The sequence below is a fragment of the Galleria mellonella genome, unplaced genomic scaffold (assembly GCF_026898425.1).
Source record: "Galleria mellonella isolate WM207_F2 unplaced genomic scaffold, CSIRO_AGI_GalMel_v1 utg93, whole genome shotgun sequence".
Lineage (NCBI taxonomy): Eukaryota > Metazoa > Arthropoda > Insecta > Lepidoptera > Pyralidae > Galleria > Galleria mellonella.
The window spans coordinates 2,015,346-2,297,229 of NW_026442176.1; the positions used below are offsets into that span (position 1 = coordinate 2,015,346).

Sequence of the window (281,884 nt, forward strand, 5' to 3'; positions counted from 1 at the left end):
GAATAACATCTGAGTCCTCAGGAATGGCAACGCATGGGGGGTATCATGGGCGAAACAGTATACTCTGTTATGTCCATGGTACTGCTCATGTGTATAGGCGACGGTTACCACTGTCCATCAGGTGGGCTATCAGCTTGTTTGCCATTCTAAGTTGTATAAACAAAAAAAATATTACAAATCAATTAATTGACTGTTTGAATTTGTTACTAATTTCTTCAGATTGTTTCTGTAATGATTTCAATAAAAATTCTCTTGAAATGTATTATACCTATATCATACCTATCAACCCCAGTTGTTTATTCTGAATCTTCACCGCGAACAATAGCTGTATGACTATAAACTTGTGATAATTATCTGAGGTCAAAGCAAGCGGTGCGGAACGGTATGTAGGGGGAAGACACTTGTTATTATCATGTGAAGACTTTTTGAAGACGTTCCCACACTCGGAGCACTGATTCCTCGATTAACACTGATTCATAATTAGTTAATTACACTTGACCCCAGTTTTAATTAAACAATGTGAATTAAACCAAAATGAGAATCCGCTTTGCGCAAATCCACTGTGAGAATTTTTGGTATAATTGCCTTAGAATTACAAAAACTGTGCCGAAGCCATTAAAAAAAATTGGATAAAAATATCTATTACCTACTCATAGAATTAAAACGTATAATTCTCTCTTACTGGTTGGAAAGTTGAATAAAAAACATAGATAATATTTATTCAATTTTATTAAAAATATTCATATTTCGAATTGACTGTTTTCCCTCTCAATTTAGTCCTCATATATAATATGACCGTTTCTAATCGTAGAAACATGTAAACAATAATTCAAGAGCATATTCACTGTATATGATTAAACAGTTATTACATAACTGTTACAATTTCCATCTGTTCAGTTTCACATCGATTAAAATGTGTTTAATTCGCTAATTTCGTAATACTGTTATCAATTCCGTAAATTCACATTGTTCAATGTCTCGCTACAAAAATATTGTAATTTTTTGTACTTCTTATTACACTTTCCATGTGGAATGTTTGAAATCACACATCTTTTTATTATAATACGTACATTTCATAATTCAAAACTATAAATCCATCATAAAAAATTACTCGCATAAAATAAATAGAATTTCAAATTTAGAGTTTTTAAAAACGATATTATATCGTACTATGGACTAAAACTTACTTAACTAAGTTGTTCGAATCTCGATATAAATATACATACGCACAGTGACAATTCGTCTCATAAATGGTCACCGCTACATTATAAAGCTTATTGGTATAGGTGTGCGTTGGGTCACCAACATATCGACATACTGTTATCATCAAACCAACGGTAAATAAACACTGATAGAAAATAATATCGACTAAAATAATAACAGATGACGACACTTTAAATTATTAAGAGATACAAGTACCCAACAGGTCTTATTTGGCTTTCGTCTTACTAATAATAATATCTCTAATTATACTAAATAATGTACAAACACATCACATATAATTCAAAATCACGCCAAAAACAATCTCTTAAAATTCCTCAACCAAACCATTAAAATAGACTTAATATTAACCGAAATAGCGATAAAAACAATGACTGTCATGGATACTATAGCTATTTGGCCCCAAAGAAACGAATATAAGAGCAGAGCAGAGAGAGAGAAAGAGAGAGATCTTTGATGATAATGGATAACTTCCGCAGGTAAATATTACGACTTGGTTCAACCGCAAAAACTGTACTGCGTCTTAGGTGGTGGTTAGGTGTTAGAAGTACACGCAGAAGGAAAGCAGTTGTATACAATCAATAATTTTTATAGCACGAGCACTAGATTGGTATTATAGATCTTGAGATATTGATTTACAATAGTTACCTTTATGTATTTGTTAAGTAAAATATTGTGAACGTATTTACGAGGCGGAGGGACGTGTAGGCCGTACCCACCCCATAATTGTTTGGTGCCAACCCTAAGAAATATATATATACGGAGCTCTTACATAATGTTCCTTTATGAGACCTACCCCTCCCCCCAGCCCCAAAAAAAAACTCCTTATTTTATTATTTTTAATGGACGAAATCTCATGTGCTATAATTATTTGAACAATCTGCCTCTCCCTTTCGTCTTGTCTCTTAGCAACCCAAGACGCAGTATAGTGTTAACGGTCAGAGTTTCGTATATTCGATATACAAAATGGGATTCAATACATAAAAAAACCCTGTTTTATAAATAAATAAATGTATGAAATTATGACAATCATAATTATCAGATAGTAGGCAATTTTTTATTCTTAACAAATGGTAATTTAAGAAACATAATTCCATTGTTTGAATTATTTTTCAGTTAAAAAAACTGTACATTTTGGTGTTACACAATAATTGTGAAGTATATTAGAGGCCTGTGCAGATGATATTTTCTGGGATTTACGACGTTGTGTCCACTAGGGACATATTACCGACCTGTGCACATTATACAATACAATTCTACGTTCATATTTAATCTTCTGCACAGGACCTAATAAGGACACAACGGTTTCATTCCATTGTTCGCCATTTGATCTCTATTTTTTACAAGTAAATATACTCGCATTAGGGATCCTTAACGTAATAAAGCTTTCAATAGTCTATTCATTGTGACATGATTTTTTTCTCTCTGCACTTTATTTTATTATCTATGGAATCTATAAGGCGGTATTAAAAAGGTTAATACTGGCTGGTGTAATGTTGACGCTGGTGTAACTATTATGTACGTATGTACTTTTTTATTATTGTTACGCGACACCTTTGCAAATTGAGAACAGACTTTTTTTTTCTTAAGAGTTTACTTTTACAATGGTCCCAATGTTACGTTTATTTCGTTAATAAAGTTTGATTATTAATAAAATGTCACAGTTTCAATGCACTATAAAATTTATATTTATGTAATTTCAAAAAGGTTTCAATCCATCACTATTTTTTGTAGGCTAGTGGTGGTAGATTACATCATATGTTCACACATAATTCTGGATCAATTTTTAATCTCATATTAATTTCACCATGATTAAATTTGTTTTAATGTAAAACAAAATCTTTAAAAATACATATAAATACATAGATCGTTTAAAATTTAATAAACTATAAAGTTGCCGATTTTACGTTTGTAAACCTTCTTAAAACGTTATTTTGGTCCTATGGCCCGCATATATGTACTTGTTAATCGTGTCATAATGAATAGAGATTAGGCACTATAATAAAATTATGTATAATTACGTCATCAAATCACTCACCAATGTCCATATACTGGAATTCACTGTGAATTCAACACTTCAAATACACACGCGCGAATGTCTATCTAGTTGCGACACTTTACCACAGAGTATTTTACCCACAGAGTGTAAGCTTTTCAAATAGTGATTATTGTTCGCCTATTAACATGAATAAGGCGAATAATTTGGAAAAATAATGGGGTTATTACATAACCATATTATAAGTGTATAACTTAATCATAAATACAGATTATACTATATACATTATCCATCTCCATATATCCACTATATATATACTATTCTATAATAAGTCTGTATTTATGACAAAATATAATGTAAAAAATTGTAAAAAAAATGCCTTAAAATCTTTTAGGCAGTTTAGAACAAAATGCATTGGAATTTTCGTTCGTAAAACTTTATCTAAACTTGATCCTATATACATATATAGATTAGAGCGGCATCTTTGAAGTCATATATTCTCAAAAATATGAAGATGTTTCGATACTACTTTTAACTCCAGAGATAGTGAACAGAATCAAAACAAAGACATTTATAGAAAAAAGGGAAATAGGCAAAATTAACTCCAGACGTATGTAAAATGTATAATGTACCTAATTATAAATAAAGTTATATAGGAAATTATTAATTATATAAAATATATATATATATATATATATATATATATATATATATATATATATATATATATATATATATATATATATATATATATATATATATATTTTAATTAGCTGATGCCCACGACATTGTCCTATTTATATATATAATATTCGTGTTTAGTATGTATCAATGTATGTACCTACCTATTTATTATGTCTGGGAGTACTGGACTTATTTAAGTAAATGTCTTTACTTAAGTAGGTTGTGTACTAAGTTGTATAAGTTACTATAGTTTTTAACTATCCCACGGGAACTCTTTAAATTTCCGTCATTAAAAGTATCTAAAATATTGACCGGGGATATAAGATATCACCATGCAAAATTTCGCCTAAATCAGTCCAACAGTTTCGGAGATTAGCCCGTACAAATAGACAGAGAAACAAAAATTTTAAAAAGTCTGGATGTGTACTATTTCACATCTAACATTCCGCTAACTCTACAGTTGACCACTACAGTTTTTTTTTCATTTCAAGTAACTTATATTACGTTTAAATGAAGAAAAAAAAAAAACAAAACTTTCGACGCCTATTATAAAAAATTATGCATTGCTTGCACTAAAAAAAACTATTATAATGACGGCGTAACAATCCCTTAAGTGTAGTGAAAAACAACATTGTTATTCGAATTATTCATGTCTAAGGTTACCACTTTCCAGATTGACTGCTTATAGAGACACTGACTGACACTCTGTCAAGTTTCGATACTCTGTGACTACTGCAGGCTGTCGTCTCCCAGCCTGCAGTCCATTGGCTATTGAAGGCTCGTGTCGGTGAGCCGGTGGCTGTTGTGGGCGTCGTGGTGCCAGTTGGCCGCCTGGTCGGGCCGCATCACGTCATCCACGGGTGGGCATACCGGCCGAGGGCCCGGCTCTGGGGTGTATGTGAACGTGAGCCCTGTAGCGTATATGATGCCATCGTTCCTCACCAACGACACAGGTACCTGAAGATGTGGAGATTTTTAATCAGCCATTAAATGATATTTTAAAACTAACTGATCTATCAAACATTGTTTTCCCCGTTACTACCACTTACTGAGACCATTTCTTTTTTCATCGGGATAATACCTCTACTTTTTCTCAAGTTAGAACAGACATACACGTTGACAAAATGTCATTAAAATCGGTTGTGCGGTTTTGGAAATAATAATAATAATACCCCAACAGTGTTATTTAGATATATAAAAACTATCATGGATTAGATCAGCGGTCGACAACCGCATGCGGCCTGCGACCCTGGTGATAGTGGCCCATGGTCCGTTTTGTAAATGATAGCTTATTTAAATAAAATTTATGTTCATAAGACTTTCATTTACAAAACTTTTATTTTAATTTATGAATTACAAATTATTAAACAATAAATATTCTTTAATAAATATAGTTGTCTTCTTTAAAATTCTTCTTTAAGTCTATTATTCCTCATTTTTCAAACAAAATGTTCTCTCATTTTTATTATCACCGATATAGGGATCGATTATCAAAATTATGAATGTGTGCGGCTCGTCTTTTCTGCATTTTGCCACTAAGATGCCCTTGCCTATCCAAAGGTTGCCGACCCCTGGATTAGATACTTATATTTTCAAGAAAAAAATATGTCAATAAAAAACATTACCAAACAAAAACTAAACAAAACAAAGAAACAGTGGTAGATGTAATTGTACCAATTCATAGAGGTCGTCTAAGAGTACATTGTAGTTAAATTGGCAAACGGCTGCATTCCCACGAGACGTAGTGCTGTATATTATTACGTATACTGGCATGACTCAATTTTTTTTTACATTCACTACATGTATGAAAGAATATTTCAACTAATATAAATTAATAATAATATTTATTAATAATATTCAAGTATTAATTTATGTATGTTTATATTTATTTGTTTAATATATTATATGTATGTTTATATTAGTTTATTTATATGTTTATAATATATGAATATTTTCTATGTATGAATTTTTATATTCCTTCAATTCAATAATGCACCGCCTACTTATTTCTCGGTTTTTCCATTGGTGACTGGTAGAGAATACCATCCAGCGTTAAGCCCCCTATACATTTGTTTCATTGTGCATTAAAGTTTAAAAAAATAAATAAATAAATTTAAAATTTTATAAATAAACAATACTTTTTTACTTAATTATAAGCATATGAATAGTCATTTTTTAAGAATTAACCGCTCTCTTCGGGATGAAATTTCAGCTAAGAAGAACGGGTAAGAAACTCAGCTGTTCTTTTTTTTTATAAATAAAAGTTGAGTTTACAACAAAAATGCGAATGAATAAAATGACTATTAGATACTTTATAGCGAAAAAAAAAAACTAAAATAAATATTCTTAAACCGACCAGTTCCTACTAGATCCGTTCACGTGTATAACGGATGAATCAGCCATCGTTGTGTTCGACCATATTATAGGTTATTACTAGGTAATTACTTAAGCAGCAAATTCCAGTATCTTTTTGAAAATTACGACCGTAACCTTCGTTCCAGTAATACTATCCAACTATCTATCCCCTCACACCGTAATGGTTTCGCTTCAAATTTTTTTCTCCTGCATTCTTCACGACTCTGGAACGCGCTTCCTGATACCATTAAGAGACTATCGACTAAACCACCTTTCAAAAAAAACGTTCATGCTCACTTTTTTACTTTATCCGAGCAATAAGTACTTTATATTACTCTTAATTTCGTGTATGATATAGTATATGTCATATATGTGTAAGTATATTTGTTATTTATATATATTTACTCGTTTATATATGTAATTTTAATATGTATGTATATCAATAATTACTAATACCGCAATCAAGTATTCTAACACTTCCCTATGGTTGACTGGGAGAGAATGCTTTTAACATTAAGTCCGCCATGTATACATATATGTACTAATGAATAAAATAAATAAAATAAATAGTTAGTAGTAGAGACAACCATTAGTTTGTTTATTTACATTTTTATTACTTTCTATTAACATTTCTATTAAGTCATTATGTTTCAAATATTACCTGCGTAGGCTGTCGCACCCACAACCACTGGCCCCTAAACTGCGATATGTCCGGCACCACACAGAGCATCGACTCGGCACATCGGTACATCGTCTCCGCTTCCACATCGCCGAACCACACCTGCAGAGAAGGGGTAAAGTTGTCCCCGGCTAGTTCCAGCATAGCCACGTCACCGCCGCCATTTAGGTTCAATGAGTGTACCAGAGGGACAGGCGTCACTGGGGACCTGTTGACAAATATATGGACGGTCATAAAATTGTTTTAATTTCGACGACTTACATGAATCGCTGTCCTCGGCGCTCAGAGTTCAATATAGCAAACTGGGTGAGCTTTTTTTCATAAATAATATTAAAGAGGTAACCCTGTCCGCGATATACGCGATAGAAATATACCTTTTCTTTTTGATGGATGAAAATGGTATGATAACCCCGCCTGCGCTAACGGGATACGCTGGCGGAGCACCAGTGAAGGGTGATAGATGAGAATGAAAACAGGCCAGTTAGTCTATCATTAGCAATAATTAGGCAACTATTAGTAAAATCCCCCTTATAGGAGAAGCTATGTTTAGCAGTGTGCAATTAACGCCTGATACAAAAAAAAAATTAGTATCAAGTGACATGACATTATAAAAGGAAATAAAGTAAAAGTTGTACTCGTACGTAATGATAGAGTCTTGACACAAAAAGCCTATTAAATGGGCACTTAATAAAATATTAATCTTAATCATAAGTCTCTGCGTAGTTTTATCATTAAATGTTTCATTATAATAGATACAACGTCACATTAAGTGGTTAATAAACATAATTATAATAGGTACTTCATGTCATTTGCGATTAGTCGATGTCTGCTCGGCTTGCATGTAGGGCCATGGAAAATACGTATGATGCCATTATTATATGTTTTAAATATTTTTAGATGGAAATAAATGACATAAGTGAATATAAAAAAAAAATTACTTTTAAAAGCGATAATTAACGAAGCACTCACGCTCTTAACGTGCGAATCTCTTTAAAAATAATTTTGTTTTAATTACCCTTTAACTATATAGCTATTAATATATTGTTTATCTTATTATTTTTGCTTCATATATGTTATACTTTATATACAAACCCTATAGATACTTTTTCCTATCGGGTTCTAGGTTGACTGGGAGTAATCCCTTTAAGGGATATGTCCGCCTGTGTACATTTTTGTTATAACCAAATTTCTACATTAAAGTGTATGTACAAAAGCATAAATAAATAAACAGTTCCCACTTAATTTCATGTAAGAACTCCGAATCATAAAAATCGGTCAGACGCCAAATGGAACACTTTTGAACTTACTAAGAAATAAAATAGGCATGCAAAGTATGTACAATTGCGACATCTACTTAAATATATATCTCGACAAATATTTATATATTTATATATAACTAATCACAGGACAGTTTATAAAAAAAAAATCCACAAACGTATTGATGCCGACTACTTACAAACATTGAGGCTTTAAATGTCAGGGCACTATTCCATTTTTATATGTAAAAATATGTTTTAATTAATATAATTAAATACCTGACAGGTCCCATGCCTTCATAGAACTGGTATTCAGCCTTATCGGTTGATATGATCGTCCAACAAGCGCCGTCATTGATCATTTCCTTATTTGGCTCTTTGGGGCATGGTGTCGCCTGGAACTGTATGATACGCTCTTGGGAGAGGCAGAGGTACATTCGCTCTGTGTCCTTCATGTAGAATGCGCATTTATGTAGTTGCGAAACAGGATCATCCGCTTCTAAAAGTGCCATTTGTTTGTCCACCTAAAAACAATGTTTTTTATTAATAAGAGAGAGAGAGAGATAATATAGATAGATAAACACTTTATTTGAGCCAATTATGACGCATGTAAATTAACAAATGAGTTCATATAATCAATATATTACACTATTTTTAAATAAAAAATAAAATACGAAAATATGTTTTCGCCATTTGTGTCACAGTGATTCAAATAGGATACAAATCAGTGATACTTCAGCTTAAAAGCAAAGCACTGATTTTTAGCTGCAGCCTGAAGTTATATAGTATGGAATATACGGTTTGCTTTAATAGTACATAATGAAAAGTTAAACAAGTTTTGTTGAAACTATTACAAAAACGTTTTCTTAATGAAATTAGTAACAAATTGAAAGATTAAATCAATTAATCGATTTTTTAATTGTACCAATATTGGACATCAACAGATTGTCTTATTAGCTGTGTGGTACCGGCATAGAACAGACCACCCCTTTCTTTCCCGTGGGTATCGTAAGAGGCGACTAAGAGAACTTAATAGTCCAGGGATGGGCAGCAGCGCTCCTGTTAAAACACCTCCAAAGCCTAACTGCGGTTGCCAGCCCTTATGAGAAACGAAAAACACCAGTTATGGGGTATACTCAGTTTTGTCGACTACTAGCTTTTACTCGCGACTTCGTGTAACTGCGATTTGTTTACTGACTGGGATAAAAAATAGCCTATACCCTTCTTCATCCTATATACCTAATAGTAGGGGAGCCCAAGCGGGGATTTTGCACGTTACTCGAGCGTGTCAGAAAATTGTAAGGAGAAACTTACTCCTTGTAATGTACTTCTACTATATATTAATATGGGGGCGGGTGTTAAGAGCAGCCGATTAGATTAGTAAAAAAATTATTCCTCAGAAAAACTCGAGCGCGTCAGATTAAGACAAAGTAAAGGTGACAAAAGTGATTATTTCAATAATCTGATTTCAGCGTGACATACACGGAAAATGGTCGGATCACTAAGTTGTAAAAAAAATACGTCACCTCGAAAAACTCGAACTTGATTGATTTTTTTTTTTAATTTAAAAGAAGATTTAAGGATTACGAAAAAAATATAATCTGACGTTTTTAATGGGGCGATGTAGCTAAAATCATCAACAATTTGTGGAGAATACCGTAAAATGGGGTCAATAGGGATTTGAGTTTGAATAGGGACACAACTGGTTTAGAACATTTGAAGATAAATGAAAAAAAAAAAAATAACAACCAGTGATGCAAAAAATTTCAACATTTTAGAATATTGAATCTTTAAAATGGAAAATCTGAGGCCTTTGGAGTTAGTAAAAGGTGTCTGAAGTAGTGGTGTATAAAACGATAAAATTAGTGCTCCAGATTTTTTTTTGTGTTTTGTAATTACGAATAAACTTGGTTTAAAAGTGTTTTTGAACAAATAGTATGTTAGTAATGGGGTCTAATAGCCCCATTGCTAGCAAAGTACCCTTTCGGGTTGATTTCCACGTGGCCCCCTGGAAACCATTGTGCTGTAACTACAAACTTACTTTCATATTTACTTTATTAGTAAAGATTACTGTTATGAGAAACAAAACATTCAAGAAGTCCACATTTCACCAATAATAACTTCAACGTAAGTAATTTTTTGTACAAATTTTAAGTTTCTGCAACTTTTTGGTAATAATAATTTTTTTATACTACTGCGGTGACAAACAAGCATACGGCCCGTCTGATAGTAAACGGGGTTACCGTAGTCTATGGACGCCTGTGACACCAGGGATGTCACGCGCGATTTGTTGACCCCGCGATAAATTTATTCATAGACAAGAGCAGTTGCGTGATAACTTAACTAATAAATTTGTTGTAACAAAATATAATTAAATTGCCTATCGTATGTAAGTATTTTAATTTCAAATATGTCCACTAGAAGTAGCACTAACAATAGTTTCGGTATTTTGCCGCCGGAGTGAAATGCGAAACTTAAATTTTTGCTGATAAAGAAATAGAAAACTGATATGTTTGCTCAGAATACAGTTCACTATTCAGTGGATCGGATATTATTGTATATGTACATAATTGTAACTATTGTATAACATTGTCAAATTTTATATGATTTTCCATGTAACGCAAGTCGTATGACGAATTTTAAATTCTACAATTTATTTTTTTAATTTCTTTTAATATAATAAATGCAAGTTTGTAACGATGGATGTATGAGTGAATGATGATTTATGTACTGATTAACAGGAGGGAAGCCGCGGGATACAACTAGCCCTATTGTTTAATATAATAAATACGAAAGTCTATAATGATGAATATTGTATATGATGATAGATGGATGTTTGTAACTCTTTCATGTATAAACTACTGAACAAATTTGAATGAAATTTGGTAAACGGATAGGCTATATACTAAATTAACACACAGGATACTTGTATGGTATATGTATAATATAGGTACTGATTCACATATATTGGCGGAGCTGTGGGGTACAGCTAGTAAACACTAAAATTTACTTCTTTATTTGGGTGTTTCTCTGCTATTTGGAAATTCGTCCATATAATATTATCCTAAGCAAATTTTATTAAAAGTTCAGAAAGTTTGTTAATAAAATAAAGGGCAATAGTTAATTAAATATATATCTTGATAAAACCCACACATTATCCTCTTGTTTTTTTAGTTATCGATGATTATATGCAAAACCGTGACAGAGGACTGTTATAATCATCCAAGGGAATGTTTTTATAAACAAAAACAAATATTTTTATTTATTAAAATAATCAAAATTTTTATTTTTCATTGTCATTCATAAAATATGTATTTTTTTTAATAAATCAACAGTATTAAAACAAATTTGACTTATAATAGTCACTTTTCTTAAGACTAATAACATTTGTGTCAAACTTAAGAATATTAAATTAAATTTCTAGTTTAATTAATTTAACCAAATTATATTCCTAGTTTAACAGTATTTTTAAGACTCTAATTATATAACACTAAAGTCGGTCTTTATATTAATAAAAATAAACAAAAAACATTACTAATGCTAATTAATTATCACAACTGACATTTTAGGTTGACATATTTGATTAAAACATTTGTACTTTTAAATTAACTAAAGTAATTAATATTAAATGTATGACGCCTTACAATAAAAATCAGTCTTAACATTGTTCTTCAGGAAAACAACCTTCATATTAACTTATCTTTCAAAAACGGGTACAGATATTGGAAAATAAAAAATAATCTTTTCCTTTTTTAACTTAGATCTGGATATGGTAACGTCTCCAATATTTCGTTAAAACTGACATCAAAAATATTAATTCACTCCATTATGAATATGTGGCCCTTATTATCATATATTTTCATAAAACTTACTGTTAATTCGCCTTCCTCATTATTTACTTGATTACTAACAGCAGCATAACGATATTCGGTATTTTAATTTAACTAAAACGTAATTACCACTGTTGTATTACTGTAGTCTGATTGTACTGGGCCTTATAGTATTGTCATTATAATCATCATTATTGTCATCAGTATTGAAATAATCACACGGTTGTGAAATTTCAGTTTCTGTAATAATATTACTATCCGGCGAGTTATAGGCTGGTCTGGTTTCGTCTTCGAATTCTGAGTCTGTGTAAACGTCTTCAACGTGAAGTTTCGTCATTTGGTGGTTCAAAACCCTTAGATTAAAATGCTGACACTATTCTTTACAAAAGCAGCTTAAACTTTTCATTAAGAGCTTCCCAGCACTTTGCAGTAATACCAAAGGACGTCATATTTTAATCTGACATATTTTAAGGGTACCATTGAAACTTTTTAAATTCTTGGCGTCTCTCAATATCGTTAGTCGTATTATCAGATGTTCTTCCGCGAGATGCTCTGAATCAGGCGTATTTTCCTTTACAAAAGTATTCGTCATGTCTTTCATAACTTTCTTCTTTCCACAATGCTTAGAACAATGCTCTTTCGAAACCTTTTTTACAGCCTTATGCTTACGATGACTCATATCCTTAACTAATTTGTGCCTTTTTTTCTTTTGATAATTTCACCTATCTTTTTCTTTATATTGAGGGACAAATTTAATTCATTAATATTTCAAACGTTCAGCTATACGTTTTTGTTCTAATATTTCTTTTCTTATTTTGGGTGGTTTCTTTATCGGTGGCATTTTGAGATAATAGCTATCTCTATCTAATATCTAGCATGCCAGACTTGACAAAAGCTATGTAAACAAGTGGTATGAACAGTATGCTATAAAATAACAGAGGACTGTTGGTCACTTAATAAAACAAAATCATTTTATCAGATTAACAGTACAGATGTAGCTACATACTAGATAATCAATTGTTTTAAACAAATTATTGTTATTAAAACTCTTGAAATAGTAAAAAAAGGCTTACCAGTGGACTGTTTCCACCGAGATACGTGGATCACCAGCAGTGCAGCCGTAGTACTAAAATAACATGGTGGGTACCCGCTTAGATCCACAACCGAACGTACTTCATACCGACTACATTCCGTTACACGATCTAAATGATTCGCGCCAAAACAAAACTTGACTTCAGCGTTGTTTTCAAATTTTAACAGGGGATTGTTTTAATAATTTGAGGATGGCATTTGCACATAGATATTTTGATTAAATTTCTATTGTAAAAATATAATTGAGATGTATAAATATGCTTACTGTAGTTTATGTGTTTGGATATTTTTTTATTCAGTTATCAACGGCAAAAAAATAAATACCAGTATGTACCAGGGGGCTGTATTTTAAGGTGGTTGGGCCTCATTTATTTAAATATTACTTATTAAATTACGAAATAAGCTACGACGTGTCAATGATACCTAATACTATGTCGTTATGATACAAAAAACTGAGAAATATTACGATCTATCACAAAAAAATAATTTAGGACAGCGATTACGGTTACGTGGTGGTAACCGATTCCCTTAGATTATTATTACAGCACACACAACAGCATATTTTAGTGCGACGAATAAAATTTTTTACTTTAAATATTTTTTTAACAAAAAAATGAATTAAAAAAATTCTTTTATTTAGACAAGACGTTAGACACGCTTTTGCAGTGAGACGCCTGAATATCCATTTGTTATTGCAAGTGCAACTTTTTTGTAGCAACACAGCTACCCTCTTATTCATAAAAACTAAATATTCTTACAAATCTACTTTAACTATTACAGTGCTTGTCACTGTCAGTCATATTAAGAATTTGGCGCAAAAGAAAAAGACAAAACAAATAACTAAAATAGATTTATGACACTTGACGTTTTTATGACTAACTCCCTTTATCATAAATATAAGTTTTATAACTTTTTGTACATCCTGACGCTTAAATCGTACGATACTATGCCGTGTTACAGTAAATTATAAATATGTTATCAATTTCTGTAAGACCAGAAATTTCACATGTGCGTTGTTATCCTTGAAGAAAAGCTAGAGATAAGATAGAGAAAGATATTGAATGAATCTTTTTGGATAACCCTCAATAGGACTTGTTCTATAATCAATGTGTTCGCGCAGTTCCCGTTCGAATCACCTTTGGAGTTTTGCGCTAAATGCTACCAATAAGGTTTCAAGGTACGTTATCAAACACTTGGTTCCTTATTAAATTTCGTAATAAATATTTAACGGAAAATAAACACTATTATATATCTATTTAGAACTACGGCTACAAAAACTGGACTGGACTGATTAAAAAAAATCTAAATAAACTCAGATTAATAAAACAAATAAAACTTGGTACTCAGTAAAAACAGTGATTGATTGGTTAAGTGTATAACTAATCAATGACAATATAAAATATATGTAAACAGAAAAATGTAAATTATAAATAATACAACAATTTACTTTGACAAAACAAATTTATAACCAATTTAAAAAAAAAAGGGAAAGGTTTTCATTTCAATCATTTCTTTTCGGTATAGTATATAGAATAATTATAATTAAATTTTCAGTTGTAACTATATTGCGCGATATTTTCATCATTTTTAAAGCGATTTTAGTGACTATTTTTTTCGATTACTGTTCCATATTTGCGTTTGTATGTCCACTGCTGAACATAACCTCTCCCATAAGGTTTGCTAGTAGTGGCCACGCTTGGTAGGCGAGTTGGCAACTGCATTTTGGCTTTTGGTGATGTTTTAAGAGGAACATTGCTGCCCATCCCTCGACCATAAGCTTCCTTAGTCGCCTCTTACGACATCCACGGGAAAAATAGCGGTGGCCTATTCTATGCCGGGAAAATATGTTCTACATATTTATTATTATTTATTTACTGAAAAGACAGTATTATTTAGATTCACTTATATTTTTTTTTATTTTTGTCTTGAAATAATAAAACTACTCAGTAAAAATATTTCTATCACTATACCCTTGAAGTTTTACAAGAAGAATTACATTTTAATTAAAATATTATGGAGAAAATAATAGACAATGTTTGTAATTAAAACTGACAATATCCCGCGGTGTTGCCCGCATCAACGCATAAAAACATCTTACGTTTTAATTCCGAATATTATTTATCTATTTGCGTATTTCATTCAGATCCATCAAAACGTTTAATGTGATTAAGTACCAAACAAATAAACATCTATACATATTTTCACAATTTAATATTAGTAAATGTTAAAATTTGTATTTTTATTGTAACTTCACACAATTTTTTTAACGTCTAGTTATAATTATCGAAATCATGATAGTATACAATAAACAAATAACTAATTAAAAATGGTGCAATAAAGTGCAAATAAATAAATATTTACATAAATATTTAAAATGTTTTTTATATTAAATGATTACATATTATTGCATACTAGCTTCTATCTGCAATTTCGTATGCGTGTATTTTGGAAATAGACAACGGTTTCTAAACGGTATATCCAGATAAAACATACACAAATTTTTAAGATAGAACATACCAACTGCGAAAACTGCATTTAATTTAGTTTTTTTGCGATACCGGAACAAATATAAAGACACAAAAATTCTGAAACGACGATGACTGTTATAATATATATAATATATAAAGAATAAACCTGATATATTTTTTTCCTAAATAACTCTCATGTACCCACATCATTCATTACAATTCTATTGTAATACTATATAAGAGTAAGGTAAAAACAAATAACTTTTTTTTAGTTTTAAATGATAAAATTCAATAAAAAGTCATGCTAACGTTGTTTATAAATTGTTAATAACTTTAAAAGTGCATGTGTATCTTTTTTTGAAGTTTGCAAGGTATCTGCAATCTGCAAGGTATTGTATGAGAAAATTTGCTAGTGAATTATCAAAATTAATCCCCATTGTTAATACTGAGATTACTTCAACTTCAGAATATCATATCAAATTTATTTGTACTTTTAGGGTAAATTGTGTTACACTTAGGTATTTAGAATAAAATTTGACTTGATTGATTTATTTAGAGAAACAATGGCCGTGTAAGAGGCGACTACGGGCAGGAGAGGGATGGGCAGCAGCTTCCCTCTTGATATGTCCCCAAAATCTAAGTGCAGTTGCCACCCTTCCCCCCCCCCTGCTGAATATAGCCTTCCCTCTAAATTCAGCAGTGGACAGCGTTTAAATATGGTAATAATAGTAATTTAAACAAACTCAATCCAGTAGTTTAGTTTTAAAATCAAATTAATTGGTTTTGCTACAGTTGAAGTCAGTTTTTTATTTTTTGCGAAATAATCTTAAATTATTACTTTTTTAACTTGCTTTAATAGGAATTTATAGTAAACAACAAATAAATTTACTATTTACTTGTGGTTCTTCAGTAGACTTTATTGCCAAACTTATTACCTTACTAGCATGCTACTTATTATTTTTAACTTCATTCTTATGACCGGAATATGTTTAGTGACAGGGATAAAAAGTAGTCTATTTCCTTCTCCACCCCATATAGTATGTGTATACCAAATTTCATAGCGATTGACTAAGCTCTTAAGGTGCTACAAAGTAAGAAATGAACAAACCCACTTTCTTAATTATAATATTAGTAAGGATTATTGATAGCAAAGTCACTTCCATCCCACACATTGTCAGATGCAGAATTATTATATTGTCAATATTGTCATTCAAAGGGGAATGAAAAAACATTATATTATTTCTATAATTTTGACATTTCATTTTCAAATCCATATACCAAAATTAATTTTAATACAATATTTGGCATAAAAAAAAGTATTGAATAAAAAATATTACTACCAATAATGTTGTTTAAACAATCGATTTCAATTTATTTCAACTGTAAAGTAGTTCTGTTTGCATGGCTGTGTTTCGGTTTGAAGGGTGGGATATGGCAGTGAATTTACAGGGTACAGAGGAATAACACCTGAGTCCTCAAGAATGACAATATGTGGGGAGTATCACGGGTGAAACAGTATACTCTGTTATGTCCATTGTACTGCTCATGTCTATAGGCGATGGTTACCAATTTCCATCAGGTGGGCCGTCAGCTTGTTTGCCATTCTAAGTTGTATAAAAAAATCATCTAAAGTTTGTTGAACATAATGTTAACATAGGAACTTGAAACTTGCAAATGAAAATTTAGATGGAATTTGAAATGCTAATCATATATTATGATTGCAGCATCTATTTAAAAATGTATTTATAGTCTAGACTAGAAATATTGTTTTTGTGGTATGTCATGTCATGTCATGACGATGCACTGTGATGCACTCTTGAAAATTGTCTGAGTAAGGCCTATTGTTTGCAAAATTATTATCAGAATCAGTCTAGAGTTGGTAAAATTATAAATTACTTAGAAAAATAAACATAAATTTAGAACCTACTCCTTTTGAGGTCACTTAAGAAAGATTTAATATAATCTTCAGAATTCAAAATCTAAACATAATTTTAGATATGAATTTTGAAATTAAATTGTTCTTTTTTTTTATGAATTTTATAATAATGTGATCAATTTACCTTTCTTATAATGAGCCGAGGCAGTGCCATGCCTGTCACTGAACAGACCAGTTTCACTGTAGAACCATAGTGGACATATCCATCTCTTACTGCAAACTCTTCTGATTCACTCTCATTATCGTCCAGTAAATGAATAGTAAACGCTCCCCACTGTGTTGATGATGCATGGAAATTACCATTTTCAACATGAAGGTACCTCGTTGAAACAGTTTGTGACCTGAGTCGGTTGAAAAGAGCCACCTTTGTCCCACTAGCAATACACAAGTCAGCATTTTTCAGTGATTGTTTCTTTTTAGATGGCTTTGATATCACTTTAATCCTTTTACTGTTAAAAATTCCTATATCATGGCCATTTCCATAGAACATTTTAACAGATAGCATGAAATGTTTACGTTTATCTGAATCTGATATGTACAAAGTCTTAGCGGCACAGTACTGTTTACCATTATTTAAGTCAAGCTGTTGCATATCTTGGTCAGAATTGCCTATACCAATGAAGGCGCAAAGCTGCGCCGCCTGCTCAGTCTCGCCCTCACGCAGCATGCGCTCACGTCGCAGTCGCCATCCATCCCCAAACAAATAAATACAAGGAGGAGGGCAGAAGAAACGCTTCTCATTACCATACGATTTTTGGGCCACTTTAGCGTGCAAAATTACCACCACCATATCCGAACGGTCGCGAAGGTATCGTTCCATCGCCTCGCGAGTCAGACGACGCTCTTCGGGGCGGTAAGCTCCGGCACCAGGGCCTGCGGCGTTGGCATAGCGCGGGTAAAGCGCGCCGTGCTGCGGCGGGGGCGACGGCGGCCCCTGTGCCATGCCGCCCGCGCCCGCGCCGTACTGGTGCGGCATACTCGCCACGGCTCCACCTCACCATGTACCACGCTTCATAATGTATCGGCTGTTAAATGGGCCCACCATGTTGCCCTTCCCATATCACTATCTGGATATGACGGTCCATCTACTACTGCAGAGCATTGCCTAATGCTGGCAAAACAGGCCCAGGGTATTGAGCGGCGTCCTTTATCTGAATTTTAATACACTGGGTAACAACAACACGTATGTAGAAATATGGGAAGTCGGCTTCCCCAAGCTACTATCATGCGATCGATACACTTTTGTATTATTCACGACACTATAAATTAATTACGGTGGGAACCTTAGCACACATTTCATTCAAAAACACCTGTTCGACGACAAAATTTTCAGATAGTCTAAATCACTATTCCACGGTTTGTTGTTAATAATTTACACATAAAAATAAGACTTTTTCAATCTGTACATTAAAACAAAAGTATTTTAACTTATTGCACTTAGTAAAAGCTTATAAACTTATGTTTATTCGTAAAATAAATACAATAAGATAACGCTAGAGAAATGAACTGTCAAAATCAGACCATAGACAAGCAAAGTGTAAGCGTGTTGGCGACTACACGCGCGCGAACACAATCGAGTATTGCGAGGTGTCTGCGAGGTTGGTCGTTCTGCGGTGCGGCGACTGACAGCCGGTCATAGGATAGGATGTGGGGTTACGCATGGGGCGTGAGAAAATAAAGTGTGGGAAAGAGTGGGCGTCGCGGCGTAGTAAAACATTTGATATGTTGTAGTGAAGCAAACACATTTATGAACGCAGTGCACCAGTAGCAGTATTCGTATTGTGAATGTGTGTGTTATAAATAATACGTCGAACTCATGAAGCGAAAAGGTTGCGATGTGTGAGGAAGAGACCGCGCGACGATTGACCGGAGATCTCGTGGGAAACGACCTTTGTTATGTATACTGATATTTAAATTAGTATAAACAAAAAAATCTGTTCTGGAATTTAATCGCACGCGATGGGAGTTACTGGACTGTGGAGACTAATTGAGCCAGCCGGCAAGCCCGTACCTGTGGAAACATTGGAAAACAAGGTGTTAGCAGTTGGTAAGTTTACTTGTATCGTAGGTTAAAAGTTTTTACTTTTAGACCAGATGTAATACCAGGGTAATATTTATTTTCCTCAACAGATATTTCAATATGGTTGCATCAAGTGGTGAAAGGTTACCAAGATGCGAAAGGTGCTCCTCTAGCAAATGCCCACCTGATGGGATTGTTCCAGCGTCTTTGTAAACTGCTCTATTTTAGGGTAAAACCAGTGTTCGTATTCGATGGAGGATTCCCTGATTTGAAGAAAGAGACCATTGTAAGATTTTTATTTATATGATAAAGATCAATTTACATTATGATAAGATAAAAACAAAACATTATTTTTGTAGGCTAAGAGACAAGATAACAAAACTAAGTACCAATGTGAATCAGAAAGGATTAAACGTGAACTAACTTTATTACTTAGTAAGAAAACAGCAATAAGCAGTCTATTGGGAAAACAAATATCATCAAAAAAAGTTTCTACTGACATAGCTGTTGGTGATGATTTATTCAAACTACCAGCACTGCCAGCAAGAGAAGAAAGTGAATCAGAGTAATATTTTAATACTGCATATAAGCTGAGGTGTAGATATGTAAATTTATTTTATTAATCTTAAATATTATAATTATTTTTAGATCAGAAGATGAAACATCAAGTGGGTCTATAGTTGATGTACACTCTGTAGATATAGAATCTGAAAACTTTAAAAAATTACCAGTTAAAGAAAAATATGACTTACTTATTGAGTTGAAAGAAACTAGGAAAATGAATTCATGGGGAAAACTTCATGAGTTACCAAAAAAAAGTGATAATTTTTCAGATTTCCAAGTAAGTTGATTTTCAAAAAGTCACATATTTGGTATTGATTTCAAAATAGCTAATTTATTTAGCTTTATTATTATAGATGCAGAGATTGCTGAAAAGGAGAAAGGTACAGGAATGCTTAGAAGAAACTGAGAAAGAGATGGGTGATACTGGTATGTCTTTAAATGAATTGGAATCATTGTTAAATGAGGAGGGAATAGATACAAAAATAGATATGTTACCTACACGTCGCATCGCTTCTAATAATACAACGCGATTTTTACTCATCAATGATGTTAAACAAGCTATAGCAGAAGCTAAAAAGAGAAAAGAAGCTGAAAATAAACCTCAAACATTAGAAGTTGCGAAAGAAAAATCTATTGTTAATGAAGAAAATATATCTAAAAGAGATGAATTAGAAGAAGATTTACAAAGAGCAATAAAAATGTCATTAGAATGTGTAGAAGATCCTGATAATAGTGCATGCACTTCTAAAACTGATGATTCTTGGACAACAGTCTTAACAGATTCTGATTCCTATAATGATTCGGAAGAAGAAGATGGTTTTGATCAGCCAGATCTGTCTTCAGCTAAAGCTTACATAATGCAATATAGTGATTTTACACACAAAGCAATAAATGACATAGTAACCTCAAAAAGTAAACATAAAAACAAACAAAAAGAAGATAAGATTGATATTATTTTAGAAGATCTTAATAAAGAGAAATCCATTATTACTGATAGGTTGGAGTTATCCAGTGATGAAGAAGGTATTAAGGATCCAAATATTAAATTAAAAGAAGTAATTAAAATGAGACCTTCTGAAGATGAGGAAAGCAAGGACTTTATTGACTCTACACAACTATCTGTAGTCTGCATTGAAAAGACCTTAGAAGATGCCATTACAATTGATTCTAGCACTGAAGATGATACAAAACAAAATCAAGATATGTATCAAAAAAATAGAAATGATAATGATTCCAGCAATGATGAAGATTTTGAAGATGTTCCTGATGTGGAAAATTTAGGAAATAAAACTGTTGTACAATTGGCATTAAACATGGATAAAAATATTCCAAATGATGATATATTTGCAGATGTTTTTACAATTGAAAACAAAAATATAGAACATGACGAAATTGTTCAGTCTCAACATAGTAATTCCACTAAAAATGTCTCTTCAGAAGAAACTAATAAGAAAATATTACAGTCACATGTTTCATCAAATGTTGACATTCTAGAACATAGTAAACAGGGCGATAAACAAAAATACGAAGAAATGAAAACTAATGATAACAAAAGCTTGACTGATCCAATTTGTCATAATGAAAGCGAGTCTGTGGTAAAAATTTCTAGAATGTTAACACCCACTCCTATTGAAGAAACAATTAAAATTTCTGACAAAATGACTGATTCAGATTCTAAAAATGAAATATCAAATACAACAGTATCAAAAGACTTTTCTACAGATAAACTTAATTCTATAGTGGAGGTAATGGAATCTGAAGAACAACAGTTAATACAAGAGAAGGGGAAATTAGATAGAATCGGAAGAAACATTACAGAACAAATGACAAAAGAAGCCCAAGAACTGCTGCAAATATTTGGAATTCCTTACATTGTTGCACCAATGGAGGCAGAGGCTCAGTGTGCATTTTTAGAGAATATTAAGTTAACTGATGGCACTATAACTGATGATAGTGATATTTGGCTCTTTGGTGGAAAAACAGTCTACAAAAACTTTTTCAATCAAAAGAAACATGTCATGCAATTTTTAGCTGATCGAATTGAAAAGTCATTTAGTGAGTATTATCCCAAAATTATTTATAAAGTTAATTGATTAGAATTTTATTAATATAAATAATTTTTTGTAGATCTTTCCAGAGAACAATTAGTGTTGCTAGCTCTATTAGTAGGAAGTGATTACACTACAGGTTTAACTGGTGTTGGGCCAGTGACTGCTTTAGAAATATTAGCATCATTCCCTTTCAACAAGCGGCAGTTCCTCAATGAGTCCACTAAACAAGGTCGATACCAACAAGTTATAACTGGATTACAAGAGTTCAAAAATTGGGTATGTGCTGGTAAAAGAACTGATAATATATCTTTAAAGAAAAAACTTAAAAATGTAAATGTGACTGATGATTTTCCAAGTTTACGGGTAAGTTTTGCTTTATAATTTTTTTTAATTATAGGTCTAGGATAAGGTTTGCTTTTTACTTCTGTCGAAGCTAGAAATTCTTCTCCTTTAAAAACATCTATATTGTTATAAATGACAGTACATTTGTATATATGTATGGTCATAAAATAAATAAAAATAGCCTTTATTCCTGAATTACAGATTCTTTTTTAAATTGTAAATATGTATAAATAAGTAATGTTCACATCAATGACATCTTATTTTTCAGGTTGTTCTAGAACATAGGCCTCCTCCATATTTCTCCATTGGTAATGATTCCTTGCAGCTTGTCTCCAGCCTTTGGGCAAATCATCCTCCCATCTTATTGGCCTACCTCGGTTTCTTTTTCCATCACGCGGATACCACTCAGTTAAATCTTGTGTCCATTTATTTTTTTATGACCTAATGATGTGCCCAGTCTATCACCTGTATTGTCATACATATGTTTAATTCATGTGCTAACAAGAACTTGAAGTTTTGTCTGAAGTTCACTATTTGACCTAAGAGATCGTATATTTTGTGACGCTGTTTGCGTCACAAAATATTATATGACGATATATATAACAAATATTTATTATAACCACAACATTAATCAGTCCAATTGTATTATTGTTACCGTATTGAATTAAAATTTCACTTTAATAAATTTCTATTACTATTTAGACTTTATGATTAATTGTAAAGAAAATTTTTTAGGTTGTTCAAGCATACTTGGATCCAAATGTAGAAAAAAGTGAAGAAAGATTTACATGGGGAGAATTAGATATAACAATATTGAGAGATTATGCCAAAGCTAAATTTGGTTGGTCACAAAGCAAATTAGATGAAATTATCAATCCAGTATTAAAAAGGATGTTAAATCGAAAAAATCAAAAGAATATTCATGACTATTTTAAAAAGAAAGTAGAATACCAATCACTAGAAGATCACATGAGTAAGAGAGTTAAAGCTGCAGTACAAAAAATGGGGCCAGAAGCCTCTTTAGAAGAAGCATATGTCAGTGAAGGGAAAAAGAAAATACGAAGAAAAAGAAAATCAAATAAAATTGAATCTAGCACAAGTCATGCAGAGAATGTAGCAAGTGTGAGTGGCCCATCAAAATGTAAACAAAATAAAAATAGTGAAGAAAATGTACTTAAAAATCTTGGTGTAAAAGTTATATCAAAAATAACAGATAATGATAAATCAACAATAGAAATAAACATTCCAAAATTAGATAGAACGCAAGAAATAATCCCCCAAAGAGAAAAGGAGAAACAAAGTCTTCTACAAAATAAAATGAAAGCAATTGAGATATTCAGAAAGACAAAACTCGATAGAAAAAAGAAAGTATCAAAAAGGAGGGTTATTTTACCAAAGGAAACAGCCAACCTTTCAGAAAATAGTGATAGTGATTAATGAATGCGCCATTATTATTTATTTATAAATTTATTACAGTGTCATTACTTATTGCAAATCTGTTAATAAAATAAAATACTATTATAAAATAGTCAATTTATTGTTTACAATCAACTGTTCCAGTTAAGCATAATTTTTAACATAATATTATTTTAAAATTAAATCTCATAATATGCACACACTTAAATTAATATACTTAAATAATAAATTGGATAGACCTAGTCCCTAATACGTGTTATCGATATAAAATATGATTGGGATCCTATAGACAGCCAATATTTTTTTACTGGGATATAGATACTTACAAAATGTTTAGAATTAAGGGGCTGCCATAGACATATATATAAAGGAAATAATTACATTATGATATGACTGTTAATACAGTTCTGCAATATTCTATATGATTAATGGTTTAATATAAAAATATAAATAACTTTTTTATAAAATCCTTTCACGTGTAGTATGAAATCACTATCATTTGGGATAAAGCACGATTCATAACTAAAGTGATAGTCTCTTACTTTCCCTTAGTGAATAATGTACCATAATAGATGTTCTTTTCACAAAAAAAAGTGAAATAAAATTCGTGGTATTTAAAAAAAAATTACAAGTACTTTATAATTTTATCATGGCAACCCCCGAAGCTAATATATATATATATATATATATATATACTTTTGATGTAGGTACTCTATAAATTTATTGATTTTACAGTTCAGTCAATGTGTGGTTAAGTTTAAAGACTTAAGTTGTATGGCTCGGTAGATCTTGTGATATCTGAATAATACTTAAATATAAATATGATTTCACGACTATAATCCCAATCGGGTAGTCAGAGACATGTTGTTATTGTTACCATTGAATGTAACATTTGACATGCTTGTACTTCAAGCATATAATCTATATGCCTCATAATTGTCTACCATTAAGCCGAAGGATAAACAAGCTGAAGTGGCAATCAATTAGTCACATAGCTCGAAGAACCTTCAACCGATGGGGAAGGTTGAGTGGCGATCCCGTACAAGCATACATAGTGTAGGACGACCCCCTACTAGATGGAGCGACGACCTCAAATACATTGCAGGGCGTCAATGAATGCAGGTGGATGGGGACCGTTTTTTATGGCAATCTATAGGGAGAGGCCATGTCCAGTAGTGGACAGTTAATAGCTGATATAATGATGGCATTGAGTTTCTTAAATCAGTGGCGTCTGTTAATTTGTAATTAAAATATTCTGATTACATATTTCACTTCTGAAGATGAACTAATGGAGTCTGATATCAGAACACATCAACAACTTATAAACATCTTGTTATGTTATGCTAAAATTTGTTACACTATTCCAATTACAAAGTGGTCAGTCTCTTTAGGATCCTTATGTATTCCGAAATAATATTAAAAAAATTATTATAATTTAAATTTCATTTTTATCAAATTGACGTTTTAAGTACGGCCTTTTGATGTTAATACTCTGTCTATGGATCTATCGTCTTATCATTACTACAGATATCGATTGTGCAGACGAATCGAGGACAAACAATAAATAATTCGATTAAGATTTCTCTTTTACATAAACTTATTTACATCTAACAACTAACAATATGAAAACAAATTGACAACTAAAAAATTTTACGTGACTTATCGATTTAATTTCGATATAAACTTTCATTTTTTTTTTTACATAAAATCACATCGCGTACAGCAGTCTCTAGTGATTATGATAGCTCTCGCATCCCTATTGCAACTAGCTCCTTGTAGCTACCATAAATTCGAATCCTTTACGGATATAAACGTACATCGCAAACTTGTATATAATGCTCGGGCCATATTTACGATATTGATTAACGCATAATATACAAGTGTTACCTTTCTAACACCTAATGTGATTGTTGATGACATTAAATATGATTAGACGTTAAATATAGAGCTCAATTCCCGTAATAAACCCCAATGGCATCGTAGCGTTACAATCGTTTATACGTTCTTATTCTAATTCTTGAATGATGCTGATTCTAAAGTCTTTCAAACGTAATGTCATCAAATCGTTTTCGTATTAAATATTTTATAATATTTAATTATGTATAATATCTAATTTACAATATTTTGCATAATTTATTAATAGTTAATAAACTTAACACAACACAAGGACACCTACCTGATTCCATTTCCAGGAACATTTTGTTTGTTGATTGACAAGTATATTAATATAAAATTTGCATAGGACTACGCTACTCGTAATGAGTGGTTTGTTTTTACGAGAATCGACCCCACTATTCACTATATTCTTGACATTACAAAAGAAATTATTTAACGCGGATGAATGGTCGTCTTCAATTTTGTAGAATGTGCACAAACATAAAGATCTGGTAAACAGAGTAAAATTCCAACTCACGAAGTTTATATGACATGTAATGGTAAATTTATCACTCCAAATGCAAATACATTTACACATGTTAAATTAACCATCACATTAGACATACTATCACTTGACTCCCAGATTCCGCCAAAATATCGTACATATCGTATTTGCGATATGTATTTTTTGGAAACGATTGTCATGATATCCACACAAACATTAATAAGTTTTATACATGTATCTCAACATGTATAAAACGGTATAAATACATGTCTAATACATAATGTATGACGTTCCATTATTTAGGAAATGCGGTGTTGACGCAAATATGGACCTAACATCATAGATGAAAGTTTCGATTGATCATTACCATGACTAACGATGATATCAGTGCGATCAACGTGAGCAATAAATTTAAAATAAATGATGAAGCAAAACTTTCATCACCGCCACGCATCACCGCTGTACCAATACTTTTGTATCTTACATTTAGTACCACACTGAATTTAATCGACTTTCACAACGCTGTAAATCTTCCTTACGAACCAGAAGCACGCCATGAATCCAATAGTGCCGGTTAGTAAGAAGAATAGGAATACCATTATGAAAGTGTATCCGAAATAGAGGAAAGTGGAGGCCGCGTCCTCGATGTTTAGTTTAGTGACGAAGTAGTGACAGCAGTAAATGAAAAGGTAGCCGGCTGTGGAGCCGGAGCTGAGGAACGCCCGCCACCACCAGTGATAGTCCTCGGCGCACAGGTGGAAGTAGCACAGCAGAATCGTTGTCTCGGAGCAGGTGATCACAAGAATCACAAACACGAGGAACAGGAAACCAAACATATAGTACATCTGTAAACAATATAAATTACATTTTTAAAACATACTCTCTTAAGAAAAAAAAAAATATTCTCTTATTCATAATAATTAAAACATTTTAATAGTTTAACATTGTATTAAAAAAACCTGTTTACAATTGTTTCTAGAACAGTTGTTTTGATTAAAAAACTAAACAACTGAATCAATGTTATTAAAGTTATTATGGGATCAATCTGGAATTATATCCTTGCAGATAGATGATGATGGTGATGATGACAGATCTCATATCTCTTTCATCTTTATATCATTGTAACAAACCAAAAAATACCACTGAATTTGAAAACCTCCTTTTTTTAAGTTAGTTAAAAATGTTTCTTTCAAATTTAACGTCATAAATTATGTTACAACACCTTGCCACCCCTTCCTGTGCCGTGGGTGTCGTAAGAGGCGACTAAAGAATCTTAAATGGTCAGGGGATGGGCAGCAGCGCTCCTCTTTAAATATCATAGCCTAGCTGCGGTTGCCAACCCGCATCCCAAACATGGCAGCTATTGCCAAAACCCCATTATGAGGGAGGCTTATATTTAGCAGTGGACAATTAACAGCTGACATATTATGATGATGATAGAAGGTATAGTAAATATTTAATTTTGTGTAGAACTAACTTACAATATTGTTTGTGATTTCTGAACGACTATAAAGTATACTGTATCTCAGAAACCATTTTCCCAGGGTGCACACTTAAATAACAGTCTGTGATACCACTTAGAAAAATTCACAATTTAGAATACAAAAAATCTAAGTTAGGTTGTGTGTTGAAATCCATGCAAATCTTTACCACTTTAATTTTGAATAGGTTAGTTTTAAAGGTATTTGTTTCAAAGTATAAAAATAATATGTGGATATGTATATGTATGTATTAATATACCTATTTTCTATTGAGTTTATATATTTATTGCGTACGTGCATAAATATATCAACGATTTATTTATTTTTCATTTATTTATAGGAACACCAACAGCATTGCATTATAACTTAATAACAAACATTAAATACAATACAATATGAATGCACATGCCTTTTAAAGATATTCACAGCATTTGCTTTATCATAAATATACAGTATAAAATTATTTTATTGCACAATTATACTTTACAAGTGATAAGTTTATAATTTAGGAAAACCTGTTATTGATCATAGTATTGTAAATTGTTTATTAATTTTGTTTGTTTATCGCCGTTTTTTTTTTTTTTTAATAAATAAATAAATAATTTATTAAAAATCAACGAACTACTAGTTTTATCTATTCACGTCATATCGTAGTAAATAGCGATAACGAGTTACATGTTATCAATTTTTACCGGAAATTATCGATATGATTTGATGCAAGTTTATTATTGTGCAATAAAAAAAAAAAATTATATAACCCTCTGCTTCATAAAAACTTCAAACGTCTCATAAATCTATTTTAGCTGTTGAACTGTTTTGTCCCTTTTTTATGCCTAATTCCTAATTCAAAAGCAAGTGACAAAACAGTGTAATAGTTAAAATAGGTTTTTTTTTTTATACAACTTAGAATGGCAAACAAGCTGACGGCCCACCTGATGGAAAGTGGTAACTGTCGCCTATAGACATGAGCAGTACCATGGACATAACAGGGTATACTGTTTCGCCCATGATACCCCCCATGCGTTGCCATCGCTGAGGACTCAGGTGTTATTCCTCTGTACCCAATAAATTCACACTATATCCCACCCTTCAAACCGAAACACAGCCATGCAAACACAACAGCTTCACGGTTGAAACACGAATGGGACAGAGGTACCCAAGCAATTGACTTTTGTACAAAATCTCCCTCTGATATTAAATAGAACTGACCTATATATCTATATATCACACTATATTATATATTACTATATGTATCACACAGAATAGACAAAAAGAATCGAGTGACAGAGGACTTTCATAACTCATCTGACTTATTAATTATAGATGAGATGATATAGTGAGATGAGAATTATGAAATCATAGATAACTAACTATATGCTGCAGCTTCATCCGCATGTATCTTATTCATATAATTAAATTGTAACTACAATACATGGGCCATAATTAAGGGAAATTGATATGAGAGATCTTAATAAAACCAACAGATGCAAAACAATGATTTTTGAAAATTTTAGTGTTATTTAGTGTATTCTAGTTAATGTGAGCATTACACAAAACTACTGCACTAAAGGTTTTCACAGTTGTTCTCTTGGATATGAACTTTAACTTAATTCTTTTAGTTAAAAAAATTAACTTAAAATATGTACGTTTCACCTTGATTACGCCATCTAAGTTTTCATACTTCTGAAACCACGCGTACAAAGTAGCGGGTAAAAAGCTAGTCTATATAAAGCTAGTATACATAAAGTATCCTGTTTTAAGTTAGGGTATGATTATTTATGATATGCCACATGAAACTTGGTACATGGACAGCTATCAAAATTAATTCAAATCCACTCAGTAGTTTTTGCGTAAAAGAGTAATAAATATTCATTCTTGTAAACATATACTATACTTTCACCTTTAAAATTGTAAAATTAATTTTCTAACAGTCTATTAAAATGTTAGAGAATATTTTGTTTAGATGTTAGATGTGTTAGGATATTCATTGAATTGGATCATACCTGACTGGACCAAAGGGAATTGAGAATGAAGAACAGTTGTATGAAGATGCATCCGAAGGGCAGTACGCCGCCCATCACTATGCCAGGGATGGGCTGCGTATACAGTGACTGCTCGGGTATTTGGCGCGGTATCTGGTTTGTGCGTACTGGGTGATCCAAGATCTGGAAACAAACATATGTCGCTTCAAATAATCAAAATAATTTGCGATGTGTGATGTATGAGATGCAGCTGTGCTTGTATGAATATGTTTCGGTTTGAAAGCTGTGATATAGTAGTGGAATTATTTATTATTATTATATTATACCTGTTGTCCAGTTATATATAATATGTATAAATGTATAAATAAAATTATTAAAATAAAAATACTATTTATCCTAGTTTATAAGAGACAGGAATTAACGTGATTATTTAAATACATTACGATAATTTACTTGAGTTATCTCGAAGTTTTGACCAGATTACACCAGCCGTGGTCACTAGAAGAATGATGTAGAACTGTCATGCCTCCACACTCCCGAGGCAAAATTTCTGTCTCGGAAATAGAGGCATGACAGTGCTACAATATACTTGTAACAGCGTAGATTATTTATTTATTTACGGAGCAAACAAACTGTTGTGTAGGGCGCGTGTTAGCTCAAACAGTGTCCTGCAGACAATTACCGGTAAAATGGACTGTCCCATCCTAAATTATTGGGTGGGACAGGTTATTAATGCAAGAGCGTCATGACCGCTCATTTACTAACATAAATAAAGTTATAACTAACAAAATGGGCCTTATGTTGTCTGAATAAATAAACATTATTATTTATAACCTTTTGAGTAATTACTTTAAATATAGATATTAGGTTGTAACAAATATGTTCACAAGCGGGCTTATCCTTAAAGGGATTTCTACAGTTTATTACTATCTTTATTATAGTCTACTTAAAAGATCGCGTTAATTCCCAGTCTAAAAGGTTAAAAGTTGATACTATTTACCCTCTTTCTAAATCCGAAGTAAGCGCCGATGAAGGTGAGCGGCACAGATACCCCGAACCAGAGCGCGAGCAGCGCCACCAGCGTGGAGAAAGGTATCGCCGCCGACGAGCCCTTCCCCCACAGCACCAAGTTCATGATGAAGAACAGAGAGAACACCACGCTGCAACACGGTAATTTACATTTCATTGTATTATTTGTATATAAAATAAAATAATTTAATATTTATACTAGATACCTATTATTACTAATCAAATAATCCAGAGGGGCTACCATGGATTATTTTCCGAAATTTTGAGGTCGAACTAAACACAAATTTTATTTTTAACTTATATAATGCATGCTGTTTAAAAATATTAAAATATCGTCTCTTTAGACTATTATGATAGGATTTATGACGAACAAAATGTTAAGCCCCAATTACTGATTTCGGTATGAACAAAAACATGAAATCAAGTCTGTTGAAATTTTATTTCATGATAGAGTTCCAGGTTGTTTATTTTAGTAGCGGTTCACTTACAATACGATAATTATTAGCAATATTATCAATAAAAAGGTTTTTTATACAACTTAGAATGACAAACAAGCTGACTGCCCACCTGATGGAAAGTGGTAACCGTCGTCTATAGACATGAGCAATACCATGGACATAACAAAGTATACTGTTTCGCCCATGATACCTCCCATGCGTTGCCATTCCTGAGAACTCGGGTGTTATTCTTATGTTATATTATGGAAATGGAATTATTATTAACGGGGGTTCTTAGTGGATAATAATGGAATGGTTACCCCACCTGCGCTATCTGTATATGGTGGCTAGGCACCGATGACTAATGATAGGTGAGGATAAAACCAGATTAATTGGACTATTGTGACGAATTCAATAACATTTTATCACGATTGTTTCCAGGGAAAAACAGAGTTATTAACGTTCACAATGCTAAAAAGTAACTATTTATAAATATTATTCATTTGTTCTTGTTATTGAGATTAGGTTCTCAAAATTTTGTCATTATCGATTTTATAAAGAAATAATTTCAATTAACATAAAATTACTTTAAAAAGGCGGTATTTATCATAATTGCGATAAAACTATTTGTTCAATAGTAAACGTTATCATTGAACATTAATTCCCCATATGTAAAGAAATACCTAATCGATACTAGAATCTATACCTGGAGTTTAAAACATTCATGAAATTAACTCGGGTAACCTTAGCATGCTTTAGAAAAGTGAGGCAACTGTTTCAATTATAAGGGGATTTTCGATGATTATGGTATGTCATTTAATATGCATTTTGTACAAAGTCTTTCTCACCGGAGGGAGACTGTACAAAAGTTGTTTCCTTGGGCACCTCTGTCCACTTTGTGTTAAATTCGTAAAGCAGTTGTGTTTGTATGACTGTATTTCGATTTAAAGGGTAGGATATGGCAGTGAATTTACAGGGTACAGAGAAATAACACCTAAGTCCTCAAGAATGGCAACGCATGGGAGGTATCATGGGCGAAACAGTATATTCTGTTATGTCTATGGTTACTACTCATGTCTATAGGCGACGGTTACCACTTTCCATCAGGTGGGCCGTCAGCTTGTTTGCCATTCTAAGTAACATAAAAAAAATTATCTTTTCAAATTCACACATATTATTATATGTTGTCGTTTGGCATAAAACAATATGTGTATATTTCAATCTGTTTTTATGTTACTGTATTTCACTTGAATTATTCACTTGTCATTGTATATTTTTATATATGGTGCAATAAAGAGTTAAATAAATAAATAAATAAAACCCATTTTGTATAGTCTATTTAAAAACATTATTGTATAATAGTAAATTGTATAATTATCGTTTTTTTTTATATTTTATTGCGCAAGAAACTCGACAGTTACTCTTATCGAATCATATTAAAAAATAGTTGGGAAATACAATTAACAGCAATGTTATAAAACATAAAAGGAAACTATAAATAGACATCTACAAGCAACTAATGGATGAACTAGCAATTTAACCATATTTTAAGAATTAAAAAAACCGACGCAATGTACTTGATAATATACTTGACATTACTTGGTCTGATAATTCAGTACGAGCCAAGCATTACATTATCACATTTCTGTTTAAGTGAAGATGGAATGGTAGCCCCGCCTGCGCTATCGGTATACGCTACCCGGGGTACGCGGGGTACCAGTGAAGGGTATTATAATATTAATATTTTATCTTATAGATTTATTACATACATTGTGTGTAAATATTGGATACTTACCCAGGGCACACCATAGACGTAAGAAGTATGTTACTCTTCCACCTCCTGCCACCGAAGCTCTTATATATCCTGGCGCTCACGTAGCCAGCGGCGGCTCCTAACAGCACCCACGCCACCAGCGCGCACGTCATGAGAGCGCCGCGGTTGGCGGGCGAGAGGAAGCCCAGGCACGCAAATGCTAGAGTCACCAATGTCATGCCAAACACCTAAAACACAAACAAACATAAAACATTCAAATAATGAAGTGACAATAAATTTTATACTGTGGTCTCGGCATAGAATGGGCCACCCCTCCTTTTCTTGACTAGGGGAACTTAATGGTTGGGGGATGGGCAACAATGTCCCTCTTAAAACATCACCAAAGCCTAACTGCGGTTGCGAAGTGCCTGCCAATCGTGGCAACTACTGGCATAACCCACTAAGAGGGAGACCTATGTTCAGCAGTGGATAGTTAGCGGCTGATATGAGAATGATGATGATAATTTTAATACTTGAGGGTGCCATACGAATTTTTAGTAAGATATTGAGCAAAAATAAACATATATAAAATAAATTTTGAATGTGTAGTATCTAACATAACTTAGATTTCCAAATAAGGCCTATGTATTATTATGGAAACATGTCTACTATTAAAAAAAATCTTAATAGATTTCTTTATATCTACATTGACAACAAACATATTTAAAAATAGAATTTTAGTTTTTTTTTTTTTTATTATTAGCAAAAATAAATAATTATATTTTTTAATCATATAACATTTAAATACTAATTATCAAAAATCAGCTATTCTTAGTAGCTCACCCGCAGGAAGCCTTTTATTCTGTTTTCTTACGAATTTCTAACACACACAAACTAAGTATTTATAACAATATACTTACTTGAGATCCTGAACCAAGGAACACTGCAAGCAACATACCGCGACGCGGCGGTCGGAACACATCCCCGTGTACCAATTTCCAGCCAAACTCCTCCTACAAGAAAAAATATTAGACCTAATTGTACCCTTTCTATTATTGAATTTTACTTTATAAATGAAGTAAATTATATATTTATAAAGTAAATTTTAAATGACATTAAAGGAAATAATAATTCTATTTATTAATGATTAAAGACATAAAATTTATATTTTTCCAAAAACAAAAGGAAAACTGAATTGTCAAAAGTAAAAATATACTCCAATAACAAGTATTATATGATATCAACAAAAAATACCTGAGCATCTTCTCCGCATTCCATCTGATTATATCTCGCTATGTCCTTGTGAAGTGTTCGTAAAAGTATCATAGCTACCATTCCACTGAGAAACAATACAATTACAAGCGAATTCAATATAGAGAACCATTGTATATTGGTTTGGGGCATAGATTCCAGGATGTAGTCCCATCTTGACGACCATTTAATGGAATTATTGGGAGTGAAGGTCACACTGTAAGAGTATGTTACAACAATGTCGTCACCACTAAGTGTGTTTGGAATTTCCAATGGGGTTTGGAAATTGCAATCCAATTTGCCCGCCTTTTGATGATCAATGCTTGCTGGTTTTACCTGCAAAAATAGATATACAATTAAAACTTTTATTTATACAGTTTGTCTTTATTTGCATTATATAACAAATATGTATACTGTAATGTGTAGTTTAATGTAACGGACCATTGTCTAGAAGAATTATATTCTATTAATATTTTCTGCATGAATAATTAACTGATATTTTTTTTATTCCATTTGGAATGAAAAATAAATAGGCAGTCCACTTGATAGAAGGTGATATTATAATAACTTATAGACATGAACAGCACTATAAATCTCACAAAATACATGTTAGCCCTCATGCATTGTCATTTCTGAGGAACCACTATGTTTTTTTTATACTACTTAAAATAGCAAACAAGCTGACGGCCCACCTGATGGAAAGTGGTAACTGTCGCCTATAGACATGAGCTGTACCATGGACATAACAGAGTATACTGTTTCACCCTTGATACCCCCATGCGTTGCCATTTCTGAGGACTCAGGTGTTATTCCTCTGTACACTGTAAATTCAAGCCATATCCCACCCTTCAAATCAAAACAAAGCCATGCAAACACAACTGCTTCACGGTAGAAACATGAATAGGACAGAGGTACCCAAGCAATCGTCTTTTGTACAGTCTTCCTCTGGTAAACTGGTATGTAACTTATAAACTAAAATACATACCTTAGCAGAAATGATTCGGCCACCATTTTCCCCGAATCCAACTCCCCATTCCTCCTCTCTACCACTGTGATATGTAATCTCCAAATCCACATGATTGAACAAGAAATATGTGCCCACTTTGTATGGTTTTGTATTCACAATCGGAGCACATGTGTCCTGATAAAAAAAAAATGATAAAAATAACAAATTTTCATGATAACTAAGTTGTAGTATTATCAGATATGCAACTTAATTAACATAAAAATTGATTATTTAATGGCAAAGTTTTTAGCAATTAAAATATAAAATTGATGAAAGGTTTAGAACAAACTTAAAATACTAGACATAAAAATCAATATTTACTGTATTTGTTATTTCTGTTTTTACTTGGTGCAATAAAGTGTAAATAAATAAATACAATAAATAAATCAAGCTCTAGTTTTAGTTATTGAATGGGCTCAATCACAGAAACTGTTTAAGTAGTATATAAACAGTTGTAGTTTCTTTTTTCCTTGCTCTTGCATAATATATATATTTAGTAGTAATTTTACATAAATGTATAAACAAATTAGGTTCTAAAAATAGAAAAAACTTGGGTTAAAATAGCCATTTAATGTTGCAAAAAGGTTAAAAATATTCTGAAATGTATAAAAAATCTTTAATATATTTAATATTACCATATCCCTGCGAATTTGACAGCCCATGGGAAAACCAGTACTGCAGTATGTTTTGCCTCCATCATTCACCAAATAACACCATGTCACAGGCATGTTGTCCAATATCCAATGATGTTGATAATAAAGAGCCATTCCCATTTTTAACAAATTTAATTTCTTGATAGACTCAGGGTCTGATGCCTTGTAAGTACGTTGACATAAAGCCCTACAGCCAACATTATCAAGGAAGTTGATTTTGTAAGGACTTGGTCGTATTCTCTCACCAAAGACCACTTGGCCCAGGTTTTCAACTGGTGATTGAGTCTCATCAGAGAGGCAGAAATCAAAATGATGGTATTCAAATGGGATCACAGATTCCTCTGTGTTTAATCTGTTCACATATAGAGGAATTTCATTCTGAAAAGAATATACAGATAAAAAAAATTGGTTATTAATTTTTTTAAGTAGTGAAAAATGAATTAATTTACATTTATCTAGGAATTGCATTAGCAATGATCAGTATAAAAAAAATTAAACAATTTATTGTTCTTTTTTCTACTTTTATGATAATATGATTAATTATTAGATTTTTTTTTTATAACTGGAGGAAAAATTACAGCAACAATTAATTATAACAAATAAATGTAACAAAAAATAGTAAATTATAATTATCATGAAGCTATCAAAGTAGTTCTTAGTTCTATCAATAATCCGTCATATCAATAATTATAGACTATTATTTACTGACTGATTATTTACTTTCTATGTTCAGCAGTGGGCAGTTAACAGCTGATATGATGATGGTTATTATTACTTATATAAACTTTCATGGTGCTAGAACCAAATCAACTAACATAATCAACTTAATTAATAATCAGTATGAGCATAGTCAGAGTTAGAACAGGGGTGATAGTTAATTTTCTTAAACTGTTAAGCCAGTGGATGCTCATAGGGGTGACAGCTAGATTGCTAAATTTGTTGATAGATTATATAGTGTATTGAGATAAAATATATTATTTAAATAGAAACTTGTCAGATAATATTCCAAATATTACCCAGTTACCTTATTGTCAATCACGTTTACCTATCTGATAGTCATTGGAATCATAATACTCTTACAAGTTTATAGTAAAAATTTGAGATCAGTAGTTTAGAGAAATTTCAATGTTACTGACAAAATTGACCAATTTTGTATAACATTCTTCCAATATTGTTCCAATTTATATCAGACAGCAATATCATTGCTTCTCATGGTGTGAATAATAATGACTAATATACATCATTATTAGTGAAAATACAGGGTCAATGTAATTATATCCCATTATTGATAGCAACATTCACTACAACATTTACAATCCTTATGTTGTTTATCTAGCTTAAATTAGTAAACTATTGATAATGAGTCATGTAAAACTGTTTCCCAGTAGTTCGATATTTAACTAATAATAAATTTGTATTACGAATATGTAAGTAAATTATATTAACCACCTGAGGCTATCTACTGAAGAAAATTCATTACTTATCTGACTTCTTATCAATAATCAGACATGTTTTTGAAGGAAATACAGCAGAGTACACTTGCAGAATTAGTTTCAATTTTACTAATGAATATGATATTAAGTGCATAGCGCTTACCTTACATGATTTCCCATTGTCTTCCCCGACTCGACAGTAATTTACTGGAGCTAAACCGGGTAAATAAAACGCTCTCGCAGGCGTCAACAGAAAAAATGCGCAAACCGCATAGACGACAGACATGACGTGATGTTCCAAAATACTGACTTCCGTACGAATATCTTTAGACGAAAACTATCATAAACCGTATACACAAGAAAATGTAGTCGTCATAATAATGAAAATTAAGCACAAACAAATACCGGTAGTTTATTTAGTAACTATTCAACAAATTCCAAGAGAACATGCCTCAATCGTCGCCGTCGGATTGGAAACGTCATAGATCATAGACTATGGGACGAGAAACGTCAAGACGTCACCAGACATTTTTTAAAGATTTAAATGTAATGGCTCTGGCAACTAGGGTTTTGAAGACAATGCTGGTCACATGGTTCAAAATTTCTGTTGAAATTCGTTATGGTAAGTAAAAATAGGTATTTATCATTAGATAATATAGATTAAGAATAACATTAATTATATATGGAGTGTCAAATGAGAGGTTACCCATTAAAACATTTCATATATAGGCGGTTTTTAGATGGATTTTTCTTTGACAAACGGCATCACTAGCACCAAATAGGAATAGATAGCTAAACATATCAAATTAGTCACAAATGTAATGTTTAATTGATAAAGATAAATAATTATTACTAATTGCTTTATATAAAATAGGAATAAGCATGTAAAAATTAAAATTGACAGGAAATACAAGGTTTTTGCTGTCGCTTACTTATTGCAAAATATATAATCAGGGGATTCCTTATAACTACAAATATTTACGATGGGCAAAAATGTATGATTTTATATTTTTCGTGCCTGATTATTTTATTATTTTACTATTTAAATGTGACATTTTTGTTGTGTAACTTAAAATGGCAAACAAGCTGACAGTCCACCTAATGCAAAGTGATGGCGGGAAACGGGTTGTTAGGTATATGTCCCATTGCTAACAAGCCCTGTTAAATCGATTTTCACGCGGTTCCCCTGGAAACCATTGTGATTAATAGGTACTTGTTGCATTCGTCGCGATGGTCTAACTGACCTGCTTTCATGATCATCTATCGTCCCTCACGTGGCCCCGCCAGCGTATATAGATAGCGCAAGCGGAGTTATCTTTCCACTATCATAGATTATAAAAAAAAAATGTAAAATTATAACTGTCATTTATAAACATAAAGAGAACCATAGACATAAGAAAGGAGTATCCTTTCTTGTTGTGTCGCCCATGATGCTATTAATAAGGATTAAAACGTCATGCTACTGTTCCCTGTAATTTCACTATGCAGCAGAAACATACCATACTAGGCGACCAATCCAGAGGACTTGCGGATAACTGCCCGCAGGCTATTAGCTAGAAGAGCGCGTGCGCCTTTAACACCAGTCATCCCACGGGTATTTACTAAATACATGATACAAAACGATATAGACCATAGGGAAATATTGGTTTAATTCAACTAAAAATAACGATACATTGGTATTATTACAGACAATAGTAGTTAGAAAAGGAATGTCAAAATCTTAAGTCAATAATAGAAAAACAAACCAGTATTTGTAAAGAGTTTCGTATACTACATTCACCCATCCTTTTTTAAAAAACCTAAGTTATTATAATTCATAATCCCCTAAATAAGCGGGTGGTCTTTTTTCACGAATAAGCCGCTGAGACGAATCGACCACCATTGAAGGCCCAGTGCCATCAGCATTCAAATTGTCGGTTTCAGTCGTGGTGTTGTAGCTCTCGGTATCTGTATCGGTTCGAGATCGATCGGAGTTCTCAATTTCGTCAGTGTTAGCTATATCTCCAACTAATCTATTAATTGGGGCAAGATGTCTATTAGATACAGTATCCTCTCGTCCATCAGCAAAACGTACTAAAGAATAATTTGGGTTGGATTCTAGCAATTCGACTTCTTCTACTAGAGGATCATATTTACTTTTTCTTACGTTTTTCTTCAAAAGTATTGGGCCAGGAATCATTAACCACGAAGGTAAAGAAATTCCATTACCAGATCGTCTGGGAAAACATAATAACTTATCATGTGGAGTTGCATTCGTAGCAGTACATAACAAAGAGCGTATGGAATGTAATGCTAGAGGTAGTACCTGCTCCCAATATCGTATGTCAAGGTTCTTGGATCTTAAAGATAATTGGATGGTTCTCCACAGTGTCCCATTCAATCGCTCAACTTGACCATTTCCTTCCGGATTGTAAGGTGTAGTTCGACTACAAGCAATATTATTTCTTAGTAGGAAATCTTTAAATTCTTGTGACATAAATCCAGCACCACGATCTGAATGAATATATAGAGGCGTTCCAAAAGTAAAGAAGAGGTCCTTTAAACACGTTATGACAGTTCCTGATGATACGTCTTTACACGGGTAAGCAAATGGAAAACGAGAAAATTCATCAACAATAGTTAATATATATTTATTTTCAGTATTCGAAGGTAACGGCCCTTTAAAGTCTAAACTGAGTCTTTCAAATGGAGAAGTAGCTTTGATAAGTCATCCTTTGCTATTTGCAAATCTAGGTTTTATCTCGGCACAAATAGGACAACTCGCAGTCATGTCTTTAATCTCTACAAGAGAATAGGGCAAATTTTTAGAACGCACCCAATGAGCCATTCTTGTGATTCCTGGATGGCATAGAGTATTGTGCAGTTGATATAAATTAATAAATTTTTACGTGAAAATGTACTAGCACAAACTCTTGATAATGCATCTGATACTATATTTTGTCTACCAGGTCGATAGACAATATCAAATTTAAAACAAGACAGTTCCAGTCTCCATCTCTCTATTTTTTCATTCTTAATTTTACTTGTATGCGGCGCAAGGCGCAATACTTGTAGGCGCAAGTATTGATCTATAGATTCATCACTGCGCTGCTTTCGAGTGCCAAGGATATGACGTGCATGTATTTCATTTTTTTGTTTAATGTAAGTATTATTTAAAATTGAAATAGCTGACTCATAATCATTACATTCTTTTATGTACACATAAACGCTGGGAGATAAGTGATTAATCAAGATTTTTAATTTATGCTCCTCCGTAAACTCACCAATACTTTCTGACAAAAAATTATCGAATGTATATATCCAATGTGTCCATTCTAAATCAGCATCGGTAGAGCTTGGATCTAACTCAAATCTTTCCGGCCGTAGGTAACGCGACAAACTTGTTGAAGCCGGCCCTGGAGTTGACGATATCATCTCGGATTCAAATTTCTTGTTACGGTTTTTTCTTGACATAATTAGTTGTATTTTATTAGTTGAATTAATTGATACAAAACGATATAGACCATAGGGAAATATTGGTTTAATTCAACTAAAAATAACGATACATTGGTATTATTACAGACAATAGTAGTTAGAAAAGGAATGTCAAAATCTTAAGTCAATAATAGAAAAACAAACCAGTATTTGTAAAGAGTTTCGTATACTACAATACACATGTTGCAAATTCGATACGTAAGCCATTTACCATTTATCAGAGGGAGACTTTGTACAAAAGTCGATTGCTTGGGTACCTCTGTCCCATTCGTGTTTCAACCGTGAAGCAGTTGTGTTTGCATGACTGTGTTTCGGTTTGAAGGGTGGGATATGGCGTGAATTTACTGGGTACAGAGGAATAACACCTGAGTCCTCAGGAATGGCAACGCATGGGGGGTATCATGGGTAAAACAGTATAGTCTGCTATGTCCATGGTACTGCTCATGTCTATAGGCGACGGTTACCACTTTCCATCAGGTGGGCCGTCAGCTTGTTTGTCATTCTAAGTTGCATAAAAAAAAAAAAAAAAAAAATTTGTTTTTCCATTAATTTGTGAATAGTGTGTTAAAATATTTTTAAGATTTAACTTACCCTTAGGGTTGATTAACCCTGAGATACTGGAGGGAACGGGATTATAAGTAATGGAAACTGAGAATCCCATTGCTAGCAATATACCTAACCAGGTCGATCTCCACGCGGTTCCCCCTAGAAACTATCATGGTTAATTCCTGATGAATTCATCATGATAGGCTAACTGGCCTGTTTTCATTTTCGTAGATCACCCTTCACTGGTGCCCCACCAGCATATACCGTTAGCGCAGGTGGGGTTACCATTCCATTTTCACCTATCAAAAAAAACCCTGAGTTACTATATTTTATATATTTTAAAGTCACAAATTTGAAATTATTAAATAAATATTTTTAGACGAAGATACCATTTACCATCTCACCACTCGCCATCAAGAAATAATTCATTCTTACACCCTAAAAATTAGAATAGTTACTGATAGTGCGGATTCTGAAGAGTTTCCCCGCGCAAACTCTCAGATGGTGGAATGACCTTCCTGCCGAGATTTTCTCTAGAAACTACAGTATGGGATTTTTCAGAAAAGACGTAATAAGGTTTTTCTTAAGGGTCGAAAACGCGCGCGTGACATTTATGGTAACCTCATTTACCATCAGATCGGCCGAATACTTGTTTGTCACCATACTAATAAGTGTAAAAAGGTGGACGAAGAAAGAGTCTGTTGACCTTCGATAACATATATGCTTAGTACTGCCTGCTTACCTCGCAAGAAACCTAGCATCATAGCTATTTATAAAAAGGGGAGCTGGGTGGTCTATGGTCATTGTATATTTTAGATGGTATATTTGCCTGCCTTTTTGGGGTGGGCACCCCAAAAAGCTTCAAAAAGACATATCTGTGCCTCTAGTGAGAAAGGGTATAACTCAAGTTATAGCCTTTTTCTTTTTTAGGCTACTTTAAATAAGCAAATTTTTCTCTTTCGAATGGTATAAGAATCGTAACGATATCTTTAAAAACAATAGAGATAGTAAACATGTAAAAGGCTACAATTAACAAAATATTTGTGGTAAAAAAGTCATAATTAGAAATAAAACTACAATATTTTACAAAAATTATTTTTGTAAAATGAATCAGTTCGATTTAAACCCTTTTACACCATTTAATAGCGATTATTTTTTATAGCGTAAAATACACAACATTGTTTTTCTTCAATACTTCAATAAAATAGTTTTAATTCAACTTAAAACTATTTTCACATCATAATTTTAATATTTTTGTTAAGTGTGATTAGGTATAATAGAATTATTTTTAAAACTATAGGTTTTACACAAAAACCGACAATTTCATAAGAAAGAGGAGAAAAAATTACTATAAATGCAATCATTGACTTGTTCAATTAGCAAATAATAAAAGCAGCAGAATTTTTTTTCTTTATTTAAAATAGTTTTTTGGCTCTCCTGAAAAGTGACCATTTTGAATTGAACCCTTTCTCACTAGAGGCACAGATATATGACAGTACATATTCGCCTTTTTTTAAGGGCTAGACCACCCTTGAAAATAATTTTAAATAGCCCAATGCCTGGCGCGAACAAAAGGGTCAACGTTATATGAATTATTTTCTCTAATATATATTTTAAATAATTACTTGTCATTTAGTAGAATTGTACTGATCCGATTACGATTAAATCCAATACATTAAGAGTGAATGGATAACTGTTAAATCACTGAAACATCATATTAGGTACTTTATTTTATTTAGGTACGAAAGTTATTTTTCTATTGTAAGAAAAAATACAAAGACACATATAATTGGCATTTTAACTATTTTAGTTGCAATGGACGACGTCGCAGAGATTTTTTTTCCACGGTGACTAGAGATCCGGTGTCCTCGTCCAGGGAGAGACCGCGTGCGAAGGCAGTGATGAGACCTAGACTGGCTGCGGGCTGGTTGGCGGGCACCATGTGGCCCGCACCGCGGACCATTACTTCTGTTAAGTTGCCCGCGACTTTGTAGTAACTAAAATATAAATAAATATCAACAGATATTATTATGAATAGTCATTAAATCCCAAACTAGACAAAGCTTGTACTATAAGAGTGAGAATTTATTATATCATATTTTCAATAGAATGTTCTATTAGTAAAACTAAACAAAAAATATGGACCGAAAACTGATAAAAATTTTCGAGCCTATCATATCAACTTAATATCTGGACCGGATCGACACAGTATTTTTTTTTTTACATTAAATTTGATTGGTTAAATAATTCTTTCGAATGTGACGCTAAGCCATTATTCAAATAAAATGAGTATTGATATCAATCAACCGTTTGAGAGTTACGATGCAGTAAACGACGACAATACCTTTAAATTTATAACATTGTCATCCTTCCTTTTTAGTTTACATTATACATAATTTTAGTATGATTTCATAGGGTTAAAATTAATAAGAACTTACCCAGCAACTTTCTTGTCGTGATACCACGGCAACCGTTTTGCGGCCTTGAAGTCAGATGTTCCAGAAAACTCCAATGAGTTGTAAGAGTTAACCGAAGGATGGTACGCAACAATTATGTCCAAATGGCCACTGAAAAGAAATCATTCAACAGGTCGTCACAAAATTTTTCAATGTAATAATAAGTCATCACAAGTTATATTTACGAGTATTTACCCATTACTTCATCACTGCTGATATATGTCACACGGTAGAACCTATCTTTTAAATTCCCTCAAACAAGTGGCGAATAAAACTATATATTACTCCATATAAAGAAGAATTCAAAGGAAGAGGAAAATCCAATACAAATCTCGATGGATTATGAGAACAAAAGATGGACGGCGAGATAGAGTAGAATGGAAAAGAAATGTTACTGCGTCCATCCATAGTAAAAAGCAAATCAATCAAGGTAAATCAAGATGATAGCAAATAAATTTTACTGATAAGATCTCTAAAATAACTAATAATATAACGAATATAAGCAACAAGAAATTTATTGTAGACATTTTTCATTATAAATCTATGGGTAGAATCTGTATATTCTTTCAGATAAAAAAAAATCCAAATCGGTATACAATTGGTTTTATGAGGTAACAAACGTAAAAAGACAACCGAATTTACAATCATCTTCTTTTTGAAGTCGATTGAAATATTGTATTTATTATTTTTAAATAAATGCTGTCACGTGGCACTTACTTGTAAAGCAAGACCCTGTAGTTTTCAATGAGCTCCTCGAGCCACATCTTAGCGCTTCTCATAAAATCAGGTACGAGTTTTCTATACACAACCCCAATGGAGGTGAAATTTGTGTTGCCCACGTGTAAAGCCCGACGGACGTCTGTTGTCTGAAGGTAGTCCATGTACGCTCCTTCCAAGCTTATGTCATCATCGAGATAATTGTATAAATTGGAGAGACGAGATTCTGATAAAAACACTTGTAGTAGATAATTGTAATACTGAAAATGAAAACAAAAAGTATTAAGTTATTATTGGAAAAACACAATTGATCAAAAAATATTAAATATATATTCTTTACCTTGCCGGCGCTAATGGCATAGACTAGTGAGAGATGATGGGTGAGGACGAAAGCAGGTCATTTAGCCCACAAATTCCACAAAAATAACCTACGATGGTTTCCAGGGAAACCTCGTTAAAGTCGACCTGATATAATATATCGCTAATAGTGGACCTATCAGACACCATTACTAACAATGCCTATTCCCCAGTATTGCTTGATTATAAATACTTGTACAAGAATATAAGAAATACCAGAAGAATAATCTAAATGGTAATATTAGTTTACCATAGCACGCCAAATTACTTGAGTGTAGAACAATATTTAGATTTGATGAGTCTTCGTCTTCGTATCAAGGAAATACCTATTTGCCTGTAAAAATTTAATTATGGTAAGATTTACAGAATTCTTTTGAAATACTTACAGCATATGCCTTCACCGTTTCCCCCTCCTTTATAAATTGAGTGACAGCTGCTTCTAGGTCTTTCATTGTATCTGCCACTTTGTCATCAACCAATCCTACCTCTCGCACGAAATAACTGTACCTCTGCAGTGACAGGGGATCATTGAAGCCGTTGCCAATTGCAAGACCCTGTTAAAAAAATAGATAAAGAATCGAAATGTAGATAAGTCATATAAATATACAGTTTCTTTCGACTACCAATAAAGGTCTTCATCAATATTAATGTTAATTGATTTTTAATGGAATTACGTGATTTTTCATTTTATGTTATCTGCGCGTAAAATTAAATTATCTATTTATTTTTTTAAATAATAAAATGTAGATACCTGAAGATTTATGGGTTCATCTTCTCCCTTATGCCACAGAATTTGTACTCCCAACGAAGGTATGTGTTTCCCGGCGTACGATTCACCCGCAATGATCAGTGGCGCCTTGCGCAACTCCGGAAATATCGTCATGAACTGCTGTAGTCCTGTGTAAAGGTTCTCTCCAATCTAGTGGTGTAATAAAATCATAAAATTATATTCAATAATATAATATAAATAGCTGATGTCCTAAAAATAACTAAAACATATTTTTATGAACATTGATAGATATATTACTACGAGAGAGATGGGACAGAATATCGAAAGAACCAAGTATCAAAGGTTTATATTTTTACATAGATTATTACACCTCTTACTTCATCCAATTTCATAATTCATCTCATGCGAGTATATTCACATAAGCATTGCAGACTTTTTGGGAAGTCAAATATTAATTATAAATATACATATGTATGCGGACTATCTGTTTATTATAAATTATGACATATAGTATGTGCGTTTGGTTACTTTCACTCCTAATTTATATAGTATTGTGTTGTCTGTGCTTACATATTGTATATATTTGCTATATAACTTTTAAGAATTCTTTTAATTATATAATAGTATCTATACTATAGTATGTAGTGGCCGTGGGATCCCGGCATAGAATAGGCCACTACTTCCTCTCATGGGTGTCGTAAGAGCCGATTAAAGGAGAACGAGGGATGGGCAGCAGCGTCCCTCTTAAAACATCTCTAAAGCCTAACTGTCATTGCCAATCTGTCTGCCAAGCGTGGCAACTACTGGCAAAACCCCTTAAGGGGAGGCTTATATACAGCAGTAGACAATTAAAGGCTGATATAATGATGATACTGTAGTATTATACATATTTGACACTTAATTCATCATGGCAGAGAGCCTACCGGTGTCTCTCGTATTCATTTTCTTTACTAATCGTATTTAGTGTTACCAGAGAGTTAGCTGGAAAATTGAAACAATATTTTTACTGTTAAACAGACCCATTTTAAATCAGGATATTTTATAAGTCTAAATATAAAAAACCACTACATAAGCTCTGAAAACTAAATTATATACAACCTATCATATGTCTCATAATATACATAGTTTAAAGACATTCTTACCATAGTTTGGTTGGTGGCGTACCCGCGGTCATCGTCTGTAAAACTGAAACCGGTGCCCACCGGGTTATCAATAAATAGAAGCGAATGGTTCTTGCCCCAAGAATATTTAATTTCTGAAAACAAAACAATTAGGTAAGGTAGATATAGATTATTTTAAAGGACGATAATGTAATCATAACCTCTTCCGCGCTGTCGGTAAACACTGGCAGAGCACCAATGAGGGATGATAGATAAGAACAAGAATCTCCCTGTTTCTTAAAACAGCGATCTCAATAGTCTTAATAGTAGATACAATAACCTTGCTGTTCCGAAGTATCGTTTACAACAATTTAATAGGTCCTTTATGAAAATGGACATTACACACTGTAATAAGATACCGAAGTATATTTTGGATGTGCCTTCTAATAAATTAAAACTGTTATTAAGAAATACTAAAATTAAATTCTAATACTTTTTAATTTTATAGAAATTCTGATTATTTTTAAAAATGAAATGTCGAATATTGTTTTATATACCCAACAAAAAGAAGTCTGTAAAAAATTATGTATTTATATTTATTTATAAATAAATAATATAAAGTTATTATTAATATTTTCTCTACCTTCCAAATTATGGTCGTCAGTTACTACAAAAGGTCCTATTTCCGTGAATAGCCCATACAGTGAAGAAGCGCCAGGTCCCCCCTGTAGCCATAGAATCAGTGGGGTCTCTTCTACTGGCTTATCTGCCACTGGGAAATACCAAAACCAGAGGTTGGCATTGTACTCCTTGTTGACCTGTAGATTTATTCATAATTAATTTCCTTTGAAAATAATACTAACATAAGCTATTATTTGCCATGTGGTCCCAGCATAGAATTCCCTACCTTTCCTGTGGGTGTCGTAAGAGGCGACTAAGGAACTTAATAGTCGAAGGATATACAGCAGCATCCCTCTTAAAACATCATCAAAAGCTTAACTACGGTTGCCAATCCGCCTGTCAAGCATGGCAACTACTGGAACCCCCCTCCCCTCCCCCTTATGGGGGAAACCTGTGTTCAGTTGGACCAATGGACAGTTGATAGCTGATAATGATACAATGATATAATTGATAATGATAGATGATATGACCGCGAACTACCCAGTATTTATAATCTTTCACTAACTTGTAATATTTGATGGTATACTACGTTTGTTCGTACAGCATTTTTAGTAGCAGTCTTGGGGAATATATCGCGGCTTCATTTACTATCATTATATTATTTATCTATATAGGTATATCTGATGAATGTCTAAGATTAAACGAACCTAATTATCACAATAAAATATTTGTATTCTTCTACAGTCTAATTGATTGCAGAGCAGCCAGGATTTATGATTATTATATAAGTATTAGGGGTGGGTAATATACGCCAATTGCAATTACAATATCTATATAATGAATGTAATAAATGACGGTTATTTAATACGTAATAACGAAATGAAGAACCTGATCGAAATTAATACTGATATACGATGGGGGGTATCATGCGCAAAACAGTATACTCTGTTATGTCCATGGTACAGCTCATACCTATAGGCGACGGTTACCACTTTCCATCGGGTGGGCCATCATGTGTTTGCCATTCTAAGTCGTATAAAAAAAATGAACGACACCTATATGGGTAAACTCCTTTTTTCCACCATCAATGTCCATAGAAACCCAATATATACTTATCTAAGTGGTATCCAATATTAGCCATGTTTAATAAGAATAAATACATATGGATAAACGCAGAAAATTCTTACTTATTTTTTAGACAAAATATCATTAAAACTTTTAACATCAAACTTACTTGAAATCTTTTAAATATAAAATATTTAACAGAGATAACCCCATACCGTCAGATATCCAGCATAGCTATCCATATCAGGTAATAAATAGTCAGGGTCGACGTATGCTGCTTCTCTGGCTTCTTTAAGTTTCTTCTCTTCAATGAAGGGCGTGAGAAGCAGCGGGGAACCAGCCTCGAAAGTGGCTCTAGCTCTGCCTGTGGTGTACGTTCGTTCCATGAACGAAAGGATTGGGTCTGGAGCCTCATCATAAGGAAGTTCTGGCGGGGAACTTTTCCCACTACACGACACAAGGTGGGCAAATCTGTTAGAAACAAAATTATCATATTAATAGTAGAGACTAGTCGTGATCACTCATCAATATAAAATATTGGTAGTCACACGCGCACAATTACAAAGTAAATTATGAATGTAATTACTTATGTATTAAGACACATTTTCAATTTGATATTACACTTTATATTTTTATTTATTTACATCCCGCACCTTTGCCTGCATAAATAAAGATAAAAATAAATTGTACATTAATGCAGGACATGGTCCACTGTGCGTAACAAATTTTATACAGCTCTGTTGTGTTGTTTAGGAACGATTGAGTATGATACATTTATACATTTTTATGAACTTTGTATAAAATAAATAGCTAGAGTAATAATATTTTAATTTTTGTTTTAAAACTTTATAGTATTATTAAAAAATATATATTTTCACAGAAATAAAACATGTACAAAATTACAAATATTTTTATAAATAATTCCCATACATTTTATTATATTTCAATTTATTTAAAGCGGTCTAGATATAATAGTATACATTATAATCGAAAATAAAACTTACAAGAGCAGTATCCATTGCCGTAACATGTTGTAACACGACACTGGTGAAACTAGTTGGGCAACCTGTTCCCCTGGACCTCCAAGACGGAATGATGGTCCGAGGTCCTAGCCAGGAACCTTCTATACTACGGCGGCTCTCGTTTTGCACTTGCGCCTTGAACTTGGATTTATCTCGATCTTGTATACAGGCTGCTCTTAATAATATGTTTACGTCAATAATCAGGAAATGATCAGAAATTAAAGTTAGTTGTAAAACATAAATTTCACTGCTCAAAGAACAGAATTCATATTAAACTATTTTCTAATAATAATTTGGTGTTAACCACCATGTTTATCACTATCTGGTATAGTTTGTATACAATCTTATCTCATAAGAATCGTCTTTACCTCATTGATATTAAAATAAATGATAAGATAGTTGCGTGTCGATCGATCTCGATTGCGGTCTCCTAGGTCAAGGTCGAGAGAGTAAAACAATAATAATATAAATAATAATAATTTCTTATAAAAAACTGATTTAATAAAGTATAATAAATAGTAAATACATTTTTATTATATGTATACCTATCAGGTCCTTAGGTTTTTTATTAATTGTGTATTAATTAATTTTATGTTTGAAAATTATTGACATCTAATTTTACATGAATACTTCAATATAAATAATATTTATTACTTATAATATAAAAAAATCGGAACTAAAATATATCACAAAAATCATAAAATGTATACTTTTGAAAATTCATTGCTATAACAGCCAAAATTTCCTGCTATTATAGAGATGTTTAATTGTTATAAATGAACAATGTGTATATTTAAGGATACATTCAAAATAATATTAAAATAAGAAAATTATTTTTCAATATTTATCGAATGATTAAAATAGTTACGATTTAAGTTACTTTTATAAATTATAAATATTTCTTAAGAGTGTATAGACTCAACCTGTGTATAAACAGCGAACAGGTATAGGGTACCAATGACCTGTTTAACATAATCCTGCTCCCACGCTCCGGCATTCACGATAGATTCTTGCACGCTCTCAGATGTGATTTGCTCTATATTTAGGATATTTGTTGTAAGTAAACATCGATGCGATACAGTTGGTACGTGATCGAACTAACTGAACAGCTTACGAAGGACTTACCGTGATACAAGTGACAACAGAATTTCCCACGGTTAAAATTCGGACGGGTTTATCCCGAGGTCTTAATATTTTAATGGATGGTAGAAAAAAATATAATCTTATTCAGTCAACTAATTTTTTTTATTATATATATATTGAAATATCTACCACCGTATCTATAAAAATCTGTAGTATCTGTAAAGTGTAATAGAATCACACGTAATGCTGAAATGGACCTAAATGAATCGACCTTATAAGACGGACCATTGTATTGTAAAATCTTTATCATACATAATTTATATTGAACACAAAAGATTTAATATATAATGGCGGAGTTATCCCATTTTATGTACCTTAGTATAACTATGACTTGATATAATTCGATTTACCAACGAAGCAATAAGTAAACCTAATACTGGTGAGAAAATTTTGATGTCGAGTTAGTTATATTAAAACGAAAGGTAATAAATAAAATCACCGAGCCAGGACAATGCTCTCTCATTTTATTGCATAGATATAGTAACTAGATAGTAGAATAACAGTTGACAAACAACATTCACAGTAGTACGTAAGCGAATAAATGCCAATCAGGTGTAAGAAATAAAATATTGCATATTACTTTGGTTCAGACTTAAAAATAAATAAAGGCTCAGGTACTAGAACGTCGAATAAAAAGTTGACTAAACTTATATACCTACAAAGAGAAAATAGAAGGATGCATTTACTAATCTAAAAATATTTTTATGAAGTGGATGGAGCAAGCTATGTATGTTGGGATATTGGTATCTTATCTCGTCAGTTCTTTTCGTCTATCCCATAAGGATCTTGGCGTTGAGATATGATAGTGTAATAAGTATTATAATGAAAACTTTTTATAGAACTTTTTAAATATTCCATAATGAATTGATAGCCGTTAAAAAATAAAAAATAAAAATTCAATTAACTTATCTTCTTATCAGAAGAGAAACACGTTATAAATGGTTATAGTTCAATTAGTTTTGGAGATTTTAATTTTAAATTTCTGAATTTTATGATAATTAAAATTATTATCACTTGCTCTATGCTACGGAGAGCATATACAGCCTCCATCTAAAAAGTTATGTTAGAGGCTTTCGTATATTACTGTACGTAAGTTTCTCAACCCTCTGAGGTGGACTCTGGTGAGAGTCTTAGGACAGCTCCTTTGCCTCGATTTCAACACCGGGGGGCAACTAGTCCCAGGACTCTGGCATCATTACCATCGATGACTGAAATCATGGTAAGTTTGGTCATTATGAGAGCTGACTCCCTCTCTTCATCCTTGGTGAACAAATGTTTTTTTTTTGTTTAAATAATTTCATGTTTTAGAATGGCAGCTTAGAAACTCTTGGCAGCAAAGGGCACCACCTTCACACGAATAAAAATTTCAACCGATCCATCGGTATGATCAGTTGAAGAAGTTCCGACCAGGCTGTAAATATTATTCTAAGTGTGAATTATCCATCGCTGAGTTCAACACCCCCGCATTAATTAGATACATTTTCTTTAATTAAACAAGTTCTATGACGTTTGCATATTAACAAGTATTTTATTATAATTTCTATAATCTAAAATATATTTTTTCTAACTTTAACGATCGCATCAATTTATAGCAGTATCTAATTTGGACGATTGCATCAAATACACTGAGTGACTCTATTTCTCGGAATGACATCGTTCGTAAGGTATTTAGTATACACAGTGAAGGTTCCGCATTCGATTATATTAATCGAGGGGAAATCAAATAGAATAACTTTCATAAAATCATAGCAAATTAGATACATTATTATTATCTAATACGATTAGGATTTATAAGAAAATAATAATCGATTTTAGGAATCGATTTAGAGGAATATGAATTATAATATTTCAAATATTCAATTGTCAAGAATATTGAAATTCCTGTAGGTCACTTTCATCTGTAAGTTTTAATATTATAAAAAGCAAAGATTTATTCATTTGTTTATTTTATTTTATGCAATGGATAAATTTAAAAACTACTCAAGCGATTTAAAATTTCTTTCAAATATAGATAGCTACACTATTCATCTATCATATTTATTATTTATGAAGATTCTATCAAATCGTACGATAGATAAAATTTTACAAATCAGACCGGATAGTTAGTGTTTAAAATTTTTTTAATATTAAAAAAGAAGGTATTACACTTTAGATGGTATGATAATCAATAGTCAATGCGCAGTCTTCTTTTGTGTCGAAATTTAACAATAACTCAGAAACAATATTTGTAATCAGTGAATCTTTCCACTCTAATGTGAGTTTAACGCGGTGGGGTTAAGTTATAAAAACCTGATATACTCTGTATGGAACATAATCAATAACATAAAATTCCGTAACTGAATTTTGTCACGTTTTCGTTTTTATTCCTTAGACTCCTGAGGGCCTACCATGAAGTGTTTTCGGAAATTTCGGAACCAAACGAAACACAAATTTGATGTTAAAATTACATAATACATGCCGTTTGGAAATATTAAAAATGTTAAAATATTGTTCCTTTGGACTTTTATGATAGGATGTATGATAAACGAAATGTTAAATTCCATTTATTGGTCCAATTTTGCTATAAACAAAAACACGAAATTGAGTCCGAAATTTCGGAATTTCATTTCATGGTAGACCCGCTGATTAGTAGTAGTTATCTGAAGAGTTTTCTTAATTTTATGAACTCAGACTAAGGATATATTAAAAAGAACGAGTCTTTGCCCAATCACTCCAATTTTAGTAGTGGTAGGTATACATAGTCTAGTACTAGTGAGATAACAGTTATTCAAGTACTTTCATTGCAAGCTATCGGCTGTAGAATCTAGGGTCGTAACCACCCAGTTTGGTGCCCAAACTGAGTGGGTGTCAAAGCGGTCAACGGTGTCCAGCATCCGAGTGAAGTTTTCAGCTGTGCGCAAACACAGCAAAACATATCTCTGCATCTTAGGGGCCAGGCAAAAATGATCTTAAATACAACAGTGTCTTTGAGTATAACTCCTTGTTACTCTCTCTTTCACCGTGTGGTCTCGGCATAGTATGGGCCATTCCTTCCTTTCCCGTAGACGTCGTAAAAGGCCAAGGAAACTTAAAAGTCGAGGGATGGAAAAACGTTAACCTAATTTCAACCCATATATATGATATTCCTTAGTAATACCAAATAAGCATAATATAAAAAAGTTTTTAAATTTTCTTAGGTAATCCTAAAATTATGCTATAGTATGAAATTATATGCTTATTTTTTACTCCAATTTTGTTACGCATTATAAATTTAATATTGTAATAGTATCTACTTATACTATATTACACATTTTTAACGCCTTTATTTAAACTTTGGCTGCTGTATTAGAAAAAAAAAAGTCAAAACTATTAAAAATAATCTTTTTCTATTTTTGGTTAGTTGTTTAAATTAATCTCATAAAATATACCAAATTATTTAATCCTTTCACATTATTATTTTAAAATTTTAATAACATTAATATTTTATTTAGTGTAACATTTTGATTGCAAATGGTGAAAACATGTACAAGGGTTGTCTTCTATTAACGCTTCTAATAAACAATGGTAGCATTGCTTTGGCCCGAAACTTGTCCCAAGTAAATCTCGATAACTTTAAAGGAGTTAAAAGCTATTCAGGCTTTATTACGCCTAAACGGATAACTTACTTCAGTTAAACATTACTAGTATTTAAATAGCTTTAATGGTACCTATAACGTTAAAAACGTTGTATCTAAATAAAAAAGGAGCTGGCGGATAGAAATAAATGTTTCTAGGTACTCATTTCATTCCAAGACAAGTCTGGCTTCTTCAACCCGGTTCTGTTTCTTCGAATACAGGCTTGTCTATTTCAGTAATGTAGTCCTATCTATTCCAATGTAGAAACAATAACTTTCCAATAATTACAAAATTTGAAAGTAAAAAACCCTCCTATATTATTTTAAAACCCCCTTAAACTTGGATGGCTGGTTTAATTTACCTACCCAAATTACAAAAAGGACCTTTATATTGCGGACTTTGATAAATAGAATTCTTTACAAAAAAAAAATTCTATATCTTTTATTCATAAAAACTAAAACCTCCTGCATACCTATTTTAGGTCTTGTCTATTTTTTGTCACTGTCTTTCGAATTAACAATTCAGTGTAAAAGAAAAAGACAACACTTCAATAGCTAAAATAGATTTATGAGAGATTTGATATTTTTATGCATAATGGGATACGTATATTAGATTCGATATCAAAGAATATTAGATGAGTAACTGAATGAACGAGTATACCTTATTTGCACTATACAATATAGAAAATAAACAAGACAATTAACAAATATAACGCAATTGGGTGGGGTTACCGATGTTTAGATTCCATTATTTTTTCAATAAACCCATTAAAAGAAATATATACGAGCACAAAATACGTATTGTTGTTTATAGTTGCAATTCTTTCAAATAACCGAATAAGTAGATTGACCGAAATAAAAAAATCTCTATTATAAATACATATTAAGGGTGTACTGAATTTCATGCCGATGTCAGGTCGATCTAAACCCCTGATAAATCAAAGTCATTAATTTCTTAAGAATTAGTTATGATGAGCCAACTAACCAGTAGACTTTATTCTTAACTAAATTTCCTCATTAGTCATCCTCATTACCAGAGGGAGACTTTGTACAAATGTCGATTGCTTGGGTACCTCTGTCCCATTCGTGTTTCAACCGTGAAGCAGTTGTATTTGCATGGCTGTGTTTCGGTTTGAAGGGTGGGATATGGCGTGAATTTATTGGGTACAGAGGAATAACACCTGAGTCCTCAGGAATGGCAACGCATGGGGGGTATCATGGGCGAAACAGTATACTCTGTTATGTCTATGGTACTGCTCATGTCTATATGGGTGATGGTTACCATTTCCATCAGGTGGACCATCAGCTTATTTGCCATTCTAAGTTGTATATAAAAAAAAAATATAATTATAATTTAAAAACAAACAGTGCAGGTGAGTTACCATTCCTTATTGTTTCAATATTCATTATTCAACCACGATTAAACCATCAGATGGATTTGAATGAAAAAAATGTACACAAATGTAAAATAGTAATTAAAAATAGTTATATACCTATTATACTAGGATATTTTATCCTAATTCACGCTGACTAAGCTGCAGTATGTAATTAGAAATGTACTATGTAAAATAAACATTGCAGGGAGTCAGTGGATACAGGTGGCTAAGGATCGTTACGTAGCAGTCTACGGGGGAGACCTATGTTCAGCAGTGGACAGATAATGGCTGACATGATGATGATACGTAAAATAAAAATAATAAATTATCTCTGCCTATTATGTATAAAATTGGTTAAAATATCGTGTACCTCTTTATTTACAGAAATTCAATGAAACAATAGAAAATATTAAAAAAAAACAGTGTGCAGTGGACATATTTAACTTTCTAAAAGACCCAAACTCGAACCCTTCGTACTTTGAAAGTTTTGTCAATAGAGCCAGTGTCAGGTATTGGATTTACCTAGCTAACGCCACGTTTGACTTGAACAATAAATTAACGTATGAGATATTGCCTGAGATTATGAATGAAGTATGATAGTAATAAAAAAAATACGAATTTGATAGACTTTCTTTTATTTATTTAATTTAAATCAATACTTTTAAATATTTTAACATTCCCGCACTTTGTTTATGATAATTTTTGTTTTTTAATATAAAAAATTATACAACATAAAAATATTTTTACGTTAACTAAGCAAATAATGACAAACAAAAAGTATTCGTACACTTATAAAATTTGTAAGTAAATGAATATTAAAAAAATATTAATACTTTGTTGGACCACCGTTAGCATTATGGTCTCTTTCAGTTTGAAAATATGAAGACGGTATTAATGCCCATTCTTCGCGAAGCGCAATTTTTAGTGTTTCTTTACGAAATTGGTCGAACATATATATAAGAATGGTATTTTGCAATTGAGAACGCTGAATATCTACATAATTAGCACTAGAGAGACGATTCTCTTTTAAAATATTAATATACGCTTTGTGATCCCTAATTTATATGCAAGTTTTCCCACCCCAAAAACACTCATGCAACCCCATACAAATACTGTACCGTGTTTTACCGTTGGACATAAATTTTCTTTCTTATATTCCATATTAGGTTTTCTCCATACCATATGATGCCCATCCGATTTGAAAATATTATATTTCGATTCATCTGAGTAAATAACAGTTTGCCAAAAATGATTTTTTCATTAATATATTTTTTTGCGAATTAATCTTTTTTTCTATTAATATCATTTATACAATACTTTTTACGCGCAGTTCTTCCATGATAATCGTTACTACGTAATACGTTCCGAACGGTACTGACAGAAATATGGCAATCATTGATATTATTAAATGGCACTAATTTTTGGATTTTTTTTTTACACAATTTAAAATTTTCCGATCCAATCGAGGTGTGATTTTTGATGGACGCCTGGGTTTGTTTTTTAGTGTTTTAGTAATAGAAAACGATCAATTATTTTTTTGAACGCATGATTGCTGATTATGCAAATTAAAAAATACGACCCATTTTTTTAATACTTGTCACGAGTGCAACTAAAACGTTAATATCTGTATTAAAAAATGAAATTATTCGATTGAATAAATGATTTATGATTTCATTTAAAAAAGCATGAATGTACGAATACTTTTTGTTTGGCTTAGTTAACATAAAAATATTTTTATGTTGTATAAATAATTTTAATGTTAAACTATTTTATTGAAATTCTGAGTAATCACTGTATATAAGAATGGTGCAATTGACTAGGTATTTTTTTGCATATTGCTGTAAAAAATGTTCTATTAGCAAAATTTTGAAGAAATTAAATTATTAGAGAAATTTTTGAAGAAAAGTGTAAATTCTGAGTAATAGTTTTAGTTTTTGTAAACTCTGTACAGTTACATAAGGGAGATAATTCACATATTTAATTGCACCTCAAGTTGTTTTTACTACCTTTTGTAAAAAGAAAATAAACCATTCATTTATTCGTTCATAGTTATAATAAAATATATGACTGAAGGTATATAACAGAAAAAGAAGAAGGAAAAGTAGAAACAGAAAGAATGACCTTTATTTTTGTTTTGTTTCGTCGTTTAATTTGTATGACATGCCAAAATATAGTGAAAACGATACAACTTTTTGATTGGGTAAAAATCCTAAAAATCGCATATATTTGGAGAAAAAATATTTTATGTATTGGTAAAAGTTAAATTCCACATCTGGCAACTCTGCTTAGCATCTGTACGCAAAATTGGGCGCGCGCTATTTTGCGTGCAGATGCTAAGTACTTATATAGATTTAAAAAGTTATAACCTTTTACTATAGTTTAAAAAAAAGTAAAAAATAAGTTCAAACCAAATGTATTTCAGTTTTAGATTGTGTTCCCTATTGCCTGAATTCTCTTATCCCGGCATTTCTCCCACGTAATTTGTACATTAAATGATAGGATAATTAATTGAATGATAGGAATAAATATAGCTTATGTTTTATTCTAAACTAAACATTATTTTTTTATTTCAATAAAAAAACACAGTAAGTGCCTTATGAAATTATATACATACTGTGCTTTGTAAACATAGTATTAAATAAACTGTCTAGACTACCTCGAAATTTAACGTGAAGATTACAAAATGTGACAATTTAAGAAAATATTCACGTGTTTGTTACATTATAATATATCCAGCTAAACGTATTTCAAGGAAATTTACTTACACAACCATGGGATAAGTACATTTTATTCTAACAAAATTTCATATTTCTTACATATTTGAAACAATATTAAAGGCATTCTCTGGAATGAACTGTGTGTAGAATAATATACCTAATTCCAAAAGGGAATAATGCTTAAATTACTAAAATAAAGATAAATAAGTAGAAGAGAAAAACATATTGACGTCCTCAAATGACTGGGATAAGAGCAGGGTGATGATAAATATGATATTATTATTTAATTTTTTAGTGATCAGCTAGATTGGATTTTGCCGTATAGCTTGTCGAAACATATGTATGAGTAACTGAACTGATCCCGTTAGAAGGAATACAGGAGAACACCAAGGAAGCAACTGCGCAAATACCCAAGTAAAGGCTGGCTGGCTCTGTCTCTGCAAATGCCTCTGGCTATTATATGTGTAGACTGTTGTCATTATGGTGAACGTATCTACTCGTAATTCTCGATATGCCCATAACCAAACAAGTCTATATCCATATTGCGCCATAACTTTCACTGCTATACACGATGTAATTGTTAGAAATTGATGATTAATAGGAGAGGTCACAGGGCCTCTATTAATAGTTTCCAGTACTCAGTATCAGATGTTGGTAGTTGCACGCATATTAATGGTAGCGGAATGAAACAAAATAACTTTTAATTGACTTCCTAATAAATGATACAGAATACTGAAAAATAACATTTAGACATTATTAATTGTATATATTATTGACTTATATGAATGACTATAGTAGATTAATAATTTTTAAATTCTTAATTTTTTTTTTAATCTTTATTATTAATTATAAATATTTTGCCTGCCAGCATCTGGCGTAACACGCTTGTCCTTCGATGACAATACCAATGTAATTACCATGTTTACCCGCAAAATGAATATTTAATATTTTTTTTAAACCAAAATTCACTTCGAGTCATGAGAACACGTGAATTATTATTATTATTATAAACATGTAATTCTTTTAAAAAATAAAAGGCTTCTAATGTTTTAGATACAAGAAGTACGGCGGTAACTTCATGGAAATACTGATATGAGGAATTGACCACATGGTGCCTTTGAGCAACCTGAGGTGCTAAAATTCATCATGGATAGATATTGACTAATACACAATTTAAATGTCCAATTTTTATTTTATAATAATATTAATGACACATTTTATAAGGAATTTACGGGAAATCGTAATTTATATACATTAAATGAATTTATATTTATTAAGATCGATTCTGAAGCACCTTTTCTCTAACTTAGCTCTTAATCTAATATTTGAAATTGATAATTCCACGAAATGTTTATTTTATAGACCATCATAAACTAAATTTATGATAATTTTGACTTAAACCTAATAGATATTTATTTTATATTGATCCTTAAACTTATTATGACGCTGTGATGTTAAGTTAAAATTTGAAAGATGAAATGGTGCCACAGAATCGAACCTATTGTGTTTTTGTTTATGCGATTTATAATGACAATCTGATAACCTGTTAAAAGTGGTAACCATCGCATACAAATATGCTGTGCATTCCTTGTTCTTGGTGCGGTTCATGATATTACGTATTGCCATCCCTGCTAAGGTTTTATAATTCTTTTGTCATATGCCACCTCCTTGGCGCGTATATATATGAGACAACACGCAACATGGCTATCTATTTTATAGACTAATGATAATATTAAAGTATTCATTTTTACTAGACGAATATAATAATTATTTAAGTAAATTGTATAAGGTTTCTCATGTTGTCATAAAAAATGTAGTAGCCTTTAATGGAACAAAGAAGCCATGACGAATATGTATTGTAAATTGAGCTAAATAAATTAAAAAAAAAAAAACAATAAGAAATTATTATTTTTATTAAATATAAAATATTTTCGATTGACTTACAATAATATAACAATATATAAAATTGTGTCTCTCGTACAATGCTACTGTAACATCAAGTTTAACAATCGAGCAAGCACTACTGAAGGTAACTAGAAACTCTTTGCCAAAAGCAACAAACTGTACATTTTCACATCCTGAATCTGTCTTTATTGTAAGTAAAATTAATTGATTATTAATTTTATTTGTTTACAAAATTACAAGATATTTTTTCTAAATAAAAAAATATTTGCAACTGGTTTTGTTATTTCGATATTATGTAATCACTGTTTGATTTATTATATTTCTGGCAAATCCAAGATTTATTTTCATTGTAATAATACAACTAATTATTAGAAAAAACAAGTAATAATAAACTAAAACTAAGTGCCTATACATATTAAAATTTGTATTGCAAAAATACAGTAAAAGCACAAAAAAAAGTGAGTTTCCATCAAAACAATAAATGTTAGGTCCCACCCTTTCTCGCTGTTAAAGATGTAAGTTCTAATGTCCAGTCTGCCATTACAGATGTATATATATATATATATATATATATATATATATATATAATATCTTCCTTGGATATTCTTATAAAATAATATACAAAATGAATATTTCAATAATTAGATTATCTACAATGATTATTTTTGTATATAAATATAATGCCTGTCTGGACTGTACTTAGTAATGAATTTTTTGTTTTTTACAACGTTGGTCAAGTTGACATTCTAAAATTTTTAAATCAAAATAAATTTTAATTTATTAAAAAAAAAAAAGAAGAAGCATTAATTTTTCACGTGTTATATCACATACATTCATAATTATCTCATTTCACATCCATCCGTCCTCTAGAGCTTTCCTTGTGCCCATGTACGAAGTTAACATTGAAACATCTAGTTCCACTTTATAAAAAGATCTTGTATAACTGTCTTGAAAAAATAAGTTTTTTTTTTTTATTTTCCGGCGCACCAATTTTATTATTGTCCAGATGTTTGTTTTTTTTTTTTTATTTTTTACACTTAATATTACCGAATAACCTTATACATTACAAAAATTATGGACCATGACGTCCAATGACTAGGTATTTTAATTAATTGATAGTAAAAATTATTACTTCAAATTCTGAAGTATCAGAACACCTTTATCAATATATTTAATTATCACTCTTTCTCTTTTTAGTCATTTATCACTGTTGATTTTGTAATTTTTTGGTATGTGTATGTATTTATATTTTTCTCATTACATGATCAATTATATAAGTACTACGTCATGGTCAATATTCCATCAGTAATAGAGGAATCTTCATCGGCCACCTCATAGAAGTATGTTGTACTACGTCTCTTATATCTCAAATAATACAGCACGCCCCCAACAATTACAAATACAAAGATCACATTTATAATAACACTGGCGATTAAACCCGCAGCACTATAATAATATGTAACTTTACCATTTTCTGGTAACTCTACAACGTTTTCTATTGTTCCGTTTGACGAATCCTGGACATGGAAATTTTGAGGCTTACGGAAAGGGAGGTCCCTGATGAAGTAAGAAATCAGTTTCTGCGCCTGTTCTGGTTTGTCGATTGGAACTAGATGCCCTGCGCCGCGTACTAGGACTTCAGTCAACCGGCCGCCACTCTTAACGTATCTATATAAAAAGTAAGAAAGTAAGTAAGAAAAGAATACCATATACTTAAATGCCGCGTGTTTCCTCTTTCTTTCATTTTTCTTTTTTCATCATCATCTCATTTCATCATTCCATCCTTCCTTCCCCGTGGGTATTGTAAGAGGCGGCTAAGGAAACTTAATGGTCGTGGGATGGGCAGCGGCACCCTTTTTAAAACATCACTGGCAAAACCCCCCATAGGGAGAAGCCTATGTTTAGCAGCGAACAGTTAACCGCTGATATGATGATGATGATATACTTAAATAACAAATGTTAATGGAATTATATTAAAATAGTCCCAGAGATATAAACTGTTTCAAAAGGAAATGAAAGTAAACCAATAATTCATTCAACCGTAAGACAGTGTGCTGATGTTCAATAGAAGTAAAAATTTAAAATTAGAATTCTGTTAAATCATAATCTAGTTTTACTTAGAGAGTGTTTGTGTGATAATTCACACAACACTCTCTTCTTTCAACTTCTACACACTACTTCAACAACTCTCTAAGTGAACAAAATTTTGTTGCTATTTTGTTAAGTTTTATTGAAACAAACAACACTAAGAAAAGACTATACTAAAAAAAATGAGTTACTAGATATACGAATAAGTTAAGAGTTTGCACATATCTTTGTGTAACCTCAAAGAGATATAAACCTGCTAGCTGAACTTCCCTTCCCTTCTCACTTCTTCAAATATTTACAATTTAAGTTATCTGTGTAGACCGTATTCTTTAATATCAAATACTGACGGTGATAATAAAATAACATATTATCGTCTTCGGTCATCAACCTGCATATATAATTATGGGTCTTACCCGGCCACGCTGTCGTTGTACCGCCACGGAATCCTCGTCGCTGTTAAGAAATTCTCGCGTTGACTCCAGTACCATGAGCGGCGGCGTCCTTCTGCACTTAATACACATGGTGCAACCAGATCCAACTGACCACTGAAAATGTATACATTTAATATTATTGTACATTTCAAATATATAAAGCTTAATTTTACAATTGATTATTTTTAACAACAATTAGTTGTAATCAATCACGTCTCGTCTTTTAAACTTTGACTGTGTTTTTAGAAATTAATCTACATCGTTTGCAAAATTCCATTGTAACCGCATAACGGACCTTGATTATTAATTAATTATTAATTACTACATTACTAAAACAGTTTAACATACCAATATATTAGTATCCTGTAATTTTCCAAGAGAGCCTGAATTTTTGGCGTACTGTCCTTCAAGAAATCTGGTATTAATTTTTGATGAACAGTGCCATTCGCAAATTCGTATACAATGTCCCCAACGTGTATGGCTTCTTTTATTTCATCTTGGTCAACGAAAGACATAAATCCACTAACATTTATATTGTCTTTCAAAATATTGTAACTTTGTTGAAGCATCGCCATTTCGTCTAATTTGTCTAACAACTGATTGCGTAACTAAAATAATAAATGTAACATTTAATATATATTTTATAAGTAATATGTAGACTAAACCACAAAATTATTTAATTACAAAATAATTAAAAATAGAATGTTAGGGGTAACACTTTGACATTTAAATAACTATTTACCTTTGCATACAAGTCCCGGATCCAATTTTTGTTTGAATCTATACAGATACAAAACTAACTTCTCTAAAATTGTTTGAGTCTGAGCTATTTTAGACTATGTTGTTGTCCCACTGAAATGTTTAATTTATGATTTCCCAGAGGACAGGATTTCCCATAGTCTGAGATTGCTTTTCCAATAGTCAATTAGTGATTGCGTGACAATAGGATTTTACTAATATAACGTTTCTCAGATTTGTATTACCCAACATTCAACACCTTTATTGTACTTAAATTATACTCACATGGTTTGCTAAAATATAATCGTTCGCATTTATAGCTTGTACATAAGCGTCTTGTAAAGATTTCACCGCTAAAACACCTTGAGAATCGATCAAACCCCATTGATAATAAATTCTCGTGTAATCCACTATTTCTTTGCGGTTGAAAACTGGATTACCTAACATCAAGCCCTGAAATCAGTTAAACTTTACGTAAATCTACGATTATATAGATAGAGTGTCTCCATATATATGCTTTTAAAAATACAAATGATTACACTATAATTAAAAATGGGACACAATTTTTAATTATAGTGTATTTTATTGAAACTCAATAGATGTCTTCATTCATTTAGATCCTCAATTCAAAGTCCACATAGTCATACTACAAATATATAGAAATTTAAATAAAGTTTTATTGCATTTAAATTATGATAAGAGGTTTTTTAAATAATAAAGAGTTAACAAGGTACCTGTAGATTAATGGGATCATCTCGCTGCATTTTTTTCATTTGTAATATTTTATAGGCGAATGCAGGAACGTAGCGGCCGGCATATGATTCGCCTGCAATATACAGCGGCGCCTTACGTAGCTCCGGAAATATGGTCATGAATTGTTGCAGAAAATTGTATAAATGCTCCGAACACTAGAAAGATAGAATATTCAATAAATTAGAAAAGAAATAAATACCTATGTTTCAAAAAAAGAATCGAAGAGAAATGCGTTTATTCGTGACCCCTTTTCAATATACGGTCTCGTACTATTTAATAAAAAGTTTAGTAGTAAATAAAATAACCTTTAATTCTTTGCCGAGAAGGAACCAGCCAGAAAATTGGACTGTAGGGATGTCAGTATCTTAGAACAGATGGTGAGACAAGACCCTTTCTTCGGGATTCATAATAGGATTTACTTTGTATAATCCACCGATTTAAATGCACTAGCCTGTTAATATTAAATTTTCAGTGCTAAATGCCTGTTCAATTCAGCAAGTTAGGAAAGCAAAGTAAGTAAATCCTATTATGAATCGTTCTGTGGTTCATACATAAGTAATCACATGTTTAAACATAATCTTACCTAATACATAATTCATTCATGATTACACAAATCTCGAGTACATTGATATACGAGTTGAAATGCAGGCGTTAATGTACAAAATGCACATAGTTTGAGATGCAATTGGTATTATGCGACGAATCTATTATTCTTTAGGATTATTTTAACATTTTGAATGATGTATAGAGACATTTTCTTGTCGATAAAACAGGAAGAATTTTCAAACCGCAGAAAGTTCTAAATTCGGCTGTATTTGTATGCTAGGGTATTTTAAGAAACAATATATATTTTGGGCAGGAAGGAAGATAATATGGAAAAAAGAGGTATTACGTATAAACATGGATGGTTGTATGTGTGGAAAAAAAAAAGAGAAAAAATGTGAAAAAAATCGTGTGAAAAATGACGTGACTAGGAATGAATAATGAGATATGGTAAAAGAAAACATTATGCTGACCCTCAAATAGATAAAGAGTTTAATTGTTTCAGTTTGAAGGGTGGGATATGGCAGTGAATTTACAGGATACAGAGGCCTAACACCTTAGTCCTAAGAAATGGCAACGTATGGAGGGTATTATTATTATCCATGATACTGCTCATGTATATAGGGGACGCTTACCACTGTCCATCTGGTGGACCGTTGCCATTCTAATATGTATAAAGAAAATACATATATTATGCTACTACATAGATATTTAAAAGATTTAAAATAAATGTAAAAGTATAATAAAAATGGTGCACCTCATCCATATTTTGTATGAATCCCTTGTCACTGTCGGTAAAGCTGAACCCAGTCCCAACAGGATTATCGATGAACAGAAGAGAATGACCTTTTCCCCACGATGTATTCCGCACTGAAATTATACACCTGTATGGATATTCAATTAAGTATATTTTCACAAATCTCTACAACTCGACATACTTCTTTTTCTGTTTTTATTGTTATTGCTACGAAATAAAATACTATTTTATTATTAAAAGAAATAATTCATGATGAACGTGGCTTAAATTATTCTCCGCAATATCACTCGTATTTTATTGTAGTCTAATATTATAATCTATAATTTTGTAAATAATTCCACGAATAAAACAACTGCCTACTTTAATCACTATGAAATTAATGTAAGACTGATACAGAAGTATACCGATTGTAGGTAGGTAAGCAGAATTGATGAAGATATAACTTAACATGCGCACAAAAGAAACATTTTTTCATATTTTGACAATTTTAATTTACCAATTGTAGTGTATGTAAATGTTATCTATATCAACACTAATTGTGTTTTTTGTAAACGTTTAATTTTTGGTGCGTTAACACTTTTTCAACGAAACTTAGGTTTTTTTTAATGGGTAATAATGGAATGGTAACCCCGCCTGCGCTATCGGTATACACTGGCGGGGCACCAGTGAGAGATAATAGGTGACCATGAAAGCAGGTCAGTTAGCCCGTCATGACGAATTCCACTAAAATTAACCACGATGGTTTTTAGAGGGAACCGTGTGGAGTTCGATCTGATAGAGTGTATTGTTAGCAATGGATCAGACCTTATTAATAACAATCCCTTTACCTCCAATTTAGTTAAGTTTAAGAAAGAGTTTTACTTACACTTTAATTTCGTTTCGTATTCAAATGGTCCAATCTCTTCAAATAGTCCCGCCAGGCTAGTGACCCCCGGACCCCCTTGCAACCATATGATCCATGGAGTTTCCGTCACATTTTGATCAGGTACAGGGAAATACCAGAAAAATAAGTTGGAGTTATACCGCTCGTCTACCGTTATGTAACCAGAATAACTGACCACATTAAGGAACTGACCCTTGTCAACTGACGACAGGTTTCTAGCTTTTTCCGTTTCATTTTTCTTGATGTAAGGAGTGAGTATTAGAGCAGGAGATGCTGTAGCCACAACCACTGCATTTACTGCCACACTGAAACATATAATTTTAAAAGAAGTTCATTCGCGACGTGCATTTGCTTGGAGTGGACGTGTTGTTTGTTGTTTATAATACGTGAATACTACTACATATTAGTGTTATAATTTTTAACATTATGTCTTTACAACGCACACCACCCCAGTTTTCCTCAAGTCCTGATATTGCTACATCATCGTTATCAGTGACGGACAATACTTATATAAATCTGCGAAAGCGAAAACAACCAGAAAACGAAACTACCGACATGTTCCGTGAGCTCGAAAAAAAATTTAGCGACCAGTTATGTATTTGGAATAAGAAAATTGATGAAAGTATTGTGGACGTAATATCGACTGCAGTGAAATCGTGTTTGTCGGATGAACTTGTGAAAATATCTACCGCTTTGTCGGAAATTAATACGTCAATACTTCGACTCCAAGCCGACAATGTCGGTATTAGAGAATCAATAAATAATTTTATTAACCGTCTTTCGGCTGTGGAGACCTCATTGAGTGTAATAGATCAGCAACAGAATATATGTGAGCAACGCATATGTACCCTCGAGCATAATAGTAAGCCCCTGAATGAGTTACCGGAATTAATAAAAACATTAGAATTTAAAATTGGTCACATGGAACAACAGGCGAGAGAATGCAACATAGAAATATCCAACGTACCAGAACGGCGTAACGAAAATCTTTTGGCAATCACAACTAATCTTGGTGCCGCAATAAATCAAAAAATATTATCAAGTGACATCGTATCTATACATCGAGTGCCCCACGCCTCACGGGAGGATACCCGTCCCAAAAATATTATAGTGAAATTCACCACAAAAATTTTGCGTGATAATGTACTTGCTGCATGCCGTCTCAAAAAAGGACTCAACTCTGAACAGCTATCGGTGTCTGGTTCAATACACAAAATCTATGTAAATGAACATTTAACAGTGAAAAATAAATTATTGTTTCGTGAATGTCGTCAAAAGGCAAAAATTCAAAACTATAAATACGTGTGGGTTAAAAATAGTGTTATTTTATTACGTAAGAGTGACAACTCACCTGTCTTGGCAATCCGTACGTTACATGATGTGGTCAAAATTAAATAATACCTTTGAATGTATCATTAATACAGTCAATGGTGTTCGTTATATAAATTTAATATATAAACATAGTATAAATTATATTATCATTAAGAAATCTTTTACCAGCTGCATTGTCATTTTTGCCAATTTTTATACTTACGCCTATTATAATTTAATGTGTGTATCAGGTACTCTAAAGTATATATATTATTCGAAAATAAATAATAGTAATATATATATAGATAGATATATACCTTTTTTTATCGTTTAAAGGAAAATATATGAATAATTGTTTGTCTATTTATTATCAAAATTGTCGAGGCTTAAGGACTAAATTGCACACGTTACACATGAATATTTTATTGCATAATTACGATATTATAATATTGACTGAAACCTGGCTACATGCTGACATTCTCGATAGTGAATTTATTGATAGCCGCTATTGTTTATACCGTTGTGATAGGGATCGAATATCAACGGGGCGAAAAGACGGCGGTGGGGTGCTCGTAGCAGTGCTGCGTGGGCTCGCCGTGCTACCCTGCTTACCGCTCCCGGTTGCCGTATGCCCATCGCCAGCACCTATTATTGACTTCGTGTTGTTGGAGATACGCTTATGCGGCGGTATTACTAGCCTACTGAGCGCTGTTTACATTCCACCAAATCAGCATGTAGATATATACTCCTCATACACAGAATACATTGAACATATAGTATATGAACGTAACATCCAAACATACTGCATAGTTGGTGATTACAATTCATCTACACTTGACTGGCATTCTAATGGACTACATCTACAACCAGTTCTTACAAGTAGATCTACTTTAATAGACAAAAAACTGGCATCCTTTAGTACTGAAATGAACTGTATTCAGTTGAACACTGTAAGAAATAAAAATAACAAGTTATTAGACCTTGTTTTAACTAATATAGTAGACTGTAAATTGTTGCCTGCGCCAGTCTCTCTTATTCCGGTAGACGAATACCATCCACCTTTTTACTTTCTTGTCCCTGTCAACTTTAATTTAAAGTGTATACCTTCTAAAATTAAAACTTATTATTTCTTTAAAGGCGCTAATTATTCATTAATAAATGAAGAATTGTCTAAAGTAGATTGGGATGATTTATTTAAAGATAAATCGGCTGAATCTGCCGTTAATAGTTTTTATGAAGTTATTTATGGGTTAATAAAAAAACATGTTCCAGTTAAATTCACAAAATCGTCTCGCTTTCCGCCTTGGTTTACATCTTCTTTAATACATATTTTCAAAAATAAAAATCAGGCGTGGATTAGATGGAAGAAGTATGGAAATAGGTCAGACTATGAAATTTTTTCTTTATATAGAGAACGTTTTAAAAAGGAATCACAAAAATGTCATAGAGAGTATATTTGTAGGGTAGAAAGTAGTATTAAGGATAATATAAAATTTTTTTGGACATTTGTTTCTAATCATAAAAATATTGATGACATTCCTAACTCGGTTTACTATAAAAATAAAGTAACTGATGAGCCACATGAAGTATGTAGCTTATTTTCAGATTTTTTTCATTCCGTCTTTGAACCTTCATCTGTTACAGAAGATTTTAATATGGACAATGTTAATTTCGAATCTAATTATAGTAATGATACATTAATACACAATATAACATTTACATATGGACAGATTTCCAAAGAACTTAAATTGCTTGATGCATCGAAGGGTACTGGCACTGATAATATTCCAGCAATTTTTTTAAAATTTACTGCTAGTACTATATGCAAGCCCTTACATTATCTATTTAATAAATGTCTACACGAAGGTGTATGCCCAACTATTTGGAAGTCAGCACGTGTAGTGCCAATTCATAAGGGTGGTTGTAAAAGAAATATTGAAAATTATCGCCCAATTTCAATCTTGCCGGCTCTATCAAAACTTCTTGAGAGACTAGTTCATAATATTATCTATCCGATCATACATAATAATATTATTCCCCAGCAACATGGTTTTGTAGAACGTCGTTCTACAAGTACAAACTTACTATTATATACGAGTTATCTATTTGACACACTAGACAAAAACAAACAGACAGACAGTGTATATACAGATTTCCGGAAAGCTTTTGATACAATAGATCATAAACGTCTTTTAGAAAAAATTGCGTATAACGGTATACGAGGCAATCTTTGGCGATGGTTTAAATCATATATCACAAACAGAACCCAGAAAGTTATTATTAATGGATATGAATCTAATAATGTACCTATAAGTTCAGGAGTGCCGCAAGGATCAATTCTAGGGCCCCTACTATTTATTATATTTATAAATGATATTTACACATGTTTTAATTTTTGTAAAATTTTATTATATGCAGACGATCTTAAAATTTATCATATAATCGACACTCCTAACGATCATATACTTTTTCAAGAAGATTTAAACCGTTTCACTGCATACTGTAAAATTAATAAATTAACTCTCAGTTTGCATAAATGCAAAACTATAACCTTCACAAGGAAACGAAATATTAGTAATTTTTCATATACATTATGCAATTGTGTCCTTGATAATGTACAAACAATTAAAGATTTAGGTCTTACATTGGATACTAGACTTGTGCTTGATACACATATTGATAATATTGTTGCTAAGGCATACAGAATGTATGGTTTTGTAATGAGATGTACGAATAACTTTAAGAAACCCACTACTTATTTATATTTATATAAAAACCTTATTCGATCTCAATTGGAATATGCTGTAACTATATGGAATCCTATTTATAAGTTTTACTGTGATAAAATTGAAATGGTACAGAAAAAATTTTTGCGACGTTTACAATATAAATTTTCTCATAACCGTCGTTCATATGACCAATTATTGTATAAATATAATTTGCAAGACTTAAAATCAAGGCGCATACAACTAGAGATTATGATTCTGTATGATATTATTCAGGGTAAATATGACTGTATTTCATTAACAAATCAGATAAATTATAAAGTTCCAGTGCGTACACAAATGAGAAATTCACGAAGACAAGAATTGTTTGCAATTAACAGATACCGTACCAATTCCGGTATTCGTTCACCCATAAATAAATTTTGAAAATATATAATGACAAATTTTATAATATTGATATATTTGCTACTAAACCATTAACTTTCAAAAAAATGGTAGCTAAACAATTAGTAACCTCCTCCCTCTCTCAGGAATTTAGTAATGCGTGCACATAATTAATAAATTATAAAATACATGTGTATAGTTAAATAACTTTTTTTTTTTTTTGTTGGTTGTTTGCATAATTTGTACCGGTGACGTGGTTGTGTCAGCTCCACTTCTCGGCAATAATTGCATGTTTATATACTTTCTTTCTTTATATAGCAATCTGTAGTTAACGTTGTTGGTAGTACTATTAATCACATTTAAATGTAATCTTATTATAATTATATATTGTATTACTGTTTGTTAACTTTAATAAAAAAAAAAAAAAAAAAAAAAAAAAAGTGAATAAAATAGAAATTAGATTTTTAAAATAATTATGTTTTTTAGCTTTAATATTATATGTGTACTCGTAGATTGATGTAACTACTAATACAGAATGAAATGTTTTGTAATTTTTTAATCATTGATTCATAAAATTTCTATCCAAAGCATTGGGATCCTAGGTGTCGACATCTCTAGTGACGTACAGTTCCGTGGGAAGCTGGCATTCAAACTCGGTGTGCTTAATAGAGCGAAGCAATACCTCACGCCGGATCAACAACTAATACTCTGTAAAACGCAAATCCGGCCCCACATAGAGTATTGCTGTCACTTATGGACGGGAGCACCTAGATGCCAGCTTGAACCTTTCAACTAAATGCAATGACGAGCTATGAGAATTATAAACGATCCCAGGCTTACAAGCGGTATCGAACCTTTAAGTCTAAGGTGAAATTTCGGCTCACTCTGCGTGTTCTACCGTTTTTACAACGGATTGTGCTCAGAGGAATTGTTCAGTATAATGCTCAAGGTTATTTTCTACTATCGTACAGCTCGCTATCGACAAGGAGTTCACCCCCATACCTCAGAGCCTGGATGGTTACAGCACAATTTCAGAGATGTTTCCTCCCACGAACAATCAGGTTATGAAATGAGCTCCCTCTCGAGAATTTGCCAGGAGATTACAGTATAGGGTTCTTTAAAAAAAAAGTAAATAGGTGTCGGCAACACGCGCGTAGTCAGGGGTACTACACGTAATGCGTTCATAGGTTATGGTAACCTTACAATCAAGTGGGCCGTATGCTTATTTGTCACTTCAATGGTGTAAAAAAATCTATTGTATTCTATAGCATAAGTAAAACCTTAGTAACGTACCGTTAACAATTTCGATTACATATAATATTTCTATTAATACTCGTAAATGAAGGCGATAACAAGTAATATAATTAAATAATTTTATATCGTTCAATAAATTATTAAGAAAATAAAAATATATTAAAATACTATTTTCCTGAGTTCTTTCTTCATCTTACTCCATCATTCTCTCCTGTTGTTTGTGTGCTATTAAATATGTTAACGTCTATGTATCTTTTTGTTTATATGTATATATAAGTTTGTATATATTAGTATCTATATAAGTGTACGCCACTACCCTTTCGTTTTTTGACGTGCTCTACCCAAAGGTTGTCTGGAAGAAATTGCTTAGCGATAAGGCCGCCTTTTGTATCATTTATCATTGAAATGTACTGTATTTATTGTTTTCTAAATAGTGCAATAAAGTGCAAATAAATATATAAAATAAAACAAAGCAAACATAATTAGTCACTCAACGGAATGACTATTTAATTACATTTTTTACATAAAAATTACAAAAAAAATTATAGAAATTAGAAGAAATAATTTCTTGATATAAATACCTATCCAATTTATCAGCTGTAATGCAATATGTAATAATCTCATTACAATGCATCAACTATTTTGAAATACAACTATATTGATGTATTCTTGGTGTTATCAATCTGACGTTCCCGATAACCTAAAGTACATACAAATATAGTTCACTCAATGCTAGCTATTTATACACTTCGCTAAATAACTCTTTGAATTCATCGCATATAAGAAAAGAAGAGGTTTCTACGAGTATTAGCGCCTAACAGGCAGTATTCAATCAGTATATGTAATTTATAGCTCTTAATTACGCCAAGCCTTTTATTTGATTTTCGACATTTTTATTAAATTTCTTAATCATATTTATTTATTTATTCATTAGTACAAATATGTGTACATGGCGGACTTAATGCTAAAAGCATTCTCTCCCAGTCAACCATAGGGAAGTGTCAGAATACTCGAATGCGGTACTAGTAATTATTGATATGGATACATACTAAAATTACATATATAAACGAATAAATATATATGAATACAAATATACTTACACATATATGGCATATACTATTTTATACACGAAATCTGCTCAGATAAAGTAAAAAAGTGAGCAAGAACGTTTTTCTTGAAAGACGGTTTAGTTTTTTATACAAATTGAAATGGTAAACGAGCTAACGGCCTATCTGATTAAAAGTGGTAACTATTGCAAATATGTACATATATACATATGTACACATGCAGTGGCGTAACTATACTTTTTATCTAAAAACGATTGACGTTGTAGTTTTATTTTTATATAATAAATACATCACTAAGTAAATATGCACACAGATACCTCATTGGAACCTTCAATATCATTTATCTTGACGACGATAGTTTCTAAAAGATGATTGGTGTGATTATTTTCCTTCAATTGTTATCTGCTATTGATGGGGTAACAATTTACATATTGTTATCAGCATGATCAGAGATCAGCAATCGGTTGCATCAAAGCGTATAGCGATGAGGTCTTATTTATTATATTTTTCGAATAATATAAAAATATCTTGGTTGTACTATAATTTTATATCTATATCATTAATTAATACTACGTTCCACACATAAACTGTCCACCAGTTTCGAGAATACCTTGATAACTACCAGGTGTTGTACATACTCATGCAGCTGTCAGTCTGAGTCACTATGTAAGTAACCTTAACTTATTTAAAGTAAACAGGAATGTGAGAACAGGAAAATACTTCTGGCAGTTTGTTTTTAACATACAAGAAACGTCAAAGAAATTGTAGACAGATCTCCCGAAAAATTCTAAATTGGAATTTAAATTGATAGAAAAATGCCGAAACGCTGAGAATAGAGTACTCTTACTAGAAGGATGTTCAGTCGTCCAGTCCTTTTCCTAGGCGTATTGTCTACTTACGAACGGGAGATCAATAAAAGACCGATATAAACATCACATTAAGAATTTTTTTTCTAGCTTGGTTTTACTTTAAAAAACATCAGTTTTAAGTACTTGTATTTCTTAAGACATTTTTGATATTTCCACACGAATTAATATATAAAAACAAATACCTATCTACTACCTATAAAAGAAAATATCTCATAGGGATACATTGCCACGAGTTGCACATAGATAGATAACTAGATACTCTTTATTGTTTCCTCCATAAGATTACAATAGTAAACTTCTTATAAATACAAACAATTACAAGAAAACATTACACTAAGAAAACAATGGACGGCCTTATTGCTAAGAGCGATCTCTTCCAGGTAATCTTTGAATGGAGTAGAGTAATATTACATATTTTACCTTTATTACCTTAAAGATAATCATTTAAACTGAAGCCCTTTACTTTTTGCAAATTCTATTTTTTCCACCTGTTGATCTTCTGAGTCAAAGTTCGTAAGAAAAATACTGTTCCTACTATACTATTAGATATTTCAAGATTATATTTCTAATATAACATTAATTGTGTATTAAAAGTAACACACTAACGAATCTTGCACCAAAGTTAACCCTTTCATTGAAAATTCCGCGAAAGCATTTGATCCTTGTGATAAAGCAGCCGTACTGCTAAAATGATAGCATGACACAACCACGCAACAACTGTTCCTTCTTGTATGTTTATTAATGTATATGTAACATAAATTATTGTAAACTATTTATTAAAAGATGTAAACCTGGAAATATAATTAGCAAAGGACTGAAGAAATGACCCGAACACTTTTACCCTGGTATTGAAACTGGAGCAAAGAAAAACTCCCTAAGCCTCTCTCGTGACGCAGACGATATGAAACTGTATATGACTATATATCTATATATGAATCTAATTTAATGATATTATTTAAATGAAAAGTTTGTTTAGTGTATGTATAAATAAATAAAATAAATAAATAAAGTACCGAAAGTATAACTGAAAGCGACTGTAAATGCATCGCCCTTCTACTAATCGAAATAATTCAGACCACAGAGTAGGAAATTAAGGTTATTTTTGCCAATACCGTTGCTGAAATCAGATCGGTTTACCGCCAAAATCAGAGACTTTAATGTCTCCGTGGCTGTTGCAAAGCAGATACTTCGCTTGATTCAAACCAGGTGTTGAAAATACGTGAGCTTTGCATAAAATTGTGCAATAAGATATTACTACTGACAATAACTTTGAAGACAGTCTTGTAAACATAATAACTTATAAACATAAATATTACAAGTTGACCTTATGTGTGTATAAACTACTCGTACTCAGCTTTTTACCTTAGTAAAACCAGATAAATTGTCACTGTGCCAGATATTATGAGTTTTAGTTAATTTACTGTTAATGGCTTCCTATAAATATGCATACCTTTTTTTAATATTGACACATTTTGTTTAAACACAAAAAGGGGGGTAGTGAAACTATTTTTTTAATGGATGATAATGGAATGGTAACTCCGTCAACGCTTATAGTGTTTTTTAAATGGACGATAATGGAATGGTAGCCCTGCCTGCACTAACGGTGTACACTACCGGGGCATCAGTGAGGGATGAAAAGCTAGAATAAAAAGGCAGGTCTGTTAGCCCATCGTGATGAATACATCCGGAATTCAGCACTATGGTTGCCAGGGGAGACCACGTGGAGGTCGACCTGATACGGTAAATTGCTAGCAATGAGGCTGGTAGTTCGCATTACTAACCCCTCTCTCCCTTTAATAAAACTATTGTAGCTATGAATGAAGTTGAGCATATTATGCTACATTAAATACCCTACAAATTATCGAAGATATTTAATATTATCAAAATGGGCTCAGTGAATTAAGAACAGAATAACATAAACAAATGGTATACCTACCTACACCATAATAAAAATCCGGTTCCAAATATCTCCATTTTCTTTGGTAGGGAGTTACCGGTATAGTAACACAAACAAACGCCTTAATATATCAGTTCCGTGATAAATTTAATATAAATGTTTACTCTGCATACACACAGCGACTCAATTACTTCACAATGTCACTTAATCAACGAGAAATTCTGCCGAAAGCTATAAATTCATTAGCAAATTGTGTTAAGAATATTTAAAATTATAGTAAACACATGCCGCGCGCCATACGAGACTGTGTTCGCAGAGCATACTAAAGTGAATTGCGTTGAATGCATGATCTTGGCCAAGTCGACGCTACTTCTGACTCAGTCGATTGGTTGCGTCATTGTAATTATTTTTAAAAAAACATATCCCTCAGTTGTCCTCACTGCTCGGTCAGTGAAGAGGGTTTGATCGGTTAAACTATAAATTATTATTATATACACTAAAAAAATGTTACATTTATAAGTTTAGTGCAATATAAGCACATTATTGTATGATTTACTTTGCATTAGCTACATACATAATGCAAGGTGTAATGCATTTCGCGCGTAATTTGAACTGTACGCTAATGACATGTAGATTCTTCTAGGACAAAAACTTTCACTCAATCAAAGTCAAGTGTGAATAACACCTAGCCTATAAAAAAGCAACAATGTAGATAACAGGAAATTAATATATATGGAATTTGACATCCAGTAGCTTTTTTCAATATATGCACAATGCATTTTTACGCTCTGAATATTGCTTTGTATACAGGTCTCATATAAAGTTTTATTCAATCAAATTTTATTGAAAAACGAGGTTTTTTCAATAGATGATAATAAAATAGTAACCCCGCCGACGTATACCATTAGCGCAGTGGGGGATAATAGAGGATGAAAAGGGAAGTCCGTTGTCCCATCGTGACGAATTCTACGAGAATTAACCACGATGGTTTCCAGGGGGAACCACGTGGAGGTCGACCTGATTGGGTATATTGCTAGCAATGAAATGTTTAGTCTCCATTACTAATAATCCCCCCCCACCCACCCAATCCAATACGAGTAGGTGAGTATCAACGCAAATTTTTAAATATGAATACACAATATTCTGTTTTAAACTTTATTTTAATAAAACGAGGGTACAGGTTAGTATTAACATAGGAGTGGGAATAAGTTACAAGACAAGTTCAATTTAATCGGAAGTGAGTTTAAAACTCGTTTAGTGACGTCTCTGTCGAAACTAGGCATCATACCACTTGCACTATCGTCGAAACTAAACATTTGATCATTGAACAATCGCTCTAGTCCATCACTTTCTTTTGTTTGTGTAGCAGTCTCGACAGAATAGTTACTGAAAATAAGGAAAAAATTGAATGTAGGATCACAGTGCCAGATTTTGCCACCCAATTTAACGATCTTAATTTTGCCGTCTTTCATTTTACCGTCTTTTTTTTATTACCTACTTTGGAAAAAAAAAATATGTATACAGGATGGACTCGATGCTTGATGACATTTTCTACTAGCCAACCGTTACGCTAAACAGAGTAAATGATGGTTCGTTGAACTAAAAAACTATTTTGATAGATAAAAACCATTACTACATTTTAATACATCCTTCATAACTTTTAATAAAGTTTCATATTAGTTGTTAATTTTATTTCAGTGTCATTTAATAAACTAAGGCTAAAGACTTATTTCGTTTTATTATTCTATCAAGATATATAAAGTTACTAATGGTCTCTCATAGTTGAAAACTCCACTAACATCCTAGGATAGATACAAATCAATTCCGAGGTGAGCAGGGCCCACCAGCCCTCCCATTAATACACCTATGGTACCGACTTCAACTTCAAAGTAACGCAAATGAGTCAGAACCCTTTCTTATGAAGCAGTTGTGTTTGCATGGCTGTGTTTCGGTTTGAAGGGTGGGATATGGCGTGAATTTACAGGGTACAGAGAAATAACACCTGAGTCCTCAGGAATGGCAACGCATAGGGGGTATCATGGACGAAACAGTATACTCTGTTGTCTATGGTACTGCTCATGTCTATAGGCGACGGTTACCACTTTCCATCAGGTGAACCGTCAGCTTGTTTGCCATTCTAAGTTGTATAAAAAAATAATAAAAAAAATCCTGTTTTTTATGAAATTTAGTAAAGAAACTCACAGTCTACTTAATGGAAAATGGTAACAGTTTTAAATACATGAACAGGTTGACTGAGAGAGAATGTTATGTAGCATTAAGTCCACTTTCTGCTTAAAGATTGTTTTTATAAATTGGTCATTAAAGGATAAATAAATAAGCAGCGTCATAGATATCACTGTGATGCCCATGGTATCTCTCATACACTGTCATTCATGAACACCAAAATGTTATGTCCTCGCATCTTTTGTACGTAAGTTCCATTGTCTTATATTCAGCAAAATACTGGCACTATTTTACTTACTATATTATACCATAAGTAAAAGGATCGAAAGATATATAAAAAATATTTTCATTATAAGATCTTCCACACGACTGCCGGCTACAATATTTCAAATTTATAATATATAGATGGATTTCGCTGTATAGTAATCACGACTACTATAGTAATCATAATTTTTCATACATTATACTACAGTATATAGAATTAATATAGCAATTTGATCAGCTAAATAATGAAACTGTTTCAATATATTGAATACTTACTGATAAATAACATTTCTCGCACATGAAATGTTTCAATTTAAAAATAAATAAATAAAGAATTTAAATTCTAGTTACTATTCAGCGTCGTCACTTCTTTCCATCTTCAGAAGAGGTGATTTATATAAACTAAACCTACCGAACCGATTTTGAATAAAAATCTTATGCGACCAATCTGTAAGTGCATCTATTCAAATAAATAATTTACCAAATCGGTTTGTAAGTGATGAAGTTATGAGGTAATAAATAAAAAAAAAATACAACTAAATTAAGTACCTACTTCTGTTTGAAGTCGGTTGAAAATTTATTAATTGATACTTACATTAAATAAAATTATAACTAAAAACTCAATTATTAAATTATTTCAATAATTTATAGCTTAAAACAATTATATAAAATACAAGTTTATTATTATTTTGTGAAAAGTAATCGTAAAAAACTTGACATGCTTTATATCGTCACGTAAATAGGTTTCTCTACTTAAAAATCTTCAGTTTAAACGATTCTATTTTTAAAATACGTTGAACCATAACCAAGTAACCGTACGGAAGTAAATAATGTGTTGCGTAAAGTGTGCTGTCTCGTTCATTCACTTGCGTTCGGTAGCGCAAACGTAAATTCCGAGCCCTTTGAATTCTACATACAACATGCATCGAACAATGCTCTATACATTGATAAACAATATCGCTCATTATAGTAATGTCTTAAATATCAAGAATTATTTATAATAATTAAAAAAATAATTTTATTCAATATACTTATTTTGATAATATAATTTTAAATTTTCGTAATGAATGCTAAGAATCAAATCTTAAATGGTTAATTCTAACTAAAAGTTGTGGTATTAAGTATTTCTATTTATCATCAATGTAAAGCAAAAATAATATGTATACCTTAAGGATATAATATTAGAGTTGATTCTTAGGCGCCATTTTATAAATCTCTGTTTTTATTTATTAATATCGCGAAAGTACTATTTTATGGCCCATTCTACGTCGTATGGTCCCGGCGTAGAATAGGTCACACCTTCCTTTCCTGTGGGTCTCATAAAAGACGACTAAGGGAACTTAATAATCGAAGGATGGAAAGCAGCGTCTCTCTTGAAACATCACCAAAGGGTAACTGCGAACTTGTCTGCCAAACTTGGCAACTACCCCCAATTATAAATATGAAAGTGAGTTTGTTTGCTTGTTACCTCTTAGTGTTTAAACGGCTTCACCATGAAATCACTATAAAATTTGGTACACATACATACGGGATGGAGAAGAGCATAGGCTACTTTTTATTGCGGTCACGTGGATGAAGTCGCAAGTAACAATTAGTGTTCTATAAATACACAATGCATACATCATATCAGAGGTAATGTACAATCGAGTAGTTCTTCACATATTGACGGGCAACATAGTCGTAGTCGCCGTACAAAGCGGTGAGCTCGTTACGCGTCCAGCGCGCTACGAGCGACTGCGCGGGCGCAGGCGCGTCCAGCGGCACCATGTGGCCGGCGCCGCGGATCATCGCCTCCGTCAGACCACCGCCACTTTTGAAGTAACTGACGATGCAAGCAAAATATATTTATTTTTTCATTTATAACGAACTGTCGATACAAGCAAAATATTTGTTTTTTCATTCATAACGAAGTATGGCAATTTCATAATTATGTATTAATTTTCAAAAACAAATAAATATTTTTCAATGTTTCTGATTCAGGGCCATAAGTAGACCCAATTTTAAGGCTGGGCAAAAGAACTTTTTGCAAACAAGGGCAAAAGGAAATTGTTGTTTTATATATTGTGCTTTTTGTTTTTTTTTTTTCTTTTTGTTCTTTTACTGTGTATTATGTGTATGTTTGGATTATTATTTGTATCTATCATAAATGATTTCAAATAAATTATCTATCTTTCATTTTAAATAAGTGACTTCGGTCTTATAAAAAACATTGCCCCTAAATCTGTCTAATTTTCTTGTTTAATTTACTAAAATGTCAATCATTAATATATTTAATTTAATTATATATATATATATATATATATATATATATATATATATATATATATATATATATATATATATATATATATATATATATTTTTTCTTACACTTGAACAAAAGATACAGCAATTAGTTTAACAACGTGTTAACAAGGGTGGGCTTATCTCTAAAAGAGTATCTCTCAGCCAACCCAATGCAGTTAGAAAGAAAATAATTAGCGGGTAATCTAGTACAGAAAGGTACAGGTAAAAAAGGTATACAAGATAAATAAAGTATACCAATATGTTTATAATGTAAAATGTATGTGTAATTTATGCTTCAAAATAAATTTTCCTAACAATTAACTTACCCAGCTATCCTTTTATTAAATATGAATGCACTTCTGGTGGCGTTGAGGAATTCGTTTGAACGATTCCACTTCCACGTGCGGTATATCTCGGACGCGAACACACATGGCAACATCTGATCTAAATGTCCACTAAAACATTAAATATATTTTACTATCTTCACGCCATTCTCTTAATAAGTAGGTAAAGAAAACCAAATGCTAATAGCCTACGTACCGGGGGGAAGGGATTGTTCGTGATGCGGATTATCAGTCCCATTGCTGACAATATACCCTGACAAATCAACCTCCCCGTGGTCCCCTGGAAACCATCGTGCTGAATTCCAAGTGTATTCATCACGATGGCCTAACTGACCTGCCTTGTCATTCTCATCTAGCATTCTTCACTGGTCCCCCGCCAGCGTATACCGTTGGCGTGGGCAGGTTACCATTCTATTATAATTTTTTTTTAAATATAGCCTACGTACCTATATGGCTTCATTAACTTTTATAATGTCGTCTCATGCATATATGCATGATCCCAAAATCCTTAACTTCTTTTTCAAGCAGTAAAAGATTTATGGATCAATCTAGATATTCCACGGCCTGTACCCTGAAGCCTTTTTCAACTTAGACAAATCTCAGCCACCTCGATAAAGTTCCGTTAAGCAGTTGTGTATAATGGCTGTATATTGGTTTGAATGGTGGAAGTGAAAATATTAAGGTATAATACCTTAGTCCTCGAAAATGACAAAAAAGATTACGTGAAAAGTACCATGATCACTGCAATGTATTTACTCTAGGATGACCTTGGTTTAGGCAGACTGTCTCATTGTTATATTTCCCAAGTTTATAAAAAAGAAAAAAAAATAGTTTATTAACTCACCAGTACGCCAGAACCCTATAGTGATTGAGCAAGGTTTCCAGCATCGGTCTGGCGCTACTCAAGAAGTCAGGTGCCAGCTCTGAGTTGACTGTAAGGTTCACAAAGCTGAACCTAATATCTCCAACGTGCAGCGCCCGCTTTACCTCGGATTTGACCAGGAAACTAGCGTATTGGCCAACTGGCAAGTCGTCACGAAGGAAATTATACGCTTGCTTTTGATGTGACAGGTACAGCAGAACAGTTACAAGGCTGTTCCATTTCTAGAAGAATAAATCATGCTTTAATTATCCCTCAAATATAAAAAAAAAATTAATGATACCAATGAGTTTTTTTTTAATGAGTGATAATGGAATTGTGACCCCGCTTGCACTAACGCCTATGAACGCCTGCAATACCAGAGGTATTACGCGCGCGTTGCCAACCCTGAAGAAACCTCTTTACCCCCCTTTTGAAGAACCCCATCCTGTAGTCTCTTGGGAAAACCTCGGCAGGGAGCTCATTCCATAACCTGAGTGTTCGTGGGAGAAAACGTCTCTGAAACCGCGTTGTACGCGACCATTTAGGCTGTAAGGTATGAGTGTGAACTCCCTGTCGATGGCGAGCCGTACGATGATAGAAAGTGACCGTAGGCATCATATTGAATAATTCCTCTGAGCACAATCCGTTGTATAAGCGGTAGAACACGCAGAGTATGGCAAAATCTCTCCTAAGACTTAAGGGTTCGATACCGCTTGCAAACCTGGGATCATCTATAATTCTCATAGCTCGTCGTTGCACTGAGTCGAAGGGTTCAAGCTGATATCTAGGTGCTCCTGCCCATAAGTGACAGCAATACTTCATATGTGACCAGATGTACGATTTGTAAAGCATTATTATTAATAAAATTGGAAATACCTCAGAAAACCTACTATATATAAAATATATTTTTAAGCTTATCTCACTTGCTTTGCTTCGATGCTCCTGTTGGCCGCGATGTCTTCTTGAAAAGCGTCGAAAAGTGGTTTCACAATGTCCAGCTGTTCATTCACCAGAAGCCCGAAGTAATAGAACGGCCGCACCAACTGAGCTATCATCGCTGGTTCCACGTATGCGTTACCTATCATTATGCCCTGCAATGCAATTGATAAGCTTACCGACTGTTTTTCAATCAATGAGTAAGTCTATACCTGTAACTTTTATATGCATTATGTAGGCAATACTATATTATTAAACAGTATTTATCCTTTGCAGTTTAATCTATATTTTTTTGTAATTTCTTAAATTTATATAAACAATTTAATTACGTAAAGTACGGTAGTCTGACATTCATAACACAGGATTTTCCTAGCATGGAGGCCAGAGACACTGTGAATCAGTATGTAATGATACATGCATCTGTATATTTTAGTTAAATAAATTATTTTTATTTTTAACTAGCTTTTACCTACGACTTCGTCCGCGTGGCCAGGATATGTTTACTGACCTGGATAAAAGGTACCAATTTTTATAGTGATTGATTAAGGCGTTAAAGCACTATAAGGTAACAAACTTACTTTCATATTTATAATATTAGTAAGAATTACTATAATAATGTTTTATTACATCATCTAATGTCTGCTCCTTTTCAAATCCTTTTGTTTTTGCTTAGGTTATTACTGTTTTGGTGTGAACCACAATAGAATATCTGTTTACTTACAAAATAACCAATATCTCTGTGTATCTAATAAACACATGTTGAACTATGCCCCCTAATAATTGTTCTTTTATTATTTCAGCAGTTAGCTGACCACTGCTGGACATAAGCCTTCCCCATAGAGGGGAGTTTTGCCAGTAGTTGCCACGCTTGGCAGGCAAGTTGGTAACAGCAGTTAGGCTTTTAGAGATGTTTTAAGAGGAACGCTGGTGCCCATCCCTCGCCCTCCCCTAGTCGCCTCTTACGACACCCATGGGAAAGAAAGGAAATTGGCCCCAATTCTATGCCGGGGCACACACGGCAATAATTGTATTGTACCCTAATTATAACACAATGCACGCATCAAAAAAGGCATACCGTCATCCGTATCCAATAGAAATGACGGGATGCAAAAAATAAATAAATAAATAAACACATGTTTGTATACAAATTTACCTTTTTCTTTACTAATAATTAGTTAGCAGTAATCTGTCATACTTGCTTTCAGCGATGGGAGTTTACTCTAGAGATTTTTTATGAAATAAATTCATTGTTTTATTTTGAAGTAATAAAAGTGAATTGAAATAAAAAAAATACCCGAAGATTTATGTCGCTTCCAGGCGCATCCTTATGCTTGTGTATCTCCATAGCTAAAGAAGGCACGTACTTCCCTGCATACGACTCGCCCGATATGTACAGTGGCGCTACACGCAGTTCAGGAAATATTTGCAGGAACTGCCGTAGTGCTTTGTACATATGACTAGAATACTGCAAACAAATTTTACTTTAATTATACATTTTTTTCATAAAATTAGAACTGGCTTGGTTTTTTTAATTCTTAACAGGTACTATACTTAAGGGATAGATATAACACCTACATACAGAGCATTGTATTTATGGTATCCAGTTTTTTTTTTTATGACTGATAATGGAATGGTAACCCCGCCTGCGCTATCGGGATACGCTGGCGGGGCACCAGTGAAAGATGATAGATGAGGATGAAGCAGGTCAGTTGGCCCATCGTGACGAATTCAACAATAATTGTTCACGATGGTTTCCAGGGGGAACCACGTGGAGGTCGACCTAATAGGGCATATTGCTAGCAATGGGGCTGTCAAACTCTATTGCTAACAATCCCTTTCCCCCCAACGATATCCAGTCATAGAGCCTACCTAAATTCAGCACATCATTCATCATTTCAGCCAGTAACTGTCCACTCCTGAATATAAACCTTCCTATAAGGGAATTTTGCCAATTAGCCTTTGTCCAAACTTGCCTGCCAAGCGGTTATCAAGCTTGGAAACGCATTTAAGCTTATAGAGACGTTTTAAAAGGGATGCAAATTCAGCAGACAAAAATTCAACACAAAAGAGGCTAATTAATATTAGCTAAATTTTCATTCGGTTTAGAGAATTGACAAAAACTGTTTAATTGAGAAGTAGATTTACTATCAATAAATAGAATACAATTAATTTTCATATAAATTCCATAATAAATTTTTTTTTTAATTCATAATATTCTTTATTGCACTAAAACATCAGTAAAAATATCAATTAGACACAATGTGAACTCATGTTCATTTTTAACCATATTTTTTTTTGCAACACACGTGGCAAACGAGCATGCGGCTCACCTGATAGTGACTACCGCCGCCCATGATCACCCACAACACCAGCGGCATTGCAGGTGTGCTGCCAGCCCTTTAAAAAGGAATATACTCTTTTCTTGAAGGTTATGTTGTCGTATCGGTTCGGAAATACTGCTGCTGGAAGTTGATTCCAAAGAATGGTTGTGCGTTCCACGCACACGAAAGTGCCTTGAAAAACGCACGGTGGAAGACCGCCACTCGTCCAGATGATTGGGATGAAACTTTAGTTTGTGGCGGGTTGTACGGTGGTGAAAATCAGCAGCAGGTATCAATCCGAACAATTTCTCAGTACATATAACTGGATAATAAGAATTTGATGAACTTATAGTCTCCCTTTGATTTATAAATAATGAATTTTGTGACAACCAAAGATAACAATGCAGGTGGCTCAGGACTGTTCCTTATTGCAGTCTATGTTCAGCAATGGACAGATAACGGCTGATATAATGCTGAAGAAGATAACAAACACAATTTATTCACGAGAATGTAACACTACTCCTGACTTACCGTAGCCATATCTTTAGCATATCCGTCCACGTGATCAGTGAAGCTATATCCAGTGCCCACCGGATTCTCGATAAAAACGAGAGAATGATTTTGAAGCCATGTATACGGATTCTCTGAAACGTGTAAGCAGGTTATTTTATGCATGAAGATAAAATAGTGATTATCGGTATAGACGGGCGGAGTACCTGTGAATGACAGGTGAGGGATGGAAGGTAAATCAGTTAATCAATAGCCCATCAATTCAACAATAATTAACCACTATGGTTTCCGCGTGGAAGTTAATCTGATAGCAATGAATTTTTTACCCATTACTAATAACCTCTCCCCCCCCCCTCCTCCCATATAAGCAGGTTTTAATGGATGATAATGGAATGGTAACCCCGCCTGCGTTAACGGTAAACACTGGTCACCAGTGAGGATGAAAGGTGAAGATGAAAAGGCAGGTCAGTTAGCCCATTGTGATGAATACATCTGGAATTCAGCACGATGGTTTCCAAAGAAACCGCGTGGAGGTCGACCTGATAAGATATATTAATAGCGATATGGACTAACTTCCTCATTACTAACAATCCCTTCCCCCCATATAAGCAGGTTAGGTAAATATATACTGAGATTGTAAGTAATACGAGTAAATGAGTATTCTATTACTAATAATATACATACAAATATGTAAATTTAATGCAATAAGGAAAACATCATCCACATCACAGTTCACAAAACATAACTGTAATAAATAGATGCTCCAAATAAATAAAAAAAAATACACTCATGAAATATGATTAAGTATGTCTGTGCAAAAAAAAAGGTATAAATAACTAAAACATTATTATCAACACTGAGTACATAGTACTTAATTTAATTCTTAAAATTATCTCCAAAAGAGGAGGTTTCTATCTAACTACCATCTCTCTAATACTCTCGTACTTTTAATTTATTGTACTTAGTTACCTTAATCACTTTTTCAGACTTACGACATTCTGGAAATATAATTAAAGAAGCACCATACACCTATACTAATATTATAAAGAAAAAGTTTTTTTGTATATTTGTCTTTTTGTAATTGATAACTCAATAACTACTCAACTGATTTTAAAAATTATTTCATCTATAGCTACATTATCGGCGAGTAACATAGGCTATATATGATTTTGAAAAAAAATAGAGAACTCTACGAAAATTACAGAAATATAATGAAAGATATTAAAAATTTTGCCTTTTAATAAAAAATACTAATTTATCTTTTATATGTCTACGTGCGAAACCGGAGCGGATCGCTTCTTATATTTTTACGCCAGTACCACACATAGTGTATTATTAAATACATTGTACATAAACATTGTACTATGAAATCATTTAGATTAATTTTCCGGATCTAATTAAATAACAATCAATTATATATGTAACACATTATAATTGACTATTGCTTAATTAGATCCGCAAAATTAATCTACTATAAATTAAAAGTATGTAATTTTAATTATGACTACCACTATCTTACGTATCAAAGTCCCGTCGACCACTTTGAAGGGCCCGATCTCGTCAAAAAGCCCCGTCATGCTCGAAGCTCCGGGACCGCCTTGCAACCAAACTATCCAGGGTGTCTCATTCACTGCTTTATTCTCCACGGGAAAGTACCAAAAGAACAGATTCGAGTTGTATGTCTTGTTTACAGTGAAGAAACCCGAATAACTCCTGATGCCGAGGAATACTTGAGGATCTACTGCGCACGCATTCCGAGCCTCCTCGATCCGACCTTCCTCTATATACGGTGTTAGAATTAACGCCGTTCCATTATTAACTTTAGACACAGGGTCACAAGGTTCATTGTGTTCCTCTATGTTATTTGATATATCGACAGCGTTCAATTTGCAATTAATATCAGTATCATTTGGCAAATTGTATACAGGTAAATCCAATAAAAGTTTGTCATTTTTCGTGTCATTTAATGGAATTATATTTTCTTTATCGTTATTTAGTACGGTTCTTCCATATATACTGAATATGAAAAGATTACAACATACAGTAAGTAAACATACAATAAGTAAAAAGTAAATAAAATAAAATAAGTAAATAGTTGAACAATTTATTACAGATATAGACTGAAACCTGTAACGTAGATAACCATCAAAACAAATTATTTGAGGGTACTCTATTCTCGATCTAAATTCGAAATCTAGGTATTGCGAATATTCAGGTAACAGTCAAATTTGCTTTAGTGTTAGTTAGATTATGTATGGTTTAATCACAGTTTCATTATGATAGTTTACCCACGATTTTATTATAATATAATCAGATAGATGTTCTATCTTAGGCAAAAGTAAAAAATCTGTGGAACCGACGTGTATGTATAAAACTAGTTATAGAAGTGTATAAAAAGAGATGTATGTAACGATAGAGGCCTTTGGCATACGGTTCTCTCTGCCTACCCCACAAGCGACTTAAGTAAAGATAGATATTAAAAAAATATTAAGGTAACTTGATAGATTTGCTAGAGCAGACTCCAAGTTCTTAGATTAGTATTAACTAATACTCTTATTTGTTATTTAGATACACGAAATATAACTAAAAGAAAATGCATGCTAATTATAGGAATAATGATAATATTACGGATTTTTAAAAATAAAAAAATATAAATCTTTTTAAAAATAACAGTGACATACATAATTTCAATACAAGAAATAAAAACAAATTGAATGTTCCTTGTTATCGCCTTAGAAAAGTCAGTACATCTTTCATGGGGAACTGTATACGTTTTTATAATAAACTTCCAGATGACGTTTTACAATTAAATGAAAGAAAATTTAAGACATATATAAAAAGGACTCTCTGTACAAAAGCATATTATAAATTAAATGACTATTTAAATGACAAAACTGCATGGATTTGAATTTTGTATTAATGTGAATTGTATTGTAAATGTAATTATTGCATTTTTTCTTAAATCAATATTATTTTCTATAGTAATTATTATAATTATAGACTGACGTATCATAAGTATCTGTAACAGATGTATATGAATAAAGATGATTGATTGATTGATTGATTAAAAGAAAACAATATGTCACATTCTAAAAATAACTTAAATTTACATTCCTAAAATTTAATTTCATAATTCGAGTGATATTTTTTATAATTTACACAAATAACTACTGACACTAATAGAAATAACAGCATACACATACCTTGGAACAAATAAAAACAATAAATACACTAAGTTAGACATATTACACACACTTTTCTTCCAAAAAAAAAATTAAGAACATTTAATTAGTTCACTATAATAAAGTGTTTTATTCAATGAATGATGTGTATCGTATTTGTATCTGTACTTATTGCTATCAGTTGAACCGCGTGATCCCGTACGTTGTCATAATATTGCGAGTTGGTAGTTGACACGGTCATCTATATTCCTTTGGCGTCTCACTAAATGGCAATATTGTTTTAATACTTTTCCTTATACAAAATTTACAGTAATAAATAGGTATACCAAATACAAAAAAAAAAATAAAAGGGACTATTAGTAACGTCTATGGGTCTCATTAATAGCAATCTGAATAGATTAGAAATCGGCCTACTAATTCTATCAGGCCTCGACCTCCACGCGGTTCCCCCTGGAAACCATCATGGTTAATTCTTGTCGAATTTATCATGGTGGGCTAACTGAGCTGCTTTCATAGTCACCTATCATCCCTCACTGGTGCCCCGCTAGCGTATACCGATAGCGCAAGCGGGGTACCATTCTATTTGCACACATTAAAAAAAAACTATCAGGCCGACTTCGACGCGGTCCACCATCTTTAGGGAGAGGAAGGGATTGCTAATAATGGGAATGAGTGGTTCCATTGCTAGAAATATACTGTGTTAGGTCGACTTCCATCCGACTCTTCCTAGAAACCATCGCAGTCATTTCGTGATGAATTTGTCACGACGAGCTGCCTAGCCTGCTTTCATCCTCACCTGTCATTCCCACGGGCGCCCCGCCGCAAACAAGAGCAGACGGAATTATTACGCCACTATACCGTACCGTCACAATATAGCATTGCCGTGTTATTATGGAAGATTAAAAAGTGTTTGTTGTCTTATGACTCTGTTTCATTAGAAAAAATAATGTTCAGTTTCACTGGTGGAACTCGGTGTTTATAATTTAGATTTCATGGGATACTACACAAATTAGTTTTTTATAGCCCTAGCTTTGACTCGCTTTTTGTATTTACTTCCATACTTATAGGACAAGGATTTTGATAACCCATTTTGTTAAGGTCACGATTGAACCTGGATACCGTGACAGCGATAAAGAGCAAAATAATGATAATAATGTTTGTCGATTTTTATAGCGATTTTGTCCGTGTTCCAGTTTCTACTTAGATTCTTTGCTTTATAGCATTACCTTTTTTTAATAATTCCAGAAAAAACCTAATAGACTACTAGTCTAGTAGTTTGTTGCTCTTGAAATAATATAAAAATATTGTCATATTAAAGAGATTTGTTAGGAAAGTTAATCGTATTTTCAGAATCTCTGATGAATTCCTCGATAGTATAGTGGTCAGTATCCCCGCCTGTCACGCGGGAGACCGGGGTTCAATTCCCCGTCGGGGAGGCTCTTTGTTTTACATTAAAAAAATTTATTTTTTAGTAGTTTCATATTTTTTAATAAATATACCTTATAAACTAATTCTATTATTAATTAAAACATCTCTAATATGACTCATGATATCTGCCAGTCTAGTAATTTCAGATGCGATTGTTTGTATCGATTCACACATTTTTTTACTATTTTCTAATTTTTCTCTTTCTAAATTTAAGAACTCGGAAGCTTCGTCGTCGTTATCTGTAACAAGAACAAATATTGGGTTTTATTTTATTGGCTGGAGTATTATTTACATTATATTAATTACATTATGTGTAATAAATGTAAAACAATATTATCAAAAATACATGAACACACTCTTGTTAATAATAATTACACACAAAATTCATTTTTAACTATACTAGTATCGCATTAAAATTATTTGATCTGAAAAATAGTGTAAAAATAATTTTTAAAATAAAAAAATTAAGTGCGCCATCTATACACAAAGTAAGAAACTAAAGCTATTTAGATAGCAATGTACATATTATAGTAACTTATAAATAGATGACGTTTATAATAAAAAATATTTTTAATACATGCAAGGCTAAAATATGTTTGCATATATTTTTGTCTATGTTTTCTGCAATATGTTATATGCAATCTTATGTTACCCCACATGACGGTAAATATGAGAAGACAATGGTAGAGAATTTCCATTACCTATTTCAGCTTTATCACCATTTCTTACACTAAACCTGGCCTTCCGTTCTGGTGGACTGCTTGGTCCAGCACATTCATCTAAATCTGAAAGATCTCTTGAAGAAGAATGACGTCGCTTTTTCTTTTTAGTGAGTACTGGTTCATTCACTGTAAACACAGAAGTAGATAAATATTATAGGATTCTTCAAGAAAGGGGGCAAAGATATTTCTACAAATTTGGCAACACACCTGTAATGCCACTGATATAGCAGTAGGAGTAACAACCTCAAATGCATTGCAGGGAGTCAGTGGATGCAGGTGGCTCGGGATCGTTCCTTATGGTAGACTATGGGGGAGGCCTATGTTCAACAGTGGACAGATAATGGCTGATATGATGATGATAGTACACAGGAAGTGACCAGACCAATGGAAGTAAAATTCATTAAGCATTCAGATTTTAAATCAGCTCCTTTTGGATAGTGTGACCTTTATTCATTCAGTGGTTTTTCTTTTATCCAATAGTTCCAGATTACCACCAACAAATAAATAAATTATAGGATATAATTATGAAAATAACAAATACATACCAAGAAATTGATTGTCAGAGGTTTCATCATTATTTTCAGTGTTATCTGGATCATCATCCTCAGTATCCTGCAGTAATTAATATATTTTTACTATAATGTCAATATCTAGCATAAATGTAAAATAAAAAAGTAAAACAAAGTATGGTATTGTTTTTATCATCATCCCTTTCTAGAATTTTTTATTATAGGACAATAGAATTTACTTATTCTTTAAGTTTGAGACAGTTTTAAATGTTACAATTGTATGAATATGTAAAACTTAATTTTTGTGTATCAATGTTAATGACATATTTTTTTTTTTTTTATAAAACTTAGAATAGCAAATAAGCTGATGGCCCACCTGATGGAAAGTGGTAACCATCGCCTATAGACCTGAGCAGTACCATGGACATAACAGATTATACTATTTCACCCATGATACCCTCCTTGCGTTGCCATTTCTGAGGACTCAGGTGTTATTGCTCTGTACCTAGTAAATTCATGCCATATCCCACTCTTCAAACCGAAACACAGCCATGCAAACACAACTGCTTCACGGTTGAAACACGATGGGACAGAGGTACCCAAGCAATCGACCTTTGTACAAAGTCTCCCTCTGGTAGATAAAGGGTAAGGTAATTAAAGATAGAACACTTATTAATACCCACACCTTGGGCCAGCGGGTCAATCTTAATGACAACATCATCAACAGCAGTATCTCCAATGATACTCAGTATGGATTCCTCTAAGTTAGATAACGGAGTAATGTCTGGTACTGGTCGGTTGGTGTCCTTCACAGCCTTTAGTTCTAGAGCTCTTCTGCGAACTCTATATTTCCAGTCACACCAATACTGCAATTAGTAATTATATTTAATAAAAAAAAATATATTGTATAATATATATAAAAAACAAACCAGATAAAATTGGTACTAACATGAGAGTAAACCAGGTCAAGTAAAAATGGATTAACACAATAGATTCACACAGAAGTAGTTTAAGTGAATTGAAATAGATATTTTTTATACAATTTTGTCTGTTTTGTGTTGTAAATTCTTGACAGAACTTTGTTATATGTACTTTCTTTGTAGCTAGCAAGAAAGATCAATATAAATTCAAAAATAAAACCATAATATCAAGTGGGTCATCAATGATTCACTTGCTTCATGTTTTGTCTGAAATGCCAGTCCTTTCTGTATAACTAGCGACCTGACTTAGCTAGATATATATATTTTAGATGCCTAGGTAGATATATTTTTTAAAAATAATATATAGCCTCTGTTACTCGCTCATAGTATACCTTTCCATAGGTGTTTTTTTTTTTAAATTAGTTGAGTAGTTCTTGAGTTTATCCATTACAATCAACTCTTTACTATTTTTAATATTAATATAAATAAAGACTGCCAAGAAACTTTTGATACTATAGGGAGCACCCTCATTAAAATAGTAGTATTAGCAACATGTTAAGCTCCACAGAATCCATACTTGTCTTATGGAGAGATAGCTCATTCCCAGCTGTGGAATGTTAAAAAAATATGTTGTAAAAAAAGATGATAGTAACCTTTGACCATCCCTTTCCATCTTTAACAGTCCCGCCTTTGTAACCATTCAGTTTTTTTGCACAAAGGTTCCACAGCTTAAGCGTGTGAAGCTTCCCTCGGCGGCCTCGCATCAAACCCTTGGCGAGTTGCTGATGCTCCTTCAAAAAATCTATCATAGCTTTCAACTGATCGTAGTTAACTTGTTTTCTGGATTTATAGTCTGAAAAAATAGAAACTCAGTGGCAAAACAGCGATTTAGTCTTATTAGTAAATAAATAATTTTATAATGAATCTTAGGCTTTTTCTTGTTCATTAGTGCTACTATATTAAATATTTAAAAGTTAAATATTAAGTTATTCGAATATTAATTTAACTTTCTTTTATTAACTATTTCTTAGTGTCCTATGTCAACGAACGATTTTATAATAACATTGGTAAATCTGCTCACCGGTATCCATTTTGTATTTTTATGTTAAGAGCTAGCTTTAAATTTGGCAAATATAATTTTCCAACGATAAAAATGAAGCTTTTCATTAAATGGTTATCTTGAATTTTACAAAACAAGTAGCTTTTAATAAATTACAAAAATATATCGCATTAAGATAATCTCGAGTTCAAATCGACATGTTTGAATGACAGACAGCAAAAATGACAGATAGTTGAGAAACGGAACCGGAACCAAAACTACAAAATAGGTAATTTAGAATTTAGGATTACTAATTGTATGAATATTTAATTATGTTACCAAACGTTTAGATTCAGTAAAGAATTAATAATAAATATTACAAATAAAATTATTATTATAAATGACTGTGAGCGCATCTATAACGAACAAACATGAAAGAGTCGCTCTAATACATTCTTTTATAACTTTATTTTAATTGAATGTGGAATAATTATTTTTAATTGAATAGCAAATAATTAGAATCATCCAAATATATTTATCAAGCATGGTGAGAAGAAGAGTGTGTAATTATCTTCGTAATAATATTCCAAGTAATCACGGTATATCCATGCGTTATGGGCATTATGCGCGCGCAACATACGATCAATTTAAATTGAATAAACATTCGCTTTACAGCGCTTCAATTCAGAAATAAATTGGTTCTATAAATAAACAATTTATTAATCTGCAATTAATTAACATGCAAAGAAAAATTTACCTAATAACATGTATATAACAATGCCCATAATTAAAATAATTTATATAATAAATTAATATATATATATTTATATATATTGTGTCAATAGGAATGCTGTCAGGTCGACTTCCACGTGATTCTCACTGGAAACCATTATACTAAATTCCTGGTGATGGTGGCGTCACGATGGGCTAACTAATCTACATTTTCATCGTCACCTATCATTCCTTACTGATACTCCGCCAGCGTATAGGTACCGTTAGCGCAGATGAGATCACCATTTCCACAAAAAAAAAAAACTTTCTACGCTACGTTAAAAATTTGATAAATATAATAGTACAATAAGGGGGGGGGGGGGAAGGGATTGTTAGCAAGTAACAATTAATATTTCCTGGTCTTTACAAGCTATTTAAATTTATTTTCAGGACTCGTCATCACAGGTTATTTACCTTAGATGTTAATTACTTACCTAGTAGAACCGTCAGCAACAATAATAATAATACTTATATAAAGGTACGCATCAAAAGTGAATAAATCCTGAAAAAATAAAATAAAAAACAATTGCTTTGCATTATAATATAAAAAGGTCTATATCTGTTTAGATGTATAGTAGCCAAAATCTCTTAACAATTTTCTAAGAAAAATATCTATTTCTAATTAAATTTTACCATAAATTGTAGTAAATTAAATAAAAAGTAGTTTTATTGTTTATTTATAGACAAAATGATCATAATAATATTGTATTAAAAAATCTGCCTTTGAAAGCTATATATTGTTGCTGAAACAGCTGAAATTCACATAAGTAAAGCGCTACAACCGCTTAGCTTTCGATCTGCCTGCGAAGCCATCACAGCAAATATTTACTTCCCGCCTAATAAATGGTTAAACGACTAAAATAAGTGGTTGCTCATGTAGGCGTAGCTCTGCTCCAATACGAGGTATTTCAGATTTGGTTGCATTTAAATCTTTCACTGTCATTGATAAGGTGATAGGCTGCTGAGGTTTTAGATTTCTGATTTCATTAATATCTTGAAAATATGCTATTGAAATATAGTTGTCTGTTTGTGTGGTAATAATTAGTACTTATTTGGTACGATTTCGCTCTCATCATGTTTCTGGATGGCTTTAAACTAATAAAGAGGGTGAGTTTTGATGTAATAATTTTTGTGCACTGCTCTATTGATTATTATAATACACACCTACTCAGTGTTATTATTTTGTTCACAAATTAAAACGCACTTTTGTATCTTACATAAATAATACTGACATAAATTTATTTCATTATTAACACTTCAGCCATTTATCGTCCGCGGCCTCACTGAACATTAATATATATTTTTTATTTACTTATTTAAAATTAAAAACGATTTATTAGAATTTAGAATCAACGTAGCAAAAATTTCATAAAAAGAATTCTGACAGTAATTTAGTAGGTAGTAGCTGTTACCTACTTACCACAATTTTTAAGAAATTTTATCCTGTGGCCAAGTTAGCTAGCTCTCCCGCTCAATGAGAAAGTGAATCAGTGACGGCCAATAACGCTTTTGTAGTCTCGGAAGCATTGATTTAAATAAATAAATAAATACACCTGGAATTCAGCACAGCGGTTTTCGAGGGGGATCACGTGGAGGTCGACCTGACAGAGTATATTGCCAGTAATGGGACTGGTAGTTTGCATTACTAAAATCCCTTTCCCCTCCAAAACACCCTGTTTTTTTTTAATGGATGGTAATGGAAGAATAATAACCCCGCCTGCGCTATCGGTATACACTGGCGGGGCACTGGTGAGGGATGATAGGTCAGCATGAAGCAGATCAGTTAGCCCACCGTGACGAATCTAGCAATAAATCAATCACGATGGTTTCCAGGGGAAACCAAGTAGAGGTCGATAGGTCTTGCTTGCAATGGAACCATTAGTCCCCATTACTAACAATCCCTTTCCCCCCAACTGTTGTAGCATTCATCACGATGGACCAAATGACTTACATCCATCCTCGCCTATCATCTTACTGCTACTTCGCCAGCATGTATCAATAGCGCAGGCGAGGTTATTATTTCATTATCATCCATTAAAAAAAAAGTTTCACGATTTTATACCTGGTTACACACGGTCGGGTCTATCACAGTTAGTTTTTTGGTTTTTTTTTATTTCTTCAAAAATTGTTTCCAGTCAATAGATTATTATGTACTGTACCGTCAATCTCCTCTTTTCGATCTTTAACAAATTAACATGTTTATAATTACCAATACGACAATATCGGAAATCACTAGGCAGTAGATATTAATTTTTTTATTTAAGTTCTATTTATTTTTTTATCTGCTTCTCAAACTAGTTTAGTTTTAGTTTCTTAAAAGAGACAAAAATACCTATTATATATAAATTTATATAAATATCTAAATTATAATAATCAAATATATATATATATATATATATAGTACATTACTGCAGCGGCCAGCAACTGAGGCATTGATGGACGAACGTACAAATGTGGGCCGAGGTGTAACCGAGGCACACATATGTGAGTCCATCATTGCCTAGTTGTGGCCAAGGCTTGTATAGTACTTTTCTCAAACAATGCGCGGAAATCAAAAACACAATTTTACTTTTTAAATTCAATGACGAATAACGAACAATAATAATTTTTCACTCGCCATAATGTTCCCTTGTTTTTTTTTTTCAATAAACAGCTTTCTATTTGCAAGCCAGTTCGAAATTTAAATAAAACCTTGTATTAGTTACCTCCTTGGTAGCCATGTTTCGAAGTTAAAGGTCATTCCATTTTTAAATTACAGGACAGATATGAGTTTACATAGTAATTTATCTGGCCGCATAACACGACAGATATAGATTTTCAAACAACTTTTGCCGGCCGCTGCCCGCATGTATCTTGGCCCGTACGGCAATTTTGATTTATCTCGAAGAAGATTGTCAAAATAATGCTCACATTTTCAAGCATGTTTGAGAAAAAATTATTTATTATATACCTTCATCTTCCTTCTAACTAAGAACTATTTACTGCTCGAAACAATATAAAAGTTGTATAATTATATCATCTGTGATAACACTGCGAGTGCTAAATATAGTGACGTTGGGCGCCAAAACAAATTCTCAAAGTTGTAATTCCAAATTCAAATTATTCTAGAAAAATTAGAGCTGTTCATAGATTAAACTTTTTTCTCATTAGTAGTTAGAGTTAGGTACCCAAGTTTTTTCTCATTAGTTGTGTTTGCATGGCTGTGTTGAAGAATAACACCTGAGTCCTCAGGAATGGCAACGCATGGGGGTGGCAAACCAATGGTATTGCTCATGTCTATAGGCGACGGTTACCACTTTCCATCAGGTGGGCCGTCAGCTTGTTTGCCATTCTAAGTTGTATAAAAAAAAAAAAAAAAAAAACTATCACTAGGAAGAAAGTATAATTTCCAACTAGTATGATTTAAAGACGTCGTGTCCTCTTCATCCAATCGATCATTTTTTCCATGATCAGATGAGATGCATATTTCTACATATGTAAAAATATAGAAACTGTTGGATTTAAAAAATATTAAATTGAACATAGAGAACTTACGTTAAAAAAAATATAACCTATTTTTATACTTACAACTTACAGTAGCAAACAAACTACTCCATATGGAAAATGGTAACCGTCGCTTATAGATATAAACAATATCGAAGAAAAAAGAAAAAAAAATATTAAAAGTAAGAAAGTCTTTGGTAATTATTAAAAAGAGATACTTTACATATTCGCGCAATTAAAGAAACTGCTACTTGTTTGTTTCCAAATTGCTCAGTGCCAATAATCACCAGCATCACGTAATAAGTACTATTTAAAACATTTTAATACAATCAATCATTAATTGACGGAGTTGACTGACGCAAAACCTATTGTTTAATCAACTAATGGACGCCGAAGGTTTTATAGTATGGTTTCAATTTCACATCGATTTTCGCTCAACTACCAATTCCACTTTCCGTTTCTAATTACCTGGCAGTTCCCTACCTATTTCTTGGCGAAATTTATTTTTTAATTTCCTCATGACACGAAGCCGGCCGGCAGACTGCGCATTGATTCCACCTTTTCTATAGAGGCTCTATAAACACGGTTCCGAAATGAACAGTGGATTGAGTACTCTTGCCTCGACAACATCGCTCGTACAGGCACAGATATTTTTTTTTGTTTATAATCTTTTTCCCGCGTAAATTTAATTTGGAATCTTTCACCTGGGTTATCTATTCGTTTTTATTTTTTAAATGAAAATGGAAATACAAGTTGATGTGGTAAGTTAAGTATCTAATGTATTTTGTAGTATATAATGTTAACTACATAAGTTTATATAAGTTAATATCCAACTCTAATATCTAATGATAGGTACTGAATAGATACCATGTAATTTTTATAAGTATACATAATTATAGAATTTATTATTGAGATATTGCTAATCTATCTAAGATTAAATTTTAATTGAACGATTTAAATAATTACGTGATTGGTTACTTTTGTTGTAATAATAAATAAAACTAATTCAAATCAGTATTTAGACATCAATAATTGTTATGTACCTACTATTTTTTTAATTATCAAGTGTATGTTTATAGTATTTTTATAGCATGAAAATGAAATACACTGACAGGGCATCAGTGAAAGATGATGATAGATGAGTATGTAAGCTGGTCAGTTGGCCCGTCGCGATGAATTTGGCCAGAATTAACCACGATGGTTTCCAGGGAGAACTGCGTGGAGGTCAACCTTGTATGTTATATTGTTAGCAATGTAACTATTAGACTCCATTACTAGCAATCCATTTCACCACTTGTTTACCGTTAACTATACTTATCGCGTGTTATTCTTCGATATTACATAAAAAGCTATACTTGTAAGTATGCCCGCTTTATTAATACCGGGTGTAGCCGGCATTAACAATTTATGGTTAGGGAATGGCCAATTGGATTCGGTGTACATTTACTTTAGGTAATTAATCGCCCGTTGTTGGTACTATAAACTGTAAACAATCATTACTTACCAATTTCATATCGCTATAACCATCACTATAGCTAAAACATTTTTTTTAATAGTTGAAAATGGAACGGCAACCTCGTACTGCGCTATTGTTTTACGTTTGCTGGACAGGTACTAGTGAAAATGAAGTTTATTGGCCATCGGGGCAAATTTATTAAGAGTTAGTAAAGATAGTTTCCAGGGGATAGCGTGAACATTTTTTTTTTTATCTTATTTATCATTCATTATATTGTTTATTTACTGTTCATCCTGGTGAACCAATCAATATTAGAAAAAAGTGTTCAATTCAGATGAACATAAATATTTATCGACGATTTTAAAAGTGGGATGGTAAGTAACGTGGACTAGTGTCCATTGCTAACAATATATCAGAGCTACCTTCACACGATTCTTCCAAGAAACTGTTGTGGTTAATTCCTGGTGTATTCATCATGATGAGCTAACTGCTCCGACTATCCTCACCTATCATCACTGAGTGGTATCCCACGGATCTATACCGAATTAGCAAAAGGGGTTACCATTCTATTTTCTTCTTAATATGGTATTTATTGTAATTTTATAAATCATTATTGTACTCTCGCTATCTATTCCTAATGGCGACCTAAGGTAGTTAGGTTCGATATCAATATATTTCGACACTTAATTACTCAGTCACGAATCTTCAATTTTTATTGTTACGAGCGCAATAGGAAAGCACTTAAATGACACTTTGTTATTCAAAGCACAGAGAGGAGCGCGGAGGCTAATGGCGAACTGGCCTTGCTGCACCGTCACGGACCTTCGTTATTAAGCTATTCAATGTATTTGTACTTAATTAGGTATCACCAGTAAATAATTAAATTAAAGCTTTATACATTAAACGTAAACTACTTACATAATACCTATTTACTATGTACGTAATAATTATATTCAAATAAAATTATGACAATTTCCTTCAATTAATAATATTAGTAATAAACAGCTGATTGTTCTGCCATATAAATTACGGATAGGGACGTGCTATTCACCTAGCGGTAAAAAATTATACTTTACGATCTATTCTCATATTTACCAAATATACACACAAAAATTTATAAAAATCGGTCGAGTCGTTTTGAAGGAGTGCGATGACAAACAACGTGACACTACATTTTTATACATACCAAATAATTTAATTTTCTGCTTTTTAATACGTCTCAATAAAAAGCTTTTTCTATAAACTATAGAAAATAAATGAATATGTCAATTATTTTGAATGTACTACCTACCATCCCCTTGAAAGGTTTTTGAGTAGCGACCCCGTACGGGCAAACGCAGTGTAGAACGACCCCCCACTAAATTGAGTGACGTCCTCAAATGCATTGCAGGGACTCCCTATGGATGCAGGTGGCTCAGGACCGTTTCTTATGGCAGCCTATGGGGAAGGCCTATGTCCAGCAGTGGACTGATTATAGCTGAAACGATGATGATCTGCCTTACCCGAGTTCGCACGGATAAATAGTTGCAATTATTGTAAAGTTCTCTAATTTTACAAGCTTTTATTTTTTGTATATAATTTTGCAAAAATAAATACGTCTATAATATAGCATTCTATAGGTGAATGAAAATCAATTAAGTATTGTTTGAGTTTGTCTATTAGAAACCAAAAATCATTTCTTTTTGTTTAGACGAATCTTACCAATATGTTTTTTTTTATACAACTTAGAATGGCAAACAAGTTGACGGACCACCTGATGGAAAGTGGTAACCGTCGCCTATAGAAATAAGCAGTACCATGGACATAACAGAGTATACTGTTTCGTCCATGATACCCCCCTCGTGCGTTGCCATTCCTGAGGACTCGGGTATTATTCCTCTGTACCCTGTAAATTTTCGCCATATCCCACCCTTCAAACCGAAACACAGCCATGCAAATAACTGCTTCACGGTAGAAATACTAAGATGATTACATAATGTTATAAATAAATTAATAGATTAAACGGGAAAAAATGCAACAAATGTGAAACCAGGACAGAAATGCCTACAGAATTGAGATAAAAGGACACAATCATAACTTTATAGAAAAGAGTCTATAGAATTCACAAGTGCTAAAATGTTTACCGCGTTTTAGCCGCACCCTTATTTAATTGAGCAAGTTAAGTACCCTACCTAATTAAAGACGGGCGTGGCAAATTACCTAAACGGTTTAAGTAGTGCTTTATTTATCAGTGTCAGGCATGTTTTGTAGGTTTCTTTTTTTTAAATTATGTACATGTAAAATAAACATTCCTTAGTTTTCCCTCCAAAAGATTACAAGTACAATATTTACCAAAACAACCTCGGGACGAACCCCATTGCCCCGGCATCTTCTCCGGAGGTTACTGCCTCAGGGTCGCTGGGTTTTAAACCAACATACACTGGTGGTATGTGTATAAGCCGATTGTTTACGGGTTTGATCCTTGTGAATAGTTCGAAACTAGATGTCGCTAAGTATCATAAAAAAAACTAGTTTTTTACTTGCGACTTCATCTGCTTAACTGCTTAAATGTTATCTATTTCTTAGTAGTTCCTCCATCCATATCTGTATACCAAATGTCATAGTGATACGTTAAGCTGTTAAACCAATATAGTGTTTAGTAGAGTAGTAAAATACTAAACACTCTCATATTTATAATATTAGTAAGCAAGTAAAGATCTTAAAAAAGACGATTTAGGAAGATAAAGTGTTAATAGGGTTATTTTTAAATAAACATAATATTAATAATAGTTATCTAAGTACTTATGCAATATCATAATAGATATAGACAACGGCAATTATATATAATAATATCATACGAAAACTTAAAGAGTAGATATCCGTCGTGTTTTTACGACTTTAATAAAATATAGCGTAAAATTCCGTCGTCATACTCCAAGCTATTGAAGTTTCTGGCCGGAAATTATGACAAATAAAATACTAGGACAAGATACGGATTATAGGCAGATAACTATCTGGATTATCACAATAAACCAAGTTGTTACCAAGGCTATACAGTTATACACCTAAAGTCTACTCGTGGGACTCGAAGTGATTGTAACAGGAACTAGTAGCTTTACTAGCAGTAAGAGTATACTCTCTCAGGTGGAACTCTACATAGTTCCACCGTGGAAACAATTGTAGTTAATTTTTAAAAAAATCGACATGATGGGCCAACTGACCTGCCTTTCATTCCTCACTATTGCCCCGCCAGGATGTACTAAAAGCGCAGGCAGAGTTACCATTTCATTATCATCCACTAAAAAAATTCTACTCTTTTTCCTGACCTAAGAATTAACAATTAAGTAACATTTACAAAAATTATAAATATGTATTATATCTATATGTAATACTATAATTATGATACTATGTATGCACATTATTCTCAGTGGACATAAAACTATAAGTATACGTGTCTACCGAAGTAACTTCAATCCTAATAAAAATATCAAAATACATATAAGAAATAAGTGCAACAACAAAAATTGATAATCCTCACTTTTCAATTTGCGAGTACTATCCCTGGCATTAAACGACCATTTCGTATTTATGAATAATAATAATAAAATGATTTTTTATTATTATTATATCTACCGCCCATTTTGGGTTGCGACTTCAACTGAGAAGAACGGGCATGTAGTTCAGCTGTTGTTTTTTTTTTAACAAAAGTTTAGAAAAGGAATAAATAATATTAGAATGGATACAATAACTATCATATAATTTTTATAGATAAAAACTACAATCAATTGTAGTATTCTTGAACAGACCAAGCCCTGCAAAAAGTATCCGTTCACGAGTATGACGGAGTAGCCAGCCATCATTGTGTACAATCATATTATAAAGAGTCCAACGACCTGGTCCACCACGCGGCTTCAAGTTTGGACATTATGAGCATAACAATAAGTCTGTTTATACAAAACGATTTTCCATATTTATGTTACCTATGTGATTTTATAATAAAAAATGTTGTCTATTACACAAACTAAGGTACATAGATACTTTACTCAGTTTAAAACTACAAGGTGCTCTTTTAAAAAAGTAATTAAATTTCTAGCATACAGTTCACCCGTCATCTTCGGGAACAATCCAGCTGTCAAAGGCTCCAACAGCGAAAGCTTATGGCTCGTGGTGCACTCCTGATGCAACCCCAACACACTCCGCGTGAGTATACTGACTGCTCCTGTTGTTACTACTGCTAATTTTCATTACAAATTCTTAATATATACCTATTCTGTGACAATTGATATGAAAGAAATATGAATATTTGATTACAATGTAAAAATTTAAAGTTCAGTAACAACAATTAGTAAGACAAATAAATGAAATACTTTCCTAAGGAACATAGAATAAATTAAAAATAGTTGCTTTATGATAAACTCTTTGCAAAGGAATAGCTTAAGTGGTGCTTTTTTTATTCATTTAGGATGATAATGGAAGATAACCACGCCTGCGCTAATGGTGTGTGCTGACGGGGCACCAGTAAGGATTTTTGATGGGTGAAAATGGAATGGTAACCCCGCCTGCGCTAACGGGATACGCTGGCGGAGCACCAGTGAATGATGATCGATGAGAATGAAAACAGGCCAGTTAACCCATCAAGATGAATTCAATTGAAACTAAGGACGATGGTTTTCAGCGAGAACCACAAGGAGATCGATCTGACAGGGTGGATTGCTAGCAATGGGGTACTAATCCCCATTACTAAGAATCTCTTCTCCAACTTCAATTGATATAAAAACAAGTCTCGGTATAATTTTATATAAGTCTTGGAAAGTTCTGTTTCTAGCTTCAGACCCCAGGAGGAGGGGAGAAGGAATGTAATCCAGATAACCAATCCTATTACTAGCAATATATCGGTCGACCTCAGTCCCACCTGAGAACTATTATGCTGAATTTCAGGCGCCTTCACCACGATGGATTAATTGTCCATTCATTCTCACCTATCATCCCTCATTGGCGATAGCCCAGATAGGGCTACCATTCCATTATCATCTATTGAAAAAAAAAACTTCAGAATCAAATGTTTAATATTATACAAACACATTTGAATATAAATTTTATATATTAGTAATATTTTTTTTATAAGTTTTTATCTAATTTGTGTATTATATATTATAAAAATAAAAATTTTGATAACATTTGCAGATTGACACAAACCAATTCTAATATTGAAAATAAAACTCAAATCCAAGATAATGCAAAGCAAAATACGTCGAAAGGGCAAGTATACTACTACTTAAAATTATTTAAAAATTATGGATGCAGTTGGATGCGTCTTATGAAAAAATCTATTGTTATAGGATCATTCTACAGTTGCAAAAAGTACGTCTGTTTTCATCCAGCCCATCGCCTACATATAAAAGATCCGCTGAAGTTAAAGAAATAGAAACCGAACTAAAGGACTTTAAAGAGCCAAAGTCAAGGGACACCTTTATTAAAAGGTTAGGTTATAATACAAAATGTATTTAAAAAAGAAGAATATTTTTAAAATAAATTTTATTTTTTTACATTTCTATTTTTAGATCTACGCCTACCAAAGAGAAAATTGTACCAGAGATAGAAACTCCTCAAAGCCCGGTGCCGTCGTCTCCATCAAGAGAAAAAAAATGCAAGGGCTTCTTTCATATGCCGTCTTTCTGCGATCCATTTACACCCGTCGATCCTCAGGGTATGTATTATTATGGAGATAGGTGTCATAACATATACCTAATTACAAGTCGTTTGCTTGTGATCGTCGTTGCATAGAATAGTCCACCCCTTCCTTTCCTGTGAGTATCGTAAGATACTACTAAGGGAACCTAATGGTCGAGGGATGGGCAGCAGCGTCACTCTTAAAACATCACCAAAGCCTGACTGCGGTTGCTAGACCGCTTGCCAAGCGTGACAACTACTAGCAAACTAACTACAATACTAACACTAGCATATATACATACATCTATTCTGTAATATTCCATAGCCCTGTTGATACTAGTTTTTATAGACGACTGTTACCACTTCCCATCAGGTGAGCCGTCAGCTTGATTATTATTTATATATTACATAAAAAACAAATAAAAACTGCCTATGTCGTTAATCGATATTAACGATATCATGTGGTTATCTTGCATTTCATAGAAAATCAAATAGTACGTCATCGTATGACGACCTTTATGGCGTGGCGGTTTAACACTGCTTTACCTTCCGTTGGTCGCGGGTTCGATCTCCGTACAATACCTACCTATAAACATTTATATTCATAACTATAGCCGTCCTGGTCTAGGTGTTTCCTAAAATATGTGTGTATTACAGTACGTCCGTCAGTTATTTAGTTTTCATAGTACAAGCTTTTTTTTTTATACAACTTAGAATGGCAAACAAGCTGACGGCCCACCTGATGGTAAGTGGTAACCGTCGCCTATAGACATGAGCAGTATCATGGACATAACAGAGTATATTGTTTCGCCCATAATACCCCCCATGCGTTGCCATTCCCGAGGACTCAGGTGTTATTCCTCTGTACCCAGTAAATTCACGCCATATCCCACCCTTCAAACCGAAACACATCCATGCAAACACAACTGCTTCACGGTTGAAACACGAATGGAACAGAGGTACCCAAACAATCGACTTTTGTACAAAGTCTCCCTCTGGAGGCTTTTAGTTTATAACTAGAAGGCGCTGTATAATATGTCCGTCGGTATTTATTTATTATTAATAAAAGAGGAATATCTCCACTGGGGGCCAATTAACAAATTATCAAGTTTCTTGGAGTGATCAATACATTCGAGTGTAATAGACACCCCTTGAAGGTCGTAGATAATTGCTGTGACAACAATTTTCTTGGATGATAGTGCTGTGAAATAGATGGTTAAGCCAATAGATTACTTGTTTGTTACATTTATATAACGGCCTTTGTTTATACTGCGTGTCAACAATTAATGTAGATATTTTATTGAATAACTATTAACTTCGTATATATGGGTATCCACGTATAAGGACGTGTGTTCCTATTGTTCTCATTTCTCGATCTATAAATAATAATAAAGTAAGATAAGTCAAACCCTTGAACTAGGGGGAAAGGGATTGTTAGCAATGGAGTTTGACAGCCCCATTGCTAGCAATATGCTCTATTAGGTCGACCTCCACGTGGTTCCCCCTGGAAACCGTCGTGAACAATTCTTGCTGAATTCGTCACGATGAGCTAACTGACCTGCTTCATCCTCACCTATCATCATCACTGGTGCCCCGCCGGTGTATACCGATAGCACGGGTGGGGTTACCATTCCATTGTCACCCATTAAAAAAGCCTTGAAGTATTCCAATAATATATAATTTGTCGAAGTTACCAAAGGAAGATTTGGTACCAAGTAGTCTACTGAGTAGCTCTGCTTTATCTATTAATTCTACCATTACTACGTTGTTATTGTTTACATACTGTATTCTATTTGAATAATAATATATGGCATTGAAATATTACGTGAATATCCTAAGTAAAATACAGTGACAGAAGATCTTTATTTAAAAAAACTATCGTGAGTTAGGACTCTCGTGGTCATTAAATGTTATAATAAGATACTGACAGATACTTTAAATCTGCCTCTTAAATATAAAACTGTTAATAAAAACACTTATTGAGCAAAGCCTAAACATACTAAATACTTACTTGAAAGACAAATGTGCGTGGTGTTAGTCGATCACGCATGGGCTTTTAACGACCATGTCATTTTAGACATTGTATATAATGTTAACAGAAATTTAAAAGAGTAACTGTTGATTTTTTGCGGGCTATTCTCAACAGATAACAACCTTCCGAACTCTGCAGTAGATTAAAAAAATAACGATTTAAAAGTGCTTGTAAATAAGTTGATTTGAATTTTACGTTATAAATTTTGATGAATTAATTGCTTAACATCGGGAAAATGCATGATATATCAGGAAAAGTAGTTTGGTAGCCTTTCTCATAAAAGCCAGAGATAAAGAGCATTACCTTATCCCAGATTCCTATCTGCACATCCTCAAAACTGTTATCCCAGATAAAGTACCCTAATATCTTGAGCATGTCTCTAGCAATATACCCAACCAATCTTTCCATGGTTGGCCGTGATGAATTCATATGATAAGCTGGCTTCACTGGTGCTCCGTCAGCGTGTCAGCGCACGTTACCATTCCATTTTCACCCATAAAAAAATCTTGAGTATGGCTCTAATCTTTCCAGGCCGTGGCTATATAAGCTGGCTGCTCCTAGTTACGTTCTGCTACAGTGTATCGCGCTCCGGGCTACGTTCCCTTATCAAACTCCAAAGAACACGCCATATTGGATGGTAGCCGACTATCTATGCGATATCATATATCTCATAGATGTGGCCTTCGTGAAGCCAAGGCTCATGTTCTTGCACGAAGGCTTCTGGGTGAACGATTCAGGCGAAACGAGGAAGAATTATAGGAAGAAGCTGCAATACAAAGTAATTTGTTTTATATTAATTATATTCCTAATCATGTTAATGAACTGAACAAAAACTGTGTGCAAGGTGAAATAGAAATCGTTAAAATCCTTTTAAGTGATCATTCTAACAGTTTAACTGAACATGTTCACCAAAGAAGAACAACGAGACAAAAATTAGAGCCTCCCGTACTAACATATTATTAAATTAGTGGTATGGTAATAATATTTTTCGTTTTCGAATTTTTGTTTCACGCATTCTCTGTTTCTGAATATTGTATAGCATAGATACATTCTACTTATTATTTAGAAAATAGTACTAATATTCAGAAAATGCCGTTTGGTTTGGTATAGAATAGGCCATCTTTTTATTTTCCGTGGGTATCGTAAGAGGCGACTAAGGGAGGGCGAGGGATGGGCACCAGGGTCCAACATCTCCAAAGCCTAACTACGTTTCCAACCTCCCCGCTAAGTATGGAAACCAGTGGCAAAACCCCCTAAAAAGAAGGCTTATGTTCAGTAGTGGACAGTTAAAGACTGTAAAGTTAAGAAGAAAATAGTTTTACGAACGGCCAACGACTTCGATTTTATTATACGTTTATAGGTATGTATATCGTATAACATGTATCCTGTATAACATGACATTATAATTGCCATGTGATTTATTAATTTCTAGTTCGACGTCATATCGTTGCTACCACTCGATTTATTATACATCTACTTCGGAACTCATAAAGTTATTCTACGATTCCCGAGGATGTTGAAGCTACAGACGTTCTGGGAGTTCCACCAGGCTATGGACAGAGTTCTATCATCTCCCTACGTGGTAAGAACTATCTAAATATGAAATCATAAGATCTAGAGCAGCTTTAGAAACAATGTTGAAACACTTACCCCCTTATTCATAAAAGTATCAAATTTCTTAGAAATCTATTAACTATTGAACTGTTTTGTCTCTTTCTTTTACACTGAATTCCAAATTTAAAAAAAAGTGACAAAACAGTGTAATAGTTAAAATAGGTTTGTAGGTTTTAGTTTTTATGAATATGGGGAGTAATATTTGAATTTAAAGAACAACAGATAGGTATTATTCACCGTAACTTATAAACGTTTGAACAGATTTGGATTTTTATATGGGGTTTCGTTGCAATCCTTATATCGTTCCGAGTGATACTGGCTAAAATTTTTTTCAATTTTCCTTTTTTTTTAATATGCAAAGTAAAATAAACTTATTTTAAGTGTTTTAATCCTTTCTCAGGTTAGGATCGGTAAAACATTATTCTACATCTTTTACCTGATCCATTTGAACGCTTGCGCCTATTACGCCATGAGTGACTATATAGGTCTCGGCTCCAACGGATGGGTGTACGATAATGATGGCAACGCTTACATCCGCTGCTTCTATTTTGCAACAAAAACAGCCACTTCGATAGGCAAGAACCCTAAACCCGAGAACACTATTGAGTACCTCTTCATGACTGCAGCGTGGTTGATGGGTGTTTTTGTGTTCGCGTTGCTAATTGGCCAAATAAGAGATATTATTGCCACAGCCACTAGGGCAAGGGTAAGTACCACTGATCTGCATCACCATAAACCACCACAAAATCACTTCATTAACGGTTTATACCAGAATGTCTGGTTTTCAAGCTAGCTTATTCTATATAACGACAAATCAGAATCCAAAACGCTAAAAAAGCCGAGTCATAGATAACTGAAAAAAAAAAAATTATTATCAAGCCTTTACAGTGAAACTGTATGACATTGATGTAATGATGGCAGTGAATGATTCAGTTTCCTTGCCATGATCCAGTTAAGTTGGAAGGATATGATAAGGCAAAACATTTTTGGTATATTTTGTAATATTGTAACGGGCTAGTAGTGGATAATAATGGAATAGTAGTTCCGCCTGCGTATACACTGCCTAGTAGTATACACTGGCGGGGCACCAGTGAGAGATCATAGGTGACGATGTGGCAGGTCAGTTAACCCATATTGACGAATTCGACAAGAATTAACCACGATGGTTTCCAGGAGGAGCCACGTGAAGGTCGACCTCGTAGGGTATTTGACTAGCAATGGAAGTTTCAGATCTCCATTACTAATCTAACAATCCCCCCCATGTACTATATTAGACACTTACTATCAGAAAGGCCGTTAGCCGTTACCAATATATGTTGCCATAAGCCTTCATCGTTGAATTTCATTTTACAAAGAAAAGAACATTTTTTCAGGCTGAATATCGTAAGTCAGTGGATGGATGTGTCCGTTACCTGCGTCGACTTAACATGCCAGCCTCGCTGCAGCGCCGCGTTACCTGCTGGTTCAACTATACCTGGAGCCAGCAGAGGTGCTTTGGTTAGTTTTATATATATGTACTTTTTTTATATTAGAAATATTTCTTTTAAAGTTTACAGTCTAGTAGTTTAAATTTCTAAAGAAAAGAAAATATAAACTAAATTACTAATAATAATTAGATTTCTGTATTGGAATAACAAACAAGTTGACGATCTCCTTCCGGAAAAGTAATATTTATCATTTTACATTTTTTTTAAGATACTTAAAAAAAGAGGAGATTGTTAATTCGTCTGATTTTTTTATGCCAGTTATGAACAAATTCTGATAATTATTATTTTTGAAATTTCCTAAAGAGGGTTGACGTCAGGCAGGCGGCCGGTCGTAAAACTAAAAACTTTTTGTAATATGGATAAAAACATATTACGCCGACCCTAAATAATAACCTGGATAAGGATAGGAAGATGATGATGATTATTTTTGTAATTGATGAGGTTTACTCTCATATTGGTTTCATATCAAGATATCACTATAAATTTGTAAAATGATTGGCGCCCAACATGGGACTACTTGCTTATTACATAGTTACCTGTAATGTGGTACGAAATTTTTATTCTATATATTTTTTTTACAGATGAATCTAAGATTTTGAATTCACTCCCCTACAATATGAAACGGGATGTGGCACTAGCTGTACATATGTCGACATTAAGCAAGGTAAGTACCCGTTTAATCAAAATATTAATAACTATCCCGCATTTTGTTTTTCAATATAAGATCGTGTATTGTGAGACGATAGAAAAGAATCTTGATGTTGGCCTTATAGATTTACCATATACCGCAATTTCTAACCGTCTTGCTTGGGAAGACATTAAGCCCTTAAAATATGAAAAAGAACTCGTAGCTCTACTATTACGTCGAAGAGACAGAATACCATGAGGTGTTAGCCGATATGAGTCTAGCAGATTTAGACATCACAAAGAAGTTTGGGAGACTTTGTACAAAAGTCTCAAATTGCTTAGGTACCTTTGTCCCATTCATGTTTCAACCGTAAAGCAGTTGTGTTTGCATGGCTGTGTTTCGGTTTGAAGGGTAGGATATGGCGTGAATTTACTGGGTACAGAGGAATAACACCTGAGTCCTCAGGAATGGCAACGCATGGGGGGTATCATGGGCGAAACAATATACTCTGTTATGTCCACGGTACTGCTCATGTCTATAGGCGACGGTTACGATTTTCCATCAGGTGGGCCGTCAGCTTGTTTGCCATTCTAAGTTGTATAAAAAAAAGTGGAGCTCCATGACAGATTTCTGTACGTTAACAACTTTAAATTCCTCTTCTCGTTATGAAACTTTTGTCATATTATATTATAAGACTTTATGTTAACGTTCATAAACGTTATGCGTCATTACCGTTATACGTATTGTTACGTTGTTTATTTTTCGTTGCGTTAAATAACGTTTGTGTAATTTCACCACGTTGGGTTTTTTTTTTTTTGATGGGTGAAAATGGTATGGTAACCCCGCCTGCGCTAACGGGATACGCTTGCGGAGCACCAGTAAAGGGTGATAGATGAGAATGAAAACAGGCCAGTTAGCCCATCATGATGAATTCATCAAGAATGAACCATGATAGTTTCCAGGGAGAAACCGCGAGGAGGTTGATCTGGTTGGGTATATTGCTAGCGAATGGATTCTCAGTCTCCATTACTAACAATCCCTTTCTCCCCATCACGTTGGGTTATGATTATTGTGATTGTGTGTACAGGTGCAATTGTTCAGGGACTGTTCTTCGTCGCTACTTCGTGACCTTGTGCTGCAACTGCGACCGGTGTCATTCCTGCCCGCCGACGTGGTAGTGCGCCGCGGGGACGTCGGTCACCACATGTACATTATTAAGTCCGGAGAATGTTTCGTCAGTATACATTTTTTTATCTATAAAATAATATGTATGATAATTATCATATTATTTCATAACTACCACCTAGTTACGAACTGTTTTCTGGACAGATTTTTTTATGTAATTTTTCTCGTCATTACTTACTCACTTGTGAAATACCCTAGGCATTAAACCTGAATTATTTTATGATCCGTCTATGTATCATTTAAGCCATTAACATAGATAGATAGATACTCTTTATTGTTTCCTCACATATACATACATGCATATAAACGCCTACACAAATACATAAAAATATATAAATACTGTTCACGAAAAGTTTTGCCAGAAATATTTGCCATACGCTTGACAGGCATGTTGACAACCGCAGTTAGGCTTTTAGAGATGTTTTAAGAGGGACGCTGCTGCCCATTCCTCTACAATTAAGTTCCTTTAGTTGCCTTATGACACTTACAGGAAAGAAAGGGGTGGCCTATTCTATGCCGGGATCACACGCCTGTCTATGTACTACATTTTATTGATTAATTAATGGATAGATGTAATTTTAGTGAACGTATTAAATAACTTTATTTACTTTATACAAAATAGGCAATAAAATAACACATAATATACGAGTGTATAATAGATATACTAATATGATAATTATAATTTATTTATTTATTTATTTAACTCTTAATTGCACCATAAATAAAAATATACAATGACAAGTGAATAATTCAAGTGAAATACAGTAACATAAATAGAGATTGAAATATACACATAAAGGTCCAAAAGTCGGTCTTATCGTTAGGGCAATCTCTTACAGACGACTTTTGGTTAAAGGAGAACAGATAGAAAAGGGCAGGTGGCGCAAGAATTAATAATGAAACTTTGTTTTGAAAATCCGTATCGTCATTTTAGCGTAATTAAGTAATAAACATATAAACATTTTATATTCACATCATCCATATCGTGATCCTTCATCTTCTATACTTATAATAAATCTGTAGAGAGGTCAATTCTGTACATGAAATATATTTCCAAAATAACTATCAGGGGGTGATTAGTGATCGATACTGATGCCAAAAATGCAATCAGTAAAATTTTTGTCTGTCTGTATGTTCATTATAGACACAAAAACTACTCGACGGATTTTAACGAAACTTGGTACAATTATTCTTCATACTCCTGGGCAGGTTATAGTATACTTTTCATCACGCTTCGATCAATAGGAGCAGAGCAGTGAAGGGAAATGTTGGGAAAACGGGAGGAGTTACTCCATTTTTAAGCTTCCGTCGCGTGTGCAGCCTTAATGGCCACTTTTTAAAATGTTAAAATGTCCACCCGTGTGAAGCCGGGACGGGCCGCTAGTATTTATATAAAATTAATGTTAATTAATTATATACACAAGAAATTTAGGAGCATTCTCAAATGTTACTAATGAAGGTGTCTTAAAAGACTGCTAATATTTACAATTTCAATCTGTATAGATAAATGTTAATAAAAAAATATGTTACAGGTAATGTCTGTGGACGAGACTGAAGTACTGGCCACCCTGAGGGAGGGATCAGTATTCGGCGAGATCAGCTTACTCGGAATTGATGGCCTACGACGGAGGACTGCTACCGTCAGGTAAATTTGTTATTACTTTTATCACTCTAAAACGTGTTTCCCAACGTGGGGACCACGCCCCACAGGGGGCCAATTTGATAGTTAAGGAGGGGGGGGGGCAATTAAAAAATGGACTTTAAGTGATTTTAACCCTCTTGCTCCGGGCCATTTAAATGCAATGCTAAGAGTATATATCGGTGCCAAATATAACAAAAAAAGTAAATTAAAAAAATGCTAAATAATGTGAATATTTATTAAGTATAATTTCGTTTGACGTTACCAAAATATCAACTGAGCGATTAGAGTCGTCAAATAATCTTTGTCAGGAAAAATTATGTATGGGGGCATAACAATTTTAGAAATGTTCAAGTTTGGCATGGCTCAAAAAAGGTTGGGAAACACTGCTCTAAAATCATTATTAGCATCATATCAGCCGTTAACTCTCCACTGTACATAGGTCTCCACCATAAAGGGGGTTTTGCCACTAATTGTCACGCTTGACAGTCGGGTTGGCAACGGCGCTTAGGCTTTTGGTGATGTCTTAAAAGGGATTCTGTGGCTCTTCCTTCGACCCTTAAGTTGCCATAGCCACCTTTTAAGACACCCACAGGAAAGAAAGGTGGCCTGTTCTATCTACTTACCGAATCACTAAGTGCTTTGTACATTTTAACAATTTAAAAAAGCGTTAACGATTTATTACACAAGTATTAAGTATTTCAAGTTCGAGTACTTTTGAGCTTTTTTGCTTTCAAGTTATATGTCGAGACACTCTGTATAAATATGATTCCAGATTCGATTCTCGATTGGTGTAATTCAGATAACGATCTTTGTAAATCAACACGGGCTTTGAGTGTTCCCGAATTTTCGTTGCTTAATTTGTTTTAATCTACACTTATATAATTAGTATCAACGCATTTTTTTTTAATTTGTGATAATGGAATAACTCGGTCTACACTATTGGTATAAGCTGGCGGGTCACCAATGAAGGATGATAAGTAAGGATGAAGGCAGGTCAGTCAGCCCGTTGTGAAGAATTCGACAAGAATTAAACACAATAATTTCCAGGAGTAACCGCGTGGAGGTCGATTTGATAGGGTATATTGCTAGTAATGAAGCGGTTAGAACGCATTCCTAGCAAACTCCTCCCTATCAACGCAAGTTATAGACCTTAACTCATATCTCTCAGGTCCCGTGGCTACTCAAACCTCTTCGCCTTATCTCGCAATGATCTAAACGCAGCGCTGAAACACCATAAGGAAGCTGCTCAAGTATTACGATTGCGAGCCGATCAGATAATAAGGGAGAACGCAGCGAGGCAAGCCAAGCAACGGCTGGTAGCGGAGAGCAGGAGATCAGTCAGCGGACACTCCGAGGTAGAAATAAGCTAGTTTGCTTATTGCAATAAGCGTATTAGCACACTTATAATATGTGTAATTCATTTAACCGTTAATTATTTATTAATAACGTAGATTGTTAGTTTATAAAAAAATAATTGTAATAAATAATAATTTTGGTTGGAAAACTAGCGTGTAATGCCCCTAGTATTGCGGGCGTTATTAGGCTATAGTAGTCGCTTACCATCAGGTGGGTCGTATGCTTTTTTGTCACCTCAGTTGTATAAAAAAAACACTATTCGTTATATATACCTTATTATATATATATATATATATATATATATATATATATATATATATATATATATATATATATATATATATATATATATATATAATAAAGATCTATCCGAATCTAAAGTACTGTCTATTGTAACTTCTTCAATAAATGTTTACTCTTATAAAAAAAACTTAACTTTTCGTTTATTTTACGGTTTATATAAACATTTAAATGGTTATTTTAAACTCTTTTTTCACGTGTCCTCGTAGACGAGTGCTAGTCGCCGTCGTCCGTCGGGCGCTAGCGACGGCAGTGGTCGCCCGCGCAGCACTGTAGTGCTGCACAGGAGACTCTCCGCCGTCTCCGAGGACAAGGTATTTTATTTATTTATTTAACACTTTATTGCACCTATATTACAGAAATTGTAGAAATTATTTCAATAAGTATAGCGTAGTACAAACGGCGGTCTTATTGCTATTGTAAAGTATGGGTCTGTTTCAACAGTTTCTGTGTTGCTTATAATATTCACGTGAAGATGACGCCCTCTAGTGTCAAGAATCTAGGCCGCTTTAGTTTACTTGTGACTTACTGTACAACACGTGCCTAGTGACATTCGAAGCACAAAACAAGTGAAAATCGTTTTTAAATGATACAAACATAAATTTGAAAAATTCAATATTTTAAGCAGAAATTTGGTCTTAGAATGGTTCATGTATAATTAATATGACTACTCCATATTATATTAAAGTCGTAAGCATGTTTCTTTTTTTTTAATTTCAATCTATAGCATGTCACGGCTCATTCCAAGAGGAAGGTATCCGCTGCATCCGAAAATAAGGTAATAAGGAACTATGTAAAAAAACTCATACGCAACGTATATTACGTTACGTTACATACATACATATCTATCACGCCTGTCTCCCATTAGGGTAGGCAGAAACAATGGAACGCCAAATGCTTCGATTCAAACAAACCTTTTTCGCTTCTTCCACATTCATCAATCTTTTCATACACGCTCGCCGGTTACGGGTACTTTTAATAAGCAAGCTGAAGTGGCAGTAGGCTGGTCACATAGCTCCAAGAACCGACAACCATTGGGGCAAAAAGGTTCTTGAGTGGCTACCTCGTATGGGCAAACGCAGTGTAGGACGAATTTTCTTTTTATAAAACCCTTATCGAAAACGATAACTCATTCTTTTCTTTACCTCTATTTATGTTTGCAGGTGCATTCGGCTCGTGGTTCTCTAGTGTCTGGCTGTGGCGTCATTCGCACCCCAGTTCCCACCATCATACTATCCAGCGATTAATGTGTCAAGCTATTCGACTAAGAGCAATGGTTTTTTCAATAAGTTACGTTATACGCTCAGATTGGAGTGAGTAAAACGATAAAACTAAATAAGATGTCCCAAACATTGTTAGCCCCATGGTTCACTGGGAGAGAAGGTTTTTAGGTGTTTAGGTGTTTATTCCGCCATGTGTACCTATATTACGTACATGAAAGTTAAATAAATAACTAACATGGTTAGTGTTTTTTTTTATACAACTTAGAATGGCAAACAAGCTGACGGCCCACCTGATGGAAAGTGGTAACCGTTGCCTATAGACATGAGCAGTACCATGGACATAACAGAGTATACTGTTTCACCCATGATACCCCCCATGCGTTGCCATTCCTGAGGACTCAGGTGTTATTCCTCTGTACCCAGTAAATTCACGCCATATCCCACCCTGTGTTATTTGTGTAAAGGTTTTAACCCTTCAAGCGCGCTTAAGGAGTAAGCTCTAGATGCCTAATATTTTATTGTAAGTACAATAATTAATTAAGTAATTACAAACTGTTTCCAAATTTTAACTGTAACGTAATAAATATGAAATATAACAGTTTACAAGAACGTAGCGCAAAAATAATAATATGTTATATTAGCGCTTTAGTCAACTATTTTTTCATACTCTAGTAATATAAGCGCTTGGAGGGATATGAAAATATTACAGCGAGGTCAATTTTGCATCATGTGCAAGATTCGTTTTCGCCACACTTGTAATTTACCTAACTACCTTTTTTTTATTAAAATATTGTTAAATAAGTATACGAAAATACATAATAAAAATGTGCATTTTTGATGTAAATTTATTGTTAGTAACGCATATATCTGATGTACCTGTTATTATACAAAAATATACACACATAAATTAGTATTTTAGTAATGCATATAATTATGTAATCTAAAATGATCAAGAGCCCTTTTTGAAATTATTTATTTCGATAATACAACTATAGTAAAATGTAGAAAAAATCCATAAAACAGAATACTCACTATTTAGAAACAAATAATGTCTTATTTCTAACGTATTTTGTATACAACTAGTACACAATTGTTTTTAATTTATAACTAGACTAATTAATTATCTCTGACCATATCATAGAGGGAAGGAGGAGAAGAGGGAGACCAAGGCATAGTTACACCAGACCAAGGAAAAAGTTAGTGTCGTGTCGTGTCAAGAGGTGAAGAGACTTACAGAAAATTGTACTGAATGGCAAGAGCTCCACTGACAAGAGCGCAGCTCTTAAATAAGATAGATAGATAGATATCATTTGTGGTTAGAATAATAATTTTTTCTCTTCCATTCATCTCCATTGCTGACATTTTGGTAATCTTTCCCTTGTCCATATTTTTGATATAGTCTATTCATCCCTTTGTAAGGCTTCCCTAACACACTCTTCGGGGGGGAAAGGGATTCTTAGTAATAGAGACTGAGAATCCTATTATATTCCCAACCAGGTCGACCTCCTCGCGGTTCCCCCTGAAAACTATCATGGTTAATTCCTGACGAATTCATCATGATGGGCTAACTGGCCTGTTTTCATTCTCATCTATCACCCTTCACTGGTGCTCCGCCAGCGTATCCCGTTAGCGCAGGCGGTGTTACTATAACATTTTCACCCATCAAAAAAAAATACACACTTCATCCCTGCAAATCACATTTTATCATCTCTTACTGGTACTACTTTCAAATTTACACTGATATTCTCATTCTCAAAGTTGTCCATCATTTTACTGAAAAAAAATTCAATGAACGAAGTAAACTGAATCATGCAAATGCATTATTATAAATCACATAACTGTACCAAAGAATCTGCATTTCAAAAAGGGCTTCTTAATTTATTCCCACGTTGGGCGCCAAAATAAGTCAGCTTTGGCGCCTAACATGGTATTTATATGCACAATTGATATACTTTTTTTAGTGTTTACCATAATATAACTAAATAGTACTTAGAATATTTAACTGTATCCTTTCTAAATGCATATTTTAAGCGACAAAGTCTAACATAATTAAGATTTTGTGTCAATAAAAAACCGACTTCAATTGTGCCCAAAATCAGTTATTTTTGTTTAAAAACTAAACTACTAAACCGTTTTTGATAAAATTTCTATGGGACCAATCTGTAAGTTTATGATTTCAGATAAAAAAGAATTTTCATAATCGATTCACAACTGACGTAGTTATGAGGTAACAAATATAAAAAAATACAACCTCTAATAACCTCGTTTTTTTTTAAGTCGGTTGAAAATGAAAACTACACAGCCAGTCATAGCAAACTATGGAAGTAAATAGAGAGAAATATATACTTTATTTGCTTCACTTACAATACACAAATAACCTTACATATTGGGTACATATTTAAAAAGAGAACTAAAACAAAACGTATATGTTTAAAAAAAAAAAAAGAAAACAGGAAGAAGGTATATACGAGGTCTGTCCGGAAAGTTCGTATAAAAGTGTTCTGGAATGCGAGAAAGAGGAGTGGGGAGGCCAGGTAAGCGCAGGACCCCTTCATTATGTCCCTAACAATGCTTCAGTTCTGGTCTGACCGCCGTGCTCCGCGAACGTGGCTTGTCACGCCATCTGTGAATTTTACCTCTTAACGAAACCCCGTCGGCATCCCGCTTCCGTTGAAGAGCAGCGCGTCGTAATCAAGTTTTTCTCGAAACTCGGCAAGAATGGCCGTGAAATTTTTGCCGATCTCAGAACAGTTTATGGGGATGATGCTGTGAAGGAACCAACCGTCCACAAGTGGCTAAAGATTCAGAGAGGGCCGAGACAATGTTGATTGTTTTTTTCGATGTTCGGGGATTGTCCATCAAGAATTCGTCCCTCCAGGCCAGACAGTTGATGGAAAATTCTACGTCGATGTGCTCAGACGCCTCAAAGCTCGTGTGGCACGAGTTCGTCCAGACTTGGCGCGAGAGGGGCGTTGGATTCTTCACCACGACAATGCCCCTGTCCACACCTCTCTTGTTGTCCGTGAGTTATTTTTTTGAGTAAAAATTCCATTACGGTGACCGAACACCCCCGTTTTTGATATTCGCCGGATTTGGCCCCGTGTGACTTCTTCTTGTTCCCAAAAAAAATTGGTACTTCGGGGGCGGCATTTGGGGGACATAAAAATACAAAAAAAGCTACGACGGGGCAGCTGAGAAACCTACAACCAGAGGACTTTCAAGGAGCCTTCTCACAGTGGAAACGGCGTTGGCACAAGTGCAATATGTCACAGGGGGAGTACTTTGACAGGGGATAAAATTGATTTACCTGAATAATTGTAAAATAAAATTTTTAAAAAACTTTTATACGTACTTTCCGGACAAACCTATATAAAAGAGGTAACAGAATTTTTAGTGAGTATGCCACAGTAACACAAAATGGTCACATATAAGCTAATTGCTTTGCTCTCAAAACAGCAAAACACTGATATTATGTAACAAAAAAATAAAATGCAGCCTTTCTATTCCACTTTGTCGCTTTAATATAGCCATAGTAGAAACAAAGGGTGTGGTTCTATTATATCGATCTTAATCTTCGATAGAAATATCAAATGTGGTAGGGAAAAATATTTTTAAATATAATTGCCAAATTTAAAAAATCATATAAATACGAATACGTATAATGTAATAGAATTGTGATATAGCTAATATATTTAAATATCTACTTTAAATACTAATGTGCAATTAATTTTATACAATCTCAAATAAATATATTGATTAAAATTGTTGTTTTATTTACTTTATTCATCATTAACTATCTATATTATCCAGTAGTTTTCACGCTGGTGTGGGGTGGTTACCAACCCGCCTGCCGAGCTTTTGTTGTTGTTGTTTTTTTTTTTATACAACTTAGAATGGCAAACAAGCTGACTACCCACCTGATGGAAGGTGGTAACCGTCGCCTATAGAAATGAGCAGTAGCATGGACATAACAGAGTATACTGTTTCGCCCATAATACTCCCCATGCGTTGCCATTCCTGAGGACTCAGGTGTTATTCCTCTTTACAATGTTTTATTAGAGGGATGCGTGCTTATCTTTCGACCATTAAGTTTCCTTAGTCGCCTCTTAACACACCTACGGGAAAGATAAAGATCAGGTGGGCCGTCAGCTTGTTTACCATTCTAAGTTATATAAAAAAAATGTAACTTACCAATGCAAACTATTACAAAGCGATCTTAATTCTAACCTAATTCCTAATTGTTGTTTCGTAAGTGCAATGCAAAAATGTCATTGGCAATAAATTGGATTGATAATAGATTCAAGAGTACACTTGGTCGACCACCACGCGACATACCTTTTATTTCTTTACTAAGGTTCATCTTCAACTTTTTACATTACATGTGCTACTTAATTGATAACGTAAAAATAACTCTGGAATATCAGGAAGAGATTGCTTTAGCGGTAACACCGCCGTTTTTACTTCATATGTGTAATATATTTATTACTTTGTATTATTCTTTAAGTGATGCAATAATGAGTAAATAAATAAATAGTCTCTACTTATTAATTCTGTTGACTGTAAAACTCTGTTACATTCCAACATGCACCCTTCTAAATTCTTGCTGATACCTTTGTCTCGTTGCGGTTGTTACATAATATTTAATCATTATAGGTTTGTTTCCTTTTCGCTTTCCACGGGTAATACATTAATTATTATTATGTCGACATTGCGTGCATCCGTGGGGACAATAACTCGATTATGGATATGTATAGAGCAATGAAAAACATACCTTATGGCTATTGTATCAAAGCTTAATTAATCGTAGAGAGAAACCATAAACTTTGTTGTGGCTGATGTTTACTAGCACCGCCACGCTTGCAAGAATTGTAGCATTGATTGCAATAAAAGAATTTATTGGTAAAGGAATGGTGAAGGTACTCACGCCTCACCATCTCTCCTAGACAGAATATAGCGTGTTCAGTTACTTTATCCTTTATACAATACTAATCCTATTTGAAACCCAAAATGATAGGAATTGTACTTATTTTGATTATTCAGACTAAATAATAAATATAAAATATGCCGCCCCTTCCTTTCCCGTGGGTCTCGTAAGAGGGAACTAGGGGAGGACGAGATATGAACAGCAGCGTCCCTCTTAAAACATCTCTAAAAGTATAAATGCGGTTCCCAACCCGCCTGCCAAGCGTGGCAACTACTGGCAAAACTCCTCTTATGGGGACGGCTTATGTTCAACAGTGGACAGTTAATGGCTGATATAATAATTAAAAAAAAACTTATAACAAAAAATTGTGTCACCCAAAAAAGATGACTTCAGTTGTGATAAAAACAGTTATTTTGGTTGAAAATAAAACTCCTAAACCGATTTAGATAAAATTTCTATGGGATCAATTTGTAAATATATCCTTTTATATATTTAAAAAAAAAAGAATTTTCAGTTCAGAACTGATGGAGTTATGAGGTAACAAACATTAAAAAGCTATCGAATAAAAACCTTCTTTTGAAGTCGTTTTAAAACAACAAAATATGTACAAAAGTCGTTTGCTTGAGTACCTCTGTCCCATTTGTGTTTCAACCGTAAAGCAGTTGTGTTTGCATGGCTGTTTCGGTTTGAAGGGTGGGACATGGCGTGAATTTACCGGGTACAGAGGAATAACACCTGAGTCCTCAGGAATGGCAACGCATGGGGAGTATCATAGGCGAAACAGTATACTCTGTTATGTCAGCTCATGCTCATGTCTATAGACGATGGTTACCAATTTCCATCAGGTGGGCTGTCAGCTTGTTTGCCATTGTAAGTTGTATAAAAAAAACTGCTTTACGGCAAATGTAAGTGAAAAGTGAGTCTTTTTAATGGAATGGTAACTAAGGGCGGGTATTATACAGCAGTATATACACACTCAAACAAAAATCAAATATTAAAATACAATCAAATATCAAAATTGCACCGCTGTGCATTGTATTCCGATAGCGATGCACTTCGGCTCCCAAATAACAGGATCTCAGCAGATCCTGAAAAAAAAATATATACAGCAGTATCTATACATTTTATTTACAATATCTATTTATTGGCCTAACAACGAATATGTTTGACACATTCGTTATTAGGCTGTCTATTATATTTTTAATATTAAATGATCAAATGAAGAACCCGATCGAAATTAATATAGATATTCGACTAGTACGGGCAATATCGGAATGAGTAATGACCTTTTTCCCGCCATCAATATCCAAAAGATCCAAATATATAGATATTGGAACGGCATCTATATTACACATACCTAATGGTAACGCTTCTTACATTCTGACGCGATTGGTATACACTGGCAGAATATCAGTGAGGGCTGACAGGTGAGAATAAAAAAAACAGATCAGTTAGCCCATTGTGCTGAATTTACTTGAAATTAAAAATGATTGAGTTTCCAGAGGGGATTTCGAGAAGGTCGACAGCTAGATTTTGACTCCGTACACCTACCCATTAGGGCTAAACTCATTTTCTACTACTTTCCCATTAGACTGCCGCCATTGTTTACTACTTCCCCAATAACAAAAAATATAGATTTATATATGTATATAGGTGAACATAACGAAATTTAAAACGTAAAAATTCTTTAGTGTAACTTGTCACGCTAATATAAAGTGAAAAGTTTAGTAATTTCTAAGCATCGTTACGATGTTATGTTTCCGTAATAGGTAGATAAGGACAGACGCAGCCGAATCTAATAACCGATTACGGTGGTTCATCATTGTATTCGCGTGACGTTAATAATTTCGTAGCCAGGGGCAAACGTAATACGAACGTCTAGATAACTTGTAATATAACAAAAATAAATAAAAGTCAAGCTACCTTGATAAACTTTCCATGAATAATGTAGTTTTTCTTTACTTTATCCAATAGTATTCTAGAGGTACCTACCTATAATGGTAGTAGATTCGGGCTGCACTCTTTTCTCCGTCTATTTTATGATAAGTAAAGTAAATTTTATATTAATAGAGACCGTTACTTTGTACAGATTACCTGGATAAATAACTATTTTGTTTATCTATGCACCAAATTTAATCTATCTCTTTATATCTATATAATTAATATTCAATCATTTAGGCATATAAACAAGCACATTCATGTTAATAGAATTACATAGATAATGAAGTATAATCGTAGTATACTATATATTGATTTTTGTTAAACTTGCGAAGAAACGACAGTAATATTCTCTCGCAATATATGTAAATTAGCTACATGACATGAAACGTAATAAAACGCTTATGTAACCCACTCCAAATATGTTTTATTTTCACAATATAAAGCATATTTCTTTTTAAAAGACTGGCAGCACATTTGCAATGGCTCTGGTGTTGCGGGTGCTCATGGTCGGTGGTAGCCACTTGCTATCAGGTAAGCCGCATACTCGTTACCCCCTGTTTTAAAAAGAAATAACAGCACTAAGAACATTTGTCGGATTGTTTAAAGAAAAATCTTATATGGAATAAAAGAGAACATTAGTGAAAACTACAATTTACGTTTACATTTTCTTCCCGTTAATGCTTTCCGCTCTTAATACCGCCACAGCTTTCGATTACTACCTATTAGCATTTTTACTCATAACTCACTCTAATGCTCTTTACAACATAGGATTTATTTAATCGTCGATTAATTTATTATCATTTTCAAACGACATAAATAGGTACTTATGTCTTTTTAAATGAGAATGTCGTGTCTTGTGATCATATTCCTCGACTCACAGCCCGAAATGAAAAAAAAAAACATTCCACGGAAACTTTAACTCACCAACACCAAAAGCCGTCACTACGTATCAATTTAAATTTCTGAGCGCCTGTCCAGCGATGGTATCAAACCAGAATTCGATGGTAGTATAACCTCATCCCTTATTACACTGAATTTAAATGTTTTCAACAAATGATGATGAATGCTACCATAACAATATAATCTACCAAAATATTTACCATTGGCAAAATAAATATTATTTATGACATCAGATATATAGATATAAACTGTTCGTATCTATGAAAAATATAGAGATTTTGGTCATTTTAGTTTTTTAAGGGCTTTTACCTTCTTTAGATATGTTAGCCCTATCGCTCTGTACTAATTTCCGAAATAAGATTTTATTTTGCCTACTATCAGAAAGAGAGAATAAATAGGCATCAATAATTTACGTAAATGTTCAAAAATTTCTGATTTAAGGTCAGCTAATATAAGGTAGACTAAACCCAATATTTAATCTATTTAGATGATGAATAGCTCTTTCCCTCATCGAGTTTTTTACTAGATATAAATTGTTGTCAGACGGAAAACCAAATCGCATGTTGTAAATAAACCTTTCATTAGGGTAAGTCGAAACTGCGATCAACATACAGTTACCCAGTTCGAATGCTAGCCCGAACGCGAACGCTACAAGTAAAGATCATTTTTAATTATTTCTTTTAATATTGTTAATTTGTATCTAATAATTAAAATGTGATATCAAAGTTTTATTATTGAAATTATCTGAAATTATGTGTATTACGAATATTATACATCCGTGTTAGATATTTTTATATTATTTAATTTTGTATTATTATAGTTTATGTCTATCTCTACATGAGAAACAATGTGTTTGTGCTTACATAAAAATAAATAAAATGGCGCCTAAAATAAAACTTTTAAAAACTACGTGGAATTCTTAACCCAATAAATAAAAAAAATAAAAGGTGAAGTTATACCCAATTCGTGTGAGAATTTAATTATTATGGATTTATAACTACACGTAATATCAAATAATAGGATTTTGTAAGAAGTCAGTAAGTATTTTGTTTTTTTTTTTGCTTATCTGTATTGAGAATAGGTAAATTAGTTTAGTAATTAATATTTATGCAATTTAAAAACAAATAAATAACTTGTATAAATAAAATAAAAAAAAGCTAAAGTCCAAATTTAGACAATTAGATTCGTACCTACTAACGTGCCCAAATTTCGTTAAAATGCAGGTCAGTACTTTTGTCTTAAAAATGATTTATATAACGGGATTGCCTGAAAGATATCCTTACATGAAAAGTATCATTTGTTCCCAATTTCATTTACAAAAATATTTAAACATCTTTTCAAGTTTAGAATAATCGAGCTGTGGGCATGTAATTTTAGTTGTACAATATTATGATGTACAATTTATTTTTTGTATTTATTGTATTTTCAATTGCTGTATAACTTTAAAGGGATTAATTTAAATTTATGAATACATTCACCCAAGAATGCATATAATTCATAAGCCATAAAAAATGCCTTGACGTAAATACAATTGCTAATTTCATTAGTTTTGTGGTCGTAAAGTCACGTTATTGTGGGTTTGCGTGCTGCGTTCGACTCATACAATATAAAATACAATCCAAGGGAGATATCAATCACAAATCGGATATATTCAATCATCTCTCTCTATAAAAGTATTTTTTTTTTTTTATGAAAATGGACTGGCGGAGCACCAGTGAAGGGTGATTGAGAATCCAGTTAGCCCATCATGATGAATTCGTCAGGAATTAATCATCCCTGGTTGGGTATATTCTACAATGGGATTCTACTCCATAGTTAGTAACCAGTCGTATGTAGATAGTTAACTCTTAATGCAAGCGGCTTGACTTAATCCTACCAATCATCCCTCACTGATACTCCACCAGCGTATGTAGATAGTGCAAGCGGGATTACCCTACGATCAGAAATAAAAAAAAAAAAACTAGCAATAGAAAAAAATATGAAAAAAAGGAAACAACATCTTTATAATGCTAGTAAAATCAATCCAGTTGACCTCACGCACTATGTAGCTTTACCGTTCCATTTTCATTCTTAAAAATAAGCGAGTAGCATTGTTTTGTTATCTATTTGTGTAGATAGTTGATATAAAATACTTAGATGGTAAAAGTCGATTGCTTGGGTACCTCTGTCCCATTCATGTTTCAACCGTGAAGCAGTTGTGTTTGCATGGCTGTGTTTCGGTTTGAAGGGTGGGATATGGCGTGAATTTACTGGGTACAGAGGAATAACACCTGAATGGGGGGTATAATGGGTGAAACAGTATACTCTGTTATGTCCATGGTACTGCTCATGTCTATAGGCGACGGTTACCACTTTCCATCAGGTGGGCCGTCAGCTTGTTTGCCATTCTAAGTTGTATAAAAAATAAATGGAGTATCGAACAGCCACTTCCATTCACAGAAACTAAAATAATGTAGTAGTCCCACATAAAACAAGATGTTTATAAGAATTTACACTGATGGGTGCATCAAAATTTTCCTGCATTATGATGAAAACGGTATCGTGATATTCGGTCTGGGGTTGGCATGCATAATTTGAATGATAATGAGCACTGTAATCGATGCCAAAGTTAGAACAGCTTGCTTTTCTTGCGGTTGTTCAAAATGGTGAATTAAACGAGCTGACAACAATCAATTTTAGTTATGCCGTAGATGATCCTTAGGTGATATTTAATATTAACTAATACTAGCTAACTCAACAGACATGGTCCTGTTTTAGTCTAATTAATTATCCATTCCTAAAAATTTCAATATAACTATTATGGTCATTTAAAAATAAATCTAATCGATACATCCATTTTCAAATGTTTACGTGAGAAGTCGTTTGTATCTACAATTTGGATTCAATACTTTTTTCCCCATTCTAAAAAACATAATCGGATTACTAAGTACGAATATTTATTCAAGCGATGCCCTTACTAACGAAATATATTTAATATTTTAATAAATATACATTGGTAAATAAACTCCTAATTTTGTATTCTGTATAAGAATTTACATCCGCCTCAAGTAATGGGACGTTATCAGATTTTTATTTTCGAAACGGGAACCGAACGATATAGAAATACTATTTTAAAGATCTATCAAGTAGATTATGAAAGATAAACAACGGCTTTAATTATCATAAAACTAATATAGAACATATACGGAAGTAACCACTAACGATTATAAAAATATTTGTCGAAATCGGTTCCGATTCAGCGATGTAATCGAATAACATACACACAAAAAATACAAAGATATTAATAACTTCCTTTTTTGCAAACCTATCCTAATATATATATATATATATAACATTATCCTAATAAACATTATCTATATTCTTTTTTAGCAGTAAATAATGCCTAAGTAATTAAAACCTTCTATAAATCTATTTTAACTATTACAATGTTTTATCAAGACAAAGTCTTGCAAATTAGGAATTCACAAACAAACACACAAACACTCTCACGCACACACTAAAATAGGTTTATAAGGCGTTTCGCGTTTTTACAAATAAGGGGGTGAATATAAGTTTTAAAGCGGAAGATATCGAGCTAAAATATCGAGACATCGAAACAAAATTACGGCTACACATTATTTGATGACACAGATACGATGATAAGCCGAAGGAGTAATAGTGCTTCCTCACGGAAACCGTTTGTATCTACAGAGTGCCGTTAAAATTATCTGATCATAATACGGTTAGATACGTAGGTACAATCAACTTGGAAATAATACGAATGCTAAATGTTGTTTTGTTAACCTAGAACTTTAGGCTTAATGGGATATTACCCAAAGTACTAAGTACTTTGGGTTGTTAGTACTGGCTGGGAACTAGTGATCCCACTACTAGCGGGAGGAAAGGGATTGTTAACCATGGAGTTTGACAATCCCATTGCTAGTAATATGTTCTATTAGGTCGACCACCACGTGATTCCCCCTGGAAACCATCGTAAACAATTCTTATTGAATTCGTCACGATGGGCTAACTGGCCTGCTTCATCCTCGCCTATCATCCTTCACTAGTGCCTCGTCGGTGTATACCGACATCGCGGATTGGGTTATGAATCCATTATCATCTATTAAAAAGATCCCACTATTAGCAAAATTGTATTTTTAATGGGTGATAATCGAATGATAACCCGCCTGCGCTATCGGTATACGCTGGCGGAGCACCAGTGAGGGATGATAGTGAAGATGAAACAGGTCAGTTAACTCATCGTGAAGAATTCAACAAGAATTATCCATGATGGTTTCCAGGAGTAATTTCATGGAGGTCAACCTGATAGGATATATTGCTAGCAATTGGGCTGTTAAATCCCATTACTAACAATCCCTTTCTCCTCTAAAGTAAAACTTTAAGTTATAAAATATACAAGTTATATATTCAACCTTTACTTTTACGTAATCATGATGAACATGAAGGGCAAAGATTTATTGCCCTTGTCCCGCTACTTCGGTTACTAGATCATTCATCATACAAGTTTATTTTGGTAACGAAATATTATCTGCAAATATGTACACTAACAATGTCGTTTCAAGCTAAGTAATAAAATCATTCCATTTGAAATGTTCACTTTGCATCGACGTATATATATGTATATATCTAGAAACATTTTTTTATAAAAAAAAATATCTACATAGTATTATAGTAGTAATATAGTATTTATATTTATTTATCCAACCTACAACGCCAAACAAGCTGTGTGCTTATGTGGATCCGTTGGAAACAAGAACATCTGAACTCCTAGATAAGGTAAATTATGTTATTAGCTTTATCCCGCATCTTCATCCATGATCGTATTGTAATGTTAAATAGATAATTTAGAAAAGTTAATTTCCTAATTTATTGTTGTATGCTTGACCAAAGAAAAACAGCCTACCCATACATCGCATACAATACGATTAATTACAAAACATTAATTATTTTACAGTCATACATTAAAATTGTCAATAAAATTGAAAATAAAATAAAACATGTCAATCAACAGTCACAAACTAACTCATGGTCACCATTAGAACATATTAATTATCATCCTATATATTAATTAAATTATTTATAATGTCAATGTAAAAAAAAAAATGTCAAAGAGCAAAGAATTCATTCATATTATAGAAAGCATTTGGACATTTTTTTTAATAATTTGAATTTTGTATTAATCTTTTGTATTTGGCAAATGATTATATATTTTGATAGCCATTATATAACTACTTTTATTGTATATCATTGAGTTTGCGGCAAATGGGTTACATGATTGTCTCATGGGTACATTTCTAAGACGAACTTCAATTTCTTTTTAAATAAGTGCATGTTGTTTACTACAAATAAGCTGATTTCTAATATATATATCATGTCAACGTAAGATATTCTTTATTTTTAAATAATGGTAGTACTGACTCATCCTTTTTTTATTGTATATGATTCTTAGACAACCTTTTGCAATAGAAAGGTACTGTTTACGTTGATACCCCATAGACAATTCCATATGTTTAAGTACACATTACCATTATGCGTTAGGCCACATCCACTGATGACACATCAACCAACCGATAGAACATAACAGTAACTAAACAATTTTATCAATATGTGATTTCCAATTTAAGTGAGCATCTACAGATATTCCCAAAAAGTCCGTTGTTTCAACATCAAAAACCTTATTGCCTTTAATATTAATATTTAAATTTAAATATTTTTTTTATAATTTCTTATTTGCATAATTTTCGTTTTCGAAGAATTAATTTTTAAATTTAAATTATATAGCCAGTTATATTGTCAATATTAGCGTTGATCTCATTTTCATAATTTTGTAAACTTGAACCATTATTTGTGAATAATAACGTTACATCATCTGCGAATAATACACATATATCTGTCTGTTGAAGGTAAATTAGAATGGGTCCCAATATACTACCCTGTGGAATTCCCAAGATAGATTCCACGTTTTCCAATGTTTATGAGTTTTTATTATAGTGTATTAATGTTGTGGCTTGGTATCTATCATTCAAATAACTTTCTAATAGTTTAAGAGCTATTCCACGAATTCCTAGTTGATCAAGTTGATTTAAAATTATTTCTGGAACTACAGAATCAAAAGCTTTAGACATATCCAAAAATAAAGCAGTGACGTTTTTTTTTTTGATCAACAGACACACAATGTCTTAATAAGTATATTTAAAATAGGACACTTTACGGAAACCAAATTGATTATTATTGAGTAATTTATTTTTTTCTAAATATTTTATAATTCTATTATATATTACGCGTTCAAAAATTTTCGAAAACTAGTAATGCCACAGGTCTATAGTTATCTGCAATGTCCTTCGGACCCTTTTTATACAGTGGTTTTATTAGGCTTACTTTTAACTTACTTGGAAAGCATCCACTTTCACATAAGATTAGTTAAATATGTTAAAGGTTTGACAATATAGGTAGCACTTGATTTTATTATTTGCATTGATATGCCATCTACACCGCAGCTTTTTTTGTTTTTTAACTTTTTTATTATGGTCATTATTTCTTGTTCATCTGTAGGAGTTAGGAAAATACTATTACCTGTACTATATTTTGTGGGTTTGCGATTTTTTGATGTACTCGAGTAATTATTTTGTTGTATAAAATGATTATTCAATATATTTGCAATTTCATTTGGACATGTTATCACTTCATTCCCATTCCTTATTTGTTTTATCGTCTGACTTAATTCATTAGTTTGTTCAGTATTGTGTTTTATTAACCCCCAAATAGCCTTTGTTTTGTTTGTACTATTCTTTACATAATTTAGATTAGATAGTCTTTTCGATTATCTTTTTGATGATCGCAATTATCTTTTATATGTCTTGTAATGAGTTGTTGTTTGTTGTGATGTATTATTTTGTATCTGCAGATAGAGTTGTCTTTTTCGTTTACTAGATATAATTAATCCTTTACTTTTCCAATTAGGCTTTTTTTTTAATGAAAACAAACTAAAGCAAAAAATACTATTGGCGACCGGCCGATGCGAACACTTTAGACATTATTATACTTTTTTATACACATTTACTTTTAGAATGTTCTTATTATTTGTTATTTCAATTTTATATTTTTTGACATATATCATATTGTTCTGTTCCTTGCTTGCTGTTTAATACATTTATTTCGCTACTAAATTCCGTGTCTACATCATTTCATCACCTCATCACAATCCACCGCTCCTTAATAAACACTCTTCGGCTTTATTATATCAGTATCATTAACATCATATCAGTCTGTCTGTCTTCATAGCCATATTTGATTGTGCTGCTGAACATAAGTTTTCCCCTTGGGGAATTTGGCCAGCAGTTGCCACGCTTGGCAGGTAGATTGACAACCGCAGTTAGGTTTTGGAGATATTCTAATAGGGACGCTGCTGCCCATCCCTCGCCCTCCTTTGATCGCCTCTTACGACACCCACGGGAAAGAAAGCAGTGGCCTATTCTATACTGGGACCATATGGCAATTATATTTTTATAAATTACCAATTTCTGTACAAGTTATGAAATTGAACAATAATTATTATTACATATATATTTTACATATATACCTATTACAAACAAACGACTTTGTGCAAAAGTCGTTTGCTTAGGAACTTAGTGAAGCAGTTGTGTTTGCATAGCAGTGAATTTACAGGGTATAGGGGCGTAACACCTTAGTCCTCAGGAATGGCATGGCAAAGGTATCATGGGCGAAACAGTATACTCTGTTATGCCTATATGTCATGGTACTGCTCATGTCTATAGACTATGGTTACCACTTTTCATCAGATGGACTATCAGATTGTTTGTCATTTTAAGTTGAACAATTTTTTGTGTAAAGTGTAGTACAAAAGACGGTCTTAATACTATAGGCATTCTCTATTAGTCAACTCTAGGATGACTTATTAATGAGATTCTGGGTTCCTGCTGGGTGTTTTCTATGTACAATATATAAGTGCCTATTTACAAAAAGTATTATAGTACCAGAATAGTACCCACGACTTGAGGGGAAAGGGATTGTTAGTGATGGAGATAGAATCCCATTGCTATAATATACCCGACCAGGTCGACCTCCTCGCGGTTCCCCCTGGAAACTACTATCATGGTTAATTCCTGATGAATTCATCATGATAGGCTAACTGGCCTGTTTTCATTCTCATCTATCACCGTTCACTGGTGCTCCGCCAGCGTATTCCGTTAGCGCAGGCGGGGTTACTATACCATTTTCAAACAACAAAAAATAACGTATCCACGACACAAGCTTCACTTATTTTGAACTAGATGGCGATGTGTAAATGTCCTATGACGTCTATTTGTCTCATTTACCTTATATTTTATGAGATACAATTATGTATATGTGTACGTAAGTACATATAATAATCAAAATCGACAAGTATAAAACCTAAACTCATGTGTAATAGTTTTAAAAATATTTTTTAATTAAAATATAAATAAAATAACTCCAATTATGAAGATGGATGAAGTATTTAGAATAATAAAGGTGAACACAAGAGTTGTTTATAATAATAAAGCCTTTAGCAGTCATTACTCTCTGTCTACCCTGTAAGAGATTTCACGACATAATACAGAAAATAACCGCCTACAAGTAATAATTATGTAAAGTAAAAAGTGTAGCAACGAGTAGTTTTAAAAGAAAATAGTTTTGTAAGGCGTGTACCTTCTATACATTCCCATATAGAACTAGTGTGAAGGCATGTGGCAAGAGGGTGCGAAAACACTTCCAGTCACCATGACAACCACTTCCAAGGCGTCAATACCGACACCTCTGCCCATACCTCGCCATATTACATAACGTAACACCAGCAATACCACTATAACTAAGATCTCGAGATGGAAAACGATGATAACGCCATTGCCCAAGCTCGGTCTATCCTCGGTCCGACTAAAGACGCAGAATTCTTGCAAAGCTTCGTCAGGGTCGGAGTAGGCGATGATGAAGATGAGATACCAGCCCCCAAAGCTCCAATTAGTAAGAGGACTTCATCATCCGCGGAAAAAGTTCGGGTGCCAGAAGCAGAAGAAGAGAGATCTTCGGCGAAAGAAAAGGTAGTAACCATCAAGCCTCGAAAGAAGAAAGAACGGAAGCAACGTGAGAGAAGGCGTCGTGAGGAAGAAGTTTATACCGACAAAGACCGCGCCGCAGCTGTGGTGATGGGCTCTAAAGACATAAAGTTGTCTCTGAACATGAAAGATAAGGCGGAGAGGAGCAGTGCCCTTCAGTTACCCGAGGAAGCTGATGCTGGTACTCTCTTGGCGTTATCTAGGGCAGAGATAATGAGGGAAAGGTACCGGAATGCTGTGACATTCGTTGACAAGGTATAGTTTTGGTATAAAAGATATTGTAGAAAACTAAGTATCGTTAGGTAGTACAATTTAAGTTGTTATAATAAATAACCGACTTTAGTTACTTACTAAGACATTAACATAGCCGTACACCCTGGCTAAATAATAATCGAAATCGGCGATAAAATGAGAAAGATGCCACCCAATATATAGGTATACATATCATATATACGAGTCAACTTTATCAATTCAACTACTTTTTTCTTCTCTTTCTGGAATCGGTTGTGAAAAGTTATTCCTATTTAGATAAAAGTTATTTCTTGTTTTCCAGGCTATTGAATTGGCGCCAGAAGAGAAAGCAGCATATGTCGCTCGCAGTAAATGCTACCTACTCTGGGCGAACCTCGATTGGCTCTGGCAGACGCCGAAACGGCTCTGAATTTGGATCCGAAACACGCGAAGGCATTGCTTCAGAAGGCAGAAGCGCTGTACTATTGCGGGGAGTTTGAATTGAGTCTAGTACACTTCCACAGAGGACTGCGAGCGAGGCCCGATTTAAGTGACTTCCGGTTGGGAGTTCAGAAAGCACAGGTATAAACAAATATATTCACGAACCTAATTCCTGATAGAGAGGGGGAAAGGATTGTAAGTTATGCTGACTACCAATCCTATTGTTAGCAATATACCCTGTCAGGTCGACCTCCACGTGGTCCCTCCTGGACGCATCGTGCTGGATTCCGGGTGTAAAGTATGCTTGTGATAAAATAAAGCGTAATAATAATTACATCATTATCATCATCATATTGGCTGTTGATTGTCCACTGCTGATCGTAGGCTTCCCACATGAGGGGGTTTGCCACGCTTGGCAAGCGGGTTAGGTTAGTTTTTGGTTAGGTTTAACCGCAGTTAGGTTTTGGAGATAGATGTTTACCGGCAAATAAATTGAACACAATGTAAAAAATATTGTACAGATTTCATTTTACTCGTGTATGCTTTTCTATCATTTGTAAAAAAAAAACTGTTAAGTACAATATTTTTATTATTTTATATATATATATATATATATATATATATATATATATATATATATATATATATATATATATATATATATATATATATATATATATATATATATATACTTGGATATCTATATATGTTATTGATTGAATCGCCTAATGAGAGTGATTCGTCCGTCCATGTGCAATAATAAAATCCGCTAAATTAATGATGATACATATGCAATATAAGTTTCGATCAAATTTTCAAATGATTATTACATCAAATTCTTAAAAAGCAAATTTAACGTTTACAACTTTCAGGAGGCAATTGAAAATACAATTGGATCCGTGAAGCCAGTATTCAACAAGCCAGTCAAACGGACGAATAGTAAGCCACCGCGACCTGCGTTAGGCCAACTGATGTCCGACAAGTTGTATCTGGAAAACCTACTTAAGAACCCTGATCTTGCGATTGCGGATAAAAAGAATGGCATTGTAATGAAACAAGCCGAAGAAGCCATTCGATTTTTGGAGAACAGAGAAGATGTATATTCACTATAGTTTAACAACAACAATAAAAAATATTTCACGTTTTTAGTTAATTTTTAATAGAGACCTATTTAAAAAATAATTATTTCAAATCAACGATCTCGATTTGATGCCACAAATTAACAGAAATATATTTACTATAGTTTAGGTAACCAAACAAAAATTCAATTAATTAATCTACAATAGAAAATATTTCACGTTTTTAGTTAATTTTTAATAGAGACTTATTTAAAAAATACTTATTTCAAATCAACGATCTCGATTTGATGCCATCCTTTTTTTATGTTGAAAATAACGTATTGTTTTAAAACAATAATAGTTGCATATTTTATGTTGTAACATGCATAAATAATACTATACTGTAATAGTAAGGCTAATGAACAAGAATCACGAATTATGTTGTAAGCTAGAAAGTAACTATTAACAATAAATAAATACAATGTTAACAGAGATTCAATAGAATAACTGATGAATTCTTTTCTAAATTCTACTCAGCAGATCACGACATCGGAACACTGCAGGATTCGGTTTAGTGTAGATTAATAAAATACGATTTAAAAGTGTTAAAACAAGTCCATTTGAATAAAGATTATTTGAATTTGAATTTTTATGAAAATATGCTATAATTGTAAAATCATTCTATAATTAAAGCTGTATTGGATACACAATTAGCTCTCCGTATTGTTTTCGCTCAGCTGCCAATTACTTTTATTCGTTAATTGCAACTAAAAAATTGCTACTGTACCCATTAGAATAACAATAAAACACGTAAATATACGAAATAACTTTTTATTTGTTCCAACGCTTCCTTGCGACTTAACCAATCAGAACTTAGAACACACTAGCGCTCCACCCAATGCATACCACGTGAAAATAAAAATATTCACTTTATCAACATAAACACATATTTCGTTAATGCACATTTACTAATTGTATATACAATATTTACAGGTAATTCAAAACCACTTATTTATACTTAAAAATACATTTAAATATTGAAAACTGACGAGTTTTCATTAGTTCCTTCGCCGCATAGTGGCTGGTAAATGTAATAATACATTCATTTAATATTATGTTTAGGACATAATTTCATAATCAATTATAAGGTATTCTTAAGGATCGCGCAAACAAGAGGCAATCTTTGGAATACATAGTGTGTAAATGTAGTCAAACAAATAGCAGAACATTTTGTCATTAGTCAAATACATGTCTTTTTATAGAGATAAACTATTACTAAATGATAATATTCCTTTTTTGTATTAGAAACAATACATAAATGAAACATTTTCGCTTTGATGTTGCCTTTAAAACTCTCATACATGGAACTAAATCCCGAGTGTTCTCTACGTAACCCGAAGACTGTCCCTTGCTTGTGCAAGCCCTTATTATCGTTGTGTATTATTTTACATCACAATCACTAAGGCCAAAACCTGAGCCGTTTTCTATTACTGTGGGTCAACCATTTAGCAGGAAGAGTATAACAAAAAAAAAAAGTATTTTAAAATTATTAAACATGTCCTACCTAATAGATTGCCAAACGATATTTAACTATATTATCAAATTCTAAAATATGGTTATCAGGCTTGTAAAAGTAAATCCGCCATAATACGAAACGGTTTTTAAACGGATAGCTACAATGTTACCAATTATAGTTGTAATTGTATTATATAAAAAATGTACACAACGATAAAAACAATTTTCTCCATATAATTCTCATTTGTTGCCATATTAGACATTGTATTTACATGACATATATTGTTAAAAATCAAATACAGTACGAGATGATGCTTTGGTGTGATGACTTTAGTATTTTATGTAAAGTTTTATATTTCTATAGTAAACATGCAGACATTTTTAGTACCAACCACTGTGGAAAATCTTATATTTTTGACACGACAAAACAAAAAATTTCTTGATTGATTAACTAAATTACATTTAATCGTATCATAGATCGAGATCGTAATGCATAAATTGTTTGTTCTAATTTTGAAATTATCGATTAAAATAGATATGAATCAAACTATACTAGAGTGAGGTCATAAGATAAAAAAACTGTACAAATATAAACGAAACCTTGACGTTTCTAATACTGTGTACTTCAAATTATTGCAGTCCTATTCGAGTTCTCTGTTCAATACATTAACAGGGAAACCCTGACGAGAAACGCCACCAGTATTTACATATTACACTACATATCTGTACCGTAGAGGTGAATGGTACCCTTAAAAGTAACTGGTACATTTGGAAGTAAACGGTACCCTTGGAAATAAACTATACCCTCAAAGGTCAATGGTACCCTGAGAGGTCAAAGGTACCCTCCGAGATTACAAGTACTAGATACTCTCAGATGTTTTTATTGTATTACCATGTCAAGTTAAATTTTTAATAGTAATATTAAATATATGTAAAAATGAATAATTTGAAATATTGATGTGGCTATATTTTTTATTTTCACCTTTAGTATTATATTCCTCTTAGGTACAGATATATCTCAATATCGATAATCAATGGGTAAATCCATATAAAACAAAGGTTTTACAAATTGATTAGCACCTTAACTTATAAATTAAAACTAACATCAGTATCATCTCTGTCATCTCAGATTACCTATATACTAAATAATCAATGATCGTCATGATTAACATCAAGCTACTTTTAATACCAATCAGCTTGTAAAAAATATTCTGTCCATATATTTTGGCTAGACCTCACAAAATCCATAGGCAACTCGAGATCATAATTTCATTAACACAATAAATACTTATTGAAATTAGCACAATTTAAAAATAGTTTGCCACCTACCTCACAGTAACGGTAAATACAATCTGAAAACGCACCGCTTATCAAAGGACGACGTAATCAGCGTATATCTAAAAATATACTTTTATATCTAATATATACAATTCATTATGCTAAACCAAGGACAGTTCTGTATCAGATTAATTTTAATCATTACACTACACAGCTATTGAAGAGCTAAAAATTATAATAAACAGTCTAATATATGTTGACTAAGTGCATGCCGTTACGATGTATTCTCGAAGTAAAATTAGTTTGTATATAATTGAATCATAATTATAAAATTATTTCAATAAGAGGAACCAATACAATATACTATTTTCCCATCGAACGAGTAGGAACAAGATTGCGTCGACAAAGCCGTTGTAAACTGCTACTTATGTACAATAAAAGAAAAATAATAATTGAAGTAACCCGGCTCTGCTAAATCAATTAACAATTTTAAAATTTTATATTACAAAAAATCTACATTAAACTGTGACAATATTAATATGTGAAACCACTATAGCTTTAAAAAATAATTAGCAGAATCGGTTCAGAATAAGGGACGATATTTATTAGACATCTAGCCAGTGTTTCTGATCGAGGGTCGCAAGAATTTTCAGCGAGTTCTTGATAAAAAATTGTCTAAAATTTTTAACGATAAATTATGTGACCACGCCCTCTTAATAATGTCAAAAGATCACATATTTTTCATTTACATAGAAAATTTATTCATATATTATAGAAGTCTAATATATTATTTTAAATATCGATCGTTTCAAAACAATATAAATCATAGAGATGCCCATTTTAAGACCACCTAATTCATTTTATATTTCTCGCAACGGCATACACTGTTGTTTAATCACTGTCACTTAAATAAATCCGTGGCTATTGCATTCTTATTTGTATTAGTTAAAAATCTGATTCTAGCCATTGATATAAAAAAAAAAACTTATTTCCATTTAAATAAAAAAAAAAAGAATATCATCATAAAATAGCTGTTTACTGATTCTTACTATGTTTTTTTTTTTATAAATGGATCTAGTTAATAATAATTAATTCTTTAATGCAATATTCTGTCTTGCTATTCCTTAACAATATATATCATCAGCTGTTTACATTTAGTCTATTTTACTTTTTAAAAGCAATTTTCACATCTCATATTTATTATATATCAATTCATCAATCCATTTAACATCTTTTTAAAAGACTCCACTAACTCAAACGGCTAGTTTGAGCATTAAAAATTGAACCCTACCTATAATAACTAACTAATACTAATAATTTTAGTAGGCAGTCCATTTTTATCTCAATATATTTACATGAATTAACAGACATAATTCCTTCATAGATTCATTCGTATAACTGACAAAACATTTTTTTTTACAGTGACTAAAGTACAACATTACAATATAAAGAAAATTTCTTAATCGTAATTGGTAGCAATAACGTACGTATTAATAGTTCGCCTTTATAATTACCAAAGGGCCTTAACCTACCGAGCTTTGTGCCTACCTAGGCGTGTAGTCCCAGAATAGATTACTTTTTCCTTTCCAGTTAATGTCGTAAGAGACGACTAAGGGAGCTTAATGGTCGAGAAATGGGCAGCAGCGTCCCTCTTAAAACATCACCAAGGTCTAACTGTGGTTGTCAACCCGCCTGCCAAGCGTGGCAACTACTGGGAAAATTCCCCTTATGGGGAAGGCCTACGTTCAGCAGTGGACAGTTAAGGGTTGATATGATAATGATGATTACCTATCGACAAACAAAAAGGTTACCACCATGTTATCTGTTTCTGCTGTTAAGCAGCAAAGCTGTCTAAATCTCTGACATAAGAAATACTTATTATCCAGCAGTAAATATTTCTTGTCGAATTATCTGTGGTATTGTATTTTATCGTATTATCGCAATGTAAAAACATCTGTCCCATTCGTGTTTCTATCGTGAATCAGTTGTGTTTGCATGGCTGTGTTTCGGTTTGAAGGGTGGGATATGGCGTGAATTTACAGGCTACAGAGGAATAACATCTGAGTCCTCAGGAATGGCAACGCATGGGGGATATCATGGGCGAAACACTGTACTCTGTTATGTCCATGGTAATGCTCATGTCTATAGGCGACGGTTACCACTTTCTAACAGGTGGGCCGTCAGCTTGTTTGCCATTATAAATTGTATAAAAAAGAAAAAAAAACCAGTAGTCCATCATCCTTTAAATATCGTAAAATGCCTTTCTGTTGCAGGGTTCACAATTTGATGTTCATTATGAATTCAGCTTTTTTAAAGAATGTTTAATTGTAATACTGAAACTAAATGATTAAATTCTGAAATAAATGATAAAATATTTACTGCTGCGAACATACTGTTTGTGTACTGAATTACAAACAATGTAAATAAAGTATGCTATAGACGTCACATGATCTGTGTTGTTTATGTACATATAAGACCACAATTGTGACTTATTAAGGCAGTCCTTTTTTTCCTTAATGGCTTTCACAGAGACAATGGTATAGGTAGTCCTTGGTTTTATCTATTCTTAATGTATAAAAAATGCAGCCCAATCTACCTGACAAACATTAATAAATACACAAGAGAAATACTGGTACAGAATTTTCCTGTGACCTTTACATGTTAAGTAGTAACTACACGAATAGAGGTTATCACCGAACACTTTAAATTCGTTAGTTAAATGTAACGACAACACTATATATTATTGGCTTACAGTTAAGTTTCTTCAAGATGAACTGTTCTACTTGAATATATTCACTATTGAATCACTTTGTTGTACCAAGTCAGTATAATCACATGAGCGACAGCCGAAACCGTCGCATTTCCTGTTAGTCGGCTTCCTCGGGGGGCCGCTTGTACACTGGCCCGAATTTCGCCATATACTTCTTGACGAAAGTCTTCGCTTTCGTCCGCACCGAGTCGGTGACCACCAACTCTTCTACCGACTGGCAGTGTTTGAGCTCCTTCAACATTACGAAGTGTGTAAGCTGAAAATGGAAAAAAAAAGTTGAAAATTAAATTTCAACACAGATTAAATATTGACTAAATCCCTTGTTCCGTTTATGCCAATGTAAAAGTAGTAAATGTTGTTTTTCTTTTTTTTATGTGTGAAAATGGCATGGTAACCCCGCCTGCGCTATCGGTATACACTGGCGGGGTACCAGTGAGTGGTGATAGGTGAGGATGAAAAGGCAGGTAAGTTAGCCCATCGTGACAAATTTAACGATAAATAAGTCAAGATAGTTTCCAGTGGGAACCGCGTGGAGGTCGACCTGATAGGGTATATTAATAGCAATGGGGACTAACCTCCCCATTACTAGCAATTCCTTCCCCCCAGTAAATGTTGTTTACCTATCGCTCCTACATGACTCTTCACATAAATAGAAATTCGAATCTTATATGACAGTTATTCACGCAAATAACTCAATTATAAACATATTAGCTTTTATTTCTGACTTCACCAGAGTGACTGAGATATGTTTATTGATCGGGACCAAAAGTAGTCTATATCCTTCTCTATCACATATAGTATGTGCATACCAAATTGCGATTGGTGGGGGGAAAGGGATTGTTAGTAATGGAGACTAAAAATCCCATTGCTAGCAATATACCTAACTAGGTCGACCTCCACGCGGTCCCTGAAAACTGTCATGATTAATTCTTCATGATGAATTCATCATGATGGGCTAACTGGCCTGTTTTCATTCTCATCTATCACCTTTCACTGGTGCTCCGCCAGCGTATCCCGTTAGCGCAGGCGGAGTTACCAATTCATTTTCATCCAAAAAAAACAAAATTGCGATTGGTTATGCCGTTAAGAAGCTATGAGGTAACAAACAAACTGAATTTTAGTAAGCATAATAAAGGTGGGAAGAGGGCAGATCCAAAATCAACTATCTTCCACCCTATTCTGTCCTTGTGCTGTCTATATTATCATGACAGATAATACAAAAACATTTAAAATAAATAGGGAATATGTTATATTGTTAATAATACTTGAAATAATAATTTTTTTTTTTTTTATACCACTGAGGTGGCAAACAAGCATACAAGATTTTGTTTCAAAAACCACCTTAACCCATCAAATAGGCAATCAGTATGTTATATAGACGAAGTATATAACTAGTTTTTAATGAGTGATCATGAAATGGTAACCCTGATAAACAAACACGGAGCACCAGTGAAGGGTGATAGATTAGAATGAAAACAGGCCAGTTGCCCATCATGATGAATTTATCAGGAATTAACATACTTTTTTTTATACCACTGAGGTGACAAACAAGCATACGGCCCACCTGATGGTAAGTGGTTACCGTAGCCTATGAACACCTGCAATACCAGAGGTATTACGCGTGCATTGCCGACCCTGAAGAAACCTCTTTACTCCCCTTTTGAAGAACCCCATGCTATAGTCTCTTGGGAAAACCTTGGCAAAACCTCTTCTATTTGAAATAATTATAATTGTTTTTGAAAACTTACATATAATTTCGACGTTACCACACTTTGGTAAGCTTTAGTGCAGACACTCTTAACACAAAGTAGTAGAGAGATGGAAGTACCTATTTGAGCTGATCAAATTTACTACTAGATCTGATTTCACATCTGCAGTGTAAATCTAATAGTCTTTATAAACAACATAAATTCCTTATACAATTTTCGCCTTGCGTCGTCCCTCGAAGCCGGCCCGTCTTTATCACTAACTGTGATAAAGATGGGTGGGTGCGCGTGTTGTATTATATTACTATAGTGCACGCACCTTCCTGGCGAGGTGCTTGAAGTCGGCGGTGCAGGTGATGCGGCCGAGCGGCGCGTCGGGGCGGCGGTAGGGGTTGAGGTGCTGCACCATGACGCGCGCCATGCTGCTGCGGAACTGCTCCTTGCGGCGCCGCGCCGCCTCCTCCGCCTCCGCCTCCGTCACGGCGGCCACGCGGCAGCTCTCCTCCTCCGCCGCCACCGCCGTCTCCCCCGCACCCTCTGCCTCCGCCTCCGCCGGCTTCTCCTCGTCCTCTGAGTCGAGCTCGGAGTCCGTGTCGGAGTCAGCTAGATCCACCATCTGACAAAATACATATAATCGTTTATTAAAATATTTAATAAAATTTTAAAACCAACATTTATGAGTTTAAAACACGTCATTAAAATATTAAGTTTGTTAAAGTAAAATAAAGATACAATTTTTCGTAATTGGCCATCTGTATTATACAGGTTTAAACTTATTTCGAACTATATGTGTAAACGGTAGCTCGTTATAGCAGTTATCAAAATTCACTTTAATTCTTTTCCAATATAAAAATACTATAGGTGTATAAGTAGTTAATATAAAATAAAAAATATATAAATATTATTTTTTTAATCAGAGTAGAGAAAAATAAAAACACTTTTAAATCACTACACTGACTTAATCATTTGAATTAATAAAAAAAAAAAGAAAACACTGTCAACAAAGGTTACATAAAAATAGAAACACAAAAATAATTTTCGTATAAATCAGAGCGGAGTACACTAAATAATATAACAACACTGCAAATTGAATAAAATAAAAAGAAAAATTTATAATACCTTAAGTTCTGGAAGAGAGAGTTCCTTCCCACGCTTAGCGGACGCCAACAGCCGTACCTTCTGCATGAGCCGCTCGCGTCTCCTGCGTAGTTTCTCTTTCGTCTGTTTATATCGCTTTACTTCCAATCGACCTGCTAATTTGTCTTCTTCTGTGCGCGGCTGTGAAATGAAAAAATATTATAAATATAAAATTATTTAATTATAGAATTATTATATTTAAAACAACATCCTTTTTGAAATGGGTTAAAAGTTTTATTTAAAAATATATAAGCTTTTCTAATACAACTTAAGATGGCAACCAAGAGAAAATGGTTACTGTTAACAACAGACAAGATATCATCTTTTAACTCACTTATTCACTGTAATACCACTGTAATATCACTGTATACCTTTTATGTGTAATTTACAAAATATATTTGTCAGTTGATAACTGATCTTACAGGATGCCAAACGAGGTAGCCCTCACTATGGATAGTATAGTGTAGATCCGGGGTTCCCAAACTTATTTTGTCTACTGCCCACTTTAAGAATAAATTATTTTTTAGCACCCCCATTTTTTCATTTACTTAAAAACCACTATTACTTCAAATTAAATTAATCAATTAATGTGTAAATTGGGTCTCTTACCGCCCCCCCCCCCCCTTTAGGCCTGCAGCGCCCACAAGGGGGCGTTATCGCCCACTTTGGGAAAGGCTGGTGTAGATGGATACATTATATTAATAATTTTAAATTATCCATTTAGCAGGAAATATAGCAAAACCATGCTCTGGAACACACAAAAGAGTAAACTATGCTTTTTGGTCACTCAGATCTTGGTTCAAGACCTACAGATACCTCAATACTTATTTAGTAAAAAACAATACAATTACATACACTGATCGGTCGTTCAGACACCAGCCCCGGTCGCCGCTTCCGCGGCTTTATTGTGAGCAATGCATGGTCCGGGATCAAGCCGTTATGCGAGTCTTCTTTTATCACTGAAATTTGTAGAATTCATTAATAGTACTCAAATTATTTCTATACACTACTATTTGAATATACATAAATAAAAATATAAATGGATACATATGTACAATAAAAATATATTTTTTTTTATACAACTTAGAATGGCAAACAAGCTGACGGCCCACCTGATGGAAAGTGGTAACCGTCGCCTATAGACATGAGCAGTACCATGGACATAACAGGGTATACTGTTTCGCCCATGATACCCCCCATGCGTTGCCATTCCTGAGGACTCAGATGTTATTCCTCTGTACCCTGTAAATTCACGCCACCCTTCAAACCGAAACACAGCCATGCAAACATAACTGCTTCACGGTAGAAACACGAATGGGACAGAGGTTACCTAAGCAATCGACTTTTGTACAAAGTCTCCCTCTGGTTAATTTATGACTCTATAAAAACATTTATTTCGATATTTTGCTAGTTTTATCAGCGAAACACAAGTTTTGTTAATTTCACTGCAATATCAACAAATTCATTTGACTATCCCATTAAGGATTCTTAATGGGATAGCCAAACCTCTCAATAATAAGGGGGGAAAGGGATTGTTGGCAATGGAGTTTGACAGCCCCATTGCCAGCAATATGCTCTATTAGGTCGACCTCCACGTGGTTTCCCTAGAAACCATCGTAAACAATTCTTGTTGAATTCGTCATGATGGGCTAACTGACCTGCTTCATCCTCACCTATCATCCTTCACTGGTGCCCCGCCGCTGTATACCGATAGCACGGGTGGGGTTACCATTCCATTATCACCCATTAAAAAAAAAGCCTCTCATAAACCTATTTTAGGTATTGAACTTTCTATTTTTTTTTTTAATTCAAATTTCGGATTTGTAAGAATGTGTCAAAACAGTGTAATAGGTTTGTAGAAAGGATTTACTGTTTATGAATAAGGGAGGTAAATATAAATATTTTTATTTTCCAAAATCATTTCAAATTGTTGCAGCAAATGTTTTTAACATAACACAGATCAAATATAAAATAGACTTACCTTCGTAGATTCCATTAACGCCTTCAACAACCTTCCCTTTGACTCGTCTGTTCATAATGGTAGTATCTACTGAGCTCATTTGTTCTTCCTCCTCCTCAGATGAACTCTCATCTGTAATTTATCAAATACATTTTTCTGCTATTAACTTTTTTCGGTATTGAAAAATAACCACACTATAGATAAAAATTTAATCACATCAAGAAGTATAAATTAAAATAGAAAAAACGAATTCAGATTCCCAAAAAAAATTAAAAATCAAGATTAATTTCATTTATACATTACATTAATTTCGCTATTAGAATTATTTTTATTTAAACATAATATGATATATATAAAATATTAATCACATTTATGGAAACATGTAACGGTACAAAATGTTCTTGCGTCGTTGCTAAGCAACTATTAAAAAGAGACAGTGGAGCTAGTGTTAGTGACCAACAACAAGCAGTATCCGTTCACGAGTATGAGGACTGGTCGATAAGTATAAAGGTCCATACCGGGGTGTAGCGGTGGCGGCGGCGGCGGCAGCCACTGCGGCTGTCGCAGCTTAACATGATAGTAGTAGCGGCGGCCGCGGTCGTCGGTGGCGCTGCGCCACAGCGACGGCAGCAGCGGCTCCGCGCCCGCCTCCGCTTCCGCCCCCGCGCCCGCTGCTGCCGCCCCGCCCGGCTGCGAGCTCTCCGGCAGCATTGTAGCGAGACCCTACCAAGTGTTCAGAGGGGAAAGGGATTGTTAGTAATGGGGATTGATGAACTCATTGCTAGCAATACACCTTATAAGGGTTTCTTCGGGGTCGGCAACGCGCGCGTAATACCTCTGGTATTGCAGGTGTTCATAGGCTACGGTAACCACTTACCATCAGGTGGGCCGTATGCTTGTTTGCCACCTCAGTGGTATAAAAAAAAGACCTCCACGTGGTTCCCCCCGGAAACCATCGTGAACAATTCTTATTGAATTCATCACGATGGGCTAACTGACCTGCTTTATCCTCACCTATCATGTCTCACTGGTGCCCCGCCAGTATATACCGATAGCGCGGGCGGGGTTACCATTTCATTATCACCCATTAAAAAAAACAAGTGTTCATGCTCCGTAATAGTTAAACAAACAAACAGGGATCAATGACAATTCAAATTATTATGGTAATCAATCAAAAATTTTAACATTTGACCTTACCGGTTGCGTCACGTCGTGTTGCTGGTGCGGCGGCTGCGGGTGCGGGTACGGCGCCATCTGCTGACCGAACATGAAGCCGCCCATGCCGAAACCGCTCATGCCCATCAAACTATTCAGCAAATATAGAATAAAAGACATTTATTAGCCATAAAACGATTTAAATTAAGAATAAATTCATAAATTATTATTATAGAGAGTCAGTAAGGATTTTAGTCTACCATATATGAACTCATTACATCTGGGGTTTAATGTCGGGATAATAGGCCACTAGATACTAATAATAATATTGTCACTAACTTATTGCCCGCTACTTCCTACACATTTTATAAGAAAATAGATTACTTTTAGATGATGTATCCAAAATAAAATATATAACAGATTTTAAATTAGTCAGTCATAAATACAACTATGAAAACTGCATCTAATTTGGTGTATTAGTTGTTGCCTAATAACGGAACAAACATCGTCTATTTAAAATTTTATTACGTTACTTATATAAAATTTTAATTATAGATACTATCGATTGAATTAGCAATGAGGAGGTCCTGCTTAGGGTTAAGGAAAAAAAGACAAATTATTAGAACTATTGAGGACAGAAGGGGAAAAATGTTGGGACACTTGATACGACACGACGAACTTATGAACATTATAGTAGAAGATAATATAAAAGGAAGGAGGGGGAGAGGGAGACCGAGACATAGTCACATCAGACAGATCAAGGAAGGAGTTGGTGTCGAGTCGTATTAAGAGGTGAAGAGACTCGCTGAAAATAGTAGTGAGTGGCAAGAGCTCCACCGACAAGAGCGCAGCTCTTAAATAGGATAGATAGATAGATAGTATCACTATAGAATTGTCAGTAACGGAGTCATAACAACCTCATTGGTGGCAATATTACTCTGACAGGTCGACCTAATTGGCATTATCCTCACGTGTCATACGTATCACACCAGTATACTCTATTATCCATTTGTAATTCCATTTTCATCTCATAAAGAATATTATAATCTTATTCTAATCCTTACTGTTATTTATAAACGTGAAAATAAGTTTGTATCTATTTATCTATTCATTTATATATATAGTAGAGCATTCTCCTCCTTTATTATGTGCATGAAGTTAAATATATAGAAATTTGTTTATTTATTACACGTTAACATCTTAACATCTGAACTAATCACTTTTAATATTTTATTTACTTTACATACACTATATGGGATAAAGAATATAAGGCTACTTTTTATGAATAATCACGACCACGCGTACGAAGCCGCAGGAAAAAGTTATAATGTGAAAGTAAGTTTGTTACCTCTTTGTGCTTTAAAAACTCAACCAATTTTGGTAAACATGTACAATATGAGATAGAGGACATAGGCTACTATTTAACTTGTTCATCTTTATATTCCGATCACGCGGACGATAGCGTAAGAGTTAGTGATTAAACTGACTTGGGCTGCGGCACGCAATAGGGCTGCGGCGCGGGGAAGGGCGGAGGACAAAACGGCGGCGGGAAGTCCGGCAGCCACTCGCCCGCCAGCTCCGGCACCACCCCCGGCACCACCACGCCGCCCGGAAACATCTGCATAAGCCGTATTTGAAAATATATAAGGAAAAAAAAACACAACTTGAATTTAAAAAATAAGGTTAGAAGCGTGCCGAAAATGTAACCTGAAAATGTCTCTAACAGCCTACTTCCGTGAAAGTGCTTTAGCATGACTAAAACACTGCAACAGAAATCGTCATAGTCGTAGAATACTGACGGATCTGACAAATATTACATAAATAGATCCGTCAGTATTCTACGGCTATGACGAAATGTTAAACAATGGGGATATCTTAATTTTATACTCTTATTGCTTTAATTGCGTCAATTTTTTCACAAATGATTTGACAATGTGAAATGCCAGAATATGTTGTAGTTATTTTCTAAGCGGAAGTTTAACGTTACATTAGGTCCATCCTAGGTTGCTTCATTTGTTCTGTACTCGGTCGACTAAGTTCGCCAACGCTGCCTTACAACTGTAATATGTGATGCACCACACTCAGCGGATGGTGAGCGTTGATTGCGCTTATTGAAAGTTATTAATGAGATCTAAGATACGCTGAATGTGCCTTGTGTTAGGTCTAATGGCCGATGACAGATCGACGAAGATACACGACCAAGACGCGCCGAATATGGCGCTAGTCTATAATCTTTTATTGGACATTTTTCAAGGTACTTTCTTTCATGCAACCACTCTTTGGAATCAACTTCCCGCAGCTATATTTCCGAACCGATATGATATCTTAACCTTCAAGAAAAGAGCATATTGCTTTTTTAAAAGCCACCAGCACACCTGCAATGATTCTGGTGTTGCGGGTGATCACTTACCATCAGGTGTTATAAAAAATCTTAAAAATTTCGTTGTACCAACCTGTGGGTATGAATCGCGCTGCGGGTGCGGGTGCTGGTTCATATGTGGGTGGGGATGCTGGTTGACGTTGACGTTGAGGTGCGGGTGCCAGTATGGCGGCCAGGCGGGCGGGTCGCGAGCCCTACGTGTTTCTTCTGCTGCGGCGGCTGCCTCCGCGAACGCTCGCCGCCGCTCCTCCTTGCTTAGCGGCGGTACTGCTGCTAGCACCCGCTCGCTTAGCCTGCATTATTCATATATTTTCGTTTATGTATATGAATATGTAATAAGTGAACAGTAAATGAAATAGCAAAATTTTACAACTGACTCCAATTAATAAGTGCTAATTTGACCGGAATCGGTGTGTATAAACAGCCCATTTTATAAACAATTATAATGTAAAAAATAAACATGTATGACCCTTAAAGATCTAAAACTGATACGTCCAACATACTTCATTAAAAAAACTATATGAGCTTATGAGAATTACAATGTAGTCACTGAATTGCATACAGTCCTTTTAGATACTGAAGTGTATTTATGATTAACTGAAAGTTGTGTGTCTCACCTTATACTTCTCCTGCCCTCTGGACTTCCCCTCCGTTTCCTTCTGTCCCTATCATCCCTATCCCTGTCCCTGTCGCGGTCGCGGTCCCGCTCCCTGTGCCTGTCGCGGTCCCGGTCGCCCCGCTCGCGGTCCCGGTCGCTCCTCTCCCGTTCTCGGTCGCTTCGGTCCCGGTCCCGTTCCCTCTCCCGTTCCTTGTCGCGGTCGTCACGCCGCTCTCGGTCGCGGTCGCGGTCCCGGGCGCCGCTCGAGTCGGCCGCCCGACGCTCGATGTTCGCTTGCCGCTCATGTTCCTTCATTTGCTGTATACGTTCCTTCTTCGGTATTTTGAATACTTCCTGTAATTTTATTACGCATATTAGAGAGAGTCTTCTTGTAGTCAGTTCCAGCATAGAATCGGCCGCCCCTTCCTTTTCAGTGGGTGTCGTAAGAGGCGACTATAAGCACTCAAATGGTAGAGGAATGGGCAGCAGTGTCCCTTTTAAAACATCACTAAAAGTCTAACTGCAGTTGCTAACCCGACTGCCAAGCGTGGCAACTACTGGGAAAACTCCCCTTCTGGAAAAGTCTTATGTTCAGCAGTGGACAGTTATGGGCTGACATGATGACGATAGCGCAGGCGGAGTTACCATATCACTTTCATCCATCAAAAAAAAAATGGTTAGCTGGTAGAGAATGCCATATGGCATTAGCTTGCCTCTTGTACAAAGTTTTATTGTGCAATAGAGAATAAATAAATATTAGCGAGTAATAACACTCTAAAAAGTGTAGAAAAACACCAAATTGTTATTATAAAAGTTTCAAGTGTTCATTAGCCGATCACATAAATTAAAGAATAACATATAAATTTGAACTGTACCTTAGACATATCAGACTATACTACATTTATTTTCTTATACACAACTAAGACTCACCTTTAAACTGGACCATCGTTCTAACAACTGATTAGATAAGTCTTTCACTTTTTCTAACATCGCAGCATGTTCTCTGCTTCTGTCCGCTGCTGCTGCACTGTCCTCCTCTCCATCTCTATTAGGAAGTTCTGTTGGTAAACCTGTAAAAGGAAAGACCAATATAGCTAACAAGAAAAATCACAATTGCTACATTTTTATAATCACTAATAACAAGGTTCTTTCATAATATAATATGCATCTACTAAGAAAGGATTCCCCAAATTGTCCATAGAAATAGAAGATAATGAGTTTCGCGCAGACGAATCCACGATAACAACTAGTTATATAAGCTCACGATAATAACCTCAGATGAAGTAAACTTCACACATTTACTTTTCATACTTTATACATTATTTCTCATTTAATAATTAATATAAGGATTAAAATCTTGTGTGATTATATTAATTTATATTAATAATCTTTTATTTTCTATATTAAAAGATGTATGAACCTGTAGCTTCGTCAATAAACACAGGATCGGGTGGTACATCAGTTGAATTCAACCAGCGTTCGACAATTGTAAAGAAGCGGCTCTCCTGCACCATTGTTTTATTTGTAATTGGTAATCTGTCCACTGTCTGCAGCATTTCCAATCTGTAAAAGCAATAACATTCTTTAATAACTTTGGACGGCCGTATTTAATTTCAATGTGAAATTAAATCAGTGAAAAACATTCGCTTCTAAAATTACACAACAAATGACAAGTTGCTGGTATTAGCAATTAGGTCCAATTAACATACTAAGTACTGCTGTGTGACTTCGACATAGAATAGGCCAGCTCTTCCATTCTCGCGAATGTCGTAAGAGGCGACTAAGGGAACTAAATGATCGAGGGATGGGCAGCAGAGTCCCTGCACGAGGCTGCAGAGAGATGAAGCACCAGTGAGAAATGATTGGAAAAGAATGCAAATAAGCCTATTGTGATGAATTCAACAAGAATTAGCTGCATGGTTTACAGGGAGAACTACATGGTGGTCGACCTTTGTAGATAGGTGATGAAAGTGAAGCATGATGATAGAATACCAGTTTATTATGCTGAACTGAGCTCATTACAAGTGCTTAAAATCTGACCGTTTTAGAGACTAAATTGATATCAACACAAAACATACCAAGCGCGGTCAATGACCATTTCTGACATTTAATTTAAAAATTTTCATGTTACTGTATCACCATGTAACTTATTGACTTTTCCTATAATATAACCCATTTTTCAATATTTACAACTTACTATTATTTACTTGTTTACTATCCAATTGGCTAAAATCTCTTTTTATATTAAGATACATATTTTATTGTAAAGCGGTCATTTAACCGCTCATGGTAGGATAAGGTATATATGAAATGTCGGTAGATTTAGTGTTAAAATCGTAGGCAAACCAACTAGTCGCGTGACATAAACATGTCGACTTTTTGAAAGGTTTATAAATCCTGAGAAGGTTAGTAGAACAAAAATAGACTGATCCGAAATAGAGATTGCCACTAATACACTAAAGAAGACCAGTAGATCTTGACAGATGAGAGTTGTGTCATCGGCATCGGCGACATGTGTTGTGGCGAAACGCTCGGTCGGCATACGAGAACCCGAGCAGTTGGGGAGACTGAGAATGAACAGAGGGCCTACAATGAAATGTTTTCCGAAATTTCGGATCCGAGCGAAACAAAAATTTCATGCTAAAATTACATGATATGTACCATTTAAAAATATTAAAAATGCTAAAATATCGTTCCTTTGAACTTTTATGATAGGATTTATGACAAACGAAACGCTAAACTCCATTTACAGGGTCGATTTCGGTACGAACAAAAACACGAAATTGAGCTCGAAAATTCGGAATTTCATTTCATGGTAGACCCCCAGATGCGGCAGAAGGTGAGTGACCTGAAGTGGAGCGCGGCGTCGCTGCACCAGGGCGCGAGCAGGCGCAGGCCGCGGTAGTCGAGGAACAGGCGGCGGCACGGCAGGTCGGCGTCGCGCAGCAGCCGCAGCAGCCGCGCCTGCGCCCGCCGCGTCTTCGCGCGCACCACGGTCCGCGACAGCCGCAGCGTGTGACTTTGGTTCTTCACGCCGGTGCGGCTCAGCGCCTCGAGGTCCTCCTCAATCTGTCATTAACGTAACACATTACATACGTATCAAAATATCAGTAACCGACTAGTAGTCTCAGGAATGGCAACGCATGGGGGGTATCATGGACGAAACAGTATACTCTGTTATGTCCATGGTACTGCTCATGTCTATAGGCGACGGTTACCACTTTACATCAGGTGGGCCGTCAGCTTGTTTGCTTGTTTTGTTTGTTTCTAAGTTGTATAAAAAAAAAAAGTCTTTTTATTTACCTATAGGTCACTTTCGAGATTATTATCAATATACACATTTGGTCAGAACAAAAGATCATGCATTGTCATCTATTGTTTGGGATATGTCAAAAACATTAGACAAATATTCTTTACTAGCGGCCCGCCCCGGCTTCGCGCGGGTGGACATTTTTACATTTTAAAATGTGGCCATTAAGGCTGCACATGCAACGGAAGGTTAAAAATAGAGTAACTTCTCCCGTTTTCCCAACATTTCCCTTCACTGCTCTGCTCCTATTGATCGTAGCGTGATGAAAAGTATAAAGAATAATTGTACCAAGTTTCGTTAAAATCCGTCGAGTAGTTTTTGTGTCTATAACGAACATACAGACAGACAGACTGACAAAAATTTTACTGATTGCATTTTTTGGCATCAGTATCGATCATTAATCACCCCCTGATAGTTATTTTGGAAATATATTTCATGTACAGAATCGACCTCTCTACAGATTAATTATAAGTATAGATAGATAAGGTTTTAACATCACGGGTTTTAAACTTTAAAGGTGTACCTACAATCAAAAATCTTCAAAAAAGATAATTTAATAAAATTGAACTATATATATAATTTAAAACTGGAATAAATTTATCCGGGAAAGGAGTAGACCCCATTAATTCCATACTGCTCTGAGAATAAATTCACCGCTTTTAAACAAAGTTCATCCATACAAGACAGACAATAAATTTCATGTAATAAATAATATAAATATTAAATCAATCTTACATCAGCATCCTGAACCAAGTCCTTCACTTTGGGTTTGTACTTGCGTTCTTTCTTACTCTTCCTCAGCCGAGGGCGAGGCTGCTCGGATTGTGCGTCGATGACCTGAGACTCTTCAGTAGACTCTGTTGCACTAGACTTGGAAGTCGACACATCTTCCTCCTCCTGAAGTATTAAAAAAATAAGTGAGGGACTCTCTTGATATTTATTTGAAATGATATTATAAAGAGAAACTTAATTTCAATAAACAAAAAAAATCAATATTTAAGGCCTATTTGTTTCAACTAACAAACTATAATCTGCTTTTCTATGGATATTAGGTACATTTAGTAAACAAGCTAGGTCTTTTTATAGAATAAATCACTGGAAAATATAACATTAATAATAGGCATAATTTTTTTATGCTCAATTATTGTTTCTATAAAAGCTTTATTCAGACTTATTGTAATTTATTTCAATTAATAAAATAATTTATTTTTCATGGTCAATCTCTGATCCCAAATGAAAAATACGATTTTGCTATACAGAATCTCGATTATCCAAACATTGATTATCCGGATTTATTCTCCACGATTCTAATTATCGATTTAAAAATGGTATTATGTATTCATTGGGTAAATAGGTATTATGTATATCCATTATTTTTATAGCTTGATTTTTTTATAACGTATTGTCTAAATTACATACGTAAAAACCCTTTAGATAATAAATATTAAAATTTATGTATTGTTAGATTTGACTTTGAAATCGATTATCCGGATCCGGATTTTGGATTATAAGGAATACTCCTGGTTATGTTTGATTCGAATAATCGAGATTCTACTGTATTACATGGCATGTTAAAAATATATATATATATATAAAGTTTAGAAATATTAAACAAGTACCTCTTCATAGTCCTCGTCGTCAGAGTCGGGTTCTGCACCAATCCAACCGCGGCAGTTGTTGGCGCCACAGTAGCAACGCTGCGCCACCTTTCTGCACGAAAATACAACACATTACCTTCCACTCCCCTCCTGCGTCACACGCACTGGAATACGTAATATATAACCATCATTGCAATAGCAAAACTTAATAACAACCAGTAGTACTACTATGTTTTGTGTGAGTACATCGGGATTGTTAGTAACGGGAGCCAGTCACTCCATTGCTAGCAATATACCCTGTTTGACCTTCACACTGCCATCCTGGAAAGTATCGTGGTTAATTTCTAATGAATTTATCATAACTTCGTCCTCACCTGTCACTAACTCTAACTTGAGAAGGGGATTGTTAGTAATATGGGTAATTGTAGCCCCATTGCTAATAATATACTCTGACACATCAACATTCACTCGGTTTCCCCTAGAAACTGTCATGATTATTTTTTGTTAAATTGATTACGATGAGCTAACAGACCTGTTCATCCTCACCTACCACCTTTCACTGGAACTCCACCATTGTACACCATAGAACAGGCGGGATTACTATTCCATTATCATTACATAAGAAAACTCCCACTGATACTCGTACAAGTGTGAACCAATAAACACAAGTGGTTATTCCATTTTCATTAATTTGCCTTCATTTCCGTTAAAAAAATATTCATATAAAGGTAGCGCTAAGTGGTGAAACAAAAGCATTCAGGGTGTCTTCTTTGTACACGCCTCTAACATTGATTATTAGTATAGAATACATAGATATTATTATTAATAGAGAATAAACATACAGATAATATATAGGTATTTATATTTAGAAAACCGTAAGAAACATATTTTTTTTTAAGATATTTAGAATAGCAAACAAGCTGACGGACCACTTGATGGAAAGTGGTAACCGTCGCCTATAGATATGAACAGCACCATGAACATTAAGAATACACTATTTATTATTATTATTATGGTACCCATACTCATACTACATATGCATTGCAAATATATCTTACTTACTTATTACCAGAGGGAGACTTTGTACAAAAGTCGATTGCTTGGGTACCTCTGTCCCATTCGTGTTTCAACCGTGAAGCAGTTGTGTTTGCATGGATGTGTTTCGGTTTGAAGGGTGGGATATGGCGTGAATATACTGGGTACAGAGGAATAACACCTGAGTCCTCAGGAATGGCAACGCATGGGGGTATCATGGGCGAAACAGTATACTCTGTTATGTCCATGGTACTGCTCATGTCTATAGGCGACGGTTACCACCTTCCATCAGGTGGGCCGTCAGCTTTTTTGCCATTCTAAGTTGTATAAAAAAATATATCTCTTAAAATAAGCCACATATTCTTTAAAATTGGTTCAAAATTGTCGATATCATATAAACAAAATGTAATATTTCAAATAAAAAATGTTTACTTTCAAGTCTGTTAAAAACTGACTGAAACATATACTTACCCAAACCGTTGGAACTGGTAGTCGAATGTGATCTCTTCACCTGCCACTATATCTCTCTTGCTGAAGAACCCTATCCTCAGTTCCCCGTTCACGGTCCACTTCTGCGTTTCTGCGTTGGGTTCGCACGAGTGGTTTATGAAGCGAGATATATTGCCTTTGATCGTAGCGTCGATGACCGTGTCACCTTTCAACGACATGAAGTAGTGGTGAAGATTATTCTCTTCGGAATACGCCTGAGCACGTTTGTAGAACAGTTCATAGTCCAAAACTTCACCCACATACTCCATTAGAAACTCGCCCCTGAAAATTACATTTTAATATATTAATTTTCATATTCTTATTAGTTCACCTCACCACTTTATTCATTAAAGCTAATATCTCTTACAAACCTACAATTACCTAAAAGACAAAAGACTAAGAGCTAAAACAGGTTTATCAGATGTTTGACGTTTTGTTTAATAAGGGGGTAATTGTTAATTTTGAAACTTTCGCGGTGTTAACACATATTTTAAATTAATTAATATTTTTTTTTAAACGTCGGCAATAAAAAAATCAAGTATATGTACATGTGGTGAACCAAGTACATGTAGGTATGTAGGTATGTATCGCGTAGGTGTAATCGCGTTACGTAAAGTCCCAATGGTGAATCCCTACTAATATTATGTGAAAATGAGTTTATCTTATAGCGTCATAATAGTTTAACCTATCACTATGTTTAGGATACACTTATACATATCGTCATAGTCGTAAAATACTGACGGATCTGACAAATATTAAATATTACGAGGGTCATTTGAAAGTTCTTAGCCTAACATGGTTAAAGTCATTGGTTTTTTTTATAACTACCCTCATTTTGTAGATACATTATTTAGCAACAAGTATGCAGTTTAGTTTATTCACAGTAACTCATTGTTTACGTGATACCGTAAGTCAAGTCAGAGCTATTTTTGAAAATGGATAAAATTGAACATCATGCAGTGATAAAATAAAATCATACTATTTACGTAGCTTAAATCAGTTCAATATTAATATGACATGACATATTAATTAGTTTACTTACATTAGTAGACATTATCATTTAACAAAGTATAAAAGAAGCCCATTGTAAAAAAAATGACAGTTTCAATTTGAATGTTGGCATGTAATAGTAGAATTAATAGGTACAGTAACAAAACATATATATTTAGGCATCACTATGTAGTGTTCTGTGTAACAAGATAACTTAAATAATAACTGTGTAACAGTTAAAATCAAATGGGCTATCAATTTGTTTGTCTTTCCAAGTTATATGAAAGATGTTATTGACTATTGTTATGATAAATAACAAAATAAAGAAAAAATTATATAACACAAATTTTGCAAAATTGGTGTAATGTAAACCCAATTGATTGCAAAAAATTATCACACACAGTTCGAAATTTGCAAAGATATAGTATTATATACAAAAAAATATGATAGATTTGAAATTTTCGCACTTGAAAGACGCTTTATAAAGCTTTTTAAATTTCATGATAATTACTGACAACTACCAACTTCGTCCTAACTGTATAGACGTGAAAATTGTTGCATGTTTTAGGATTAATTATTTAATCATGCTTGTACAAATAAATTTATATGGATGAAATCTGGTACATAACTGACCATCTCCTACATTAATAAATAAGGTAATTTTAAGGTCATCATAAATTCAGTAATAAACATAAATAAACTATAAATCAATAATGATTAGGAATAAGATGATATTACCTTGACAAAATATCTACATCATTATCATTCTTAAAAATAGAAAATGTTAGTGCAGTTCTATTTATCAATATTACATGTCATAAATAATTCGCAGAGCATATAGATATAGAGATAGATAGTTATTAAATAGATATCAAATTTCATTTCAGAATCCACTTAATAAAATCCCAAATAAACCATGCATGCAGTAAACTATTACTAAACATGCCTAACTGAGAATATATTTAATAAGACTGTAAAAATATTGTATAAATATACTCAAAATTGCATATAAATATACAATAAAAAGTGCTTAGAAAACTAAAATTACAATTTATAAACATAATTGTACAATACATAATAAAAAGATCGTCACCTTTAGAACAAATAATGGAGAAAGGGATAAAAGCCAACCCAAGCACCCATTCCAAATTTCAAGATGAATCAATAAAATAATAATATATAAACATTTATCAATAATTAAGGGCAAAACCCAATTAATACTTACATAGGTATATCAACAACAGCTTCCACTCCACAACCTTTCTTGTCAGCATAAAACACTTTTAAGGGTGCATTCTGTCTCTTCTGAAATCTTCTATTTGTACACCGATCACCAACAGGACATCGAGAATTACTGCAAAGAAACAGAACCTTATTATATCTTCCTATTTATTTAGTTATACTGACAAATAATAAAATGTTATTTACCATTCAATCATAAGTAATCTATTTAAGCAGTCTTCACCACAAGCTAGTTCTCCACGATCCAACTCTTCTTTGGTCATAAAGCAGTCACAAGTCATCTTCTTTGTCTCTTTACTTATCATTCTCTCACATAAATACTCATTCTCATCTAAATGCTGGTACTGGTTCATCCTCTCTTCAATTATTTTATCATAAGCTGCCATTGTCAATGGTGTCACACCATGCTCATCATCTGGAAGATTTGGAGTCTCAGCAATAGCTGGCAAGCGCTGAGGTAAATTCGGGCTAGCCAGTGGAGAACTGGCTGGAGAACTTGCACCCATTTCAAGCTCACTAGAACGACGCCATCTTGATTTAACCTTAACTGGCATGTCCGAAGGAACAGGAAATGATGGAGAGTTAGGTGCATTAATTGAGATATCAGAAGGCTTTTCTTGACTGTCAGAGCCCATCTCCTCTAGCTTTAATTTTGTTTGCATTATTAAAGCTTTCTTTAAAGGTGTTTTTACTAATCCATATCCTTTAGTTTTCTGTTTCATATTACTTATTGTTTTAATACGGTTTGACCGTCGAACACCAGTTGGAGATGACTCTGAAGAATCATTGGAATTGTTCTGATTAAGTTCTGTAGCTCTAGAGGAATTACTGTCATCAGAGAGTGTAGAACTAGGAGTCAAACTAGGGTCTGGCCTTGATAATGTTTCATTTATATTCTCTTTTGAAAACTGTAAATCAGGAGTGTTACAAGGAGGTACTCTAATGTTTTGCATATTAGAACAATCCATATGAGAATTTACCGGCTCATGAGATGAACTTAGATTGAGATTCTCAAAATGTTTTTGAAAGTCAACATCCTGCTTTTGTAAACTTTCCCTTCCATCATTTTGAAGTACATTTTGATCTTTTGGACTATCTATTTGAATGTTATAATATAATTCAGGGTTATCATCTTCCACAATCTGCACGATAGTGATGACTTCATCATCATCTCCAGCAAACTCCACCTGTTCTATCTGCTCATCAGCTAAAGGAATGTTTTGTGTCACAGGATTTACCTGTTCAGAACATAGATCTGAACTATTGCTATTTATATTTACCTGTTCCGTGAATTGTTTATCATTCAAGTCAGGTGGGACTGGGACTAGTATGGAAGCTGCCTCTGCTTCCATCTTCTCATTTACATCTACATTATCATGTATATTATCTTTAACTGCTAATGGTTCATTCACCATTGGTACAGGTGAAATATCCCTGGAACTATTATGACTTTGCAAAGCACTAACAGCACTATTTATTGGACTACTGCAAGCTCCACTGTTTGTGTCAGAGTGAGTGTCTAAGGCATTAGAATCAGACTCTGAGCTGGCACAGGGGTCAACAACCCTAATTTCTATACTGCTGTTTGTTTCACTATCACTACCAGCTTCATATTTTCTAACAAATGACTCGTCATTATTAAAAAGTCGATATTTGCCAAATTTCTTATGCAAGGCCACTACTGGAGTTTGACAAGTCTTCACAGTAGTGGTTGCAGAAGACTCTGTTTGGGGTAAAAATTCATTAGATGTTGCAGGCTGTACGAAATTTTGATTGTTTGTTGTTTCCGACGTGGTGGGCTCGGCAGAGGTGGAGGATTCGCCCTCGGCGGCGGAGGTAGTAGGCTCTTCATTGTCAGCTTGTTTAGTACGTCGAGTAGTGCGTCTCGACGCAGCGGTGGGTTTCCCTACTGACTTCTTTCGCTTGGCCATCGTTCGTTAACAACCTGCAAATAAAATCGGGTGGGGATTAGGGACTAGTGACCTCTTTCATTCATTATTATTTGTAATTTTATTCCTTGTTAATACCACATGGTTAATATAGTTTAATCATTACATATATATTTAATCTCAAACCCTATTAAGAATAACTTAGTTTGAAAACATTTTAAAGTTAGTAATTGTATTTCGTGACTTTCGACAGCGTTACCACCGGTTGGTTAGACACTATTAAAATTTCAATTTTAGTAACAATTACCTGCCATTACATACAAAATGAAGTGTAAAAATAAGAATTACATTTCCTCTATAGTTAGAAACAACAACAATCTTTTGAAATAACTTCACAAACTTAATTAGTAAATTTAGAAAGAAATATAATTTTCAGGTCATTTCATTTTTCAATAGTGCTTATTTTTTTTTTTGTTAAGACTAGCGTAGAGGAGAACAGAGAATACCATAGATAATAGAGCACTAGAGATTCATATTGAATTCGAATAATTACTGTCAATTATTATATTTGAATTCGTTTTTAAAGAATAAATTAGTAGAAAGTAGTAAAAATAACTGAAATATATTCATTAAAAGACACAATCAGTGCATTTGAATTTGTTTTTAAAAAAAGATCTGTAGATCGATTTAGGGATAATTGAAAGATATTCCTTGTTCTTAAAGATAATTTAAAATTAATAGATCAAGATTGATCCACAAAAAAAAATTGATTTATATATATATATATATATATATATATATATATATATATATATATATATATATATATATATATATATATATATATATATATATATATATATATATATATATATATATATATATATATATATATATATATATATATATATATATATACTTTATTGCACTAAGACATACATTAACAATAATAAGTTAATAACAATGTTAGCAAAGGCGAACTATATATATTTTTTGTAAAAGTTAATTTCACAAGTCAGTAATTATAAATTAATTCGTAAAGAAATATAGCAAAGTCGCGATTATCGATTATCATTTTTCAAAAAATAATTGAAAATGTTTCCAATTTTCCATTCCATAGTAATTCTAATAAAGTACTATGTTAGCGAACTAAAACATTAATCATGCAATAATATTCTACTTAACTGTCACTAAAAATTATGATTTTGAATGCCAAAATCTTAGGCTAAAATGTATTTGAAATTAGCAGGTGCAAAGCTTTTAAAGGTAAATTTAATATGCAATGTATTCTATGATTAAAGTTTTAATTCTCTAATTTCAATTAGAGAATTAAAACTTTTAGTGTTCTCACTTTTTAAGTAATCATTAATAAATATTGTAAAAAGTTTATTGTTCTTAAAATTGATTTAAATAATTACGACGTTGTCACTCACCCAATACCATATTGATATAAAATAATACGTTTAATGTTTCTGTGGTTAAATAATCATATAAATGAGTGGAGTACATTATTGGTGTATTCGTATATTTTTATTATTTTATAGAAAGAAAAAGAACTTTTTTTATTTAAAAAAATTAATAAGTTTTTCTCTCGATCATGAAATATCATCATATTCTATGTTTAACGATTTTATAACACCGTGATGTGAAGCTATTTAAAAGAAATTAATGCTATCAACTTCATTCTGGAGGCTTATTAGGAGCTTATTATCTATTAAAAATCCTTATCACCATTAAAATAATACCAAAGGTACTAAACGTAGAATAAGGAAAAGGTGTTAGACATAAATTTTAGACATGTAATAAAACATCAGAATGCTGTGACTGGGACTGACGTATAAACATCAGTTCCGCGTGACTGTACTGTCACTGTCACTGCACCGCGTCGACTTAAATAGTTGGAAATTCATTCCAACAAATGCTTTCATATTATCGTTTAAAATAGAAAATATTATTACTTTATATTGTATAAACAAGTGGAAAAATTTTACTTAATCAAGTTGTATTACTAAAAAACAATGACTGAAACACCAGAGGTGACTTTTTAATTACACACTATCATGAAATTTTGTTGTTTTCTAAGATTTGGACACGTCACATTTTTCGTGGCGGTTTCTATGCCATAGTAAACAGTAAAAAGAATTAAAAGTTTTATCTACAAAATAAAACTATTGTGAATTTAACATATTCAGTAATCTTTACTGTATCAACTGAGGATTAGTTATTACAATTTTTTTTACATCTGCAGGTAGTAAAAATCAACAAATGGGATGGTGCAGCCGCTAAAAATGCCATTGACGATGCTATAAGAGAGGTATTACAGTATTTATTGTAGGCAAAATATAGTAATTAGTTCAGTGGAACTTGATAAAAACTATTCACATTTACAAAAAGATTGATCTTAAAAAACCATTTTCTGTCTCTAAAATTAAAATTCCAGTCTATTGTTACTGTGTAATCATTCTTCTGAACGTCACTATGGATCAAATTTGTACCACAGTAACTACTTGCTGTAAAAATTATATTTTTTTTAATGGGATGACACATTTATATAACAAATCTGTCTCTTAAACTAAGTATTATCACTACATTTAATTTCAATCAAAATTAGTAGTTTTTTTTTCAGTTGGTATACTCTACTATTTAATACTTTTGTTATTTAATTGAAATTAAAAAGGCTTTCATATTAATCTCAATCTTTTACCATCTCAGCTATCAACCTTCAAAAAGTCCCTTCATTAACATTATTTCAATTTATCACAACTGTTTATTTATATATGTATTGTACTGTATGTGATTTATGTGTGTATAGTTTTTGTAAGTATATTATTCTATATGATTTTTATGTTTATTTATCATAAATTGTTATCTTTTAAAATATTTATTTAAATACTATTTTTTTTTAATCTGTGCACCACCATTTGCTCTCTCTGTTTGGCATGGTGGTTGACTGGTAGAGAATGCCATCAGGCATTAAGTCTGCCCTGTAGACATTTTTCAATGTGTGCAAAAGTATAAATAAATAAATAATTATATAGTAGTACATTACTATACTACTACTACTATAGTAGTACATTTTTGTGTGTTCTATTTTTAAATTACTCTGAATTTGTTCAAATGGCATGCTAAAATTATTTATTATGTGTTCCATCTATAAATAAGTATATTATACATTGCAGGTCTTGACTGGAGATCTAAAGTGCAAGGAGAGCTTTGCCCTCATTGATGGCCGGTTATTCCTGTGTGCTCTGGCTGTTGGGGTGGCACTCTATGCTCTGCTATGGGATTATCTTTATCCCTTTCCACAATCAAAGTAATACTCTAGTTATTATTTTAATATATAGGGTAAAATTGTAAACATTATCATTCTTTTTCTCCTTGTGCTCATAATGGTACTAAAATTAAATATTTACCCAAATAAATCTAAAAAAGTAGTAAAATAGAAAGTAAACATTAATATATAGGCATTACATAAATATATTGACATTTACAGTGGGTTGCCAAATTAATAGGGACAGTCACATTTTTTATAATTTTTGTTCCTCAAGTGCCCCTGATTGCGTTTTTAAGTGGTATAAGTGTGTTTGAAATATGTTTTTATGTTATCAGTATCTCTGTAACTCAAATTTAAAGTGAATTTCAAGTGTTGAGAGATTTATTTATTTTGTAAATATATTTTAATAACGAGAGAGACACACAGTCGTCCACACGTGTAAAAGTGAAACACGTAAATAATTCTTTTGAACAGTTCATTTGTGGTTTTGTGAAATAATTATTACCTGCAAGTAAGTACTATTTTACTATTATTAAAATTAAAGTATTTTGAGGCAGATTTTAGAACAATTTTTATTTTTATATATTTTTACAGCTTTGGCTATTATTTGTCTCCGAGAAAAAAATCTGAGATTAAAATAAGTCATTCTCAGAGAAAGATGCGTATCTAAGTCTGCTGTCAATAAAATAAAGGTATCGGTCGCCCAAAAGAAAAGGCAAATGTATATCACAACAGCACGTTCTGATAGGAAAAATATCTGTTTGCAAAACAGAAAGAAAACTGTTATATATACAGGAATATGGAATACCTGTTTTTGTACAGCGAAGGTTGGCAGAGGAAGGCCTGACAGGTCATTTTTGACAAACGATGAAGAAGAAACGGCTTGCTTGGGCTCGTGAACCGCCTGAAGACTGTTGAAGACTGGAATAAGGTCAGTTCTAATGTCAATTTTGTTTGTGTTATATAAAATCATATTTATAAAAATTATGAATAAATTTCTATTTTTTTTTAGGTATGTTTCTCAGACGAGTCAACATTTGAAATTCTAGCCGACAAAAGTAATTGATTGCATAGTGGAACGCGTTAAACACCCTGTAAAAATAATGGTATGGTCTGTCATTATCTATATAGTCCAGGAAACCATGAGACAGGACCAATACAAGCAAGTATTAGAAACACGCCTGTTGCCACAACTCCAGGAATGGTTCACGAATGGGGAGGAATTTTAATTTCTTGCCATAAGCGAGGAGTGTAACCAAATTTTTGGAAGACCACAACATTCCAGTTTTACCTTGGCCTGGCAATTCTCCTGATATGAATCCCATAGAAAACTTGTGGCAAATTACCAAGGCGGAAATTGCCAAGGAAATGATAACTACCAACGAAAAACTGGTTAAAAAGTTAATAAATGTTTGGCATCACAATCCCAAAATAAAAGAAAGTGCTAAACAGTGTATCAAGCACTGATGAAATGTGACAAAATATTGATAATTTCCCATCATAGTACTTATTATACTTGTTTACATTTTAGTTGTTTAAATATTAAATTATTGTATTCTAAATTCATTAAAGATATGTATCTAATATTATTAAATATAATCATAGCCTAAAGTGACGTTTTGAATTAATTATCAATATTTTACAAAAAACCAATATTTGTGACTGTCCCTATTATTTTGGGTATATAATATGACGATTTTTATTAGTATAGTGGCACAATTAAATAAATTTTGTATGCCAGATTTGTATGTGAACAATATTTAAATATTATATATCATCTTTTATACCATTTTTCAAACAAAACAAAACTATTTGTATTTAGGTACTTAATATTTTGAAACTACTATTTGGAACTTCCTTAATTATACATTTTTATTATACCTTCTTATACAACAATTAATTTCTTGGCATAAGGTTGTCTTGTAAAGATCATTTTCACTAATAAGACTGTCTTACTGTATTTATACCATTGTATTGTTAAATAAATTTTACTTGTATTGTTTTATTAATTAGATTTCATCCATGTGAATGGAATTGTTAAAAACTATAAATATAATGTGCTTATACTAAATTTATATGTATATTTAAGTGAGGGCCAAATCTATTATTGATTTCTTTAATTATTTTGTTAAATTTGATTTATTTTATTCTTTAAATTAATTACATCAATTACAATTATTTCAGGCTGGTACTTATAATATGTGTCTCCTCATACTTCATACTTATGGGCATTTTGACATTATACACCACTTTCAAAGAAAAAGGTATATTTGTGGTTGCTAAGGAAAAAGTTGGAAACAACACAAGAGTTTGGGAAGCTAGCTCTTATGTTAAGAAGTGAGTAAATTTTCATACTACTATAAATAAATAATTAAAATTGTGTTCATCAAATTCAATTATGGCAAAACTAGTAAAAAAACCTATTGAACTGATTTTGATAAAATTTCTATATTTTTTATGACAAAAAAAGAATTTTTCAGATTGGTTTACAAATTTAGAAAATTCTTGTGTTCATTTGTCTCAGCGACTTCAAAATTTGAGATAGTTTTGAATATTGGTAATCAATAATTGACGAGGAAGAAAAGCTCTTGAGCAATGACACTATACAGGCTAACACTGTATAGGACAACCAGCCACTAAATGGTGGGACAACGGTAGATGCAGGTGGCTCAGGACCGTTCCTTATGGCAGTCGATGTGGGAGGCGTATGTTTAGCAGTAGACAGTTAACTGTTGAAACTAAACTGTTGACCAACCCATATTGCAAAAGGAATATTTAGAAATTATTTTTATTTTTGATTTTTTATCAAAAATGCTTAAAATTTTAAAATAATGGGGTAGAAAATGTACATATTTTAAAACCAGTTTTATTTTAATAATTACCATTATAAAAAAATATTACACCAATATTAAAAAAATACCATACCTTCATATAAAAGTACTGAGCGAAAACACGTAAAATAAATAACAGAATAAAAAAATATATATATAAAAATTTATTCTTTAAGATTTTCCCGTTGTATGATTTGTAATAGACGAAAATCGCGGCTGGTGAAACCTAGTCGAAAGACCGACATAACCCTACGTCAATTTTACCTAAATTATCGCGTTAATTCTTCTTACTTATAAACTTTTTTTTTTCAGACACGACGACAAATACAACTTAGTATTGGTAATGCGCGATTCAAATGGCAAATCCCGTGAAGCGTCTGTTAACAAGTCATTTGCTAACTTCATCGATAGCAATGGTACGATAGTACAGAACCTTGTCCTGAACGAGATCACAAAGATATACAATTCTCTCTCAACAGAGAAAAAGGAGAAGTAATTACAGTGCACAAATCTGTTCTCTTACTTAAGGTCTGACATTATTGTAACTTTGTCTCAATAAAGTTTTATTGAATACTTTTATTTAGTGTCATTTTTTAAAGTAACAGAAAGGGATTGTTCAATGAAAGTACGTGACGAACTAGAGATTGGTAATATCGGTGCCGTTCCAATATCGTTATAATGGATTGTCCTGGATATTGATGGTAAAAAAAAGGTTAACACTCATTTTTATATGGACCATATGAAACAAATGTATACACCTATCCCCCGATTTACACGGTACTTGTTTTACACGTTTTCGCTTTTACACGGTTTTCCAAATAAGTTTTTTTTTTTTTTTGTTTTTATCGCACTCTACTAAATGCTACTGTGTTTGAACACGTGCGCTGTGTACACATCTCACGGGGAATCCCGAGCTTATGTGCTGACTTGCTGCACATGCACACTGTGTCTGTATTTCTTCGCATTAAATTAAAGTTTTATCTACGGAAAATTGTATTTGAGTGAAAGTTTCAGTGTCAGAAAGATTTAATTTTTCATATTCGTAAATTACAAGTGAGTGCATAATTAAGATTTTTATAAATTAACATTAATTAAAAAAAATTATAGGCTTATAATGTCGAAAGAAGTTAAAAGAAAAGTTATTTCTTTAGAAACTAAAATCGAAATTTTGGATCGCTTACGAAAGGGAGATAGAGTAGTAGATGTTGCAAAATCATATAACATGAACGAAGCTACAATAAGAACTATTAGAACAAATGAAAATTTTTATTTTTATTTCTGTGTACACCTAAAAATATTGAAAAAAATCATAACTGTTAAATAGTAAAATTATGCATTTTCTGCAAGCTTTTCGATTTACACGGTTTTGACTTGAAAATTTTTAATTTTCGATTTACACGTTTTTCTCAGGAACGTATCTACCGTGTAAATCGGGGGATAGGTGTATTTTAATTTTGACCGGCTTCTTTATTTTCTATTTTATTTTTTTATTTATTATTAGATTATTATGTATAATTTTCTTAACTTTTGACAACATTAAATATTGGATAATCGTTATTTAATCCACTCTGGCAGGTCAACCTCTTCGCGGTCCCCCCTGGACACCATCGTGCTTAATGAGGTAACTGACCTACTTTTTAGTCCTCAGATATCACCCCTCAATGATACTCCTCCAGCGTATACCGTTAACCATGGCTGGGTTACCATTATCATCTCATAAAAAAAGAAAAATATTTAATATATTCGTTATTAGGTAATAATTACAATATACAGGTGTGGGGGAAAGGGATTGTTAGTAATGGAGACTGAGAATCCTATTGCTAGCAACATACCCAATCAGGACCTCCTCGCGGTTCCCCCTGGAAATTATCATGGTTAATTCTTGATGAATTCATCATGATGGGCTAACTGGCCTGTTTTCATTCTCATCTATCACCCTTCACTGGTGCTCCGCCAGCGTACCCCGTTAGCGCAGGCGGGATTACCATACAATTTTCACCCATCAAAAAAAAACATACAGGTGTACAACTGAACTACATTATTACCGGGAATTTCCGCTGGGGTAATTTCCTCAGCGGAAATTCCGGATACCGGAAAATTGCAGATTGTTTTCCTGATACTTTTTTTTTGCGTTTTTTTAAACGCGTTTAAAATCATGTAATCTATGATATTATGTCATAATATAAAAAAATAATAATATTTTATAGTAAATATTATAAAATTATAAAAAAAAATCGTATTAAAATTCGCAACGCACGAAATTAGTTGTATAAAGTCAACGCCAAAAGCGTACGAAAACTGTCTATGAAGAAGCGCCGTTCACCGCCTGGTGTAAATATTCTGCGTCCCGTGGAGCATAGGACGTCGTGAAATTTCGAATACATTGCGCAGCGTCAATACTAAGAATTAGTTAATTATATGGCTGTGGTGCATTTCCGGTAAGAAACGATTTTGCCATCTAATCCTGACCATTTATCTGAATCAGCTATGTTCGTTTTAGCCAACCTGTCCCTTCCACCCTATATAGATTTTGGTGTGTATTACTCTCTCCTACTATAAGCTAACACGCCAGGGGAAAGGGATTGTTAGTAATGGAAAGGTTAGTCCCCATTGCTATCAATATATCCTATCAGGTTGACCTTCACGCGGTTCCCCCTGGAAACTATCGTGACTAATTTATCGTTGAATTCGTCACGATCGGCTAACTGACCTGCCTTTTCATCTTCATCTTTTTTTATTATAATTATACAACTTAGAATGGCAAAGAAGCTGACGGCTCACCTGATGGAAAGTGGTAACCGTCGCCTATAGACATGAGCAGTACCATGGACATAACAGAGTATACTGTTTCGCCCATGATACCCCCCATGCGTTGCCATTCCTGAGGACTCGGATGTTATTCCTCTGTACCCAGTAAGCTCACGCCATATCCCACCCTTCAAACCGAAACACAGCCATGCAAACACAACTGCTTTACGGTTGAAACACGAATGGGACAGAGGTACCTAAGCAATCGACTTTTGTACAAAGTCTTCCTCTGGTGATTTTTATCATATCTATTATCAGACAAATATATAGATATTGTAAGTATAATATACGAGTATTGCTATATATTACGTACCCCTACTAGCGATATACGGAGTGGGGGAGGGGGGAAGGATTGTTAGTAATAGTGTCTAACTGACCCATTGCCAGCAATGCCCAATGTCAGCCCTATCAGGTTGACAGAATTCGTCACGATGGGCTAACTGACCTGCGTTCATCGTCACCTATCATACCTCATAGGCCAGTTAGCCCATCATGATGCATTCATCAGGAATTAACCATTATGGTTTCCAGGGAGAACCGCGAGGAGGTCGACCTGGTTGGGTATATTGCTAGCAATAGAATTCTCAGTCTCCATTACTAACAATCCCTTTCCCGCCAGCAATGACGATGTTAGACTCTATTATTAACAATCCCTTTTCTCAGGAATATAGTGTTATGATTCCGTACCCTGTAATTTCAATGTCACCTTCCTCCATTCAAAACGAAACACGACCATGTAACCAAATCTGCCTCGCAGCGGAAACACGAGTGGGTTTTTTATGGCACAGTGTAAGAAAAATGTTAACAGAAACTACTACACTAAATTCAATTCGGTTTTCACAATTGTGTCCCTGAACTTAAAAACTGGTGTATGATTTATCTTGGTACTCCATCTTGAAGTGTTCTATTTAATTGATTTTGCTACTTCTATAATCCACAGGTATGAAGTAGCGTGCAAAAAGGTAGGGGTCTACCATGAAACGAAATTTCAAATTTTCGGACTCAATTTCGTGTTTTGGTCATACCGAAATCGACTCAGTAAATGGAGCTTATTGTTTTTTTTTTAATGGGTGATAATGGTATGGTAACCTGGCCTGTACTATCGGTATACACTGGCGGGGCACCAGTGATAGATGATTGATGAGGATGAAAGCAGGTCAGTTAGCCCTTCCTGACCAATTGAACTAGAATTAGCCACGATGGTTTCCAGGGGGAACCACATGGAGGTCGACCTGACAGTATATATTGCTAGTAATGGGGCTATTTAATCCCATTACTGACAATCCCTTCCCCCTGAGCTTATCATTTCGTTCGTCATAAATCCTACCATAAAAGTTTAAACGAACAATATTTTAATATGTTTTAACGATACATATTATGTAAATTTAACATCAAATTTGTGTTTCGTTCGGGTCCGAAATTTCGGGAAACATTTCATGGTAGGCGCCCTAGTTAGCTGCAAATAAAGTAATCAATTTGTTCACAGAGTAGATACAGTTTGTCGTAATCAAATCAGTTTGACCACCAAGGAGCACAATCGGAACTTTAGCAGCGCGTCATTAATTAATTATGCCTTATTTTAACAAATTAAGTACAAATATGACTATCAATCAGATATTATAATCAGATAAACTTATTATTAAGGATCTATCTATGGATGTACAACTGCGATAAGAATTTGATCAATATTATTATACTTTGCACGTGTAATTAGCATTGATATGAGGGTCAAACCATTGTAAAGTATTTTAAAAATGTATTCAGACTAACTTTTGTGCGCGACTTTGTCTGCATGATCGGAACTTTTCATGAACTAAGATAAAAGTAGTATAAATTAATTATACATTACTTATACATAAATATTGCATAATATTTTTAAGAGATTATTATGGAATATTTTTAAATTTGTTTACAGCTATATAGTCACTTACCATTAGGTAAGTCGCAAGATCGTTTGGTCCCTGTGTTATAAAAAAAAAACGCTGCTTCCTGAAGGAGGAGCTATCGAATTCTTTTGAATGTTTGTTTTTATATTATTTTGTAATCGATAGAGCTTCACACGTGTGGGTCCTGTATTGTTATTGTAAATTGATATAGCTACCTGCTTTTTTCTTGCTATGCAAAATCTCGAATTATATTTTGTTAGCTAACTCTGCAAACGTTTTTACCATACCACCATATACCGGTATAAGTTGGGGCAAAAATTTGTATATAAACACACCTACACCAGAAAACCATAACCCTCTTTTCTTTTGCAGTCGGATTTGTTTATCTTTCTTTTAATAGATAAATAATTAAAATAGCAAATCAATATATATACACTTCCGTTTCGTATCGTCATTTTTTAGAGATTATTATAATATTATCTTAATATTTTCCATTAGGAATATTTAGTTGAATGGATTTTCTGTTTGTACCTATAATTAAGAGCGTTCATAACAAAGTATGACCACGTGGTAGTTATCTCTGTCCCAATCGTGTTTCTACCTTGAAGCAGTTGTGTTTGCATGGCTGTGTTTCGGTTTGAAGGGTGGGATATGGCAGTGGATTTACAGGGTACAGAGGAGTAACACCTGAGTCCTCAGGAATTGCAACGCATGGGGGGTATCATGGGCGAAACAATATACTCTGTCAAGTTTATGATACTGCTCATGTGTATAGGCGACGGTTACCACTTTCCATCAGGTGGGCCCGTCAGCTTTTTTGCCACTCTAAGTTGCAAAAAAATCTATCAAATTTCAAAAATAATTAAAAAGTTTTAAATGTTTTTGTTAGTTATTTAAGAATTATTCTGTTGGCGAACTAAAAGGTTAATTAATAAATACATTTTATAAAATTGTAACTGTCTATACATGGAAGGTATATAAGCAAAAATATTATAGGGGGCTTTATGAACGCAATAGTACCCAAAACAATATATGATATATTTTGTCTATTGGTCTGTACGCTTATGCACGCTAATCTCAGAAACGGCTTAACCGATTTGAATGCGGTTTTCACTAATGCGTTATGGTTTGCTCCATTTAATATTTAGTGTTTGTTTTATTTCAATCGGTTCATAAATTAAAAAGTTATATCAATCTAAAAAATGCCCACCCGAGCAAAGCCGGGGCGGGTTGCTAGTCATAGAATACGTTGTATATAAATCTACCACTAAAAATTTTGCACCTACTTCATATTTTAGCTCTGAACTTTTTTGTTAAAATGTTTTTGTTAATAAAATCCAAATTGTCAGCGACAACTTAATAAGTATATTATTACATGATTAACTTTTTAGTTCAGAAGCAGACCACTTTTTAAATAATCAGTCAAGAATATTATAAATTCCAAAAAAAAAAATATTTTTCTATCTATTCATCCCCACAAATTAATCTTAGTTTGTAGAGCCGCGAGGTTTTGTTGTGTAAGGACTGACCTATTAGTTCTGATACTCCATACTAGATGGCGTGTGTATAGTTTTATATCAGGTCTGAAGTTAGTGATGTGCTCAATCTGAAGTTAGTATGTTCTAATGTCAACAGTACAATGACTTAAGATCGAAACAACGCTAGGCAGATAGGCAGACAGTAGAGAGGATCAGTAATTCAGTAGACACGACGGTCAGTCAGTAGGTCGTTTGGTTACCGGGAATGTTTCGCCCGGTTGCGTGTTTTAGTATTTTACGATTAGCTAACACCTTATTAACATAGTACTGTGATAGTGTAATTATATAACAAATCATATTGTGATGTACATACCGAACTAGTCTAATTCAAGTGTATCATATAATCATAAGTTTCCTTATATGAATCTGTTATAAATAATCGAATAAAATAATTGCAAGCAAACGTCCTTGTCTACTCCATTTAGTTTTTGTATACCTTAAAAATTACTACAGGTACATGTTTTCGTCGTAGTAATCCTACTGTTATTTAATATAAGGTAAGAACCAAGTGATATATAGATCAAATATTAAGTAAATAATTTATGATCACCATTATAAGGACGTTTAAGGTCGCACGATCTGTTTTTTTTTTTTTTTTAAATACACTTACTGTGTGTTTACGATTGTGTTATAAAATAATAAATATAAATAAATTTTAACTTCTATACAGAGAGATATTTAAGTAATATAGTTTTATATTGTATAACAAAACACAATTTTCTACTAAACTGCGATTATTGTCATTTGTCATTATTGTTTTGAGACTCTATTAGCTACAGGCTTGGTTACACTGTCGATATGACATCATCGTTGTAGCCGTGTTCTGTTTCAAGGACTCTCAGTATAGGGATATACGTACTATACTATACTATACAATATATAAGCATACTAGATTTTGGGATTACTGGTTTGGTTCAATATCGCTTAATAAGCAAATAAATTTTAATGATTGATCCACAACCTGACCGAGCACTTATGTAAGATTTTCGAATTATAGTATGCCTAATTTTATTTCAATAATCTTATTGTTGCATTTAGCTGCAATGTGATCACCTGAGTTCAATGATTTCGCAAGCCCAATCTATTTCTGTTCTGGCTTCAGAGCCTGGCGTGTAGTGTGCTTGTTGGTTAAAAAACAAAACAATAGTATACTACTTCTGCAACGATGAGTAGTGCAGTGGCCGCGTGTGTGTAGCGTGAACTAAAAGTTTTAGTAGCATGCAGTTGTCTCAAATAAAATTGGAACTCAATTCGATTAACGAGAAATCTTTGCCAACAATTCGCTTCGACAATTATTTTACTTACACATCACATTACTATAGGGTCAATAACATCGTGTACCTTATATTTTCATTTCTTGATTTGTTTTCAATAACATTAATCATTTGAAAAAGATATAAAATAGTGTAATAAAGTTTAAAATAAAATAAGTCTTAGAATTTGTCCATTTATATGCCATCTATTTCAGTAAAAAAATATGCTACAGTTAAAACTTATTATTTTTATTTATTCGTGCGAGTGTGCGTGCATTCCCTATTCTATCTATTTATTAACTTTTTAGCTTTTAACCTATTATTATTTACTGAAAAGGACTAGCAAAGTAAAATGTCTTTGGAATTTTTAAGTATCGTTTTAGATTTACGTTTTTTAAAACATTAATTAACAAATTCTTCTTTTAACATAATACGAAACTGCTTATTACAAAATTTGCACATACGTAATTTGTACATATAAATACTTCGATTTAATAAGGTTTATCAAATAAAGTTAAAGTACCTAATGCAAGAAGATTGTTACAATATAAAACCATAACATTATCGAGTGCAGTTATTACAATCAAGATTAAATTCTTCAATTCTATTTTAATCCAAGTGATCGTTTATCACAATATTAACCGGTGATAGGTGGATAGGCAACAATTTTTAATTCCATCCGTATCTCTCCCCATTGAGTAAATAATCTACATAGTAATTTGTGCTAACGATATCGCTTGTAGTATAGTATTGTGTTATCTGTAACGCAGGGGAGAAGCTGGTTCATTTATAAGATAAATGTAGATGTAATAAATTGTGGTACTATTCCCGTGGCCTTGTCTGATAACAATATTGGTTACATAGGTACGACACGAGACGCACACGTATTCGAAACGAGACAGATAAGACGGAAGTGATAGATAATCTTTTTCATTATGCTTCTAAAAATTTGCTATTCAAAACCTTAACTGATTAATGAGTTTATTGTCACATCTAACTTACGTGATTATTAAATCTTATCACTCAATTGCAGATAGAATGCTTAGAGCCTGCCGATTTGACCAAAAGCATAACGCTACTATAAATACTAATTTAAAGTTACCATAAATATAAATAAATATTCATAATTATCAGCCTACACCAATCTATTTAACTATATATATATATATAGAATGATACTCATATAAAGATGAGAATATATATATAAATATATATATTCTCATCTTTACCAACCTCCCTTATTATATCGGCCCAACTAGCTGTAGGTAGTTCCATGCGAAAATACGGCTTCCTTTTTTAATGACTATCAGTTCTATGGTAAATATCACCAGATCACTGCCAATTTTTAGCCTACTTACAAAGTTATTAGAAACTATGTAGATATTTTAGCTCACTATTGAATCACTTGGTACTTCGTTTTAGTTTTAAATCCTCAAATTTCAAGTACAGCACTTTCTGTAGCTCTCTGGTAGTTTTATTGCTTAACGTTTTTTAAGCGTTCATATCACGCAATTCTAATTAAAATTATTTTTATATAGTGTGATGTGCACTTCTATTTACGGTAGCTGCTTGAGATTGAGATGAGAGACATTAAGATGAATTAGTTAGGTTAGCTAAATTTATTGCAATGTTTTCTGTCGAAGAAATTATTAGTTTATAATTAAAATGTTTTACACACAAAGACCATCTTCGATAAAAATAAAAATCATACAATCTATTTAAAAATGCGAAGATACACTGAAAAATATGATCAAATAGATTTGTTTCCTCTTTAAATTATTTATTAAAAATCATGCAATTTTAATAACCATTACAATGGTATAATATTAGGTAGCTAAAAATGAACTCTGCACTTAAATGTATTTGTGAATAAAGATAGACTCCTCTAAAGAACAAACTCATTTCTTCTAACCTTTGGCCACTATTTATAGCAACTTATAATAAGTTATTAACCAAATACAAAAAAAAAAAAAGAAATGAAAATTGTTAATCAAAGCGCATCGTAGACCGAGGTCGGATACCTACATAGTTAAAACAGCGCACTAAGATTCCGGTTAGCAACAACGCCGGAGCAAATGAATTGGCTTTTTTGTGCATATAAATTTGTAAAAAGTAGATGTATAAATGTATAAAATCTTTATCGTGTCCGGTAATTAGTCCGCTCTTCTTGCGCCATTCTCCCTTGCCACGACCCTCAGCGAAGACTTTGCAAAATTAAGCAATATGTCTGTAGTTTGTCTGTTCTCAAATATGTATTTTATGTTATTTTCTGATAGTGTTACGTCCATTCTAATCTCACAATCATAACGGTTTACAGCAAATTTTTGGTAGTCAAATAGTATATGCTGTATGGTTTCATTATCACATTGACAATTGGAACTATTCATCAGTTTGAATCTATGGAGATATGATTGGTTTCCTCCATATCCAGTAGTGAACTGGCTTTAGTGTACTAGATGTTAAAATGAAAATAATTAAAATGAAATGAATTGATTTTGCTAGAATGTAGATAGTTTTAGATGAAAGAGGTTTACATTTCCCATGTACAATCTGCCTCTAAGTCAGTGTGCAAATTATGTTCCACATTATGTCTATCATCACTACTTATTTGCCTCGACGATGACCTGAAAATATATGCGCCAAAAACAGAAATGTATTCCTTTAATAATCTAGATTTCTTTTTAAGTTTTATAGAATGTATTTAATTTGTGATCATCATGATATGTTGAGTACAAATCATAAGTAGCGATCATATGATAAAAAAAAAAAACTCGTCATAATTACAACTATATTATTTTAGATCTACTCATCAAGGATGCATATTTACAGAAAATGTCCCGTAGAAGACTATTAATAGGGGGCACAACAGGGGCCGCAACAGCAGTGTTAGCAGCATGGGCACTCTCAGCTGACGACTCAATTGTGGTACGTATTCGATAGTTCATATTTTATTGTTTAGAAGAATTATATAATATATAATATTCGATGTAGGAAAAAGAAAGTTATGTTACTTTGTTTGTGTAGGAAATTAAGAAAATCCTTTCATGGCGCTCATACGTTAATATACTAGTTATTAATTTCTATTTATAAATATTATGAATCTTATCATAATTTCAATAATACTAAATCATAGATTTCATTTGTCAAAATTATGTATCAATGACTAATTCTAAAAGTATCTAAAAGAAAAATCTCTTATAGATATCTTTTTATACTGTCATCGATAAAACAGTGATATTTTTTTATAGTTTGTAAATTATTTGCCGTTATTAATTAATCACTACAGCTAAGCGTGATTTCTTTCCACGCACATGCTCGCTTCGTGTCATGATACTATATTTTATAGTGTAGTAGGTATCTAATATCACGATCACAAAAAATTCAATATTTATGTAATATGATTTTTGCATAATGTTTAGTGTTGTTTTATAAAAATAAAAACCATTTTCTTTTTTTTTTTTCAAATATATATTAAACTTTATTGTCTGAACACAAGTATAATTAAGAACACCCAACTAATTTGGATAAATTCGTTTCTTTTTATCTATCGGATAATCGATGTGAGACCGCTGTAACTCAATATAATGTGCCGAAGAATTTAGGCTAAATTTATTAGTATATTAATGAGGTTCTCTAGCTCTTGTTTTTTTTTATTCTCAATATTTAATCATGTCGGTGAAAAATTGTATCGAATTATTTAAAACTTACTGCCTGCCCTGCCTTAGCATGGGTGTACTTTTTACGCTCGATTTTTTAAACATTTTTTTTTTCATACAAACTATGCCTTTCTTTTTTCTCATAAAATATACCTTGTCCTAATAATTACAAACACAACAAAAAAGAATTTGCCAATAAGGTACAACCATTTTGAAGTGATGCGTTTACATACATAAGGCGATTGATTGTTATTTATATAGATTATTTTTAGTACTTAACATTGATCGACTAATATCTCGTTATTGTTTCATACGTGTAACTGTAACGTAAGTAGTAGATTCCTGATATTAACGTATTATATTAAAGATACCTAAAAATTTAAGCTTTTAGTTCCAAAAAGTGACTTGATCCTGACTAAATATAATACTTATAAGAAACTTAGCCTTATAGTAAAGAAATATTATAAAGTTGCTTGAAAATTTGCATCATATAGTATAATTAGTTAAATTTGTTATTATGAATTATATAGGTTACAATAACTTTGTTTTATTAAATTTAATTTATATAAACTTTATGAACTATTTGTCTCATCACTATTAAATTAAATTTAAAGAATAAACAAATAACCTTTATACGCCATCTAGTATCAAGTGGCAGAGATGTAGGTACCTAGTCTAATAACTGTCTTTTAGTTATAAAGTAAACAACCTATAATATTCAGAAAGTAATTAATTAAACTGATATTTACCTATGTTCACAAAATTATCATGACCATAAAGTACAAACATATTATATATAGTAAAGTGGAGGGAGGGAATTAGATTTTGTCATATTTCGATAGTTGCTTTATGAGTATTTATCTCTGTCTCACTTGTTTCTGATATTAAGCTGCTGTATTAGCATGATTGTTTTGGTTTGAAGGGTGGAGCATGGCAGTGAAATTACAAAGTACCGTGGACATAGTGTATTCTGAAGTATCCATATATATTCTGAAATAAATATGGTGCTCTTCATATTTATAGGCTTCAGTTACCACTTTCCATCAATCATCTTATTTACCATTCTATGTTCTATAAAAAAAAAAACAATAAAAAAATATGTAAATGTTGGTATTTATATTTTTTTTTCTATCTATTTACGAGGATTTGCTTAAATTATTGCCGCGGTTTCATGTTTCCACTATGACGCCGTTGTCTGAGTAAAGATGATTATAATTAAGCGACTTCTAAAACATGGAGGTTATCAGTTAGTCTGTATTTTTTTTTTGTTACTATGTTACGCGATCACATCGTCAATTCTGTACTGATTTTCTTTTTTTTACACAGGATATAGAATGTTTTTTTTTAATAGTTTTTTTATGTAACTTAGAATGGTAAACAAGCTGACGGCCCACCTGGTGGAAAGTGGTAACTTTTTTTTTTGATGGGTGAAAATGGAATGGCAGCCCAGCTTGCGCTAACGGTATACGCTAATGGAGCACCAATGAAGGGTGATAGATGAGAATGAAAACAGGCCGGTTAGCCAATCATGATGAATTCATCAGGAATTAATTAAATTAGTGTTTTTTTTTAATGGGTGAAAATGGAATGGTAACCCCGCCTGTGTTATCAGTATACACTGGCGAGGCAACAGCGAGGGATGATTGATGAGGATGAAAACAGGTCGGTTATCCGACCGTGATGAATTCTACAATAATATAATCATGACGATTTCCAGGGGGAACCGCGTGGAGATCGACCTGACAGGGTATTTTGCTAGCGATGGGGCTGTTGGACCCCATTACTAATAATGCCTTTTCCTTCTAGGATCCGTATTGATCCCATATATTGCTAATGATAAGGTTGTTTTTTTAATGGATGATAATGGAATGGTAGCTCTGCATACGCTAAGGATATATGCTGATGTGGCACCAGTAAGGGCTGATAAGAATGAAAAGGCAGTCCCGTTAGCCCATCGTGATATATACACCTGTAATTCAGATACGATAGTTAGAGGGACCACGGGGAGGTCGACTTGACAGGGTATATTGCTAGCAACGGGATTGGTATTTCGCATTACTAGCAATTCCTCTCTCCCTGATGAGGCTGTTAAACTTTCCCCCTAGGACCAGTATTGGTCCCATATTAATTTTAGGACATATGCAAATGGCGTATCTCTTTGCGAGACAATATATCTTGTAGTAAGGTACTGAACAAGATCAGTTTAATAACAAGTAGGTATTTACTTACTACCTAACACTACTTACATAAAATTAAGATAAGCATCAATTAAGTAGATAGTAAAAGCATTACCTACGCCTGATAACTAACATTGTTTTATCTGTAACTTGGATAAACGAAATGAGTTTCGTTGCAGAATTTATGGGTTTTGAAAAATCGATGATTAATCACGAATATCTGCTAACTAACATTAACCTATTTCAGCTATTGAACTGTCTTACCTATTTCTTTTGTGTTAAATTCTCAATTTGAAAAATAAGGGATGGATAAAACAATGTTATAATTAAAATGGGTTCGTAATAGGTTTTTGTTTTTATAAAAAAGGTATGTTTTTATATAACTTAGAATGGCAAACAAGCTGACGGCCCACCTGATGGAAAGTGGTAACCGTCGCCTATAGACATGAGCAGTACCATGGACATAACAGAGTATACTGTTTCGCCCAAGATACCCCCATGCGTTGCCATTCCTGAGGACTCAGGTGTTATTCCTCTGTACCCTGTAAGTTCACGCTATATTCCACCCTTCAAACCGAAACACAGCCATGCAAACTCAACTGCTTCACAATAGAAACACGAATGGGACAGAGGTACCCATGCAATCGATTTTTTTACAAGGTCTCCCTCTGGTGTAAGAATAAAGATTACTTATCTATGAAGGTTTTAATAATAATTCTCAACATACTGATGCCACAATTACTCTTTTCTAGCTTTTTATCCGCTTCTTTGAACACGTGGATTTCAGAAGTAATACAACTAATAAAATAGACCACTTCTAGATAGCGTATCAAGATTAAAACCAGTTTTTAAAGGGTAACCGCATTAAATTTGATGCAGTAATTTTTGTGTAATGCTGGAACAAGCAAACAGACAGACAAAATTTCTAAAAATCATTGTTTAGTCATCTATTGATCTTATTAAAAGCCTTCATATTAATTTTTCTTAAATATTTTTCATGTATAGGTCTCGTCTAGTTACAATTTTATTATATTAGTAAAATGGGATTTAATATATAAAAGGAGATTAAGTAGGAAAGTTTGAATAAAATATATAATAATAAAATATAAAATGCCAGTCAGGAGTTCTTGATGGTTAACCGTCGAAATGATCTGTAACAACATCAGTTGTTCGTAACGTATTAAAGGTTAAATGAAGGTCATTTGTCGTCACTAAGGTCGACGCGTGAAGTGTATGAAAACGGAATCATTTGCCACTTTTAAGTCGCCCACTGCGCCCGTTTAGATAAAACTTGGCAGTTTAGACTACTTACACACTTAGGTATGGACGTACTGTATGTGATGTTATTAGCCTCTATACTTACGTATATCTCTGACTCATATTACGTAACTCGTCTGTTTATAAGGCAGTTTCAGAGAATATTGACTTGTCTCTGTGATAAATCATGATAGGTCAGTTAAGATTTGCATTCACTGATTTGCTTACATACTTTTACTTTTGCACCTTTACTTTTGCATTATATAGGCTTAGTTGTAAAAGATATGCAAGCTAAAACCCAAAGATAGTAGATGACAACATATTTTTTAATCGTATTAATAGAACTAAACGATTAGCATTTGATTTTTTTTTATTTAAATATTCTTTATAGAACGGTTAAAATATAAAAAAAAATTGAGATTTTTAATTTATTTCTTACGAAAAGTTATTCTCGCTGGTTGGTTTGCCCTTCATGACTTAGCACTTTTTCATCAAAATTTTATAATATAATGTACTTATTGGAATATTTCCTATTACACAGAATTGGTACAGACGAAGAAATGTTGCTGCAAAAACGGAACGGAAAAAGCGGCCGCTCCCGTCACGAACTGAACAGGTGGCGAGTTTGCAGGCTGGCCACGTATACGACATACTCATCATCGGGGGTGGCGCCACTGGAGTGGGCTGTGCACTCGATGCTACCACCAGAGGTAGAAACCCACCCGTTATATGCATGGAGACTTTTTTAATGCATGAAAATAAAATTATTATGCCGGCTTGGTTATTACTTTTCTTTTGAATGGTATCAGTGAAGGATAATGATAGGTAACGATAAAGTCAGGATGATTAAAATCCGCGGTCTACACGAACCATAAAACAACTTGTCTTGGATAGGATTTGTTCAATTATTACCTTTAATATGAAATCCCTATTAAAGTCGACGGGTTATACAGAGGGATACTATACGTGTACAGGATTTTTAGATCCTCAAGTGAATGGGCCCATCGTAACCAATTCACCAGTAATTGGCGACGAAATTTCTAGGGGCAACCAAATGGAGGTAGATTTGATAAGGGATAATGTTAATATAGTATAGAAACCAAACTGGACCATACATAAGATTAAGGTAGAAGCCTCGTTCTCTGCATTTGAGGATACTGGTTTAGGCCTTATTTATATTCATGATATAGTTCTCAATAACTACGTACTTGAATCTGTTAAATTTTAGAACAACCCAGCATTTATTGATTTTCTTAACACTGTTATGTGAAGTATCTGTAAATACTATAAGTACCTAGCTAGTAATAATTAGATATATTTTTGGCAACCTCTGCCCAGACGATGTAAACACATTGTTTCGTATATAACTATAATGATGCCTCGTGGTATTTTATTGGCTAATAAAATAATACCGTGACCATTTTGTGCTGTGCTACTGTTGCCCCCAGATGTTTGTTATCTCATTATTGATAATACGTAACACAAACTCCACAATAGATAATAAAGTCTACAAAAAATGAGACAAATGACATTATTTGATATTACCCAATTATGTTTCTTATTAACTGACTTCATAAGAAGCATCTGAACGTTTAGATTGTTGATTTTCGCCAATTGTGAACCTATTTTGTAGGTTCTTTTCAACCTCGTATCGGTTCTATTCTAATTTTGTCAGCATTGAAGATGGCTTTTTTCAGAAAATTAATTTTGTTGCTTTTGCGAAGACTTGCTGAAAACTTAAAACGTAGATTAATGCCACACAATATAATAATTTATTGCTATGTTGCTAGCCATAGTACAGATCAAGAACTCCCACGAATTATTCAAATTCAGAGATCCACAAACTTCTTGTCTCGTAGATCATATACATGACACATAATAATACCATGTTTTGCGGTTTTAGGTATTGGTGTAAACCCCTTATCACCATAGTATTAAGAGCTATTTCCTTACTGTGTTATTACTAAGTTTTAGTTGAGGTTTACAATCAACTTTATAACTAGGAATAAGAATTAAATTAAAGGCGCATCTGATAAAAATAGTAACCGTTTACTCGTATAGACATGAACTTTTATGTTACCACTCTCAAGGACTAACATGGTATAGGTCTGTACCCTGTAATTTCACCTTCAAAATGCAACGCATAAATGAATGAATGAATGAATGAAAATTTATTTCATTAAACCATAACACTTAAATATACATAGATTATAAGTATATATAAATGCAAGTAGAGTTGCGACAGAAACATGAATGGCACAGAGGTAGGCATGCTCTTTTGTTTAGAGTATCTTCGTGGTTACATTATTATTTACTAACTTTTGACTATGACTTTATCCGCTTGACTGGGATATGTCCCAAATACATCTCAAATAATACGTATACCTATACTAAATTTCAAAACAATTGGTTGGGCCGTTAAAGCGCTAAGAAGAAACACAGAAACTCATTTGCACATATATATTACTAAGAATTATCATATCTCTTAACAATTCAAGGTCTCCGCACCGCCCTCGTCGAGGCTGACGACTTCGCGAGCGGCACATCCAGTAGGAGTACCAAGCTGATCCACGGCGGCGTCCGATATTTACAGAAGGCTATCATGCAATTAGACTATGACCAGTATAAAATGGTGAAAGAGGCATTGCACGAAAGAGCCAACATGTTGGAGGTCGCGCCGCACCTCACTCGACCGCTGCCGATCTTGCTCCCTGTTTATAAGTAAGTTGATTTATGGTATCAAGGTTACTTGCTATGCACTTGACATGATATAACCATATTTGTCCCAGATATATATGTATACTTAGATATATATCCTACTAGGTAATATCCTATCAATACTTTATATACCTACATATATTTCATACTACCAATACTAGTATTTAAAAAGTTTTTAAGATGATGAGATCTGATATGAATATCGTCTCCAATTATGAATCAATTTTGGAAATTAATTTCTGCAATTTTTGATAAATTTTTTTTCTAGCTGACCAAAAAAGTTTATAGAAATCTAAATTGTACAAATGAACACCAGAAAATAGCAAGTAAGATTAATTAATCCTGCTTTTTCTACCACATTTTATTGGTCAACAAAGTTTAAATGAAATTTTGAATTGAATTCATGAACACACGTAAGACCTTCACGGTTTAATTAATTTCAAATCTCAATCAGTTCCAGACTTATAACTTTAGCGCGGACGAAGTACTCGTAGATGTATTTAATTATCTAGAAGGTTCGTACCTATCAGACATTCACTAGGAAGTATTTCTAGTACATATATAGGTAACAGAATGATATATACTACCTTCGAGGTAGAGCGCCTGACATTGCTTAGTGTAAATGAGGTCGCGTATTCTATCTTGGCCCGGTCAAATTATATTAAAGTTTGGGTCTTCCAAAAAAAGTAATTTAATTGTGATAACACCAGTTATTTTGATCTAAAAACTAAACTACTGAATCGATTTTGATATAATTTCCATGGCAGCAATCTATAAGTATATCCTTTTAGGTAAAAAAACTCAATTTTCGAAATCGGCTTGGAACTTTAATGGAGTTATGAGGAAAAAAACACAAACAAATAAAAAAATACAATCGAATTTAGAACATTTTTGATGTCGGTTGAAAAAAAACTATTTTTTAAACTGCCTTAACTCTCGTCTCCTGGATTGTGCTACTACTGATCTAGATTTCCGTTGTAGATAGATAAATATTCTATATTGTTTCCTCCAATAGATTACACTAATAAACTTAAAAAAAAAACAAAAACTCAAAAAATTATCACTCAATGTGAAAACAAAGTTCGTTTTTTCGCCGTACATATTGGATAGAAGATTCTCGTACTTTATTTAAGCCCAATCTAGTAATATCTCCCTGTTAGACATATACTTCTACCTTTATGAGTATGAAGATGCAGCTCTTTCGTTACCAAATTTTCCAGATATTATTTTATTACGAATTATAATTTTCATGCAGCGGGAGACTGACAAAGGGAGACTTTATACAAAAGTCGATTGCTTGGGTACCTCTGTCCCATTCGTGTTTCTACAATAAAGCAGTTGTGTTTGCATGGCTGTGTTTCGGTTTGAAGGATGGGATATGGCGTGAATCTACAGGGTACAGAGGAATAACACCTGAGTCCTCAGGAATGCTAACGCATGGGGGATATCCCCCATACGTTGCCGGTCTATAGGCAATAGTTACCACTTTCCATTAGGTGGGCCGTCAGCTTGTTTGCCTATATGCCTTGTAAGTTGTATATAAAAAAAATAGTCCTTTAACACGTCTTTTGATTCCTTAGTCACCTTTTACGACATACATTTTTTTTTTGATGGGTGAAAATTGTATGGTAACCCCGCCTGCGCTAACGGGATACGCTGGCGGAGCACCAGTGAAGGGTGATAGATGAGAATAAAAACAGGCCAGTTAGCCCATCATGATGAATTCATCAGGAATTAACCATGATAGTTTCCAGGGAGAACCGCGAGGAGATCGACCTAGTTGGGTATATTGCTAGCAATGGGATTCTCAGTCTCCATTACTAACAATCCCTTCCCCACAACATAATTTTTTTTTGATAGGTGATAATGGAATGGTAACCCCGCCTGCGCTAACGGTATACACTGGCGGGGCACCATTGAAGGCTGATCGATGAGAATGGAAATAGGCCAGTTAGCCCATCATGATCAGATAGTTTCCAGGGGGAACCGCGTGGAGGTCGACCTGGTTGAGTATATTGCTAGCAATGGGATTCTCAGTCTCCATTACTAACAATCCCTTCCCCACAACATACATATTGTATTTCATCATATAATGTTGTATGATGAAATACAATGGTGTTTGTATTCCTACTTCGTCACCGTACGGGGACGGAGTTGGCTTGTGCAATTAGTATCATTGTGTGGCAATTTTAATTTATCACCATTAGTATCGCTAATTACCTTCAAGTAGGTACTTATAAGTACATACATCGTGTTAGGTTGAGTACATAATACAGAGACCACCAATATCGCTAGCTGGAAGTATATACAAGTACAAAGGTAGGCACATACTAGATATCATTGTGAATATCGCTTATTGACGAAATCTGTGGCGCAGTGTCAATTGCGTCAATGAGGTTCCGGGTTCGCTTCTCATTAGGGTCAACTTGGGAAATGAAGTTTTTGAAATTAACACGGGGTTGTGTTTTTCAAGTTGTGTTCCCAAATAATCATATCTCTGTTTTTATAAAATATGATAGCTCGAGTACCAGGCCTCTTTATTTAACTGCGCCCGCAATTTCGTTCGGATAATAATAAAAAGTAACCTATATATCCTTTTTATACACAAATATTATTTCTATCCCCAAGGGAAAACAAAAATATAAAGTCATGTTATTACCCTTACTGGCCGTGTCAATTTGACAAAGTTATAGACTGCAAAATTTCAAAAATCTTGTCAGTGAATGAAAACGAAATTACCAAATATAAATTAAAGACAATGGCTGTATAGGCTTAGTCTTTTGTATAAGGGAAAACAGTACCAAAAAAAAAATTATTAAAGTGGCATAAGATATCACAGTTTCACATTTCTCAGCATTTTTTAAAGTTATTTTGTTCAATAGTTAATGCATATATTTGATATCTACATACATTATATAACGGTAAATTAATGAACTCACTGTGTTTTTGCGTTTTCGGACTTCATCCGGAAGTCTTCTTCAGGGGCGTTTGGCGCTTTGCATCACAGCGTCTCGCCTCGCAAAAAATTAACATCAGTTTTTAAAATCATATAATTGATGCAAATAGTAGATTTAGTTTTTTAATGTACGCTATCAATGTATGTATACGTGTATTGTTGATATTAAAATAAATTAATATTATTATTTATTGAGACAAAAAGCAGCCTAATATTTTTCTGTATGAAAATTATTGCCATTACGTTTGTAAAATTTGATAAAGATTTCAAATAATCGTTGGCTGTTGACGATTCTAAACAAATAAATAGGTCAACTTGTAAATCAATATTAGTAAATAAAATAAATTACTAGGTACTAATAGTAAAAATTTTATTTACATAATTCATGATTATCTTTTTTTTTCAGATGGTGGCAAGTCCCGTACTATTGGTTCGGCATCAAAATGTACGATCTTGTCGCCGGCGACAGAAACGTAAAAAGTTCGTATTACTTGTCCAAGAAGAACACTCTCGAACTATTCCCGATGTTAAAGTCGGATAACCTGTGTGGTGGGATTGTTTACTATGACGGTACGTAACGTATAATAATAGCTATACCTACATATATTATCGTGAGAACAAAAATATAGATAGAACAAAAAGATAGATAAATATAGATAAAGTACATATACGTTAATACTCTGTCAACTTCGTACGTGGCACTCCTTAAATATTTACGTTATACTATGAAGAATAATAATAGGTACCTAGATAATATGGTATCTCTAAAATGACTTTGCGACACAAAAATGACCAAAAAAGGACGTCACCACCATCTTATAAATAATGTGAAAGAGTGAGCGAAGAGCTTTCATTAACATTTGGTAAAAATATAAATGTAAATTGGACTTATTCCGTGTTAAACCTCTCATTTGGGCCATTGTGTGTATGAGTGGCTAATACATCCAGCCTGGGGGGAAGGGATTGTTAGTAATGAGGAATTTAGTCCCCATTGCTATCAATATACCCTATCAGGTCGACATCCACGCGGTTCCCCCTGGAAATTATCGTGACCAATTTATCATTGAATCGTCACAATGGGCTAACTGACCTGCCTTTTCATCCTCACCTCTCACCACTCACTGGTACTCCGTTAGTGTATACCGATAGCGCAGGCGGGGTAACCATGCCATTTTCACGCATAAAAAAATACATCCAGTCTAGCTGGGTCGAAAGAATTTTGCTTCAGTATAATGTCCCCTAACTGGTTTGGGAATAAATATGATTTTTATCTGTCGCCATTTCAACAATTGATAAATGGATTTGTTAATAGCAGTAAAATTTTCATAATAAGGAACGAAACAGCACTAGCTTTCTGTCTTTTAGTGTAGTAATGAAAATATATTTAAAAGTTTCGGAAAGGAAAGACCGCGCGTCACCTGCTCCATCCTACTCCATATTACTGTAAAATATACCTTAACATACACAACTGAAAGTCTAGATTTACATAACCATTTGTTTGGTATATCGTTACATAGTTGTAAATACAAATGCTTCCTTTCAATATCAATATAAATTGCTATTCAGGCCAACAAGACGACGCTCGTATGAACCTCGCGATAGCACTAACGGCGGCGCGGCATGGAGCCACCATCGCCAACCATGTCAGTGTGAAGAAGCTGCACAAGACTAATGGAAAGCTCAGCGGTGCTAGGTTAAAGGTTAGTTTTTTTATGATGATGATGATGATGATTATGATGAGAAAATTTTGTATTGCATGAGAATATACATACTGTATATTCTTATGCAATACAAAATTTTCTTAATTATTTAAAGAGTAATAGACGTGTATATTCCTATATTTTTATTCCTATATATATTAATCATGTGGTCCCGGCATAGAATAGGCCACCCCTTCCTATCGCGTGGGTGTCGTAAGAACCGACTAAGGGAGGGCAAGGTATGGGCAGCGGTGTCCGTCTTAAAACATCTCTAAAGCCTGACTTGCTAATCCGTCTGCCAACCGTGGCAACTACTGGCAAAACTCCCCAAGGGGGAGGTTTATGTTCAGCAATGGACAGTTAAAGGCTGGTATGATGACGATGATGATGATTCCTATATTGGCAGTAGCTTTCAGAATATTTTTATTAAAATTGCTCGTAATAGGTATGGCAATTAATTGATGACTCAGTTTGTATGACCATTATATTTAAATTATAGTGCAACTAAGTTACATCAATTTAAATGAGATATATTTTTAATTAATAATAATAAAAAAGTTTTTATTGTAATTCAAGATGCTGACAATACAATTTTTTAACAGGACGAGATCTCTGGTAAAGAGTGGGATGTGCAAGCAAAATGCATAATAAACGCTACAGGCCCCTTCACGGATTCCATCAGGAAGATGGACGACCCCAACATTAAGGATATCTGCTGCCCGTCCTCAGGCGTTCACATTGTCTTACCCGGTTACTACAGGTACGTCGAATAGATCGAACCCTTACTAATATTATAAATGTGAAGGAGAGTTTGTTTGTTGCCTTATAGTGCCTTAATGCCTTACCAATTACTATATATTTTTGATATACACGTATTATAAGGGATGAAAAAGGATATAGGCTACTTTTTATCCCAGTCAATAAACATATTCCGGTCAAGCAGACAAAGTCGCGGGTAAAAGCTAATATAGTATAAGTACACCTTTATATTAGGTACTTATTATTGATAAGGAAATAAAGACGAATGCAGAAAATGAATTTTATGTTACTATGAAATAATTGTATGTTACCTGTAGCTTAATTTGGAGGGTCAAGCTATACTTATCTCAAGATTTGCTCTACCGATTTTAATAACAGTTTTTACATCGGGCATTATAAAATTTTGATGACATCAGTTTAGATATTTTAATGATGAGGTAATGAACAAACATCAGTTACAATTTTATTATAGGTAGTGTAGATAAAACAAATTAAAAGAGTTAAACAAAATTGAAATGTGTAATTACAGAAAAATATAACATTATTTTAAATAATATTATGTTAGGTTTATAGATTGAGATCTTGGATTACATTTACAGTTAGGTTATAATTTTATAAATAAAAAAAGTGTGTGTACCTAAGTTCGGCAATTTCGTTAATTTGTTTTTTATTAGCAATGTTTAATCTCTCTCTTTCTAATATCTTGCCTAAAAGCAAGTAACAGTATAAGTACTATTTAAAAGAATAAAAACGACTTGTTTATTGAAGTTATGAAGATAATTTTGTATTATTTATTTGAATGAATTCTATTTTAGTCCTGAACACATGGGTCTTCTCGATCCTGCTACCTCTGACGGTCGTGTGATCTTCTTCCTGCCCTGGCTGAAGGGCACCATCGCTGGCACCACCGACATGCCGTGTCAAGTCACGCACAGTCCGAGACCTACTGAGGACGAGATCCTCTTCATCCTCACCGAGGTTAAGAACTATTTGAACCCTGATGTTGAAGGTAATATTTAATATCTTTAAATATACCAGCATTGTATTATATATTTTTTTGTATGTTCCAAAAGTTATTATTTAATGATTCTTAATTTTTTTATGTTTATTACCTCATAACTTACTCATTTATAAATCGATTTGAAAAAACTTTTTTTTTATTTGAAAGGTTGCATTTTCAGATTATTCTTAATAAAATTTTATCAAAATCTGTTCAGTAGCTTATTTTTTAAATCAAAATACCAATTATTTTGATTCTAAAATGTACTTTACATAATCGATGTTTTTTTAAGAGACAAAATATATTATTGTTGTTTCTTTAGGAAAAATTTGCTACAATACTGCATTGTGTTGAATATTTTTTATAAGTAATAAGAAGATATCATAAAACAAGTTTACAATAAAACAGAAAAAGTATGAAGTAACAAAATTACCAATAATAATTGTCCAAAAATTACAAAATTAACAAATGTTCAGTATTAATGATAAAACACCCTCTAAGAATGATGTTAATGATTTTACCCTGAAAGAAGGGTCATATATATACATATATAGTCCTTTCCTGAAATGGATTATAAAATACGTATAAGTACTAATAACTATACATAATTTATGACGCGTGTGACAGTTCGACGCGGTGACGTGCTATCCGCGTGGTCAGGCATCCGACCTTTGGTGTCGGACCCCAACAAGCCAGACACGCAGTCGCTGGCGCGCAACCACGTGGTGCATGTGTCCCCCTCCGGCCTGGTCACCATCGCTGGCGGCAAGTGGACCACATACCGCTCCATGGCCGCCGAGACCATCGACGAGGCCATCAAGAGTGAGACCTATGTTTATTAATCACTAGTAAAAAAATTAAAAATAAAATAATAAATTAGATAATTAGGGGCTAATTATACAGAAAACAGTCATCATTTTTGGATATTCCAAGTAATTTTTGTTTTTTTTTTTTAATTACTTTCAATTTATAATTATGAGAAAACTTGCTGACCCGGCAAATGTTGTTTTGTCCGTTACCAATACCTAGTCCTCTTTTTTTGATCGGGGGAAAACTATCACATTTCTTTAGTCAGACTAAACAATACATATTTACAAAATTTCATTAAAATTGTTCGATCGGTTTTGTTTTCGGAGATTAGTGTGAACGACTATCGTGACATGGGATTTTTCCATATTAAAATATATCAGGACTATAATCCCTAATGGAGTAGTTTTTATGTCGACAATTGCTGTTGTAATGAACGTTCGACAACATTCGACATTGAGTATTAAAATCCTACCACTGTTATTAGGTTGTTATTATTATTATTTCGGATTAACTACATTGCTAGTAATTTTTTAAAGGGTTACGTGTAATAAAACACAGTAACAAAAAAAAATTACAGAATTGGTTCAGAATTGGTTTTTTTATGCAACTTACAATAACAAACAAACTGACGGAAAGCCCATCTGATGGAAAGTGGTAACCGTCGCCTATACACATGAGCAGTACCATGGGCATAACAATTTATACTGTTTCGCTCATGATACTCCTCATGCGTTTCCATTTCTGAGAACTCAGGTATTATTCCTCTGTACCCTGTAAATTCACTGCCATATTTTTTTTTTTTTTTTTTTATACAACTTAGAATAGCAAACAAGCTGACGGCCCACCTGATGGAAAGTGGTAACCATCGCCTATAGACATGAGCAGTGCCATATTCCACCCTTCAAACACAGCCATGCAAACGTAACTGCTTCACGGTAGAGACACGAATGGGACAGAGGTGCCTAAGCAAACAACTTTTGTACAAAGTAAATTCTGGTAAATTGTTTTGATAACTATCACGTACCGTAACAAAAAACCTCCATCTCGAAACCTCCTTAAACTAAATATAATTATTGTAAAAACAATATTTTATATAAGCAACGATTTGATTTTTGACATCTTTGATAATATATTTTTAGGTGCAAATCTGAAGCCCATATACCGCGAGTGCCAGACTGATGGGTTCCTCATAGAGGGCGCACATGGATGGACTCCCACTATGTACATTAGATTAGTACAGGACTTTGGTTTGGAAATGGAAGTAAGTATTGAAATGGAGAGAAATGCAAAATGTCTCATGAACATTTTTGTTATTACTTAGTGATTATTTAGATATAAGATAATTAGATTAAATTGTAATTTATAATAATTATTAATAATGTTATTATTATATAATTGGTTATTAATAAGCGAATCATTATTTATATTTCAGGTAGCACAACATTTAGCTAAATCATATGGTGACCGAGCATTCGCTGTCGCTAAGATGGCCGCGATGACGGGCAAACGGTGGCCAATTATTGGCAAGAAAATTCACCCAGAGTTCCCATATATTGATGCTGAAATTAGGTTAGTAGTAGACATAGAGGTCACATTAGATAAGAGTAGCTATAAATCTCCGAAAATAAAAAATAGTACATATTTATAACCCTAAAAAAATTAGTCGACATTCTTGAGCCTTACATGCTTAATTCGGCGTGTAACCTTGTGGTGTTTAGGAAAACCGCTTCTTAGTATTTGTATTTCGACTTTTTTTGTGTTTAGTTTCCATGCCACTATTTCTATCTAAGTATTTAAGGGAAAGTTCCTAGTTCTCTTACGATCATTTTTATTGAATCCTATTATTGTAATATAAATACAAATATAAGTCTATTTGCATTATCAAGCTACCAAATTATTTGTCATAATTATTTCGATAAATTTTGTAGACATTGTGGAGCTAATTAGTAATTAATAACACGCAAAATAGGTATAAGTTAAAAATTAAAATCTAATTATATACGCAGAAGCTGATAACACACAAAATATCGTTGCTATACGAAGGTCAAACCTTGATACGATAACAAAGGTTTGCAGATGACCACTGTATGGTATAAAAGTCGAAGGTCGTCCTTTAATGTAATTCGTCGATTATTCTTTGTGGCTGTCCCTACGATGTCGTTCATGTGATAATTGAAATTATCATAATTTATTAAGAACAAAATTAATTTAAAATCAGATTAATTTATATACGAAAACCTCAATATATATTTTCCATTCGTATTTGGCCGGTTTTTTTTTTATTTTCTCTCCATTGAAATAAAATTATGTTTTGTTTAACAAATAAAACAATAGCTTACGCACCTACAATAACACAATTATACTTGGCAATACCAAATATCAACGTAGGATGCGGTACTAAACTAAACGAGGTTCTTGTATGGTCGAAGTTTATTGTTTTATGTACAAATCAATACGATGAACGTTAAAATGTAAAAAATAGTAAGTTAGCACTCCGCAATATTCCTATCGGCACTATTGGTAGGGATAGAGAACTAATAGCATGCATATATGACGAGGCTGTTACCGTGGTTTGCAGGTATGGTGTTCGCGAGTATGCGTGTACGGCTGTAGACATGATCGCGCGGCGACTGCGTCTCGCCTTCCTCAATGTTCAGGCCGCCGCCGAGGCTCTGCCTGCAGTCGTTGAAATAATGGCTGAGGAGCTCAAATGGAGCGAGGCTGAAAAAGCTGTACGTATCATTTCTCATTACTACTATTTTTTTTATTTTTATTTATTAATACACACCGTACATCGCATACCGTTGTTACAAAAATAAACTTAATTCCAATTACAATGCAGCACAATTTAAAATACAGTGAACGCTCTATATAAGCAACTTCTCTATAAGCAACATTTTTTGTATTTTAGTTATTCTACTCAGCTTAGTTAGTAAAAGAAATAAGTATAAATATTTTCCAGACAGAGTAAGTATTTTTATACTCCTTTTTTCCCTTTAAGCAACTTTTCCCAATAAGAAATTTTTTTATTGAAATTGGTTGTTATATAGAGCGTTCACTGTTTAACAATTTAAAAGTACTAACATAGATAAATAATATTATATCTAATATTTTGCCAATTGAAAAAAAAAAAAAAGGTTTTAGACATAATAATATTACAGAACGATATTAATTGTTTATCGCTAAATAAATATGCTCATTAGGGTAATTTCTGAAGGGATAAATAGAGATATTTATTGGTTACTATTATTATAGTGAATATAACTAACAATGAATTTTCACCTTCAAAATAAGTGCTTCACAATCTAATGTATTGATTTCAGCGTCAAATTAAAACGGCGAGCGAGTTTCTAGCCAACGAGATGGGACAAATGGTGAACCGCGCCAGCCGCGACAAGATACCGATCAACCTCAGCAAAGCTGAGATCCAGACATACATCAAGAGGTTCCAGATCATTGATAAGGATAGGAAAGGATTCGTCTCTATAAACGATATTAGAAGAAGTCTCAAGGTAACTTAATTTCACCAGCGAAATATAATAAGTGAAAAAAAAACGTCGATATTTTTTAGTAACGAAAATTACTTTTCCCTAGGTTACATGATGATATGTGCGACCTTATAAGGACGTCATCCTTTCGTCATTTTAGCGTCGCTACTCTAAAATGACTATAAAATGACGTCGTAGTCAACGCAATGCCGTTCCATCCCTAAAAACTAGTAAAAACAAAGCAAAGGCATTGTAACAGTTCAAATTGTTTTGTTTTTATGACTGCTCATGTATACAAAATGAAATGGAATTTGTACCAAATCGAAACACAGCAATAACATTTATATATATGTAAATACTTGTGAAATTGAACGACTTTTTATAGAATTTGGTACAATTTTGGTACAACGCTTAAACAATGAACATATTTTAAATATCTTGAAAAAAAAATTATACTCACACTAATAGTGATAAAGCCTAGATTAATATCTTATAGGCGTCTAGTTTCTAATTTACGCGGGTAAATTTTGGAATACCACAAAATTATAATTATTTATTTAATTTTAAAAGTTATTCAGTTTCATGAGTATTAAATTGTCTGTAATGGAATAATATTCTAGGTTTAAAAGAAAATATTAGGTATACAGTTATTGTTAATGATAAAAAATGTTATAGAGTATGGGTCTGACGCCAAGTCAAGAGGAGATCAGTGCAATTCTATCAGAAATAGACGTCACTTACAATGGTCAGCTAGAAATACAGGACTACCTACAGGTAGAACTTTGATGGTGAACCTACCGGGTCTGGATATATGTTCACCATGGGAATGATGTCATCTAGATTTGTTTGGGACTGGGTCTCTTCTATTATGTGTTTGCTTCAAGTTTTAAAATGAAAAAGAAAATATTACTGTTTACTTTTATAATTTTATTAAAAAACCGTTCTTGTGGTCTGAACTTGAAGAGAGCATATATGTATGTTTCTTAATGTGGGTATATTTATCAACACAGTTGCATGGAACACTCAATGCCTCCAGTTTAAATAAGAGCTTCGCTAAAACGACCATTAATATCAAACTAAAACAAGTAAATTTATTCAGTGGATAATTAAATAATAAAGTATTTCATTTTTATCCTAAGTAATTACCATATTGTAGCAGTGATTTTGAACTTATTAATTTGGTTGCATGAGTAAACTCATATCAAATCTCCTTGTTCATAAAAACTGAAATCCCGTCAAACCTATTTTACCTAATTAAGTGTTTAGTCACTTTTTTTAGTTTGAGAATTTTACGTAATAAAAAACACAAAACACTTTAATAGCTAAAACAGGTTTATTAGATGATTGACATTTTTATGAAAAAGAAGAGGGTTTATGGGTTTTATATAAGAAAAAAGAATGCATAATGAGCGTTCCAAGTAACAGTGTGTCATGTTCATGTCCATACGTAGTTGTTGTAGTCCAAGCTTATGTCCACAGAATTACGGCGAGGAGGTGACCGGTGAACAGTTGCACGAAATATTGAGAGAAATCGACACTAACATGAACGGACAAGTCGAACTCGACGAATATCTGCAGGTCCATATCTAAACCTGGCTGGCAACAAAACTTGCATTTTCATTGTCTATGCCGGGAAATAAAAAAAAAATAATAAAAGAAATATATGAACTAAGATGATGGACTTTAGTTTTTTATCTTAGTAACTATGTAAAGGATAAGAATTTTCCAATTTTTTTTTAAACTATTTTTACTTATACTGATTTATTCATATATTTCTGATTGTGACTGATTCAATTAATAAACCTTATAAAAAAAAAAAAAAAAAACTCCCTATAACAGCTTGAAATTTGCATTTTAATACATTAGCATATTCATATTCAATTGCATGAATGGGCATTATATTTAAGTTAAATTACATTATCTACGTTTTCGTAACTGCTATGGTCTATACCTATCTATAATTTTAAAATCCCTTGTTTGTTTGCTTCTTATTATATTATTTTTTAAATACATACCAATTTGCTGTACTGTTCTTATTGACAATGGTTATTTACAATATCTAACTTACACACCATTTCATCATTACATTATTGACTTTTTACTAACTATAGGTACTACTAATTAACTTTTAATTAGCTATTAATTATAACTACTTAAGTGCGTATTATTAACTTATTAATTTTTAATATAGTACCTAGTCATAAAACTAGAAATGAATATTGAAGGTGATCTTCTGTCTCGCTTCAGTGATGGTATTATTTGTACATTTTTGATATTTGATTACGATCGGTTTTGAGTCATAAGACTTAATCAAAATTAAATTAAAAAAAAAATTAAAGTTAATATTATTATCGCATAGGATCGCTTTAATCTCTAAATCCTTAAACATTTTAATCAAAGTAGCTATTTAATTTTTCTAATAACTAAGTAACAGTGATTGTTGATTTTGTTTTAAAACACTGCCTGTCGCTTGTTTTACCTGATACAATATTACGTACAAAAATTAAATAACAAAATGTATTTATATATCTTTAGCAAATGTTAAATGTTTCACAGATGATGTCAGCGATCAAATCAGGCCATGTAGCGTACTCTAGGTTCGCTCGAATGGCGGAGATGGAAGAGGAGCATCACGAGAAGGAAGCTCTTAATAAGAAGATCACAGTAGAGAGAAGCGGTGGTGGCTTGTAAGCAAGCATTTTAGTACAATGGTGAGCTATCCTAAACCTGTAGTTACGAAAATACTTCTGCTTTACCTGTACTTTAAACGTTCAGTATTTGTAAATATATTATTAACAAATACCTGATTAATGTAGTAGCTACCGATTTAACTTACGAGTAATTTGATCGAGAAAGCTCGACTAGTTTCAGGACCATTTGAGACCCTTATCTTGAGCGGTTTTGACTCGAGATTTCTAGATCAAATTTACACGTAAGTTAGACCGGTAATTATTATATTAAAATATAATTTTTACTCAGGAAACTTTTAAAAATAAGATGCCTGCTTAATCTCTGTATAGTGACGGAGTAGGAATAAAATATGTCATCACTCTCTTTCATTCCAAAGAGATTATATGAGGCGACTAGATGGACAAATCACGACAATGTATTTTAGAGAGGAAAAATATATTAATGACAATCTATAGGGGCTGAATAATCATCGGTTAAAATAATAATGATATGAGATGTAACAAAATGTAGTATATATACTGATGAAACTGCACAACATTTTGTAATGAGCTTTACTCTGAAAACACAAGTATATTTTCTGATGGTAAACGGTTACTATAGGATTTTTTTTATTTTTACAATAAATGAATTCATGATTCAATTTCACGTGCGATTTGAAAGTTTAAAAAATATTTTCATATTTCGCGACTAGAGTTTATTGAAAATTGATGAGTTTTTTTTTTACATATTTTCGTGGGATTGCTCTATATGCACTCATTACATTCCATGTTGTATAAATTATATTATTTATTAAATTATGTTATATTAATACAGTAAGGTACTCTTAATGGGTATTAGGTAGGTATTATTTATTTATAGCAATAGGTATTACTTATTTAATATTTATAATATTTTGTTTCAGATAAATGGAATTCACTACAACAAATTAGTTGTTCAAACGTAAAATACATCCAACGAACTGCCCATTAGTATTTCTCTTTATTTTAACTAACACAAACGTTAATTATTTTCAATTGTTGCCACGTCAGTTTATTTAGCTTTTTTTTTTAAATTTATTTATTAAAACACCTCACCAGTACTCACAATATAGCTTCATTCTTATCCTAGCCTTTATTCCCTTAGAAACTATGTACAGTTTGCTAGATAATATGCATATTAAATAGGTGACCAAGGAGTCATAAACATTTCTGATATTTTATTATCGATTGAAACATCTAATGTAATCCTGAACATGATAAATCAAATTTCATTTGATCTATTCAATTGTGTATATGGGTGATTGATTTCCTAACGAACATCTTCATAAATTATTTAATTTCTAATACTAGTATATTGTACCTAGAAATATATTTATCATATCAATTATTTCTTTAAGAGGATATAAATATTATAAAAAAATAATTCAAGTATTCCTGTACTTGTGATATTTACTAACGTTTTAAAAATCTTGTCTACATTATTTTAGGCTGACTGTACTAAAATAAAGGTGGAAATATTTAAAATTATGTAATTGTATTAAATGCGATATTTATTGGGCGATAATTTATCGGAGCACGGCACAAATTAACAAACAAAACACCAATTTATACATATTGTGATTATGTGAGGGTCCATTATCTTTTTTACCAATGGTTCTAAATAAATACTTTTCAACTGAGCGGGGAACCAACAACATAATTTACACTTTAATTTTCGCTTATTTATATCCCTAAATATAGCGTACGATTAGAAATAAAATTGGACTTAACGACATTTATATTAGGTCTTTTACGAATATTTTATTGATATTTATATTGAGTCTTGTTTTAAATGGCACTAAGTCCATTTTTATTCTATCTAAAGGACATTGTTTGTAAAATAGTAAAATATTCCTCCTGACATTTTGAGTAAAGGCGGACCTGCGTTGCTTTATAAGTAGTATCATTTTTGAAGTGATGAGGATTCAGGTTCGGAGTTTCTAAAAAAGATAAATCACAGTTGGCATTCCTAATTGCAACCAAGCAGGCCGTATGTTTAAATTCTCGTAAAGAAAAAGAAATTCCAAGAAAACACTATATACCGCTATTATAGCTAAATATTTTTGCAATATTGTAATACTAGTACATCCCGGGTAATAACGACATCTATGACTTAAATTGGACGTCATTCTTCAGTCATGTACCGACTTTAAAATGACTAAATAATTAATTTCATATACATAACGGAGGTTTGGTTATCGTTAAATGTTATAATTTATTCATTGTAATTATGTATATTTAATGTAATATTTATTACGCGTTGTTGTTTTAAATTCATTTTGTTATATCAATCATGCAATCATGTTAAACAAATGTAAGTACAATGTAATTTAAATAATAAATTTATACAAAAATACCTAATGTATAATAAAAATAATCAGTTATAAGAACAAGAGTGCTATTTTTGTCTGGTTTATTATATCTCTTATGGTCTGATTAGAAGATAATATTAAACTTTTTCTAAACTATCTTTATAATATAGACCATTCTGTATGAAATGGATGATATTTTCAATTGTGCAATAAATTGACGTCGATATTATAGTTGTACTTTATTTCACTAACTCGCCTAATACTTAATTACCTACCTATATAACCTTAAAGGTCTGTTGTAACATATTTCCTAACTTATAAAATTTGTTTCCTAAGAAAAAGAAAACAAATTAATCTGACATTATAATTGAGGGATGCCATGAGTGTTACAGTTTATTCCATATTAAGATGATCTTTATGCCTACAATTGACAGTTGCTACCTTTTTTATTTATACGACTTAGAATGGCAAACAAGCTGACGGCCCACCTGATGGAAAGTGATAACCGTCGCCTATAGACATGAGTAGTACCATGGACATAACAGTACACACACATACTGTTTCGCCCATGATACCCCCCATGCGTTGCCATTGCTGAGGACTCAGGTGTTATTCCTCTGTACCCTGTAAATTCATGCTATGAATTCGTCACGATAGGCTAACTGACCTGCTTCATCCACATCTATCATCTCACACTGATGCACCGCCAGTGTATACCGCTAGCGCAGGCGGGGTTACCATTCCATTATTATACATTAAAAAAACTCACAGAGTACATTTGTATTGGCGTGCGAAAAGTTCATTAAATTAATACTCATATTAATTCCACCCAAGACTGAATATAATCAGCGCCATCTAGTTTAGTAAGCGTAAACATTTAGTACTGCTGCGTCATTGCTTTCCAAGCTTGCTAACTCTAACTATGCGTCGAATTGAGTAAACAATTTCAGACAGCAATAGAGTAACACTATCCGCGGCCGCTTCATTGGTTTGAATCGAATTAACAACTATAAAAAGCAATAACTCAGTAAAACGTTCTGTGATTCTTAGTAAGGATCTATTAAACCAAGTTGAGATAAAAAAAAATATGTCAACAAGTTACCGACTTATAATTGTTTCTAAAAATATTTCTTTCACTCGTTAATAACAAGCAATACTTTAGGCTTGATATATCAGTGGAGACTGGTAACAAATCAAAGGCCTAATGATGTACCGTAATCATCATCATTATTATTAATTACCTTATTATATATTCTAAAGCGATATCTATGAGTATAGTAGTAGTAGAGCGTTTAGTTAAAAAACTAAAAATGCTCTAATTTTAAATTTTTACCATTGAAAGTGAGTTTGTTGTTGTTTGTTTTCTTTTAATACAGCGATAGTTCGTACAAAATTCGTCTGCTTAGGTTGTTTGCTTACCCACTTCTTTTTTTGCTGTGAAGCAGCTTGCTTGTTTATAATGCTGTGTTTCGATTTGAAAGGAGGAATATGCCAGAGAAATTGCAGGTATAGAAAGTTCTTAGAGATAGCTATGTGGGTACTATGGGCATTAGCGTATTTTACGATGTACATATATGATGCTGTCCATGTTTATAGACAACGCTTATCACTTTAGGCAGTCAACATTTTTGAATTTCATATTCGTAGTATAAAAAAAAAAATAAACACTTGCTGCCTTTAACGATTTAGTCAATGCTCATAAAATTTTAGACAGGTATACAATATTGATGGAGTGACGACCTGAAATGAATTGCAGGGAGTCAGTGGATGCAGGTGGCTCAGGACCGTTCTTTATGGCAGTCTATGGTGGAGGTTTATGTTAAACAGTGAACGGATAATGGCTGAAATGATGATGATGATGATACAATATTGGCCTATGTTCAATAGTGGACAAATAACGGCTGAAATAGATTACTTTTATGCTGGTCAAAAAACATATACCAGTTACGCGGATGAAGTTGCGGGTAAAACTAATAGTAGTATAATAACTAGCTGTAAAATCAGGTCAATAATACTGGACTAAACGTAACTCTCAATATAACTATATTCAACTAAGATTAGTTGTGTAGAAAGCAGAGAATCGAGTAAATTTAATTAACTCAAATTTCAACTCACTCAGCGATATAGCAACTATCTTTTAAATTTGGCTTTAAGATGTACCTATGTAAAATAGCACACTTTACTATCAAAAGTATTAACCATCGTGCTAATGTCCTGGTATATTCATCACGATGGGTTAACTGATCTGCCGTTTCATCGTCACCTATCATCCCTCATTGGTGCCCCGCCCGAGTATACCGTTAGCGAAGGCAGAGCAAATATTCCATTGTCATCCATTAAAAAAAAATAACCCTAGTAACAACTGTATATTTCCGAAATCGTCGTTGGATAATTATGTCATATTATTGTAAAATAGATATTATTATATTCGTCATAAAGTCGAAATTTAAAAAAACAGGATACGTATTGTCTCGGAGCGGTGTTCTAAAGTGACGTCTAGGCAATTCTTGCACTGTCCATTGTCCTATTTCGACGAAAATAACACCTCAAAAAATTTCACATTTCTTTGTAGTTACGTACAGTAACAAGTGTACCAAGTGATGAACGAACTTATACAACAAATATATTATACTTTTTTATGTAATTCAGATATCCTGAATTTTGAACTATAATGGCAACAAGCTGACGGACCACTTGATAAAAAGTAAGTAGTTATTGTTATCCGCGAAGATCACATTATACATGGTCATATTTTATATATTGCCATTCCTGACGACTAAGGTTTTATGTCAACGTAAGTATCATATTATTTCCGTTTCCATTAGCACGTTGTCACAAATATGGTACGAGCACGAGTGGATATCAATTTATTTCCAACAATTTACTTCAGTTATGCACTAAGCCACAGAAACACATAAAAAAAAACAATACAATTTATACTACAGAAGTATTGCCAGTCATATTAAATGATAAATCTCGCTAGACTTTACTTTTTCTAGTACCTATCCATTAGTTACAGATGCGCTAATGGAAAATCTAGCATATAATGAGGTGATAAATACCCAGTTTGAAATACGACGAAATTTTGTTGCATCTTGAACATTTGTAGTTGAACGTTTAAATTTTCTGACCATGACAAAAACACTATATTTTGAGATGATTTTTTAATTATATGAACTTCAAAGTCGTTTATATTGCAACTAATTTATTTACTCGTATTTGAAAATATCACAGAACAAGTAATAACTAAGTACGTGGATATGTCGAAAACGTATTCTTTCCCTTTTACTTATAAATAAAGGTTCCGGTAATTTCAAATAAAACAAAATAATATAGCAGTTCTACCACCATTATGAATGAATGAATTGAACAAACATTCATTCGATTTAGCCAAAAGAAAAAATAAAACCATAGACAAGTTTATTATCATATGATTAACGTGTCATTATTTGTTAAGATTTTTGTATGTTTGTTATAATTACATTGAAACAATAGAAAAGAAGGGTAAATAAATAAAATCTAATTAGGGTCATCATTATCAACGAGTACAGACAAACTAATTATTGTTTTGATGTAAAAATAATATCGACAGTAGATATTTTATGTAAAAATATTGTAAAATGGATCTGAAAAACATATTTTATCAAACAGCTTGTATGTATATATGTATGTAACATTATTATTGATAATATTATTAATTAAGTTCGGAATAATAAAAATAATATAGTGTTAGTTAACTAACAGAATTCTTGTAATACGGTCGGTTGCTTGGACCAACTGGCGGGAAAAAGTTGCAATGTAACGCTGGCTCGGGCGCGGCGTAGGGCGGCGGTTACGCCCCCGCGATTGCCCGCGAACAGATGACGCGGGCGGGCGGTGGGTGGGCGCTTCTCTTCCGCGTTCTTATAATAATTTAAATAGTTGAAGCTTGCATAGATGCAATTGTAGTTATTTTTCATTTCAATACCTAAAAATATTTTAGTAATTCAAAAATGTATGAAGATACTTATTTAAGATTAGAATTACTTCTATTAATTGATGGTTGCAATTGTGTAATCATTTATGTGTAGTAAAAATTTATGCATTTAATTATAAGAAGTAAGCAGCTATTCTGTCTATTACAGCATTATTTATAATAAGTACAGATTTAAATACAATTAAATTAAATTATATTGTTACTTTTAGATAATGTTCAATTGAAATTTGTAACTTTCAATTGAATAAGCAAGTATAACGTAAATATTTTTTTATATCTATATCTACGAGACTTCTACCTTTATGCATGCTAACCATTAGCATGCATAAGTAACGCAACAATTTTAATCGCTGGTATAGTTATTAACGCTTAGAGTTTGTAGCTTGGGAAGTTGATGACCAATAAAACAGAAATGCTTGCAAATAAATGATACTTGACAATACTGTAGCTAAGCTGAGCCCACAAAGTATATTTTTTAATTAGACTGACATGAAGGTAATGTATATCTATATGTATATTTGTCTATAAAAATCAGGTTTATGACTATTGTTGGATTTTCAAGGATGCCCTTGAAAATAATATCTATATAATTGCTTAATAAAAAATATAGAAAAACATTGAGTATCCTTAAATTGCTTCATTTAATTCAATGGTCAAAAACATTATTAGCTAATCTTTTTAAGAGGGTAAAAATTTAGGGCTATGGATCGTCTCTGAAATTGTTTTTATTTGAATAAATAGGTACAACTGCTCACTAACCTAGATATAAAGTTTTATGATGAAGTATCTAAATGGATTATAAGTATCTACAGATTATACCATAATAGTATTTTCAGTCAATAAAAAAATATTATATGAGTATAGATAAATTATTTAACTAATTAACTGACTAACTAGCAAACCATTTATAGTAAATCCATAAGTAAAAAATAAATAGGTACTAGAACACGTTATGAAGAATTAGTAAAATATTTTAATGACGTAGTTTCAATTTTGATTATTATAACGGTTTAGTTCTCAAAAATTCTTATTCAATAAGATTTTTAATATTTAAAACTGCTATAATGCCACGTGTCACCAGCACTATGCTATAGTACGCATCGCGCATAATAATAGCAGCTGTAATGCTTTACTCTTGTGCCCCTCGACTTGCTAAGGAATACATTGTTGCTTATATAATTCTATCAATTTTCATGAATAGGTAAATACTAATATTACTTGTACAGACAATGTAAAATTTAGACATTTGGGAATTGGCTAATAGACAGTATTCCTGTGCCCTAGTTAAATTACATCAATATTCCGAACGTGTATGTCCCAATATGCACATTAGCTGTACAATAATCCTAATATAATCAGGTGATCCATTTTTACACAATAAGCCAATATGCTGTGAAGCAGGTTTAACTCTTAATTGCCTGATGTTTATCCCAACACGAAATCAGCATGTGAACGAAAAAAAAAATTAAAAATAATATGGAAGGAGTAATTGAGAATTGTGTAGCGTTCAAACAATAGAATCAACAAAATTTTAAAATCGTGTAACTCTGGGTTGGCGTATACTGGAATAGTGTAAGTCGAGGTATTATTGTTTGTGTAAAGAAATAAGAAATTAGTAGAATATCTCTATTTGATGATAGGTTTATGTGAGCAATAGCGGCTGATAGCCTTAATGAGAATAATAGACATAACTGAAAACTAAAAAACTTGCTTACAAAACATAGCATCAAATATATATATATATGTAAATAGTGATTTCTTTTACAGAAAGTAATGTTGTGTTACCTTAGGTAACAACTGATATTTTAACAGAGTTTAAAAAAAGGTTGCATTTTTTTAATATCACGAGTGTGGCATACAAGCATACAGCCCCTTTGATGATAAACGGTTATTGTAGCTTATAGACGCCTGCAATACTATGGGTGTCATTTGCTGACCTTGAAGAAACATTAATATATCTTTTTCGAAATCCCCATACTGTAGTCTCCAGAGAAAACCTCGTCAGGGACCTCATTCTACATTCCACTCCTAAGTGTTCGCAAGAGAAAGTTCTTTTTAAATCACACTGTAAGTGATCATTTAAGTTCAAGGATGTAAGGATGAATTCACTGTCGATAGCGAGCAATGCGACGATAAAAGGTGGCCGTAGGCATAATTATAAACATTTCCTCAAAATATGATCAGTTTTACAAGCGGTAGAATACACAAAGGAAAGTAAAGCCTCGATTTAGACTTAAGGGCTATATACTGCCTATGAGCCTTTTTATATTTGTTATTTCATAATTTTTGCATTTATAAATTGATTCGGAAAATTGATTTTTTTTATTTATCTGAAAATCCCATAGAAGTTACCAAAATCTTCCTAATTATTATATTAAAATAACTAGTTTTGCCACTATTTAATTCGGCGTTTGTTTGTGGAACAAAATAATATATATTTTTATTTTTAATTATTTTTAATTTCCATATATATAGACAGATAGATACTCTTTGTTATTTCCTCCAAAAGATTACAGTAGTAAACTTATTGTAGATAGATACATACAATAATTACAAGAAATGATCACAGTGAGAAAACAATGGGCGGCCTTATCGCTAAAAGCGATCTCTTCCAGGCAACCTTTGGATGGAGTAGGGTAATTGTTAACAGTTTGATCGGAGGCATGATGAAAATTCTATTGTAAATGCATATACGCATGTATTATTTTTAATTGAAAACAGGGGAATGGATTTGCTTTTAAGTATCTGACCATGAGGTATACCACTGTTACTGGTAATGCTTTAACCGTGGTAGAAAGTCTAAGTTATTTAACCCTATAAGTTATTTATTTATTTATTATAATTACCATTAAGGAAGCTTGATAGTTTCCCAATTCGCTTGCTTAGGGATCACAATATGCAAAACATTAAAAAAAAAATTACTGGACGCTTTCCAAATAACTTATTGCTATTCTGCTGAATTCAACCATTTTACAAGGTAATATTATATATCGAAGTCCGAACAAAAAGATTTGTAGATAGATTACTTGAGTATAATGCTTTATTGTGGATTTCAGTTCTTTGCTTTTACTCTATGAAATTGTGATTTAGATATATATTTGGGAATATGAATGAATATTAATTAATTAGTTTAAGATGCAGAATGACTCGTGAGAACTAGGGCGTGTCTGGTTACGGGGGCGGGTGGTACGGGCGGCCGGTCCGCCCACTGTTACTTCCGCTTCCGTCAGTCCAAGAGCCCTACGGCCTTCCGACCATAGTATAAGATCACAGAAATTAGATAATTGTAACATTTCAAGCCTTTAAACTTCCTTTTCCATAGCTATGAATTGTCATCAAATCCCACGTTCATATTTTCAAAATGATAGATAAACTACAATGTAAAATCCTTTTCTTAGATCCCATTGTTATTGGCAGAGATTGTTTGTAATTATGTTGAAGAAACAAAAAAAAAAATTTAATCTTAATCATTAAAATATGTAATTTACCTGGATATGAAGAAATCATTCATTTACTGTTCACCGTCAAAATATGTATGTGTTATTACCTTATACACATAGATACTATTACTACCTTAGATATCTATTATTTCCTATATTGCGGAGTATATAGGAAAGATAAATAAGATGTAATATTTTCTGATAATTTAAGTTCTTGGTGCACTGAAAAGTGTCTTGTACAGATCCCTTGAATTGAAATAGATTAGGTATACATATTTACATGATTAAGAAAAAATTTGATATAATTTCGATTAATATAGGTACTTACATCTACTAACTAAAACTACTATAGAATTACAATTGCTGGTTGGGGTATACGTCAAGTTAATATAGGGTAGGTTTATTTTATGTTCTTAAAAGACAAAAATAAGTAAACAATTACGTTGCATTTATTTAACTGATTGACTTGAATTGTTTAGTGTTAACCTAAAATGTGAGTATTTGAGAAACCAGAAGAACAGGAGATATAAATAGGTCAATAGGTTCTAAAGCTTAAAAAAGTAGAGCAAATAATCAATCTTGATTACTTTTAAGTGTTCTTAAAACCATGCATACCTATGTACGTAAAACTTGTTTTATGAGTAACCTTTCCAGTTATTAAATACGTTAGAATATGATATTAGAAGGTTAGTGTTTGGTTTTAGGCAGGTACGAACCTTATTATATTTTTGAATCTAGTTTTTATATATTTATATTATAAGAACGAACTAGTTTTGTAATTGAAATATTATAACAAAAAAGAAATAAACAATATTTAACTACGAATGAGCCGAAAACAACGATCAAAGATGATTTCATCAGTACTGTTCACAGACTTAAAAAATTCTAATACGCAAACAATATGCATCACTCGAGTACCGCATGCCACGCCACACCGTGCCACCGCGCCACGAGGTACACCCATAATAGACTTATTCATAGCGAACAATATCCTAAATAATCAATGGAGAAAATATTTGAACGCTATAGCTAATTGTAATAAGATTCAAATTAGTAAAGTATCAAACAAAACACGCTTTGCTCGAGTGTACTGGTTTAAGATAAATACTGTATTGGAAATTCAACTTTAACGTGATAAACTTAAGGTTCAAAGACATTTAAAGCTTGAAGCAAATAATTAAGCCCGGGACACACGCTCTCTCGGGGCGGTTGTTCATTCGTGCATAATGGACTCTGAGCGATGCGGCTGACGCTTGACAAAACGTGGCTTAACTTTCACTCTCATTTTGAACCAGTCTCATCGTATAAATAATAATTGCCGGATTTAAAAGCGAAAATAATTAGTTGAATACTATCTGTATTTGACAAATATTTAAGGGAAAACATCATTAGTAACATCGACCGATAAGAACAATTAAAGATAAAAGAAACATGACGTCTCAAATTAAATAATCATTAAGTGATTTTTGTGTCAAAATATTACCTTTATGCTCTTTTACTTCAAGATAAAACGAAATATATTATATTACAAACTGGTTCTAAAAATGAATGAGTGGACGTAAGTAGTGAACGCAATTCAACAAAGATAAGAACTACTCAGACATAAACATGTCATAACGATATGGAGTCATGCTTTGGAGTCATGTGAACAAAGAATTGTTAATGCAGTACCGTACCCTTATCGTTTGTTTACAGTTCACGTCTTGTTAGTTGATGCGGCTGGCGCGACAAGCAACACGACATGTGTGCATTTTTTGCCCGCCCAAGGAGGCCGCGGGCGCGAGGTTATACACCCATTATTACGTCCTTCCTACTTTCAATTATTATTATCGGGCGGCGGCGCCGCACCCGCGACGGGGAGGAGAAGAGAGGCACAGCTGCTGCCTACCAATAATCAAGACCTGTCTCTAGAAGAGTGAGACAGAAATAATAGTAAACAAATCAAAATGCAAAATATGTAAGTAATCTTTCGATTCAAATGAGATGCAACTAAAGAATAAAGTAAGTTATTAACAAAGGAAAGGTTTTGTTAACTCATTTTTTCAATTATAACAAAAAAACGTAATAAAATAGAATAAAATCTGAACAAATTCGACCGCGATAGGAGGCGGACCTCCGAACAATGCCGAGCGCGTTCGTTGTCTTTCGTCAGTCAGTACGCTCGCCGCAGTTTGGCGGTCGGTCGTGAGGATGGTGCGCTCTGTACGTGAACAAAGAAAAATAAGTGTTTGCAAGTGTAAAGCAGATGATGTCGTCTGAGCACACAAAAGTGCAGGTGGAATACGTTAACGAGGACAAAACCACCAAGGTAAAAAGTGTAAAGGATACAGTGTTATTGTGTAACAGATTGGACGCCAGCGGGCAGTGGTCTCGTGTCGGTCGTCGCAGGGGGAGGGCGGGGCGAGTGCGGCCCCGGCCGTGTGGGGCCCGTCAAGCCACACGCAGGAGGTTGTGACCGTGTCGCAAGTAACTCCCTTGCCGAAATAGCACCAGCGTCCTCCTCTAATTGTATTACCCACCCATTTGCTATTTAATGACCATGTGTTGATTACTTTCACTCTATAATTAGGTACTATATTAGTATAGGTCATTAGTTAAAATTCTATCATTAACGATGTTTGGTAGACGCCATTTTAGTTCAAAGCATTCAATTTTATTGGCATGCAATCATCATAATTATAGATTACTAATATATAAATATATATGCTGTTAGGCAGGGTACGCATAAAATGGTATAACACTTACTTGCAATTAGCGTGTTTGATATGTTGGAGATAGCCTAGTTTGTAACTTCATCGAAATCACAGTCACGCGATTTGAGGTGGGTGGATCAAAGGGCGGCAGCGGCCTTGTGTACGACGACTCCCGGCACTTGTTAGGAAAAGGCGTGTCGACTCCCAACTACTGTATAAACTGAAAATTGTTGTAAACATAAAATTTTAGCACTAATATTTGTAAATCTCATGCAGATCTAAATATGAGTATATAAAAAATTTGAGACAAAAATCAACCAATCACATGTTTGTGATGTCACATGAATTAAAATTAAAGAATCCTTGTTGATTTTCCTAATAGACACCTATTTTTGTATTGGCCCAAATGAACGAATGATTTGTCTATGATATACTATGATTGGTTGAATATGTTTCCTAAATTGCCTTTAAAAAAATGAAAATGTCAGTTTTTTTTTTATTTAATTTAAATTATAAATTACAAAAAGGAATAAATATATAATGGTGGCTGCAAATTACTTAGAAGTTGGTGTTATGTTTTATATTTATTTTATATTGTATCTAACTAAAACAGTACCTGATGTATTCGATGAAGTAGTTGTTAGTCTAGTCATTCATCTTTTATCTGTTTGAAAGACCCTTTTAATATTTCCTCTATAACGCTTGTATTCTCTATTAAATAATTTTTAATTCATATAAGTTATAAATTATAATCATGTTTTTTTTTGCTTATTACTAAATAAAGTAATACATTAAATACTTTTAAATTTTTCCAAAACAAATATAATTTGTATATAGTAAATAATTTTTAAATATGCTTTCTAGTTTACACACTTTGAATTTGAATTTAGAAGTTAGGTCATAGAGATTTGTTTTGTTATGAATTATAAACTTCTAAGTCTGTATATTAAATTAGTATAATCACTAGGTGGGCAGGTCCCTTACATAGGTACCTGATCCGGTAGAGATAATCTTATATCTGCTATCTCATGTGTTTATGAATTACAATCTAGAAATCATCCCTAAGGTTACTCACTGATCTATATTTACTCATACACACAGGTATAATATTTTGGCAGTGTTTACTTGTTGAATTTGAACAAAGTAAGAAGAGTTTATAAAAGTTTTAACATGTAAAATCTGAATTCTATGCATTAAATTACTTGCCTATTTAAACCAAACGACTACTCAAGTTTTTTTTTATTATTTAATTATAAAAACAAAATATGCAAAGTCCTGTTATGTTGAATAGAAGCAGAGTGGAATAGCATTAATTTCTATAATAACCGTATAATATTCATAACCAATTAATATAATAAATATGGAAAAGAGTAGATGCCTTGTAAAATAGTATCCAGTCCTACTTAAATTTTCGAATATATGTAATATATAGTATTATATTATCTGTGGTAATATATATTGTGTAAGGTTTGGTATGCAATGCATATCTTATTTTTACACAGGTTATAACTTTTTTCAACTTGATAATATGTATTTAAGAATCTTAAAATTAAATAATGAAAATACTAGATTTATAAATTTAATATTTTTATTTTCTAACAGTTTTGTAAAAGAAAGGAAAAACCCTAAATTTTTTTTTCCTTTTAAAAATATTTTAAAAGGTAGTTTCCTTTTGTCATAATTAACATGTTTGTGTGGTTTCATATGCAGGAGGGAAGCGGCTCCCAGTCGCCCCTGGCTTTACTGGCAGCGACGTGTAGTAGGCTCGGTGCTGCCAACATGGGGCCTGAACAGCAGCAAGAAAAAGAACAACAACAACATTTTAGTAAGTTAAAGAATATCTTGGCCCTGTGGTCCCGGCATAGAATAGGTCACCCTTTCCTATTTCGTGGGTGTCATAAGAGTTGACTAAGGGAGGGTGAGGGATGGGCAGTAGCATCCCTCTTAAAACATCTGTAATGCCTGACTGTGGTTGCCAATCTACCTGCTAAGCCCAGCAGCTACTGGCAAAATCCTTCCAAGGGGAAGGCTTATGTTCAGCAGTGGACAGTTGTAAAGGTTGAAATGATGATGATGATGAAAGAATGTCTTTATTTATTTTGTAGCTTTTGACTCCAATTTCAGAGGTAAGGATTTTGGAAGTAGGCAACTATTTCTAGATGCTGTATCGAGATAAAATATACACCAGATTTTAATTTAGACCTCCAGGAACACAATTGTGTAAACCACATTAGATTTGTAGCAGTAATTTTTGTATGATGTCTTACAATATTCTAATATATAATTATTTAAAAACTTTTCTTATGGTGAACTAAATCACTTTACAGCAAATTCATAAATATCAAAATGGCATAATTTTAATTACCTTCATTAGTCTTAGGAATATAAATGTTATATTTTAAACAATAATAATAATATCTTTATTTGCTTAAACACAGTAAAGTCAAAGATGTTACATTAGTCAAAGAACATTCCTGCTTAGCTAACAAGGTAAAATAGCATGCAAAAATACATTTAAGATTAACAATTAACATTTTGTTTTTTTTTTGTATAAAATGTATAAAAAATATAATTTATTTTTTTATATTATTCATGTTAATAATATTATTCATGTTATTTAATAGACATGTTATAATTTCAAGGTCCGCAACAACAACAGGTAGCCCAACAGCAGCAACAACAACAGCAACAGCAACAGCAGCAGCAGCAAGCGCAACAGCAACAGGCTCAGCTCATACAACAGCAAGTTCAGGGCGACGCCGCAACAATCGCGGCGATACAGCAACAGTACTTGCAACAACAACAGCAACAGCCACAACTGAGGGTGATTAGTTCAGCTGTTGTACAGCAGCTACGAGCACAGGGTCTCTCTGTGAGTAAATGGAATCTTAGTCCATTATATGCTTTTTTTATGCAACATAGAATGGCAAACAAGGTGACGGCTCACCTGCTGGATGGTGGTAACCATGGCCTATAGACATGAGCAGTATCATGGACATAACAGAGTATACTTCCCATGCATTGCCATTCCTGAGGACTCAGGTGTTATTCCTCTGTGCCCTGTAAATTCACTGTTTATGGTGATGCAAATATGGTCATCCCTGGTACTATTGAAAAGAAAAACAATCACAATCTGTATTTAGTTTAATATAACCTTAAACCTTTTTAATGGTTGAGAAAGTGCAGTTTTGTTTATGTTGAAATTAACTACAATAGACTAAGTCAAAAATTCATTCCTCTTGTGCATCTATCATAATATATTATCTCGCACTAGTGTTGACTACAATTTTTCATCCTAGCCCCAGCTATAGTCAGGGTTTTTTTTATTAGATGAAAATGGAATTAGCCTTGCGCTAACGGGATATCAATTGAGTATTGATGATTTAATGTCAAAGATTCAGGGAGATGAGGGGACATGGTTTGTATATTTAGTAATGGGAAATGTCCATTAGTAACAATCCCATTGCTCATTTATTCTATTAGATCAAGCCACAAGTGGACTTTGGAAACCATTGTGGTTAATCTCATTAAATTTGTTACTGTGGGATAATTGACCTGCCTTACATCTCTCATTGGTGCCCTGCCAGCCTATACTGTTAGCGCTGTTAGGTTAGATAGGGTTGTCATTCCATTATAATTTATTTAAAAAAATCTATCACTGTTGCTTCACCAGCTGATATCATGATTATTTTTTTATTTCAGGGTAATGAGTTATCTGCGGCGATAGTGAATGCAGCTAATTCAGTTCCAAATGGAATACAAGTTCAACCGCAGGTTCGTTTAGAAAATTTATACAGTGACATGTAATATTGTAACTTATAAACATTACTTGTATGTTGTTTAGTGAATTAAAATACAATTGCAGATTTGTCAGGAAAATTAAATGATGACAATTTTAGAGATTTTTTTAACAATTATGAGGTGTATCTGTAGCTCAAATTTCTTTCAAACACTTGCAGGATTTACTGGAAGACATCTATAAATTATTTGAGATAAGTCCATTTGAGTACTGATGTTTAGATATCTCTTACTTAATAACGATTAAATGGCAGAACGAATTTTAATTAAACTTGGTACTTATAAATTTTATCCTAATTCATGCTGAAAATGCAAATTATAGCTTCTAAAAATAAATATAATAAAATATTTTAAAAATGTTACACTACCAACAATTTTTGGTAGTCAGTTAAAAAATATTTAAAAAAATTACAGGTAATATCGATGCAGCAACTACAGTCGTTGCTAGGCGGCGGTGTGGTGGCTGGAGAGGGCGCCACGTACCAAAACACACCACAGCAGTTGTTACAAATACACCCACAATTGCTACAGGTATGTTGGTTATACATATTTATACAAATTATCATACACCAGTATTATCAATTGGACCTATGTATGGCTGTGTTTTCATTTGAAACATGAGATATGAATGTGACTATGTATAGATAAATAACACCGTTTTGTTCTATCTGGGCATTTCTATATTTTGCTTTATGAATGGGTCTATTGTGATCATCATCACACCATCATAATTGTCATAGCTTGTATCTGTCCACTGCTAGTTATAGGCTTTCCTCAATGCTTCCTGCTATGCACAATCCTCTGCTTTATGCATTCATACGTTTCCGATTATTTTAATGGTATCGATCTATCTAGATGGAAGGTACCCCATGTTCTGTGGTCATGTATGTGGTCTCCACTATAAAACATCCTAGTCATCTACTGTTGCCGCCTTGACAAGAGTAGCCGGCCCACTGCTAATTCAGTGTACAGAGTTTTAGAGTTATGTTTACTATTTTAGTTCTATCTGGAATTTTCTCGTTCTAGATTATAATTTTAAGAAAATTATATAACTCCTAACTCTTCATTGTTTATTTAGTAGCTTTTAATTCGTGGACCTGTACTATGGATTATATGTCAGATCTTTGTATTGTCGTTCATGGCGGGAGAGACACTTTTATTGAAAACTTTTATTTGTAAACATTTGGAAATTTGGGTACTTTTTCAACCGTTGGTTAGTTTAAACGCCTTAGAATTGGTAACAAATGACTGTTATAGTATATTTTGTGAGACTCATGATGCTGTTTATGAAACAGAATTCGGGTTTTTACCATACTGTTTGAAGAACTACACCCTAATTTTTATTTGGCAAACAACTAAAAAGACTTGTATAGAAAATGCCAGATATATATATGTTTGCCTAGTATGACGAACAAATTTACTATAATTGGAAAATGGCTACATCACTTAGATCATTAAAAACTAGTTTCCTAATGTAAATTAACTTCCTGAAACTGGTTTTAAAATTTTTTTCCTATTAGTTATATCACAGATCATGACTCCATTAGCATGAAAGCTGTCTTGACTCTTGTTTCATTTCATATTTACACAACGAAATTAAATGCACGAGTTTTATTAACAAATTGCTCTGAATATGAAATTGTTTTGGTGTCGATAAAGTAAAGCATACATTATGAAAATCGAGGTTTAGCCTAAAATTGTTATTCAAATTAATGCCATGAAACGAGTTCTAATACCACTACTTTGACAATGTAAATTAGGCCTTACACATTCCTGCCTTTGTGTGCAACGAAAGAGGTCTATTGTTGATAGCAGAGGGCGAGACCTTCATACTTGTAGTAGTAGTAGGCCTCATACATAATATGTAAGATGTACATTGCAGCAACAGGCGGGCGGCGTGTACGGCAGTTGCTTGGTGGGTGGCGTGGGTGGTGTTGGCGGGGTGGGCGGCGTGCCCATGCAGGCCGTCACCGTAGATGGCCAGGACGCGCTCTTCATACCCGCGCAACACGCACAGGTACCACGCTCACCCACCCACTCACTCGCTCAACTACTCACTCACTTCCTCGCTCACTCCATGTTTCGCTCACACACTTGCTCATTTACCCATTCATTCATTCGCCTATTGTTTCAGTCACTCACTTTCTCACGCGATCACTTACACACACATCGGTATACTTAATCTGTACATTGTGTATATTTTGTATATTAATGTGTTGCCATCTTTGTGGTATAAAAGGCCCGCAGCACACCTGCAATGCCATAGGTGTTGTGGGTGACCATGGGCGGCGGTAATCATTTACCATCAGGTGAGCCGCATGCTCGTTTGCCCCTGTGTTGTAAAAAAAAAAAGAAATATTACACTATAAAGTATAAAAGGCGGTCTTATCTAAAGCTAATATAAAGCAATCTTTTCCAAAAAAAACCATTGTGTTATTATTACAGAATTTTATTGCCATATCACATTATTCTGACCAGGATATATTGATTGACTAATATAAAAAGTAGCCTATGTCGTTCTTCATCCAAAATACATATTTATTTATAATTATGCCAATCGACATAGCACGAATATGCAAGCTGAAGTGCCAATGGGCTGGTCATGTAACTCGAAGAACCGACAACCGTTGGGGAAGAAAGGTTTACGAGTGGCGACCCCGTGCGGGCAAACGCGGTGTCGACGACTCCACTAGATGGAGTGACGACCTCAAATGCATTGCCGGGAGTTAGTGGATGCTGGTGGTTCAGAAATGTTTCTTATAGCACTCTATTGAGAAGGCTTATTTTCAGCAGTGGACAGTTAGCGGCGAATATGATGATGATAATTCATAATAATAATAATTCAGCGTTTGCTGGAAGAGAACTCTTACAGAGTTAAGCTCGCTTTATTTAATACTAGCGGCCCGTCCCGGCTTCGCACGTATGGATTTTTACATTTTAAAAAGTGGCCATTAAGGCTGCACACGCGACGGAAGCTTAAAAATGGAGTAACTTCTCCCGTTTTCCAACATTTCCCTTCACTGTTATTGATCGTAGCGTGATGAAAAGTATACTATAACCTGCCCAGGAGTATGAAGAATAATTGTACCAAATTCCGTTAAAATCCCTCGAGCAGTTTTTGTTTCTATAACGAACATACAGACTGACAGACAAAAGTTTTACTGATTGCATTTTTGGCATCAGTGTCGATCACTAATCACCTCCTGATAGTTATTTTGGAAATATATTTCATGTACAAAATTGACCTCTCTACAGATTTATTATAATTTAATATTAATATAAAATATATGAATGTATTTTTTTGTACAATAAAGTATAAATAATTATATATAATTTTATAACAATTATGGTGTCTAGAGATTACTAACAAATACATTTCGTTTATAATATTAGTAAGGGGTAAAAATTATATAATTTATTTTATATTATTCTCAGAACTTTTCGGGAATGGGGCAAGTTAGCCTCGTCAATGGACAGCTGGTACGGACGCCCGTGTTGCCCGCTGGTTTCTTACAAAATGTTATGCATTTACCTGCCGGTGAGTCCAATATATACATATATAAGTATTATCTTTTAATTGATATTATATATAATAGTATGTAGACCAGATATTAGTTATATTTCTAACATGAGAAAATGTTTGAGTTGTATATAATGTAATTATAAACATAACTTGAATATTGTTATAGTAAAATCTAGTTATAGTATTTTAAATCAACACATTGATATCTAACTTTCGTTACCATATTTACATACAATATACAACTCGAAACTCAGTTTATTCTAAAAGCAATAATAATTTCGTTAGCTTTTAAAAGACCTTTCTTACAATAATCATATTGTCACAAACTCTTTTTAATATTAATGGTTTTTCTTATTATGTTTCATTACTTATATGAGGCATTATTTTTTTGAACCAAGAGAATGACGAAAAGGGCGGCTTGGGAAATATGTCTGCAACTATAGAACATATGGAATATTATACAGTAACACACACACAGAACTTCACTCATATGTTTTAATCGTTACCAACAAATTGCCTGCGCCTTTGTTTGTAATCGTAAATTGTCTGTTTCGCGCCGAAAATTATTATTTAATCTGTGGCCTAAAAAATAAACGTGCTTTTTATGATTGTATAATGATAAACAAACAAAAAAAGATACAGAATAAAAAAAAAGCAATATTTTACAGACTGTTTTAATAATTGCTACACTTTTTGCTATCTTATATTACTATGATTTTTAGTAAGTACGGTCTTTTAAAGAGATAGGCGATAGAATCATATTTAGTATATTCAATACTGTAATTTGAATATCACCTGTTTCTACTTCAATAAATACTTCATAGCTTTGGGATTGCTTTGGTCTACTTTTTGTTAATCATTCAGCTTCGCTATGGGTTAAATAGATCTAGTTAGACATCAGAAACAAACGCATGTCTGTTAAATGTAATACCATACGACTGGTCACTTTATGTTAAGCGCATTAATTGTGACAAAAATAGTTTTGTGAGTTGACCACACAGTATTTTTACTACTATTGATCCTTTAATCTTTCTAGAGAGATTTCCCGTTACTTCTTTACAAGATGTTACATTCTGAAGTCCAACAAGAGTTACATGAATCTATGCATAGGAAAATATTTTTTTAATAAATAACAATTGAATTTATTAAGTGTTTGTTGGGGTTGTCAGTCTGTTTTTCAGGAAACAACTTCATTGTTTCCTGAACTCAAAAAAAAAAAAAAAAATTGAACAAATAACGCGTAACAAGCGTGTTAAATTTATTTATACATATTCAATTACATCAGTTGCCTAGTCCTAAAACTAGAATATTTTTTGTGTGTCCCGTGTTTTGAGGAAACAAACAACAGACGTCAATGCCATAACCCAGGAGACTCAGACCTGAGTCAATTTATAAAAGTTCGTTTCTTAAATTGGTCTCTCTTCGAATCGAATCCAGGATTTTATTACTCAATGCCACCACTTCACCATAGAGGTCATTGACTTATATGAATAAATATATTTTTAACTCGTACCAAGTCGATATGCAACAGCGAGGTTAATAAAATGTGAAACATTTAAAAATGATATCTTTTTATTTGAAAATAATTATATTCTTAAATAATTGCAGTTTCATGACTATTATCCATTATTTAATAGTGTGTCATACTGTATTTATCTTTATATTAATTGATAGAATTAACAATCTTTTTTGCAATTAAGACAAATTATCGATTGCAAAAATGTTCTGTATTGATTGTCTTTATTATGTATATGAGTTGCGCTGCTTTTGGAAAAATATATTTATAATAAAAAAAAAACATTCTTAAAAATACTGTGTGGTACTTTGTCAGACACATCATACCATCGCATGACTTACTTGCTTTTAACTACTACTTTCATACTAATCTGTGTTTTTCCGCTCCCCGCCCTACCCCCATAACAGAACAGCAAGCCACCGTCACAATCCCCGGCACTAACCTATCCATTCCCCTAAGCGCTTTGACCGGGAACCAGCCCATGATCACAATCCCGGGATCCAATATCACGATTCCCGCGGGAATCCAAATCCCGACAAGTCAGGCGATATCGATCCCTAGCTCGGCAGGCGTTCAGATGCCTGTGGCGAGCGTGGCGAATGTGGCGAACGCCGGCGTCCAGTTGACGAATGGGGGGGATGCGAAGAATGGGGGGAACTCGAAGGAAAGCAAGCAGCCCGCCAGTCCCGGACAAGGTTGGTGTCAGGCTCACTCATGCGTGTGAAGAGAACAATTTGTTTCGTTTTTCTTTTATTTTTTTTTTTATTTTATGCTACTTAATCATAGACAGATGTAATAGATATGTAATGGATATGCATATGGTGCAATAATAGCTAGAAAATTGCAATTTTAAACATGTTTTTCAGATAAAGATTGCAAAAAAATCAGACATGATTTATGTACTCACATATTTTGATAAAAAATTTTGATTTTTAGTTAGCTTTTGAGTGCAATTTTGACTATAGGAGTTATTTAGATTATTGTACATTTATATTTCAAGGAAATTAGAAAATATTAATTGCATCCATTTTCGTAACATTAACAAAAAAAAAAAAAAACAGTAACAAGGTAAACATTAAACAAAAAAAGAAATATTATTTTTACCTTTTTTGTTACCTATATTTATATAATGAAAATAATAAATTACAAAATATTTTTAATTTGTTATCCGTTTTAGCCTCACCATAATAATATATATACATCTATAATGCATACATATTAAGACTAGTGATTCTTTTTTATTCTATGTTATAAGTGTTTATTTTTTTAGTTTCACACAAGTTCTCTTCACACAGTCATCCTAAACATATTCCCAGCTTACTTCATTGTCATTAATTTTCTTTGCTTGGTGTATTAATATCGTCACACGGTCACTGTATTCACGTTGTTTCATTTAGCAATAAAGAGGCACATATTATATTTGTTTGCTTGTTCTATAGGTAGATCACAACACTGCTCTCACTGTTTTAAATTATTTTATCGCACTTTTATCGTTTATTTGCGATTATATTTACTAGCTACACATTCTATGTTTTTTGTTCCTCGATTTTGCCTACCATTTTATATTTTTAGTATCCTGTATTAATATAATGGGACACTTTATGTCAGTATCTGTTTGGCACCAACTATACTATCACTAAAACTTAAGAACTTTCTTAAGTTTTAAAGAATAGTTAAAAAGAATTATAAATATATGTAACAAATTATTCTCCGGGTCGATTTTCCAAACGGAACGTCGATGTTTTCCAATGTGTCCCGCTTAGGGATTCGACCTGCAGGCCATACTGCTAGCAGTAGGGGTCGCCAGAAATTGTCACTAACAACATTTCTTGATTGTGTAAGGCAAAGAGGACTGAGATATCCAAATATACAAATAATAGTTATTTTTTTATCCAGTGTTAGGGTATAATTTATCTGTGTACCAAATTCATTGAAATCGATTCAGTCATTATTGTGTACACAAACATACATACAAACATCTTTATAAACTTTCACTCTTTTCCATATAAGCTTTCAATAGTAAAATGAAAGCATAGGAATGTGTAGGAGATAGATAACGTCGTGGCGTGTTCAACCACGTCGAGGTTATATGCGTTGGTCCCGTGTGACCGTAGTTGGTTGTCCCGCAGGCGGCGGGGTGGCGGTGCGAGGCGGCGTGGGGTCGGTGGGGTCAGTGGGTTCAGTGGGGGCGGTGGGCGGCGTGGGCATGGTGCCTGTGCAGGTGCCCGTCAGCGTAGCCAACGGACACACAGTGTACCAGACCGTCCATCTGCCGATGCACTCGCAACACTTGCAGATTATACCACAGTTACAACAGGTGTGTATATGTTTTGATTACACGATGTCAATGAACTTTTAAAACAAAATTCGGGGAATTTGATCGAAGTTGTATTGTCCCGTCTCATTCGTGTTTCTACCGTAAAGCAGTTATGTTTGCATGGGTGTGTTTCGGTTTGAAGGGTGGGATTTAGCATGAATTTACTGGGTACAGAGGAATAACACCCGAGTCCTCAGGAATGGCAACGCATGGGGGTATCATGAACGAAACAGTATACTCTGTTATGTCCATGGTACTGCTCATGTCTATAGGTGACGGTTACCACTTTCTATCACTAGCCATCAGCTTGTTTGCCATTCTAAGTTGTATAAAAAAAGTTATAATGGATGAGAATGGAATGATAACATTATCTGTGCTATTATTTACTCTGCGGGGTATTAATGTGGTAAGGATGAAGCAGCTCATTGGGATAAATTTTAGAAGGGAGGTCAACATGTCATAGTGTATTGGTACTATTAGCGTCGCTAATTCCCATTATTAACAATCCCCACTTCTTCATTTTCACGTAAGTTTGCTGTTATCTTTGTAATTTGTGTCTTCATACCATATATTCAACCTTATCTAAACGTAGATATATACTCTTTATTATTTATTTCAAAAGATTACAATAGTAAACTTATTATAAATACAAACAATTGTACACAACTCAGTGAGAAAACAAAGGGTGGCCTTATCGCTTAAAGCAATGTTTTCCAAGCAACCTTTGGATGGAGAGTATATACTTGTATATATTTAAATTAGAATGTAAAATTACAAAATGTAATTGCTTTTTTTCTTTTTTTTTATTCCTTATTGTACACAAACATAATGTGAAGAATAATTAATTTTAAACGTAATGTACAAAGGCGAGCTTATCTCTAATAAGAGATTTCTTCCAGTAAACCTTTTTAAGTGAATTGAATTGTTATTTAAAAATATGAAACAGACAGTCATACGATTTGTGTACATTAAATAAACATATTCGTAAGATAAGTATATACAAACAATAATACAAACTACATAATCATTGCACAAAATACATAAATCCTGTAAACAATTATAAATGTTGGAATAAATAATACATAAAAAAATAAGAACACTCTTTCTATTATATATATTCTTTTTTCTATATGTATTCTTTTTATTATATGTATTCTTTTTTGACAACAATGGTGTTCAAAATAGTATTTTTATATGTTTATTTGTATCCTTAAACAGAATAGTAAATAGTAATAGTGTATCAATATACCTAGTGCCATACATAGTGGTCCTTGCATGAAGTAGGTCACCCCTTCCTTTCCCGTGGGTGTCGTAAGAATCGATTAAGGGAAGGCGAGGAATGGGCAGCAGTGTCCCTATTTAAACATCTCTAAAGCCCTGACTGCGGTTGCCAATCCGCCTGCCAAACGTGGCAACTACTGGCAAAACCCCCCAAGGCTTATGTTCAGCAGTGGATAGTTAAAGACTGATATGATGATAAATATAACATTATAAATAATGATCATTAACAATTTATTACAGATGCAAGCTCAACCCCAAGTGGCTAACGTGCTGACCCCGTCCGGTCAAATACAGCAGATACAAATTGCTTCACTCGCCAATGTACAGGTGAGACTTGCTACTTTTATAATGTAATATTTATTTTATTTATTGCCTTCTGGAAGTGAGCTCGCCATCTGTTACATTGGATCGTCATCTTAATGTTTAAATACAGCGGTTCTGTACACATACAGATATAGTGTAGTACTCTTGCTGTGTTTAAAATTCATAAAAAATATTGATATAAATGAGTCGATAATACTTGCGAAAAAATAGAATAGTATATTCAATATAATGCCATCAGTCGATAATTTTATTAATTTCCAATATTCATCACTATCGGCCAACTAATCTAACTTCATCCTCCACTGATGCCCCGCCTTCGTATATGTAGACGGGGAAACTATTCCATTTGCATCTCTCTAAAAAAATGCTCACCAGAGAAATATTCTTATCGTATTGGTTCATATACATGAAAATTGCTACTCTTATGAAATGATAAAATTTATTGAAATAATATTCTTATTGATATCTTGTATGGCTAATTTTGTATTTGTTATAAAAATTATTGGTGAAAATAATATTTATAATAGTATATAGCATGTTTTGCCCTTTTGCTTACATTAACAATAATATTGACCATGTTATTATTAAGTGTACAATGTATCGTTTATCAGGTCCGAAACTAAAGGCCAAGTCGTGGACAACAATGATATTAATCAATTTGCTTCTGACTATAAGTCCAAATTGTTGTGTAAACGATATAGTATTTATAATAAAATATTTTTCATTATATAAATTGCTTAGGAACGAACTGAGGCAGTGATATAAACATTTCTATATTTTTATGACATTGCCTCAACCAACGTCTATCGAAATGATGTCGATGTTTCATAACGTCTAACTTTGTGTTGCAAGTATTGAAAATTCGATTTATGCCATAAAACAAAAAAAAAATTAAGAAAATGTATGTTACATTCGAATATATTTATTATTCTCTTGTTTAAATAAAATGTACATTGACTGGAGGCAATATCCATATAATCCCAAAATAACTTCTTTTACTTTTAATTGCGAAGACTGTTTAAACATAGCAACACTTTAGTTTCGGCCCTCGTGTTATTATTATAATAAGTGCTAATGCTAAGCTTTAAACGAACGCTGTAAATACATTGCTGGGTTGGTTTGGTGCAGCAAAACGGAGGTACCCAGACGGCGGTCAGCGGATCGCCCACGCCCGGCACCATCACGTTGCAGGTAATACACTGTCGTGTTTTATCCTGTATTAAAAATGTTTTTGTAGTCATGTTATCTTTGTTACAATGAATAAAACAACCTCTTTTAAAATACTCAATGGAGTCGATTCTGAAGCGCCATTTTACCGAACCGATTAGACTTATCAGAAAATTAGTTCATATTAGTCCTTACAAATAGATAAAGATTTACACTGAGATATCAAATTGTAACTTTAATTTTAGTGACTGGTTTAGAGAAACGCCGCCTCAGAATCGAACTCATTGTAATCGATTCTGAGGGGAAATTTCCTAAACTGTTCTTTAAAGTTATAGTTATTAAAATAATAATAGTTTATCAATATGTAGCTTGAATCACAAAGAAGTAACTGTAAAGTATAACTATTTTACTATTTAGTGTTTTGGTCACTTTCTTTCAACTTCAAAATTTAGCTAAAAGAGAAAGACAAAACATTGTAACAGTCAAAATAGGTTCATTACACTTTTGACGCTTTTATACGCGGTCAGTTTTTATTGTTTTTAAGAATAATAATTTCATTGTTTTTCTAATATCAAATTTTACTTTTGACATAAAGCTTCAAAATCGATTACCCATTGATTAATTTGGCATTTAATGTCAAAAATTGGTTGTTAAATACAAAAAAAGGCCTTTACAAATTTGCGAACTAAATAAGTTTATTCACCGTTTATAAATATGAGGATTGGTGTTAAAAAACAGAATGATGGCATGACATTATCGTATCACATAGATTATGGGTTATGTTTTATTTCTTTTATATTATTATATATTTAAATTTCTTTGTAGATGTTGTATTTTAGACTTCTTTAAATGTATTTAAGTTGTAAATGATTTTGATTGTTTTTTTTTTCTGTTTTGATATTTATTTTGTAAGTGCATGTTATGTTTTTTTTTGTTATGGTGCAATGTTTTGTTGATCGATAGGTCGGATTAGTATTATTGCTTTATATGTTGTAGATACAATAGTTATAGTTGATTAGTAATATTTTAAAAGTTGATTAACTACCTTAATTAAAACAATAATTATCTGCATGTAGGGTTAGTTTTAAAAAAAGGGTATATATATCGAATATTTATCTGTATATTTGTATATATTTATAATAAATTAATTGCACTGCTGCTTGGATGGTAAGGCGGTATCCAATCCGATGCAAGTGGAGTCAAGCGGGCAACAGCAGGCGATAATAACGAACGCGCCGGGCGGTCAGCAAGTCACCGTCATACCCGCGCCCGGCGTTCGCGCCGCCAATGTCGTACAGGTATAAGATCGTCGGTTGCGTTTAGTGTGGATGAGGCGAGTCTTCATAGATAAGTAGCAAACGAAGCTATGGTTAGAAATGGTATTGCGCTCCTGAGTCCATGAGCGACGTTCAGTGTTTGGATCTTTCTCATGTGAGGGCTAACAGAAACGTATTTATTGATAGATCTATTTGCCACTTGTCTAGGGGGCTTTGTATAAAATCGTCGGTTGCGTTCAGTGTGGATGAGGCGCGTCTTGCCGTTCTTCTAGATAAGTAGTAAACGAATCTCGCTAGAATCGTTATTGCTGTCGAATCCATGAAATAGAATAAAATCATGACTTTTGATGTCTTAGTCTCTGACTTGCAAGCATGAGTAAAACGTATCTATACATAGATTTGTTTGCTACTTGTCTAGTGAAGGCTGGTAACATATAAGATCGTCAGTTACGTTCAGTGTGGATGAGGTGTGTCGTTCAAGTACAAGATCGTCGTTTTCGTTTAGTGTTGATGATGCTATTTCATACATCATCCTAAATTCCTGCCTACGCTTCGCTAATTGTCATCAGGTGCAGAGGTTTACTATAATATTCAGAATTGTTGAGACGTCTTTGTTGTATTCATAAATTAGACAAATTGAAACATGTTCTATAATTGTGTTGTAAAATATTGCGAATGAAAGTATGATCGTTTGTTAATATTTTACTTAACTAGGTGTTTCATTTTTTTTTTTTAACTAGTTGTTATCTTGCATATATCACTAGTTATTTGAATAGAAATATTTTGTATAATTCCACTACCATTAGTATGTATGTGACTGACTTCAGGCAAATGATTAGTGCTAAAATTTCGGTGACCAGCGGTTAACACTAGGTTCTGATCAACCGAAGCAACGATCTAATAATTTGCCTGAAGATACATCGATTAGAGGTGAAACACAAGGGTTGCAAAAGGTGCGTGAACGAAATGGTAATCGGAGATGGATGACTAATATGGAAGGTTGTAGAACTTTTAGTAGTAATAGTGGTGGTGGTTAATCTTCGAGAATTGGCAGTCACACATTGCATGGGGATATTATTGGTAAATTTTTCCTATTAAAGCGTGTCCGTTGCGACATATTTACGTTCGAAATCATCACTAACACGTTTTTTTCTTGTTTTTTTTTTTTTTTATTTAAATTTGGGGGCAAACCAAGTAGGCCAACTTGGTCAACAGATTGGCTAATAAATAAGGTTTCACTTATTTCTTATATTGTATTGTTGGTGCAATGAATACATGTAGCTATTATATACTTCTATACATAAATATTTGTATAATTAAAACAATTTAAATGAGTCATAAGCGAAAAGTTGTGCTTTAGTGATTTTGTCTTATAAGCGTGTATGGGGTCTTAACAAAGTAATTGCTATACTAACAGCTAACCCCTTATTCATAAACCCGTTAAACCTTTCATAAACCTATTTTAGATATTGTACTGTTTTGTTTTTGTTTTTTTGTTTAAATTCTCATTTTAAAAGAAAGTGACAAAACAGTGTAATAGTAAAAATACATTTGTGGAAGGTTTTATTTTTTATGAATAATGTATTTATAGAGATTATTATTTGTAATTATTTTGCGATTGCAAATTACATAATTTTTGGTAAAAATAAGGACTATCTGCTGTGACAATGTTTTTGTTAGAATTTAGATGTTAATTTTTGTTGTTAATAACCTGTTTTCCACCTATATAAATTTTATATAACTGGACAATGGGGATTTAATGTTTTTGGTAAATATTTCCTATATTTATTAGTTATTGTATTAATAATTTATATTTCAGGTGCCAACCCTGGGCGTGGGCGGCGTGGGAGGCGCGGTGCAGCTGGTGCCGGCGCTGGGGTTGCCCGGCGTTCAGTTGGCGCAAATTGCGCATCAGCCGCAGGCGCAAGCGCAGCCCGTTATAGGTGCTTACATTAGATAAATTATATATTTTTTTCGTTTAAGTATTTATATATGTGGTAAGTGTCCCTTCCATCCTTTATATCGTTTTTGCGCCGAATCCTTCTGTATGTTGATAGTCTATTTGTTTATTGGGTATTTGCCTATAAAAAAATTGTGGAGACAAAAGTAATATCTTTTTAATAGACCACTCTATGTGTATTTTTTAATAGGTTATAATCGAACTGTAACCCCGCCTGCGCTATCGGTATACGCTGGCGGAGCATCAGTGGGGGATGATAGTGAGGGTCAGTTAGCCCATCTTGAAGAATTCAACAAGAATTAGCCATGATGGTTTTCAGGGGAAACCATGTGGAGGTTGATTTGATAGGGTATATTGCCAGCAATGGGGCTGTAAAACCTCATTACTAACATTTCCATTTCCCCCGCTCTATGCGTTAACATTTAAATCTGATTTTAAAAATGGTATCGGCCTTCTCATTTCCTGTTTTCTTTACTTCCATAAAAATTCGCATGTACGCCGATCTCGGCGAATGTTGATTCTTTTGATAGTACAAAATATATTTGATGATAACATACGAATGATAAAATAAAGAATACCATTCTCTATTATCATCAGATGCATGTTTTAAATTTATTTAATTAATGCATATGAAATTTTGTTTGATAGACTCTGTTCGATTACCAGGGCAACAGATTCAGCAGGATCCGAACGAGCCTGGCAAATGGCAGGTGGTCGTGAATAACGGTGTGGCGAGTGGAGTGTCGAGCGGTGGCAGCGCGAGCGGCGCCAACGGCGGCGGCGGCGCGAGCGCCGGCGCGGCCGAGTGCGAGGCCAGCAAGCAGCGCGCCGCCGCCGGCAGCCCCAGCGGCGTCAAGCGGCTTATGAAGCGGGTCGCTTGCACTTGTCCCAACTGCGACCTCGGCGAGAAGTAAGCTCAGTTTTAAGTCGTAATTGCGAAATTTCAGTGTGTTTGAAGAATGTTTTCATGAAATTGAGCCGTTGGACTTCCTACAATTACACTGCTTTATTATAATATTATATTAGCTGTTAATTATCCATAGATGAATATATGCCACCCTCATAAAGGAGTGACAGGGGGGGGGGAGTGTGTTGCCAGTAATTACCATACTAGGCGGGCGGGTTAGCAAACAATTAGGCGTTAGTGGTGTTTATAGAGGGACGCTGCTGCCCATCCTTTGAACATTAAGTTTTCGTAATCGCCTCTTACGATAACCACGGGAAAGGAAGGAGTGGCACATTCTATGCCAGGACTACACAGCATTGATTGTCATATATCCTATTAATATTATAAATGAAAAAGTATGCAAGGATTGATGGATGTTTGTTACTCTTTAAACAAAAACTGATGAAACGATTTGAATTAAATTTGGTACACGGGTAGGTTATATTCTAGCTCAGTACACAAGATACTTTATATACTGATACACGTAGGCAATGCCCGGGGAAATAGCTATCAAGACTGTATTTGGATGTGACATTTGCAGCCGCCTAGTGGACCGTAAAAAGCAACATCTGTGCCATATCCCGGGTTGCAACAAAGTGTATGGCAAGACGTCGCACTTACGCGCTCACCTTCGCTGGCACTCTGGCGAACGCCCGTTCCTCTGCAACTGGCTATTCTGCGGGAAGAGGTCTGTGTAATAAAAAATATGCTCACGATTGTAATTCTTGATGACGTAGTCAGAGATGCGCAATATAAAATAAAATACACAGATCAGGTCTGTGTACTTTATTTTATACCGCGCATGTTTTTATGCAACTTGAATGGCAAACAAACTGATCTGATGGAAAACGGTAACCATCACCTATACATATGAAAAGAATATTCATTATGATTATTTAAAATTGGCCTGGCCCCAATTATCAATTTTTATTAAAAAAAAAAAAAAAAACTACTTATATGTAGGGTACTAGCATATAGTCTGTTATTATGTTTGTGCTATTATCATTTAATATATACAAGCCCTATTTAACAGCATAGTGATGTATTGTCTCGAGTAGTACCCGTATTTTAAAGGTCGAATTAATTGATGATTGCGTGGCAGATTCACACGGTCGGACGAGTTGCAGCGTCACCGGCGCACGCACACGGGCGAGAAGCGCTTCGAATGTCCTGAGTGCAGTAAACGGTTCATGCGCTCCGACCATCTCGCCAAGCACGTGCGGATACATGCGAAGAACAGACTCACGGTATGCTCGCTCACTATATTGCTGTATCGCACTTACTACACTGTACAACATACAGTAGGAAAGGCGCACTGTATACATTCATATGCAGTACATTACGTACATTAATACATTAGATAATTAACACTTTTGCACATTATTTCTGCCAATTAATATTATTACTGAATTTCTGAGTGCAATAAAGAATATTGTTACACACTGTGTTGCTACACTGCTACGTAATCCATTGTACACTGTACGCAGCAGTGTTTTTTTTTTTTGTAGAATAACAGTAGAAAGACAGGATAAAAAGTTTACTTCATCTTACTTTCACTTAAATTATATTGTTCGTAAACATCTAAGATAGTTTTACTCCTTACTCATAAAGACTAAAGCCTACTACCAAACTTTTTTTCTTTATTACAGTGTTCTTAGTCACTTTTTTTTTAACTGAGAATATTATTCAAAAGATTAAGACTTCCATAGCTAAAATTGGTATATGACACCATAGGCGTTTTCATGAGTAATGGGCATTGTTTCCATCTAAATGTGCTGAGGACAGACTAACTCACCCAAAACAGCAACCCGATCATTCCCAGACAAACGCGATGTACTCGGACTCTGGCGACGACAGTTGTGATGAGAAGATGACGCTCACCATCGAGACGATCCACGCGGAGGCCGACGAGGACAAGCTGGTGATGGTTCGCCAAGGCTCCAAGATGGAGGCTGAGCACGTCGACAGCTAGGGCGACCACAGCGACGAGTAAACGTCGCGCGATTATGAACTCTACACGCTACTACATAAAGTTGCTACGGTATAACAATTGCTGTAAGAGTTTTTCTAAATTTAAATTAAAAAAGTCGAGCTCGGAAGTTTGGAGACTTGTTTACGGAGGAGATTTCAGTATTTACGTGTACATATTACGCACGAAGTCGGCCCAAACTTTTGGAATTACTTTTATTGGTAGACCAACTGATCACATAGATTGAACATGATGACGGCCAATGTATTTGTATAAAGCAATCTATTTACGTTTTATGAGAGACGGGAATTAATGCGACTATTTAGGTAAACTATGACAATTTACGTGAGTTATCTCGACGTTTCTACACTGGTCGTGACCACTAGTAGACTGATGTAGCGCTGTCATGCCTCCACTACCGAGGCAGAAGATTTTTTCTTCTATTCGTTTTTAGACAAATTGTGTTCCTGTATTGAGGGTTTCTGCACACAATTCCGACATTATCTTTATTGATGCATTTATCGATGTTCTGCAATCGCTGATTTGCTAGTTTAGTAATATATTATTATTATTATTTCAACCGTTTTTTGTCCACTGCTAAACATAAGTCTTCCCCATAAGGGGAGTTTTCCAGTAGTTGCCACGCTTGGCAGGCGGGTTGGCAACCGCAGTTTAGGCTTTAAGACATGTTTTATGAGGGATGCTACTGCCCATCCTTCGCCCTCCCTTAGTCGACTCTTATGGCACCCACGGGAAAGGAAGGGGTGACGTATTCTATGCCGGGACCACACGGCGAATAATAGTAATAAATAACCCAGGTAAATTATTTAGTTTACCTAAATGACCCTATTAATTTCCGTCTCATATAAATTATGCAGTGCGAAAGTCTGAAAGTTAAGCATTCTGTGTGCTTAGTCATAAAGTTCAGCATCGCCTAGCTACATCAGCTAGGTTAACCACAGTTATGATTTGGATAGGGAATTAATAGTTGTGCTATTAACTTTATTATGACGGTGTCGAAGTGTCGATAAGTGTTTGTGCTATATTCACCATACACTGTGACAGCTAATGTCTAGTCGAGTACGATTTTGTACTCTATTCTCTTCACTTAAAATAATATTTTCGAATGAAGTCGGGATATTGGTATGGACTATTCAACTAGTCATCCAATTGCGTTGTTGTTATGTCTTAAGCTTTGTAAAATATGTCTTGTAAGGTATTTGATTATTGATTCTTTTATATTTTATATCAGATTAAGGGGGAGATAAGTATTGTATATATTTTCTATATTTAAATATTTAATTATTATAAATTAAAATTTATATAACTAATCTCTTGGAATATTAAAGAAAAAATAGAGAAATGGATAGTAAAAATTAGATTCCATAGACATGTGATATGTTTATATTGTCAAGTTTGGATTTTTGAGTATATATTTTGTAATTAGGTAAATATAAACAAAATATAATAGTATTGTGATCCAATGTAGAAGTATTTATTTCTTCATTATTCTGTTGCTTTCTAATAAACCAAATAAATAAATAAAAGTAAAGTAAATATATCAATATAATTTTTATTACATTTAAATTTTTTACAAATTTATTTACACACGTCAATTAAACAAATTTCGTAAATAATTACCTTTTCCCTTTATAGTTTACTCAAATTTAAATGTAATATGACATTGATGACTATGGTTATGGAGCCTATCTAAAATAAGGGCTTGTCCCACGTCAAGTGGTAGTTTGTACTGATTTGTAGCTTATTTATATATATTTTTTGCAACTAAAATGCTTTGTAATAAATATTGTATTATTTTTATTGCTATGTACTTTTAATTTCAAAACTGGTTTGAAATATTTGACGTTATCCATCATCTCTATCATAAGGATACTTATAAAAGCAATGGAATGTTCTAGATAATTACTCCATATTTGAATTATTTTTACACAACGCTGTTTTGATGTTAATTTTATATAATGTACTTAACTTTTTTACATTTGTATCATGATATTGGTATATAAACACAGTAGGGTAAATTCTGCGGCGGCATTTTCTCTTTTAAATTAAAATTTAATTTTGATATTATGGCCACGATTTCAATTGGACGTTAGAACCACGTTAAATTTAGTTTATAATGGTCTGTAACATATATACACATATATAACACATAGTTTTATTAAATTATCAAATTTAAATTTTGAATTTAGAATGCTACTTCATATTGGAACTCAAATAACAAGAGCCTCTTTATAGTATTCGTAAAATATTTATGTTTCTAAGTAATTAGTTATAAATCATTTATGTTATCTATGTATAAAATTATGTTAAGATTTGGAACCGCCTGTTTGGATAATCTTTATTATGTATAATAATATGTGAATACTGTATTTATAGCGCAGTGTGGAAACGTTAAACTTTATCGGGCAATTGTACCGGGTTCGAAGCTTTTTGTACAATGTAGGTACCATGTAAAAATAATATCATTTATTAAAATTCGTTTCAAGTATTCTTTTAAGTAATTTACTGGTAGAAACTAAAATCTTATCAAACACTACTGAAATCTTTTGGAGGGTACAATAAAGAGGATCTATTAAAAGACATTATTAAGGCTATTTACTTATTTTAAATTACTTAGCAGTTTAGGCCTAAACAACTATTTTGATGCAAACAAATGTATAGACAACAGACAGTTGATTCTGAGGCATCACTTTTGATTCCTATCTTACATTAAAATTTACAGGGTACAGAGGAATAACACCTGAGTCCTCAGAAATGGTCACGCATAGTATCATGGGCGAAATAGTATACTCTGTTATATCCATGGTACTGCTCATGTTTATAGGCGACGCTTATCACTTTCCATCAGGTGGGCAGTCAGCTTGTTTGCCATTATAAGTTGTATAAAAAAAAGTATGTAATGGTTGTAGCGTGTAATTCAGTGCTTTTGTATTTTAACGTTTTCGTTCTGTGTTTAAATATTGATTGTATTAATCTTACTGTGGCCATCTTTTGTTTTTATATTTGATATAACAATGTAAAAATATTGAACTATCTGCTTAGATCATATTTGTTAATTTATATTATTAATTTACATATTTGGTCACTAATATATTCCGTATTTGTACGTTATTGTCTAATGGGGGAATACTGGCTTTACTAGTATAATTTAGCGTGTAATACTCAAGATTAGTTTGTATTGTTGTCTATGTAACCTATGAGTTACCTACACATAGATGTTTCCCAAAAACATGTTTTTTTAATGTATTTTCTAATTGTTTTATTGAGCCGTTTACACATCGGCTTATTATTAAATTGTAAACTTTATTCCATTATTTTAAGGTCCAATTGGTGAACAGTGCTTGTCTACTAGTTGTTATAAGAGTAAGACACGAAGCATTTTTGTGTCATAATAATATAAGTAAAGTTTTCTTGAACTGTGATCGAAATTATGAAAGTTTTAATTGTGGACTTTAAAGATATTGTAAAGTATGTGAAATAAATTGTGACAAGATTATGTGTAGCATGTGCTTATGTTTGTAAATTGTATATATGTTACTTTTTTTTTCAGTAAATATATCGTTTTAAAAGCCACAAGGTTGTAAAGAAGCGTATAATAGATTCACTATAATAGATTTTTATATTTTTATCATGGTCTTCAAATAAAATGAAATCATCGTTATATTAGCTGTTAACTGCCCATTGCTGAACTTGGCTTTCTTTTGAGGGGTTTCGCCAGTAGTTGCCACGCTTGGCGGGAGAGTTAGTAACCGCAGTTAGGTTTTCAGTGATATTTTAATAGGGACATCCCTCGACCATTCAATTTCTTTAGTCGCCTCTTACGACAAACACTAGTTCATTGTGATATATATGTGTGTTTAGCATTATTAAAACTTATTTACTATTTGACGGTTAATAGATTTTTCAGTATAATTTGTAATCTATAATTAATGGTATATAACATTTTAGTAAGTATAGGCGACTCTGATGCGCCAAACTAATGAATAACTATTATTACTCTAACTTATTTATATTATAAATATGATTGTAAAAATATATTAACCCTTTCCACTCCCAGTAATTTTTTCTTTTTATTCCACCAGCTCCATGCTAAAATTGCGTTTTTTTAACTTTTAGGTGTTTTTCGTATTTTGTAAATAAAAAAATTGTTTTTTTCTTATATGATAAACTTTATTTTATGAGTAATTACAGTATACTATATTATAATTCTTAATTCTAATCTTTATAATCTCTTTTGGTATGGTACAAAATCAATGTTGAGTGACATTCGACATTGGAGTGGAAAGGGTTAAATGTTAATTAGAATGGAATGTACAAACAAAAAAAAAAATAAGGCTAAAGACACTAATATTTCGAAACTACGAAAAATTAATTATTTTACTACTATATATGATCCTATAAATGTAAAAGTCTAATAAGCCCCATAAGTAAAGAGTTCCGACTAATTTAAAAAAAAAAAAAACGATAAGATCTTGATTTAATCATTATATACACACAAGACTTTTTTTATAATCTCTAATTTACAATTTACATTTGCTGCATTTATTGTGGTTCATATATGCGGAAGATACGTTGATGAGTCTTGTACGCCGTTAGTGTATCTATTTATGGAAGCTTGATAAATATTTGCAACCCTTACAAATCTAAGATGGCGTACGGTGGGCCTTTTTCATTGACATCTGACAGTTCTATGCACATGTTTATAATACTTGATATTTTATTATAAGGGCAGGTTTACATTGGTTTAGTTACTGCCTGTAAAGTCGAGACAGGTCAGTGATGTTTGCCGTCCTATAGATTGACTAAGTCGGTGCAACAATGTTGGGTTTCAAAATATACATTAACGAATCGGCCCAGACTGTTGGGTTGAATGTAATCGAATTTGGATTAAATCGAAAGGTAATGATCGTTTGATGTTTATTCGATATATTTTCGATTTGTTCTCAATTAAAAAGTTAGTCTACTTTCTCGAATTTGGAGTTATTAACTGATCCAGTATAAATTTAATAATAATAATAATAATGCAGTCGACACATAGTCATTCGCAGTTCGGGCGCTGAACCTTTAACACTAGACTCCGAGCGGTGATTTATTAATTTACTTGAATATGCCTTTTTAGAGCTAAAATACATGTGAAACGTGCGTAGACTGGATAGCGGTTGGAGATTGATAGCTAATATGAAAGGTTGTAGATAATAATAATAGTAGTCAATTTTCGAACGTTGGCAGTCGCACGTATATTATACTAATAGTAACGGAATTAAACAATATAATTCTAATCAAATAAACAGTGATATGAACTTCTGGAAAATAACACTTAGCTCGATAAAATACTAGTAAATATAATACTCTCAGTGTAAACCGGCGCAACTAAATATATTAATATGTGAGATGTACCTATTTGGTGGACGTAGTGGCTCAGCGATGATGAGTCAGTCAATGCTTATGTCTTTATTATAATAAAATGAAGACATATGAAGACATAAAGACATTACACATATATGTGTAATTATAAAAAGGTTTTGTATTACAAATTTAGCTAGAAGATTTACCGTGTTCACAACGAGTGTGTACATAGACCGTAAATCAAAACAAAATACGTACAAATAAATTGTTAGTAAGTACATCGAAGCACTTAGTGGGTCCAAAATAACACTCTCAAATGCACATTTTTGTAAATACGAACTGTAAGCTTGTAATTAGTTTTGTACAGTTTGATAATTTAGGTTAGTTTTATAACTTGCAAGTGTGTATATAATTTTATTGTTGAATTGGTTAATAAAATATTTTTACATAATCGCCTTTTTCATTGAATGCATAGGGAGAGGGAGACTTTGTACAAAAGTCGATTGCTTGGGTACCTCTGTCCCATTCGTGTTTCTACCGTAAAGCAGTTGTGTTGGCATGGCTGTATGTCGGTTTGAAGGGTGGGATATAGCGTGAATTTACTACGTACAGAGGAATAACACCTGAGTCCTCAGGAATGGCAACGCATGGGGGGTATCATGGGCGAAACAGTATACTCTGTTATGTCCATGGTACTGCTCATGTCTATAGGCGACGGTTACCACTTTCCATCAGGTGGGCTGTCAGCTTGTTTGTCATTCTAAAAAAATATCAAATTGAAATTCTAAAACAAATTTTCATTTTTTTGTAACGACAATGAGAGCAAAAAGCAACTAAAATATCAAGTTGATTTCTGCATACAGCACTTGCCCTGGAGTAGAGTAAAAGAATTGCCGGATGCTAAGGGTTCAAAAGGTCAAAAATACAAAAAATAATTCACGTGACAATATAGTTTAAGTGCTTTTACGCGCTACGTTTAAAGTATTCAAGATTATAGGATAAAGGAAACGGGACTCGGAAAAGTCCATTCCCTTATATAGATAGTGCCTCCATACAAAAACTTCAAGAAAAGCGGGCCAACTTATACAATTTTGCGTGATAAATAGTTAAGAGTAACTCGTTTGTAACTTGTATGTTTATTTTGTTTTATGATTTTTGCATCTTTTTAATGCGTCAAAACTCATTTTATTTATTAAATGATTAAATATAGATACGTCAGGATAAATTGTGTGCGTAAGTATATAGACATTAAAAAAAAACCAGTCAGTTAATTGTCAAATTAGCTTAAATGTCAAATATTTTTTCCCAAATAGATAGGTACCTATCTAATCACAATTTTGTGTCAATTTTCTTTACGTTTTATCGAGTAATCACAGAATGAAGGACGAAAAAAATCATTGATATGTTTTAAATTCACTGTACTTACATAATATACATACGGTACTGTTTATAAATACTAAAACTGTAAAAGAATTACTCAAATTTCTCCAAGAATCTCATTTCTAATAACACACAACACAAGTAATACAGTAAGTTCGTTAAATTCCCGTTGTGCATGCATATAGACATCGTATTAAAAAAGAACACAAAAAAAAAATTCATTTCTCTGAAATTTCGCGCTCTGGTATTTTTTTTTAAAAAGCACCCAATTTAACTTTCTGGCAGCTTGGCTTGGCGGTTTTTTTCTATATACAAAATTGTATTTTTATATTATTGTTTTTCATATTCTTTTTGATTTATGTTCTTTTTGACACATTTTTCTTGTTAGTTTAAATATATACAATTTACGTGGCTTACCTACTGTTTTATTCATGGACTTAGTATAACGCATTTTCTCCGGTCACATTGACAATGCTGCATACTACTATGATACCACTACTATTATTCCACTACTATTATTATGCTGGCGGGCTTTTACTTAAATTTTTTTTTTGCACTGATGTGCAGTGCTTTGTTCCTTGAAGTCAAATATATATATAGTATCACAGCCCAGTTATTACAAAAACGAGAGTTGCCAAACTATGTTTGCATTGCAATAAGTCATTTTAAGGTTATTCTTCATTTTCAAAAGTTTTTAGAAAAGAGAAGTATTTCTATTATGTTTCTCCTCGTATATTGAACCTGTACTAGGTTTATTTAAATTGATGATTTAGATTTAGGAAAAATAATCTCAAATTATTTGATTCAGATTCAAAATGGTGTAGGTTCTAGTGAAATTATGCCAATTTTGTTGCTCATTGTATCACCTAGTCCCTTGGGAAGTTGTAAGCGATCTTTACTAGATTCGCGAAAAATAAATACAATTAGTCTGTCTTATTGATCCGTAAGCTACATAATTGCGAAGGTAATTCAAAGTTAACAATCTACCGCGCTCCACGTCTCGGAAACTACGCTTTATCGCGATGTTTTCCAACTGTTTTGTATACCGTTCGTTTTATCTTTCCCCTTGGTGAGCAGAGTTCTTGTAATTTAGAAAATTGTGCATGTAGATTGTATTCACTAGTTAAGTACAATAAAGCAGTACGTTGGCTTGGTTTGTTCTAGTGCTAAATGATAATTTGTTTTTTATATAACTAACAAGTATACTGTTCGTCTGATGGTAAACGGGCTAACCGTATCCTATGGATATCTGTAATATCAGATACGACACGCGCGCAAATAAGATAAAAAATAAAAAAGGATGCACAAATCAAATAGTTATGTGTTAATTTTCAGAGATTTTGAAAGAATTGTCTATATTAATATAGAAATAATAATACAGAAGAAATAATAAAAAATATTAATACAGAAATAGATTTTTATTTATATTCCTATAAAATTACTTCAAGCTAGAACTTCAGTAACGATATTTGTTTGTTTATAGTTTGAGACTAGATGTGCCATCTACGTAACATATCTAGTGGTATTTATTATCTTATTTACAAAAACCAAAAATATCCTTAAATCATAGTACGACCGCTGTTGGCGGGTCGTCGCCCGCCGTTTTCCGTGACGCTGCGCTAATGGCGTCGATTACTGTGCCCGTGAAATCGTAATGCCTACCACTGCCCACAAATCGTAATGTTCCATTTTTCTATTTTGTTCCATCACCAGTGAATTAAACTCGCGCGTCCGTGAATGCTTTCGTGTGAAGTGCATTGAATGCTGTTTTAGGTCAGTGAACATTGTGAACAATACCTATAACATGATTGCATAATAGTGTAATTATAAAACGATGAAATATGTCTTAAATTGGATATTTATATATGAAGGCATGTAATATAAAATTAAAATTGTCTATTCATATAGTGGGAATTTAATTATAAGTATAGGTATAAATTAAGTAACTGAGTATCTCCCTAATTTTTGTGTTGTTAAAATTTTTAAATAATAAAGTTAGGTTCATAAAATATAAATATTAAAATATACATAAATATGCCTAGAAGTGATAAAATCACGTCTTCAGATAGGTATTTGCATAATTTAAGAATGTTCATTTAACTAATTTAATTATGGCTATACAAATTAGTTGAATTTTAAAAGTAAATTACTGAACCGATTTTGATTAAACTTTTATGGGACTAAACTGAAAGGATATATTATCCATTTAGATAAAAGGTTTCTTTTTCAAACTGGTTTATTGCTGATGGAGTTATGAGGTAACAAATATAAAAAAAAAATAACTGAATCGAGTATCTACTCCTTTTTTGAAGTCGCATGATAAAATATTAATAAATACAAGTACCTATAAATAAAACTTCAGCATATGTATTGTAAATATTCATTGTGAGAGATAAACCAAGAACAATTATTTTGAAAAGTTTTCCTTTTTGCATGAGTCTGTAATATGAAGGACAAGAATTGGATGCATTTTATTATATTTATTAATTTAATCCAAATTGTCATCAAAGTGATTTAATGATCAAATCATGAAATACTTTTTATACTGTTACTTATAATTTATTAACTTTATTGTGGGTTAACTGGAGTATGGAACACCCCTTTATGATGGCGGTAAAGTACTTAAATCATGTTCCACGGTCACTAGATACAATAACATTTTAATTCATATTTTACAACAGCAATAAAGTACTGAGATACATTTGATAGTGAATGTATGTGAATACAGAGGTGCCATAACCAAGAAAGCAAGACTGCGCCGTGCCTGGCTGCGTCGCCACGCTGTGTACCCATCGCCTCTACTTCTAATGAAAGATACGCGATAAATTTTAATTATATCCAGCTAATTACGGTCCACATGTGTACTGCAGTGAAATGCTATTATGTGCACTCCACTCACAACCTATTAACTAGTTCTGCACAATTTCATTGGGCTAGGTGTTTTGCTGTCATGACCAAGTAACATAATACTATAGGTACCATACTTTTAATTGTCATTTAACGTAACGTTGAATTGGCATGATGTTTGAAACAAAGATTTCTGTTATTTCTTATTCTTAGGTTTGAAATAATGAAAAGAGAGATAGAAGGACGATCCGTTAATTATTGTACAGTTTTTATTTTTTTCTATTAGACGAAATTAAAATCATTGGAATTCTTTTAAAAAATGTTCTACTAAAGAAATTGTTAAGTTACTGTGAAAATCTTATTTCTTTCGGACAAAATGTTCAGTCGCAGTGATGTAATACTCCTTAGGAAAGATGCTACAGATTTGTGTTTCATTTTTATATAGGTAGGAAAAGACGGTCTGGCTTATTGAAAGAGATAACCATCGTCTGAATATGAACAGAATAGAATGTACTGGGAGGCATAGACGGGACTTAATTTAGTTAGTTTTATGAATTTATTGATATAATAATATAGCACATTAAACCTCATGATTGAGCTATTGTACGTGAAAGTATGATTAGTCCGCCCAACACAGATTGTTTTAAAAACCTAGAAGGCGATTTGGATTGCCGCAGATCTCTGATACAAGAATCTGCGCCTCTTGGTCGGCAACTATTCGGTATTCATCAGCCCATAAGCAGTTGTTTGTTTCTTCAGTTACATATATTCTCTGCATAGACTGTTGGTTGTGATTAGATTAAATAAATGTTTGTGTAGTGAAAAATCTTTCACATTTTGGCTATATACAATCCTAGATGATATCCTGGGGATGAAAAGTAGTAGTGTCATATAGTATTTTTGATCCATTATCATATGGAAATCTTATAAGTATACATATACAAAAGTCGTCTATATGGGTATCTTTGACCAACCAATGTTTCTATCGTGAAACAGCTGTGCTTACATAGCAGTTTTTTTTCTTATAATACAGGGGCCAAACGATCATGTGGTTCACCTGATGGTAAGTGACTACCGCTGCCCATTAGCATCTGCAATAGCAGAGGTACTGCAGTTATGCTTACCTGTGTTTCAATTTGAAGAGTGGAATATGATAGTGAAATTACAAGGTGATATGAATATAATAGTGTATATTGTATGTTTTTGTTTTGTGATGTCCAGACGTCGGTTACTACTTTCCATCAGGTGGGCCATCAGCTTGTTTGCTATTCTAAGTATCATAAAAATCAATACTCTCCACAAAGTGAGATTGCGAATTATAGAATCCAGAGTCCGTTCATTCAGCAGTTATTATATATAGCATTATATTTTATATATAACAAAATTGGTGTACTTTATAAACTAAGAGCATTCAACTTGGTAATTTTATTATGATGTCATACGTGGTTAAGCTCGACCGGAACGCGTAATGTCCGCTCTAAGCCGCGAGGTACTCTAAATATTGAGTGTCTGTGTTCCTTGAGATAGGTAATCAGTTCGCAATGAGGACTATCTCAATAGGAATCTAACAACTCACAGGACAGACCGCCCATGTAGAATAAATCATCGTGGAGTTATTTAGACTTATTTGAGAGTCGATCAGTCTTCAGTCGCCGACGCGTTCCCACGTTAACGGGAGTAATGAGATGTTAGTAGACGATTCTTGTTTCTTACTTTGTAGGAATTCTATAAAATTTACAAGACATCAGAGAAATTCTCGTGTGGCTTAGTTTGTAATGATGTCGGGAGGGACTCTTTGGTAGGTGCTTTAGGAGAAGTTAGTAGTGCATGCAGTAGTTAAGTTATAACTGTGTAGTTACTTAAAGTCGTGGATTACAATGAAATGTATTGGTTATACGTGTGTCTTATTTATTTTATTACCCGTAGATGATAGTAAATAAGTAGTACGTAATAATAGCTTTAGGTATATCGCCATAGTCGTAGAATACTGACGGATCTGACAAATATTACATATAAAGTATTCTACGACTATGACGATATATGTTACCACTTGTCTATTATATAAGATCAATAAATTCACAAGAAATTCTTGCAGAAATGTCTATCTAATATAGATATTATTACAGAATATATTTATATATATAATCATATCAGCTATTATGTGTCCAGTGCTAAACATAGGCCTCCCTCTCTTGGCGGGGTTTGCCAGTAGTTGCCACGCTTGACAGGCGGGTTGGTGACCGCAGTTAGGATTTTGATATTTTAAGAGGTATGCTGTTGCCCATCCATCGACCATTAAGTTACCTTAGTCGCTTCTACTATAACATGAAAATATGATATTATTATATTATAGTAATTTCTGTAATTTACAAGCGTTCATAATTATTGAATCAAAGATTTTATTAGGTCTGAAATGTACAAGTATACATCTACTACATGGTTTTCAAAATGCATTTGTTTCGTCAACAATATAAATTTGTATATTTTTTATGCAACTTGGTATGAAAAAAAGTTGATGCTCCATCTGATGAAAAGTGGTTACCGTTGCTAATATGGTGCTGTTAACAGACATGAACAGCGCTATTACAAAATACCATATGGAATACTATGGTATTTTTATATATAGAATAAGATTTAGATAAGTAGGATTAAGCATCTGAAAACTTGAAGAATGTAATGAGTAAAATTAATTACTATATCGGGCAATGCAATGAAATCACCTTGGAGGTGTCACTGACAAAAATGACACGTAGGACATGACTGTTAATTTTCCAAGAAACAGGCGTGGTCTAAAGAATCAAGAAATGCACAATCCTTGTTTACAATTGTTTCTAGAAGCTGTGAGAATAATTAATAAATTATCAAAGATACCTACAAGGATAAGTGCCCGCAAGGCGAGCATGAAGAAGCCGACGACCTGCCACGCGCCGGCGCGCGCGCAGCCACCGTGGAAAATGTAAGGTGCATGACATCCTGCGCGCAGGTGACGACGCTCCCCACACCTGCGCTCTCTGTTGTTTAAGCTATACTAGTTAATGCACTGAATGACATTTAACACTAAGAGTTATATGTTCCTTAATAGAATAGAGTTCACTTGTTATGGAATTTCTACCCTTTGATCTTTACCAATTTTTTTTATTATATCAACCGTTAATTGCGCACTGCGGGATATAGGCCTTCCCCATAAGGGAGAAGTTGTCAATAGTTGCCATGCTTGACAAGCGCGTTGATAACTGCACTTGAGATTTGGTGATGTTTTAAGAGGGACGCTGCTGCCAATTCCTCGACCATTACGTTCTCTTAGTCGCCTCTTCTGACATCCACAAGACAGAAAGGAGTAGCCCTTTCTATGCCGGTATACCTTTACTTATAATCTCATGCTGTTAGCAACAATAAATACTCGTATAAGAATGTGGAGAGAATAGTTACTAATGAGGAAGTTTTTTTTTAATGAATAATAATGGAATGGTAACCCCGTCTGCGCTAACGGGATACGCTGGCGGAGCACCAGTAAAGGGTGATAGATGAGAATGAAAACAGGTCAGTTAATCCATCATGATGAATTCATCAAGAATTAACATGATAGTTTCCAGAGGAAACTGCGAGGAGGTCGACCCGGTTGGGTATATTACTAGCAATAGGATTCTCAGTCTCCATTACTAACAATCCCTTTCCCCCGAATCAAACAGGTTGGCTGTGCTCCCGGTGTTTGTAGTAATTATGACCTTAGATTATAAGTAGGTACGTCTGTAACATGTATATCCATTGGTATATTTAGGATTAATTTCTAGACTGAGTCTTGTCCCTTTTTAATGGATGAAAGTGGAATGGTAGCCCCGCCTGCCGCGCTATCGGTATACATTGGCGGAGCGCCAGTGAGGGATGATAGGTAAAGATGAAGCAGGTCAGTCAGCAGGTCATCGTGATAAATTAATAAAAAAATAGCTATGATGGTTTCCAGGGGAACTATGTGGTGGTGGGCCTGTTGGGGTATATTGCTAGTAATGGATCTGTTACATTTCATTACTAATACTCCTTGTACCCCGGCCAGGTCCCAGCCCAATTCAAAATATTAAATTTATCTTCTCAGACTTGTTTTTGCAAAGCTCCTCTCGCATCTTGTGGTGGGCACCGGATAAAGGGGTTTTTTTGATGGATGAAAATGGTATGGTAACCTCGCTTGCGCTAGCGGGATACGCTGGCGGAGCACCAGTGAAGGGTGATAGATGAGAATGAAAACAGGCCAGTTAGCTCATCATGATGAATTCACCAGGAATTAACCATGATAGTTTCCAGGGAGAACCGCGAGGAGGTCGACCTGGTAGGGTATATTGCTAGCAATGGGATTTTCAGTCTTTGTTACTAACAATCCCTTTCTCCCCCGGACAAAGGGGTAGGCATGACCCACCTGGCTCCCTCCTTTTATACGTCTATGTGTGTACTTATGAGTAGAAATTACCGTCCGTTCATATAGTAATATTTATTTCCACTACAATGACTTGGGTTCCTATCTTAATTGTAGCTAACTTCATAAAGGTTATTGCTAATTAGAGCTAGGAGGGTGCATAATGTGCGCCTGCGCCGTGACGGACGATAGCTGATATCTCCAGGGTTACCAAATCGCTCTAAATGTCTTCACACGCATTTGTTTTTATATCGTTTTTCCGTTTGTATTTCATTGCATTTCTTTATTAGGAAAGGAATTATTTATTTATTTACTTTTTATTGCACCACTTGTATATTAACAAACTATTAGTGCAACGAATTATACTTACTTAGTACCTTAATATCTAAATACTTATCTAGTAAATGGTTAATATTATTTTTAAAATACCTATACTTTGAAGATTTTATGTAATATTATCTATATAGTCTCACTATATAGATACTTCAATGCGACAACCCTAGTAAAAGGCGGCAGGTTGTTGGCATTTTACTCTTGCTGTTATGGTTTTTACTGCAAATGCTCATACAAACTGATGCGAGGAAGTTATTCCTATCAACTGTTCACGCCAATGTTCCCTCCTGTATTGTCATTTCTTACTAATATTATAGTTTTTATCAGTGTTTGCTCATCGTTTATTATTATAAAAAAATATTTTCCATAGTAGAAAGGTACTTTAAAGGAATATTTGAAAAAAGTATGTAATTTTCTGGTATTCCGTAATATGCTTCGATTAGTATATCTTTATAATGTCGGGGGGGGGGGGGGGGGGAGGGGAGGGGTGGATTGATATTATTGGGGACCAGTGGTTCCAGCAATATATCTCTTTAGATCCATGCGGTGTTCTCTGGATACTATCATGGTTAATTCCTGGTGAATTAGTCATGACGAGTCAACAGATCCGACTTCGTCGTCATCGATTATCCCTTACTGGTACTCCAACAGCATAAAACCATATTGCAGTTGGAATTTATTCAACTTCAGTAATAAAAAATAAATAATACTCCTATTAACATAATTTCACTTATCATCGCTTTATTTTGTTGAATTAAACTTATCAATGTAAGCAACCGAACTATAAAAAAGTTAAAGATTTTTTCATTTTGTTAAATCATTGTAGAACAAAAACCAGGCTACTTAATATGATGGAGTTTTTGTATATACAGTTGACGTCATATTGTTTACCAGTTTCTGCGTCACCTCGTGCAAGTCACTCAGGCTATTATAATTATGTCCGAAGTATAGAGCTAGTTAAATGTAAAAATAGGTACATCATTATCATGTTATGGCTACCGAATGATAGAAGAGGTTCTTTAAAAGCCATAACATATTATTGTGGTGTACTATTCCAAATTATATTGTCTAAAATTTAAGAGTTTGAATTTGCTCTACAGCAAAAGCTGTCAGGTAAGTGATAGGTACGTCTCATCTATTTTCTAGTTTGTGTAATTTTTTTTTTGTTTTAATTTAAATTTGTCTTGGGTATTTAATGTGGACTGTATAATGTATCCGAAATCGGGCATTGGATTCCTAAGATACACATCTTTGATCTATTTTAGGGTACAGTCTTCCACGAGTTTCAAAGTGACTTATAGGTATTTATTTATGGTTATTTCTTTTTTATGTAACTACTTATTTTTTATAAAATTTGTGGAGCAAAATAATTTTACTCTCTGGTGAGGGTACACACTGTCAAACAACAGTTGCGCTGGTGAGCTCGCCCCATGCCGCGTTGAATTCTAATATGCTCAACGAAATGTGAAATGGCAACAGTCAACAAGTGGCTCTAACTGCCCCAATCTCACTAGAGATTACAATCTTAAACATGTTTATTTATTTTAATTTATAATGGCAATGAAGACGAAGATAGGGTATAAACTCATAAACTATACAAATATCTTCTAAGCATATAAAATACCCTATACTTATATTCATTTATATAAATAAATGTCAGAACGTAGGATTTAAAGATTCGATCATAATCTATGAAAAGCAAGTTTATTCCTGCATTAGAATAAATAAATTTGGTTATTATTTTTTTATTGGATTTTAAACCTTTTTTGTATGTTAATAAGGCAGGGGTAGCTGATTGAAGTTGATAACACGAATACTACTCTGGCACAGAAGTGGTGGTCACTCGCCCATGACGGACTTCGGTCATCAACCGCACTAACATTTCACGCACGAAATTTTGTACCAATCTTCAGCTTCTGTAGATGTGGTTTAGAGATCTCAACTGTTTATTCACCACAATATAATACAAAGTGAAATCCAGTGAAATTTATTTTTTTTCCTCAAAGAAACGAAGATGGTTAAATGATAAAAAATTTAGAGACTCCCGTGCAAACTTGACAGCCAATTACTAGTATACCTATTTACATTATAATTATAGTAAGTGTAATTATTTGATTAGAATTATTTTGTTTAATTCCGTTACCATTAGTATATGTATAACTGCCAAGATTCGAAGATTGACCACTACTATTTATACCAGAAGTTCCACGACATTTAATATTTACATTAGCCATCAATCTCCGTTTGCTATTTTGTGAACTTTCGCAGTTTGGGTGCCAAACAGTGAACACTAGGCTCCGAGCAGCAATGTAATTAATTTGACTGAAGATGTTTCGTTTAGAGATGAAATACGTCTCGCAAAATAGCGTGAACAAAATGGCAGTCAGAGATTAATGTCTAATATGGATGGTTGTGGAACTTCTTATAGTAATATTGGCGGTTAATCTTTGAGAGTAGACAGTCACGCTCAGGGTGGTGGAATTAAAAAAAATAAATCTAATCAAATAATGGACTTCTGTAAGATAGTTCAGTAAAATATAGCAAGTGTGAACGTTTTATATTAGTCGAGAGAAAAATGTCTTGTAAACCAATTTATCTGAATTCTGTCTTTTCAATGGGCTTTTCTGATGCTAAAGTAGAAGAACATTGAGAATAATTTTTCTGGAATATGTACGTGAATGAAGATAACGGACGTGCGCGGGTAAAGCCCAACAACAGCTAATGCCTAGAGAAAAATCACTAAGTATATAGAAAACTAACGGCACACGGGACCGCAATTACAGTCCAAATCGCTAGTCTAATACCACGGCCCTTTGTCAAAAAATGTTACCGTTGACATCACGCCAAGATTTCCATGCATTTAGCTCTTTGATGGAGGCAATTTATATTGTGCCGTTGGAATAAACACTATAATGTCAATCATTTTCTATTGTCCGATTATCTTTAATACAAAGAAGTAAGATTCAAATTTCAATGGAAACAGCTTCTGTAAGTGCAAAGAAGATTGTCTTTTTAAGTAATTTTGCCGACACGAGTTGTTGTAATTTCGTAAGCTTTTTATTCATTTTAACTTTTTCTTGAGCGGATTGTTGAAAAAAGTGTCGCCGAGGTCCACGGCCGCGTCACGGAGCGTGACGGCCGCTATCACGACCTGATAGAATCCTCAACTATGAAGTTCAAAGATTATATACCAAACATTTTTATTCTCGTCAGATTTTCATATCACGTCAATCAATATTTAAATGTAGTTACTTTTGAATCCAAGAGTAGTTACTTTTTTTTAACAGGAATAGTAAATAAAAAATGTATCAGAATCTTCTTAAGTCATTGATTCAATAGCAAGATTCTATTCTCTTTTAAAAACTTGTTTTCTTTTTCATTAAATTTTGTTCGCAGAGGTAGAAGAGATTTGGTCTTGTAATTTTACGAGAGTCAAGAGTGAGGTAAGACTAACATATAGTGTTTAGTTAGTGACCTACAATAGGAAACCTGCATCTAAAAATGGCACCCATGTTTAGTTGAAACAGTTTACAGTTGAGTTGTAAAAATGTAAATATATATTTGTTATGATCTAATCAATCAAAAGTTCAACACTTTTCCAATGATTTCCTTTTTCCCGGTATCAATTTCGGTGGTGACTAAATTCGAGTCATCTGATTGGCTGGTTTCTTTATCTTTCTTCTTTAGACAAACCAGTTATAAAGTTTTATTTTTTAAGTGACTTCCACAAGAAGGAAGTTCTCAGTTCGTCTGATTTTTTTACATACAGTACTTTAAAATGCTTAGGATTTCTTAATAGAAGACACCCTTTTATGTATAACCGTACGAGGTTTGTCCGGAAAGTACGTATAAAAGTTTTTTAAAAATTTTATTTTACAATTATTCAGGTAAATCAATTTTATCCCCTTAAATTCGTACGAGGTTTGTCCGGAAAGTACGTATAAAAGTTTTTTAAAAATTTTTCAAAGTCCCCCTGTGACATAATGCACTTTCGCCGTTTTCTTGAAAGTCCTCTGGTTGTAGGTTTCTCAGCTGCCCCCGTCGTAGCTTTTTTTATCTCATTTATGTCCCCCAAATGCCGCCCCCGAAGTACCAATTTGGTTTTTGGGAACAAGAAGAAGTCACACGGGGCCAAATCCGGCGAATAGGGGGTGTTCGGTCACCGTAATGGAATTTTTACTTCACGGAACGATCTTCTTCTTTAGACAAACCAGTGATAAAGTTTTAATTTTTAAGTGACTTCCACAAGAAGGAAGTTCTCAGTTCGTCTGATTTTTTTACATACAGTACTTTAAAATGCTTAGGATTTCTTAATATAAGACACCCTTTTATGTATAACCGTATAGTACTATTGTTCAAATAGTCTCTAACGCGTACCGTATTTAACATCACAAATGTTATGGTCTACAATAATCGATATGACACTTTCTTCTTTTCTTTGAGTTCCAGTTCTTTTTTAGTCTATTGTCTCAATTTCCGCGTCATGAACTCAGTTGTTTCAATTAAAAAAGCCTGATTAGAAAGCAGTGCTGCTGCTTGCTAATGCTTGTTTACTGTTGTTAAGCCAAGTACACCGCCACCTGCCGTATCATTAAAATATCAATTGGAAACGGTTGTAGAACATCGCTTTAGAGGTGAACAATTAAAGGAAAGAAATCGATCGTCGTTGGGGCATAAACCGCTGTCTTCCGCTTGCACAACAACCTTCTGGTTACTGACTTATTGATTTGATAATAACAACAGTATGAGACATACAAAGTTAGACACGATAACTGTGCATAACATTTTTACACAAATATGTTAATTATAGATCACAATTGTGACGTATAGATATAACGTTTTTTTTTTAAATTAATTTAATAATTGAATGCTTTGTTCTTTAAGTTAATATGAAAAAGAGAGTATATTAAAAAAAAAAACTAATATAACATGAAATTCGATAAGAATAACGGATGTAAAAAATAATTGTTCAAATTATGTAGATGATAGGCAGGATGATAAGCATGCAGCGTTGTTTCGGGAATGTGAAAAATATTTGATCAAAAGTTGACAAAATAGATGTGTAGTAGTGTATCAGAAAGTTCTGAAGTACCCGATAATGATTGGAGAGTTAAAAGTTTTAGAAATTAGTTCTGAAAGTATTTGGTAATCGAATACTTTTCTGCCTACTCTTCAAGAGGATTGATGTGTTAGAAAATAATATGTAAAAAATAATAATAGAACGAATATTTTAAGAAGTAGATATAGTATACTAGTATAATAAATGGGTTATATAAAACAATAGAGTCCTCTGTCAAACCTAATTATAATTATAAGTATCAGCCCCACAACGGAGAAAGCGTAATAACCATAGACTTCCTTTCCCATTGTTCTATTGGAGTTTCCAAATGACTGGTGACTTATTTGGGAATTTAAAAAGTTAAAGCGGATGATTTTGGGTTTTACGGTAACTTCTTTGTCAATCCGTTACGCTAGTATCTACCTACAAATATTTTAAGCTGTTTACATCGGTTTTATTAAATCTGTCTTATGTGGCTACCAGGTTATCAGGTCAGCATTGTAAGATAATGTAAAATTCTTCTGCATTTTACGTGTGTATGATGTGAAGAGTTGCAGTGAAGTATACTTAGTATGAAGGTATAGTAATAGAGTCCTCAGGTATGTAAGGTGATATATATATGGTATATGGTATGATACGTGAAAAAAAAAGAAGAACAAACGATAAAAACTTTATTTCCTTTTAAAAACATATTTTTATTCGGAGTGGATTTTTTTGCTAAATGAGGATGTTCGTCTAATAATGTAGCCACATCCGAAGAATTTTCATTTTGCATATTAAATTTGTTAAGACAGCAGATAATGTTTTTACAGAAAGTTGCGACTTCTCACTACTCCAATAATCATTCCCTAGTGAAAATACCCTTTCAACAGCAGCGCCTGGACAACAAAAGGAAATTTCTATTAAAACTTTTAAATTTTCAATGAGCACTTTCGGATGCATAAATTATACAAATAAGTCCTTTCAGAGTATAGGATTTGAAAAGAATACGGTTTGTGAAAAAGAGTACAAAACTCAGTAAATGAGTAGATATAGTTGGTCACCTTATAGGTATGGTAACATAAGAGAAGTGTTAATATTTTTAGGCATCCTTGCTTAAAACTTTCCATCAAATGGACTGTCAACTTGTATACTGTTCCAAGTTACAATTTTATATAAAAGTATATTATTCGGTCATCAATTTTAAGAATAATAGCTACCTATAACCATTTGCTCAGTCGTACTCATAAGCAGTTCGTTGGGCATGAAGCCCTACATCTCATGTTCCGATATGATAATTTACTTAAACACGTTCACCGACCAATCCAAAAGATCTTTGTTTTCATAGACAACACTAAGATTACGTTAATATTTTATATGTCTTCTAATGCTGGACTGTTGTGTAAAACAATGCTTTCAAAATGTAGATATAATCTCTACCATCTTGGTGCGTAGACTGTGGGCACCCGTTACTAGCGATGCGATGCGAGATCGTGATACTTTCAGTCGTTATACCAACATGGATGTAGATTTGAGTAAGCAAATAAAAATTAATCGTTGACAATGCTAGTTTTTGTTTGAGTCTTCATAATTAATTACAGTAATAAATATGGAGATTATTACATTAATCGGAAATTATGGTCAATATATTTGTTGTCCTCCGTGGCGCAGCGGTCAACACGCCTGCCTGCGACGTGGAGGCCCCGGGTTTGATCCCTGGCCAGGTCATGATGGAAAACGATCTTTTCCTGATTGGCCTGGGTCTTGGATGTTTATCTATATATGTATCTATTATAAATATAATATCGTTGAGTTAGTATCCCATAACATAAGTCTCGAACTTACTTTGGGGCTAGCTCAATCTGTGTGATTTGTCCGTATATATATATATATATATATATATATATATATTTATATTTATTTATTTATGGTATAAATAGTAAAAAATTCAGAGTTTCTTATATTAATTTGACCGCTTGACGCCGCGTGTCAGTATCAGATATTTAGTTTTTTGGTCATATTTCAACTAATATTTTTTTAGAATAATGAGGGAGAATTTAAAATTTTTCCAAAAGCTTTTTTTTCACGGAATGGAATGAAGTAATGAAATAGGTGTAAAGGAATAATTACACCGTGTTTTTGCTTCGTCACAACATGAACTCTTTTTAATATCCTTTAATTATCTTTTTTAATGTATACGTTAAGCTATTTTGCTATTAACATGTTGCTGTAATTATAATAATATTTTATTTTATTACAAAAATCGTGCATAATTTGATAGTCACTTCTGATGTTAAATACGACTTACTATCATAATGATGGACACAGAGGTTGAGCTTCGTCGTCACGCTCAGTTCCTCATAGTTCTTATAACTGTGTATGCAGAGTAATGCATGTACGCGTTATTGTGTTGTGAGTATTGTAGACATTATAAAATGTTAAAAAGTTAAATCGAGTACAAAGAAATGTACTCGATTTAACTTTTTTCTTTTACTTCGCTTCATACCGAAGTACATTCATAATGATTACAGTATGGTATTTTTTAAAAAGACCATATTAAGGTTTTACAATATAGGCAGCGGCATTAAAAAAGTTGTGGTGTATTAGAAAACTTAATATAACAAATTCCCTGTTTGAATTTTGAATTAAATTTATTTGAATCTGGTTAGATGGAATTTCGTAATATCTTCAGTTCAGTTAATATACTTACTTTTTTAAAATAATGCATAAAAAATACGCATAACCATTGTACATTAGTACTCCACAGCTTTACCCTCATGTAGAATATGTTAAAGAATATGTTCAGTTGTTTAAGCGATTGCAGAATAGAATGTTTATTCAGTTTATAAACTTTCATGTTTATTATATTTTTATATTTATTAATACTTTAACACACTTAGATAGTGTAAATGGCGGACTTAACACCGTATACCGTTACTTACTAATCGTCCGTAGACAGGAATAACAAAAATTATAACTGACGGTGCAATGTGACAAACAATATTAAATTAAAACATTATTTAAAAATAACTTATATACAACTAATATTATATATATATATAATATATATTATTATAAAAATTGTAAAAATAGATATTTACAGGGGGTAATTAGAATGTTTAGTTATTTTTCATGCAAGAAAATGGAAGGATAATATCGTTTGTTCTATTGCTTTCCACAGGCTGGGAACTACCAAGGAATGGTAATATGTGATAGTAAGTTTAAGCAGTTGTGCCTTTTTTTAATGGATGATAATGGAATAGTTACCCCGCCTGCGGTAACCATAAACACTGGCGGGGCACCAGTGAAGCAAGTCAGTTGGCCCATAATGATGAATTCATAAAAAAAAACAATCAAGATGGATTGGTCCAGGGGGAACCGCGTGGAGGTTGACCTGATAAGGTATATTGTTAGCAATTGGACCTCTAGCCCCATTACTAACAATCCTTTCCCCGCTAATCAGTTGCGCCATTATGACGAATTCACGATGGTCTAGATGATATGGGATAGTTATGCAGTACAAGGGCTTCTATATTATTGGGCCCTATATAATTTTTTGTGATGCTATTGGGTCATATATAATTTTTACTATTACAAATTTCAATCAATGGTAGCAAAGCACCCTGCCTTACTCATATGTCTATATCGGGGAGGAAGGGATTGTTAGTAATATGGACTGCCAGTACTATTGCTAGCAATATACCCTACCAGGTAGACTTCCACGTGGTGGGATCACTTGGAAACCATTGTGCTGAATTCTAATTCATCACGATAGGCTAATTGACCTGCTTTTTTCATTCTCATCTCTCATCTCTCACTGGTGCCCCGTCAGGGTGTAATGTTAGCGTAGGTGGAAGTACCATTTCATTATCACCCATTTTAAAAAGAACTGACCTGCCTTTTCATTCTCACCTGTCATCCCTCAAGACCTTTGATTTCAAGAGAGATCGTTATAAAAACCACGTTTATTTTGATGCTACTGCACCAAAATGTTTTCGTGTGATATCGGAACAAACATACAGACAATTAAAAATCCAAAAAGTTATTGTTATGGCTGCTATTGCTCTTATTAAGACCCCTAATATATTTTTTTCTTAAATATCTCCCATGTACAATTTTATTCGTAAGATAAATACGATTAAAACAATTCAGTCTACGCGTCCGTTAGTGGAGAAATCACTCATAATTACAATGCAGGTTCACGCTCTACATCGTCGTTCCGTACGAGTTGACCGACGAATTATACATTATATATTTTTTTCTAATTATATTTTAGATGCAATACTCACAAAATTATGCTCGTTCATCTTCTGGGCTCAGCGCTTGATGTATTGGTTTCAATACTCAAAATTATTGGAGAAATTTAGTAAAATGGTGATTGTTTATCAAAATTGACAAAGCCTTCAACTTGACCGACTTGCTAACCCATCTAACAAGTGTGGCAATTATTGGCACCCCTAAATAGAGGGAGGTCTATATTCAATAATGGACAGGTAATGGGTGATATGATGATGATGATGATGATGATATAGCTAAACAATTTTGGTTTTGTATCTATACCTACTTGGAATCATTTATTAAAAGATTCTTTTTCAACTAACTTCGAAAAAGGGAGGTTTTCTATTGTTGTTTCCTGTATTTTATTTCTTCACGCGACGCCTTCTCCAATCTTGAATCGATTTTGATGAATATATTTTGTCTAGAAGATTACTACATAGAAATTTAATGAAAGTTTTTAGTATTGAACAAAAATAATATAGACGCATCGGAGAATTCTTGCTTCAATTTGATGCCGTAATTACCCTATACCGGATTTGTGGTCATAAAAGAGAGACACTCTTTGAGCGATGGCGGACGTGTTCCCGTTTGAATGTGCGATCAGTTTTATATCTCTACAAATTTTTATATTTATTTATTTATATTGTTACAGATCAACTTTTTGACGTCGTACAGATTACAGGTTTGGATAATATAATGTTAACACTTACATTCCGTTGTAATTTTTTTTATTGGTAAAATTGTTTTAATTTCATTGCTGTAATATCTACTGCATAAATAATTCCCGCCAAAATACTGTTTTTTAGATTGCGATACAGACAAAGTATGATAAAAAAATTGTGATATAAGAGCTCTTTGGTTATATCTGGATTTTATATTAATCTCTAATATATAGTTAATATAAATTAATATGTAGAATTGAGTTAGGTTACAAATAACTAGTTAGTCTTTGAATAAGAGAATTAAACTTATTGCAATAAATATTGTCTATCTACCACATTTATTGCAATATATTTCATCCATTTATTACCATGTCGCTATATTACATGCTAGAATAACATCAAAAGAAAGTTTCACACATTCAGTCACCCTGACATGCAAGAGATAATAGTGGAAAGTCCATATCGTGATAGTGATTATCTATAACTGTATAATATCTCTCTAGCCCAGACCATAGATAAAACTATTTTTTTTATGACCAGACGTTTATAAATTTACTTGTATTTTATCTGAAAAATAGTTGTTTACGAGTTAAAATATAAAACAAAACCTATGTCGAAGGTCCAAGAATTACGTGTACAAAATATTTACACTCATTAATTAATTTTTAATTTTTTTTTTTTATTGTTAGGAAGGCAAACGATTAGACACCACCTGATGGAAAGCGGCTATCGTTGCCTATGAACACTTGCAACACGACAGGAGTTGTCTGTGCGTTGCCATTCTTTCGCGCTGCATGTTTAATAGTTTAAAAGAGACGAGAATTAACTAATACTTTATTATTCGTGAGGACGGCCGGTGTAACGTGGTCGAAACGTCGAGGTAATTCAGGTGAATTATCATAGTTTACCTAAATTATCCTCTTAATTCTCGTCTTATAAAACTTATTAAGTTATTATAGTCATAAGATATAATATACTCATAACAGCAGTAATAAACGTGACATCCTGGCTTTTCAGTAAAGAAGCTCTAAATAAATAGAATAGAAAAATGAATTGTTAAACTCGATAATATATTGTTAAATTTTCATCGCGTGATGTAATTTTATTATAGTTTATATCTAACACTTGTTAAGAACTTTTGCAATCCATCGGTAAGAGTGGACACTTTGTTCGCTCCCCTCTCGCGGGGTTCCAACATCTTCTGCAATCGCCCCTGCACGCGTCCGGTTAAGCTGTAAAGGTCAACAGCATGTAACAAGTACAGTACCAGTAAGAAAAGATAAAGAACTTTCCAATCTTAAATATACTAAATTTCTATAATGCTTGCAGCCTACTTGATGGAAAGTGGTGGTTGCTTATAAATAAAAACAGTACCCTATGGTATGGCAATGCACGAGAGATGCTATGTCTATACATAGTATCTCTCATGAATTACTAGTTCTCAGAATAAAAAAAGCAAAATAAAAACAAAGAATGCTGCTATATTCCATTTATCAAAATCCGTCAAATAGTTTGATCGCTATGAATACAGTCATAAAAATAAATAATAACATGAACAATAGAAACAAACAATAGGTATAATAAATTTCTGTGTAGTCGTTCAAAACAAGTGTCATTTAGGATTTATACCTATTTTTGGATACTACCATATATTTTTAGTCAATTAGTAATTGTAATAAAAAAGTCGTTAAACTTATTGACCTTGTGACAGGAAGAGGAATAAACAATACTTCAAAAATGTTACCAAGATAAAAAGGCTCAAATCGTGTAGTCACAGCTATGTGGAGATAAAAAACCTAAGTAATAGGTATTCAGTGGGGTTCGACGAACTTGGTACCGGACGGGTCGACTTCTCGCGACGAATTGATTCTAGGATCGAATACCTCGATGTTCACACCTCGATTCGACGCGAATTGGGATCAACACAATGTTAATTTAGAAATAGTTCGAATAACTGTGTATTGATTGTATCACAGTGCGTTTTTATCAAATATTACGACACGTAGAGTGCAATATGACGTTCTATAGGCGACGGTCACCACTTTCCATCAGGTGGGCCGTCAGGTTGTTTGCCATTCTAAGTTGTATAAAAAAAAATAGCAAATATCTATATGTTAACTTTTATATATATATTGTATAAATGTGATATATATAAACATGTTTTTTATTTATGTAGATGTTTTGAGAATTATTGCTTGTAATATATAGGTGGTTAGCCGCGTGGTTCTGGCATAGAATGGACCATCTCTTTCTTTTTAGTGGGTGTTGTAGACGTGACTAATGGAACTTAATGGTCGAGGGATAGGCAGCAGCGTCTCTCTTGCAACACAGCCTAACCGCAGTTGACCTCTCCCCCCATAAGTACAGGCCTGTGTTGAACAGTGGACAGTTAATTGCTGAAATGCCGAATATCGAATCGAAATCATTAGTATATAGAAGCTAAATATTAAAAAAAAATTGAATTGAAAACTACAAAATATTTTAAATCACTTGCTGCAGTAACTCGACGGCTGGGCATGTTAAGTGTTATGGTCAATTTGAGATCATTACTTGGTAAAAATAAAATGATCTTTATTAGTTCTAGATATGAGAATGTATGTACAAATAAGGTGGTAGTTAGACTATAGACAAGGTATAGAATAAAAAGTAATTGACAAGCAAAAAATGGCGCGAGAGTCTCGTAAATTGTCACTCTCGTGTAGTCTAGCGTACATAATGATGATATAGATCATGAAGCGTAGACATTAAGAATATATATAAGAAGAATCTTTCTTCTTGAAACATAATTTGTTGTTATAATAAATAAGTGTTAAATAAACAATTGTGATGAAAATGAGCTTAAATATAACGTTCTTTAGTCTAAGCTTAAGGCTTTTATTGTCTGTTTGTGAAACAATTTTTAGAAAACATTTTTAATACCTAAGGTTACCTAATAAGTGTCCTAATATTAATAATATTTGCCTAATATTAATTCTTAAACAGACGTATGTGCTGTAAAATTTGACGGCCTGGATCTTAAGATGGTAACGGGAAGTAAGCCATCATTGGACATTATCACAATGTCTTCATGATCGATATTGATGACGGATTGGCCGCGGCTAATGCGCAGTATGGAATGTCGTGTGGCTTGCGCGGGCGCACGCTGTGATCTATGATGTGGCGGGAAATGCGATCGGAGAAAGAATGTAAATCGTTTCGTGTTATGGTATATTGAGGTGCTGATTTCATGAGATTTATGGGTTTATGAGAAAGATTAGATCCAGTGACCAGTTAGAATGATATGGGAAGAATTTTAATTAAAAAAAAAAATATCTTGAAACATTTAGTTATGGAAATACTATACTGAAATATCATAATCTTCTGGAGACAGAGTTTCGATTAAATTTCAACTTCCACTATGTCTTTTAGAATTTTGTACCTCTGGCACCGAATATTACAGAAATGCTTACTAATGCAATACTTTTGTATTAATAATAAGGTGCTAAATATATAACCGAACTATATAAAAATATACGTCGAAATCTATAAAATATATATAAAACGATTCAAACTGGGCTTGTTTCTAAAGCCGTTATGAAAGGAATAAATACTCTATGTATTCTATAATAGAATTTACTCCAATTTATGTTCATGTTTTTTGTGCTGTTATTTGTCAAATGAGAGCACTTAAAATACAAACTATGAATTAAAGTGGATTCTTGAATGGTATTTACTACAACTTATTTTTGAACTTCTTCAATTTTAATTCAAAATTGATCTATCGATTTTTTCTTCTTTGAGTATACTACGTCTACTAACTCACGTTTAAGTTTTTCTTAGACGTATCTTCTCTTAAGTAGATACTTACCTAACCTTATATTATAAAGAGAAAGTATTAGAATTTTTGATTGTAATGGATAAACTCTAAACGTGCTTAACTGATTTTAAAAATTATTTTATCTATAGAAAGCAAATATCAGCGAATAATATGAGCTCTATTTTATATGGCATGGAATCGCAACGCATGGGAGGGTATCATGGGCGAAATAGTATACTCTGTTATATCCGTGGTACTGCTCATGTCTATAGGCGACGGTTACCACTTTCCATCAAGTGGACCGTCTGCTTATTTGCCATTCTAAGTTGCACAAAAAATATATAGATAAAAAATCTACTAATCGTGCAAAGCCGGAGCGAGTTGCTAGTATGTAATATTGATCTCATAGTGTTGTGATGAGATTCGACCATGAATGAGAATTCGAATTCGAATTCGAATGAGATTGATGAGTTTTTAAGACGAGCTATTTACGTGCACGCGCCGCCGTCGCAGCCGTGGGATAACGTATCATGCAATTTGCTTTCGTATTTGAAAGTCTCTAATGCTGTTATCAGTGGCGGACTAAGAGGCTCGAGGCGGTAAAGCTGAATGAGGCCTCCATTTTAAAAAGTTGATGTAATTTTATAAACTTTTTACACAGTTTACATTTGTATGTATAAGTGTTTATGTTTATTTAGTTAAAATCTTAGAAGTGAAATTTTAATTAGTACTAAATAAGTAAAAAGTGTTTGCAGGCTAACCTAGGAGGGTCTACCATTAAATATTTTCCGAAATTTCGGGGCCGAACGAAACACAAACATGATAAAATTACATAATACATACTGCTTCCAAATATTAAAAATGTTAAAATATCGTTCCATTGAAGTATTACCGCAAGATTTATGATGGACGAAATGTTAAGCTCCATGCACTAAGCCGATTTTGGTACGAACAAAAACACGAAATTATGTCCGAAAATTCGGAATTTTATTTTATGGTAAATTCCCAAATACTCTGCTGAGCTGCCCCTTTCGCCCCCTGTTAGTCCGCCACTGTCTGTTATTATTCGATAAATTGCTTTGATCGATTTATTAGTCGCGCAAATGTAATATGATTGTAACAGTTTTCTTATATCGTTTTATTTTATCATATACTAAATTTTACTCGCGACTTTGTCTGCGTGATCGGGATATATTCATTGGCCAGGATAAAAATAGCCTATAGCCTATAGCCTAACGACGTACTTAATAGGATGGTGAAGGCTCGACGTGTTTACCAAATTTCTTAATGATATGTTAAGATGCTATGAGGTAACAAACAGATAAATAAACTCACTTCCACATTTATAATATTACTTATGATTAGCTGTTAAGCCGCAAGCTTAGAATTAGTAAATTTTGTCATAGCACTAAAAAAAATTATTTTGTGAGTATACCATAACTACATACCTATAATGTTTGTATTACTACAATGTTGTTTCTTTAAGTTTAATTTAGTTGATTGTAAGTATTAGAATTTTGATGATTGTAATTATTAGTAGATATATTATTAAATCTTGTTTTTTTTTGTGAAAATCTGTAATTGGCTTTTTGTCTTTACTGTCTTGTGTTTACTTTACTTTGTTTTTTTTTAATATGAAATCTTTTGGCTGTCGTTTTTTATTAAAAAATATAAATAATTGTTGTTTATCAGTGCACTGTTTGTTACTTTTTTAAAATTTATCTATTGAAGTACATAATGAACCTAAAAATGATCACTAATCATCAGGTCATGTGCGAAATCTAAAATATCTAAATAATTAACAGTTTGATCTCTAATATAATATAAATATAATTGTAGGTTTTTTATTTTTTTGTCTGTGTGATAATGGAACACAATTTCATTCATTCATTACATTCATTCACGGGTAGTCCGGGTGTAGAATAGGCCACCCACTTCTTTCCCGGGTATCGTAAGAGGTGACTAAGAGAGCAGCAGCAGCGTCCCTTTTAAAACATATTCAAAGCCTAACCACGTTTGCCAATCCTCTGCCAAGCATGGCAGCTACTGGCAAAATCCCTGTAAGGGGAGGTGATGATTCATTACAATCTATCCGCTTGTCCACTGCTCCACATAGATTTCCTAATAATACGCTGTCAAGTACGATGCTGTGCCTTTCGTATCCAGTGACTCCGTGCAACATTCTTGAGATCGTCACTCTATCTCGCCGGAATTGCTCTACATTCGAGACTCTTTCTTCTCCATTGGTTATTGATTGCTCGAGCTATATGGTCGGCTCATTACCACTTCAATTTATAGATGCTTCGGACAACATCGGGGATTAAAGTCCTTCTGTATAATTAAAATAATAATTTAAGATTGTGTCTCACAAAAAACCGACTTTAATTGTGTTTATTTTGATCTAAAAACTAAACTACTCAACAGATTTTGATAAAATTTCTATGGACTCAATCTATAAGTATTGCTTTTCTGATAAAAAAAGAATTATTCAAATCGGTTTAGAAATAACGGAGTTTTTTTTTTATACAACTTAGAATGGCAAACAAGCTGATGGAAAGTGGTAACCGTCGTCTATACACATGAGCAATACCATGGACATAACAGAGACATATACTGTTTCGCCCATGATACCCCCCATGCGTTGCCATTCCTGAGGACTCAGATGTTATTCCTCTGTACCCAGTAAATTCACGCCATATCCCACCCTTCAAATCGAAACACAGCCATGCAAACACAACTGCTTCACGGTAGATACACGAATGGGACAGAGGTACCAAAGATATGAGGTAACAAACTTAAAAAATACAACTGAGTTGATAACCTTCTTCTTTGTTGTCAGTTGAAAATACCTATACTAATTACTACCGTTTAATTTCATTCTCGGGATATGTTTTAATGTTAGCTGTTAGAATATACAGTACTGAAATAAAAGGAAGTAACCGATTTCTAAAATAGAAAAACAACTCTATTATATATATCGGTGAAGGTGCGTAAATGACATTCCTGTGGTGGTACTTTTTTGGTGATGTTTTACCGTCCACCGTCCGCGATCATCGGGGCTCGAGGCGAGCGGAACGGATGCGAGGTATTCCTCGATAGCTAGATGTGGTAATGAACAACGATGGAATCTCCACGCTTCACTATATCGGGAGGTGCCGAGGAATGCCCAATTAGTTTTGGTCGGGCCTCGTTTCTGGTGACAGTTAGGAAAAATGAGCGATTCTTGTCATCAGGTGCGCTGACAACTTGTTTACAGTTCTCAAGTAGTGTTAAAAAATCTTCATTTTTTAAGTTTATTATTATTACATCAGTCGTTAACTGTCCATTGTCGAATATAGGTTTTTTTTTTTTACATAATTTAATTCTTTAAGTAATTTTATTGAAATAAAATGATAGAACCACCTAGTCACTTGGGACCAACCACCTTAATACTATTAGAAAATTAGTTTACGTTGGTCCTTAAAATAAAGATTTCGCGGTGATATCAAATTGAACTTTTAATTTTAGAGATAAAGATAGAGGTTTAAAGATCATGCGAATATAGAATAAGTAAATTTCTAAAAATGTATTAATAAATTAAAATTAATATATACATATTGTATGTATTTATATCGTTTTTCCAAATATTCACGACACCGTGGGAATGTCGGGAAGCAGGCTACCTTTTACAGCAATTAATCCGCCTCGACGACAAACCGCCTTGGTTTTATTTCATTGTTGATACGATCCACTCACAAATTGGCCTCCTTGGGCCGTCTCATACACTTTATCATGTTTCATAATGTAGTCATTACTCAGAAAAAGAATAATAATTGTGGAATACTGTGTTATTTTATTGGTGCTCGTATAGACATGCATTTGAATAGATGTCGCAATTGTATATAGTTTGCATGCAAATTTATTGTCCCAAGCAAGTTCAAAAGGATCTGTTAACTCGATCAAAATTTTGAGAATTTTGAGTTCTAAGTTAAAAAAAAATACATACATTGACATATATATATATATATATATGCTCTAGGTAAAAAAAAAACAGTTACTACACTAGTAATACTGATTAGTAATTTTACTATTTTTATTTTAAAACGAAATAAAATACAATAATTTTGCGTTCACTGACAGATTTAAAATATTTGAATTCGGAACGCAAATTAGTGCATTTTGTTTTGCAATAAGCAATTTTTTGAGAATGGTAGTTACAATCGTCTCAAAATTTATATGGTATCAAATAAAAATAAAAAGAGCGTAAATAATATAGATTGTAAGAAATAATATCGATACCGATTTAGAATGAATAAGGTACATAATCGTGTAACATAGTTATAAAAAATACAGATAAATTGAGAAATTCCTCCTTTTGGAAGTCTTTTAAAATTAATATTGATGGTCTTTGTGTAAATCAAAATCATTATGCACCTCAATATTTTTTTAACCTAACCATAAGGTTATGGTATGAATTTAGGTACTGACACGTTTAGCTTTTATATAAGCTGGGATGCTTGCGACGTCTAATTTTATGTTTGTCTGTGGATACAAATGTGTACAAAACTTTTGGTTACCATTCATGTACAATTTAATTTAGTCGCATTTAACGGTGCAGCCAATTGGACGGGCTGAAGCATTAACGAATATTTTTATTGGGTTCACTTCCTGCCCTAAGCAGCGTTCTACATTAATTATTATTGCAGCAATCACACGCAAGTTTAATTAAACAAAATTTAAGGGTGCTGTTCGAGTTTATATTTTTTTTATACGAATTTGAAACCTCTTACATTCCTGTTTTGTCAATTATTATGATAAAGTTAATCTTTAGTTATGTACATTTTTAATTAAAACATTTTAATGTTGAGTGTAGCGGTCGCCTCTTTGAGTTTGAAAAAGTACTGTGTTTATGATATACAAAAAATAAAAAAAAAAATATATATAAAATATATTGTTTTTATCATTATCATCATCGAACTTTGAAAAACAAATACTTTTTTATTTTTTTAATCTTTATTGTCCACAATGCAAAAAAATATTTGGTGGAAAATGTATTATTATACATTCGTGTGAAAAGTTAGTAGTTAGTAATAAAGAAACGGATCTTCTTTTATTTAAAATTTGAACTTATATTTAAGATTAAGAATTATGATTAAAATTTTTTTATTAATATTTTATAATTGCAATAGGATACTTTAGTGATTCACGCGGAATATAACTAGTGAAATAATAAAAAAAATCTCAATATATTTTTCAAAAGGAGTTCCTCAATTTGACAATTTTGTTTCTGAAAATTTTACAGGACTACGTAATCAATTCTAAACTGGTTTTCAGAATTCTTTCATTTCTTTCTTTAAATGATAATATTACAAATGCTTTTTTTTTTATGTTTTTTTACGCTTTTAGAAGAAGTATTAAGATAATAAAAAATGTACTAAACGTATTTGAATGATATATCTAATAGATAGATGGACACGCGGACAAAGTTTCTAAAAACTATTGTTTTGGGTGTTTTTGTTCTTATAAGACCTGTCATATATTTTTTTATATTTTCTATGTAATCTTAGCATTTCATAGGATACTTTAGATAACTGATTCACAAGTATGGACATAACAGGGAATATTTAAAATCATGCGTTGCCATTCCTTCAGTGTTATTCCTCTGTACCCTGTAAATTCACAGCCATTCAAAACATGCAAACACAACTGCTTCACGGACAGACTTTTGTACAAAGTCTCCTTCTGTTAAAGTAAGTAAGACATTAATAAGTTGTAGTAAGATGTCTATATACATATGTAACGAGAAGTCAATGAACTCGCTGTGTTTTTGTCGTTTCCCACAATAGTTATAACATAAGTAAAAAAAAAAGTATTAGTAAGATATGAAAATGAGTTTGTTTGTTACCACTTAGCGCCTTTACCGTTTAAATAATAACTAAGAAATTTGCTATACACGTTTTCATTTTTTTTAGACCACAAGGGGCAAACGAGCATGCGGCTCTCCTGATGGTAAGTGACTACCGCCACCCATGATATCACACAACACCAAAGGCATTGCAGGTGTGTTGTCGGCCTATTAAAAAGGTATATGCTCTTTTCGGAAATACTGCTGCTGCAAGTTGATTCCAAAATGTGGTTGTGCGTGGAAGAACGTGCCTTGAAAAACGCACAGTGGAAGACCGCCACTCGACCAGATGGTTGGGATGAAACTTTAGTTTATGGCAGGATGTACGGTGGTGAAAATCAGCAGCAGGTATTAATCCTAACAATTCCTCAGAGTAAACTCGATCGTTATGTTTTGGATAAAGAAGGACGTACTTTTATCCTGACCAGTAAATATATCCCTGTTACATGGACAAAGTTACAGTTAAAAACTAGTTTCTTTATAAAATGTCTACAAAACATTTCATCGTTCATCAAGTCCAACATGACGAGTACATTTTACTCTACAAAAAAGAGTGCACATTCTTTTTTTAGCGGAGTAAAACATTTTCAATCACTTCAACAACATTTTGATATCGGTGTTTGTTTGTTTTGTAAAATATTGTTTTTATTTTTGCTCCCAATGTAAACTGTGTAAGAAATAATAAATTTGTTACACATTAATATGGGAAAATAATCTTTTGTAATTAAAAAAAAAAAAAACATAATGATTGTATTTTTTAATTGATTTACAACGAAGTTAAATACGTGTACTGCTATCCATTTAAAAAAATATAGTTGAATTAGAAATCCACTTTTTTTCAATCGGTTTAAGTTAAAACAGCGTTGCTGTAAACCGGCCCGCAAAAGTTGTTAAAATTTAATTGTGACGTTGATCTCAAAGCTTAACAAGATTTGAGCTAGAAAATGAAAAAAAGTCATTGTTATTTTGATGGCCATCTTCGGTTACGTGGTCCGCGGGTGCATCGACCGCCAGATTTTTATCTTTTACGCCACATTTGACGGTTAAAGAGTTTCGGCACGGATTCGAAATTTAATCCGATTCCGAACGATTCGTGACGCCATTACTCGTTGCGTACCGCTCTCCACTCGTCAAGTTTTTATTACAATTTTAATTGATGAAATTAACTTTTTAATTGTCCGGCGACGCCAATAAATTATCCGTATACAGCCATTTGTTAATGAAAAGCCTTGTTTACTTAAAGTAATCGTTGGGATGATTATAATCAAAGATTGTCTGTAAGAGATTGCCCTGACGATAAGTTCGCCTTTTGTACCTGTTTGCCTATAATATGATCTTTAATTTGTTCTATTGTATTTCAATTGTATTTTATCTTTATCATTGTATACTTTCATGTATTAGGTGCAATAAAGAGTTAAATAAATAATTTATTATTACAATAGCAAGTACGTGAGAGACCGCAAATAAGTTATTCGATTACGTTACCAATTTTGAATTGATTTTCACAATTCTTTTTATAGTAAGATTTATTTTATGGTATAGATTTATAGAAGATAGTAATAGACTAGTCCCCATCACTAATAATACACTCTAAACCATTGCCGTTCATTTCTTCCATATTTACCATGATGGGCCAACTGATGAACTTCATCACATTCGCTCTCTCCTCTGGTACACTGCTATTGTATGCCGTCAGTGTAGGTGGGTACACCATTCCATATTCATCCACTAGAAAATAGGATTTACTTCCATGTTTGTCCTATTTTTATTTTGTGACAATTGAAGCCGTCTTTTATCTTTGCAGAGCATAAAACTGCAAAATGTAAACACGCCGTTCTACATTCTAAATTAAAATATTTACAATATAGGGCATTTACATACATTTTCGTATGTAGGGTTGTTAATAAGTTTGGGGGGGGGGGGAGACTTTGTACAAAAGTCGATTGCTTGGCTACCTCTGTCCCATTCGTGTTTCAACCGTGAAGCAGTTGTGTTTGCATGGCTGTGTTTCGGTTTGAAGTGTGGGATATGGCGTGAATTTACTGGGTACAGAGGAATAACACCTGAGTCCTCAGGAATGGCAACGCATGGGGGGTATCATGGGCGAAACAGTATACTCTGTTATGTTCATGGTACTACTCATGTCTATAGGCGACGGTTACCACTTTCCATCAGGTGGGCCGTTAGCTTCCATTACAAGTTGTATAAAAAAAAACATACATACACATAAAACATACATTCCCATTAGGGTACGCAGAAACAAGTTATAAATCGATTTGGCTTTTTTTTATTTAAAAGAATATACTTATAGATTGGTTTCATAGAAATTTTATCATAATCGGTTCAGTAATTTAAAAACTAAAGTTTTTAAATCAAAATAACTGGTTTCTTTACAATTGTAGTCGCTCTTTTTTGTGCAAAATAATCTTATATTATATTTATTGCCTTCCCTCCGTTAAAACGATTACTGATTGTGCCTACTTCTACTTGTGTCATTGACAAAGGTGTTTTTTTAATGGATGATATTGGAATTGTACTCCGCCTGCGTTATCGATGAAGAATACCGGCCGGGTTCCAGTGAGAGATAAGAGATGAGGATAAAGACAGGTTAGTTAGCCCATCGTGACGAATTCAACGATAAATTAGTCACGATGCTTTCTAGGGGGAACCGCGTGGAGGTTGACCTGATAAAATATATTGACAGCAATGGGGATTAACCTCTCTATTATTAATAATCCCTTCCCCTTGATTAAGGTGTTACGTGTCTCTAGATATACGTTTATGACATCCATTGTATTCTTACTTATAAGAGTTTGTTTTTAGCTAATCAGTTCTCGTGATTTTTATAACACCAGGGGCAAAGAAGTTGCCGATGTTGGAAGGCGTAGGGAAGAAAATCGGTATTTGGTACTTTCCTCGTTCTTTTTTTTTATAACACATGGGACAAACGAACATGAGGCTCACTTGATGGTAACTACCAGCAATGAGCATTTACAATACCAGAGACATTATAGGTATACAGAAATAAGGTATACATTATAGGTGTGCTGTTGGATTTTTAAAAAGAAATATGCTCTTTTCTTCAAGGTTACGATGTCGTATCGGTGCGGAAATACTGTTGCTGCAAGTTGAATTCAAAGCATGGCTGTGGGTGAAGAAAATTCATTGAATAACGAACGGTGGTAGACCACCACTCATCCAGATGGTTCAGATAGAACTTTTGTTTGAGGCGGGTTGTACGGTGGTGAAAATCAGCAGCAGGTATCAATCCCTCTAACCCCTCCCCTCTCTATGATATATTCGATAAAAGATGCATACAGATGTAACGTGTTTGCGCAGTTTGTTATTTATTTATTTAAGGCAAACATATATACATTTTAACATAAAAAATATTAAGATTTTTAGAGATGAACAGTAAAATCTGAGAAATGAAAAAAAAAATGAGCTAAATGACACCTTTTTACTGTTTATCATTTATTTTTACTACATATTTTTTTTACCAATTAGGTACAATTAATATTAACATTTAAATATTAACAACACTTACTGGTACTATAGTAAGTTATTTTAATAACTGCTATATTAACACATTTAGAATGCAAACAATTGACAATTATCATTAAAACATAATGACCAAAAAAAAAATATAGACACAATTAAGACAATTTCAATAAAAATCCTCACACGACAGGTTTTTACATGCACGTGAAATTAGTAAGAATAAAATGAGTGTTTACTTCATACGGTTAAATGTATTTAAGTGTTACGACAAACAGGTAGGGCGTCTAAATATTGCGTTTCTCCGGTACTCACATTATGAATTTTGGCACTTTTTTTTGGCTTTAATTCCGTATGTTTGTTTTAAGAAGCGGCCCCCGTGAGTTCTTCATTATTTCTGCATATGTACATTATTTTCATACATATATTCAAGGGTCGAGGTGAACGAACCACCTTCAGAGTTTGTAGAAATGAGACCGCACTGTTATGGACTTGTTCAAATTGTGACCAGTTTTTGAAAACACTAGAGCTATAGAATACTAGTTTGGGGGTAATTTTCACCGTTTTCAAGGTGAAATTTTATTTTGTTTCTTTTTTTTGTGAATGCATTTTTTTTTATAGCGGAACGGTACTGTAATGGTGCTATAACATTAATTAAATAGATATTTTCTTTAATAATATTTTTAAAATATTTTTTATGATATATGTATAACACTGGGTCATAACAGTGTCACGACACAATGAATTATTCAGATTAAGAATAAATTTTATTCTAGTAAATTTAATTCTTAGAATTTTTGAATAGTCATTATTTTATAATTTTACGACTTTTCAGTTTGTAATTTCTGCTGAAAAAAACGATTTTTTGCAATTATAAAATAATAAATTACTGAACAGCACAAGAATTATTTAAATTATCATTATAATCATGTTCATTATTATAAATCCTTATTACTAATATTGTAAATGTGACACTGAGTTTGTTTCTTTATTGCTTTATAGAGCCTAAACGGCTTAACTAATCACTATGAAATTTGGTATACATATAGAAAGATGGGATGGAGATTTATTTATTAATTAATTATTTATTTCAAATATGATATACATGCTGTTACATCTAAAAAATATATGTTTTACTATAGATAGATATGTAAAAGTTGGGCCCTTATTTTTAATTTTGTTTACATAATTTTATTTGAGGAATAACACCTTAGTCCTCAGTAATGGCAACGCGTGAGGGGTATCATGGGCGAAACAGTATTCCCTGTTATGTCCATGGTACTGCTCATGTCTATAGGCGACGGTTACCACTTTACATCAGGTGGGCCGTCAGCTTGTTTGCCATTCTAAGTTGTATAAAAAAAAAAATATTTCAGCATGTCAGTGTTAATTTAATTATTGATTCTCTTTATATTCTCTAACAGTTTACAATAGCAATACATACAATATTTAATATATCAGTTAATCGATTATATAAAGTTTACCATTTTATTTCACTATACATATGTATATTGCTAGTAATGGGGCTATTTGTCCCCATTATTAACAATTACTTTCCCCCAACCCGATCAGTTAACATAATCCGGTCAGCAGACGAGGTGGCGGCTAGCTAATATTAGATATAGGTTTATAAACAGTACTTATAGTTTTTTTTTTTGATGGGTGGAAATGGTATGGTAACCCTGCCTGCGCTAACGGGATATGGTGGCGGAGCACCAGTGAAGGGTGATAAATGAGAATGAAAACAGGCCAGTTAGCCTATCATGATGAATTCATCAGGAATTAACCATGATAGTTTCCAGGGAGAACCGCGAGGAGGTCGACCTAGTTGGGTATATTGCTAGCAATGGGAATCTTAGTTTCCATTACTAACAATCCCTTTCCCCCCGTACTTATAGATTTGATTTATAGAAACGACGACGTCAGACCAAAAATGCTGATTGTCTCTTTAGAGTTATAAGATAAACAATCGATTGTTGGTTTAAAACAATTCCATTAATATAATTGTGTCATGAAATACACTGTACGAGTTTATGGTTGCATCACCTATTCAGAAAGGTCATTCACACGTTTGCCAGTCAATATGTGTTGATTTGACAATATCTGGGTGTGCATAAGATGCGTCATACTGGCAGTGTGTTAAAATACCGCTTGTTATATTTTCAATCGATTAAAAAAAGGTGGAGATACTCAATTCGGTAGTATTTTTTTTATTATGTTTGTTACCTTATAACTTCGTCAATTTTAATCCGATTTGGAAAATTATTTTTTTAATTAAAAGGATATACATATAGATTGATTCCGCAGATTTTTTTTCGAAATCTTTTTTTTTTATATCACTGTGGTGGTAAACAAGCATACGGGCCACCTGATGGTAAGTGGTTACCGCAGCCTATGAACACCTGCAATACCAGAGGTACTGAAGAAACCTCTTTATTCCCCTTTTGAAGAACCCCATGCTGTAGTCTCTTGGGAAAACCTCGGCAGGGTGCTCATTCCACAACTTGAGTGTTCGTGGAAGGAAACATCCCTGAAACCGCGCAGTACGCGACCACTGAGGCTGTAGGACATGAGAATGAATTCCCTGTCGATGGCGAGCCGTACGATGGTAGAAAGTGGCTGTGGGCATCATATTGATAATTATATATTCAGTAATTTAGTTTTTAAATCAATTTAACTGATTTTGCTACAATTGAAGTTGGTTTTTTTTGTGGAACACAATTTTATTTATTTTTATATATAATTAATTATAATCCTTATAATTAATTATATATAAATATAAATTATATATCATATCTGAGGCCACCGTGTGATATTATTACTTCAAACAGACAAAAATGTCAACACGACATGTTTGTAGAGGTTTTATAAAATATACATTAAAAATGTTTAATATAAAGTTTTATATCATATGGGCTTTTAATTATCTAATGTTGAACATAAGCCTCCCCCTAGGGGGTTTTGCCAGTAGTTGCCACGCTTGGAAGGCGAATTAGCAGTTAACCGCAGTTGGGCTTTGGAGATGTTTTAATAGGAACGCTGCTGCCCATCCCTCGCCCTCTCTTAGTCGACTTTTACGGCACTTACGGGAAAGGAAGGGGTGGCCTATTCTATGCTGGAACCACACAGGAAATTAATATTAAGTTTACTGGAATAAAAATGATTTCTTTCCTTCTCACTAATTAATCTTGTCATCCGGCTTCGCCCGTGAAGTAAAACAGAAGTGTGTATGTATTTATTCTTATTATTAGGATATGGTGCACTCGTGTGCCAAAACGTGTGTACATTTAAATGTGATTGAATAATAAAGATCCAAGGCGATTTTTTTAATATATTATAATATTAGTAGGTCAATAGTATGTCATATATATTCTGGAACATCACAGTAGAGCCAAAGAGTTCAATATACATAGTTCGAAGAAGCGACAACTGATGCGGATGAAAGAATCTTCAATGGCGAATTCTACTAGATAAAATTACGATCCAAAATATGCTGGTGGAAGTCTAGTGTAGTTGCTCATATGTTCAGCAATGAACAAATAACAACTGTAATGACGAAATAAATTGATATTTATGTCACGTGAATTTACAGGGTACAGAGGAATAACACCTGAGTCCTCGTGAGGGGGTATCATGGGCGAAAAAGTATACTCTGTTATGTCCATGGTACTGCCCATGTCTATAGGCGACGGTTACCACTTTCCATCAGGTGGGCCGTCAGCTTGTTTGCCATTCTAAGTTGTATAAAAAAAAATATATATTGCAGAGGTGTAGGTTTAAACATCAAATTTCCGTTACAGACTAATAAATATAACAACAGAACGTTAAATCCACGTAAAGATAATTATTTATTCGCAGCCATGAGCATTATAGAGCCGTTAGTGTAGTGTAATCTTGATCTAAATTACCTATTATAAACGTATGCATGCGAGAATAAGTAAAAACATCAAATATAACACCGTCTATAATTAGTTCAATCTCGTTACAAGTCGATGACTTTAAGAAATTGTGAATAAAATATAGATTAGACTACATTTTTAATCAATCAAAGTGTTATACATTTTTATAATAATGCCAGCAGTTTCCAATTTGACATACTTTCATTCCGTATGTATCGACACTATACATTCACGTCGTGGCGAGCACGAAACACATGTACTATAGCAACGTATATATATTTAAAATATATTATGTGGATATATATTTTTTATTTATTAAATAAAGTACCTAATAATTTCTGTGTTAAAAATATATGGACTAAAATAACGATAATGAATATGATATTAAACATTGAGTGCCACACAATCGGCTAAATGGCTGGTATTAAAACTTGCCGGCAATTGTCATTTATCATCAGGTGAGCCGTATGCTCGTTTGCCTTTGTGTTATAAAAAAAAATAGAATAATCTGTGTTATGAGAATCCAAGTAAAGAACTTTTAGAGGCACGACACAACTCAGTAAAGTCTAACAAAAAAGATTTTTTCAAATTGGATTAGAACTGACGAAGTTATGAAGTAACAAACGTAAAAAAATACAATCGACTTAAGGAACTCCTTCTTTTTGAAGTCGGTTGAAAAAAAGTTAAATCAGTCTTGGTTTATTTTTTTAATGGGTAATAATAGAATGGTACTGAATGGTAATGAACGCCCGCGCTATCGGTATACACCGGCGAGGCACCAGTGAGGGATGATAGGTAAGGATGAAGTAGGTCAGTTAGCCCATCGTGATGAATTCAACAAGAATTGTTCACGATGGTTTCCAGGGGGAACCACGTGGAGGTCGACCTGATAGGTTGTTAGCAGTGGGTTCATTAGACCCCATTACTAACAATCCATTTCCCTCCAATCAGTCTTGGTTATATCATATAGAATTTCTCGAAAACTGAATTACTCTCAGTACTTTGTACTTATAAAATTAAATAGTGCTATTTTTCAAGGGAAAAATTTCCACATCAGACTCATATTAATAATTCACTTATTATAAATAATTGTTCTTTATAATAAGCTTTAACTAATGTAGCTTTTTATTTAAGTCACAATTTTATTTACCTTAGCGGCCTGTCACGGCGTCGCACGGGTGGATATTTTTACATTTTAAAAAGTGGCCATTAAAGCTGCACACGCGACGGAAGCTTAAAAATGGAGTAACTTTCCCGTTTTACATTTCCCTTCACTGCTCTGCTCCTATGGATCGTAGCTGAAAAGTATATTATAACCTGCCCAGGAGTATGAAGAATAATTGTACCAAGTTTCGTTAAAATCCGTCTAGTAGTTTTTGTTTCTATAACGAACATACAGGCAGACAGACAAAAATTTTACTGATTGCATTTTTGGCATCAGTATCGATCTGATTGACCTCTCTACAGATTTATTATAAGTATAGAAGATTCTTAATTTTATTCTTTCTTAAAAAGAATTTCTTTATAAAATAAAACATATAATAATACTTAAGTGACATCGCGTATAAGTTTAATTATATAAATAAATAAATCAGAAGCGGTAATTAACATTGTATTAATTGAAAAGAAGCAAACGTAATTAATAACTATTGGTCAAATAATCTACGATGCATCGAATCCTTTAATTAAGGCCAGACAATATGAACTAATTCTTTTGAGTGTGGTAATTATTAAGTCGAAATAGGATTGATTATAGTTTAATTAATACATAGATAGTGAAAAAAAAATGTTTCATTCTTGTTTTTTGTAGCAGTACCGTCCATAAGGCACTAGCTGCCTACACGGGTAGATGTGTGTAATTAAGTTTGCCTAACGCCCGTGAAAAGTGGGGACTGGGGATCATTCACCGCGCTTCAAGTAAATGTATGTACTTTGAACTTGATTCCGCCTGTGTACATCGTTAATTTTGTTGTACATTATGATGAAGCATAGTTTGTCTATGGTAGCGTTTGATGATCTCTACAAGAGACTGTATTTATGTCGTATTTGATTACCATTGAAATTTATTTATTTATCTTTATGTACATAAGTGGCAAGTTGAACATTGATGGACATAATGTCATAAGGAGTTTTCTACATGTCAACCATGGGTATTTGGGCGGTACAGAAACAAGCTTACAAAATAATTAGTAATAGTAAATAATTTGTATGTTATATGTAATTTTTCCCGTGGGTGTCGTAAGAGGCGACTAAGGAAGGGCAAGGGATGGTCAGCAACTTCCCTATTAGAACATCTCTGAAGCTTGCCAATTCGACTGCCAAGTGTGGCAACTAATGGAAAAATCCCCCAAGGGGGAGGTTTATGATCAGCAGTGGGCAATTACAAGCTGATATGATGATAATGATGATGCATTTTTTTGCACACAAAAATATAAATAATACCTCTAATTTAAAACATATCATTCACGAATAATAGTGCGGTATTCCACAAGTTTTATAATAATTGTGAAACTAGTTTTTACTTGCAACTTTGTCCGCATGACTGGGATATATTAGTTGACTGGGATTACAAATAGCTTCTAACCTTATTCATATCACATCTGTATCAAAATTTCAGAACGATTGATTATGATTAACAATGCCAAGTGATAACTTAAGAATAAATATTTGAAATTGATATAGTGCATGATAATTCGAATTCCTACAGGAATAAATTGCTGAAGCACTTTATACAACAATCTTATGAACATTAACTCTAATTGTCATAATATATATTTTTTTAATATTTTTTTTAATTTAATTCACTCATAATCTTATTTACTGATATTGCTCACAACTTAGATTACATGTTTATTTTTTTATTTACTTAAATTTCTTACACTGTATAATTATGTTATATGAATGCTGTGAATACCTATAATAGGCATGTGCATTAATATTGTATTGTATTTAATGTTTGTTATACCTATATGTTATAATGCAATATGCTGTTGGTGTTCCTTAAATAAATAAATAAATAAACATGCTGACTTATAATATTAGTAGGGATATATATTCTGTACATGTTTTTATTTTTTAAATATAATTTTGGAGAAGATTACAAATCTAAATATTTGAATAGTAAATTTTTAGAATTGACTTTATTGTCAGGGATTATCTTAACAATTAATTCTTTTAGTCATCAAGTTCAGATTTGGCGTTCTAGTCTTTTAAAGTAATGGTTTTATATTTGGCATTTGCTGGCATATATTTTTTAAAGTACTATTGAGGTAAGGTATCAGTGACTTATTATTTATAAAGATTAAAAAAGTAAAGTGAATGACGCTGCTATATACAAAGTATGTTATACACGATATGTTTAAAATAACTTCATCGACAAAGCAAATGTGTTTGTAACACAAAAGTGAATAATATTTGCGCATTAAAATTGTTTATACTTCGGTTGTCAAATGCCAATTCTTTAACTGGAGCATATTTTCCTGTGTTATTGTAATTTTCCAGTTGTACTGAAACATAGGTAGTTTATGCGTCCGTTTTATAACATATGCTCTAAGGGCGAGTACATAATAAAATTATGGTAGTTTTTTATATTAAAATACTAATTTGTATTCTAAATATAAAACGTTCTATATATAAATACAGTTGAGTATAAGAGATGATTAATATTTCACATATATATATAAAAATATATATATATATAATATTATACCCTAAAATTTGTTTTCACTTCAATAAATAAAGTTTGTTAACCAGGTGCAGTTAAACTGCACGACGTTACGAATAACAAATGTAAATAATTATGAACCTGTAACATAGGAATCCACCGGATGAGATAGGGCGCATCTGCTTATTAACATTTGCCTATGAGTATTTCTACATTCCATTAATATACCTTAGGAGGAAGGTATGTAATGTAGAATCTCCTATTAGAGCTTGTATAATTGTACAATATTTATTTATTTATACTTTAATATATAGCGAAATTCTATATAGAATTTCACTATGCATTACAGTTTAAATATATGGCGGATTTGACCATTGGATGGTGGACAATCATTGGGCAAACAGAGAAATAAGTAGGCGGTAATACTTGATATATATATATATATATATATATATATATACATATAAATAGACTCGTTATATAAATTATCGTTTATATGCAGAAATGATTGGCGGCGATGCTTTATCGAAAAATTAAAACGAGCATCTCTACACAAATAGCAAACGAATCTATCGATAGAATCTTTTTGGTTAGCGCTCGCATCAGAAAGAACAAGACACTGGTGTCTTATTCTTTCTGTTGACGCCATCTCTTTCTATTTCATCGACTCAGAAGCGATAAAGATAATCGAGTGATTCTTTTGCCACTAAGTATTGTTATTTTAATGTATGATACGGGTCATAGCTGTTAATAGCACTACGTGGAAGAATTAAATTGCTAAAACTCATTATAACACAATCGTGCTCAATTCTATGTATACCACACAGAAAAGAAAATCTAATTGTTTTCTATCATAGTACTATAAATATTTTAATACTTAATTTTGTTTAATTTTACAACACAATTACATTAATACTCTTAATTATAATGGAGGCTAAACAGCAGACTGTACTTAGACTCTATCACAATCTACAGCAAGTAATAATTATAACAAAGAAATATGTAATTAGAACTACATATTCTATATATATAATAATAGTGTTTCGCCGCTGCGATTGTGGAACCACTGTGAAAGGGTTCTTCTAGTAATTATACTAATAAGCCAATTAAAAGCGGGCCATTAGTGCATCCAGCGGATACTAGAAATATGGCACCCTAACTTCAATTTATAACTGCGATTACCGTTTTACCACTGTGTTTACTTAACGTAAATTAATGTCTATATTCTGTCCAGTTTTTGTATGTTTTATGTTTTAATTCTTACAAGAATATTGCATTTGAATAACGGATGTATTAACTTGCAAACTTATTGTTTTACATTAGGAGAAAATATAACTGAGTTTTGCTCATAAATTATATTTTTCTTATATCTTTATATAAGCATATAGTGTTTTATATTTTTATAATATCAACATAAAATAGTTTTAAATGAGAATAGATAGATGAGATATAAACAAAAAATATGATAAAAATTTAGTTTATTCTCTCTGTATATTATGTATATATTTATAAAAAAAGTATATAAGTATTTCTTTCAGTTATCTAGTACCCACAGTTCAAACTTTGCTTAGTTCAAACTACATGAAGCTATGAGAAGTGTCTAGGGTTATTTTTTTTATACCACTGTGGTGGTAAACAAGCATATGGTTCACCTGCTGTTAAGCGGTTACCGTAACGTATTACTGCGATATTTATTTAAAATTCATTGACGGTATGTCTTTTGGTGCTTTTCTCCAGAGTTTGACCCCGAGGTCATAATAATTAAGAAATAAAACTTATTAGATCACACTTGGTCGTTTCGTCTTTATTATCTTCGGGCAGTTGTTTGTAGGGTCATGCTGTGCCGGGCGCGGCGCGTGCGCATGCCAGCTGCCTGCGCAGATGCGATGCCATCCCGCTGGGGCTGTTGACTTAAATAATTCTGTACACATCAGTAGATGCAACAAGTTTAATACTATTTTCATTGTAGATTCGTATTTAATTTTCTTTTTAATCTAATTTGCGTAGCTAATGTATTTGCTCCTTATTATAATCCCAGGTGAGGTAGTCAGAGATGTCGACTGGTGCTTTTAATTTGTGAATGAAACATTCGATTTGCTTATATTTTTTTATACAACTTACAATGGCACACCTGATGGAAAGTGGTAATCGTCGTCTACATATACGAACAGTATCATGGATATAACTGAGTATACTATATCGCCCATGATATCCTGCATGTGTTATTATTCTTAAGGACTCAAGTATTCTTTTCCGTGGGTGTCGTAAGAGGCTAAGGGAGGGCTAGGGATGGGTAGGAGCGTCCCTCTACATATATCTCTAAAGCTTAACTGCGGTTGTCAATCCGCCTGCCAAGCATGGCATTTACTGGCAAAAACCCCCAAGAAGGAGGTTTATGTTTAGCAGTAGAGCATTAAGAGTTGACATGATTTCATAAAAAACATAATTTGCGATAACACAATATGAAATCACAGGTAAAATCGAAAACAGTTGCGGTACGTGTCTCTCTTTGTGTTTTCTACCGCTTGACTAGGTATAATGAATTGTGTTCTGAGGAATTGTTCGAAATGATGCCCAAAGCTACCTTTTATCATCTTGTTGTTCGCTATCAATAGGGAATTCATCCTCACACGCTAGAACTCGAATGGTCGCGTACAGTGTGATTTCAGAGAGGTATCCTCTCGCGAACGTTTAGACTGTAGAATGAGTTCCTTGTCGAGGCTACAAGTGTGGGATTTTTCAAAAAGAGCATATTAAAGTTTCTTCAGGTTCGGATACGTAGACTTAACATCTCTGGTATTGCAGACGTTCACAGGCTACAGTGACCGTTTACCATCGGATGGGCTAGCTTGTTTGACATCTTTGAGTATAAAAAAAGGATGAGATACCAATAGATATTCAAGTTTAGTCAAATTTTACATGGTCTTCTGCTACGTTTTAAATGTTTCTAAATAATGTTCGTGACAGATAAGTAATACAATTTTGCTTTGAAGTTGGTCTTTAAAATCTGTCATCCATATGTCTTTTTTTATCTACGGTCTTATAAGACCATTACAGATTACAACATTGAAATTTATTTTTTTGGGACATGGAAGTTTTGCAATTATTAAAAAAAATGGTCAAATCTCTTATAATTCTATTTTAGGTTTCTCTTTTTCTTTTGCATTAAATTTTTATTCTTAGAATGAATGTGACAAAACAATGTAATAGTTAAAGTAGGCTTGCAGGAGGTTTTAGTTTTTATGAATAAGGGGGATAACCTTTACGAGTCAGTTAAAAAGAAGGGAGTTCATAGAAGACTTAAGTTCTCTAACTGTACGTATGCCACTTGGTATTAATAATGGCAGTATTAGTAAATGCCTGAGCACTTATTTCAGTTTAATAAAAAACGATTCAACATAAATACATACTGATACAATACAATGCAATAAACAGGTTTGGCACAAGGTGTTATAAACAAACAGGTGATTGTAACGGACATTTATGATTATTTTTCTTTATGTTTTTATTGCTTGGTTAGATTTAAAGTGGTTATTAAATGTATATAATCTATTAAAATAAACGTGTAATGCATTTTTATTGAATTATAAAGTTTTGCTTAGAATATTGGATACAAGGTTGCTAGATGCGATTTTTAATTTTTACCCAAACGTCAAATATTTTTTTCCAAATCGATATGATTTTTAGGACTTTTACCAAATTACCAACTAATATAGTTTTTACTACGTTTTTGCTACGTTACCATTCCTTTTGTTTTCACTTTTAGTTTATTTTATCCTCTTCTTTTAACCCATCTTTTGCTTTGCAATCTTCATTCATATTTTGCTGTATTCATATACCTGTATACAGTTTACAAAAACCAAAACTGTCCAAAAGATTAACCAAATTTCTCCAAATCTATTTTGCTTTTCACCAAACATTTTTCTAAGAATTTAATTTCTCCAAAATTTCGCGAACACAAGATTTTTAGCCAAAAATTGCGATAGAATACTCAATCAGGCAACGCTGAATTGACAAAATATTGAGTACTACGCTTACAAGATTAATTATGATATAAGGTAAAATTTTTGGATGACAGTTACAGCATATTCATTTTTAATTAATTGCTATATTTGCTAATTTGTTCGCGTGATCAGGGCGTATGGATTGACCGGGGTAAAAAGTAGCCTAAAATTAATTTCTTCGTCCTAATTACGTGTACTACGTGCTTGGAATAAGTCAACTTGTAGAGCTAACAAAGTATCCACAGGTAATATATAAACAAATATTATAGATTTTTTTTTTCAGTTACACAATATATTACTGTGACATGATTTTCATATTTTAGTAATATTTTTTTTAAAGGTTTTTAATTGTCAAATGTTTATATACAAAATACAATACGGATGTTTAAAGTCACTTTCAAATTTATAGGTTTATAAAGAATTATGTAATACGAGTATTTCCCCATATCCACAGCACCATTGCATTGTTCAAAATAAATAAGGTGTTGGCTTGGTAGACGCATTGAATTGTAAAGGACGACCACCAAAATCGCCATTCTATATAGCTTATGTATGCGGGATGCAAGGTGTTTTGTTTGTTAGCTTGCTTGTTATCCGTTATGTGTAATCATCATCATAATATCACCTGTCCACTGCTGAACATAAGCCATCCCCATAAGGAAGGTTTTACGGGTAGTTACCACGTTTGGCAAGCGGGTTGGCAACCGCAGTTAGGCTTATCGTGATGTTTTTTTGAGAGGGACGCTACTGTCCATCCTTCGACGGTTAAATTCCTTTAGTCACATCTTACGACATCTGTGGGAAAGAAAAGGGTGGCCCATTCTATGCCGGGGCCACAAGTTGTAATATATTATTGGGTACGTAAAATAAATTAATTTAAATATATAAAAAATAAATTACTCGATTTTATTCGATATTCACGTTAATCTTCAAAATCGTTTAATCGATTTTAATAAAAGTTTGTAAAATGTGTATTTATTTATTTTACTGTTCTAGGTGTTATTCATTATTTCCATCAAATAATCAGTAAATTTGTATTGTTTGCTCTAACTTTAGAAATAGTAAAGTGTTTATCTCGATAATTTACCCTCAATATTTTTTTTTATTTAGCTGGTATTGGTATAGCAGTATTTATAAAAATAAGGTTTAAATACTTCAGGATAAGTGTTACAAAAAGCAGTTTTATCGCTAAGTAAACTTTTGTAATGGTTATATATTACAGCTAAATTTCTATTGATGTTATAAAGAATAGAGCGACGAGTGTTTACTTGTAAAAAATAAAGTCTTAAATATTTTTATATCTCTTTACTAAGAATCATTATTACAGCGGAATATTCTCATAGTTTCTAGTTATGCTCAAAATAGATTTTCTTACAGTGTAAGACGAATTATCATGCAGTGCAATGACTCTGAAGACAAAGTACTTTATTAAAATAATAGTACGGTAATGGTAGATAGCCAGCAAAATAGTAAAGTCAAAATTAATTTTCATTTCATTTGCTTTTTAAGAGAGCTCTTGTCGGTGGAGTTCTTGCCACTCACTACGATTTTCAGCGACTCTCTTCACCTTTTGATACGACACAATACCACCTTATTTTTTATCTGCCTGTTGTAACTATGTCTTGGTCTCCCTCTTTTCCTCCTTCCTTCTGTCTTACCTTCTAGTATAATGTTCATAAGTTCGTCGTGTCGTATCAAGTGTCCTAACATTTTTTTCCTTCTGACCTCAATGTATTTTCTAAAATCGGATTTTTTAAAAATCGGAATTATGAATACTAAATACCAGTATCTTAATTAATATATTTATTAAATAAATCATAACAAATAATCATATTCATAATATGAATGTAAAATGTTATGAATATTTGACACTTAGAGTAGAAAAACTACCTACCAGATGGAGACTTTGTAAAAAAGTCGTTTGCTTGGGTACCTCTGTCCCATTCGTGTTTCAATAGTGAAACAGTTGTGTTTGAATGGCTGTGTTCCGGTTTGAAGGGTAGGATATGCCAGTAAAATTACAGGGTACAGAGTAATAACACTTGATTCCTCAGGAGTGGCAACGCGTGGGCGGTATCATTGGCGAAACAGTATACTCTATTATGTCCATGTTATTGCTCATGTCTATAGGCGACGGTTACCATTTTCCATCAGGTGGACTGTCAGTTTGCCATTCTAAGTTGTATAAAAAAGTAATATACAATGTTTTTTAGTTTTCACTTTTTTATGATTCATATTCCTTATGTTCTAAGAATAACAATTACAAGAATATTACTAAGTAATTTTTTTTTGTTTTGGTACAATGTTTATATACAATATATTGTGTTTATTTATATATTTTAATCGAAGTATGTTTGCATTATTTAGTTTAAAAGATAAGATAAAAAGACAAGCAATTAAAAAACGAATCAAGATGATTATCATCGAATATCCCTCCATATAGATTGTTTTTAGAAGCCTATAGAGTGACAATTGTCAGGGTCAATCAGTTAGATGTCATGCTCAGTCACAGATATTTTAGTGAACGAATCTACTATCATTTTATATTATTTCAATCACTTTATTGCTTGGTTTCTATGTATCTATGTTTTAACCATTACTTTTACAATGCGGTTCATGTTTCTTCAACACTCACGTAGACTCACACTTCATGATAAAAAACTATCATAGATATCTATTCGAATAAACCTCTTTAAATATGCTAAGATGACTTTTAATTTGGAATTTTCATGTATATACGAGTAGAGGACCGTTGAATGATTCCCTTTTTCCTTTTGTTTTCTTTTATCTCTACATTACATAAATTATATTTATTCATTCTTTATTGTACAATAAAACTTTGTACAAGTGGCGAGTTTAATGTCAAATGCTTAATGCTTAATTATATCAGTTTGCCTTTCTGTAATATATATATTCTTTATTGCACTAAAACATACAGTAACAACACTAAGTTAATAACAATGTTAGCAAAGGCGAACTTATCTCTAAAAGAGATTTCTTCCAGTCAACCTAATGCAGTGGCATAGGAAGTAGTGAGTGGGCAGTAGTATTGCAAAACAGAAATTAAAATAAATATTTACATAAATTATAAATCATTATATATATAATGATTTATAATTTATGTAATTATTTATTTTATAAAATATTAATACATAGTACATATTAATAATATAATAATAATTGACTGACAAAGATATAATACAGTATATCATTTTTGCATGCAATTCTAAATATAAATCCAAAGTTTTGATTATTTGAAATGTATGTTTTGTAATTGGAAAATGACTGATACGTAGAGGCCAATTACGCTTATCAGAACACTACCATTAACACGTATGCAAGGACTCGACCTAATTTCCTTATTTCAGTAGGTTTTTCAGATAAAATACAAACGTAACGTGACATTGGCCTGTGATATAATGTATTTAGTTCAAAACAAATGTTTCTAGTGAGATGGAATAAGGATCTCAAGAGTGTTAAATGAAGTCATTGGATGCAAGTGATGTAAGATCATACTTTGTGGAGTAATATGAAGGAGACCTATGTCCAGCAGTGGATAATGGATAAGTTGTATATACGATGCAGTTAATAAGTTTCGTTTTTTAAATTGTATTTAGTGCATTGTTTCTTCTCACTAAAAGTTCTTCTCTCTCCTCTTTATTTTGGTCAGATTATTTTATAATAAGTCTGAAATCTTTCTTC

General features: G+C 33.1%; 13 protein-coding genes, 2 long non-coding RNA genes and 1 other non-coding gene across 28 annotated transcripts; 8 read left to right on the forward strand and 8 right to left on the reverse strand.

Moving 5' to 3' along the window:
* Positions 1 to 711: 711 nt before the first annotated feature.
* Positions 712 to 18,971, reverse strand: LOC113514616 (suppressor of hairless protein). Its single transcript, XM_052902728.1, has 4 exons — positions 17,642 to 18,971; positions 8,471 to 8,715; positions 6,918 to 7,143; positions 712 to 4,858 (listed from the first exon to the last, which is right to left on the reverse strand). The coding sequence occupies exons 1-4, from the start codon at positions 18,491 to 18,493 to the stop codon at positions 4,670 to 4,672; spliced, it is 1,512 nt and encodes a 503-aa protein (XP_052758688.1). The 5' UTR covers positions 18,494 to 18,971; the 3' UTR covers positions 712 to 4,669.
* A 454-nt stretch (positions 18,972 to 19,425) lies between these two features.
* LOC113514617 (DNA excision repair protein ERCC-5 homolog) lies at positions 19,426 to 24,027 on the forward strand. Of its 2 annotated transcripts, XM_031907984.2 has the most exons (7): positions 19,426 to 19,564; positions 19,648 to 19,823; positions 19,897 to 20,102; positions 20,186 to 20,378; positions 20,455 to 22,156; positions 22,229 to 22,515; positions 23,230 to 24,027. In XM_031907984.2, exons 1-7 carry the CDS (start codon positions 19,477 to 19,479, stop codon positions 23,929 to 23,931), a joined length of 3,354 nt encoding a protein of 1,117 aa, XP_031763844.2. In that variant the 5' UTR covers positions 19,426 to 19,476; the 3' UTR covers positions 23,932 to 24,027. The 2 variants fall into 2 exon arrangements, with proteins under 2 accessions (XP_031763844.2, XP_031763845.2); XM_031907985.2 differs by lacking the exons at positions 19,426 to 19,564; positions 19,897 to 20,102 and having other exon boundaries at positions 19,683 to 19,823.
* On the reverse strand, positions 23,932 to 37,810 carry LOC113513441 (transmembrane 9 superfamily member 2). Its single transcript, XM_031907986.2, has 9 exons — positions 37,479 to 37,810; positions 35,865 to 36,260; positions 35,209 to 35,364; positions 34,227 to 34,559; positions 33,893 to 33,985; positions 33,015 to 33,220; positions 30,754 to 30,913; positions 29,775 to 29,936; positions 23,932 to 27,135 (listed from the first exon to the last, which is right to left on the reverse strand). Exons 1-9 carry the CDS (start codon positions 37,599 to 37,601, stop codon positions 26,794 to 26,796), a joined length of 1,971 nt encoding a protein of 656 aa, XP_031763846.1. The 5' UTR covers positions 37,602 to 37,810; the 3' UTR covers positions 23,932 to 26,793.
* Positions 37,811 to 43,052: 5,242 nt separating this feature from the next.
* LOC113513440 (venom serine carboxypeptidase-like) lies at positions 43,053 to 49,623 on the reverse strand. Its single transcript, XM_026897432.3, has 9 exons — positions 49,386 to 49,623; positions 48,597 to 48,852; positions 47,339 to 47,513; positions 46,738 to 46,850; positions 45,617 to 45,784; positions 45,252 to 45,419; positions 44,509 to 44,768; positions 43,774 to 43,902; positions 43,053 to 43,332 (listed from the first exon to the last, which is right to left on the reverse strand). Exons 1-9 carry the CDS (start codon positions 49,409 to 49,411, stop codon positions 43,137 to 43,139), a joined length of 1,491 nt encoding a protein of 496 aa, XP_026753233.2. The 5' UTR covers positions 49,412 to 49,623; the 3' UTR covers positions 43,053 to 43,136.
* Positions 49,624 to 58,219: 8,596 nt separating this feature from the next.
* On the forward strand, positions 58,220 to 60,363 carry LOC128202401 (uncharacterized). The gene is made up of 2 exons (XR_008253756.1): positions 58,220 to 58,715; positions 59,286 to 60,363. It is a non-coding gene; the product is annotated as an uncharacterized LOC128202401 (long non-coding RNA).
* LOC113513889 (vitellogenic carboxypeptidase-like) lies at positions 60,128 to 76,176 on the reverse strand. The gene is made up of 8 exons (XM_026897870.3): positions 75,878 to 76,176; positions 66,313 to 66,635; positions 65,448 to 65,560; positions 64,129 to 64,302; positions 63,680 to 63,847; positions 63,005 to 63,264; positions 62,639 to 62,770; positions 60,128 to 61,805 (listed from the first exon to the last, which is right to left on the reverse strand). Exons 1-8 carry the CDS (start codon positions 75,913 to 75,915, stop codon positions 61,418 to 61,420), a joined length of 1,596 nt encoding a protein of 531 aa, XP_026753671.2. The 5' UTR covers positions 75,916 to 76,176; the 3' UTR covers positions 60,128 to 61,417.
* A 2,635-nt stretch (positions 76,177 to 78,811) lies between these two features.
* On the reverse strand, positions 78,812 to 88,979 carry LOC113513809 (venom serine carboxypeptidase-like). The gene is made up of 8 exons (XM_052902604.1): positions 88,748 to 88,979; positions 87,064 to 87,560; positions 85,566 to 85,678; positions 84,008 to 84,178; positions 82,701 to 82,868; positions 81,760 to 82,019; positions 80,898 to 81,026; positions 78,812 to 80,108 (listed from the first exon to the last, which is right to left on the reverse strand). The coding sequence occupies exons 1-8, from the start codon at positions 88,786 to 88,788 to the stop codon at positions 79,913 to 79,915; spliced, it is 1,575 nt and encodes a 524-aa protein (XP_052758564.1). The 5' UTR covers positions 88,789 to 88,979; the 3' UTR covers positions 78,812 to 79,912.
* A 1,111-nt stretch (positions 88,980 to 90,090) lies between these two features.
* Trnad-guc (transfer RNA aspartic acid (anticodon GUC)) lies at positions 90,091 to 90,162 on the forward strand. Its single transcript has one exon. It is a non-coding gene; the product is annotated as a tRNA-Asp (tRNA).
* Positions 90,163 to 90,193: 31 nt separating this feature from the next.
* Positions 90,194 to 93,587, reverse strand: LOC113520938 (uncharacterized). Its single transcript, XM_026906365.3, has 6 exons — positions 93,387 to 93,587; positions 92,959 to 93,158; positions 92,069 to 92,251; positions 91,422 to 91,488; positions 90,856 to 91,002; positions 90,194 to 90,393 (listed from the first exon to the last, which is right to left on the reverse strand). The coding sequence occupies exons 1-6, from the start codon at positions 93,394 to 93,396 to the stop codon at positions 90,227 to 90,229; spliced, it is 774 nt and encodes a 257-aa protein (XP_026762166.2). The 5' UTR covers positions 93,397 to 93,587; the 3' UTR covers positions 90,194 to 90,226.
* A 1,372-nt stretch (positions 93,588 to 94,959) lies between these two features.
* Positions 94,960 to 116,412, forward strand: LOC113513835 (cyclic nucleotide-gated cation channel beta-3-like). The gene is given in 17 exon segments (XM_052902675.1): positions 94,960 to 95,222; positions 103,127 to 103,233; positions 104,218 to 104,292; positions 104,373 to 104,513; positions 104,595 to 104,740; positions 107,267 to 107,308; positions 107,311 to 107,513; positions 108,168 to 108,317; positions 108,750 to 109,055; positions 109,723 to 109,846; positions 110,418 to 110,500; positions 111,552 to 111,698; positions 113,182 to 113,294; positions 114,460 to 114,646; positions 115,157 to 115,261; positions 115,675 to 115,725; positions 116,111 to 116,412. Coding segments are annotated over 17 exon segments (2,097 nt in total). The 5' UTR covers positions 94,960 to 95,189; the 3' UTR covers positions 116,195 to 116,412.
* Positions 116,413 to 132,724: 16,312 nt separating this feature from the next.
* LOC113517766 (outer dynein arm-docking complex subunit 4) lies at positions 132,725 to 134,811 on the forward strand. Its single transcript, XM_026902510.3, is given in 4 exon segments — positions 132,725 to 133,282; positions 133,581 to 133,638; positions 133,641 to 133,840; positions 134,572 to 134,811. Coding segments are annotated over 4 exon segments (984 nt in total). The 5' UTR covers positions 132,725 to 132,796.
* A 3,798-nt stretch (positions 134,812 to 138,609) lies between these two features.
* On the reverse strand, positions 138,610 to 160,300 carry LOC113516376 (probable histone-lysine N-methyltransferase CG1716). Of its 2 annotated transcripts, none has more exons than XM_052902626.1 (19): positions 160,117 to 160,300; positions 158,107 to 159,865; positions 157,904 to 158,032; positions 155,671 to 155,970; positions 154,186 to 154,276; positions 153,302 to 153,463; positions 152,105 to 152,325; positions 150,677 to 150,819; positions 150,187 to 150,326; positions 149,276 to 149,610; positions 148,732 to 148,951; positions 147,766 to 147,896; positions 146,321 to 146,429; positions 145,642 to 145,846; positions 145,145 to 145,255; positions 144,019 to 144,122; positions 143,146 to 143,304; positions 142,346 to 142,642; positions 138,610 to 140,576 (listed from the first exon to the last, which is right to left on the reverse strand). In XM_052902626.1, exons 2-19 carry the CDS (start codon positions 159,849 to 159,851, stop codon positions 140,418 to 140,420), a joined length of 4,761 nt encoding a protein of 1,586 aa, XP_052758586.1. In that variant the 5' UTR covers positions 159,852 to 159,865; positions 160,117 to 160,300; the 3' UTR covers positions 138,610 to 140,417. The 2 variants fall into 2 exon arrangements, with proteins under 2 accessions (XP_052758586.1, XP_052758587.1); XM_052902627.1 differs by having other exon boundaries at positions 160,158 to 160,299.
* Positions 160,301 to 161,664: 1,364 nt separating this feature from the next.
* LOC113516920 (signal peptidase complex subunit 2) lies at positions 161,665 to 166,493 on the forward strand. The gene is made up of 5 exons (XM_026901423.3): positions 161,665 to 161,845; positions 162,058 to 162,123; positions 162,989 to 163,122; positions 165,268 to 165,420; positions 166,227 to 166,493. The coding sequence occupies exons 1-5, from the start codon at positions 161,828 to 161,830 to the stop codon at positions 166,408 to 166,410; spliced, it is 555 nt and encodes a 184-aa protein (XP_026757224.1). The 5' UTR covers positions 161,665 to 161,827; the 3' UTR covers positions 166,411 to 166,493.
* A 5,779-nt stretch (positions 166,494 to 172,272) lies between these two features.
* On the forward strand, positions 172,273 to 199,169 carry LOC113516854 (glycerol-3-phosphate dehydrogenase, mitochondrial). Of its 4 annotated transcripts, none has more exons than XM_031907857.2 (16): positions 172,273 to 172,643; positions 176,229 to 176,324; positions 181,031 to 181,199; positions 182,988 to 183,210; positions 186,570 to 186,733; positions 187,730 to 187,863; positions 188,466 to 188,623; positions 189,438 to 189,631; positions 190,250 to 190,444; positions 191,572 to 191,693; positions 191,865 to 192,001; positions 193,011 to 193,164; positions 193,756 to 193,944; positions 194,596 to 194,694; positions 196,477 to 196,631; positions 197,513 to 199,169. In XM_031907857.2, the coding sequence occupies exons 2-15, from the start codon at positions 176,232 to 176,234 to the stop codon at positions 196,609 to 196,611; spliced, it is 2,166 nt and encodes a 721-aa protein (XP_031763717.2). In that variant the 5' UTR covers positions 172,273 to 172,643; positions 176,229 to 176,231; the 3' UTR covers positions 196,612 to 196,631; positions 197,513 to 199,169. The 4 variants fall into 4 exon arrangements, with proteins under 4 accessions (XP_031763717.2, XP_052758591.1, XP_026757135.3 ...); XM_052902631.1 differs by lacking the exon at positions 194,596 to 194,694 and adding an exon at positions 195,400 to 195,498 and having other exon boundaries at positions 172,274 to 172,643; positions 176,200 to 176,324; XM_026901334.3 differs by lacking the exon at positions 194,596 to 194,694 and adding an exon at positions 195,400 to 195,498 and having other exon boundaries at positions 172,275 to 172,643.
* Positions 199,170 to 202,532: 3,363 nt separating this feature from the next.
* On the reverse strand, positions 202,533 to 209,891 carry LOC128202409 (uncharacterized). The gene is made up of 3 exons (XR_008253761.1): positions 209,666 to 209,891; positions 209,102 to 209,269; positions 202,533 to 202,907 (listed from the first exon to the last, which is right to left on the reverse strand). It is a non-coding gene; the product is annotated as an uncharacterized LOC128202409 (long non-coding RNA).
* LOC113516856 (transcription factor Sp9-like) lies at positions 208,521 to 234,945 on the forward strand. 8 transcript variants are annotated; one of them, XM_052902640.1, is made up of 17 exons: positions 208,521 to 208,664; positions 210,760 to 210,874; positions 211,692 to 211,921; positions 212,752 to 212,823; positions 213,262 to 213,378; positions 214,730 to 214,864; positions 216,283 to 216,385; positions 218,294 to 218,581; positions 220,016 to 220,203; positions 221,725 to 221,811; positions 222,937 to 222,999; positions 224,148 to 224,273; positions 226,072 to 226,195; positions 226,879 to 227,122; positions 227,700 to 227,846; positions 228,261 to 228,405; positions 228,963 to 234,945. In XM_052902640.1, the coding sequence occupies exons 1-17, from the start codon at positions 208,602 to 208,604 to the stop codon at positions 229,128 to 229,130; spliced, it is 2,415 nt and encodes an 804-aa protein (XP_052758600.1). In that variant the 5' UTR covers positions 208,521 to 208,601; the 3' UTR covers positions 229,131 to 234,945. The 8 variants fall into 8 exon arrangements, with proteins under 8 accessions (XP_052758600.1, XP_052758601.1, XP_052758602.1 ...); XM_052902641.1 differs by having other exon boundaries at positions 228,981 to 234,945; XM_052902643.1 differs by lacking the exon at positions 208,521 to 208,664 and adding an exon at positions 208,691 to 208,804.
* Positions 234,946 to 281,884: the final 46,939 nt, after the last annotated feature.

Coding starts and splice junctions, on each gene's coding strand:
- LOC113514616 (XM_052902728.1), bottom strand. CDS start 18,493: ATGCCGCACCAGTACGGCGCGGGCGCGGGCGGCATGGCACAGGGGCCG. Junction 8,716..17,641: donor CTCGGCTCATTATAAGAAAG/GTAAATTGATCA, acceptor CATTGTTTTTAG/GTGGACAAACAAATGGCACT. Junction 4,859..6,917: donor GGGTGCGACAGCCTACGCAG/GTAATATTTGAA, acceptor CCACATCTTCAG/GTACCTGTGTCGTTGGTGAG.
- LOC113514617 (XM_031907984.2), top strand. CDS start 19,477: ATGGGAGTTACTGGACTGTGGAGACTAATTGAGCCAGCCGGCAAGCCC. Junction 19,824..19,896: donor ATTTGAAGAAAGAGACCATT/GTAAGATTTTTA, acceptor TTATTTTTGTAG/GCTAAGAGACAAGATAACAA. Junction 22,516..23,229: donor ATGATTTTCCAAGTTTACGG/GTAAGTTTTGCT, acceptor AAAATTTTTTAG/GTTGTTCAAGCATACTTGGA.
- LOC113513441 (XM_031907986.2), bottom strand. CDS start 37,601: ATGTCTGTCGTCTATGCGGTTTGCGCATTTTTTCTGTTGACGCCTGCG. Junction 35,365..35,864: donor GTCAAATTCGCAGGGATATG/GTAATATTAAAT, acceptor TTTTTTTATCAG/GACACATGTGCTCCGATTGT. Junction 27,136..29,774: donor ATTCCCTTTGGTCCAGTCAG/GTATGATCCAAT, acceptor TATTGTTTACAG/ATGTACTATATGTTTGGTTT.
- LOC113513440 (XM_026897432.3), bottom strand. CDS start 49,411: ATGTTACGGCAATGGATACTGCTCTT. Junction 47,514..48,596: donor GCTATGCTGGATATCTGACG/GTATGGGGTTAT, acceptor ATAAATCTACAG/GTCAACAAGGAGTACAATGC. Junction 43,333..43,773: donor CACGACAAGAAAGTTGCTGG/GTAAGTTCTTAT, acceptor TTTATATTTTAG/TTACTACAAAGTCGCGGGCA.
- LOC113513889 (XM_026897870.3), bottom strand. CDS start 75,915: ATGGAGATATTTGGAACCGGATTTTTATTATGGTGTAG. Junction 63,848..64,128: donor ATGATCCCATTAATCTACAG/GTACCTTGTTAA, acceptor AACTGATTTCAG/GGCTTGATGTTAGGTAATCC. Junction 61,806..62,638: donor TACAACGACAGCGTGGCCGG/GTAAGACCCATA, acceptor CTTTTTATATAG/ATACGTTAAGAGTGGCGGCC.
- LOC113513809 (XM_052902604.1), bottom strand. CDS start 88,788: ATGTCTAACTTAGTGTATTTATTGTTTTTATTTGTTCCAAG. Junction 87,561..88,747: donor TTGTTTTTATTTGTTCCAAG/GTATGTGTATGC, acceptor TTTCATATTCAG/TATATATGGAAGAACCGTAC. Junction 82,869..84,007: donor GAAGCGACATAAATCTTCGG/GTATTTTTTTTA, acceptor ATTGCATTGCAG/GGCATAATGATAGGTAACGC.
- LOC113520938 (XM_026906365.3), bottom strand. Junction 91,003..91,421: donor CTCTGACAATCAATTTCTTG/GTATGTATTTGT, acceptor CTGTGTTTACAG/TGAATGAACCAGTACTCACT. Junction 90,394..90,855: donor TGGTGATAAAGCTGAAATAG/GTAATGGAAATT, acceptor TTCTTGTTACAG/ATAACGACGACGAAGCTTCC.
- LOC113516376 (XM_052902626.1), bottom strand. CDS start 159,851: ATGGCCAAGCGAAAGAAGTCAGTAGGGAAACCCACCGCTGCGTCGAGA. Junction 158,033..158,106: donor AGATTACTTATGATTGAATG/GTAAATAACATT, acceptor GTTTCTTTGCAG/TAATTCTCGATGTCCTGTTG. Junction 149,611..150,186: donor AACGATGGTCCAGTTTAAAG/GTGAGTCTTAGT, acceptor ATAAAATTACAG/GAAGTATTCAAAATACCGAA.
- LOC113516920 (XM_026901423.3), top strand. Junction 163,123..165,267: donor TATCCCTTTCCACAATCAAA/GTAATACTCTAG, acceptor CAATTATTTCAG/GCTGGTACTTATAATATGTG. Junction 165,421..166,226: donor GCTAGCTCTTATGTTAAGAA/GTGAGTAAATTT, acceptor TTTTTTTTTCAG/ACACGACGACAAATACAACT.
- LOC113516854 (XM_031907857.2), top strand. CDS start 176,232: ATGTCCCGTAGAAGACTATTAATAGGGGGCACAACAGGGGCCGCAACA. Junction 188,624..189,437: donor GTCTTACCCGGTTACTACAG/GTACGTCGAATA, acceptor ATTCTATTTTAG/TCCTGAACACATGGGTCTTC. Junction 189,632..190,249: donor TTTGAACCCTGATGTTGAAG/GTAATATTTAAT, acceptor CGCGTGTGACAG/TTCGACGCGGTGACGTGCTA.
- LOC113516856 (XM_052902640.1), top strand. CDS start 208,602: ATGATGTCGTCTGAGCACACAAAAGTGCAGGTGGAATACGTTAACGAG. Junction 208,665..210,759: donor ACGAGGACAAAACCACCAAG/GTAAAAAGTGTA, acceptor TTTCATATGCAG/GAGGGAAGCGGCTCCCAGTC. Junction 213,379..214,729: donor TACACCCACAATTGCTACAG/GTATGTTGGTTA, acceptor TGTACATTGCAG/CAACAGGCGGGCGGCGTGTA.